We start from the raw sequence: 288358 nt of genomic DNA, 5'->3' as shown, positions 1-288358 counted from the left end.
TGAGTACTTATTTCGCTGCTTGTAGTTCATCACTTAGCAAATTCCTCAAGTAGTATTTCCTTAGTGACGAATTTGTCAAAATCGCCTATTCACCCCACCCCCTCTAGTTGATATAATGCACTTTCACTCCTCGCGACCCTTAGGCAGTGAGAGCAACACTGGCTCCACAAAGCTCGCAAGACCCGATGGTGACCTCTGCCGACCTCCAAAAAGCTCATGCTAGCCGCGGGCACCTCCTAGTATGGCAAAAGGATCACAGAGGAGGAAGGGGTTGGCGGTGCATGGTGGTTCGCTAGCTTCTTCCTCATACGTGGTGATCTGTGATGTAACAATGTCACAAACCCACAAAGAAAGGACATACACAAGTACCACACAAGACGGTGTGCCTGGATACGGGCTTCCGAGATCCAACCTTGTACCGCTGCAGAGGAATCACAGAACCAAGGGCTACAAGGGCATGTGACGTCACCACCTCCGCTCGCATCACCGACAAGTTGCCGTTGTATCCTTCCCGGCTTCCGCTGTATGCCCGTATCAACTTCGCCCCAACCTTCCGTGTGAGAGATATTTGGTGCAAGACAATTGTATTCACCTCATGGGTGCCCATATATAACACGTACAGGGTTAATTCCGTCCACGGTTAGTACTCTAATTACGAAATACAGACTTGGGAGACAAGCGGGACAACTACACCTAATACATGTGTGTGCATATACAGAACAAACACAACCATCCGTCAACACCCCCCACCACCACCACCACCGCGCGCGCAGTCATAGCGTCTTGGAATACAGATGCAGTATATAATTCCAATGAATGCGACAAGGGCGAACATTGAGGAGCAAAGATGTTGTAGCTAGGTCGTCAGGCCAAAATCAAGGAGGGATGTTGGCATGGAATAAAAGAGTGCGGGCATAGTCATTTAGGGTGCGAAGAATGAGTCAGCACGACCATTTTGCTAGGAGGTGTATGGACACATGAGGCGGAAGATGGTGCCATGGGAGCTGAGGAGGGAGTGAATGGCAAGGTTGTCGAATTCCTTTCTATTGTCAGTCTGTAGTGCATGAATGGAGTGACCAAACTGGATGGACACATAAGAGAAGAACACAACGAGAGAGTGTGTAGCAAAGGACTTATGTCGTAGGGGAAAGTCCAAAAAAGTGCAAAAAACATCTAAGATCACAATATAATATAGGTAACCAGTATTACTTGCAATAGGAGATGTCCAAACATCACTATGAATTAACTCAAAAGGAAATGGCGTATGGTGGATGACGAGCTAAATGGAAGTCGGACATGTTTACCCACATGACAAGCATGACATGTGTAAGCATCGATTTTATTATGAAAATGAATATCCCTTAAGGAGATGACTGGGAGAGGCGGAGTTGGGGTGACCAAGAAGAGTGTGCCACACGCCGGCTGATAGGGCGGCCGGCGCAGGTGCGCAAGACGACGATGATGACTTGGTAGGATAGAGATCACTTGGGTTGTCACATCGGTGTAGAACCATCCGGTTACATGCATCCTTAACAGAAAAACTGAACATGTCAAACTCAACAGTGACAGGATTATCATGAGTTAAAGTACGAACAAAATAAGGTTTTTAATGAGGTGTGGAGACACAACAATATTGTTAAGTGATAAGGATGCGAATGATGAAGGGAACCAGTATGAATGATGTGTGTAATGGGAAGAGTGGACCCATCGCCAACAATAATGTAGGTGGAAGTGATGGTGGGTCGAGAGGTGATAAGGATACTATTGGGGAACATAGTAATTTCAAAATTTTCCTACGCACACGCAAGATCATGGTGATGCATAGCAACGAGAGGGGAGAGTGTGTCCACGTACCCTCATAGACCGAAAGCGGAAGCGTTAGCACAACGCGGTTGATGTAGTCGTACGTCTTCACGATCCGACCGATCAAGTACCGAACACACGGCACCTCCGAGTTCTGCACACGTTCAACTCGATGACGTCCCTCGAACTCCGATCCAGCCAAGCTTTGAGGGAGAGTTCTGTCAGCACAACGGCGTGGTGACGATGTTGATGTTCTACTGTCGCAGGGATTCCCCTAAGCACCACTACGATATTATCGAGGTGGACTATGGTGGAGAGGGGCACCGCACACGGCTAAAAGATCCAAGAGATCAATTGTTGTGTCTGGAGGTGCCCCGTATATAAAGGAGGGAGGGAGAGGCCGGCCCTAGAGGGGCGCGCCAAGTGTGGGGAGTCCTACTAGGACTCCCAAGTCCTAGTAGGATTCCCCTTTCCTTTCCAGAGTAGGAGAGAAGGAAAGAGGGGGAGAGGGAGAAGAAAAAGGGGGCTGCACCCCTTGTCCAATTCGGACCAGAGGGGGGCGTGCGCCTCCTTCCTTTTGGCCTCTCTCCTTTATTCACCTATGGCCCAATAAGGCCCAATACTTCACCCGGTGAATTCCCGTAACTCCTCGGTGCTCCGAAAATACCCGAATCACTCGGAACATTTCCGATGTCCGAATATAGTCGTCCAATATATCGATCTTTACGTCTCGACCATTTCGAGACTCCTCATCATGTCCCCAATCTCATCCGGGGCTCCGAACTACCTTTGGTACATCAAATCACATAAACTCATAATATAACCGTCATCAAACTTTAAGCGTGCGGACCCTACGGGTTCGAGAACTATGTAGACATGACCGAGATACATCTCCGGTCAATAACCAATAGCGGAACATGGATGCTCATATTGGCTCCCACATATTCTACGAAGATCTTTATCGGTCAAACCGCATAACAACATACGTTGTTCCTTTTGTCATCGGTATGTCACTTGCCCGAGCTTAGATCGTCGGTATCTCAATACCTAGTTCAATCTCGTTACCGGCAAGTCTCTTTACTCGTTCCGTAATACATCATCCCGCAACTAACTCATTAGTTACAATGCTTGCAAGGCTTATAGTGATGTGCATTACCGAGTGGTCCCAGAGATACCTCTCCGACAATCAGAGTGACAAATCCTAATCTCGAAATATGCCAACTCAACAAGTACCTTCGGAGACACCTGCAGAGCACCTTTATAATCACCCAGTTACGTTGTGACGTTTGGTAGCATACAAAGTGTTCCTCCGGTAAACGGGAGTTGCATAATCTCATAGTCATAGGAACATGTATAAGTCATGAAGAAAGCAATAGCAACAAACTAAACGATCATTGTGCTAAGCTAACGGATGGGTCAAGTCAATCACATCATTCTCTAATGATGTGCTCCCGTTAATCATATGACAACTCATGTCTATGGTTAGGAAACATAACCATCATTGATTAAACGAGCTAGTCAAGTAGAGGCATACTAGTGACACTATGTTTGTCTATGTATTCACACATGAATTATGTTTCCGGTTAATACAATTCTAGCATGAATAATAAACATTTATCATGAAATAAGGAAATAAATAATAACTTTATTATTGCCTCTAGGGCATATTTCCTTCAGTCTCCCACTTGCACTAGAGTCAATAATCTAGTTCACATTGCCATGTGATTTAACACCAATAGTTCACATCACCATGTGATTAACACCCATAGTTCACATCGTCATGTGACCAACACCCAAAGGGTTTACTAGAGTCATAATCTAGTTCACATCGTTATGTGATTAACACCCAAAGAGTACTAAGGTGTGATCATGTTTTGCTTGTGAGAGAAGTTTAGTCTACGGGTCTGCCACATTCAGATCCGTATGTATTTTGCAAATTTCTATATCAACAATGCTCTGCACGGAGCTACTCTAGCTAATTGCTCCCACTTTCAAAATGTATCCAGATTGAGACTTAGAGTCATCTGGATCAGTGTCAAAATTTGCATCAACGTAACCCTTTACGACAAACCTTTTGTCACCTCCATAATCGATAAACATATCCTTATTCCACTAAGGATAATTTTGACCTTTGTCCAGTGATCTACTCCTAGATCACTATTGTACTCCCTTGCCAAAATCAGTGTAAGGTATACAACAGATCTGGTACACAACATGGCATACTTTATAGAACCTATGGCTAAGGCATAGGGAATGACTTTCATTCTCTTTCTATCTTCTGTTGTGGTCGGGCTTTGAGTCTTACTCAATTTCACACCTTGTAACACAGGCAAGAACTCTTTCTTTGTCTGTTCCATTTTGAACTACTTCAAAATCTTGTCAAGGTATGTATTCATTGAAAAAACTTATCAAGCGTCTTGATCTATCTCTATAGATCTTGATGCTCAATATGTAAGCAGCTTCACCGAGGTCTTTATTTGAAAAAAATCCTTTCAAACACTCCTTTATGCTTTGTAGAATAATTCTACATTATTTCTGATCAACAATATGTCATTCACATATATTTATCAGAAATGTTGTAGTGCTCCCACTCACTTTCTTGTAAATACAGGCTTCACCGCAAGTCTGTATAAAACTATATATGATTTGATCAACTTATCAAAGCGTATATTCCAACTCTGAGATGCTTGCACCAGTGCATAGATGGATCGATGGAGCTTGCACATTTTGTTAGCACCTTTAGGACTGACAAAACCTTCTGGTTGCATCATATACAACTCTTCTTTAAGAAATCCATTAAGGAATGTAGTTTTGACATCCATTTGCCAGATTTCATAAAATATGGCAATTTGCTAACATGATTCAGACAGATTTAAGCATCGCTACGAGTGAGAAAATCTCATCGTAGTCAACACCTTGAACTTTGTCAAAAAACCTTTTTCGACATGTCTAGCTTTGTAGATAGTAACACTACTATCAGCGTCCGTCTTCCTCTTGAAGATCCATTTATTTTCTATGGCTTGCTGATCATCGGGCAAGTCAACAAAAGTCCACACTTTGTTCTCATACATGGATCTCATCTCAGATTTCATGGCCTCAAGCCATTTCGCGGAATCTGGGCTCATCATCGCTTCCTCATAGTTCGTAGGTTCGTCATGGTCAAGTAACATGACCTCCAGAACATGATTACCATACCATTCTGGTGCGGATCTCACTCTGGTTTACCTACGAGGTTCGGTAGTAACTTGATCTGAAGTTACATGATCATCATCATTAGCTTCCTCACTAATTGGTGTAGTAGTCATAGGAATAGATTTCTGTGATGAACTACTTTCCAATAAGGGAGCAGGTACAGTTACCTCATCAAGTTCTACTTTCCTCCCACTCACTTATTTTGACAGAAACTCCTTCTCTAGAAAGAATCCATTCTTAGCAACAAATAGCCTTTGGATCTGTGATTAGAAGGTGTACCCAATAGTCTCCTTTGGGTATCCTATGAAGACGCATTTCTCTAATTTGGGTTCAAGCTTACCAGGTGGAAACCTTTTCACATAAGCATTGCAACTCCAAACTTTAAGAAACGACAACTTTGGTTTCTTGCCAAACCATAGTTCATATAGTGTCGTCTCAACGGATTTAGATGGTGCCCTATTTAACGTGAATGCAGCTGTCTCTAATGCATAAACCCAAAACGATAGTGGTAAATCAGTAAGAGACATCATAGATTGCACCATATCTAATAAAGTACAGTTACGATGTTCGGACACACCATTATGTTGTGATGTTCCATGTGGTGTGAGTTGCAAAACTATTCCGCATTGTTTCAAATGAAGACCAAACTCGTAACTCAAATATTCTCCTCCACGATTAGATCGTAGAAACTTTATTTTTCTTGTTACGATGATTTTCCACTTCACTCTGAAATTATATGAACTTTTGAAATGTTTCAGACTTATGTTTCATCAAGTAGATATACCCATATCTGCTCAAATCATCTGTGAAGGTCAAAAATAATGATACTCGCCGCGAGCCTCAACACTCATTGGATCGCATACAACAGTATGTATTATTTCCAAAAAGTCAGTTGCTTGCTCCATTGTTCCGGAGAACGGAGTTTTAGTCATCTTGCCCATAAGGCATGGTTCGCAAGCATCAAGTGATTCATAATCAAGTGATTCCAAAATCCCATCAGCATGGAGTTTCTTCATGCGCTTTACACCAATATGACCTAAACGGCAGTGCCACAAATAAGTTGCACTATCATTATTAACTTTGCATCTTTTGGCTTCAATATTATGAATATGTGTATTACTACGATCGAGATCCAACAATTCATTTTCGTTGGTGTGTATGACCATAGAAGGTTTTATTCATGTAAACAGAACAACAATTGTTCTCTAACTTAAATGAATAACCGTATTGCAATAAACATGATCAAATCATATTCATGCTCAACACAAACACCAAATAACATTTATTTAGGTTCAACACTAATCCCGTGTAACGCCCCGAGACCGATGCGCTAGGTGTCTTCCAGTTATTTGTTGTTGTTGCCTTGTCATTTGCTTGCGTGTTGCATCTTGCCATGTCATCATCCGCATTGCATCATCATGTTTTCAAAACTTGCTTCCGTCCGGGTTCCCCCAGTTCCGTCCGTTGTCCGTTCTGAGCCCAAACACACTTGCACACGCCCACGGCACGTCCGAAATAGTATTTTATAAGTGGCCGAAAAATGTTCTCGGAATGGGTTGAAAGTTGGCATGCGTTGTTTTTATGTTGTAGGTAGGCCGTCTGCCAAGTTTTGTCGCATTTGGAGTTCGTTTGACGCCCCAACGGATAACTATAGCGGCAGTATAGGCGGTCTAGCGTCGGACGTTTCCGGTCTCCGGAAACGGTTGCCGGGTTGCATTCCCCCTCTCTCTTCTCAATCCAACCACACACTTGACCTCGTTCGCCTAACCCCTCTTTGCACAGTGTATCAACCCCTCGCGCGTGTCCGAAACTTACCCGAACCTGACCCGGGCAGTTGTTACCGTTGGGTCCGGATCATCCCCAAACGTCTATAAAACATCATCGTTTTCTTATTTGGACTCCCTAACCTATTCATCTCCGACCGTCTAATTTTGATCGGATGATCCAAAATACTCCCTCCTGTCTACATTCTAGTATATATAGCAGTCCAACCCTAAAATCTAGCTCCATTGTCCCTCACCCGCCGCCACCTTCCAAAAATCCTCCTAGGGATCCCTCCCGATCCACCCACCTACCCCCATCGTATTCCCCAATGGCCCAACCAGCACTCGAGGCCTCCCCTCGATCCAACTCCACCTCACTCGCCGTGCCTCCTCTTCCCTCCCCTGCTCGATCCCGAGTGGATCGTGAGCACCAGCACCTCCCGAGCGGGAACGCTCGCGCCCGAGGCCCCAGCTGGCCCAAGCTCCTTCGCCTGCAGCATCGGGGCAGCAGGACCGCCCCTTCCTCACCTCGCATCGCGCCGCCGTCGGTGACCACGAGATAAGCTCCCATTCCTGGCGCCGCATCGACCACGGCCAAGGCTGTGCCCTTGCTTCTTTCTCCTTCTCTGCTATCTTCTTCTCTGAATGTCCCCTCCCTGTCTTTCTTCCACAGGGAACCGCTGCCGCCCATGGCCTCGTCTTCGGCCAGAATGAGCCGTCCCCGACCTCCCCTCGTCGCCCGTCCGCCGGTCGCAGTGCCAAGTTCCTCTTCGAACCCCTCCCCTACGGACCCCGACGCCACCTCATTCTGTCGCCGCCGGCGACCAGCATGTCGTGTCGCCGTGCCCTGCCTCCTCTTCTTCGCGTTCTGCTTCTTCTCGTTGTCTTCTCTCTGCTTCTCTCGCTCAACTCTCTCTGTTGTTTTTCTTCAGGTAGCAGCAACCTACATGGCCTCGTCGCCGGGAACCAGCGCCCCGACCCTCGTATTGCCCGAATCCGCCGCGCCCGCTGGTCCCCGCCCTTGTATCGCGCCTCTGCTTCCATCCCCATCACCGCCGGCTGCATCGAGCAGCATCAACGAGCGCGTCGCTCAACCGAGTTCTGCCCGCATTAACCGTGCCTCGGTCCGGCACTCCAACCAGCCCAGTTGCGCACCCCCCCCCACCAGGCCTCAGCCCACTAGGTGAGGCCACCTCTAGCGCCCACGCTCCTATCGGGCCAGCCAGTTTCGGCCTGCTATGGTTTTTTCATGTTCTGTGATTTTCCTAATTTCCAGGGAATTGGCAGTTTTACAGAAAACCCCTTGAGTTCATGCATATAATAACTAATTAGCCATACATCAGATTTAAACAAACTTTATATGTAAAATGCTTAGAATTTTGTGTAGATTAATAATATGCCACTTTCATCCATGTTTAAAATGTTGTTTGTGTTTATTTCGCATAATGCCATGCTAAAATGCTTTATTTCATAACTAAGTAACCGTAGCTCCAAATTTAATAAACTTTATATGTAAATGGGGTAGAAAAATGCCTAGTTTAACTTGGTGCACTTCTCTTTGCATGTTTAACAACTCTAAAATATAGTTTAGGGCAGAACAGTACCAAACCTAAAATATGCACATGAGGAGTTTCCGGACTTGTTGTTTGTTGTTCCGGCCTCATTTAAACTTGCCTAGATGGGTAGTTTTCATTTGTTTCACCTCTTGCCATGTTTAACAACATTTAATATTGTTGGGTACATAAATGAGAGAGAACTAAATAATTGATGTGGTGTTCCATCAATATGCAACTCGTTGCATATTGAGCTCCACTTGTAGTTTTGCTTGTGCCCTTTGCCATGCCATGCATATTTAAACCGGACATGCATCATACTTGGTTGTGCATCATGCCATGTTTATGTGATGGTTGTTTATTTTGTTGCTTGCTTCTTTCCGGGTTGCTTCTCTCGTTAGCTTCGGTTTCGTTCTGGAGTTGTGAGGATTCGTTCGACTACGTCCGTTTGTCTTCTTCATGGACTCGCTCTTCTTCCTTGCGGGGTCTCAGGCAAGATGACCATACCCTCGAAATCACTTCTATCTTTGCTTGCTAGTTGTTCGCTCTTTTGCTATGCCGTGATACCTACCACCTGCTATATCATGCCTCCCATAATGCCATGTCAAGCCTCTAGCCCACCTTTCCCAGCAAACCGTTGTTTGGCTATGTTACCACTTTGCTCAGCCTCTCTTATAGCGTTGTTAGTTGCAGGTGGAGATGAAGTTTGTTCCATGTTGGAACATGGATATTGTTGGGGTATCATTATTATATCTTGTTTACTTTAATGTACCTATATACTTGGTAAAGGGTGGAAGGCTCGGCCTTATGCCTAGTGTTTTGTTCCACTCTTGCCGCCCTAGTTTCCGTCATACCGGTGTTATGTTCCTTGATTTTTGCGTTCCTTATGCGGTTGGGTGTTATGGGAACCCCTTGACAGTTCGCTTTGAATAAAACTCCTCCAGCAAGGCCCAACCTTGGTTTTACCATTTGCCTACCTACCACCATATACCTTCCCTTGGGTTCTGCAGACTCAAGGGTCATCTTTATTTTAGGCCCCCCGGGCCAGTGCTCCTCCGAGTGTTGGTCCGAACTAGAGTCCTTTGCAGCGCCACCTCGGGGAAACTCGAGGTTTGGTTTTAGTTGTACAGAGCGCTCATCCGGTGTGCCCTGAGAACGAGATACGTGCGACTCCTATCGGGATTTGTCGGCACATCGGGCGGCTTTGCTGGTCTTGGTTTACCATTGTCGAAATGTCTTGTAACCGGGATTCCGAGACTGATCGGGTCTTCCCGGGAGAAGGAATATCCTTTGTTGACCATGAGATCTTGTGATGGGCTAAGTTGGGACACCCCTGCAGGGTTTTGAACTTTCAAAAGTCGTGCCCGCGGTTATGGGCAGATGGGAATTTGTTAATGTCCAGTTGTAGAGAACTTGACACTTAACTTAATTAAAATGCATCAACTGCGTGTGTAGCCGTGATGGTCTCTTTCCGGCGGAGTCCGGGAAGTGAACACGGTTTTGGAGTTATGTTTGAACGTAAGTAGTTTTAGGATCACTTCTAGTTCACTATTGTTGCTTCGCTTCTCTTCTCGCTCTTATTTGCGTATGTTAGCCACTATATATGCTAGTGTTTGCTGCAGCTCCACCTCACCACCCCTTTCCTACCCTTAAGCTTAAATAGTCTTGATCGCGAGGGTGTGAGATTGCTGAGTCCTCGTGACTCACAGGTACTTCCAAACAGTTGCAGGTGCCGATGATACCAGTGCAGGTGACGCAACCCAGCTCAAGGAGGAGCTCGATGAAGTTTGTGTTCGTTGTGTTGTTTCGTTTCTAGTTGATCAGTAGTGGAGCCCAGTCGGGACAATCGGGGATCTAGCATTTGGGGTTGTCTTTGCTTTATTTGGTTCCGTAGTCGGACCTTGATTGTATTCTGGATGATGTATGCTATATTCATGTATTGTGTGAAGTGGCGATTGTAAGCCAACTCTTTATCCCTTCCTTATTCAGTACATGGGATGTGTAAAGATTACCCCTCTTGCGACATGCCTACTATGCGGTTATGCCTCTAAGTCGTGCTCCGACACGTGGGAGATATAGCCGCATCGTGGGTTTTACATCCCGAAAGTATAGGGAGTGTGCGGTGATGATCATATCAAGCTTGGAACTGCTTCCAACACACATCGTCACTTCACCCTTAACTAGTTTCTGTTCATTCTGCAACTCCCGTTTCGAGTTACTACTCTTAGCAACTGAACTAGTATCAAATACTATGGGGTTACTATAAACACTAGTAAAGTACTCATCAATAATATGTATATCAAATATACCTTTGTTCACTTTGCCATCCTTCTTATCCGCCAAATACTTGGGGCAGTTCTGCTTCCAGTGACTAGTCCCTTTGCAGTAGAAGCACTTAGTCTCAGGCTTAGGTCCAGACTTGGGCTTCTTCACTTGAGCAGCAACTTGCCTGCCGTTCTTCTTGAAGTTCCCCTTCTTCCCTTTGCCATTTTCTTGAAACTAGTGGTCTTGTTAACCATCAACACTTGATGCTTTTCTTGATTTCTACCTTCATCGATTTCAGCATCACGAAGAGCTTGGGAATCGTTTCCGTTATCCCTTGCATATTATAGTTCATCACGAAGTTCTAGCAACTTGGTGATAGTGACTAGAGAACTCTGTCAATCACTATCTTATCTGGAAGATTAACTCCCACTTGATTCAAGTGATTGTAGTACTCAGACAATCTGAGCACATGCTTACTGGTTGAGCTATTCTCCTCCATCTTGTAGGCAAAGTAATGTCAGAGGTCTCATACCGCTCGACACGGGCATGAGTATGAAATACCAATTTCAACTCTTGGAACATCTTATATGCTCTATGGCGTTCAAAACATTTTTGAAGTCCCGGTTATAAGCCGTAAATCATGGTGCACTAAACTATCAAGTAGTTATCATACCGAGCTTTTGTCAAAACGTCCAAAATGTCTGCATCTGCTCCTGCAATAGTTCTGTCTCCTAGCGGTGCATCAAGGACATAATGCTTCTGTGCAGCAATGAGGATAATCCTCAGATCACGGAGCTAGTCCGCATCTTTGCTACTAACATCTTTTAACTTATTTTTCTCTAGGAACATATCAAAAATAAAAACAGGGGAGCTAAACGCGAGCTATTGATCTACAACATAGATATGCTAATACTATCAGGACTAAGTTCATGATAAATAAAGTTCAATTAATCATATTACTTAAGAACTCCCACTTAGATAGGCATCCCTCTGATCATCTAAGTGATCACGTGATCCAAATCAACTAAACCATGTCCGATCATCACGTGAGATGGAATAGTTTTCAATGGCGAACATCACTATATTGATCATATCTACTATACAATTCACGCTCGGCCTTTCGGTCTCAGTGTTCCGAGGCCATATCTGCATATGCTAGGCTCATCAAGTTTAACCTGAGTATTCTACGTGTGCAAAACTGGCTTGCACCCGTTGTAGATGGACGTAGAGCTTATCACACCCGATCATCACATGGTGTCTGGGCACGACGAACTTTGGCAACGGTGCATACTCAGGGAGAACACTTTTATGTTGAAATTTAGTGAGAGATCATCTTATAATGCTACCGTCAATCAAAACAAAATAAGATGCATAAAAGATAAACATCACATGCAATCAATATAAGTGATATGATATGGCCATCATCATCTTGTGCTTGTGATCTCCATCTTCGAAGCACCGTCATGATCACCATCGTCACCGGCGCGACACCTTGATCTCCATCGTAGCATCGTTGTCGTCTCGCCAACTATTGCTTCTACGGCTATCGCTACCGCATAGTGATAAAGTAAAGCAATTACAGGGCGATTGCATTGCATACAATAAAGCGACAACCATATGGCTCCTGCCAGTTGCCGATAACTCGGTTACAAAACATGATCATCTCATAGAATAAAATATAGCATCATGTCTTAACCATATCACATCACAACATGCCCTGCAAAAACAAGTTAGACGTCCTCTACTTTGTTATTGCAAGTTTTATGTGGCTGCTATGGGCTGAGCAAGAACCGTTCTTACCTACGCATCAAAACCACAACGATAGTTCGTCAAGTTAGTGCTCTTTTAACCTTCCCAAGGACCGGGCGTAGCCACACTCGGTTCAACTAAAGTTGGAGAAACTAACACCCGCCAGTCACGTGTGTGCAAAGCACGTCGATAGAACCAGTCTCGCGTAAGCGTACGTGTAATGTCGGTCCAGGCCGCTTCATCCAACAATACCGCCGAACCAAAGTATGACATGCTGGTAAGCAGTATGACTTGTATCGCCCACAACTCACTTGTGTTTTACTCATGCATATAATATCTACGCATAAAACCTGGCTCTGATACCACTGTTGGGGAACATAGTAATTTCAAAATTTTCCTACGCACATGCAAGATCATGGTGATGCATAGCAACGAAAGGGGAAAGTGTGTCCACGTACCCTCGTAGACCGAAAGCGGAAGCGTTAGAACAACACGGTTGATGTAGTTGTACGTCTTCACGATCTGACCGATCAAGTACCGAACGCACGGCACCTCCGAGTTCTGCACATGTTCAACTCGATGACGTCCCTCAAACTCTGATCCAGCCGAGCTTTGAGGGAGAGTTCTGTCAGCACGACAGCGTGGTGACGATGTTGATGTTCTACTGTCGCAGGGCTTCGCCTAAGCACCGCTACGATATTATCAAGGTGGACTATGGTGGAGAGGGGCACCGCACACGGCTAAAAGATCCAAGAGATCAATTCTTGTGTCTAGAGGTGCCCCCTTGTCCCCGTATATAAAGGAGGGAGGGAGAGTCCGGCCCTAGAGGAGGCGCGCCAAGTGTGGGGAGTCCTACTAGGACTCCCAAGTCCTAGTAGGATTCCCCTTTCCTTTCCGGAGTAGGAGAGAAGGAAAGAGGGGGAGAGGGAGAAGGAAAAGGGGATTGCACCCCTTGTCCAATTCATACCAGAGGGGGGGGGGCGCGTGCCTCCTTCCTTTTGGCCTCTCTCCTCTATTCCCGTATGGCCCAATAAAGCCCGATACTTCTCCCGGTGAATTCCCGTAACTCCCCGGTACTCCGAAAATATCCGAATCACTCGGAACCTTTCCGATATCCGAATATAGTCGTCCAATATATCGATCTTTACGTCTCGACCATTTCGAGACTCCTCGTCATGTCCCCGGTCTCATCTGGGACTCCGAACTACCTTCGGTACATCAAATCACATAAACTCATAATATAACCGTCATCAAACTTTAAGCGTGCGGACCCTACGGGTTCGAGAACTATGTAGACATGACCGACATACGTCTCCGGTCAATAACCAATAGCGGAACCTGGATGCTCATATTGGCTCCCACATATTCTACGAAGATCTTTACAAACCGCATAACAACATACGTTGTTCTCTTTGTCATCGGTATGTTACTTGCCCGAGATTCGATCGTCGGTATCTCAATACCTAGTTCAATCTCGTTACTGGCAAGTCTCTTTACTCGTTCTGTAATACATCATCCCGCAACTAACTCATTAGTTACAATGCTTGCAAGGCTTATAGTGATGTGCATTCCCGAGTGGGCCCAGAGATACCTCTCCGACAATCGGAGTGACAAATCCTAATCTCGAAATACGCCAACTCAACAAGTACCTTCGGAGACACCTGTAGAGCACCTTTATAATCACCTAGTTACGTTGTGATGTTTGGTAGCACACAAAGTGTTCCTCCAGTAAACGGGAGTTGCATAATCTCATAGTCATAGGAACATGTATAAGTCATGAAGAAAGCAATAGCAACAAACTAAACGATCATCGTGCTAAGCTAACGGATGGGTCAAGTCAATCACATCATTCTCTGATGATGTGATCCCGTTAATCAAATGACAACTCATGTCTATGGTTAGGAAACATAACCATCATTGATTCAACGAGCTAGTCAAGTAGAGGCATACTAGTGACACTATGTTTGTCTATGTATTCACACATGTATTATGTTTCCGGTTAATACAATTCTAGCATGAATAATAAACATTTATCATGAAATAAGGAAATAAATAATAACTTTATTATTGCCTTTAGGGCATATTTCCTTCAGATACCGGGGTTAGCCGCCATGTGAGCAGTGGCTCCAGTGTCCATGAACCTGTCACCACCGCCGCCATACTAAGTTGGTGTAGGGGTGATGTGGACGGCGATGAGTAGGAAGGAGGTATGCCCGATGGCGTGGGGTAGGCACCAAAACTCGGGACGGCTCCAATGTCCATGAACCTGTCACCACCGTCGCCATACTAGGTTGGTGTAGGGACGGTGTGGAGGGCGATGAGTAGGGAGGAGGCATGCCCAGTGGCGTGGGGTAGGCGCCAAAACCCGGGGCGGCGGCGACCTTCTCGAATGTCGGCACAACGAGGAGCGTGAGGCTGGAGGCGGCGTTGCCGATGTCCTCATTAAGGACGGTCATCAATGTAGAGCATGAGTTCATCGGATACCTTGAACTCGAGGTCACGCAACTGATCGAAGATCGCCTTGAGACGCATGCAGTGCTCTTCAATGGAAGAGTCGTTTTGGTGTAACCCAAAACACTCCTGCTGGAGGAAGACATTGTAGCCGGTTGTTGGTGAAGAGACCGGTGATCTTGCTCCAGACGGCGGCGGCGGAGTCACCATCATTCACGACGGTGTAGAAGATATCGTCGGAGCTGATGAGGAAGAACCATCGAATGATGGTGGCATCGATCGCTAGCCACTCGGAGTCATATTGGGCGGTGAAGAAGTTCACAGAGCCATCAACATGATCGCTAAGATCATACTCGCGAAAGAGAAGATTGAAGTAGGTCTTTCACGAGCAAAAATTGGTCGCGATGTGGGAAAGCTTGATGGGGACGTGGTTGGCGATGGGGGCGTCACGGATGGTCCCTGGATCAGGGCCGACAAAAGGGATTGGAGTGACCAGAGGAGCGGGCTGAAGACCCGAAGAAGGTCATGGCGACAGAGAGGTGCGGCTAGGGTTAGGGTTTTGGAGAAGAGGAAGAAGGCGGTGGCGGCTCGGCAGGGGATGGGCATTGGCGGTTGGGAGGAGGAGTAGGAGTAGGCAATAATGGTGGTGGGGTAGGTAGATGGAGCAACGGCGGCAGGAGGAGGCGGCGGCGGCTCGAGATAAGCAGCGGCGATGGCCAAGGAAGGTAGGAGGTGCGGCGGCGGCTCAGGAGGAGAACGGTGATGGCGGCAGTTAGCGGCGATGGCGGCAGCCAAGGGGGGCGGCGGCCGCTGAGGATGGAGGAGCGGCGCGGCAAGGATCGAAAAACGGTTAATACCGTGTGAAGAGATTATTTGGTGCAAGACAATTGTGTTCACCTTATGGGTCCCCATATATAACATGTATAGGAGTAGTTCCATCGAGAGCGAATACCCTACTTACAAAATACATACTTGGGAGACAAGCGGGGACAGCTACACCTAATAAATGTACGTGTATACACAGAACAAACACAATCATCCGCCAACATTTCGGGCCTCCATCAATTCCACTAGAGGCACCGACGGACCTACCATGGCGTCCTTCCGCGCTCCTGCCGCACCTCTTCGGGCTTCTGCCGCACCTCTTCGGGCTTCCATCGATGAGCTCGTTGTGGGCTTGTGTCGAGGCTCCAACGTCCCAACGGGTTGTGTCAGTAGTTTCCGCATAGTCGTTCTCTGGGGCTCGACCTTGTCCAAGACGCCCCTCGGGGCCTCACCTCTCTCACCGAGGGTGGCGAAGCGACTTTCTCCAACAACCTCTTTCACGGCCTCCCTGGGGTTGCGTGACCTGAACCTGTGCCTGTTTTGCGGGCTTGGAAACAAAGGCTTTAAAGGCCTGGATGCAAGACAAGGAAAACATGTCGGCAAAAATAGCCAAAGGGAAAAATACTGGCTGAGGCAAGATGGCTATGCACAAGGAGATGGTGCATTGGTCATAGGTCGCAGTTTGCTTCCTTGTCATGCCTTCGTTGTTCCAAAACCGGTCGTGGCTTTGGCAGAGTGATGAAGTACGAGGAGATGCTACACATTGGTCATAGGCAGCAGTTTGCAAATCCGCTGATTGTCAATAATGCGTGTTCACAATTCCAAATAAGTTCAAGGCAGGCTCTGAAAATGTACATCATTGATCGTTGGCCAACATGGCAAGGCAGGTTTTTTGTTTCAGAAATATTTTAGCCATTGTCGATAATCACTAAATTTCAATGAAATTCAGTGATTTCTGTTATCATTTCGACCAAAGGACCAAAATTTTCACTTGAATTTGATTGAGATCAAACCAAACATTTTAAAAATCCAAGGATAACTTTAAAAATGATTTGAAATTCTGCACACTATTGAAATTGCTGAAATATTGACCGAAAGGCAGGTATGTACCAAAATTAGTGAAATTTCACTAAAAGTGAGAACAATGGGCACGACAGCCGCCAATTTTGATTGGCTGGTGAGGTTCTTTGTCCCACGTTGCCTGCTACTTTGTGGATCAGACAAAAGTGCTCCAAGCTTCTTACAACTGTTACCCATTTTGCTACTTTGTGGATCAAAAGTGCTCGGGTGTTATTGCTTCATTTCAGAGTACAAGCGGTCTCATGATGCCACTTTGGACAAAACAAGACAAGTCATATTCTTAAAGCACCTCCTTTAGTCAGGCTAATTATTGCAACTTAGAACAAAGATCCGCTCACGGGAAAAAACGAAAGGCTGCCTCAAATTATAAGTGGACATCTGCTGAACTTTGAACAAAACGAAGCAAGGTTGATAGCGCGACAAGGCATATCCGTCCTGTATTCAGGCTAATTATTGATGCTCAGATCCACTCACAGGAGAATGCAAAAGGCTGTTTTTAGATTAGAAGTGGCCTTCATTGGAACAGAAAAATAAAAAAGATGATGGCATAAAGTTTCATCATCATCCCTCAAGAGCAGAGGCACCCGATATGATCTCAGTGAGCTCAGTAGTGATAGATGCTTGACGTGTCCTGCAGAGATAAAACAGGGTGAATCCTCGCCCACCTTTTACATATATGTTGTCTGATGCTGATGTGTCAAGTGATACTTTTACTTAGATTAATGCATTCAAAGCTACTGAAAGCTAGAAGGGTAACCTGTTGTATGTCAGTGTAAGACGGTCAAGCATTTCACCGGCATTTCTGCTGGAGCTGTCCATAGCAGACATACGGGCACCAAGCTCACTGCACGCATTCTCTAGAACAGCATTATACATAACCTGCCAAGAGTACAAATTCCAAACATCATTATCAACAATGTCGTGGCAACAAAATTTCAACAAAAATATTTTTTGTGCTATCCAAGAAATGCTTAGACTAACATGCTAATAACTTGGAACTTGATTTGGATAGAGCAATGCCACAGAAATCATCCCCAAATATTGATGAAACTACAAAAGGGTCAATCAATGACGCACGACTTACACAAGAAAACTGGAACTCGGTAAGATTCTGCAGGATTTCTGATTTTGTTTCACCTCCTTCAATTTCATACGAATCCAGCTGACCAACCTTCCCGCCAGATTCTGATTCTTTCTCCATAACCTACCAAAAAGAGGAGAATTGAAGCCAACATTACCTTAGTCGGTAACAAATTTAAGCGAGCACGAGTCATGGAAGCACAAATTCATATATGCCTCAAGAACGAGCACCCACCTCTGGGGACAGTATTGTGGCCAGTGTAGGCCTAAATGAAATGACAGACTGAAACTTGTTAAAAACAACTCTTATAGCATCATATTCAACATTTTTCAAGATATCATCTGCCAGCACAGCAACCTGGGAAAAAAATCATTTTAGAACCAGTACATTCACACAAAGAGGGAAAATATACACATAAACCTTCCATTGATCCCAGAATTAGATACTCCCTCCGTCCAATGATACAAGGCAGAGATACTTTCATCATTTTATCTTTGACTAACAGTTAGTCAAACATTATAATACACTGTAAATTATGTGATACGTAAGTGATGCTTCATTGTAAGTGAAGTTTCTAACAGTATCAAATATCTGTTGAACTACATGTTGGTCATAGATAAAACCTGGAAAACACATGTGCCTTCTATTCTAAGAATAAGAAACTGGTAAATATGAAAGAACACTTTAAACGAAAGTCAGCTAATGTAAACTACTTGAAATGCTAATGCATGCTCAGTGAACAGAAGTGGATCAAATTATGTTAAGTAGAATCAGTCAGCTGCATTGCGATTACCTAAGATTTTTTTCAAACCAAAATAGGAATGAAGAGTAACACTGCAAACAAACAATGCTTATGTGTGTGACTAAACCAACAATGCTTATGTGGGAGCTGTCCATGCAGTTAGAATCAACAATACTTGCAAAACAAATAAGCCAACTCAGAAAGCCTACATCTACATGAAACTGCAGAAAAGAAAATACTTGGATAGAGGCATGCTCTGTTGTACTAATGTTTTAGAAGGTACAAGGTCTAAAACAAATTCTCCAACTAAAATACATGTTCACATAATTAACTGCAATTAGCAAATGTATAGAAATTAAAAGCCCGGAAAACAGTTACCTGTGTGTAATTGATAGGGTTTTTCTGCAACTCAGATACTGTCATTTCAATATGCTTCCTGGAGTCACGGATGAGTTGAACTTTCCCCTTTTCTCCTAATATGACATACTTGCTTTCTTTCTCTGGACCTGATTACTAGAGTTATAAGCCATAGCCATATAATAACAAAATATAAATAACAAAATATAACCATGAACCAAATTACCAGAAGTCATTTTCTGGAGTGCTTTGCTGACTTTAACAGATGTAGAATTGATACCACCACAGAGACCCTTGTCAGATGTAATGGCTACAATAACATTCTTCTTGACATTTACACCTGATGTTTGTATCAAAGATTTTAACCACCCAAGAAAAAGAATAATATTCATGGTCTTGCAAGAAGAACAAAACATGAACTAAGAAATTGATACATTATCATCTGCAAGAATAGTATTCATGGTCTTGCAAAAAGAACAAAACAACAGCATCTGATAAGTTTGTGTTAGATCTAACTGGATCTAAGGTGTCAAAAGAGCCCATTCCATCATGAGTTACTTTATTAATTAAGAACTGTGGGTCACTGAATTACTGAATGTATTAGATGTTTATGACGAAGAAACTAAAGATATATCCCGTGTCTTTCAATCACTAATCCCTTGGTCCACATATAAAAGCCCCCCACAAAATCAGAGCTCAACTAACTAATAAAATATGAGTTATATGTCACAAAAATTTATACAATTGAAAACTCTTTTGGAGTGTGAGTACAGTGGTAGAATTTTAATGTCACATGACTTGTATTTTAATAGCTGAATTCATAGGCAAGATAGGCGCTATGCAGATGCAAAATTAGGAATTTACACCTAACATCATTTGGACCTTCTACATCTACATGCTAAAATAATTACTCAAGAGTTCAACAAGTCTCCTAACATGCAGGAACAGCCACCAGTCCATTAGCAACAATGGACAAGACTGTTGGCAATTAAACAACAGATGCTAAAATAAGCATTGCATAAGATATGACATGATGGCTTAGACATACTAGGAGCATCCCCAAGAAGAGCTGTGAATGGCTGCCATAGACCACGTGAATTCTCAGTTCTTGTTTGAACAGCACGAAGCTTTGATGCTGCAACCATCTTCATTGCTTTCGTAATCTTTTGGATGTTCTTGACACTTTTCATGCGGTTCCTCACTGAAAATCATTAATTCAGGCCAATGAATACGACACCATTCCATGTATGCAATACAGAACAGGTTGGAATGAAAATACTAACCAATTTGTGTTGAGATCGACCGTGCACCAAGCGGAGCAATCTGCCTGAAGGGTCAAAATGCAACATAGTCACATTCTCATTAACATAAATATCATGCAAACAGCTGAACGGTGCTTTGAATTTGTCAAATAAATGGTGGAATATTGAAGTAATCCAAACAAATAATTTCACAGGAAGCACGGCATTGTGTGTAGAAAGTGAAACCAAATTAACAAAGCCCTGATTACCTTCAAACCAGTAAATTTCAACGCATTATATTTTACAAAACTAGTGGGCCACAACTTAGGAGCATAATATGCAACAATTACAAATGGTAGCGTGAAAGCAAATAACAATCATAATGCCATCAGCCTTTGCATAGCACGGGAGCACTAAGCCGGCAACTTTTCAGCAGAATATGTAGAATTGGCAATTGGTAGCATGAGAGCACAAAACAAACATTATGTCATATCTTTGCATAGCAAGCGAGGATTAAACACATAAATTTTCAAGAATTAGTTAAACACAAATTATCAACATAATGCACAGTTCACAGTTGGAAGCAAGAAAGCACAATATAACATAATGCCATAATCTTTGGACAGTAACGGCATCAAATAAAATGATGGTGAATCCCAAACAATCATGACTCTTGTCTCCTCGCATCCATTACCTAAAGAAATGGTCCGAAATCTTGTATCCTTGACACAACAAAAAAAAACACCACAACACCACGAGAAGAATCATCACATTACACAATCCAACAAGAAATCGTAAGCGTTCCTCAGATAGAAATTCAGAATCCCATTTACAATATCATTTTCCCAAGATAATTCAAACCCTAACGAACCTTTCACGGATCCTTAACCCAAACTACCGTCAGCAAACAGACGCGCAAAGGCGCCATACATTCGCAGAACACAGGCCAGACGCGCCTCGCATTTCGGAGGTCAACTTTGATTTGACGAAGAACACGTGATCAGATCTATCGCCAGACCGACCGGATATTTAGAGAACCACTGATATAGGCGGAGGATAGATCGGGAAGGAGTAAATGGATGGGGATCTTACGACTGGGAGGCAGCCCGGGAGAGCGCAGCCATGGTGGCTGCCGGGGAGGGGGTGTTGAGGAGGACACGCCGCCCCTCGCGTCTTAGGGCCGCCATCGCCATCGCCATCGCCGGTGGAGTTGTTCCTCTCTGCTTTTTGCGGATCTGGAATTTCTTGCAAATGCTAGGCGAGTTCGCTTCGCCTCAACAAACTCGATGGGAAAAGGAGGGGTTGCGGCGGCGGACGAGCCCTACAGTAGCATCGAAGGGCCTCTTTAAAAGGGGCTGAGGCAGAATGTGCCTGTAATAGAATTTTAGAGCATCTACCATTCAGGGGGAAAAAATACTCCTATTAGATCGCTACTTTAGTGATCTATCTTTTTTCTGAAATATGCACGAGTGTGCATATCATCTACTTAGATCTCATTTGGTTTAGACAAATATTGTAGAAATTTTATAGGATAGGATTTTTATAGAAAAAAAAAATTTAGAGTCCTTTGGTTTATAGGAATGGAATCCTATTTCTATGAAGAAATTCTTTCTATCATTCACATTCCATAGGAAAATAAACATCAATCTAGACTCAATGAAAAAAAATCCTATGATGTGAATCAAAGGGCATCTTCTTTCCTATTCCTACTCATAGGATTTGAGATACATGTCATCTCATTTTCTATGACTTTTCTATTCCTACGATTTTCCTACCCTATGAACCAAAGGAGACCTTAAAGAAGAGAAATGGGTGAAAGAAACCCTTCACAAGTAGTGTTACAAGTAATTGCATGCAAGCACTACTCTGCCCGGTCACAACCGGCCTAGTTGGCCTACTCATCTCTCGTGCTAATCCACCTAGCTAGCTCCACTATGAAATGGTCAAGGTCGTCCTTGATTAAACCCGCTCGCTTCCAATTCCTACACTCCAAGTGTTTGGTCCCGATGACCCGATGTAAGGAGGGTGTTGCACCGTCGAACACGATTGCATTTCGATGCTTTCATAGTGTCCACATACCCAACATGGTGATCGTTCTATTGTCCTTGTCTGAATGTCGATTGCTTGTCCTGCTGGTGCACCAATCTGTCAGGACGTCCAGTTGGGTGGGCGCGTACGTGGGCGACTCCATCGTCGTGCCTATTATCGTCCACATTTATCACGAGAAGACACACTGGAGGAGTAAGTGGTTGATCGTCTCGTCGTGCTGATCACAGAACAGGCACTTGTCCTGGTGGGGTAGACCCCTTCGCGCTAGGCGATCGGACGTCCGGCATCTATTTTTGATGGCTAGCAAGGAGAAGAATTTGCATCAGAGGGGGCTCGCAATTTCCATGTGAAGTTTGCAGTTGGGATACTTCCTTTCCCCAGAACTTGGCAGCATATGTTGATCTTGTTGAGAAACATCCGTCCTTCTCCCACGCCCATGATATTGTGTCTGGGATCTCATCGTCTAGCTGAACCGTGGTTGTGCGGTCCCATATATCGAAGAACTCGAGCAGCTGCTCCTTCGTCAGCTCAAGGCCAAAGTCACACGCCCAGGAACCATGCGTTAGCGTGTCTTGTACGGTTTTCATCTTTCTGATTTTGTTCGGCACGTCCCTGTATATCCCCGGTGGTAGCTCTTGCACTCGGTATCCCTAAAGCCAACGATCCTCCCAGAACAAGACCGTGCGGCCATTACCTACAGTGGTGTTGGCAGCCGCCCTGACCAGTTCCATGGATTCCTTGGGCACCTTGATTTGGAATTCACTCCAAGGCCGCGAGGGGTCCGTATGTTGCAACCACGACCATCTTGCCTACATAGCACAGTTTAACCACCCGAGGTTTGGCAATCCTAGTCCTCCTACCCACTTTGGTGTGCATACGGTATCCCATGCCACCGCGCAATTTCCACCATTGGCCTTGTCTTTTCCACACCACGAGAATCCTTTGCATAGTTTCGTCATTGCCATAAGCGTCTTTGGCGGGATGTCTGGTACGTCCATTTTGCATCATGTTTTCTTACTATTATTTATGATGTTTTTATGCACAATAATGCTTTTTGGAGTAATTCTAATACCTTTTCTCTCATAATATGCAAGGTACACACAAAGAGGGAGAATTTCGACAGCTGGAAATCTGGATCTGGAAAAGCTACGTCAGGCCACCTATTCTGCACAACTCCAAACAAGCTGAAACTTTACAAAGATTTTTTATGAAATATATGAGGAATATTGGAGCCAATAAGTATCAGAGGGGGGCCACCAGGTGGGCACAAACCCACTTGGGCGTGCTAGGGAGCTCAGGCGCGCTCTGGTGGGTTATGCTCCCCTCGACCCACCTCTGGTGCCCATCTTCTGGTATGTAAGTCATTTTGACCTAGAAAAAATAAGGAGAGGACTTTCGAGACTGAGCGCCGCTGTCTCGAGGCGGAACTTGGGCAGGAGCACTTTTGCCCTCCGGCGGAGCGATTCTGCCGGGGGAACTTCCCTCCCGGAGGGGGAAATCATCGTCATCGCCGTCATCATCGCCAACAACTCTCCCATCTTGGGGAGGGCAATCTCCATCAACATCTTCAACAACACTATCTCCTCTCAAACCCTAGTTCATCTCTTGTGTTCAATGTTTGTGCCGGAACTATAGATTGGTGCTTGTGGGTGACTAGTAGTGTTGATTACATCTTATAGTTGATTACTATATGGTTTATTTGGTGGAAGGTTATATTCTCAGATCCATTATGCTATTTAATACCCCTCTAATATCGAGCATGTTTATCACTTGTGAGTAGTTACTTTTGTTCCTGAGGTCATGGGAGAAATCATGTTGCAAGTAATCATGTGAACTTGATATGTGTTCGATATTTTGATAGTATGTATGTTGTGATTCCCTTAGTGGTGTCATGTGAACGTCGACTACATGCCACTTCACCATATTTGGGTCTAAGGGAATGCATTGTGGACTAGTTATTAGATGATGGGTTGCGAGAGTGTCAGAAGCTTAAATCCTACTTTATGCGCTATTCCGTAAGGGACCGATTGGATCGAAAAGTTTAATACTATGGTTAGGATTTATCCTTAATACTTTTAACGTAGTTGCAGATGCTTGCAAGGGGGTTAATCATAAGTAGGAGGTCTGTTCAAGTAAGAACAACACCTAAGCACCGGTCCACCCACATATCAAATTATCAAAGTAGCAAACAAGAATCAAATCAACATGATGAAAGTGACTAGATGAAATTCCCGTGCACCCTCAAGAACGCCTTGCTTATCATAAAAGACCGTTTTGGTCTGTCCTTTGCCTCAAAAGAATTGGGCTACCTTGCTGCACTTTTGTTACTATTATCATTACTTGCTCGTTACTAAACATCTCATTATCAAACTACTCTGTTACTTACAATTTCAGCACTTGCAGACATTACCTTGCTGAAAACCATTTGTCGTTTCCTTCTTCTCCTCGTTGGGTTCGACACTCTTACTTATCAAAAAGAGCTACAATTGATACCATATACTTGTGGGTCATCAAGGCTATTTTCTAGCGCCGTTGCCCGGGAGTGAAGCGCCTTTGGTAAGTGGAAATTGGTAAGGAAACATTTTATATACTGTGCTTGATAGAGACGAAGGTGTCCTGATGTTTCGATGAGATATATATTGTTTTCTGTGGGAGTCGACTTTGACGATCCGACTACGAATGTGCGAAGACGTTGCGCCTTAGCAATCGCTAAACCAACTTCCGAGGGTTATTGACCACGCGGAGCACGATCAACCTGGCCACGAGGGTCTATTTCCTGCGAGCAAACGAAGAACAAGTAAGAAACTGAGATTGCAATCTGGATATTGCGAATAAAAGAGGAAAGATTTATTAATGAAGGTGGGGTTCTGTGACGTCTTGGTCTGGTCGTTGGACACAAACGAAGTACGCGAAGTTGCAGCTATGGCGAACTTTTAATCTAAACAAAACCCAAAGTCTAAACGACGCCCTAAGGGATGTATATATGGAGGAAGAGGAGTGAATTTCGTGTCCCTTGGAGGAGGGGTCCAAAACCTACCCTAACTCTTGTTTCCCCACACATACGGACTCTAAAAACAGCCTATACTTAAGTATTTCGAAAATACATGGGCCTGGCCCAATAATAAGGTGACGCAACACCTAGAATAGCCTCCGGACGAAATTTATAAAGTGGCATCTTTTATATTTCGTCCAAGGCTTCATGCACTCCTTATGGTGGCTTCAAAGTCCTGAAATCATCACTTGTAACTCCGTTCTTAATCCCCTTGCGCATGCCATCACCTCCATGCTTGGTCTTGCTCCAGTGTTCATCCCTCTTATCCATGCGAGGCCCTTCATTTGTAAGCAAAACAAATGTATCCAATTTAGACAACATCATATTCTCATGAACATTAGAATCATTACCAAGAAACGAAAGTACCTGATAATTTAATTGGCGTGCGCGAGCTCTAGTAATTGGTCCAGTATGTATAGCAGCAGGGGTTGTGGGTGTAACAATGGTATTGATGTCCTCATCATCCTCCCCTTCTTGAAATGAAGTCGTCCTCGATGGAAGCTCATCTTCCTCACCCAAATAAGGCTTCAAATCTGCAATGTTAAAAGTGGGACTAACCCCAAAATCTGCAGACAATTCAAGTTTATATGTATTATCATTTATTTTCTCTAACACCTTAAAAGGACCATCAACACGTGGCATTATCTTTGATTTGCGCAAATTAGGAAATCTATCCTTACGCAAATGTAACCAAACAAGATCTCCAGGTGCAAACACAACATGTTTTCTACCCTTATCTCCAGCAAGTTTATATTTAGCATTCATACGCTCAATGTTTTCCTTAGTTAACTCATGCATTTTTAAATCAATTCAACACATTCTTTAGCATCAAAATTAACCTTCTCCGAAGATGGAAGAGGCAACAAATCAATAGGTGCACGAGTTAGGAAACCATACACAATTTCAAAAGGGCACATCTTAGTAGTAGAATGCAATGAACGATTATAAGCAAATTCAATATGACGCAAGCATTCTTCCCACATTTTCTTATTATTCTTCAAAACAGCCCTAAGCATAGTAGACAATGTTCTATTGACTACTTCAGTTTGTCCATCAGTTTGGGGGTGACAAGTAGTACTAAAAAGCAGTTTAGTCCCCAACTTAGCCCATAAATATCTCCAAAAGTGGCTAAGAAATTTAGTATCACGATCTGAAACAATAGTATTTGGCACACCATGCAAGCGAATAATTTTACGAAAGAACAAATCAGCAACATTAATAGCATCATCGCTTTTATGACATGGTATAAAGTGTGCCATTTTCGAAAATCTATCTACGACAACAAATATGCTATCCCTCCCCTTCTTTGTTCGAGGTAAACCTAAAACAAAGTCCATAGATATATCCTCCCAAGGAACACTAGGTACATGCAAAGGCATATATAAACCATGAGGATTGAGTCGTGACTTAGCTTTTTGGCATGTAGTGCAGAGAGCAACAAAACGCTCAACATCCCGTCTCATCTTTGGCCAAAATAAATGTGTAGCAAGTATATCCTCTGTCTTCTTGACGCCAAAGTGTCCCATTAATCCTCCTCCATGCACCTCCCGCAACAACAAAAGACGAACGGAACTAGCTGGAATACATAGCTTGTTAGCACGAAACACAAATCCATCGTTAAGAACGAACTTGTTTCAAGTTTTCCCTTCCTTACAATTATGCAGTACATCTTTAAATTCAGCATCATGCACATATTGATCTTTGATGGTCTCCAAACCAAATATTTTAAAGTCAAGTTGTGAAAGCATAGTATAATGACGAGACAATGCATCGACAATAACATTTTCTTTACCCTTCTTGTGTTTAATGACATCAGGGAAAGTCTCAATGAATTCAACCCATTTAGCATGTCTACGATTCAGTTTTGCTTGACTTTTAATGTGTTTCAAAGATTCAGGATCAGAATGTATAACAAATTCCTTGGGCCATAAATAATGTTGCCCTGTTTCTAAGGTCCGAACAAGAGCATATAATTCTTTATCATAAGTAGAATAGTTCAGACTAGGCCCACTCAATTTTTCAGAAAAGTATGCAACAGGTTTGCCATCTTGTCATAACACACCTCCTAATCCAATTCCACTAGCATCACATTCAAGCTAAAAAGTCTTATTAAAATCAGGAAGTTAGGGTAAAGAAGCATGTGTCAACTTATCTTTCAATACCGTGAAGGCTTCTTCCTGTGAGGTACCCCAAACAAAAGGCACATCCTTCTTTGTAAGCTCGTTGAGAGGTGCAACAATGGTGCTGAAATCTCTCACAAAACGCCTATAGAAACCAGTGAGGTCAAGGAAACTCCTCACTTGTGTGACCGTTTTGGGCTGCGGCCAACTCTCAATAGCTTCAATCTTGGCTGTATCAACTTCAATTCCCTGTGGAGTAACAACATAGCCAAGAAAAGATACTCGGTTGGTGCAAAAGGTGCACTTTCCAAGGTTACCAAACAAACATGCATCACGTAGAGCAATAAAAACAGCACGTAAATGTTCCAAATGTTCCTCCAAAGATTTACTATAAATTAGTATATCATCAAAATAGGCTACCACAAATCGTCCAATGAAAGCACGTAAAACTTCGTTCATTAACCTCATGAAAGTACTAGGTGCATTTGTTAACCCAAAAGGCATGACTAACCACTCATATAATCCAAACTTAGTTTTAAATGTTGTTTTTCATTCATCTCCCAATTTCATACGAATTTGATGGTATCCACGACGCAAATCAACTTTGGAGAATATTGTAGAGCCACTCAATTCATCAAGCATGTCGTCTAACCTAGGAATAGGATGACGATAACGAATAGTAATATTATTAATGCCTCTACGATCAACACACATACGTGACGTACCATCCTTTTTCGGCACTAAAATGATAGGAACAACACAAGGACTAAGGGATTCACGTATATAACCTTTGTCGAGAAGCTCCTGTACTTGACGCATAATCTCCCTCGTCTTCTCTGGATTGGTACAGTATGGCGCACGGTTGGGTAATGATGCACTGGGAATTAAGTCAATTTAATGCTTAAACCCTCAAATAGGTGGTAATCTTGGTGGCACGTCTTGTGGAAAGACGTCAGCGAACTTATGCAAAATGTTATTGACAGCAGGAGGTAAAGAAGAAGGCATGTCCTCGAATGAAAATAATGCCTCTTTGCACACAAAAGCATAGTAAACAGATTTGCTAAAATCTAGATCATCAATATCAGATTTGGTGGCAAGTAAACATGCACTTTTCAATTTAATTTCAGAAGCAAGACTAGATGGTTTATTATCGCTTCATTTGTTGCTCAAATTCTTTTGCCACAATCTGATTTTCACTCTTATTTTGCTCCTGTTTTGCTTTATTAGCTCTATTAATATCATCTTTCAAAATGGAATCAGGAGTCATAGGAAGCAAAGTAATATTTTTATCCTTATGAACAAGAGTATACTGATTGTTTCTACCATGGTGTATAGAATTTTTATCAAATTGCCATGGTCTGCCAAGTAATAAGGAACATGCTTGCTTGGGTACCACATCACAATCAACATAATCAACATATGTAGAGACACTAAAATGCACACGAACAGTACGTGTTACCTTAACCTTGCCGCTGTTGTTGAACCATTGGATGTAGTAAGGATGTGGATGTGGTCTTGTGGTGAGAGATAGCTTCTCCACCATCTTCATGCTAGCCAAGTTGTTGCAGCTCCCTCCATCTATGATGACACAAACAGAATGTTCCTTTACAACTCCCTTTGTATGGAACAAATTATGCCTCTAATTTTGCTCAGCTTGAGTAACCTGCACACTCAAAACACGTTGAGCAACTAAACATTCATACCTGCCAGCGTCTTCAGGAGCCATGTATTGCGTCTCATGATCAAAATCATCTACACCGTGTTCGTCACGTGTAATAAGAGCCAAAGTCTCCTCATCATAGTCACTAGCGGACTCATACCCACCATTCTCAGTAGCAATCATCACACGCTGAGATTTGCATTCTCTCGCAAAATGTCATCTTCCCTTACAACGACGACAAATAATATCACTTGTGTGCCCTGTTGATGCCATGGAAGAAGAAGAGCTGTGCGCAGGCCCGACAGGTGTGCTCTTGGCAGATAGTGGTGGTTGTGCCTGCTTTCTTGTATCACGGCTAGAGGTGGCACCTGATGGAGGTGCTGGTGTAGTGGAAGTAGAGGATGCACGTGGTGTCCATGATGAAGATCGACCTGCAGAAAAGTTAGTTCCCGCCAATGCCTGTCGATCCTGCACTTCATGTTCAGCTTTACAAGCAAGATGGAATAAACGAGTGATATTATTATACTCCTTATACTCTAGAATGGTATGAATCTCTCTATTTAATCCACCCATAAAACATGCAAGCATAGCTTCATTCTCCTCAACAATATCACATCTAATCATGCCAGTTTATAATTCCTGATAATATTCTTCTACATAATTTTTTCCTTGTCTTAAACACTGCAATTTTTGAATTAATTCACATTGATAATATGATGGAACCCAACGAGTACGCATAGCAGTTTTTAAAGCAGCCCAAGTAGCTGGAATAGGATATAATCTACAATGTTCAGACCACCAAACACATGCAAAGCTAGTGAAAGCACAAACAGCAGCAGGAACACGTCTTTCTTCAGGATATTGTAAACATGTAAATCGTTGTTCAGTTTCTAACTCCCAAGTAAGATATATATCAGGAACATATCTACCCTCAAATGGTGGAATATTCAATTTCAGTTTAGGGAGATGATCATGATCTCGTACCCGAGGGGGAGCCCTACCATTGCCATTATTTGCATGTGGACGACCTGGTGGTTGTGGTGCTGGTGGTTGCACGTAGTTCTAATTTTGATCAACCTCATCCTCGTAATCTCCCGCATAATCATCCCCCTCCGCATCAGCAGCAGGAGACACAGAAGTATCAACGACAACACCAACAGTTTGGCCAGGCGCAAGAGGGACACGGCTCGCTCGGCGGAGAGCTATTTCGCGATGTGGAGGTAGTCGTCGTCGTCGTTGTTGTTGTTGTTGTTGTAGAGGTGCGTTAGTTGCAGCCGGTGGTGGTGGTGGAAGACGCGCGAGCAATTCATTAAACTTGTTATCAAGCTTTGTTTCGAACGTCTTCTTCATGCCATCTATCTTCTCCATGGCCTCTTCAAATCTGTTTAGCACATCTTGCACCTGTCCACTCATCATTTGCTGAAATTTATCATGCAACTCCTTATTTGTCATGTTCTCCCTGTCAGTCTCATCGGCTTATGATCCTGCCATGGTTAGCAGCAATAGAAACACACAAGAATATGATCCTACAGACTACTAACAAGAGGTGGTGGTGGGTACCACAAATCCGTCAAGCAAGTCTCAAATTCTTACCAGTTCTTACCCAGCAGTAGGCAGTGATCGGCAACCGTCATAGTCAAAACTCTCAAAGCTTGGATAGAGCGATTACCAGGGAGAGTCAAACGCATGACGTAGATGTATGTGGAGCTGGGAAGACTTATAATATGGTAGCAAAAAGGGTCAACAATAATCAATTCAGAGATGCAAAGGTGAATAAACGCTCAACGACAGTATTGTGCTGGTCCTAGGCTAGACCGTGCTAGAGACACGAGCCTAGAACACTAACAAAATCATGGCGCTGCACGTAAACAATGGAGGAGCACACTGTGATTTTTTTCTCTTTTTTTTCCTTTTTTTCTTCGCACTTTTTTCCTCTTTTTTTGCTCTGCAACATTTTTTTGAAAAAGTCTAAAAACGGTCTAAAAACTGCCTAGCCAGAATTTTCCAGACTTAGTTTTTTTGAAACTGGAACTATTTTTCTACTTCGGGTAGCACGACCGTTCGGGAGTCCTACTCTGTCACAACTCGGAGTATGGCGTGATCTGGAAATCCAAAACAGAGTAGCAAAATACTAGACTCGGACTAGGACTAGTGGCGGAGATGAATCTGGTGGAACTTGGACTGGTGGCGTGATACGTCTCCATCGTATCTATAATTTTTGATTGTTCCATGCCAATATTATTCAACTTTCATATACTTTTGGCAACTTTATATATTATTTTTGGGACTAACATATTGATCCAGTGCCCAGTGCCAGTTCCTGTTTGTTGCATGTTTTATGTTTCGCAGAATATCCATACCAAACGGAATCCAAACGGGATAAAAACGTACGGAGCTTATTTTTGGAATATTTGGAAAATTCCGGAAGAAAAATCCACGTGAGACGGTGCTCGAGGTGGTCACGAGGTAGGGGGCGCGCCTGACCCCCCTGGGCGCGCCCCCTACCCTCGTGAGCCACCCGTAAGGCGGTTGACGCTCTTCTTTTGCCGCAAGAAAGCTAATTTTCAGAAAAAAATCACGGCGAAGGTTTCAGGCCAATCGGAGTTACGGATCTCCATATATACATGAAACGGTGAAACAGAGCCAGAACAGAACGCAGAACCAGAGAAAAACAGAGAGATAGATCCAATCTCGGAGGGGCTCTCGCCCCTCCCATGCCATGGAGGCCAAGGACCTGAGGGGAAACCCTTCTCCCATCTAGGGAGGAGGTCAAGAAAGAAGAGGAAGAAGGGGGCCCCTGTCCCCCTCTCCTCCAGTGGTGCCGGAACACCGCCGTGGCCATCATCATCATCACCGTGATCTTCACCAACACCTCCGCCATCTTCACCAACATCTCCATCACCTTCCCCCCTCTATCTACAGCAGTCCACTCTCCCGCAACCCGCTGTACCATCTACTTGAACATGGTGCTTTATGCTTCATATTATTATCCAATGATGTGTTGCCATCCTATGATGTCTGAGTAGATTTTCGTTGTCCTTTGGTGCCCATCATATGAGCGCGCACATGGATCACACCATAGGGTTAGTTGTATGTTGATAGGACTATGTATTGGAGGGCAAGAGTGACAGAAGCTTCAACCTAGCATAGAAATTAATGCATACGGGATTGAAGGGGGACCAATATATCTTAATGCTATGGTTGGGTTTTACCTTAATGGACATTAGTAGTTGCGGATGCTTTCTAATAGTTCCAATCATAAGTGCATAGAATTCCAAGTCAGGGATGACATGCTAGCAGTGGCCTCTCCCACATAATACTTGCTATCGGTCTAGTAAAGTAGTTAATTGCTTGAGGGGCAATTTCGCCACTCCTACCACCACTTTTCCACACTCGCTATATTTACTTTATTGTTTCTTTATCTAAGCAGCCCCTACTTTTTATTTACGTACTCTTTATTATCTTGCAAACCTATCCAACAACACCTACAAAGTACTTCTATTTTCATACTTGTTCTAGGTAAAGCGAACGTCAAGCGTGCGTAGAGTTGTATCGGTGCTCGATAGAACTTGAGGGAATATTTGTTCTACCTTTAGCTCCTTGTTGGGTTCGACACTCTTACTTATCGAAAACTATTGCGATCCCCTATACTTGTGGGTTATCAAGACCTTTTTCTGGCGCCGTTGCCGGGGAGCAATAGCGTGGGGTGAATATTCTCGTGTGTGCTTGTTTGCTTTATCACTAAGTAATTCTTATTGGCTGTTCTTAGTTGTTCTTTATCTTTATTTATGGATATGGAACACGAAATACCAAAAAAATTAGGTGTACTTGCTACTCATGGAGATGGGGAACCTCCTAAAACCCTCGATGCTGGTTATGTGAAAGATATTATGTACTACTTTAATAATCCTGAGAAAACCCCATTTAATTATGTAATGGGAGTAACGTTGGATCAACGTGAATACTTTAGGGATTATCGCTTGACACAAAAAGGGAAACTATTGTGGGATCAAATTTATATATTGAAGTGGTATGCTAGACAACTATGCTCGGAATATGATTATACTTGTTGCTCTAGGATGAATTCTCCACACCTCCCCTTTTCATGCAAATTTAATGATAATGAAACCTTGGCTTCTTATGCTAGAGGTATATATGATTACTATGATGTGGAACAAATAGAAGAATTTGTTGCTTTTATGGGTGCTTATGAAATTGAATCTATGTTTAAAGAGTTTGATGATATTGATGATGCTTGTTATAGATCTGAAAATTTAGCTATCCTCAAATATTGCTATGAGAATTATGAATACAATTATGAAATTAATGCACTTATTAAGAAAGTCTCCGTTGTCCAAGAAGAGACTAATATTTTGCAGGAATCTATGGAAGAAGAAGTTGATGACACTGTGAGCTCATTGGATGAAAAAGATGAGGAGGAGAGCGAAGAACAAAATGAGGAAGAGCGGATTGATCACCCGTGCCCACCTTCTAATGAGAGTAACTCTTCAACTCATACATTGTTTAATTCCCCTTCGTGCTTATCAAAGGATGATTGCTATGATGACTGTTATGATCCCTATGATTCTTTTGAAATATCCCTTTTTGATGATGCTTGCTATGCTTGTGGCCAAGATGCCAATATGAATTATGCTTATGGAGATGAACTTGCTATAGTTCCTTATGTTAAACATGAAATTGTTTCTATTGCACCCACGCATGATAGTCCTATTATCTTTTTGAATTCTCCTGACTACACTATATCAGAGAAGTTTGCACTTATTAAGGATTATATTGATGGGTTGCCTTTTACCATTGCACATGATGATTTTGATAGATATAATATGCATGTGCTTGCTGCTCCTACTTGCAATTATTATGAGAGAGGAACTATATCTCCACCTCTCTATGTTTCCAACATGATAAAATTGCAAGAAACTGTTTATACTATGCATTGGCCTTTACTAGGTGTGCATGAGTTGTTCTTTTATGACATGCCGATGCATAGGAAGAGAGTTAGACTTCGTCATTGCTTGATATATGTTGCTCTGTGCTCACTACTAAATTACAAATCATTGTTAATTAAAATTGGCTTTGATATACCCTGGGATCCGGGTGGGTCCATTACTTGAGCACTATATGCCTAGCTTAATGGCTTTAAAAGAAAGTGCTGCCAGGGAGACAACCCGGAAGTTTTAGAGAGTCATTTATTTCTGTTGAGTGCTTTCATATAGTTTAAAAACAACAAAAATAAAGAGGGGAACCCAAAAAAATTTCAAAAAGGAAAGTGAAAGTGAGAAAGACAAGCACTGTTGAAGTGGGAGAGCTCCTTGAACTTTGTTCATGCTCACGACAACTTTGTGAATCTTGATTACAGAAACTTTTCAATAAAAATAATTATCCCCTTGTACAATTCCATTGTATTATAAAAATAATGTGCCAAGGTTCGCCTTTAGGATGTTTACATTTGCTTGATGGTTTGTACGGTGCAGGACAGAAACTTTGGCTGTAGTGCGCGATTTTACATTTTTAGCTCGAACGTCAAATGGTTCTGATTATTTTTGCACTGTCTTCCTATACAAATTTTTTATTTTTCCTAATTTTGGTAGAAGTTTTCAAGTATCAGAAGTATGGTGAATGTTCAAATTATTACAGACTGTTCTGTTTTAGACAGATTCTGTTTTTGATGCATAGTTTGCTTGTTTTGATGAAACTATCAATTTATATTAGTGGATTAAGCCATGAAAAAGTTATATTACAGTAGACACAATGCAAAAAAAATATGAATTGGTTTGCAACAGTATTTAGAGTAGTTATTTGCTTTATTATACTAACGGATCTTACCGAGTTTTCTGTTGAAGTTTTGTGTGGATGAAGTGTTCGATGATTGAGAAGGTCTCGATGTGAGAAGAAGGAAGAGAGGCAAGAGCTCAAGCTTGGGGATGCCCGAGGCACCCCAAGTAAATATTCAAGGAGACTCAAGCGTCTAAGCTTTGGGATGCTGGGGAGGCATCCCCTCTTTGTTCAACAAGTATCGGTATGTTTTCGGATTCGTTTTGTTCATGCGATATGTGCAATCTTGGAGCGTCTTTTGCATTTAGTTTTCATTTTTCCTTTATGCACCATGCTGGTATGAGATAGTCCTTGGTTGATTTATAGAATGCTCTATGCACTTCACTTATATCTTTTGTGTATGGCTTTATAGAATGCTTCATGAGCTTCACTTATATCATTTGAAGTTTGGATTGCCTATTTCTCTTCACTTAGACAACCGCCATTTGTAGAATGCTCTTTTGCTTCACTTATATTTGTTAGAGCGTGGGCATATCTTTTGTAGAAAGAATTAAACTCTCTTGCTTCACTTATATCTATTTAGAGAGATGACAGGAATTGGTCATTCACATGGTTAGTCATAAAATCCTACATAAAACTTGTAGATCACTGAATATGATATGTTTGATTCCTTGCAATAGTTTTGCGATATAAAGATGGTGATATTGGACTCATACTAGTGGGTGGTTGTGGATTGTAGAAATCCTTGTGTTGAGGTTTGTGATTCCCGTAGCATACATGTATGGTGAACCGTTATGTAACGAAGCTGGAGCATGATTTATTTATTGATTGTCTTCCTTATGAGTGGCGGTCGGGGACGAGCGATGGTCTTTTCCTACCAATCTATCCCCCTAGGAGCATGCGCGTAGTACTTTGTTTCGATGACTAATAGATTTTTGCAATAAGTATGTGAGTTCTTTATGACTAATGTTGAGTCCATGGATTATACGCACTCTCACCCTTCCATCATTGCTAGCCTCTCTAGTACCACACAACTTTCGCCGGTACCATAGACCCACCATATACCTTCCTCAAAAGAGCCACCATACTTACCTATTATGGCATTTCCATAGCCATTCCGATATATATTGCCATGCAACTTCCATAATCATCATATACATGACTTGAGCATTCATTGTCATATTGCTTTGCATGATCGTAAGATAGCTAGCATGATGTTTTCATGGCTTGTCCGTTTTTTTGATGTCATTGCTACGCTAGATCATTGCACATCCCGGTACACCGCCGGAGGCATTCATATAGAGTCATATTTTTGTTCTAGATATCGAGTTGTAATATCGAGTTGTAAGTAAATAAAAGCGTGATGATCATCATTATTAGAGCATTGCCCCAGTGAGGAAAGGATGATGGAGACTATGATTCCCCCATAAGTCGGGATGAGACTCCGGACTTTACAAAAAAATAAAAGAGGCCAAAGAAGCCCAAATAAAAAAAGAGGCCAAAGAAGCCCAAATAAAAAAAAGAGGCCAAAGAAGCCCACCAAAAAAATAAAAAAAATAAGAGAAAAAGAGAGAAGGGGCAGTGCTACTATCCTTTTACCACACTTGTGCTTCAAAGTAGCACCATGTTCTTCATATAGAGAGTCTCTTGAGTTATCACTTTCATATACTAGTGGGAATTTTCATTATAGAACTTGGCTTGTATATTCCGATGATGGGCTTCCTCAAATGCCCGAGGTCTTCATGAGCAAGCAAGTTGGATGCACACCCACTTAGTTTCAGTTGGAGCTTTCATACACTTATAGCTCTAGTGCATCTGTTGCATGGCAATCCCTACTCACTCACATTGATATCTATTGATGGGCATCTCCATAGCCCGTTGATACGCCTAGTTGATGTGAGACTATATTCTCCGTTTGTCTTCTCCACCATCATATTCTATTCCACCTATAGTGCTATGTCCATGGCTCACGCTCATGTATTGCGTGAAAGTTGAAAAGGTTTGAGAACGTCAAAAGTATGAAACAATTGCTTGGCTTGTCATCGGGGTTGTGCATGATGTGAGTATTTTGTGTGGTGAAGATGGAGCATAGCCAGACTATATGATTTTGTAGGGATAACTTTATTTGGCCATGTTATTTTGAAAAGACATGATTGCTTTATTAGTATGCTTGAAGTATTATTGTCTTAATGTCAAAGGATAGACTATTGCTTTGAATCACTCGTGTCTTAATATTAATGCCATGATTAGACATACGATCAAGATTATGCTAGGTAGCATTCCACATCAAAAATTATTATTTTTATCATTTACCTACCCGAGGACAAGCAGGAATTAAGCTTGGGGATGCTGATACGTCTCCGTCGTATCTATAATTTTTGATTGTTCCATGCCAATATTATTCAACTTTCATATACTTTTGGCAACTTTTTATATTATTTTTGGGACTAACATATTGATCCAGTGCCAGTTCCTGTTTGTTGCATGTTTTATGTTTCACAGAATATCCATACCAAATGGAATCCAAACGGGATAAAAACGGACGGAGCTTATTTTTGGAAAATTTGGAAAATTCCGGAAGAAAAATCCACGCGAGACGGTGCCCGAGGTGGTCACGAGGTAGGGGGGCGCGCCTGACCCCCCTGGGCGCGCCCCTACCCTCGTGAGCCACCCGTAAGGTGGTTGACGCTCTTCTTTTGCCGCAACAAAGCTAATTTTCGGGAAAAAAATCACGGCGAAGGTTTCAGGCCAATCGGAGCTACGGATCTCCATATATACACGAAACGGTGAAATAGAGCCAGAACAGAACGCAGAACCAGAGAGAAACAGAGAGATAGATCCAACCTCGGAGGGGCTCTCGCCCCTCCCATGCCATGGAGGCCAAGGACCTGAGGGGAAACCCTTCTCCCATCTAGGGAGGAGGTCAAGAAAGAAGAGGAAGAAGGGGCCCCCTCTCCCCCTCTCCTTCGGTGGCGCCGGAACGCCGCCGTGGCCATCATCATCATCACTGCGATCTTCACCAACACCTCCGCCATCTTCACCAACATCTCCATCACCTTCCCCCCTCTATCTACAGCGGTCCACTCTCCCGCAACCCGCTGTACCATCTACTTGAACATGGTGCTTTATGCTTCATATTATTATCCAATGATGTGTTGCCATCCTATGATGTCTGAGTACATTTTCGTTGTCCTATCGGTGGTTGATGAATTGCTATGATTGATTTAATTTGCTTGTGGTTATGTTGCTGTCCTTTGGTGCCCATCATATGAGCACGCGCGTGGATCACACCATAGGGTTAGTTGTATGTTGATAGGACTATGTATTGGAGGGCAAGAGTGACAGAAGCTTCAACCTAGCATAGAAATTGATGCATACGGGATTGAAGGGGGACCAATATATCTTAATGCTATGGTTGGGTTTTACCTTAATGAACATTAGTAGTTGCGGATGCTTGCTAATAGTTCCAATCATAAGTGCATAGAATTCTAAGTCAGGGATGACATGCTAGCAGTGGCCTCTCCCACATAATACTTGCTATCGGTCTAGTAAAGTAGTCAATTGCTTGAGGGGCAATTTCGCCACTCCTACCACCACTTTTCCACACTCGCTATATTTACTTTATTGTTTCTTTATCTAAGCAGCCCCTACTTTTTATTTACGTACTCTTTATTATCTTGCAAACCTATCCAACAACACCTACAAAGTACTTCTAGTTTCATACTTGTTCTAGGTAAAGCGAACGTCAAGCGTGCGTAGAGTTGTATTGGTGGTCGATAGAACTTGAGGGTATATTTGTTCTACCTTTAGCTCCTTGTTGGGTTCGACACTCTTACTTATCGAAAACTGTTGCGATCCCCTATACTTGTGGGTTATCATGGCGGCGATGAATCTGGTGGAACTCGGACTGGTGGCGGATATATGTTGCAGGTGGAATCGAATTGGCATGATGGCGGCGGATATGTGGTGGCGTATATGGACTCGGATTGGTGGTGAATATGTGGTGGTGGTATATGGCAGCGACGATGAATTTGGTGTGGTGGTGGTATATGGCAGCAGCGATGATGATTATGCGGTGGTGATATATTGCAGCGGTGACGTGACAACCTGTGAACAGAACTCGAAACTCTAAAGTACTAGACGCTAAGACCAACAACTTGACACGACGATGCAACCGCAAATTCAACAAAGCAAATACAAAAAAGATTATGCAAAGGCTCAGATTGGTTCAGATAGGATGAACTAGCCCTATTTTTTTGGCTTTTTCGTGGACTATAGGTAGGAAGAACAGACTCGATCTAAACTACGAAAAACTGTAAAATCTCAACGAGCAACCTGGAAATCTAATACCACTTGATAGAGGCGAAGGTGTCCCGATGTTTCGATGAGATAGATATCGTTTTCTGTGGGAGTCGACTTTGATGATCCGACTATGAACGCGCGAAGACGTCGCACCTTAGCAATCACTAAACCAACTTCCGAGGGTTATTGACCACACCGGAGCACGATCAACCTGACCACGAGGGTCTATTTCCTGCGAGCAAACGAAGAACAAGAAAGAAACTGAGATTGCAATTTGGATATTGCGAATAAAAGAGGAAAGCTTTATTAATGAAGGTGGGGTTCTGTGACGTCTTGGTCTAGTCGTTGGACACAAACGAAGTACGCGAAGTTGCAGCTATGTCGAACTTTTAATCTAAACAAAACCCAAAGTCTAAATGATGCCCTAAGGGCTGTATATGGAGGAAGAGGGCGGGGGGGGGGGGGATTTAGTGGCCCTGGGAGGAGGGGCTCGAAACCTACCCTAACTCTTTTCCCCCCACACAAACGGACTCTAAAAATAGCCTATACTTAAGTATTTTGAAAATACATGGGCCTGGCCCAATAATAAGGTGACGCAGCACCTAGAATAGCCTCTGGACGAAATTTATGAAGTGGCATCTTGTATATTTCATCCAAGGCTTCATGCACTCCTTATGGTGGCTTCAAAGTCCTGAAATCATCACTTGTAACTCCGTTCTTGATCCCCTTGCGCATGCCATCATCTCCATGCTTGGTCTTGCTACTGTGTTCATCCCTCTTATCCATGCCAGGCCCTTCATTTGTAAGCAAAACAAATGTATCCAATTTAGGCAGCATCATATTCTCATGAACATTGGAATCATTACCAAGAAATGAAAGTAGCTGATAATTTAATTGGCGTGCGCGATCTCTAGTAATTGGTCCAGTATGTATAGCAGCAGGGACTGTGGGTGTAACAATGGTATTGATGTCCTCATCAGTGCTGAAATTTATTGTCACTTGTTACTATGGAAAACAATCCTTTGAGGGGTTTGTTTGGGGTATCTTCACCTCGACTGGAACCACAATTAGCTACCCCTCAACCTAGTGTACCTACTGAAAATATTGAATTTGAAATTCCTTTGGGTATGATAGAACAACTACTAGCTAATCCTTATGCGGGAGATGGAACCGAACATCCTGATATGCACTTGATATATGTGGAACAAATTTGTGGATTGTTTAAGCTTGCAGGTTTACCCGGACATGAAGTTAAGAAGAAGGTTTTCCCTTTATCTTTGAAGGGAAAAGCATTGGCATGGTATAGGCTATGCGATGATTTTGGATTTTGGAATTGGAACCAATTGAAATTGGAATTTCACCAAAGAATTTATCCTATGCATCTAGTTCATCGTGATCACAATTACATATATAATTTTTGGCCTCGTGAAGGAGAAAGTATCGCTCTAGCTTGGGGGAGGCTTAAGTCAATGTTATATTCATGCCCCAATCATGAGCTCTCAAGAGAAATTATTATTCTGAATTTTTATGCTTGACTTTCTCGTGATGGTTAATCTATGCTCAATAATTCTTGTACTGGTTCTTTTATGAAGAAGACTATTGAATTCCGGTGGGATCTTTTGGAAAGAATTAAACGCAACTCTGAAGATTGGGAACTCGATGAAGGTAAAGAGTCGGGTATTAAGCTTAAGTATGATTGTGTTAAATCTTTTATGAATACCGATGCTTTTCAAAAGTTTAGCGCTAAATATGGACTTGACTCTAAGATAGTAGCCTCCTTTTGTGAATCATTTTCTACTCATGTTGATCTCCCTAAGGAGAAGTGGTTTAAATATCTGTTAAGGAACGTAGCATGCAATTTCAAAAAAAAATCCTACGCTCACGCAAGATTTATCTAGGAGATGCATAGCAACGAGAGGGTGAGAGTGTGTCCACGTACCCTCATAGACCGAAAGCTGAAGCGTTAAGTTACGCGGTTGATGTAGTCGAACGTCTTCGCGATCCAACCGATCAAGTACCGAATGTACGACACCTCCGAGTTCAGCACACGTTCAGCTCGATGATGTCCCTCGAACTCTTGATCCAGCATAGGATCGAGGGAGAGTTTCGTCAGCACGATGGCGTGGTGATGTGATCCGCGCAGGGCTTCGCCTAAGCACTATGTGAATATGCCCGGAGGAGTAAACCGTGGAGAGAGACGCCGCACACGGCTTGGAACAATTGGTATGTCTCCAAGGGGTGCCCTGCCCATGTATATAAAGGAGGGAGAGGAGGAGGCCGACCACCAGGGGCGCGCCAAGGGGGGAGTCCTACTAGGACTCCACTCCTAGTAGGATTCGGCCCCCTTTTTCCTTCTCGTGGAGGGGGAAAGAGGGAAGGGAGAGGGAAGAGGGGAAGGAAAGGGAGGCGCGGCCCCTCCCCTAGTCCAATTCGGACTCCTGATGACCCACAAGTATAGGGGATCAATTGTAGCTCTTTTCGATAAGTAAGAGTGTCGAACCCAACGAGGAGCAGAAGGAAATGACAAGTGGTTTTCAGCAAGGTAATGTCTGCAAATGCTAAAATTGTAAGTAGCGGAGTATTTTGATAGCGAGATAATTTGTAACAAGCAATTAACAATAATAGTAACAAAAGTGTAGCAAGGTAGCCCAATCCCTTTGAGGCAAAGGACATGCCAAAACGGTCTCTTATGATAAGGAAAGCGTTCTTGAGGGTACACGGGAATTTCATCTAGTCACTTTCATCATGTTGGCTTAATTCGTGTTCGGTACTTTGATAATTTGATATGTGGGTGAACCGGTGCTTAGGTGCTATTCTTACTTGAACAAACCTCCTACTTATGATTAACCCTCCCGCAAGCATCCACAACTATGAGAGAAGTATTAAGAATAAATTCTAACCATAAACTTTTGGATCCAATCGGTCCCTTACGGAATAGCGCATAAACTCGGGTTTAAGCTTCTGTCACTCTCGGAACCCATCATCTAATTGCTACTCCACAATGCATTCCCTTAGGCCCAAATATGGTGAAGTGTCATGTAGTCAACGTTCACAAGACATCACTAAGAGAATCACAACATACATACTATCAATATATCGAAGACATATCAAATTCACATGATTACTTGCAACATGATTTCTCCCGTGACCTCAAGAACAGAAGTAACTACTCACAAATGATAAACATGCTCATGATCAGAGGAGTGTTAAATAACATATTGGATCTGAACATATAATCTTCCACCAAATAAACCATATAGTAATCAACTATAAGATGTAATCAACACTACTAGTCACCCACAAGCACCAATCTATAATTTCGGTAACAAGATTGAACACAAAGAGATGAACTAGGGTTTGAGAGTGTAACATCCCAAATTTTCAATTTGGAATGTTATACATTAGAGCATCATGCATATCATATTTTATTTTGCATTTTGGTTGATCCTAGAAATTCTACGCAACTCAATGACCCACGGAGAGACTTGGGGATTTCGTTATTTTCATATTTGAGTTTTCTCAAATTTTGAGAATAGGATCATTTGATTTTATTTATTTTATCATCAATTATTTCTACTACAAAAATATGAGAGAGGGAATAAAATGACTTTCCCAAAATAAAGAAATATTGAGGATTTAATAATAAAATCAAATAAGCTTTTATTTCAGATTTTTTCGGTGTTTTATTTGAATTTAGGAAAAATGTGCGTTTTTCAAAATTGCATTTAGGTCCCAAATAATTGTTCACCTTATGCGGCTTGATTTTAGAAGCCCGTGAAAATTTATTTCGGAATTTTTGGAGTCCGTTTAGTATTTATTTTTATTTTTCTTCCGAGCGGAATAATTTAAAAAAATGCGAACCGACCTACGGGCCGTGTCCGACTAGGACTCCGGCCCGAGGGGGGGCTTTATAAGCCAGGGCAGCCCACCCCGAGGGAAACCCTAGCCAGCCCCCAGACCAGCCGCCGCCCCGCCCTAGCCGCCGCCGCCGTCCGCCGCCGTCGCCGGATCCCGCCGCCGAGGTTCGTCGTGCCTCGTTTTCCGTGCCGAAAAAAGAGGAAAAAAAGATCAGCGTTCGTCGTTTTTCTTTTTCTCGGATTAAATCCACGATTTTTCTGATCGCGATTCCTGATCCGATTTTCGTTTTAGTGTAACTTTTCGCTCGTTTATCGGAATCAGGCGATTCAAGCGCTTAGAGTTTCGTCTCGAAACCCTCTATCTGTTTAACCAACTTAAACAAGATTTTGCTACTATAAAATTTGCCCTAGATCCAGATTACTAGAACGAAGTTGTTTTCTTTCGCCGTTTGATTTTCGTTGCTTCGTTTGATTTGATTCTTTTTGCCAACCGGAGTTCTTAAGTTGAACCTTCTGGTTAGATCTCTTATTTGAGTTTTACCTGTGCATTAGATGAGTACTTATTGTATGCTTGTTTGTTTGTTTGCGATAGAGTACCCGGAGTACGCCGCCTGTTACTTCGAACCGCTAGGTTTCGCGGATCATCAGCAAGGCAAGTAACACTTTGATCATACCTTTTCTACTACCCAGTTTTATTGCATTAGATCAATCCTCACACATTGCATGATTAGGATCTAATTAAATTGTGGGATGGGAAGTAGATGAGGTAGTACCTATTACCTGTTATTACCAAACCTTTGGGAGTTACTTCTACGTTTGCTTATTATGCCATGCTATGCTAGTAGACGTGGATTGGGTGAGTGATATCCATGACAGCTGTGAGATTGTTAATTAATGGTTTATCTAAGGTGGCAACTTAAACACACATCTGGGTGGATTGAGGCACCTGGGTATTCCAGGACTTGCCTGTTTTCTTTTGGACCGCCACCCAGGCTCAAAGGGATCATGAGACTATTCATACTAGAAACTTCCGTGTGCAGCCACAAGCTATTATGGGCTCTAGCATAGTTGACTAAGTCGTGCAAACTCTTACAGTGGTAGACTAGCAGATGCAGGGGATATAGGTGGTACGGTCTACCCGATCGTAAGGTGCTAGCGCTTCTGAAAGACTATGTCTCGGTCATCCGTCTTCTCAAACACCATGTAGTGCGAGAAACCAAACGGAGGCGATCGAGTCTTGTGGGGGAAAAGTGCGCAAACCTCTGCAGAGTGTAATAAACTAATCATGGTTAGCCGTGTCCCCGGTTATGGACATCTTGAGTATCTAGTACCTGGATTTTCATGTGAATCTCAACATGTTACTCTAAATTAATTTTGTTGGGTGTTTTAATGATGATGCTTAATTGGGATTGAGAATGCTGTCAACCATTCTCAATGTTTAACAACCACCATGATAGTAATTAAATTTATTCCTTTGAAGTAGGGAAAAATTGGCTTTACGCAAAACTGTAACCATAGAGCTTTCCACCAGCCAAATATGCATTATAGTATAGCTGTTTCATTCCATTACTCTCTATGTGTTACTTGCCAGCATATTCCATGTGCTGACCCGTTTCGGGCTGCAACGTTAATGTTGCAGACTTTTCAGACGACGATTAAGGAGTTTTTAGGTCGTGGTTCTATACTCAGTGATGCCGTTGGAGTTGATGGACTCACTTATCTTCCAAGCCTTCCGCTGTTATCGTTATTAGATGGCCTTAAGCCATATTTATTGTAATAAGTTCTCTTATGAGACACTCGATGTAATAAGTGTGTGATTGCTACTCTGCTATAAATCCTCCGAGTACTGTGTGGTGTCAGCATTACTGATCCAGGGATGACACCGGAGCACAGAGATCAGACTTTGAGGTCTGGTCGCTAGAGATGGTATCAGAGCACACGTTGACTGTAGGACACGACCACTAAAGAGACCTAGATCACTATTCCTCTCTTCTCTTCTGACCTCTCATCTTTTCTACTCTTTAGGATGGGATGAAAGGACAAGTTCACACAACCGGATGAAGATACACCCTTTGGACGACACTTGAAGGAAGTCACTAGATACTGAACATAGGAGTACCAAGCTTCACGGGAACCTACAACGCCACTTTACCTGAAGAAGAGCGCTGGATGATTCAAGTTCAAGTTCCAGGAAGGACGTTCATGCCAGTCACTGAGCCCATAGAGTTTTCTTTTGATGCACCAACTTGGAGTCTAGGAAAGAGCATGGCAGCTCACATCGCCATGGGACGCATTGGAGAAGTCTACCGCAAGGATCTCAAGGATACTATCTACCAGATTTGTGGGCGCCGAGATGAACACTGGGAGATGATCAGCACCAGGAAGGATAGATCAATTGCAGCTTTTATCCAGGAGCTAAACCAGCACATTCGACGACAGGAGAACCAGATGTGCGCCGACATGATAGATCTGAAGAAGGCTAAGACTAGAATCAAGGAACTGGAGGAAGAACTCAAGGCTACACGTGAAGATTATGAAGAGGAAATTGAAGTATTGGTGGAGAAGAATGACGACCTGATCAAGAAGATTGGAATATTTATGGGAGCCCTACACTAGATGAAGACGAGAACCCAGGAAATTAGCCCGGAAGACTACATCATCATCGACGGCACCGACTCGGAACCAGATAGTAGCGATGATGACTATGTTGATGAAGCTGGAGCAGATATCATGGAGTCACGACCGAAGAATATTTCTAGTAGACCACCTCATCAGTAGTAGTAGTCCACCATGTAAATATAGTAGTCCGAGCACTTTTGCGATAGATAGATCGATTGTATGCCCTTGTTTGATTGATTGAAGTGAATTGTTTGTTTTTGCCTCATGTGCATATGGGTAGTGTTTTCTCTTTAGACCCCCTCTATTCTATATCTCATCTTTTCTTAAACCCTCAGATGCCTCGAGACGTGACCCCGGATTTACCTTCCCACGGAGCTCACCCAGTTGATCCAGCAGCAGAACACATTGATGCAGTTGCTAGTCCAGAATCAGAATCAAGGGAACACAACAACAACCACCAACCACTGTTGACCACTTAGCCCGTTTTCTTAGGCTGATCCGCCGGTGTTTTCCAGTAGCACGCCGCGATAGTAGCAGATGATTGGCTTCCGCAAGACAGCTAGGGAGTTGACCACAGCAGGATGCACAGATGCGGAGAAGGTGAAGTTTGCCGCACATCAGTTAGAGGGACCCCCGTAGCATCATGGTGGGAGAATTTCACAGCCACTTCCCAGTCGACACTGTCATGGGACAGTTTCAAGCAGGCTTTTCGTAACTACCCATGTTTCAACAGGAGCTATGGCCATGAAGAAGCTTGAGTTTCGCAACTTGCGCCAAGGAGGACGGACAGTTAGCCAGTATGTGGAGGAATTTAGTAAGTTAGCACGTTATGCACCAGATGACGTCGCTACGGATGCAGCGAAGCAGGAGAAGTTTTTAGAAGGACTGAATGATGAGTTGAGCATGCAGTTGATGGTAGCAACCTTCAACAACTACCAGGAGTTGGTAGATCGTGCTCTTATGATTGAAGGGAAGCAGCAACAAATTGAGAATCGCAAGAGGAAGTATGGACAAGGAAAGTACAATTCAGGAGCTCAGCAGAAGCCACGTTTTACCCCTAGACCGGGAGGACATTTTCAGCATACCCATGGAGGAGGTAGCTCGCACAATCACAATGGCACCAAGAATGGTAATGGCAATGGAGGAAGCAACGGCCAGAACCGCACCAACCCCTCAACCCCAGCCAAGAAGGACTTGAGCCAAGTCACTTGCTTTAAGTGTTCGAAGACCGGACATTATGCCAATGAATGTCCTGAATTACAAAATGGAAATAGCAATGGAAGTTCTGGGAAGAAGCCGAACCCTTTCAACAGGGGACAGGTGAACCACGTTAGCGTGGAGGAGGTTGAAGCTCAGCCTGATGCAGTAATAGGTAAGTTTTTGGTTAAGTCATTTACTGCACTCGTTCTTTTTGATACTGGTGCATCGCATTCATACATCTCAAGGGGATTTGTGGATAAGTATAACCTACCAACCCAAGCCCTTAGGTCACCCATGTTAGTAACCTCGCCTGGAGCAGAGTATGTGGCTAGTCTATGGTGTGATCGGTTACCATTAAGGATTGGTAACTATGTTTTTCCCTCAGACCTAATAGTATTGGAATCTCAAGGATTGGATGTGATATTAGGCATGGATTGGTTATCAAAGTATGAAGGGAATATTGAATGTGCTAGTAAGTCAATTTTGCTTACCCCACCAGAAGGGAGAAGGATCAAGTATGTATCCCGGCATGTGCCAAAGAGGACTCAAGTAAATTGCCTAACAGGAGTTGTGCAGGAGGAAGTACCAGTGGTAAGGGATTTCCCTGATGTATTTCCAGAGGAGTTGCCAGGCATGCCACCGGATAGAGATATTGAGTTTTTGATTGAGCTATTGCCAGGCACAGGGCCAATATCAAAGAGACCATATAGGATGCCAGCAAAGGATTTGGTGGAAATTAAGAAGCAGATTAAGGAGTTACTGGATAAAGGATATATTCGCCCAAGTTCTTCGCCTTGGGGATCACCAGTACTTCTAGTGGAGAAGAAGGATGGATCGTTAAGGATGGTTGTTGATTATCGAGGATTGAATGAAGTAACGATCAAGAACAAGTACCCACTACCAATGATCAACGATCTGTTTGATCGATTGCAAGGAGCTAAGGTATTTTCCAAGATCGATCTGCGATCAGGATACCACCAGTTGAAGATTCGAGAACAGGATATTCCGAAGACAGCTTTTACCACCAGGTATGGGCTGTACGAGTATACCGTTATGTCATTTGGTCTGACTAACGCACCTGCCTATTTTATGAACATGATGAACAAAGTGTTTATGGAGTTTTTGGATAAGTTCGTCGTAGTGTTCATTGATGATATCCTGGTTTATTCGAAGAATGAAGAGGAAGCATAAGGAGCATTTGCGTTTGGTACTTGGAAAGCTCAGAGAACATCAATTATATGCCAAGTTCAGCAAATGTGAGTTTTGGTTGAAGGAAGTAGGATTCCTCGGACATGTTATATCTGGAGAAGGTATAGCAGTAGATCCCGCTAAAGTTGAAACCGTGACCAAGTGGGAAGCCCCAACAACAGTTGGAGAGATCCGGAGTTTTCTTGGACTCGCAGGATACTACCGGAGATTTATTGAGAATTTCTCAAAGATTGCGAAGCCTATGACGGAGTTGTTGAAGAAAGATACCAAGTTCATATGGACAGAGGAATGTGAGGCTAGTTTCCAGGAGTTGAAGAAACGTTTGGTTACCTCACCAGTGTTGATTTTGCCAGACCAGACCAAGGATTATGAGGTGTATTGCGACGCTTCACGTCGAGGACTTGGAGCAGTGCTTATGCAGGAAGGGAGAGTTGTTTCATATGCCTCAAGACAACTGAAACCTCATGAGTTGAATTATGCCACGCATGATTTGGAGTTAGCAGCCGTAGTGCATGCTTTGAAAACATGGAGACATTTTCTCATTGGAAATCATTGTGAGGTGTACACGGATCATAAGAGTTTGAAGTACATTTTCACACAGAAGGAGTTGAATCTCAGACAAAGAAGATGGTTGGAGCTTATCAAGGATTATGATATGAAATTGCATTATCACCCCGGAAAGGCTAATGTAGTAGCAGACGCATTAAGCCGCAAGAGCCATGTCAATACGTTAATGACGGGAGAAATACCAAGGGAGTTAGCCGAAAATCTTCGTGGACTATGTTTGGAAATAGTTCCGAGAGGTTATGTAGCAGCATTGGAGATTCAGTTAACTTTGATGGATAAAATCAGGGAAGCTCAGAAAGCTGACAAAGAGATTGCCGCTATAAAGGAGAAGCTGAGCAAAGGAAAAGCTAAAGGATTTCGTGAGGATGAGCACGACACCATATGGTTTGAAGACCGTGTTTACGTGCCCAATGACCCAGAGATCAGGAAGTTGATACTGCAAGAGGCACACGACTCACCATATTCGATTCAGCCAGGAAACACCAAGATGTATTTGGATTTGAAGGATATTTTCTGGTGGACCGGAATGAAGAAGGTTATTGCGGAGTATGTAGCAGTTTGTGATGTATGCTAGAGAGTAAAGGCAGAGCATCAGAAGCCAACAGGATTGTTACAACCATTGCCGATACCCGAATGGAAGTGGGATAAGTTAGGCATGGATTTTATCACGGGATTGCCCAGGACTCGTTCAGGCTATGACTCGATTTGGTTTGTAGTTGATCGATTGACGAAAGTAGCTCATTTCATCCCAGTAAAGACCACTTACACCAGTGCTAAGTTGGCAAAGATATACATGACCAAAATAGTGTGTCTGCATGGAGTTCCAAGGAGTATCGTATCGGATAGAGGAACCCAGTTTACCTCAAAGTTCTGGAAGCAGTTGCACGAAACTTTGGGTACCAGGCTAGAATTCAGTACAGCTTTTCATCCACAGACAGATGGACAGACCGAGAGAGTTAATCAGATTTTGGAGGATATGCTGAGAGCTTGTGCGCTAGATTATGGATCTAGTTGGGACAATAATTTGCCATATGCAGAGTTCTCTTACAACAATAGTTACCAAACCAGTTTGAAGATGGCCCCTTTCAAAGCATTGTACGGAAGGAGGTGCAGGACACCGTTGTCATGGGACGAAGTTGGAGACCGCCAGTTGTTTGGACCTGACTTGATTAAAGAGTCTCAACAGAAGGTGAAGTTGATTCGAGATAGGCTCAAGGTAGCCCAGTCTAGACAGAAAAGTTATGCAGATTCTAAACGAAAGGAGACAGTTTACGAAGTCGGAGATAGAGCTTATCTTCGAGTATCTCCACTTCGAGGAACAAAGCGTTTTGGAGTTAAAGGGAAGTTAGCGCCACGATTTGTAGGACCATATCGAGTTTTGGAGCGTATGGGAGAAGTGGCCTACAAGTTGGAATTGCCCAAAGGATTGTCAGGAGTTCATGATGTGTTCCACGTTTCTCAGTTAAAGAAATGTCACGCGGAGATGGATGACATACCGTTGAGAGACACAGTGCCTTTGGAAACTATTCAGTTGGATAATGATTTGACCTACGAGGAGAAACCAGTCAAGATTCTCGAGTTTGCCAACCGAGTTACTCGCAGCAAGGTTATCAAGTTGTGCAAAGTTCAGTGGAGCCACCACACAGAGGATGAAGCCACCTGGGAGCGAGAGGAAGATTTGCTCAAAGACCACCCTCACCTATTTTCTAGCCAACCCGAATCTCGAGGGCGAGATTCATCTTAAGGGGGGTAGGTTTGTAACATCCCAAATTTTCAATTTGGAATGTTATACATTAGAGCATCATGCATATCATATTTTATTTTGCATTTTGGTTGATCCTAGAAATTCTACGCAACTCAATGACCCACGGAGAGAGTTGGGGATTTCGTTATTTTCATATTTGAGTTTTCTCAAATTTTGAGAATAGGATCATTTGATGTTATTTATTTTATCATCAATTATTTCTACTACAAAAATATGAGAGAGGGAATAAAATGACTTTCCCAAAATAAAGAAATATTGAGGATTTAATAATAAAATCAAATAAGCTTTTATTTCAGAGTTTTTCGGTGTTTTATTTGAATTTAGGAAAAATGTGCGTTTTTCAAAATTGCATTTAGGTCCCAAATAATTGTTCACCTTGTGCGGCTTGATTTTAGAAGCCCGTGAAAATTTATTTCGGAATTTTTGGAGTCCGTTTAGTATTTCTTTTTATTTTTCTTCCGAGCGGAATAATTTAAAAAAAATGCAAACCGACCTACGGGCCGTGTCCGACTAGGACTCCGGCCCGAGGGGGGGCTTTATAAGCCGTGGCAGCCCACCCCGAGGGAAACCCTAGCCAGCCCCCAGCCCAGCCGCCGCGCCGCCCTAGCCGCCGCCGCCGTCGTCCGCCGCCGCCGCCGGATCCCGCCACCGAGGTTCGTCGCGCCTCGTTTTCCGTGCCGAAAAAAAAGAGAAAAAAAAGATCGGCATTCGTCGTTTTTCTTTTTCTCGGATTAAATCCGCGATTTTTCTGATCGCGATTCCTGATCCGATTTTCGTTTTAGTATAACTTTTCGCTCGTTTATCGGAATCAGGCGATTCAAGTGCCTAGAGTTTCGTCTCGAAACCCTCTATAAGTTTAACCAACTTAAACAAGATTTTGCTACTGTAAAATTTGCCCTAGATCCAGATTACTAGAACAAAGTTGTTTTCTTTCGCCGTTTGATTTTCGTTGTTTGGTTTGATTTGATTCTTTTTGCCAACCGGAGTTCTTAAGTTGAACCTTCTGGTTAGATCTCTTATTTGAGTTTTACCTGTGCATTAGATAATTACTTATTGTATGCTTGTTTGTTTGTTTGCGATAGAGTACCCGGAGTGCGCCGCCTGCTACTTCGAATCGCTAGGTTTCGCGGATCATCTGCAAGGCAAGTAACACTTTGATCATACCTTTTCTACTACCCAGTTTTATTGCATTAGATCAATCCTCACACATTGCATGATTAGGATCTAATTAAATTGCGGGATGGGAAGTAGATGAGGTAGTACCTATTACCTGTTATTATCAAACATTTGGGAGTTACTTCTACGGTTGCTTATTATGCCATGCTATGCTAGTAGACGTGGATTGGGTGAGTGATATCCATGACAGATGTGAGATTGTTAATTAATGGTTTATCTAAGGTGGCAACTTAAACACACATCTGGGTGGATTGAGGCACCTGGGTATTCCAGGACTTGCCTGTTTTCTTTTGGACCGCCACCCAGGCTCAAAGGGATCATGAGACTATTCATACTAGAAACTTCCGTGTGCAGCCACAAGCTATTATGGGCTCTAGCATAGTTGACTAAGTCGTGCAAACTCTTACAGTGGTAGACTAGCAGATGCAGGGGATATAGGTGGTACGGTCTACCCGATCGTAAGGTGCTAGCGCTTCTGAAAGACTATGTCTCGGTCATCCGTCTTCTCAAACACCATGTAGTGCGAGAAACCAAACGGAGGCGATCGAGTCTTGTGGGGAAAAGTGCGCAAACCTCTGCAGAGTGTAACAAACTAATCATGGTTAGCCGTGTCCCCGGTTATGGACATCTTGAGTATCTAGTACCTGGATTTTCATGTGAATCTCAACATGTTACTCTAAATTAATTTTGTTGGGTATGTTTAATGATGATGCTTAATTGGGATTGAGAATGCTGTTAACCATTCTCAATGTTTAACAACCACCATGATAGTAATTAAATTTTATTCCTTTGAAGTAGGGAAAAATTGGCTTTACGCAAACTGTAACCATAGAGCTTTCCACCAGCCAAATATACATGTAGTATAGCTGTTTCATTCCATTACTCTCTATGTGTTACCTTGCCAGCATATTCCATGTGTTGACCCGTTTTCGGGCTGCAACGTTAATGTTGCAGACTTTTCATACGACGATTAAGGAGTTTTTAGGTCGTGGTTCTATACTCAGTGTTGCCGTTGGAGTTGATGGACTCACTTATCTTCCAAGCCTTCCGCTGTTATCGTTATTAGATGGCCTTAAGCCATATTTATTGTAATAAGTTCTCTTATGAGACACTCGATGTAATAAGTGTGTGATTGCTACTCTGCTATAAATCCTCCGAGTACTGTGTGGTGTTAGCATTACTGATCCAGGGATGACACCGGAGCACAGAGATCAGACTTTTTGAGGTCTGGTCGCTACAGAGAGAGGATGGTGCTATTGAAGATGTTGATGGAGATTACCCTCCCCAAGATGGGAGAGTTGTTGGTGATGATGATGACGATGATTTCCCCCTCTGGGAGGGAAGTTCTCCCGTGGAATCGCTCCGTTGGAGGGGAAAAATGCTCCTGCCCAAGTTCCGCCTCGAGGTGGCAGCGCTCCGCCCTGAAAGTCATCTCCTTATTTTTTTCTAGGTCAAAACGACTTATATACCAGAAATGGGCACCAGAGGTGGGTCTTGGTGAGCACAACCCACCAGGGCGCGCATGGGCTCCCTGGCACGCCCAGGTGGGTTGTGCCCACCTAGTGGGCCCCCTCTGGTAGTTATTTGCTCCAATATTCCTCAAATATTCCATCAAAATTCTCCGTGAAGTTTCAGCTTGTTTGGAGTTGTGCAGAATAGGTAGCCTGACGTAGCTTTTCCGGTCCAGATTTCCAGCTGTCGGAATTCTCCCTCTTTGTGTATACCTTGCATACTATGAGAGAAAAGGCATTAGAACTAATCCAAAAAGCATTATTATGGATAAAAACATCATAAATAATAGTAAGAAAACATGATGCAAAATGGACGTATCAACTCCCCCAAGCTTAGACCTTGCTTGTCCTCAAGCGAAAACCAAAATCGAAAAACATGTTCACATGCTTTGAGAGAGAGGTGTTGATAAAACCAAAATACGAACATAGAAGCATCATGTTGATTATTATAACAAAAACAAAACTAAACATGAGACTTTTATCATAGAACTTTTATCATATACTTCTCATGAATAAGTAACAATTCATCACACAATTGAAGTATAAAGCAAAAACTCTACTAAAAACCAACAAACTATGTTCTCAGTGAACTTTTCAACTATAATTCATCATATTTTCAGGAAGGGTGACGTATCGGAGCCTTTAGGCAAGTCTACATACTCAACCATCATATAGTCTTCTATGATTGCTAACACTCACCGCGTACACATGAGCAAAACGTTTCAACCAGATGCAAAAAAAATTAGGGGCTTATAGTTTCACCTCCCAACGTATTCACCTCAAGGGTGATGTCAACAATAATAACTCATGCTATCTATATTCAACTGGACATATGTGCCTAGATCTTTCCTCACCACATGATTCTTGCCAAAGGAGAAAAATAAAAAGGAATAGAAGGAAAACTTTGACTCTTTGCATAAAAGTAAATACATAAAAGTAAAAAATAGGCCCTTCGCAGAGGGGAGCAGAGGTTGCCATGCACTTATTTGTTTGTATGCTCAACCCCTTAGTGAAAAAGAACGTCACGTTGCATTGCCCCTTGTGATAGAGACCTTTATTATGCAATATGTCGCTTTTATTCTTCACCATCACAAGTTCTTGCGACGCTCAATTTTCTCTTACACTAAATGATCTCACATTTTTAGAAGCAATTTTTATTGCCTTTTTACACTGATGACAACTTACTTGAGGGATCTTGCTCAATCCCTAGGTAGGTATGGTGCACTCTTGAAAATAAGATTCGGGTTTAAGGGTTTTTGGATGCACAAGTAGTATCTCTACTTAGTGCAAAAATTTTGGCTAGCAAAGATAGGGGGCAAGCACCACATGTTAAAGGATCTATGACAATATGACTTCTGTGTGAATATAGACAAACATGAACCATTAGGTTGTCTTCCTTGTCCAACATCAACAATTTTGGCATATAATATTTTGATGAGGGCTCACAATCACAAAAGATTTCTAGGATAGTATATTTATATGTGAATCTTCTCTTCTATTATTAATTCTTTCATGAGTTGCATCATTGACTAATGCTATGTTTGTCAATCTCTAATAAAATTTTCTACTTATACTTTTTCTTATGTGGTGTCATCACCTACCATAGGATTGGTATATGATTCTTTTTCATTATTTATTTCCTTTCTCTTATTTTCAACATGGAAGTAAAGAAAGCAAAAACTCAAACTAAACTTTATTTTATAACTTGAACACGATTACAAGGATAGTCACTAAGCAAACTCTCAAAGAAGAAAGGATCAAACTAAACTTTTATTCTTCTAAGCAAAAGATCGAACTAAAATAAGTAAAGGTAAAAAGATAGTGGGATGATAAGATACCGGGGCACCTCCCCCAAGCTTGGCGGAAGCCAAGGGGAGTGCCCATACCTGATACTAAATTCTCCTTTGGTGGTGAAGAATTTGATGGTGGTGATGAAGCGATCCTGTCCTTCAGGATCAAGAGATTCTCCAATCGACGGATGATGCTCCGGAGATGGATGATATGCTCTTGATGCAGAATATTTTCGTGAGTGAGATACTTATTTTGTATGCGAACTATTTCAGTGACACGAAAATCTTCAATCTCAGCAGGAGTAAGGTGAGTAAGGTAGGCTTAAGGATATCTTCTTCTTCCTCCTCCTCGGCTAGCAGTGGTTGTGCTACCACTGGGGATGGATCTACGGTAGCTTCCTTGCCCTTGTCTCCCTTGACGGCGTCCGTAGGCTCCTCCCGCTTTATCTCGATCTTTATCAACCAAGCATCTTCTTCCATGTTGTTGGAGGAGCAGGAAGACATGATGCCTGGCTTGATAAATCTGACGAGAAACAGCAAGAAAAGAGAACAGAGGATTTCTCCGCGATATGGTGATCACACGTTCGGGAAATATATATAGATTTTTTATCTTGTGGGACAAGCATATGGTAGAAAAACGGAGTCCGGAAGGTGTCCCGGGTGGGCACAACCCACCTGGGCGCGCCAGGCACCTGGTGCGCCTGGTGTCTTGTGCCCACCAGGGTATGCTTCGTGGAAGTTTCTTTATTTCCTAAATTTTTAAATATTCCAAAACTGATAAAAAAATATTTTTGTGGATTTTTCGGAGTCCGTTTACTTACCATATCACATACCTCCTTATTTTCATGATTCTGGAGTGCTCCGGAAGGACTCTTTTATGTGTTCTTCCGGTGTCAAAGTTTGGATAATATTACTTTCAACATTAATGGGCGTACCTGAGATATAATGCTTTATTCGTTGTCCATTGACAACTTTCAGGTTAGTACCTTCGGAATTATTTATTTTGATGGCTCCAGACCAATAAACATCCTTGATGACATATGGGCCTTCCCATTTTGAGAGGAGTTTTCCTGCAAAAAATCTGAAACGAGAGTTGTACAAAAGAACACATTCTCTGACTTTAAACTCACGCTTTTGGATTCTTTTGTCATGCCATCTTTTAACTTTTTCTTTGAATAATTTTGCATTTTCATAAGCTTGGGTTCTCCATTCATCTAATGAGCTAATATCAAATAACCTCTTTTCACCGGCAAGTTTGAAATCATAATTGAGTTCTTTGATTACCCAATATGCTTTATGTTCTAACTCAAGAGGCAAATGCCAAGCTTTTCCATAAACCATTTTATAAGGAGACATACCCATAGGATTTTTATATGCTGTTCTATAAGCCCAAAGTGCATCATCTAATTTCTTAGACCAATTCTTCCTGGACCTATTGACAGTATTTTGCAAAATTAACTTTATTTCTCTATTGCTAAGTTCAACTTGACCACTAGACTGAGGATGATAAGGTGATGCAATTCTATGGTTGACATCATACTTGGCTAGCATTTTAAGGAAAGCACCATGAATAAAGTGTGAACCATCATTAGTCATTAAATATCTAGGGACTCCAAGCCTTGGAAAAATAACTTCCTTAAGCATTTTAATAGAGGTGTTGTGATCAGCACTACTGATTGGATTAGCTTCTACCCATTTAGTAACATAATCAACAACAACCAAAATATGTGCATACCCATTAGAGGAAGGAAAAGGTCCCATGTAATCAAATCCCCAAACATCAAATGGTTCAACAGAGAGTGAATAATTCATAGGCATTTCTTGTCGTTTACCGATATTACCTATCCTTTGACATTCATCACAAGATAAGACGAACTTACGGGCATCCTTGAAGAGAGTAGGCCAATAAAACCCAGATTGCAATACCTTGTGAGCAGTTCTATCTCCAGCATGATGCCCTCCATAAGCTTTGGAGTGACATTTACGTAGGATTTGTCCCTCTTCATGCTTAGGTACACACCATCTAATAATACCATCTACTCCTTTATAAAGATGTGGGTCATCCCAAAAGTAATGTCTTAAATCATAGAAGATTTTTTTTCTTTTGTTGGTATGTAAAGCCATGTGGTAAATATTTGGCAACAATGTAATTAGCATAATCAGCATACCAAGGAGTACTGTGAGCAACATTTATTGCAGCTAACTGCTCATTAGGAAAACTACCATCAATAGGTAGTGGGTCATCAAGCACATTTTCAAGCCCAGATAAATTATCAGCTTCTCGGCTCTCAGCTCCTTTTCTATCAACGATATGTAAATCAAATTCTTGTAATAAGAGAACCCATCGAATAAGTCTAGGTTTGGCATCTTTCTTTTCCATAAGATATTTAATAGCAGCATGGCCTGTGTGAACAGTTACTTTGGAATCAACAATATAAGGTCCAGATTTATCACAAGAAAACACAACTGCTAAGAATTCTTTTTCAGTAGTAGTATAATTTATTTGAGCATTGTCTAGAGTTTTACTAGCACAATGAATTACATTAAGTATCTTATCAATTCTTTGTCCTAGAACAACACCAACAACATAATCACTAGCATCACACATAATTTCAAAAGGCAAGTTCCAATCATGTGGTTGAACAATAGGTGCAGAAATTAAGGCTTTCTTGAGTGTTTCAAAGGCTTCTAAACAATCATCATCAAAAACAAAAGGAATATCCTTTTGCAAGAGACTAGTAAGAGGCCTAGAAATTTTTGAAAAGTCTTTGATAAATCTCCTATAGAAACCAGCATGACCTAAGAAACTACGAATACATTTTATATCTTTAGGACATGGCATTTTCTCAATTGCATCAACCTTAGCTTTGTCCACTTCAATACCTCTTTCAGAAATTTTATGACCCAAGACAATGCCTTCATTAACCATAAAGTGGCACTTCTCCCAATTCAAGACAAAATTTGTTTGTTCACATCTCTGCAAAACTCGATCAAGCTTGCTTAAACAATCACCAAAAGACTTCCCATAAACAGAAAAGTCATCCATGAAAACCTCAACAATCTTTTCACAAAAGTCAGAGAATATAGCGGTCATACATCTTTGAAAGGTAGCAGGCGCATTACATAAACCAAAAGGCATACGTCTATAAGCACAAGTAAAAGTGGCCTTTTCTTGATTAGGTTGAGAAACAGGTATTTGTGAAAAATCAGAATATCCATCAAGGAAGCAAAAATGTGTGCGCTTAGATAATCTTTCAAGCATGTGATCAATAAAAGGCAGAGGGGAATGATATTTTCTAGTTGCTTTGTTTAATTTTCTAAAATCAATTACCATTCTATAGCCTGTAACAATTCTTTGTGGAATAAGTTCATTCTTATCATTAGGAACAATAGTTATACCTCATTTCTTAGGGACACAATGAACAGGACTCGCCCATCTACTATCAGCTATAGGATAGATTATACCTGCCTCCAGAAGTTTTAATATTTCCGTTCTTACCACTTCTTTCATCTTGGATTTAACCGACGTTGGTGATCAACAATGGGTTTAGCATCAGGTTCCATATTAATTTTGTGCTGACATAGAGTGAGGCTAATGCCCTTTAAATCATAAAGAGTATATCCAATAATAGCTCAGTGCTTCCTTAGAACTATCAATAATCATTCTTCTTCATGTTTTGAAAGGTTAACACTAATAATAACTGTTGGGGAATGTAGTAATTTCAAAAAAAATTCCTACGCACACACAGGATCATGGTGATGCATAGCAACGAGAGGGGAGAGTGTGTCTATGTACCCTCGTAGACCGAATGCGGAAGCGTTAGCACAACGCGGTTGATGTAGTCGCACGTCTTCACGATCCGATCGATCCAAGTACCGAACGCACGGCACCTCCGAGTTCTGCACACATTCAACTTGATGACGTCTCGCGAGCTCCGATCCAGCAAAGCTTCACAGGAGAGTTTCGTCAGCACGACGGCGTGGTGACGGTGATGATGATTCTACCGATGCAGGGCTTCGCCTAAGCACTGCTATGATATAAATCGAGGTGGATTATGGTGGAGGGGGGCACCGCACACAGCTAAGAGATCAATGATCAATTGTGTGTCCATGGGGTGCCCCCTGTCCCCGTATATAAAGGAGCAAGGAGGAGGAGGCGGCTGGCCAGGGAGAGGCGCGCCAAGGGGGAGTCCTACTCCCACTAGGAGTAGGACTCCTCCTATTCCTAGTAGGAGTAGGAGAGGGGGAAGGAAAGGGAGAGGAGGAGAAGGAAAGAGAGGGCCAGCCCCCCTTACCCTAAACCAATTCGGTTTGGGCCTTGGGGGGGGGGTGCCCCACACTCCCCTTGCTGCCCTCTATTTCCACTAAGGCCCATGTAGGCCCATTAAGCCCCCGGGGGGTTCCGGTAACCCCCCCGGTACTCCGGTATATGTCCGAACCTTCCGGAACCTTTCCAGTGTCCGAATATAGTCGTACAATATATCGATATTTACGTCTCGACCATTTCGAGACTCCTCGTCATGTCTGTGACCATATCCGGGACCCCGAACTACCTTCGGTACATCAAAACACAAAAAATCATAATACCGATCGTCACCGAACTTTAAGCGTGCGGACCCTACGGGTTCGAGAACTATGTAGACATGACCGAGACACGTCTCTGGTCAATAACCAATAGAGGAACCTGGATGCTCATATTGGCTCCCACATATTCTACGAAGATCTTTATCGGTCAAACCGCATAACAACATACGTTGTTCCCCTTGTCATCGGTATGTTACTTGCCCGAGATTCGATCGTCGGTATCTCAATACCTAGTTCAATCTCGTTACCGGCAAGTCTCTTTACTCGTTCTGTAATACATCATCCCGCAACTAACTCATTAGTTACAATGCTTGCAAGGCTTATAGTGATGTGCATTACCGAGTGGGCCCAAAGATACCTCTCCGACAATCGGAATGACAAATCCTAATCTCGAAATACGCCAACTCGACAAGTACCTTCGGAGACACCTGTAGAGCACCTTTATAATCACCCAGTTACGTTGTGACGTTTGGTAGCACACAAAGTGTTCCTCTGGTAAACGGGAGTTGCATAATCTCATAGGCATAGGAACATGTATAAGTCATGAAGAAAGCAATAGAAACATACTAAACGATCAAGTGCTAAGCTAACGGAATGGGTCAAGTCAATCACATCATTCTCCTAATGATGTGATCATGTTAATCAAATGACAACTCATGTCTATGGCTAGGAAACATAACCATCTTTGATCAACGAGCTAGTCAAGTAGAGGCATACTGGTGACACTCTGTTTGTCTATTTATTCACACATGTATCATGTTTCCGGTTAATACAATTCTAGCATGAATAATAAGCATTTATCATGATATAAGGAAATAAAAAATAACTTTATTATTGCCTCTAGGGCATATTTCCTTCAGTCTCCCACTTGCACTAGAGTCAATAATCTAGATTACACAGTAATGATTCTAACACCCATGGAGCCTTGGCGCTGATCATGTTTTGCTCGTGGAAGAGGCTTAGTCAACGGGTCTGCAACATTCGGATCCGTATGTATCTTGCAAATCTCTATGTCTCCCACCTGGACTTGATCCCGGATGGAGTTGAAGCGTCTCTTGATGTGCTTGGTTCTCTTGTGAAATCTGGATTCCTTTGCCAAGGCAATTGCACCAGCATTGTCACAAAAGATTTGCATTGGACCCGATGCACTAGGTATGACACCTAGATCAGATATGAACTCCTTCATCCAGACTCCTTCATTTGCTGCTTCCAAAGCAGCAATGTACTCCGCTTCACATGTAGATCCCGCCATGACGCTCTGTTTAGAACTGCTCCAACTGATAGCTCCACTGTTTAATATAAACACGTATCCGATTTGCGATTTAGAATCGTCCGGACCAGTGTCAAAGCTTACATCAACGTAACCATTTACGATGAGTTCTTTGTCACCTCCATAAACGAGAAACATATCCTTAGTCCTTTTCAGGTACTTCAGGATGTTCTTGACCGCTGTCTAGTGATCCACTCCTAGATTACTTTGGTACCTCCCTGCTAAACTAATAGCAAGGCACACATCAGGTCTGGTACACAGCATTGCATACATGATAGAGCCTATGGCTGAAGCATAGGGAACATATTTCATTTTCTCTCTATCTTCTACAGTGGTCGGGCATTGAGTCTTACTCAACTTCACACCTTGTAATACAAGCAAGAACCCTTTCTTTGCCTATCCATTTTGAACTTCTTCAAAACTTTGTCAAGGTATGTGCTTTGTGAAAGTCCAATTAAGCGTCTTGATCTATCTCTATAGATCTTGATGCCCAATATGTAAGCAGCTTCACCGAGGTCCTTCATTGAAAAACTCTTATTCAAGTATCCTTTTATGCTATCTAGAAATTCTATATCATTTCCAATCAACAATATGTCATCCACATATAATATTAGAAATGCTACAGAGCTCCCACTCACTTTCTTGTAAATACAAGCTTCTCCAAAAGTCTGTATAAAACCATATGCTTTGATTACACTATCAAAGCATTTATTCCAACTCCGAGAAGCTTGCACCAGTCCATAAATGGATCACTGGAGCTTGCACACTTTGTTAGTACCTTTTGGATCGATAAAACCTTCAGGTTGCATCATATACAACTCTTCTTCCAGAAATCCATTCAGTAATGCAGTCTTTACATCCATTTGCCAAATTTCATAATCATAAAATGCGGCAATAGCTAACATGATTCGGATGGACTTAAGCATCGCTACGGGTGAGAAGGTCTCATCGTAGTCAACTCCTTGAACTTGTCAAAAACCTTTAGCAACAAGTCGAGCTTTGTAGACAGTAACATTACCATCAGCGTATGTCTTCTTCTTGAAGATCCTTTTTTCTCGATGGCTTGCCGATCATCGGGCAAGTCAACCAAAGCCCACACTTTGTTCTCATACATGGATCCCATCTCAGATTTCATGGCCTCAAGCCATTTTGCGGAATCTGGGCTCATCATCGCTTCCTCATAGTTCGTAGGTTAGTCATGGTCTAGCAACATGACCTGCAGAACAGGATTACCGTACCACTCTGGTGCGGATCTTACTCTGGTTGACCTACGAGGTTCGGTAGTAACTTGATCTAAAATTTCATGATCATCATCATTAGCTTCCTCACTAATTGGTGTAGGTGTCATAGGAACCGGTTTCTGTGATGAACTACTTTCCAATAAGGGAGCAGGTACAGCTACCTCATCTAGTTCAACTTTCCTCCCACTCACTTATTTCGAGAGAAACTCCTTCTCTAGAAAGGATCCATTCTTAGCAACGAATGTCTTGCCTTCAGATCTGTGATAGAAGGTGTACCCAACAATTTCCTTTGGGTATCCTATGAAGACACATTTCTCCGATTTGGGTTCGAGCTTATCAGGTTGAAGCTTTTTCACATAAGCATCGCAGCCCAAAACTTTAAGAAACGACAACTTTGGTTTCTTGCCAAACCATAGTTCATAAGGCGTCGTCTCGACGGAGTTTGATGGTGCCCTATTTAACGTGAATGCAGCCGTCTCTAAAGCATAACCCCAAAATGATAGCGGTAGATCAGTAAGAGACATCATAGATCATACCATATCCAGTAAAGTACGATTACGACGTTCGGACACACCATTATGCTGTGGTGTTCTGGGTGGCATGAGTTGCGAAACTATTCCGCATTGTTTCAAATGTAGACCAAACTCGTAACTCAAATATTCTCCTCCACGATCAGATCATAGAAATTTTATTTTCTTGTTACGATGATTTTCCACTTCACTCTGAAATTCTTTGAACTTTTCAAATGTTTGAGACTTATGTTTCATTAAGTAGATATACCCATATCTGCTCAAATCATCTGTGAAGGTGAGAAAATAACGATACCTGCCATGTGCCTCAGTATTCATTGGACCACATACATCGGTATGTATGATCTCCAACAAATCTGTTGCTTGCTCCATTGTTCCGGAGAACAGCGTTTTAGTCATCTTGCCCATGAGGCATGGTTCGCAAGTACCAAGTGATTCATGATCAAGTGATTCCAAAAGTCCATCAGTATGGAGTTTCTTCATGCACTTTACACCAATATGACCCAAACGGCAGTGCCACAAATAAGTTGCACTATCATTATCAACTCTGCATCTTTTGGCTTCAACATTATGAATATGTGTGTCACTACTATCGAGATTTAACACAAATAGATCACTCTTCAAGGGTGCATGACCATAAAATATATTACTCATATAAATAGAACAACCATTATTCTCAGATTTAAATGAATAACCGTCTCGCATCAAACAAGATCCAGATATAATGTTCATGCTCAACGCTGGCACCAAATAACAATTATTCAGGTCTAAAACTAATCCCGAAGGTAGATGTAGAGGTAGCGTGCCGATGGCGATCACATCGACTTTGGAACCATTTCCCACGCTCATCGTCACCTCGTCCTTAGCCAGTCTTCGCTTAATCCATAGTCCCTGTTTCGAGTTGCAAATATTAGCAACAACACCAGTATCAAATACCCAGGTGCTACTGCGAGCCCTGGTAAGGTACACATCAATAACATGTATATCACATATACCTTTGTTCACCTTGCCATCCTTCTTATCCGCCAAATACTTGGGGCAGTTCCGCTTCCAGTGACCAGTCTATTTGCAGTAGAAGCACTCAGTCTCAGGCTTAGGTCCAGACTTGGGTTTCTTCTCCTGAGCAGCAACTTGTTTGCTGTTCTTCTTGAAGTTCCTCTTTTTCTTCCCTTTACCCCTTTTCTTGAAACTGGTGGTCTTGTTGACCATCAACACTTGATGCTCCTTCTTGATTTCTACCTCTGCTGCCTTTAGCATTGCGAAGAGCTCGGGAATTGTTTTATTCATCCCTTGCATATTATAGTTCATCATGAAGTTCTTGTAGCTTGGTGGCAGTGATTGAAGAACTCTGTCAATGACACTGTCAACAGGAAGATTAACTCCCAGTTGAGTCAAGTGATTATGATACCCAGACATTCTGAGTATATGTTCACTGATAGAACTATTCTCCTCCATCTTGCAGCTATAGAACTTATTGGAGACTTCATATCTCTCAATCCAGGCATTTGCTTGAAATATTAACTTCAACTCCTGGAACATCTCATATGCTCCATGACGTTCAAAACATCGTTGAAGTCCCGGTTCTAAGCCATAAAGCATGGCACACTGAACTATCGAGTAGTCATCAGCTCTACTCTGCCAGATGTCCTTAATGTCATCAGCAGCATCTGCAGCAGGCCTGGCACCCAACGGTGCTTCCAGGTGATAACCCACAAGTATAGGTGATTGCAACAGTTTTTGAGGGTATAGTATTCAACCCAAATTTATTGATTCGACACAAGGGGAGCCAAAGAATATTCTCAAGTATTAGCAGCTGAGTTGTCAATTCAACCACACCTGGAAACTTAGTATCTGCAGCAAAGTATTTAGTAGCAAAGTAATATGATAGTAGTGGTAATGGTAGCAAAAGGTAACAGTAGTAAAAGTAATGTTTTTGGTATTTTGTAGTGATGATAGCAATAGCAACGGAAAAGTAAATAAGCGAAGAACAATATGTGGAAAGCTCGTAGGCAATGGATCAGTGATGGAGAATTATGGCGGATGCGGTTCATCATGTAACAGTCATAACCTAGGGTGACACAGAACTAGCTCCAATTCATCAATGTAATGTAGGCATGTATTCCGAATATAGTCATACGTGCTTATGGAAAAGAACTTGCATGACATCTTTTGTCCTACCCTCCCGTGGCAGCGGGGTCCTTATGGAAACTAGGGGATATTAAGGCCTCCTTTTAATAGAGAACCAGAACAAAGCATTAACACATAGTGAATACATGAACTCCTCAAACTACGGTCATCACCGATAAGTATCCCGATTATTGTCACTTCAGGGTTAACGGATCATAACACATAATAGGTGACTATAGACTTGCAAGATCAGATCAAGAACACTCATATATTGATGAAAACATAATAGGTTCAGATCTGAAATCATGGCACTCTGGCCCTAGTGACAAGCATTAAGCATAGCAAAGTCATAGCAACATCAATCTCAGAACATAGTGGACACTAGGGATCAAACCCTAACAAAACTAACTCGATTACATGATAGATCCCATCCAACCCATCACCGTCCAACAAGCCTACGATGGAATTACTCACACACGGCGGTGAGCATCATGAAATTGGTGATGGAGGATGGTTGATGATGACGATGGCGACGGATTCCCCTCTTCGAAGCCCTGAACGGACTCCAGATCAGCCCTCCCGAGAGGTTTTAGGGCTTGGCGGCGGCTCCGTATCGTAAAACGCGATGATTTCTTCTCCCTGATTTTTTTCTCCCCGAAACACAATATATGGAGTTGGAGTTGGAGTCGGAGAGGCAACAGGGGGCCCACGAGGTAGGGGCCGCGCCCTAGGGGGCAGGCACGCCCCCACCCTCGTGGAGAGGTGGTGGCCCCCCTGGCCTTCATCTTTTGCAGGTATTTTTCATATTTTTTGAAAAGTTGCTCCGTGAAGTTTCAGGTCATTCCGAGAACGTTTGTTCCTGCACATAAATAACACCATGGTAATTCTGCTGAAAACAGTGTCAGCCCGGGTTAGTTCCATTCAAATCATGCAAGTTAGAGTCCAAAACAAGGGCAAAAGTGGTTGGAAAAGTAGATACGTTGGAGACGTATCAACTCCCCCAAGCTTAAACCTTTGCTTGTCCTCAAGCAATTCAGTTGACAAACTGAAAGTGATAAAGAAAAACTTTTACAAACTCTGTTTGCTCTTGTTGTTGTAAATATGTAAAGCCAGCATTCAAGTTTTCAGCAAAGATTATAACTAACCACATTTGCAATAATGCATAGGTCTCAAGTTTACTCATATCAATAGCATAATCAACTAGCGAGCCATAATAATAAATCTCGGACGACAACACTTTCTCAAAACGATCATAATATGATATAACAAGGTGGTATCTCGCTAGCCCTTTCTGAGACCGCAAAACATAAATGCAGAGCACCTTTAAAGACCAAGGACTGACTAGACATTGTAATTCATGGTAAAAGAGATCCAGTCAAGTCATACTCAATGTAAACTAACAATAATGAATGCAAATGACAGCGGTGCTTTCCAAGTGGTGCTTTTTAATAAGAGGGTGATGACTCAACATGAAAGTAAATAGATAGGCCCTTCGCAGAGGGAAGCAGGGATTTGTAGAGGTGCGAGAGCTCGGTTTTGAAACAGAGGTGAATAATATTTTGAGTGGTATACTTTCATTGTCAACATAACAACCAAGAGATGGCGATATCTTCCATGCTACACACATTATAGGCAGTTCCCAAACAGAATGGTAAAGCTTATACTCCCCCTTCCACCAACAAGCATCAATCCATGGCTTGCTCGAAACAACAAGTGACTCCAAGTAACAAGAGTCCCATGGGGAGTTTTGTTTGCAATTATTTTGATTTAGTTTGCATAAAGCATGGGACTGGGCATCGCGGTGACCAGCCATTTATCTCATGAGTGAGGAGCGGGGTCCACTCCTCTTGAGAATAATCCGCCTAACATGGAAGATACAGACAGTCCTAGTTGATACATGAGCTATTCGAGCATACAAAATAGGATATTTATTTGAAAGCTTAGTGTTTGGCACATACAAATTTACTTGGAACGGTAGGTAGATACCGTATATAGGTAGGTATAGTGGACTCGTTTGGAATAACTTTGGGGTTTAAGGGATTGGATGCACAAGCAGTATTCCCGCTTAGTACATGTGAAGGCTAGCAAAAGACTGGGAAGCGACCAGCTAGAGAGTGACAATAGTCATGAACATGCATTAAAATTAATCAACACCGAATGCAAGCATGAGTAGGACATAATCCACCATGAACATAAATATCGTGAAGGCTATGTTGATTTTGTTTCAACTACATGCGTGAACATGTGCCAAGTCAAGTCACTTAAATCATTCAGAGGAGGATACCACCCTATCATACCACATCACAACTATCTCAATAGCATGTTGGCACGCAAGGTAAACCATTATAACTCATAGCTAATCAAGCATGGCACAAGAAACTATGATCTCTAGTTGTCATTGCAAACATGTTTATTCATAATAGGCTGAATCAGGAACGATGAACTAATCATATTTACAAAAACAAAAGAGGTCGAGTTCATACCAGCTTTTCTCATCTCAGCCAGTCCATCATATATCATCATAATTGCCTTTCACTTGCACGACCGAACGATGTGAATAATAATGATAGTGCACGTGCATTGGACTAAGCTGGAATCTGCATGCATTCAATAAATAGGAGAAGACAAGGCAATATGAGCTCTTTTGTCAGATAAACAATAATGCATATAAGAGCCACTTCAACAATTTAATTATGGTCTTCTCCTATCGACCCCCAAAGAGAAGAAAAGAAATAAAACTATTTACACGGGAAAGCTCCCAACAAGCAAAAGAAGAACAAGAAATATTTTTGGGTTTTCTTTTTAATTACTACTACAAGCATGGAAATTAAACTAACTAAAAGCTACAACTATTTTTTTGGTTTTTCTTAAGGTTTATCAAACACACAAGAAGAAAGCATAAAAAGGAAAATAAACTAGCATGGATGATACAATGAAAAAGTATGAGCACCGACATCTAGCAATGAGTGTGTGAACATAAATGTAATGTCGGTGGGAAATACGTACTCCCCCAAGCTTAGGCTTTTGGCCTAAGTTGGTCTATGGACACGGCTGGCCTAGCGGATATCCATAATAGTAGTTGGGGTCGTACTGAGAAGAAGAAGAGGAAGACTCCGCTTGCCACTGGCTGACAATCATCTCCGGATCCCACTGATAATTAGACTGTCGTGAAGGATCAACTTGTGGTTCCGGCTCTGGCTCCACGGCCGGTGAAGGGTTCCGGTAGGCATGAATAGCCTTCAATGGAACAAGGTACGTGCCTGAAGATAAATCAAACAAAGAAGGAGCAGGCAGGGTAATAGTCTCAGGATGATGTTTGTTAAAGAACAATTGATATTTAAGCTCTCCTTCCCTATTCTTAACAATAAAATCATGTGCCACCATACTTTTATAATCTAGATAAACACGAGGCAGCACTTTTTCTTCCTTCTCATAATGCCTAATAGGTATGTTAAAATGTGCAGCTAGGCGTGAAGCATAGATGCCTCCAAAGATGGGGCCCTTTGTATGGTTCATACTTAACCGTTTGGCAATAATGCCGCCCATACTAACAGAGTTATCACCATATAAACCGTGGAGCAAAATAATAATATCAGGGATACTAAGGTTTCCACAGTTTCCGCGACCAATTAAGCAACGACTAGCAAATAATGCAAAATAACGTAAAACAGGAAAATGTATGCTAGTGACTCGTGCATCGGAAACCTTCCTTGTTTCCCCTACAGTGATAGTACCAATGAACCCCTCCACATCATCGCGACGTGGTTCTTCTGTCTTGCCCTTAAAAGGGACTAAACAAACCTGAACAAAATTATAAAGTGACATCTCCTTATGCTCATCATATAAATGGAACTCTACCGTAGGTGGTGAGCTCCTAGAATGGAAATGAAAGTTTTGCACAATGGTATTTGTGAGTAAGAGATACTGATCGCATTGGTCGTGGAGGAAAGTGGTGAGGCCTGAATTTTTAGCCAATTCATGAAAATCTTCATAAATCCCGGCTACTCTCAAGAAATCATCGGAAGGCCATTCACATGCCCGAACCTCCGCGGTGCAAGGCAGATTATACTTAGGCTTTGGTGCCTTTTCCTTCGAGCTTTGGCTCGATGAGCCCCTCAAAAGTCTCCTCATCATTTTCTGAAAAATTCTGAAAATTTTAGGAACTTCAAAATAAAAGTAAACCAAACTCAACAATATTGATAGCAACTACTCCTACAAGTGCCCAGGGCCTATATCATGCATCAAAACTACTTTTGACCATATAAATTTGACATGCAAGCTCAAGAACAGGGTCACCTAAGTAGCAAAAAATTGCAATGAATAAAGCACTAGAACGAAAACTAATTGGACCAATGGAGGAGTCACATACCAAGGAACAATCTCCCCAAGCAGTTTTGTGAGAGGTGCTTTGAGCAAGGAGATCGAAAATGGTAGCAAAGTGAGCTAGAAATCGTGCTTGAGCTGGATATTCGTGTTTATGGGAGGAAGTAGAAGTGTATGGGTGAAAGGATAAGTGGAGGAGGGCCACCGTGGGCCCACGAGGCAGGGGGGTGTGCCTAGAGGGGTAGGGTGCGCCCTCCACCCTCGTGGGCAGGTGGTTGGCCCCCCTGCTGTGTTCTCAGTGCCAAATATTCTCAAATATTCTAGAAAAAATCATATTTAAATTTTAGGGCATTTGGAGAACTTTTATTTTTGAGGTATTTTTATATTGCATGGATAATCAGATAACAGACAGAAAAATATTTATTTTTATTTTATTTAATATAAATAACAAAAAGTAAAAGTGGGGTACAGAAGGTTGTGCCTTCTAGTTTCATCCATCTCATGATCATCAAAAGGAATCCACTAACAAGGTTGATCAAGTCTTGTTAACGAACTCATTCCGAATAACATGGAACCGGAGAAATTTCGAATAACACTATGTTACCTCAACGGGGATATGCACATCCCCAATAATAAGAATATCATATTTCTTATTGACAGTAGGAAGAGGAGATTCAAAACCTCCAAATATAATCGATGGAATTTTTCCAATAGAGTTGATACTATGAACTTGAGGTTGTTTCCTCGGAAAGTGTACCGTATGCTCATTACCATTAAAGTGAAAAGTGACATTGCCTTTAGTGCAATCAATAACAGCCCTGCAGTATTCAAAAAGGGTCTTCCAAGAATAATATACATACTATCGTCCTCGGGAATATCAAGAATAACAAAGTCCGTTAAAATAGTAACGTTTGCAACTATAACAGGCACATCCTCACAAATACCGACAGGTATAGCAGTTGATTTATCAGCCATTTGCAAAGATATTTCAGTAGGTGTCAACTTATTCAAATCAAGTCTACGATATAAAGAGAGAGGCATAACACTAACACCGGCTCCAAGATCACATAAAACAGTTTTAACATAGTTTCTTTTAATGGAGCATCGTATAGTTGGTACACAGGGATCTCCAAGTTTCTTTGGTATTCCACCCTTAAAAGTGTAATTAGCAAGCATGGTGGAAATTTCAGCTTTCGATATCTTTCTTTTATTTGTAATAATATGTTTCATGTACTTAGCATAAGGATTGGTTTTGAGCATATCAGTTAATCGCACACGCAAAAAGATAGGTCTAATCATTTCAGCAAAGCGCTCAAAATTCTCATCATCCTTTTTCTTGGATGGTTTGGGGGGAAAAGGCATGGGTTTCTGAACCCAAGGCTCTCTTTCTTTACCATGTTTCCTAGCAACAAAGTCTTTTTTATCATAACGTTGATTCTTTGATTGTGGGTTATCAAGATCAACAGCAAGTTCAATTTCTATGTCATTATCATTACTAGGTTGAGAATCATCATGAACATTATCATTAACATTATCACTAGTTTTCGGTTCATTACCAGATTGAGTTTCAGCATCAGAAATAGAAATATCATTTGGATTCTCAGGTGTTTCAGTAATAGGTTCACTAGAAGCATGCAAAGTCCTATCATTTTTATTTTTCTTCTTTTTAGAAGAACTAGGTACATCTATATTATTTCTCTGAGAATCTTGCTCAATTCTCTTAGGGTGGCCTTCAGGATACAAAGGTTCCTGAGTCATTCTACCAGTTCTAGTAGCCACTCTAACAACATTATCATTATTCTTACTATTCAATTCATTGAGCAAATCATTTTGAGCTTTAAGTACTTGTTCTACTTGAGTGGTAACCATAGAAGCATGTTTACTAATAAGTTTAAGTTCACCTTTAACATTAGCCATATAATCACCCAAGTGTTCAAGCATATTTGAATTGTATTTCAATTGTCTACCAAAATAAGCATTAAAGTCTTCTTGCTTAGCCATAAATTTATCAAACTCATCTAAGCATGGGCTAGCACATTTAGTAAATGGGATTTCAACTTTATCATATCTATAGAGAGAATTTACCTTTACTACCTCTGTCGGGTTATCAAGACCATGAGTTTCTTCAATAGGTAATGGATTAATATTATATGTTTATTCAACAGGCGGTAAATTAAGACCGTGTATTTCTTCAATAGGAGGCAAATTCTTAACATCTTCAGCTTTAATACCTTTTTCTTTCATAGATTTCTTTGCCTCTTGCATATCTTCAGGACTGAGAAATAGAATACCCCTCTTCTTCAGAGTTGGTTTAGGAATAGGCTCATGAATTGGCTCCGGAGGTGTCCAATTATTTTCATTTGTCAACATATTATTCAATAGAATTTCAGCTTCATCCGGTGTTCTTTCCCTGAAAACAGAACCAACACAACTATCCAGGTAATCTCTGGAGGCATCGGTTAGTCCATTATAAAAGATATCAAGTATTTCGTTTTTCTTAAGAGGATGATCAGGCAAAGCATTAAGTAATTGGAGAAGCCTCCCCCAAGCTTATGGGAGACTCTCTTCTTCAATTTGCACAAAATTATATATATCCCTTAAAGTAGCTTGTTTCTTATGAGCAGGGAAATATTTAGCAGAGAAGTAATAAATCATATCCTCGGGACTACGCACACAACCAGGATCAAGAGAATTAAACCATATCTTAGCATCACCCTTTAATGAGAACGGAAATATTTTAAGGATGTTAAAGTAACGAGTTCTCTCATCTTTAGTGAACAGGGTGGCTATATCATTCAATTTAGTAAGATGTGCTACAACAGTTCCAGATTCATAACCATGAAAAGGATCAGATTCAACCAAAGTAATTATGTCAGGATCAATAGAGAATTCATAATCTTTATCAGTAACAAAGATAGGTGAAGTAGCAAAAGCAGCGTTAGGTTTCATTCTAGCATATAGAGATTGCTTACTCCATTTAGCTAATAACCTTTTGAGTTCATTTCTATTTTTGCAAGCTAAAATAGCTAAAGAAGCTTCTTGATCAAAAACATAACCCTTAGGAATAACAAGTGATTCTTCATCATCACTTTCATCAGTATCATTAGATTCAATATTTTCAATTTCTCTAGCTCTAGCAAGTTGTTCATCAAGAAAATCACTAAGTGGCACAGTAGTATCAGGCATAGAGGTAGTTTCATCATAAGTATCATGCATAGCAGAAGTGGCATCATCAATAACATGCGACATATCAGAACGAATAACAGAAGCAGGTGTAGGTGTCGCAAACTTACTCAAAACAGAAGGTGAATCAAGTGCAGAGCTAGATGGAAGTTCCTTACCTCCCCTCGTAGTTGAGGGATAGATCTTGGTTTTTGGATCTCTTAACTTCTTCATAATGATAAGCAAATATATATCCCAAGTGACCCAAAGAATAGAGCTATGCTCCTCGGCAACGGCGCCAGAAAATAGTCTTGATAACCCACAAGTATAGGGGATCGCAACAGTTTTCGAGGGTAGAGTATTCAACCCAAATTTATTGATTCGACACAAGGGGAGCCAAAAAATATTCTCAAGTATTAGCAGCTGAGTTGTCAATTCAACCACACCTGGAAACTTAGTATCTGCAGCAAAGTATTTAGTAGCAAAGTAATATGATAGTAGTGGTAACGGTAGCAAAAGGTAATAGTAGTAAAAGTAATGTTTTTGGTATTTTGTAGTGATGATAGCAATAGCAACGGAAAAGTAAATAAGCGAAGAACAATATGTGGAAAGCTCGTAGGCAATGTATCAGTGATGGAGAATTATGCCAGATGCGGTTCATCATGTAACAGTCATAACCTAGGGTGACACAAAACTAGCTCCAGTTTGTCAATGTAATGTAGGCATGTATTCCGAATATAGTCATACGTGCTTATGGAAAAGAACTTGCATGCCATCTTTTGTCCTACCCTCCCGTGGCAGCGGGGTCCTTACAGAAACTAAGGGATATTAAGGCATCTTTTTAATAGAGAACCGGAACAAAACATTAACACATAGTGAATACATGAACTCCTCAAACTACGGTCATCGCCGGTAAGTATCCCGATTATTGTCACTTCGGGGTTAACGGATCATAACACATAATAGGTGACTATAGACTTGCAAGATAGGATCAAGAACACTCATATATTGATGAAAACATAATAGGTTCAGATCTGAAATCATGGCACTCGGGCCCTAGTGACAAGCATTAAGCATAGCAAAGTCATAGCAACATCAATCTCAGAACATAGTGGACACTAGGGATCAAACCCTAACAAAACTAACTCGATTACATGATAGATCCCATCCAACCCATCACCGTCCAGCAAGCCTACGATGGAATTACTCACGCACGGCGGTGAGCATCATGAAATTGGTGATGGAGGATGGTTGATGATGACGATGGCGACGGATTCCTCTCTTCGAAGCCCCGAACGGACTCCAGATCAGCCCTCCCGAGAGGTTTTAGGGCTTGGCGGCGGCTCTGTATCGTAAAACGCGACAATTTCTTCTCCCTGATTTTCCTCTCCCCGAAACACAATATATGGAGTTGGAGTCGGAGAGGCAACAGGGGGCCCACGAGGTAGGGGGCGCGCCCTAGGGGGGTAGGCGCGCCCCCACCCTTGTGGAGAGGTGGTGGCCCCCCTGGCCTTCATCTTTTGCAGGTATTTTTCATATTTTCTGAAAAGTTGCTCCGTGAAGTTTCAGGTCATTCCGAGAACGTTTGTTCCTGCACATAAATAACACCATGGTAATTCTGCTGAAAACAGCGTCAGTCAGGGTTAGTTCCATTCAAATCATGCAAGTTAGAGTCCAAAACAAGGGCAAAAGTGTTTGGAAAAGTAGATACGTTGGAGACGTATCACCTGGACGTAATTCTTCTGTGCAGCAATGAGGATAATCCTCATGTTACGTACCCAGTCCGTGTAATTGCTACCATCATCTTTCAACTTTGCTTTCTCAAGGAACGCATTATAATTCAACGGAACAACAACACGGGCCATCTATGTACAATAACATAGACAAGCAAAATACTATCAGGTACTAAGTTCATGATAAATTTAAGTTCAATTAATTATATTACTTAAGAACTCCCACTTAGATAGACATCCCTCTAATCATCTAAGTGATCACGTGATCCATATCAACTAAACCATAACCGATCATCACATGAAATGGAGTAGTTTTCAATGGTGAACATCACTATGTTGATCATATCTACTATATGATTCACGCTCGACCTTTTGGTCTCAGTGTTCCGAGGCCATATCTGCATATGCTAGGCTCGTCAAGTTTAACCTGAGTATTCTGCGTGTGTAAAACTGTCTTACACTTGTTGTAGATGAACGTTGAGCTTATCACACCCGATCATCACATGGTGTCTCGGCACGATGAACTTTGGCAACGGTGCATACTCAGGGAGAACACTTTTATCTTGAAATTTAGTGAGAGATCATCTTATAATGCTACCGTCAAACAAAGCAGAATAAGATGCATAAAGGATAAACATCACATGCAATCAATATAAGTGATATGATATGGCCATCATCATCTTGTGCTTTTGATCTCCATCTCCAAAGCACCGTCATGATCACCATCGTCACCGGCGCGACACCTTGATCTCCATCGTAGCATCATTGTCGTCTCGCCAACTATTGCTTCTACGACTATCGCTACCGCTTAGTGATAAAGTGAAGCAATTATAGGGTGATTGCATTGCATACAATAAAGCGACAACCATATGGCTCCTGCCAGTTGTCGATAACTCCGTTACAAAACATGATTATCTCATACAATAAATATAGCATCATGTCTTAACCATATCACATCACAACATGCCCTGCAAAAACAAGTTAGACGTCCTCTACTTTGTTTTTGCAAGTTTTACGTGGCTGCTACGGGCTGAGCAAGAATCGTTCTTACCTACGCACCAAAACCACAACGATAGTTCGTCAAGTTAGTGTTGTTTTAACCTTCCCAAGGACCGGGCGTAGCCACACTCTGTTCAGCTAAAGTTGGAGAAACTGACACCCGCCAGCCACCTATGTGCAAAGCACATCGGTAGAACCAGTCTCGCGTAAGTGTACGCGTAATGTCGGTCCGGGCCGCTTCATGCAACAATACCGCCGAACTAAAGTATGACATGCTGGTAAGCAGTATGACTTGTTGATACGTCTCCAACGTATCTATAATTTTTGATTGCTCCATGCTATATTATCTACTGTTTTGAATGTTTATGGACTTTATTATACACTTTTATATCATTTTTGGTACTAACCTATTAACCCAGAGCCCAGTGCCAGTTCTGTTTTTACCCTGTTTTAGGGTTTCGAAGAAAAGGAAAATCAAACGGAGTCCAATTGACCTGAAACCTCACGGAACTCATTTTTGGAAGGAAAGAAGCCCAGAAGACTTGGAGTGCATGTCGGGGGATCTGCGAGGAGGTCACGAGGCAGGGGGCGCGCCCCCCCCCGGGGCGCGCCCGCCACCCTCGTGAGCCCCTCGTGCCCCCCTAACGTACTTCTTCCGCCTATATATCTCCATATACCCTAAAAACATCCGTGAGCACAATAGATCGGGAGTTCCGCCGCCAGAAGCCTCCATAGCCACCGAAAACCAATCTAGACCCGTTCCGGCACCCTGCCGGAGGGGGCAATCCTTCTCCGGTGGCCATCTTCATCATCCCGGTGCTCTCCATGACGAGGAGGGAGTAGCTCTCCCTCAGGGCTGAGGGTATGTACCAGTAGCTATGTGTTTGATCTCTCTCTCTCTCGTGTTCTTGATTTGGCACGATCTTGATGTATCGCGAACTTTGCTATTATAGTTGGATCTTATGTTTCTCCTCCCCCTCTTCTCTCTTGTAATGAATGGAGTTTCCCCTTTGAAGTTATCTTATCGGATTGAGTCTTTAAAGATTTGAGAACACTTGATGTATGTCTTGCCATGCGTATCTGTGGTGACAATGGGATGCCACGTGATTCACTTGATGTATGTTTTGGTGATCAACTTGCGGGTTCCGCCCATGAACCTATGCATAGGGGTTGGCACACGTTTTCGTCGTGATTCTCCGGTAGAACTTTGGGGCACTCTTTGAGGTCCTTTGTGTTGGTTGAATAGATGAATATGAGATTGTGTGATGCATATCGTATAATCATGCCCACGGATACTTGAGGTGACATTGGAGTATCTAGGTGACATTAGGGTTTTGGTTGATTTGTGTCTTAAGGTGTTATTCTAGTATGAACTCTAGGGCTGTTTGTGACACTTATAGGAATAGCCCAACGGATTGATTGGAAAGAATAACTTTGAGGTGGTTTCGTACCCTACCATAATCTCTTCGTTCGTTCTCCGCTATTAGTGACTTTGGAGTGACTCTTTGTTGCATGTTGAGGGATAGTTATGTGATCCAATTATGTTAGTATTGTTAAGGGAACTTACACTAGCGAAAGTATGAACCCTAGGCCTTATTTCCACGCATTGCAATACTGTTTACGCTCACTTTTATCATTAGTTACCTTGCTGTTTTTATAATTTCAGATTACAAATACCTTTATCTACCATCCATATACCGCTTGTATCACCATCTCTTCGCTGAACTAGTGCACCTATACAATTTACCATTGTATTGGGTGTGTTGGGGACACAAGAGACTCTTTGTTATTTGGTTGCAGGGTTGCTTGAGAGAGACCATCTTCATCCTACGCCTCCCACGGATTGATAAACCTTAGGTCATCCACTTGAGGGAAATTTGCTACTATCCTACAAACCTCTGCACTTGGAGGCCCAACAACGTCTACAAGAAGAAGGTTGTGTAGTAGACATCAAGCTCTTTTCTGGCGCCGCTGCCGGGGAGGCTAGCGCTTGAAGGTATATCTTTAGATCTTGCAATCGAGTCTTTTAGTTTCTTGTTTTATCACTAGTTTAGTTTATAAAAGAAAATTACAAAAAAATGGAATTGAGTTTGTCTCATACGCTTCACCTTTTTAATATCTTTCGTGAGTATGATGGAAAGGATAATTGTGCTCAAGTGCTAGAAGAAGAATGCATTAGAATGTTTGGACCTAAATATTTGAATGATGAGCATGACTGCAATGTTGTTAGTACGAATTCTTTAAATATCCATGACACTAATGATGATTGCACTAGTTATGATGAAAATGTCTCCTATAAACATGTCAATTTTTGTGGAGTGAATTGGATTTGTAAGTACACACCAAATAGATAAGATAGATATTGCAAGAAGCATAAGTACTTAGAAACTAAATTGTTGCAAGAAGAGCTAGATGATTGTGCTGAAAATTTAAATTTTCTTGGTCATACTTGTGAGCTTTGTAATGAACGTGGTCATTTAATTATCCGATGCAAATTCTTTCATGATCTAATCGTGTCCAAGAATTGTGATGACTTGATTTCCCTTGCACATTATAATGAACTTAGTTTGCTTATGGGATACGAAGAAATGAAACATATAACTAAGGATATTCCAAAATTTTCCCTTGATAGAGTTCTTCATTTTGACCTAGAGGAAATTTATATGTATTGTGCGGTGAATTGCATTGAAAATCCTTATATTTCCAATTACATAAAGAAAAGAAAACAAATAGAAGATGAAGAGAATACTAATGAAAGGGAAGAGACTTCCCAATATCCTCCTATTATTTTTTATGATGAATCAGGTAACGAGGAGGAGCCTCCTATTCAACCAATCTCATTAATAAGGAGCTCCAAAAATAGGATTGAACCCACACATGATGTGGTGAAGAAGAAGAAGAAAAGAAAAAGGAAGAGAGGTAAAAAGATATCTCTCCCAAATAATGCTGCTCCTATTACTATTGTGCCTCATGAAAATATAATTGAGGAAGATAATGATACTTCCTATGATCTTGAAAATCCTTTTGGCACTTGCTTGGAAGAATATGATAATTGCTATACTATTGGTGCCATCTATACTATTAATGATGAGAGTGATTATGCTTATGATATGAAAAGGCCCAAGCTTGGGGATGCTATGTTTGATGAATATGATGTTTTTGAGAATATATTTGCTACAATTAATGTTTGTCCCAAGCTTGGGGATGCTACGCTTAATGAAGATGATATTTTTTGTCCCCCAAGTTTTGATGAGCAAATTTATTATGATGAAAGCATGCCTCCTATCTATGACGATTATTGTGATGACATGTATGCTTTAAAGAATAATAATAACAATGAAATTTGTCATCTTGATTTCAATTTTCAATCCCATGATAGTTACTATGTTGAGTTTGCTCCCACTACTATTAATGAGAAGAATTTTGCTTGTGTGGAGAGTAATAAAATTTCTATGCTTATAGATCATGAAAAGAATGCTTTAGGTGCTGGTTATATTGTTGAATTCATTCATGATGCTACTGAAAATTATTATGATGGAGTTATATATTCTTGTAGGAATTGCAATAATATCAAGTTTCCTCTCTATGTGCTTAAAGTTTTGAAGTTATGCTTACCTTCCTATGCAAGTTGATTCTTGTTCCCACAAGTTGTTTGCTCACAAAATCCCTATGCATAGGAAGTATGTTAGACTTAAATGTTCTAGTCATATTCTTCATGATGCTCTCTTTATGTTTCAATTCTTATCTTTTATGTGAGCATCATTGAAATCATCGTGCCTAGCTAGGGGCGTTAAACAATAGCGCTTGTTGGGAGGCAACCCAATTTTATTTTAGTTCCTTGCTTTTTGTTCCTGTTTAGTAATAAATAATTCATCTAGCCTATGTTTAGATGTGGTTTTATGCTTTTAATTAATGTTTGTTCCAAGTAGAACCTTTGGGAAGACTTGGGAGAAGTCTTGTTGATCATGTTGTAAAAAACAGAAACTTTAGCGCTCACGAGAATTGCTGCCATTTTTATTTGGAGAGTGATATTTAGTTAATTCTTTTTGCAGATGATTAATAGATAAATCCCTCAGGTCCATAAAGTTATTTTAGAATTTTTGGGGGTCCATAAGTATACGTTTGATCCAGATTACTACAGACTGTTCTGTTTTTGACAGATTCTGTTTTCTATGTGTTGTTTGCTTATTTTGATGAATCTATGAGTAGTATCGGAGGGTATGAACCATAGATAAGTTGGAATACAGTAGGTTTAACACCAATATAAATAAAGAATGATTTCATTACAGTACCTTGAAGTGGTGATTTATTTTCTTATACTAACGGAGCTCACGAGTTTTCTACTTTAAGTTTTGTGTTGTGAAGTTTTCAAGTTTTGGGTAAGGATTCGATGGACTATGGAATAAGGAGTGGCAAGAGCCTAAGCTTGGGGATGCCCAAGGCACCCCAAGGTAATATTCAAGGATAGCCAAGAGCCTAAGCTTGGGGATGCCCCGGAAGGCATCCCCTCTTTCGTCTTCGTTCATTGGTAACTTTTCTTGGAGCTATATTTTTATTCGCCACATGATATGTGTTTTGCTTGGAGCATCATTTTATTTTATTTAGTTTTGCTTGATGCTTGAATAAAATTTCAAGATATGAAATTCTTAAATATTAGAGAGTCTTCACATAGTTGCATAATTATTCGAATACTGATTAATCTTCACTTATATCTTTCGGAGTAGTCTGTTGTTGCTCTAGTGCTTCACTTATATCTTTTAGAGAACGATGGTGGATTTGTTTTATAGAAACTATTGATCTCTCATGATTCACTTAGATTATTTTTAGAGTCTTAAATAGCATGGTAATTTGCTTAAAATCCTAATATGCTAGGTATACAAGATTAATAAAATTCTCTTATGAGTGTGTTGAAGACTAAGAAAAGTTGGATGCTTGATAATTGTTTTGAGATATGGAGGTAGTAATATCAAAGTCATGCTAGTAGAGTAATTGTGAATTTGAGAAGTGCTTGAGTTAAAGTTTGCAAGTCCCGTAGCATGCACGTATGGTAAACGTTATGCAACAAATTTGAAACATGAGGTGTTATTTGATTGTCCTCCTTATGAGTGGCGGTCGGGGACGAGCGATGGTCTTTTCCTACCAATCTATCCCCCTAGGAGCATGCGCGTAATGCTTTGGTTTTTCATGGCTTGTAGATTTTTGCAATAAGTATATGAGTTCTTTATGACTAATGTTGAGTCCATGGATTATACGCACTCTCACCCTTCCATCATTGCTAGCCTCTACGGTACCGTGCATTTCCCTTTCTCACATCGAGAGTTGGTGCAAACTTCGTCGGTGCATCCAAACCCCGTGATATGATACGTTCTTTCACACATAAACCTCCTTATATATTCCTCAAAACAGCCACCATACCTACCTATTATGGCATTTCTGTAGCCATTCCGAGATATATTGCCATGCAACTTTCCACCATCCAGTTTATCATGACACATTCATCATTGTCATATTGCTTAGCATGATCATGTAGTTGACATAGTATTTGTGGCAAAGCCACCGTCCATAATTCTTTCATACTTGTCACTCTTGATTCATTGCATATCCCGGTACACCGCCGGAGGCATCCATATAGAGTCATACTTTGTTCTAGTATCGAGTTGTAATCATTGAGTTGTAAATAAATAGAATTGTGATGATCATCATTCAATAGAGCATTGTCCCCCCCCAAAAGAAAGGCCAAAGAAAAAAAAGAAGGCCCAAAACAAAAAGGGGGCAATGCTACTATCCTTTTTTCCACACCTGTGCTTCAAAATCTTCATGATAGAGAGTCTCGTGTGTTATCACTTTCATATACTAGTGGGAATTTTCCATTATAGAACTTGGCTTGTATATTCCAACAATGGGCCTCCTCAAGTGCCCTAGGTCTTCGTGAGCAAGCAAGTTGGATGCACACCCACTAGTTTGTTTTGTTGAGCTTTCATACATTTATAGCTCTAGTGCATCCGTTGCATGGCAATCCCTACTCCTTGCATTAACATCAATCGGTGGGCATCCCCATAGCCCATTTATTAGCCTCGTTGATGTGAGACTTTCTCATTTTTGTCTTCTCCACATAACCCCCCTCATTATATTCTATTCCACCCATAGTGCTATATCCATGGCTCGCGCTCATGTATTGCGTGAAAGTTTATAGGTTTGAGATTACTAAAGTATGAAACAATTGCTTGGCTTGTCATCGGGGTTGTGCATGGTGAGAGCATTCTTGTGTGACGAAAATGAAACATGACTAAACTATATGATTTTGTAGGGATGAACTTTCTTTTGCCATGTTATTTTGAGAATACATAATTGCTTAGTTAGTATGCTTGAAGTATTATCATTTTTATGTCAATATGAACTTTTTTCTTGAATCTTTCGGATCTGAATATTCATACCACAATTAAGAAGAATTACATTGAAATTATGCCAAGTAGCACTCCGCATCAAAAATTCCGTTTTTATCATTTACCTACTCGAGGACGAGCATGAATTAAGCTTGGGGATGCTGATACGTCTCCAACGTATCTATAATTTTTGATTGCTCCATGCTATATTATCTACTGTTTTGAATGTTTATGGGCTTTATTATACACTTTTATATCATTTTTGGGACTAACCTATTAACCCAGAGCCTAGTGCCAGTTTCTGTTTTTACCCTATTTTAGGGTTTCGAAGAAAAGGAAAATCAAACGGAGTCCAATTGACCTGAAACTTCACGGAACTCATTTTTGGAAGGAAAGAAGCCCAGAAGACTTGGAGTGCACGTCGGGGGATCTGCGAGAAGGTCACGAGGCAGGGGGGCGCCCACCCCCTGGGCGCGCCCTCCACCCTCGTGAGCCCCTCGTGGCCCCCATGACATACTTCTTCCGCCTATATATCTCCATATACCCTAAAAACATTCGTGAGCACAATAGATCAGGAGTTCCGCCGCCAGAAGCCTCCGTAGCCACCAAAACCAATCTAGACCCATTCCGGCACCCTGCCGGAGGGGGCAATCCTTCTTCGGTGGCCATCTTCATCATCCCGGTGCTCTCCATGATGAGGAGGGAGTAGTTCTCCCTCAGGGCTGAGGGTATGTACCAGTAGCTATGTGTTTGATCTCTCTCTCTCTCTCTCGTGTTCTTGATTTGGCACGATCTTGATGTATCACGAGCTTTGCTATTATAGTTGGATCTTATGTTTCTCCTCCCCCTCTTCTCTCTTGTAATGAATTGAGTTTCCCCTTTGAAGTTATCTTATCGGATTGAGTCTTTAAAGATTTGAGAACACTTGATGTATGTCTTGCCGTGCGTATCTGTGGTGACAATGGGATGCCACGTGATTCACTTGATGTATGTTTTGGTGATCAACTTGCGGGTTCCGCCCATGAACCTATGCATAGGGCTTGGCACACGTTTTCGTCGTGATTCTCCGGTAGAACTTTGGGGCACTCTTTGAGGTCCTTTGTGTTGGTTGAATAGATGAATATGAGATTGTGTGATGCATATCGTATAATCATGCCCACGGATACTTGAGGTGACATTGGAGTATCTAGGTGACATTAGGGTTTTGGTTGATTTGTGTCTTAAGGTGTTATTCTAGTATGAACTCTAGGGCTGTTTGTGACACTTATAGGAATAGCCCAACGGATTGATTGGAAAGAATAACTTTGAGGTGGTTTCGTACCCTACCATAATCTCTTTGTTCATTCTCCGCTATTGATGACTTTGGAGTGACTCTTTGTTGCATGTTGAGGGATAGTTATGTGATCCAGTTATGTTAGTATTGTTAAGGGAACTTACACTAGCGAAAGTATGAACCCTAGGCCTTATTTCCACGCATTGCAATACTATTTACGCTCACTTTTATCATTAGTTACCTTGCTGTTTTTATAATTTCAGATTACAAATACCTTTATCTACCATCCATATACCGCTTGTATCACCATCTTTTCGCCGAACTAGTGCACCTATACAATTTACCATTGTATTGGGTGTGTTGGGGACACAAGAGACTCTTTGTTATTTGGTTGCAGGGTTGCTTGAGAGAGACCATCTTCATCCTACGCCTCCCACAGATTGATAAACCTTAGGTCATCCACTTGAGGGAAATTTGCTACTGTCCTACAAACCTCTGCACTTGGAGGCCCAACAACGTCTACAAGAAGAAGGTTGTGTAGTAGACATCACTTGTATCGCCCACAACTCGTGTTCTTATCATGCATATAACATCTACGCATAAACCTGGCTCAGATGCCACTGTTGGGGAACGTAGTAATTTCAAAAAATTCCTACGCACACACAAGATCATGGTGATGCATAGCAACGAGAGGGGAGAGTGTGTCTACGTACCCTCATAGACCGAATGCGGAAGCGTTAGCACAACACGGTTGATGTAGTCATATGTCTTCACGATCCGACCGATCCAAGTACCGAACGCACGGTGTTGGGGATATTACTACTGGACATAAACCGGCCAGGAGAGGCTGGGTTATCCTCATGATTATTATCTTATTTGAAGCCAATGAATACATGAATGATGGTGCTTCATGAAGGCCCAAGGCCCAAAGGCGGGTTAAGGCTTGTAGAAATAAACCAATATTGATGTATACTTGTATGATAAGTTAGGAGTAGAGACCGAGCCAGAGACGTTTATGATCCGGCCTCGGGACTTAGTAAACTGGCGGGCGTCGACCTATGTATATAAAGGGACGACCCGGCGGTGGTTTAGGGACGACAGACAACAACTCAAGAGCCAGGCAAAGCGGATTCGCTCCCTGGTCATCGAAACCCTAGCAATACCATCACAACTGGAGTAGGCTTTTACCTTCATCGTAAGGGGCCGAACCAGTATAAACCCTTGTGTCCTTTGTCCGCTTTAAACCCCTTTAAGCTAACCCGTAGCAATGGCTCCATGACTAAGTCCTTTCACAAGGACATCTTCCATGACAATTCCACGAGAGTTGGTGCCCACCGTGGGGCTATCGCAGGATGGTTTCGAGTTCTTGAAGGGTAGCTTCGAAGGACTCAAGGGATACGCTGTGGACCGGATGACTAAAAGTTGTCACGGCAAGCTCTACATCGATGATGCAGGTTGGAGTCCCGAGGCCGGTTCAATTGAGTATGGGTACCGGGTCCCCTTTGGTGGAATTCATGTCTTCATCGGCAAGATCGGTGAACTGGGTCCTGAGCCGGACATCTGCACCGACATCATCAAGACGGCTCAGCATGCAAGCTGTGCCCATGTTCAGCCCACCGTAAAGCATGTCTTTGTAGGTGTCATCCATGGAGCGGAATATGAGGATAGATCGGCATCTGGTGGCGAAACCGTTGTCTGCTCTAATGACGAGTCTTCAACTGGAGAGACCGAGTTGCTGTACCAGTTGCAGGATGGCTGGATTAGTGGAGGTTCCGATGGCAACAGTATTCCGGACCCCCTCGATCTGCCAAGCCGGGTCGCGGTCTTCATGGCCGGTACACAATCAGCGCATCACTCTTCTACCGCCGCGGCAATGATCTTCGGTTCAGCAACAGCAACACCAACGGGAGCAGGGGGCTCTGCGCCGCCTCCGGCTCAGGTTTTGTCCGATCTGTTCGACGCTTTAGTAACGTTGCTGGCAGCAGAGGTGGACGCGGCAAACCGGGATCAGCACAATGCATAGATCGCAAATGTGAAGGATCAGATAACTCAAGCTAAAGCGGACTTGGCAGCAGAAAACACCAGGATGGCTACAGAGCGGGCCGGATTGGAGGCTCAGGCTTACCGGCTTATGCTGGATCAGAGTGCGTCAGATGATGTCATGAGGAGAAGATACCGGTCGCACCTTCCATCGGTCTTTGAGGCAAGGAATCTCTTTAACACGCCAGGAGAGGGCACCAGCAACCAGCCTGTGGTAAACCGGGCGGAGGCACCTGGGACCGGGGCACCGGTTCAACCTCGTGCGATGGATCCATCGCCTCCGCCTCGTCAGAACGATATTCCATCACGACATGTCTCAACACCTCGGGGTCATTACTCTAACCCGTTGGATAACATCGTTGCCGCCGCTTCACGATTGACAGCTCTCCCGATTGATGGCAAGTCCCTATAGCGGTTGAGACACGGCGGGCTAGGGAGCTCCTTCAGACTGCTTTGACTCAGCAGCAGGCCTATTCATATAGCCGCGAAAGGATTCATTCTACTCCCCGCCCAAGCCGGAGCTACAACAGGCATATCGATGAACCGGCCGTATCAAGCAGTGCGAGGAATCGTAATCCGCCCTATGGCAATAACCTGACGAGTGGCGGAGGCAATGCCCAGGATGTAGTGGATCGCGCTAGGGCACGTCGGGAAGCCGAGTTAGCGGCACAACACGAAGCTCCGGTTCGTCAGTTCACTCCAGTTTGTCCAACAACATCGGTGGAACCAGGGGTTACCTCCAGTTCTTTGGGAGTGCCATGTATTGTCCCAGCGCTGCGCAATGTATGGTTACCCAAGGAGTTCAAAGGCCCGCGTAAGGTGCCAAATTACACCGCTAATTTATCCCCTGAGTCATGGGTGCAGAGCTATGAGATGGCAATGGAGATGCTGGATGTGGACGAAGCAGCGTGTGCCAAATACTTTACCATGATGTTGGAGGGAACAACTTGCACATGGTTGAAAAATCTGCCAGCCAACTCTATTGGACCGTGGGCCGAGTTGAGGGCCCGGTTTATCCAAAACTTCGAAGATACGTGCAAGCAGCCCATGTCCATCGTGGATTTAGCTGCATGTGTCCAGGAGGAAGGAGAATCAACAACCCACTGGGTGCGCCGGGTTTCGGAGATTTTGCATTTATCAGACCGCATCAATGCTGACACAACCGTTTTAACATTGGAAGGCAATTGCCGGTTTGCACCTTTGAAGATGAAATTGGGACGGCTCAAACGCCATTGTAATGACATGGGAACACTTATGGCGGCTCTGGTAAAATATGCCGACTCTGATAGTACCAAGGACCCCGAGTCCGATGATGACAATACAGGGAAGGGAAAGAAGAGCGGCAACGCCAAGGGGCAGCAGCATAATCCGGCAGGTCATGGGAACAACGGTAAACGCAAGGCGGGTAATAGCTTGGAATTTGTGGCTAACACCAACACCCAGGATAACGGTCAGCGGCATAAGGGTAAACCGCCCCAGAGGAGTGGAGGGTCAGGCCCAATCTGGAGCGCCTGTTAAACCAGCCTTGCCCAAAGCACAGATCAAAGGAGAGGCCAGCTATGCATCTTTGGAAGGATTGCTTCATCATGCGCGAGTTCAAAAATTCAAATCTCTTTCAGTATGACAATGGACCACCCGGCGGGTCCGGAGGCAATTTCCATGGGCCGGGTTATGGTGGTGGCAGTTCCAGTTCAGGATTCCAAGGCAACCAAACTGGACATGGCCATCAGAGCAGCCAGGGCAACCAAGGAGGTTAAAACCACCAGGGGAATCAACAGCAGCAGCAATCGGGTTATCAGAGCAATCCAAAACAGTTGAATAGTGGGCAGTATCATGTCTTCACCACTAGCTTATGTAAGCACGGTCAGAAGCTTCATAAAAGAGCCGTGAACTCTGTTGAACCGGCGGTACCTCGTTATCTACGCGGGTCTGAACAACCCATCCTGTGGAGTCGAGAGGATCATCCACCCCGGGTTGACAATCCGGGTCATCCGGCTTTAGTGGTGGCACCTCAGGTTGGGGGGTATAAGTTTACTAAGGTGCTTATGGATGGAGGAAGCAGTATCAATATCCTTTACTATGAAACCTTTCATCGCATGGGGTTAACAGATAAGAATCTTAAACCGTCGAACACCGTGTTTCATGGGGTAGTGCCTGGTAAATCGGCATACCCATTTGGCAAGATAGCTCTGGAAGTTGCGTTTGGAGACGATCATGATTCAAGAACAGAGGTGTTGACTTTTGAAGTGGTGAAAATCAAGAGTCCATATCATGCCCTGTTTGGACGGCCAGCTTATGCTAAGTTCATGGCAAGGCCCTGCTATGTTTATCTGCAGCTTAAGATGCCGGGTCATAAGGGGACCATCACGGTGCATGGGAGCCGAAAGATTGCTTTGGAATGTGAAGAGGGTGATGCGGCTTATGCTAAGTCGGTTTGCGCCACTGAGGAGCTGAATTTTTATAAGGACAATGTTGATCCGGCAGATATGACTTCTCTAAAAAAGCCAACTACTGAGCATGATCCGGCGCTGAAATTTAAATCGGCTGAGGAGACTAAGCTGGTTGACTTTGTTCCTGGCGATTCATCCAAGCAGTACAGCATCAGCGCTAACCTGGATCCGAAATAGGAAAGCGCGCTCATCGAGTTCATCCGTGAGAACCGAGACATCTTTGCATGGAAGCCTTCTGACATGCCAAGTGTACCGAGGGAACTCGCTGAGCACACTCTTAATATAGATCCTAAGTTTAAACTGGTCAGGCAGTTTCTTCGCCGCTTCAACGAAGAAAGGCGTAAAGCTATTGGTGAGGAGGTAGCCCGACTTTTGGCAGAAGGGTTTATTGTGGAGGTCTTTCACCCTGAATGTCTAGCTAATCCGGTGCTGGTACTTAAGAAAAATGACACTTGGCATATGTGTGTGGATTACACAAACTTAAACAAAGCCTGTCCAGCTGACCCCTTTGCTCTCCCTCGTATCGATCAAATTATTGATGCTACAGCAGGTTGTGACCATTTGTGTTTTCTGGATGCTTATTCTGGTTATCATCAGATCAAAATGGCAGTTAAGGACCAGGAGAAGACAACTTTCATAACTCCCTTTGGAGCCTTCTGCTATGTATCTATTCCTTTCGGGCTCAAGAGTGCCCAAGCAACTTATCAGCGCTGTGTCCAGAATTGTCTGCATAAACAGATTGGGCGCAATGACCATGGATATGTGGATGATATTGTGGTGAAGTCCAGAAAGGAGGAGACATTGATAGGTGACTTAAAGGAAACTTTTGATAACCTCCGGGTTTATAAGATGATGCTTATGTTGGGGTTTCGTAGTAATTTCAAAAAATTTCCTACGCACACGCAAGATCATGTGATGCATAGCAACGAGGGGGAGAGTGTTGTCTACGTACCCAACGCAGACCGACTGCGGAAGCGCTAACACGACGTAGAGGAAGTAGTCATACGTCTTCACGATCCAACCGATCAAGCACCGAAACTACGGCACCTCCGAGTTCGAGCACACGTTCAGCTCGATGATGATCCCCGGACTCCGATCCAGCAAAGTGTCGGGGAAGAGTTTCGTCAGCACGACGGCGTGGTGATGATCTTGATGTACTACAGCAGCAGGGCTTCGCCTAAACTCCGCTACAGTATTATCGAGGTATATGGTGGCAGGGGGCACCGCGCACGGCTAAGGAATAGATCTCAAGGATCAACTTGTGTGTCTTTGGGGTGCCTCTACCTCAGTATATAAAGGAGCCAAGGGGGGAGGGGGCGCCGGCCAGGAGGAGAGGGCGCAGGAGGAGTCCTACTCCTTCCGGGAGTAGGACTCCCCCCCAATCCTATTCCAACTAGGATTCCCCAAAGGGGGAAAGAGGGAGAAGGGTGGCCGGCCACCTCTCCTAGTCCTAATAGGACTAGGGGAAGGGGGGAGGCGCGCAGCCCTTGTGGGCAGCCCTTTCACCTTTCCACTAAGGCCCATGAAGGCCCATATGGCTCCCGGGGGGTTCCGGTAACCTCCCGGTAACCCGGTAAAATCCCGATTTCACCCGGAACACTTCCGATATCCAAACATAGGCTTCCAATATATCAATCTTTACGTCTCGACCATTTCGAGACTCCTCGTCATGTCCGTGATCACATCCGGGACTCCGAACAACCTTCGGTACATCAAAATGCATAAACTCATAATGAAACTGTCATCGTAACCTTAAGCGTGCGGACCCTACGGGTTCGAGAACAATGTAGACATGACCGAGACACGTCTCCGGTCAATAACCAATAGCGGGACCTGGATGCCCATATTGGATCCTACATATTCTACGAAGATCTTTATTGGTCAGACCGCATAATAACATACGTTGTTCCCTTTGTCATCGGTATGTTACTTGCCCGAGATTCGATCGTCGGTATCCAATACCTAGTTCAATCTCGTTACCGGCAAGTCTCTTTACTCGTTCCGTAATACATCATCTCACAACTAACATATTAGTTGTAATGCTTGCAAGGCTTATGTGATGTGTATTACCGAGAGGGCCCAGAGATACCTCTCCGACAATCGGAGTGACAAATCCTAATCTCGAAATACGCCAACCCAACATCTACCTTTGGAGACACCTGTAATGCTCCTTTATAATCACCCAGTTACGTTGTGACGTTTGGTAGCACCCAAAGTGTTCCTCCGGCAAACGGGAGTTGCATAATCTCATAGTCATAGGAACATGTATAAGTCATGAAGAAAAGCAATAGCAACATACTAAACGATCGGGTGCTAAGCTAATGGAATGGGTCATGTCAATCAGATCATTCAACTAATGATGTGACCTCGTTAATCAAATAACAACTCATTGTTCATGGTTAGGAAACATAACCATCTTTGATTAACGAGCTAGTCAAGTAGAGGCATAATCCGGCCAAATGTGTCTTTGGTGTACCAGCAGGCAATCTTTTGGGTTTTCTGGTGTCTAACAGGGGCATGGGGTTTTTAAGCTGAGAGGAAAGAGTATCGTTCAACGGCCTGGTTTATTATATCAGCGAGGTGTTTATTGAGTCCAAACAGAGATACCCACATTGGCAGAAGCTGGTATATGGGGTTTTTATGGCAAGCCGGAAGCTCAAGCATTATTTGCAGGGTCATCCTATCATAGTGGTCAGTTCAGTCCCCTTGGGAGATATCATCCAAAACAGAGAAGCAACGGGCCGGATTGCTAAATGGGCTATTGAGCTTGGACCTCACGGGCTAAAGTATACGCCTCGCACATCAATCAAATCCCAAGCACTTGTGGGCTTCATTAATGATTGGACAAAGTCGCAAGCACCGGAGGAAAAGCCAGACAACACTTATTGGACTATTCATTTTGATGGGTCCAGGCAATTGGAGGGCTCGGGGGCTGGAGTCATATTAACTTCCCCACGAGGTGATAAGTTTTGTTATGTTCTCCGTTTAATGTTCCCTTGTACTAACAATGCAGCTGAGTATGAGGCCTTGCTCCATGGTCTTCGGATGGCTAAGGAAATGAATTTAAGCCGGGTTAAGTGCTTTGGTGACTCAGACCTGGTGGCTCAGCAGGTATCTGGCACTTGGGATTCCAAGGATCCACTCATGGCAGCATATAGACGAGAGGTGGATGCACTGGCTGGTCATTTCAAGGGTTATCAAGTTGACCATATAGACTGGCAAAAGAATGAAGTGGCTGATGCTTTAAGTCGCTTAGGCTCTCAACGTAAACCGGTGCCACCCAATACCTTTCTTGATGTGTTGCATAATCCGTCAGTCAAGATACCTACGGAGGAGGATTTGGCTATCCCTGACCCCTTGGCTCAATTGGTGGCGGCTCTTCATGTTATTCCGGATTGGACGGTCCCATACCTGGCATACATGGACCGGGGCGAGTTACCAGACGACGAAACCTTGGCCCGGTAGATAATCCAGCGATCCAAGTTAATGACCATTGTCAATGGGGAGCTACATCATTGTAGCGTCACAGGAGCATTTCAGCGTTGTGTCTCTCCTCAAGAAGGTTGTGAGATTTTGCGTGAGATCCACGAAGGAGATTGTGGTCACCATGCCGGTTCAAAATCCTTGGTGGCTAATGCCTTTCGTCACGGCTTCTATTGGTTGACGGCTCATGCTGATGTTGAGGATTTGGTAAAGAGGTGTGATGGCTGTCAAAAGTTCGCACGCCACGCTCATGTTCCGGCTCAAGAATTAAGAATGATTCCAATAACTTGGCCGTTTCCAACTTGGGGGCTCGATATGGTTGGACCTTTTAAGAGGTCCAAGGACAAGAAGACCCACCTACTGGTGGCGGTTGATAAGTTTACCAAGTGGGTCGAGGCAGAGCCAGTCAGTAAGTGTGATGCGGCCATGGCAGTTCAATTCATCAAAAGGTGATATTCTGGTTTGGTTTTCCACACAGCATTATCACTGATAATGGTACTAATCTGTCGAAGGGTGCTATGGAAGAATTTTGTCAAAGTGAGCACATCCGGCTTGACGTGTCATCAGTGGCTCACCCCAAATCTAATGGTCAAGCAGAAAGGGCCAATCAAGAAATTTTGAGAGGTATCAAACCCCGGCTTATGGTTCCTTTAAAGCGGACGCCGGGTTGTTGGGTGGATGAGTTACCTTCCGTGTTATGGAGTATCAACACCACACCAAACAGATCTACGAGTTACACGCCTTTCTTCATGGTTTATGGAGGAGAGGCAGTTCTCCCTAGTGACATACGTCATGACTCGCCCCGTGTGGCGGCTTATGTTGAAGCTGATAATGAAAAAGCACGTCAGGACTCATTGGACCTGTTAGATGAGGAGCGTGATCTTGCGGCGGCACGTTCGACGATTTATCAACAAGATCTGCGACGTTATCATAGCTGTCGGGTTAAAAAACCAGAACTTTTCAAGAAGGCGATCTGGTGCTCCGGCTCATCCAGGATCAGACTGATATGCACAAGTTATCCCCACCTTGGGAAGGGCCTTTTGTGGTCAGCAAAAATTTGCATAATGGACCATACTACCTTATCGATGTTCGAGAGCACAAGGACTCACGTAAATCGGAGGAGGAGACCCAGCAGCCATGGAATATAGCTCATCTTTGGCCTTACTATACTTGAGCCATAGGCTCTTTTTTATGTACATAATTATGACAATGTATATATTATGATCAATATAATAAACCGGAGCCTCAGCTAAAGCGGGGTCTCTGTTGTTTTACATCATATGTGTTTACATGGAGGCTTCTATTTACAAAGCAGAATTCTGTTGATCTGGCTTGTAAAGCCACACATATAAAAGGAAATCACTAGGGGGCTTGGTCATATCTGAACCTTAGCCACACCTCTTGATCGGCTTAGGGCCAAAGGGAAATCACTAGGGGGCTTGGTTGCATTCACACCATAGCCACACCTCTTGATAGGCTTAAGGCCAAAAGGAAATTATGTGGGGCCAAAGAGAGTGTTGCACCAGCACAACTCAAACATAGGCACCCACTGAGCACAACTCACATATTGCTTGGGGGCTCTCTGCTTCTCAAAAGAACAAAGAGTCTGCACCCTTGCAATAGGCTATCAAGACAGGCTTGGAAGCCAGGTGTATTCACCTAAAACCCCGGGTTATCCTGCCTCTTTAAGTAAGCCACTCTGTCCAGGTAAACCTGGTATGACCCATCGAACGTTTGACAAGTCAATATCATAGACCATGAACTTGTCAACGTTGAAACGATGATTGGTTAAAGATTGAGGTCCATCTTAAAAGGCTTTGAAAAATGGTTTAACTCAGTGGCCTGGCAGCCCATGAAAAGCCTCGATTTAGGGCCTGGCAGCCCATGAAAAGCCTCGCATATTCTTCTTGTATTTTTTGCATAGTTTTTCTTCTCTTTTGATAAAATTCCTAAGTATTTTCTGATAAACCGGTGTTTATTATAACCCAGCATGGCTTACAATGCTAAATTGTTAGTACATGATCAGCTATAATCCGGCCTTTCTTGTTCCGGTCTGGTTTTGACTACAAGTCACCAGTATTATAAAACCGGTGTTTATCATAACCCGGTATGGTTTATTGTAAGCCAGCAAACCTGGAAGGAGTCATCTATACTCCAGATTGGTGTTATCACCCTTTTTATAACAACCGTGGGTCAAACAACGAGGTAACATGTATTCTTTATTTTATATCTGGTTGTTTTTAAACAGCCTTGGCTTTAGACCTAGGCTATATATTTGGGCATCATGACCCGTCCAGCGGTAAACAACCAGGACCTTTAAATCTCTTGTATGCAGGAACAAGTTAAAATATAGCCACTGCGGATTATGCATATAATAAAGATCCTAAAAGCATGGCAAGTTATCAGTATCAAGCAAAATAAGTATGCTCGATGGCATAGCAGACATGTGTTTGAACTAGCCTATTACAAGGCGTTTTAATGCCCACACTGGATAATTGTTTCAGCAAGAATGGTAGGCTGCGACAGACTAAACCGGCCTCCGGTTCAGGATTCATCACCAAGACGACTTGAAGATTGAGGATCATCTTGAGTCGCTGCATCCTCCTCCTCTCTACCAAGTGGCTGGAAATCAATCGTTGTCCAATCGATCCCAGTTAAAGCTTGGAACACGGCTTATTCACTTATAAGGGTGGAAGGATCAATGTTAGGGGCATAAGTGTGCTTACGAATTGGCGGAATAAGATCTTCTACATCATGTGTTGGCGCAGGATATCTTTTCTGATCAGCATGATAAACCGGCTGGTAATGAGACAGATCCGTTTCATCCGCCAATTTGCTCGCTATGGGTCGCAGTTCCCTTGTCAGCCTTTGGAGATCACCATTGTTGAATTCTGAGCTGTCTTCCTTTACGCCGGGATAGCCTTGGCCAATATCTGCCGGTTCAAGATCTGGAATCCATGCCTTGGCCCGGATTAGTGCAGTCAGCGCGCCTGACCTTGCAGCTGATCTTTTAAGTTCATCCAACCAGGCAAACAACATTGACAGCTTCTCGATGGTTTCTTTTATCAGTGTTGGAGGAGGCCTGTTATAAGCAGCAGTGCAAATAGCCCGTTGGGATCCGGAATACAACTGCTCTATCAAAGTATAGGCAACCTTCAACTTCATCCGCATATCAGAGCCCAGATGAGTAATGCGGGTCCCTGTAACATCGCAAGCATCAGTAAACCGGTAATTGATATGGTAAAATGACTTAAAAACATCAGATGAGGATACTTACCAAATACAGCAGAGGTCATAGCGTTTATTTGCTGCTTTAAACCGGTCAGTTCTTCGACCACCGGTTTAAGGGCTGCCTCTGCGTCTTCGGCCTTCTTTACTAAAGCGGCCTTCTCCGTGTCCCAATCTTCACATTCCTTCTTGAAGTTTTCCTTCAGCTTCTCCATGGCTGTTAAGGCATTGGTCAGTTCCTCTTTGGCTTTAGAAGCCTCCGCTTGCTAAGATTTGATGTTCTCTTGAATATCAGCGGTTTGGGCGTCCTTTTTGCTCAGCTCAGCCTATAAAGATCAGACATGTCATCAACGGGCTGTATATATTTGAAGTACCAAGTGTAGAATAATCTATGCACTTTTCACTTGGGGGCTAATGCCTACTCACTTCATTCTAGAAAATTATTTCAAGTCCCAAGTATAATGCAAGCATTATTCTTGGTACTTGGGGGCTAATGTACATCTGCTCAAAAGTAACAGTGGTTAAAGTCTTGGTTCACCTTCGAAAGGTAAACCGGGCCTTGGGGACTACACAGGCGAAAGTTACAAGGATACAATGCCAAAGTACCGGTTCAGTTTTAAAGGATCAAACGACCCTTGGAGGATAAGTATGCAGAAGTGCGGAATTATGAAGTCCCGGTTTTTGATTACTATCATAAATCCGGAGATTGGACTTACGATTGGACTTATGAGAGAAAATGATTTGTACTTACTTCATAACGTTCCTTCATCAAATTCACTAAACCGGCTTCATAGTCACGGTTTGTGTACAGACGGTTCAGAAAACCAGAATGGAGCTCCTGGGCGTTAAGGTGGGCATAGCTTGATAAATCGGTGCTCCATTTGCCTTTCACCATGGCAGGACGTTCTTCTTTGGTGCTATGTTTTGCTAATACATCAGGATGGCCAGGGGAGGTGTAGCCAACACCAGTAATGATAACCTCATCTTCCTTGTCGCCAACAGCCTTTACTGGAGTTGGTGGAATATCACTAGCCTTAACCGGACTAGACGGTCCATCATCAGTATAGACTGGACTTGCCGGTTTATCAGCTTGCACTGCGGTATCAACTTCTACTTGTTCAGTAGAAACATGATCTAGGGGTGGCAGGTCATCAAGCATGGCATCAACTGTTGCTCTCTCCGATTCTGAAATTGTCGCCGGTTCAACTGTCACATGGTCATCAGACGGTTTATCTACACGACCCTTCTTACTGGGTCTAGCCTTGGCTCTGAAAGAGAAAGATATACACATCAGTATAGCACATAAGCATAAAGCGTCAAAAAGAGACAGCTTAAGACCCAGGGACGGTCTTAAGGGGTGGAAGCTGTGTGGCAGTTGATTCGCTGGATGATGAAGGTGGCGTTCCCTGATAATTCGAATCGGACGGATTAAGAGGCTGTCGGAAATAACCCGCCTTGGGGTAAGAAGTATTGGAAGTATTTGAAACCTCAGATTGGCGCTTCCAAACCGGAGTATTTGACAGACCGATGGAAGTGATTACTTGGTCGCTATGATGGGTTGTGCGGCGAGCTTCATGTTGCTGCTTCTTCAAAAGAAAGTTTGGGTCCAAGTAAGCTAGGGGTGAGAAAATCTTACTTTCCGGATTGCTTGACGGATTTTTTGTGTTGGTAGAGGATCTGAACCGGAGGGAAGGATAATTACCTCTGCGTCGTCAGCTTGGCTGCCCTCAGCATCATCCTGATAAATATCATTGTCAATGAGGTGTATGAAAAGTGAACCAAGAGAATCAAGTTCTACCTCTGCATCTGGTTCATCAGGGTCATCATCGAGCTCTAAACCGATTGGCTCAGTTGCCTTCCTCTTAGCAGATTTCTTGACAGCCTTCGTTTTTTGACGAGGAGCCTTAACCGTTTTCTCCTGAGGTTTCTTTTTCTAGAACGGATCATCAACCTGTTTAAAAGATGAGCAGAGGATATTAAAAGTTGCACAGTTCAAAAATATCAGGTATAAAGCGGAAGCAAAGCAACTCTTACAGCGGGCAGTTTGTTCTGTGTATAAAAGGGACTTAGCCCGGTCTTGCTATAGACAGCTTCCGGTTCATTCAGCATTTTCTTGACAGACTCAGTAACTTCATCATTTGTTAGCTGAATGTCAATATGACGTTGGGAGTCTTTTATGTCACCGGTATACTCGCACATTAAATCGGAGCGGTGACTTGATACTCTAGGATAACCAGCAACAAACAAAGTCCACGCCCGTCAAACCGTTGGCCATGAAAACTCTAAGCTTGGTGAGTTATGGTGCATATGAGGCCCATTCCTTGGTAGTTAGTCATTGCGGGAGCGGACGAGTGTTGGTAAGTCGGTGAGCACGGTAACCCGGCAGAGGATTCTCATCTTCAGGAGAAGTGTCCTTGCAATAGAACCAAGTCTGTTTCCAATCTTTTGGGTGACTATGAAGTTTGGCGTGAGGAAGCTAACATCCTTCCTTTTCTGAATGGAGACGCCACCAAGTTCAGTATTGGGCCCGTCTACGAATTCAGTGCGACGGTTTAAGTGGAAGAAATCCCGGAACAACTCGACAGTCGGTTCTTCCTGTAGGTAGGCTTCACAAAACACCTGAAAGTTGCAGATATTGGATACAGAGTTGGGTCCAATGTCTTGAGGGTGGATCTGAAAGCTGGCAAGTACATCCCGGAAAAACTTGGATCCAAGCGGTTTAAAACCACGGCCCATATGATCAGCAAACACTACTACTTCACCATCTCTGGGGGTAGGAGGATTTTCTGGACCGGGAACTCACCACCGGATTTCATTCTTCTTCGGTAAGGTGCCAATTTTGACACATCCATTCAGTTGCTCCTCAGTAACCCGGGAAGGGACCCAGTTACAGGAATAGAATTGTTTGGCCATTGCAAGTGAAGAGCTGGAAAAGATTACTGCCAGTTTATGATTCATAATGACAATGCATAAAGTACAACAGGTTGAGGAAAAAGGAATTCAAGCATGTAAAATTGATAAACCGGAGGAAGTTATAAACCGCCTACGACAAAGCGTTTATAAATGGTAAAGCGATGAGCGGTTTTCAAGGGGAATAATGGCATATCACAAATTACTTTCTACAAGGATAAACCGCCTACGCAGATAAGGAAGATACAGATCTAAGGCAGAACTGACTAAGTGAGGAAAAACAGGTTTCACAAGTTTGCATTGGAATTTTGGATCTACCATAAGTCAGGAAAAGAAAAAAAATATCTAGACCTAGAAAAGTTTGGTCCTAAAGCAGTCCACAAAAGGTCCATACCAAGTTCTTATGTGTTTAAAGTTTGGTTTGATGGCGGAGATAAGGAATATCATAGCTACTGCACGGAACGCATCAAGCCATAGGTCTGCTATCTATGGACTGACGAAGAACACGAAGAGAGCGCCATGAACCCGTATGAACCCTCAGTGGATCTATAGAGGAGAGAACGGAAAGGCTTACAACGACTGTTGAAGCAGCGGAGGTGCGCCGCGTTTCTCTGGTGCGATCAGGTCGATGCAGCGGCCAATGGTGAGGCAGAGGTGAAGTTCGACGACGGCGGCGACGCTCGGGTGCAGGGGCGTCGCAAGGAGGAAGAAGAGATGGAAAGGCAAATGAAAGAAAGGGAAAGGGGTCCTCAGCCCTATTTATAAGGGTAAAGAGATAAGCGACAGGCGCGTGAATCAAGGAGCCCAAATAATGGATGTATAACGAGGTTGTCGTTTCAATTGTTGGATGCTCATAAATGAAAGAGTATCTTCGGCTATAAATGAACAGGTAACGTCACGGTGGTTTACTACAAATCTGGAGGATGACGTCACGGCGGTTTACAAGATCTATGTGAAGGTGCAAAGGGAGGAATTCTTCTAAGTGTTGAAGATTGACATGAACAAGTTCAAATCAATCTGGGGCCTAATGTTGGGGATATTACTACTGTACATAAACCGGCCAGGAGAGGCCGGGTTATCCTCATGATGATTATCTTATTTGAAGCCCATGAAGACATGAATGTTGGCGCTTCATGAAGGCCCAAGGCCCAAAGGCGGGTTAAGGCTTGTAGACATAAACCGATATTGATGTATACTTGTATGATAAGTTAGGAGTAGAGACCGAGTCGGAGACGTTTATGATCCGGCCTCGGGACTCTGTAAACCGGCGGGCGTCGACCTATGTATATAAAGGGATGACCCGGCAGCGGTTTAGGGACGACAGACAACAACTCGAGAGCCAGGCAAAGCGGATTCGCTCCCTGGTCATCGAAACCCTAGCAATACCATCACAACTGGAGTAGGCTTTTACCTTCATCGTAAGGGGCCGAACCAGTATAAACCCTGATATCCTTTGTCCGCTTTAAACCCCTTTAAGCTAACCCATAGCGATGGCTCCACGACTAAGTCCTTTCACAAGGACATCTGTCGTGACAATTCCACGACACATGGCACCTCCGAGTTCTGCACACGTTCAACTCGATGACGTCCCGCGAGCTCCGATCCAGCAAAGCTTAACAGGAGAGTTTCGTCAGCACGACGGCGTGGTGACGGTGATGATGATGCTACCGACACAGGGCTTCACCTAAGCACCACTACGATATAATCGAGGTGGATTATGGTGGAGGGGGGCACCGCACACAGCTAAGAGATCAATGATCAATTGTCTGTCCATGGGGTGCCACCCTGTCCCCATATATAAAGGAGCAAGGGGGAGGAGGCGGACGGCCAGGGAGAGGCGCGCCAAGGGGGAGTCCTACTCCCACTAGGAGTCGGAGAGGGGGAAGGAAAGGGAGAGGAGGAGAGGGAAAGAGGGGCCGGCCCCCCTTGCCCTAAAACAATTCGGTTTGAGCCTTGGGGGGAGCACCCCACACTCCCTTGCTGCCCTCTATTTCCACTAAGGCCCATGTAGGCCCATTAAGCCCCGGGGGGGGGGGGGTTCCGGTAAACCCCCGGTACTCCGGTATATGTCCGAAACCTTCCGGAACCTTTCCGGTGTGCGAATATAGTCATCCAATATATCGATCTTTACGTCTCGACCATTTCGAGACTCCTCATCATGTCCGTGATCATATTTGGGACTCCGAACTACCTTCGGTACATCAAAACATAAAAACTCATAATACCGATTGTCACCGAACTTTAAGCGCGCGGACCCTACGGGTTCGAGAACTATGTAGACATGACCGAGACACGTCTCCGGTCAATAACCAATAGCGGAACCTGGATGCTCATATTGGCTACCACATATTCTAAGAAGATCTTTATCGGTCAAACCGCATAACAACATACGTTGTTCCCTTTGTCATTGGTATGTTACTTGCCCAAGATTCGATCGTCGGTATCTCAATACCTAGTTCAATCTCGTTATCGGCAAGTCTCTTTAATCGTTCCGTAATACATCATCCCACAACTAACTCATTAGTTACAATGCTTGCAAGGCTTATAGTGATGTGCATTACCTAGTGGGCCTAGAGATACCTCTCCGACAATCGGAGTGACAAATCCTAATCTCGAAATACGCCAACTCAACAAGTACCTTCGGAGACACCTGTAGATCACCTTTATAATCACCCAATTACGTTGTGACGTTTGGTAGCACACAAAGTGTTCCTCCGGTAAACGGGAGTTGCATAATCTCATAGTCATAGGAACATGTATAAGTCATGAAGAAAGCAATAGCAACATACTAAACGATCAAGTGTGAAGCTAAAGGAATGGGTCAAGTCAATCACATCATTCTCCTAATGATGTGATCCCGTTAATCAAATGACAAGTCATGTCTATGGCTAGGAAACATAACCATCTTTGATCAACGAGCTAGTCAAGTAGAGGCATACTAGTGAAACTCTGTTTGTCTATGTATTCACACATGTATCATGTTTCCGGTTAATATAATTCTAGCATGAATAATAAACATTTATCATGATATAAGGGGATAAATAATAACTTTATTATTGCCTCTAGGGCATATTTCCTTCAATAACAGGATATATCTTCTTGTCATCAAGATAAGCATATTTCAAAGTGTCTGGCAATTGTTTTAGTTCAAACACAGGATCACCTTTAGGTGGAGGAGGACCTCCTAGAGTTTCAATAGGCAAATTGTGTTTAAGCAGAGGGCGTTGTTCAAAGAATATTTTATCTATTTCATTTCTTTCATGCATATGTAACTCATTTTCATGGTCTAGCAAATAATGTTCTAAAGGATCAGTGGGTGGTACAACAATAGAAGCAAGACGAATTAATTCATCCTTACTAGGCAATTCTTTTTCATGAAGCTTTCTACTAAACTTGGAAAAATTAAACTCATGAGACTCATCACCAAAACTAACACCGATAGTTTGTTTCTCACAATCTATTTTAGCATTAACGGTGTTCAAGAAAGTTCTACCAAAGATAATGGGACAAAACTCATCTTGTGGGGAACCAAGAACAAGAAAATCAGTAGGGTATTTTATTTTTCCACACAAGACTTCAACATCTCTAACAATCCCAATTGGTGATATAGTGCCTCTATTAGCAAGTTTAATAGTAACATCTATGTCTTCTATCTCTGCGGGTGCTATGTCATTCATAATTTCTTGATATAAGGTGTAAGGAATAGCACTCACGCTAGCACCTATGTCACATAAACCATGATAACAGTGATCTCCTACTTTAACTGAGATGACATGCATGCCAACAACAGGTCTATGTTTATCTTTTTTATCATGTTTGGCAATTTTAGCAACTTCTTCACAGAAGTAAATAACATGCCCATCCATATCCTCTTCTAAGAGATCTTTAACCATAACAATACTAGGCTCTACTTTAATTTGTTCATCAGGTTTAGTTGTTCTAATATAACTTTTTTTAACCACGGTTGAAACTTTAGCATGTTCCTTTATTCTAACAGGGAAAGGTGGTTTCTCAATATAAGCAGAAGGAACAACTAGATCAACATTGTAAAGTATAGTTTCTTCTTTAACTGGTACCGGTTCTTTAATTTCTTCTTTTTTTGACTATGTACTATGAAGCAAAAGCTCCACAGTCTTTTATTGTAATAGAAAAGAAAAGAGGTTCACCTATTTACAAACTAAAAGAGGTGAAAATAAACTTACGTACTTACCTATGTTACAAAATACAACAAACTAAGGAAGATTATTAACCCAAGCTAAGAAAGCAGGCTTAACACTCTCCCTCACTCTATGATACAACAGGTTAATATCATGTACAAATTTTCCCCTCCACACCCCAAAAGAGGCCCTCTCGAATCTGAAGATCTTGCCATTCCTAGTAGTCCAAATGCACCAAGCCGCCGACCTCAAAGAAAAAAGGTTGGTTAAAATTCTTCTTGGCGTGCAACAAGCAGGAGGTCACATCCTGACCTCTGAACCAATCAATCTGAAGATAAGACCAGACCCGTTGACTGAAATTGCAATTGAAGAAGAGGTGGAACCTATCCTCATGGAGACTGGCAGGACAAAGTACACAATTATTATCCTCCTGGTCAGACCTCCAATGTCTCCGGAGAAGCATGTCTCAAGTGTTCAGACGATCAAAAAAGAGCAACCAGCCAAAAACCTTGATCTTCATCGTGCATGAGCTTCTCCAAAGCCAAACACAAGGTGTAACTGTTGGAAGGTGCATGTGCATTACGGTGTAGAAACTCTTAGCAGAGTAACCATTCTTTGAAGGCCAAGACCACACATCAGGGACAGTAGCATCTCTTTGCAGCGTAGTAACCCAATGAAGAAGGTGCTCAAGTTCAGAAGCTGCGTTGCTGGAGATTGGCAAATGAAACATTGTTGCCACATCCTCAGTATCCAAGAAATCCATGGCCGAGATCTTATCATACTTTACAAAGGAGAAAAGGTGGGGCAGTCGGTCCCGAAGAGGTCTGTTAGAATTGTGAACGAACCAGCTGTCAGACCAGAACAGAATTGAATCACCCTGATTCACAGTGGCCGATGAGATTGCTCTGTAAGAATCAGCCAGCTTGAAAACGTCCCTCCACCAGAAAGAGCCACACAACACCGTGGCATGAGGAACAACACCATCATAGTAAGAGTTCCAGATAAGAGAGACCCACGGGATATCTTCCTTATTGAAAAACTTATGAAGATGCTTTATGAGCAAGGCTTGGTTCTGAAGATGTAAGTTAATTATGCCAAGACCACCCTTATCCTTGGGCCTACAAACCAACTCCCATGCTACAAGAGATTGCTTGGGTGTGTCAGAGTTGCCACGCCAGAGACACTGCCGTTGAATTCGTTCCAGTTGCTTGATTATGCCCATTGGGATGTCCAAAGTGCAGAGAAAATATATAGGCATAGAGGACAGCACAGAGGTCACCAACTGAAGCCTGGAACCTTGATTCAGCATGGCAGAGCTAGCAGTAAGCCTTCTTTCCATCCTATCAACCAAAGGCATAAGATCAATAATCCTTGGCTTAGTAGTTCCCATGGGAAGACCTAAGTAAGCGAAAGGAAGCATCCCCAAAGAGCAGCCAAACACAGCCGCAAGCCTAATGGCCTCCTCATCGTCCACATTAAGGGGCACCATTGTTGATTTCTGAAAATTCACTTTGAGGCCAGTTGAAGCATAGAAAACATCCAACATTTCCTTGAGAGCAATAAGCTGGGAGTCCACTGCGGGCACAATTAAAATAGTGTCGTCAGCATATTGGATGATTGGAAAATGTGGATCATGGGTGGGGATTGGCAGGTTGAGGATGCCATCAGCCAGCATTTTGTTGACAATTGACTGCAGAAGATCGGCAGCAATTACAAAGAGCAGAGGGGATAAAGGGTCCCCTTGTCTAACACCACATTTGCACTGAAATTGCTTGCCTGGCACTCCATTTAACAGAACCGAAGAAGAGCCAGAAGATAGGATTTCCTTAACCCAAGCTAGCCATTTGACATCAAAACCCTTCTGCTGCAGGATTAACAAAATTGCTTCATGCTCGATCGTATCAAAAGCCTTAGCAAAATCCAGCTTCAAAATCAAAATAGGTCTCCTGGATTGTTTGCACTGATGGATGTACTCAAAGGCCCACGCCAGGCAGTCTTGAATGGACCTCGACTTCAGGAATCCATACTGATTTTTGTGGATGCACTTAAGGATCACCAATTGAAGCCTATTAGCAAGCAACTTAGTTAAGAACTTGAGACATGTGTTGGTCAAGGAGATAGGCCTGAAATCCCCCGGACCCTGGGGAGCAATCATTTTAGGAATAAGAGTTATCAGGGAACCATTAATGCCCTCCAAGCTCAGGGAGCTAGCAGCAAATTGTTCAGTCTATTTCAGAAAATCATTCTAAATAACAGGCCAACATTTCTTAACAAAAAGACCATTGAACCCATCAGGCCCAGGGGCTCTGTCCGTAGGCATTTCCTTCAGAACCTTATCGATTTCAGCTTGTGAAAAGGGCCTCGATAGATCATTTATGCCTTCTATGGGCTGGATTAGGTCAGCCAAACAAAAGCCCATCCGAATCCCCCTGGACTGGCCCATCCTAGATTTGAAAGAGTGCCAAAGCACTCCCGCCATTTGGTCATGATCATGAACTGTAACTCCATCATCAGATACCAGACTAGCAATGCTATTTTTTCGCATCCTCTCAGACGCCATAGCATGGAAAAATTTGGAATTTTCCTCACCAACTTTTATGTAGCGAATCGTACAGTGCTGCTTCCAGTAAATATACTGCAACCGAAGCAAATCCTCATGATGAAGCTTAATTATCTTCCTGAAATTGAACTCTGGGACTGTGAGAGGCCAGCACTCCTCCAGAGTATCCAAACAAAGAATGACTTTAGAGCAGTTAAGAATAACTTTCTTTATGGAGGAAAGATTGATGTGCCATCTCTTCAGATCACTCCTAAGACACTTGAATTTCTTAGAAATAACCGCAGCTGCCGAGCCCCTACAAGCTAAAGGAGCATTCCAAGAGGCCGTGACACAGTCCATAAATCCAGGTAGATCCACCCAGTAATTTTCAAATCGAAAAACTTTTGCTCTAGGGATGGTGGTGTCATTTGATACCAAGCACGGGATATGATCAAAACCCGTACGAGCAAGTGGGTGGACGACTGTGTTAGGGTATAAGGAGATCCAAGAACTAGATGTAAAAAACCAGTCCAACTATTCAAGGAGAGGTTGCTGCTGCATATTAGACCAGGTATAAGCCCTACCCTTCAACGACAATTCCAATAAACCAAGGTGACCAATAGTCTCATTGAACAAGAAGATATCATTTACATCACCACCAGGTAGATTTCTGTTGTCCAAAGATCTGATGAAGTTGAAATCACCCAGCAACAGCCAGTTAGCATTCATGGGTCTTTGAAGATGATATAACCACTGAACAAATTCATCACGAAGGGCCGTCACATGGGCCATACACAGAAACCAGATTCCAAACTTCAGAGTTGTGGACTGAAGTAAAGGAAACAACGACAGCAAAACGCTGGATTTCTATGAGACAACCAGTGAAAATAGCTGAATTCCAAACAACTAAAATGCCCCCAGAGGCCCCATGTGAGGGAGCGAACGCAAAGTTATCAAATCTGCGCGGGCAAAATTGGCGGATGAACTTAAGGTCAAAAGATTCACATTTTGTTTCTTGCAAACAGACAATGGAGCAGTTACTTTCCTCAATCTTAGCACGGACATCTCGCTGATGTTTCTCAGAGTTTAAACCCCGCACATTCCAGCACAGTACTTTCCAATTATGAAAACACGGATTATCCATAAAGAAACTCAAAGGGGTAATCAAACAACTCCACTGCATAACAGAGAAGATAACTGTCACCAGGTTCATACAGGAAGATAGATAATAAGTTCTCAGACACAGACCCAGTACTGACAACAAAAATAACATAAACGGTCCACCTCATAAGCTCTCAAGAAACAGAGATAAGTTCAGACTGCTGACACAAAAGTAAGGGCCGACCAACACATGAATCAAAACCAAAAAGGAATGACACCGCATTCCCGCCCAATTGACATCTGGAAGCTTCACTTATCATCATGATCGTTGTGCTGGTCCTTGGCCTCAGGACTTGCCATAAGCTTGTCCTCGGTAAGCTTCTCCGATGAGATCCCCAGAGATTCTCCAATACGCTGCATGAGACTGATAGGCGTAGGTGGTGGAACTGCCGTGCTGTGCTCCTCCGCCGCAGACGAATTCTCTTCCTGAGAGATAGAGCCATACCTAGGCTTCTTAGCACGAGGTCGCCGGAGAGGGGACGGCTTGTTGGGAAGAGCAGAGGTGGGCTTGAAACCCAATTTCTTGGCGCAGCTGCGGGTCATTCTCCTATTAGAGAAATCCTCTCGAGAGCGAACGAGCTTGGAACCCTGACGACGGCCACGTTTATGCCTGCCTAACATGGATGGGGTCTTGGACGTAAACTGAAAGTCATCAGGCTAAACTGGCACAACAGAAAAAACTTCAGATATGTCCATCAGAGTTTCAGATCCCTCAATATCATCCAAATCAACCAGCTCGGCAGAAGAAACCTGAGGTAATCCAGGAGGAGCAGCCATACCAATCAGAGACAGGAGAGAATATTCCAACTCCTGGGACCAAAACCTCATGGGTAAAACCGCAGGTGGAAGCACGGAAAGACAAACAGGCCTGTGAATGCTCTGACTCTCAAAATCCGGCAGAAGATTCCTGAAAGAGCGCTCCCACACCATGGCAGGTGGAAGAACCGGACCAAAAACAACCCTGACGAGGCCAAGTTGGATTGGATCAAGGTTGACCACAGGTGGATGAACGGCTGGAGGAACATATGGAACTATTGCACGCTCCAAATTCTCCTGAACAACAATGTGCTGAACCACTTCAACCTCTGCTGGCTGAACTTCAAAAGAACTGTTGGACCCCAAGGAAGGATTTAGCACCATGGAGTTCTGATCTTGGGCTTCTTAAACTGCAGGCTCATGAACTGGAGCGTTCTGCACAACGACAGCCTCCTCCCAAGGGCCCCATCCTTCAGCATTATGATCTGGCTGTGGCTCATGCTCAGGTTGATCAACTCCCCACCCATGAGGTGGCTCCGGATGATGCTGGCCATTCACAGGATTAGCATCCCAGCCCAAAGCAGGAAAAGGTGGCATCCCCCAGAAAGGTTGAGGAGGAACATGGCCTGGCATAGGATGAGGGTTTCCGTCCAAGGGCATGGGGTCTTCATCAGCACCCAACATAGCTTCCGCAAAATTATCAGTGAGAATATAAACCGCAGCAGTCCAAGAGACAATAGTTCCTCCCCAAGTAGCATACTCATGAAAAACCACAGATCGAGGCACCATAATGTTATCCGGAAAAGAAGCATATACCAAAGATCTCACGAATCGCCGATCTGGCTCATCCCAGTAATGAAACTGGCCAAAAGTACTGATCACATCAAACAGGTATCAGGTATTCCTCCAATCCAAAGGTACCCCAATGAACATTAACCAACCCGTTCTGTGACCATGGATAGCCCTAAAACCCTCCCCCTGATTGTGTGGTATGAAACACACAAAGAACTCATTGCCATCTTCATCAAGGCCCATGGGAAAAGGAGGATGTCGGGTAAACCAAGAACGCATCACCGGACTAGCCACTTCAAACAAACCACCCCCCTGGAACCAGGTTTGAGCAGAGCGAACAATCATCTGGAGATTCTCTTGTAAGAAGTTGAGGACTTGTTCCCGTCTAATGGCCACAAGATGAGCCGGCGGCAGCGGCTCGACAATAGCCACCATGAACTGCTCATGGGTTCTTGGGGGGGCCTGCATCGGGGTGTAGTATGTTCTTGGCAAGCGCTCTGCTCCTCCATCGATGATGTCATGGCCAGCAGGGAGAAATCGGCGAGGGTCAAGCTCGTAGACTGCCATGGGTGGAGAATCTGCTGCAGTAGGCGGTGGTGGCGGAGTCGATTAGGGTTTTTGGGCGGATTGGTTCTGTGAGGGAGAGGTGGAGGTGGACGGTGAAGGCAGCGAGCCCGAAGAGCCGGGGAGGGGTGCTGTCAAGGCTCTAGGCTCGAAACCTGGCGACGGGACTTTAGGTACCCAAACAGTGGAACCAGCATTAATACCCGGGCAGTCTTTCTTAACGTGACCGGAACGAAAACACAATCTGCAGCATATACGATTCGTACACGTATCAGACATATGGCCCATACCCAAACAGTTCTGACAATCCCAATATTTAACTGCCATATCTTCAACCATCTCATTGAAACTCTGTAAATCATCCACAATTTCCTTTGGTGACGAAAAACAGACCGGAGATGATGCATCAAGCGAATCATCATCAGATAATAAAATTGGGCTGGTCAAAGAGCATCCATGGGCCAAATCCAAACCTGGCGGCGGAGTGCGAGGGCTGCTGTCGAGAGAACCATGGGCCAAGCCCAAAACAGATGATGGGGTGCTAGGGCTGTCCTAAAGGATAACGACTGGAGGGGGTCCAGATACATTTGAAATCCCAGAAAATCCGGGGTTGCCGCTTGACGAACTAACCTTCTCCGGGGAAGGAGGAAAAGATCCAAACTGGATGGTCACCGGCGGCGACGACGGGCTCACCGGAGGCGAAAATGCAGTGTTGTCCGATGATGTGATGTTAGGAGAATGAACATCATAACCAGCCTCACGGATAGTCAAAACTTCAAGAGCATTGGGACGATATTGATAACCCTTACAAACATCATACTTCATGAAAGTAGCAAACCTCAAACTCTTAGCAGGCCCCGATCTAGGATTTGTGCGTAAGGAGGACTTGACGGGTGGATTTTTCATGGCTAATAACCCTAGCTTCGCACGGCGTTTAGATGGACTAACCATCGTCCACTCCTCGTTGCACTCAATCTGCCATAGATGAAATTCCTTCATCCAATCCGGGCCACCATGACCCCAGAGATGGAAGAAACACTTAAACTGAGGGCAAACAAAGCTACGCCGCTGGTGCAAGATGAAAAACCCAACTTCTTTGCAAGAGACATGAAAAGAGAAAACCTGATCACGTAGGCAAGAAACCTTGAGCTGAGAACAATATCCACCAATAGCAGATTCCAAGGCCAGGGCAACATTCTCCTCAGATAGTCTGAAGGAATGTCTGGCAAATGAGACAACCATGATGAAGTGGCTCGAGTCTTCAGAAGGGTGAACAGATCGGTGAAAAGAGCGCCAGATCTCCTGAGCCAGGCCCATCCCTGGGTTGAAGTCAAACCCTAGAGAGATGGACACATGAACAACCATTGAGATGACAACCAGGGGCTTCGGGAGAGGACGCCGGAGACGATGCGCGGGTCAGATGGCAAAGACCACGGCTAGGCGTGGAGATCGCCGGCGGGGTGGCGGCGGCTAGGGGTTAGGGTGGGAGGTGGGAGCCATAATAACTTTAATTTCTTCTTTAATAGGTGGGTGATATTTAAACCACTTCTCTTTAGGGAGATCAACCTGAGTAGCAAATGATTCACAAAAGGAGGCTACTATCTCAGAGTCAAGTCCATATTTAGTGCTAAACTTTTGAAAAGCATCGGTATCCATAGAAGATTTAACACAATCATACTTAAGTTTAATACCTGACTCTTTACCTTCGTCGAGTTCCCAATCTTCAGAGTTGCGTTTAATTCTTTCCAAAATATCCCACCAGAATTCAATAGTCTTCTTCATAAAAGAACCAGCACAAGAAGTATCAAGCATGGTTTGATCATTACGAGAAAGTCGAGCATAAATTTTTTGGATATAATTTATCTTGAGAGCTCATGATTGGGGCATGAATATAACATTGACTTAAGCCTTCCCCAAGCTATAGCGATACTTTCTCCTTCACGAGGCCAAAAATTATATATATAATTCCGATCACGATCAACTAGATGCATCAGATTTTTTTGGTGGAACTCCAATTTCAAACGATTCCAATTCCAAGATCCAATATCATCCCATAGCATATACCATGCCAATGCTTTTCCATTAAAATATAAAGGGAAAACCTTCTTCATAACTTCATCTCCGGGTAAACCTACAAGCTTGAACAATCCACAAATTTGTTCTACATATATCAAGTGCATATCAGGATGTTCGGTTCCATCTCCTACATAAGGATTAGCTAGCAGTTGTTCTCGAAGGAATTTCATATTCAATATTTTCAGTAGGTGCAGTAGGTTGAGGGGTAACTAATTGTGGTTCCGGACAAGGTGAAGATACCCCGAACAAACCCCTCAAAGGATTGTTTTCCATAGTAACAAGTGACAATAAATTTCAGCACATTATATAAATGTTTCCTTACCAAAGGCGCTTCACTCCTCGGCAACGGTGCTAGAAAATAGCCTTGATGATCCACGGGCATAGGGGATAAATTGTAGCTCTTTTCGATAAGTAAGAGTGTCGAACCCAACGAGGAGCAGAAGGAAATGACAAGTGGTTTTCAGCAAGGAAATGTGTGCAAGTTCTAAAATTGTAAGTAGCGGAGTATTTTGATAGCGAGATAATTTGTAACAAGCAAGTAACAATAATAGTAACAAAAGAGCAGCAAGATAGCCCAATCCTTTTGAGGCAAAGGACAGGACAAAACGGTCTCTTATGATAAGCAAAGCGTTCTTGAGGGTACACGGGAATTTCATCTAGTCACTTTCATCATGTTGGCTTAATTCGTGTTCGGTACTTTGATAATTTGATATGTGGGTGGACCGGTGCTTAGGTGCTGTTCTTACTTGAACAAACCTCCTACTTATCATTAACCCCCCCCCCCCCCTTCTTTACCCCCCCCCCCCCCCCCCCGCGCAAGCATCAGTGCTACCTCTTGAGCATGCGTTGGTTTTCCCTTGAAGAGGAAAGGGTGATGCAACAAAGTAGCGTAAGTATTTCCCTCAGTTTTTGAGAACCAAGGTATCAATCCAGTAGGAGACTACACGCAAGTCGCCTAGTACCTGCACAAACAATCAAGAACCTTGCAACCAATGCGATAAAGGGGTTGTCAATCCCTTCACGGCCACTTGCAAAAGTGAGATCTGATAAACATAATAAGATAAATATTTTTGGTATTTTTGTTGTATAGATTGAAAAGTAAAGATTGCAAATAAAATAAATAGTAAACTAGAATTGTAGATCAGAAACTTATATGGTATAAAATAGACCCGGGGGCCATAGGTTTCACTAGTGGCTTCTCTCATGATAGCATTTATTACGGTGGGTGAACAAATTACTGCCGAGCAATTGATAGAAAAGCGCATAGTTATGAGAATATCTAGGCATGATCATGAACATAGGCATCACGTCCGTTATAAGTAGACCGAAACGATTCTGCATCTACTACTATTAGTCCACACATCGACCGCTATCTAGCATGCATCTAGAGTATTAAGTGCATAAGAACAGAGTAATGCTTTAGGCAAGATGACATGATGTAGAGGGATAAACTCAAGCAATATGATATAAACCCCATCTTTTTATCCTTGATGGCAACAATACAATACGTGCCTTGCTGCCCCTACTGTCACTAGGAAAGGACACCGCAAGATTGAACCCAAAGCTAAGCACTTCTCCCATTGCAAGAAAGATCAATCTAGTAGGCCAAACTAAACCGATAATTCGAAGAGCCTTGCAAAGATATCAAATCATGCATATAAGAATTCAGAGAAGAACCAAATATTGTTCATAGATAAACTTGATCATAAATCCACAATTCATCGGATCTCGGAAAACACACCGCAAAAGAATATTACATCGAATAGATCTCCAAGAACATCGAGGAGAACTTTGTATTGAGAACCAAAGAGAGAGAAGAAGCCATCTAGCTAATAACTATGGACCCGAAGGTCTGTGGTAAACTACTCACACATCATCGGAGAGGCTATGGTGTTGATGTAGAAGCCCTCCATGATCGATTCCCACTCCGGCAGATCGCTGGAAAAGGCCCTAGATGGGATCTCACGGGTACAGAAGGTTGCGGCGGTGGAAAAGTGGTTTCGTCACTCCCCTGGATGTTTTAGGGTATAAGAGTATATATAGGTGAAATAAGTACATCGATGGAGCTCCGTGGGGCCCACGAGGGTGGGGGCACGCCCCTGCCTCGTGGAAGCTTCACGGACTTCTAGACTTGTACTCCAAGTCTCATGGGTTGTGTTTGTTCCAAGAAAGATCCTCGCGAAGGTTTCGTTCCGTTTGGATTCCGTTTGATATTCCTTTCCTGCGAAACACCGAAATAGGCAAAAAAACAGAAACTGGCACTGGGCCTCCGGTTAGTAGGTTAGTCCCAAAAATAATATAAAAGTGCATATTAAAGCCCATTAAACATCCAAAACAGATAATATAATAGCATTATAGATACGTTGGAGCCGTATCAGCATCCCCAAGCTTAATTCCTGCTTGTCCTCGAGTAGGTAAATGATAAAACCCGAATTTTTGATGTGGAATGCTTCCTAACATAATTTTCAATGTAATTTTCTTTATTGTGGCATGAATATTCAGATCTGAAAGATTCAAGAAATTTTTTTAATATTGACATAAAAATAATAATACTTCAAGCATACTAACCAAGCAATTATGTCTTCTCAAAATAACATAGCCAAAGAAAGCTCATCCCTACAAAATCATATAGTTTGGCCATGCTTCATTTTCGTCACACAAAATGCTCCCATCATGCACAACCCCGATGACAAGCCAAGCAATTGTTTCATACTTTAGTATTCTCAAACTTTTTCAATTTTCATGCAATACATGAGCACGAGCCATGGACATATCACTATAGGTGGAATAGAATATGATGATGGAGGTTGTGTGGAGAAGACAAAAAAGGAGAAAGTCTCACATCAACGCAGATAATCAACGGGCTATGGAGATGCCCATCAATTGATGTCAATGCGAGGAGTATGGATTGCCATGCAAAAGATGCACTAGAGCTATAAATGTATGAAATCTCAACAAAAGAAACTAAGTGGGTGTGCATCCAACTTGCTTGCTCACGAAGACCTAGGGCATTTTGAGGAAGCCCATTGTTGGAATATAGAAGCCAAGTTCTATAATGAAAATTCCCACTAGTATATGGAAGTGACAAAATAGGAGACTCTCTATTATGAAGATCATGGTGCTACTTTGAAGCACAAGTGTGGAAAAAGGATAGTAACATTGTCCCTCTCTCTTTTTCTCTCATTTTTTGGGCCTTTTTTTGGCCTTTCTCACCTTTTTTTAATTTCCTCACACGGGACAATGCTCTAATAATGATGATCATCACACTTCTATTTATTTACAACTCAAAAATTATAACTCGATACTAGAACAAAATATGACTCTATATGAATGCCTCTTGCGGTGTACCGGGATGTGCAATGATTCAAGAGTGACATGTATAAAAATTATGAGCGGTGGCTTTGCCACAAATACGATGTCAACTACATGATCATGCAAGGCAATATGAAAATGATGAAGCATGTCAAAATAAACGGAACGGTGGAAGTTGCATGGCAATATATCTCGGAATGGCTATGGAAATGCCATAATAGGTAGATATATATGGTGGCTTTTTTGAGGAAGATATAAGGAGGCTTATGTGTGATAGAGCGTATCATATCACGGGGTTTGGATGCACCGATGAAGTTTGCAACAACTCTCGAGGTGAGAAAGGGCAATGCACGGTACCGAAGAGGCTATCAATGATGGAAGGTGAGAGTGCGTATAATCCATGGACTCAACATTAGTCATAAAGAACTCACATACTTATTGCAAAAATCTACAAGTCATCAAAAACCAAGCACTATGCGCATGCTCCTAGGGGGATAGATTGGTAGGAAAAGACCATCGCTCGTCCCTTGTGGCGCCACTCATAAGGAGGACAATCAAAGAAACACCTCATGCTTCAAATTTGTTACACAACGGTTACCATACGTGCATGCTACGGGGCTTGCAAACCTCAATATAAGTATTTCTCAAATTCACAAATAATCAACTAGCATGACTCTAATATCACCATCTTCATATCTCAAAACAATCATCAAGTATCAAACTTCTCATAGTATTCAATGCACTCTATATGAAAGTTTTTATCATACCCATCTTGGATGCCTATCATATTAGGACTAATTTCATAACCAAAGCAGATTACCATGCTGTTCTAAAAGACTCTCAAAATAATATAAGTGATGGATGAGAGATCAATAATTTCTATAAAATAAAACCACCACTGTGCTCTAAAAAGATATTGTAACATCCCAAATTTTCAATTTGGAATGTTATACATAGGTCATTCATGCATATCATTCTTTATTGCATTTCGCTTTGTGATCCTCGAAATCCTAAGCTACTTAAGGACCCTCGAAGAGACTTGGGGATTTTCCTAGTTCTCATATTTGAACTTTTCTCAAATATCGAAACAAGGATCACTTTGGTTTAAATTATTATTTTTCTCCGAAAATATTTCATATTAAAATTATATGAGAGGAAATAATATGATTTCTCCAAAATAAATGAAATGTTGGAGGAAAAATATTAAAATCAATTTGTATATTTTTTTATTTTGGGTTTTTATCGCTATTTTATTTGAATTAGGAAAAATATGCGTTTTTCAAAATTGCATTAGAGGCCCAAATAAATGTTCACTTTGTCCGGCATATTTTTAGAGGACGGGGAAATTTATTTTAGGATTTTTGGAGTCCATTTATTATTTCTTTTCTTTGTTTTTCTGCGCGTCGGAATATTAAAAAAAAAGTGAACCGCCTTACCGGGCCGTGTCTGCCTGGGACACCGACCCGGCCGGCTTTATAAGCCGAGGCCCGAGGCCCGAGGCCCCAGCCCACCTCGCGCCGCGCCCCAAACCCTAGGCCGCCGACGCCTCGTCAGATGCCGCCGCCGCCCCGCGCCACTGCCCGCGCCGGAGCCCGCCCACGCCGGAGCCCGCCGCCCCACCTTGCCAGACCGCCTGTCGTGGATCTAAGACTGACAGTAGAATGGGGGGTAGGTATGAGGAGGCAAGATCCTAGCTATGGAGTAGTTGTACCCACGAGTTTACAAGTTCAGGCCCTTCGCAGAGGAAGTAACAACCCTACGTCTCGGTGCCCTGAGGCGGTCGACTGGATTGTATGTGTGTGAGTTTACAAAAGATGCGAACCCTTGTCCCAGAGGAGGGGGTGGCTTATATAGAGTGCGCTAGGACCCCTGCTCCCCTCCGTTACACATGGTTCAATGTACATTAAGAATGGAACGTTACTGGTAACGCTAGCAATTAAGTGATATAAATGACAATTAAGTCTATGAGTAAACGCCCGACCGTAGTTTGAGCAGAGTGGCTTTAGATCTTCTGTACGTCGAGTGGCTTCTGTGATGGTCCGAGTGTCATTGATTCTTCCGAGTGGAATGTCTTTAGTCGAGTGGATGATGATACCCTTCGAATGCTTCTGGCTTTAGGGCGATGACCTTGGGGAGGCCATTTAGGTCAGACCTGTGACCCTACCCTAGGTACATAGCCTCATCATTAGCCCCCGAATGGTTCGGGGCTTGTGTGGGAAGGAGTTGAGAACTCTTCCGATTCAATTTCCACGCTTTGGCAGCGTGTTATTTGCGATCCACCGAACAATTTTGATGATCTTAACTTCTTCTCAGTCGCCTTGATCCATTCTTGGTTTCTGTCGAGTGAACTTTTGCTGCAATGCTCTGAGTGTCGACATGGAAAAGATCCTCCGCCTGACAGGTTGCCTTGCTGTGCGCGGATATCGTGGGATTTGTATTTGGGGAAGCGCGCGAGATGGAGGAATCCGCAGTAATCGGATGGGATGAGGTGAGGCCGCCTCGATCTCCGCGCCACCTTTTTCGCCATTTACCTCGCCCGCGACTGTTACGGGATTTGATTGGATCGTCTGGCCCCACAGGTCAGCCACTCGGAAGCGGCCCCATATAAGGTGCCAGATTGGATTTCTTGCGCAGCGTTCCTCCATTTTATTCCTTTCTCTTATGCTTTCTCCGCCATCTCCACCTCCGCCCTCAGTGCCGTTGCTCCGTTCGAGCTTCGCCTGCGACCATGGGGAAGGAGAAAACGGTGGCCTTGGAGCATGCAAAGAAGGCGACGACGAAGGCGAAGGGAAAGAGGTCCAGCCGGGGCGGATCCTCGTCGAGATCCGGCCTGCCACGCGGCTGGATCTAGGGCGACTGGATCCGGTCTACGATCAGCCAAGACAACATCGACGATCTGGTCGAGGGGGGATTATTCCCCATGAATCAGCGTGGCTCTAGGAAGGAGAGACCGAACCGCATCCGCGTGATGGTAAGTGCGGTCTCCTTGCAACTCATGTTGACCGCAAATTTTCTCTGCCTCCCCATCCTTTCTTCCGGGGATTCATGAACTTCTTTGGAGCACAACTTAACCATTTCAATCCCAACTCCATCGTATATCTTGCCGCCTACGTATCCATGTGCGAGAACTTCTTAGGTTGTAGGCCACACTGGGGTCTTTTCAAGCACATTTTCACTTGCCATTCTCAGTCGGTCAAGAAGGCCAATCCGAGTGACGAGAAAATGCATGTGATTCAGATGTGCGGGGGTCTTGGGATTCAGATGAGGAACAAAAGCACTTTTCCAGCCATGATCCTTCCCGAGTCGGTCCGGGGTTGGCAGTCGACCTGGTTTTATTATAAAGACCAGCCGACTCCAAGTCAGTCGGCCGGACTGCCTACCTTTTCCATGGCTTGGGTTGAGAGGCCTTCCGCATTGAAAGTGATCCCAGAGGAGAGAGCGCAGGTGAAGGTGTTGGTCGAGCGGGTGGTCTAGCTCGTTCGGGATGGTGTGACTGGTATGGATCTGCTGGAGGTATTCCTCAAACGACGCATCCAACCGCTCCAAGCTTGCAATCATCCAATGTGGATGTACTCGGGCATTGAAGATTCCACTCGGATCCACCCAGAGGAGATTGACGAGGGCACGGTGGAGAAGTGGCTGAGAGGCATAACAGGCAACAAGGATAACCCCAGAGGGTCCAAGAGGGTCGTTCCATTCGACAATTCGCGCCAGCCAGACCAGGTCTGACTCTGGATTGCCGAGTACTTTTTGATTAATCATGTAACTGTCTGTTGACAACTGGCTGTTTTTTGCTTTTCTTGTTATCTTTCAGGCTCTTACTGAGATGTATTCAATGCCCAACGGAGAGCAGGAGCAGGACCCGGAGGAGGAGGCGAGTGGAGGCGACAGTGGTGAGTGGCACTCGGACGAGGAGGATGGTGAGGAGAGCGGCGACCCGAGTGACGAAGAAGAGGTCGATTCGCCTCCTTGCGGAGAAAAAAGGTCCAAGCACGCTCACGACCCGGAAAGCCTCCACGCCACAGTGGCCGCACCGACTGGGCAGTCTTCAAAGCGTCCTCGGACATCCTCTCCAGTGCCGACTAAGAAGACGCCGAAGCAATCTAAAGTTGCACCTCCTCCAGCTCCGAAACCACCGAAGGCTGCATCCTCCAAACCTCCGAAGGCTTTGCCCAAGATCAAAATGGTCATTCCTACTATCTCTGGGTAATAATCTGACCTGATTCTTTGGTTGACTCAGTGTAACAAACATGACCAACTGAATATTGAAATTTGCAGAGCTGCCACCTCTGGGACTTCCACCCGCCAGTATGAAGACGAGGACATGGAAGATGCAGTCACCTCCAACCCAGGTACAATTCTCGTGATCTTGTTCTCGATTGTATGGTCGATTAAATTCTGGTGACTCATCTAGGGTCGTCTGATTTCTTTGCAGCCCCCCAATGTCATTGAGCTTCCGGATGATGACGAGGATGTGCCCCTGAGGCCAGGAAGAAGAAGACAATAGCTAGCAAGACATCCCAGTCGGAGCCGGCGGCGGAGCGGGTAGTTCAACAGCTCGAAGATGCGAGTAAAGTTTCTGTAACTTTTACTGACCCAGTGTCGAGTGAGCACCCCGCATTGTCGACTGCACCAGAGCTTGTTTCAACCATTTGACTTCATGCCTCGGATCTCCAAGCCGCTGCGTCTGGACCGTCCGTCCCCTTCTTTGCCACTCATCATGTTCCAGAAAGCTAGTCGGACGCCACTGCGGAGGCCATTCATCAGGCTGGCATAATGATGGAGCGGGTGAAGGCGGTGCACGAAAGCAGTCAGGCTGCTTACGATGCTAGTGCGGCTCTTCGAGCCAATGTCCAGGTAAGTTAACTCCTGAGGGAACTTGTTCTTTTAGGATATGCTACCCGAATGTTTTCCTTCGCGCAATCTTTCATTGTCTTGCACTTCGAGATTGTACACCCACTGGGTGCTTTGTCATCTTTTTTTGTACTCGGTCTGGGCGGACCAGCCGAGTGGAATCCGAACCAGTGGGGGCACGCTAAGTGCAACCACTAGGTGTAGTCCCCGAGACTGCAGTCAACTGCTAGCAGTCGGTCGGGGTCTGAGTAGTCTTGAAGTTTTATTCACTCGGAAGTAAATAATCTTTGACCTTGTCGATTGATATGTCTTTTACTCACTGTAGAAATCTTGTACGCTTATCTCCAAGTTCGCCGAATTCGAGGAAAAGCAAAGGCAACTCAACCTTGACCCGGAGTTGGCTCAACAGAACTTAAAGAAGGCTCAAGATGAAGTCGCTGGTATGGAAGGTACGGCGTGTCGACTGCTTATCTTGACCATCCTTCAAGTTATCTCTTCGTTCTTCTGTTTGATCTAAATGTGTATTTTGCAAAGAAAATGAGGCTGGCCCTGGAGAAGAAGGACTTGGACCTTGCAGCTGCGCAGAAGGAGGCTCGGGAGAAGACTGCCCTTGCTGACCAGAAACTGGCTTCGGTAGGAGCGCTAGAGGAGGAAATCAACAAGTTGAAGTCGTCTCTCACTGAATCCAATCGAGAGGCAACTCGTCTGAAAAAAAGATAAAGTGGCTCTAAATGACCAGCTGGAAAGCATGACTCATAGGAGGAATGATTTGGAGGCTTATCTGAAAGCTCTCGCCAAGAAACTCTTTCTTATGCTCGAAGGTATCCCCTTTTTACCCGACTATTTTACCGTTTGCAAGTTAGTCCTGATCAGTCAACTCATTAACTGCTTGACTCTATAGAATTCTGCCAAAACTTTGAAGAGGAGACTGGACGGATCGAGACGGACTTGGGCCCTATCCTTTCTCCAGTCGGCGACGAGGCTGCCATGAATGTGCTTCGACTGGAATCCCGCATCGCTAGTGTTACAAGTTATCTTGATCTTCTGAAGGTGGCAGTTTCACGCATCGACTCATCGCTCTGGCCAAGGGCAACTCTTCAGAATGATCTCGAGTCTCTGATGTCTCGGCTCAATGAGGTCCCCGATCGAGTGCAGGAATGGAAGAAGTCCTCTGCCCGATGCGGTGCTGACGTGACTCTGTCACTGGTCAGGGTCCACTTCAAAGAAGCTCGAGAAGAGAAGCTAGCGGCAATCAAGGTCACCAACACAAAAAGGCATGACTTCCAGTCCTTCATGGAGACTTTCATTGCTGCTGCCACTCGGATCGCTGACGAGATTGATTTGGACGAGTTCGTCGAGCCTGCGAGTCCTCCTCCTGCCGAGTGAACAAACTTGATACTTGAACTTGCTTTAAATTTGCCTTGGAATGCCGAGTGGTTTTTGTAACCATTAAACTCCTTCGGGCCTGACGCCCGAGCACTTTTATCTTCGTCCTGAAACTTTTGAGATTTTATCTGATATTGGTTTATCTTCTGCATGTGCTTGCGTTTGCTTTCGAGCGGAACTTATTCTTCACTCGGAATATTCTTTGAGATGCAACTCTGAGGGAGATACCCCAGTCGATCTGCGCCCCATCATCCTTGCAGATAGGGATGGAGCGCTCATTGTACTTGTGATGCAACTCTGAGGAGAGGTTTGCAGTCGACGTGCACTTCGTCATCCTTGCGGATAGGGATGGAGCGCACATTGTACTTGTGGCGCAGCTCCGTGGAGAGGTTTGCAGTCGACCTACACCTCGTCATCCTTGCAGATAGGGATGGAGCGCACATTGTACTTGTGGCGCAGCTCCGTGGAGAGGATTGCAGTCGACCTGCACCTCGTCATCCCTGCGGATAGGGATGGAGCGCACATTGTACTTGTGGCCCAGCTCCGTGGAGAGGATTGCAGTCGACCTACACCTCGTCGTCCTTGCGGATAGGGACAGAGCGCACATTGTACTTGTGGCGTAGCTCCGTGGAGAGGATTGCAGTCGACCTGCACCTCGTCATCCTTGCGGATAGGGATGGTTTTTCAACTTAGGCGAGTACTAGACTACAGCTAAGCCCCTGAGTGTGAGGTTTGCTCATCACTCGGTAGGTTTTCTGAAACTTAGGCGAGTACTAGACTGCAGCTAAGCCCCCGAGTGTGAGGTTTGCTCATCACTCGGTAGGATTTTTGAAACTTAGGCGAGTACTGGACTGCAGCTAAGCCCCTGAGTGTGAGGTTTGCTCATCACTTGATAGGATTTTTGAAACTTAGGCGAGTACTGGACTGCAGCTAAGCCCCCGAGTGTGAGGTTTTCTCATCACGTGGTAGGATTTTTGAAACTTAGGCGAGCACTGGGTTGCAGCTAAGCCCCCGAGTGTGAGGTTTGCTCATCACTCGGTAGGATTCTTGAAACTTAGGCGAGTACTGGACTGCAGCTAAGCCCCCGAGTGTAAGGTTTTCTCATCACTCGGTAGGATTTTTTCAACTTAGGCGAGTATTTGACTGCAGCTAAGCCCCCGAGTGTGAGGCTTGCTCATCACTCGGTAGGATTTTTTCAACTTAAGCGAGTACTGGACTGCAGCTAAGCCCTCTGAGTGAGAAGCTTGCTCATCACTCGGTAGGGATGGTTTCAACTTAGGCGAGTACTGGACTGCAGCTAAGCCCCCGAGTGAGAGGCTTGCTCACCACTCGGTAGGATTTTTTCAACTTAGGCAAGTACCGGACTGCAGCTAAGCCCTCCGAGTGAGAAGCTTGCTCATCACTCGGTAGGGATGGTTTCAACTTAGGCGAGTACTGGACTACAGCTAAGCCCCCGAGTGAGAGGCTTGCTCACCACTCGGTAGGATTTTTTCAACTTAGGCGAGTACTGGACTGCATCTAAGCCCCCGAGTGAGAGTCTTGCTCACCATTCGATAGGATTTTTTCAACTTAGGCGAGTACTGGACTGCAGCTAAGCCCCCGAGTGAGAGGCTTGCTCATCACTCGGTATGATTTTTTCAACTTAGGCGAGTACTGGACTGCAGCTAAGCCCCCGAGTGAGAGGCTTGCTCATCACTCGGTAGGATTTTTTCAACTTAGGCGAGTACTGGACTGCAGCTAAGCCCCCAAGTGAGAGGCTTGCTCATCACTCGGTAGGATTTTTTTTTTCAACTTAGGCGGAACGGATTCGCAGCTAAGCCTCCGAGTGAGAGGCTTGCTCATCACTCGTTAGGATTTTTTCAACTTAGGCAAAACGGATTCACAGCTAAGCCACCCACTGGGGGATTTCAGAAACAAGCATAAGAAATCGACAATCATTTTAGAAGACTGTAAAAACTCTTGTCTTTGATAAACAAACTACAAAGGTGGTTTTTATTACATCCCAATAGACCGAGTGCTTAAGTATAAAAGGGGTGGAGCAGCTCCGCATCCCAAGCTCACGGCTCGTCTTTCTTGTGCTCGACGTTGTAGAGGTGGTACGCTCCATTGTGGAGCACTCTGGTGACAACGAAGGGGCCTTCCCAGGCAGGAGCAAGCTTCTGAGGTTTCTGCTGATCCACTCGGAGAACCAAGTCTCCCTCTTGAAATGCTCGACTCCTCACGTTTATGGCATGGAATCAACGCAGGTCTTGCTGATAGATGGTTGATCAGATCAAGGCCATCTCTCTTTCTTCTTCCAGGTGATCGACTGCATCTTGCCGTGCATGTTCTGCTTCTTCTTGTGAGAAAAGCTCGACTCAGGGCGCATTGGGGAGCAAGTCACTCAGAAGTACAACTTCGGCTCCATAAACCAAGAAAAAGGGGGTTCTGCCAGTCGACCGATTGGGAGTTGTCCTCAATCCCCACAATACTGATGGAAGTTCATTGACCTAGGCTCCTGCTGCGTGTTTGAGGTCATGCATCAGTCGAGGTTTCAGTCCTTTGAGAATCAATCCATTTGCTCTTTCAGCTTGCCCATTCGACTGGGGGTGGGCGACTGAGGCATAGTCGACTCGAGTACCTTGGGAAGCACAGAAAGTTCTGAACTCATCAGAATTGAAGTTTGACCCATTGTCAGTGATGATGCTGTGTGGAACACCATATCTGAATGTTAACTCTCTGATGAAGCTGACAACAGTGCTGGCTTCAAGGTTCTTGATAGGCTTGGCTTCAATCCACTTGGTGAACTTGTCGACTGCTACAAGCACATGAGTGAATCCACTCCTACCAGTCCTCAGAGGTACAACCATGTCCAATCCCCAAACAGCAAAGGGCCAGACGAGTGGAATGATCTTCAGGGCCGACGCAGGCTTGTGAGACATGTTGGAGTAAAACTGGCAACCTTCACATTTGTCGATTATTTCTTTTGCCATGTCATTTGCCCATGGCCAGTAAAATCCTGCTCAATATGCTTTGGCCACAATGGTCCGAGAGGATGTCATTGAGGATCACTCGACCTTCTTTAGGTGTTATGCATTTCTGGCAAACTCCAGTCACACTTTCTCTGAATAACTGTCCTCTTATCACAATAAAGGCTTTAGATCGACGGACGATCTGTCGAGCCTCTTCTTCATCCTCTGGGAGTTCCCTTCTAAGAATGTACGTGATATATGGTACTGTCCAATTGGGGGTGATGACCAAAACCTCCATAATCAAATCGGCCATGGCTGGAACCTCGATTTCAGTCGGATCGGTGGGACTCTTCGGCTGCGGGGGCTCTTCAGTGAAGGGATCTTATTGAACTGAAGGTGTATGGATATGCTCCAGGAACACATTGCTGGGAATGGCTTCCCTTTTGGAGCCTATCTTTGCCAGATCATCAGCTGCTTGATTTTTCAGTCGAGGGATGTGATGGAGCTCTAACCCTTCAAACCTCTTTTCTAACTTTCTCACTGCATTGCAATAACCAGTCATAGCTGGGCTTTTGACGTCCCACTCCTTCATCACCTGATTGACCACTAAATCCGAGTCACCATAGACCATGAGGCGACGGACGCCGAGTGAAATGGCCCTACGCAACCCGTACAGAAGTGCTTCATATTTAGCTTCATTGTTGGAGGAGTCAAAGTGAATCTGGAGAACATAGCTGAGTTTGTCACCACGGGGGGATACCAACACCACCCCAAAACCGGAACCATTCAGCATCTTGGACCCATCAAAGAACATGGTCCAATGCTCCGAGTGAATTTGGGCCGGAAGTTGCTGTTCGATCCACTCGGCAAGGAAATCAGCTATTGCTTGGGACTTGATAGCTTTCTTTGCCTCAAATTTGATGTCCAGGGGAAGGAGTTCAATCGCCCACTTTGCCACTCGACCAGTTGCATCTCTGTTGTTCAGAATCTCTAATAATGGAGCATCGCTGACGACTGTAATGGAATGATCAGAGAAATAGTGTGCAACCTTCTTCGTGGTCATGTAAATCCCATAAACAAGCTTCTGATAATGTGGATATCTTTGCTTTGAGGGAGTCAGAACTTCAGAAACATAATATACTGTGCGTTGAACTTTATGGGATTTTCCTTCTTCCTCCCGCTCGACCGTGAGTACTATACTGACAACTTGTCGAGTGGCTGCAATATAAAGCAGTAAAGGCTCTTTACTGATTGGTGCAGCAAGCACTGGCTGGGTGGAAAGCAGGGCTTTGAGCTCTGCAAACGCTGCGTCAGCTTTGGGAGTCCACTCGAACTTATCAGACTTCTTCATCAGTCGGTAAGGAGCCAATGCCTTTTCACTGAGGCGAGAAATGAATTGACTCAAGGTGGACAAACAACCAGTAAGCTTCTGGACATCGTGCACACGCACATGGTGTTTCATCCGAAGTATAGCACCAACTTTCTCTGGGTTGGCGTCGATCCCTCGTTCGGAAACGAGGAAACCGAGTAACTTTCTGCCAGGAACTCCGTATGTGCACTTTGATGGATTAAGCTTGATATCATATCTTCTGAGATTGGCAAAGGTTTTAGGAAGGTCAGCCAGCAAGTCAGAACCTTTACGTGACTTGACCACAATGTCATCCATGTTTGCTTCCACATTCCGACTGATTTGAGTGAGCACACACTTCTGTATCATCCTCATGAATGTGGCTCTGGCGTTCTTCAAGCCGAATGGCATGGTGACATAACAGAAGCATCCGAATGGAGTGATGAAAGCCGTTTTTATCTCATCAGGTCCATACAGTGGGATCTGATGGTACCCGGAATAGGCGTCCAAAAAAGACAAACGCTCACACCCCGCAGTTGAGCCGACGATTTGGTCGATGCGGGGGAGAGGAAAATGATCTTTCGGGCAGACCCGATTGATATGCTTGAAGTTAATGCACATGCGAAGTGAATCATCCTTCTTGGGGACCATGACAACATTGGCGAGCCACTCGGAGTGGTAGATTTCTCGGATGAACTCAGCTGCCAGGAGCCGAGCCACTTCCTCACCAATTTCTTTTCTCTTCTGGACGGCGGACCGTCGGAGATGTTCCTTGACTGGTTTTACTTTTGGGTCGACTCACAAACGATGCTCAGCCAGTCCCCTGGGTACACCTGGTGTGTCAGAAGGTTTCCATGCAAAGATGTCCCAGTTCTCATGGAGGAACTGGATGAGCGCTTCTTCCTATTTGCTATCGAGTGTTGTTGAGATATGGGTCGGAGCAGCATTGGGACCGGTCGGGTGAATATGAATCGACTTCGTTTCATCGGACGACTAAAATGCAGAATCTGTGGCAGGCTTCTTGGCTCATAGCAAATCACTCAGATCTGCATTTTTCTGATATTCTTGCAGTTCTACTACTGCCATTTGTGCATCGGCAATTTTTGAGCCCTTTTAAAAGCACTCTTCCGCCTTATTCCGATTGCCAGTGACACTGATTACTCCTCTAGGACCAGGCATCTTCAATTTGAGATACATGTAACATGGTCGAGCCATAAAACATGCATAAGCGGGCCTAGCCAGAATAGCATGGTAAGCACTCTTGAAATCCACTACCTCAAATGTCAACTTTTCCTTGCGGTAATTCTTGGAATCACCGAAAACCACATCAAGGGCGATCTGGCCGAGTGACTAAGCCTTCTTGCCAGGTATAACGTCGTGGAAACTCATGTTGCTTTCACTAAGCTTGGACATCGGAATGCCCATTCCCTTCAAAGTTTCAGCATAAAGGATATTCAGGCCACTGCCACCATCCATCAGCACTTTAGTCAGTCGAGTGCCTTCAACTACTGGGTCGACCACCAGTGCTTGCCTCCCAGGGGTGGCTATATGAGCTGGATGGTCCGACTGGTCGAATGTGATGGCAGTCTGGGACCACTTCAGATAACTGGGTGTTGCTGGAGCAACCATGTTTACTTCTCTGTTAATAACTTTCAATCGACTTTTGCTTTCAACATCAGCAAAAATCATCAGCGTGGAATTGACATTGGGAAAGCCATCATCATCTTCTTCCCTATCCTCACCTCTGTCCGACTCCTTTTCCTTCTCCTTGGGTTGTTTCTCTTGGAACTGCTGCAGGAGACGACACTGTCGAGTGGTGTGTTTAGGGTAAATGAAATTCCCCTCTTCATCTTTTTTGGTATGAATATGGCATGGTAAATCCAACACATCATTCCCATTTTGATCTTTAACTTTTTTGGGAGTCCAGGGCCCTTTGGGCTTTCCTTTGAACTTTCCTTGGGCAACAACCAAAGCTTCACCAGGAGTAGCTGGTTCGGTCTTTCGCTTCTGTTTCTGACTGGAATTCCCTCCTCCAGTTTCTTGGGCGACTGTTTTGTGCTTGCCACTCCGGAGTCGGTCTTCCTCTTCGCCGTTAGCGTATTTGGTGGCAATCTCCATCATCCAAGTCAGAGTCATATCTCCTGTCCGACCGAATTTCAGATTCAACTCCGATACTTAACGCCTTCCTTGAAGGCACAAATTGCTTGGTGATCTGACACATTCTCCACTATATGGTGTAACATGATCCATCTCTGGATATAGTCTCTCAAGGTTTCATTCGGTTTTTGAACACAACACTGCAATTCTTCAACCCTGCCGGACTTTTGCAAGTACCTTCAAAGGTTCTAACAAACACTCGAGCGAGTTCCTCCCAACTATATATGCTGCCAGGAGCCAACTGATTCAACCACGCTCTGGTTGAGTCCTCCAACATCAAGGGAAGGTGCTTCATAGACACATCATCATTGCCGCCACCAATCTGCACAGCCACTCGGTAGTCCTCAAGCCAAGTGTCTGGCTTGGACTCGCCGGTAAACTTGCTGACTCCAGTCACCAACCTGAAGTTGGGAGGAATCACTGCTGCTCTGATGGCTCTGCTGAAACACTCAGGTCCTGAAACGTGCACCCTGCTTCCAGTCGGATGATCTCTATCGTGGCCTTCTCTATGAGCCCTGTTCCTATCAACCAGACCTTGAATGAGGATAGATCTTGCATCAAAGCCTGGCTCTCTGGGGTCAACTAGAATTCTTCGTTCGTCGCTGTGGGGGCGCTTGTCATCTTGCTGCCGAGGCACGTATGACCCACTCCTCGGAGGAGGCGTGGGCACTCGACGACAGTCATCGTGGTCGAGTTGATGATCATACTGCTCACGGTTCCTGTACTGATCTTGCCGGTGCCCACGTCCCTCACGCCGCAGAGGCAATCTTGGGCTGTGAGCAGATTGGACATTATCTGCCACCACAGATCTGCTATGAATCCTATTCCGCAACTGAGATACTGCTGTATTCTACTCTCCTGCTGCCCGGAGTAAAGCCCGGATCTGCATCAAGCCTCGGCCAGCTTCTGACTGGGAAGGTTGAATTGACTCTGCTATTCGAGCTGCAGCTGTGAGATTCTGGATCGGAGTTCGGTATACGTGAGTCGGAGGCGGAAAAAGTTGTCGTCGGCTGGACTCAGGAATCCGCTGCCAAGCACGCTCGTCGAGTGCGCGCTGGAGGTTCTCCAGTTGAGTGCGCTCAGCCAAGTTGGCCAAGCGCGCCTCCTCCAAGGCCTGGGCCTCGGGGGTCTCTCCAACGATAGGAGTGTGAAGTGCATCCATATTACGGCGGCGAAGATCTTCCCTCCGCTGCGGAGAGAGGGGTTCGGGGCGGTACTCCGCATGGACATGTGATGGGTCTTCGACGCCATAGCCATCGTCTTCACGGGGGAAGCCAGGAGGACTGCGTGGTCCATTGACCATCAAGACTTCCGCCGCGGGGTCGCTGCTGTCGCACTCGGATGCAGTCTCGACGGAGCCAGTCGACAGATCGAATAGGCCTTAGAGAGTTTCATTGGGCTCGATCGCCGCGATTTGTGGGGTGGCTGATTGGCGGGCCACTGCATGTCTCACCCACCGCTGAAGCCGCGACTGACCGGATCGCTGGCGCCTGCGAACAATGGGAAGCGAGGATGCCGTAGGAGTCGACTGATACTGAGTCGACGACTGTCGAAGAAGGATGTCGCGGACGCATGCGCGAACGTGCGTCGCCCCGCGGACGAGGAGCGCCTCGACGTTGAGTGGAGCCTCATGGAGCCAAGCGGAGTCGTCGGCGATGAAGACGAGTGCGCCGAGACGGATCTCGCGGCCTTCAGCCAATCCTCCGCCGGAAACCATGATGATGGGAATCGGAAGAATCGCAACTTCTCCAACAAACTGCTAAGACACCTGTCCCCGGTGGGTGCCAACTGTCGTGGATCTAAGACTGACAGTAGAATGGGGGGTAGGTATGAGGAGGCAAGATCCTAGCTATGGAGTAGTTGTACACACGAGTTTATGAGTTCAGGCCCTTCGAGGAGGAAGTAACAGCCCTACGTTTTGGTGCCCTGAGGCGGTCGACTGGATTGTATGTGTGTGTGAGTTTACAAAAGATGTGAACCCTTGTCCCAGAGGAGGGGGGGTGGCTTATATAGAGTGCGCTAGGACCCGTGCTCCCCTCCGTTACATAGGGTTCAATGTACATTAAGAGTGGAACATTACTGGTAACGCTAGCAATTAAGTGATATAAATGACAATTAAGTCTATGAGTAAACGCTCGACCGTTGTTTGAGCAGAGTGGCTTTAGATCTTCTGTACGTCGAGTGGCTTCTGTGATGGTCGAGTGTCATTGATTCTTCTGAGTGGAATGTCTTTAGTCGAGTGGATGATGATACCCTTTGAATGCTTCTGGCTTTAGGGCGATGACCTTGGGGAGGGCGTCTAGGTCAGACCTATGACCCTACCCTAGGTACATAGCCTCATCACCGCCGCCCCACCTCGCCGGACCGCCGCCGGAGGTAGCCACCGCCGCCGCCGTTTTTTTCTTTTCCGGTTAACTGTTCGTTTTTTAGAAAACCTAGTTTTCGTTTTTTTAGATCGGTTCGTTTTTTCGCGGTTTAGCTAAATAGCGGACGTTCGTCCGTACGTTCATTTTAACGAACGTAGTTCGTTCGTTAGTCACAGACAGCGAACGTTCGTTCGTTAGCCTGTTCGTCAGTTTTTATTTTTCCAGGGTTTTTCCGTGATTATTTTCGTTCGCGATTTCTGCCCTGATCTTAGATTTAGTTTATCTTTTCGCTCGTTTATCAGAATCAGGCGATTCAAGCGCCTGGATCTTCGTCTCGAAACCCTCTTTCTGTTTAACCAACTTGAACAAGATTTTGGTACTGTAAAATTTGACTTTAGTCCAGATTACTAATCGGATCTTGTTTCTTTTGCAGTTTGAGTTTCGTTGCTCCGTTTGATTTGATTCTTTTTGCAAACCGGAGTTCTTCAGTTGAACTTTCTGGTTAGATCTTCTTATTTGAGTTTTACCCGTGCATCTTTGCTTGATTGCTTATGTATGCTATTGTTTGTTTGCGATAGAACACCCGGAGTGCGGAGCGTGCTACTACTAGTCTCAAGGTTTTGTGGATCGTCAACAAGGCAAGTAACACTTTGATCATACCCCTTTATCACCTAGTTTTTATTCATTAATTTCAACCCTCACACATTGCATGAGTAGGATCTCGTGTGGGTCTGGAAAGTAGATGATGAGGTAGAACCTATTACCTGTTTTACTATCAAACCCCTGGGAGTTACTTCTATGCTATGTTTATACTGCCATGCTATGATCGTAGACGTGGATTGGGTTTGAGTGTACCCATGACAGATGTGAGTTGTTAATTAATGGTTCAACTTAAGGTGGCAAATTTAATACACATCTAGGTGGATTGCTTGTGGGCACCTGGAGAATCCAGTTTTGTCCTAGGATATCCCGGAGTACCCGTGTGATCATCCTACGGTCCGCCACCCAGGCTCAAAGGGATCATAAGATTATTTCATGCTAGAAACTTCCGTGTGCAGCCACAAGCTACTATGGGCTCTAGCATTGTTGAGTAAGTTGTGGGAAACCTTTTCATGATGGGCTAGCAGATGTAGGGGATTGTAGGTGTACCGACCTATCTATCGGTTAAGGGGACCTCTTCGGAAAGACTGTGTCTCGGCCATCCATTTCTCAAACACCATGCAGTGTGATAAATACAACGGATGAGATCGAGTCTTATGGGGAAAAGTGCGCAAACCTCTGCAGAGTGTACAAACTAATCATGGTTAGCCGTGTCCCCGGTTATGGACATCTTGAGTATCTGGTTCTTGGATTATCATATGGATCTCATCACTCTAAATTAATTTTGTTGGGTTCATAATTACTTTTAATTGGGATTGAGTTGGGGGAACCTTCTCTATGTTGTTCAAGTACCATGATAGTTAAATAAAATATATTCCTTTGTTGTAGGGAAAAATTGGCTTTTCGCAAAACATATTAACCATACAACCTCCACCAGCCATATATGCATGTAGTGATAGCATTATCTGTTCATTACTCTACTGTGTTACATTGCCAGCATATTCCATGTGCTGACCCGTTTTCAGGCTGCAACATATCATGTTGCAGACTTTTCAGACGAGGAGTAAGGTTCGCTAGGCCGTGTCATGCACTCAGCTATGCCGTTGGAGTTGATGGACTCACTTTATCTTCCAAGCATTCCGCTGTTATCATATTAGATGGCCTTAAGCCATATTTATTGTAATAAGTTCTCTCTTGAGACGTTCGATGTAATAAGTGTGTGATTGCTACTCTGTTATAAATCCTTTGAGTACTGTGTGTGTCAGCACTACTGATCCAGGGATGACACTGAAGCACAGAGACTTGACCGTTTGAGGTCGGGTCGCTACAAGATGGTATCAGAGCACACGCTGAATGTAGGACACGACCACTAAGAAAAGCCACAGGTCACTCTTCTCTACTCATTTGTGACTCCTCTCCACTTTCTACTCTTTAGGATGGCGGACTCGAGGAACAAGTTTGCACGACCGGATGAAGACACACCTTTTGGACGACACTTGAAGGAAGTCACTAAGTACCTGAACATCAGAATACCAAGCTTCACCGGGACCTACACCGCCACTTTACCAGAAGAGGAGCGCTGGATGATTCGAGTTCAAGTTCCAGGAAGGACGTTCACACCACTCAGTAAACCCATAGAGTTTTCCTTTGATGCACCCACCTGGAGTCTAAGCAAGAGTATGGCAGCCCACATTGCTATAGGACACATCGTCGAAGTTTACCACAAGGAGCTTAAGGACACTATCTACCAGATATGTGGGCGCCGAGATGAGCAATGGGAGATGATCAGCACCAGGAAGGACATGCCCATTGCATCATTCATCCAGGAATTAAACCATCACATTCATCGCCAGGAGAACTAGATGTGCGCAAGCATGATAGATTTGAAGAAGGCGATGACCAGGATCACAGAGCTAGAAGAGGAGTTTAAGTCTACACGCGATGGATATGAGGAGGAAATGATGATACTTGTGGAGAAGAATGATGACATGACAAGGAAGCTAGGAGTTTTCACGGGAGACCCCGCGCCAAGAGGAGAAGACGACGAACCTAAGGAGATTTGTTCTGAAGACTACATCATCATCGACGACACCGACACCGACCCTAATAGTAGTGATGATGACTATGAAGACGAAGCTGGAGCGGACATCATGGAGTCTTCCACCGATCAAAATTTCTAGTAGACCACCATACTATTAGTAGCACTCCCCCATGTAAATATTAGTAGTCTGAGCACTGTAACGATATTTAGACCGATTTGTACGCCCTTGCTTGATTGATTGAGTGATATGATATGATCGTGTTGGTCTTATGTGCATATGGGTAGTGCTTTCTCACTAGACCTCATTCTATTCTAATCTCTTCCCTCTAAACCCATCAGATGCTGTAACATCCCAAATTTTCAATTTGGAATGTTATACATTAGATCATCATTGCATATCAGGTTTTATTGCTTTCCGTTCCGCAATCCCCGAAATCCTAAGCAACTCAAGGACCCTCGGAGAGAGTTGGGGATTTCCCGGTTTTCATATTTGATTCTTTTATCAAATTTTTAAACGAGGATTTTGGTTTTAATTATTTTTCTCTCTGAAAATATTTCATATTAAAATACAAGAGAGGAGATAAGATGACTTCTCCAAAATAAATGAAATGTTGGAGGAAAAATATTGAAATCAAATATTTGTTCCATTTGGATTTTATAGCAATTTTGTTGCATTAGAAAAAAATTGCACGTTTTCAAAATTGCATTTTAGGGCCAAGAATATGTTCATCTCGTTCTAAATATTTTATTTAGATGAAGAAAATTTGTTCTGGCATTTTTAGATTTTTATTTATTTTTCTAGGATTTTATTTCCGTCGGCAAAATTATTTTAAAAAAAGAGTTCCCGCGCCCGACTGGGCCTAAGGCCCAGCCGAGCCAGGCCGGCCCGCCCGCGCCACCGCCTCCCTCGCCCGCGCCGCCATGCCCGGCACAGATGCCGAGGAGAGTCCGTCTCGAATTCCTCCCGGGCGCCCCCTCGCCCAAGCAAGCCGCCGCCCCCGCCCCCTTTATAAGCCGCCACCCCGCCGCCCAAACCGCCACCCCACCGCGCCTGCCCCGCCGCCCCAAGCCGCAGCCGCCGCCGCCGCAGCCGCAGCCGAGCCCCGCCGCCGCCGCCGAGCCGCCGCTGCCCCACGAGCCGCCGCCCCGCTGGAGCCCCTCGCTGGATCCGCCGCCGGTTTTTCTTTCTAAAACCGTTCGGTTTTTTGAAAACCCTAGATTCATTTTTTTCGGATCGCCGGTTTTTCTTGGTTCTTCTAGTTAGCGGACGTTCGTCCGAACGTTCGGTTTAACGAATGGTTCTTCGCCTGTTAGATACAACTAACGAACGCTCGTTCGTTAGTCTGTTCGTCAGTTTTCTTTTATCGGATTTAATCCGCGATTTTCTCTGATCACGATTTCTGATGCGATCTTAGTTTCTGTTTATCTTTTCACTCGTTAGTCAGAATCAGGCGATTCAAGCGCCTGGAGTTCCATCTCGAAACCCTCTTTCCGTTTAACCAACTCAAACAAGTTTTCTCTACTGTAAAATTTGACCTAGTTTCAGATTAGTAAACGAAGCTTCTCTTTTTCACCGTTTGAGTTTCGTTGCTCCGTTTGATTTGATTCTTTTTGCAAACCAGAGTTCTTAACTTTAACTTTCTGGTCAACCTCTTTTATTTGAGTTTTGCTTGTGCATCTTTGCTTGCTACTTATGTATGCTATTGTTTGCTTGCGATAGAACACCCGGAGTGCGAAGCGTGCTACTACGAGTCCCTAGGTTTCGCAGTTCGTCAGCAACGCAAGTAACACGTTGATCATACCCCTTTATCACCCAGTTTTTATGCATTAGTTCCAATCCTCAAACATTGCATGATTAGGACGTCATTAACTTGTGGGTTGGGAACTACTTGATGAGGTAGAACCTATTGCCCCGTTACATTCAAACCCCTGGGAGTTACTCTACGTGTTGCTTATATTACTATGCTATGCTATGCTAGTAGACGTGGTTTGGGTTTGAGTGAAATCCATGACAGATGTGAGATTGTTAAATCAATGGTTCAACTTAAGGTGGCAACTTAATCAAACAACTAGGTGGATTGAGGCACCTGGAGTACCCAGTGTTGCCTGTATTTTTTTGGAAATCCCGGAGTACCCGTGTGATTTTCCTATGGACCGCCACCCAGCCTCAAAGGGAACTGAGATGAGTCATGCTAGAAACTTCCGTGTGCAGCCACAAGCTATTATGGGCTCTAGCATAGTTGAGTAAGTTACGTGAAGCTCTTGAAGAGGCAGATCAGCAGGTAGTGGGATGTAGGTTTGGTATGGTCTGTCCGGAGTAGAGAGTTAATGTTTCTGAAAGACTGTGTCTCGGTCATCCGTTTCTAAAACACCCTGTAGTGCGAGAAATCCAACGGAGGAGATCGAGTCTTGTGGGGAAAAGTGCGCAAACCTCTGCAGAGTGTACAATCTAATCATGGTTAGCCGTGTCCCCGGTTATGGACAATTCTTGAGTATCTAGTACTTGGGTTATCACATGTATCTCATCTTGTTTAATTAATATTGTTGGGTTGTTAATCACTTTAATTGGGATTGAGTTGGAGGAACCTTCTTAATGATGTTTCAACTACCATGATAGTAAAAGTAAAATCTATTGCTTTGTTGTAGGGAAAAATTGGCTTTTCGCAAAACTATAACCATAGAGCTTTTCACCAGCCAAATATGCATGTAGTGATAGAATTATTCGTTCTTGCTCTACTGTGTTACTTTGCCAGCATATTCCATGTGCTGGCCTGTTTCGGGCTGCAACGTATTATGTTGCAGATTTTTCAGACAAGGAGTAAGGTCATTAGGTCGTTGCCGTGCAGCTCAGTTATGCCGTTGGAGTTGATGGACTCACTTTATCTTCCAAGCCTTCCGCTGTTATCGTATTAGATGGCCTTAAGCCATATTATTGTAATAAGTTCTCTCTTGAGACATTCGATGTAATAAGTGTGTGATTGCTACTCTGTTTTAAATCCTTCGAGTACTGTGTGTGTCAGCATTACCGATCCAGGGATGACACTAAAGCACAGAGACTTGACCATCTGAGGTCGGGTCACAAGATGGTATCAGAGTACACGCTGAGTGTAGGACACGACCACTAAGATAAACCCTAGGTCACACCTCTCTTCTCATTTCTGACTCCTCTCCATTTTCTACTCTTTAGGATGACGGAGATGAAGAACAAGTTTGCACAACCGGATGAAGACACACCTTTTGGACGTCACTTGAAGGAAGTCACTAGGTACTTGAACATTGGAATACCAAGCTTCACCGGGACGTACAACGCCACTTTACCTGAAGAGGAGCGCTGGATGATTCAAGTACAAGTTCCAGGAAGGACGTTCTTGCCAACTTCTAAACCCATAGAGTTTTCTTTCGAAGCACCGACCTGGAGTCTAGGCAAGAGTATGGCAGCTCACATCACCATGGGACGCATTGGAGAAGTTTACAACAGGGAGCTTAAGGACACTATTTACCAAATATGTGGGCGCTGAGACGAGCAATGGGAAGTAATCAGCACTAAGAAGGATAGATCCATTGTAGCTTTCATTCAGGAGTTAAACCAACACATTCGACGCCAGGAGAACCAGATGAGCGCGGACATGATGGATTTGAAGAAGGCGAAGACTAGGATCATCGAATTGGAGGAAGAACTCAAGTTTACACGCGATGGATATGAGGAGGAAATCAAGACACTACTAGAGAAGAATGACGACCTAGTCAAGAAGATCGGAGTAATCATGGGAGGACCAGCACCGGGAGACGAAGACGAAGATCCCACTTGCCCGGACAACTACATCATCATCGACGACACCGATTCCGATCCTAGTGATGATGACTATGAAGACGAAGCTGGAGCAGACATCATGGAGTCTTCCACCGATCAAAATTTCTAGATGACTACCATATATCACTAGTATTCCCCCATGTATTTAGTAGTAGTTGAGCACTTGTGCGATAGTTCTAGATCGTTTGTATGCCCTTGCTTGATTGATTGAGTGAAATGATTGTTTGTCTCATGTGCATATGGGTAGTGTTTTCTCATTAGACCTTTTTTATATTCTAAATCTCTTCCATCTAAACCCCTCAGATGCCTCCGAGACGTGACGCCGGTTTTGCCTTCCCACCGGAGCTCACCCAGTTGATCCAACAGCAGAATACGTTGATGCAATTGCTAGTTCAGAACCAGGGCAACAACAACAACCCGTCGCCCGTGGGCAACCTAGCCCGTTTTCTAAGGTTACAGCCGTCGGTGTTTCCAGTAGCACCGAGCCTATAGTTGCTGATGATTGGCTACGCCGTATTGGAAGGGAGTTGACCACCGCAGGTTGCACATATGCTGAGAGGGTGCGCTTTGCCGCACATCAATTGGATGGACCAGGAGCCTCATGGTGGGAGAATTACACAACCACTTTTCCTATAGCCAATGTCACTTGGGACCAGTTTCAGCAAGCTTTCTGCACCGCCCATGTCTCAACTAGAGCTATGCAGATGAAGAAGCAGGAGTTTCGCAACCTACGCCAGGGGAACCATGCTGTGGCTCAGTACGTGGATGAGTTTAGCAAGTTATCTTGCTACGCCCCTGATGATGTGGCCACAGATGCAGCGAAACAGGAGAAGTTTATGGAAGGGCTGAATGATGAGATGAGTATGTAGTTGATGGTAGCAACCTTCAACAACTACCAGGAGTTGGTAGATAAGGCTCTTATGATTGAAGGGAAGCAACAGCAGATTGAGAGCCGCAAGAGGAAGTATGGACAAGGGAAGTATAACTCAGGAGCTCAGCAGAAACCTCGCCTAACCCCGAACTCGGGAGGACTTGTTCATAACCATGGAGGTCACAACCACACTGGAGGAGGATCGCATAACCACAATGGTTCTAAGAATGGGAATGGGAACGGAACCAACAATAATCATAACTGCCCCAACCCAGCCACACCCGCCAAAAGGGACTTAAGTCATGTTACGTGTTTCAAGTGCGGGAAGACTGGACACTACGCCACGGAGTGCGCCGAAGGAAAGAATGGAAATGGAAATGGGAGCGCTGGGAAGAAGCCAAATCCATTCAACAAAGGACAAGTGAACCACGTTAACGTGGAGGAGGTTGAAGAGCAGCCGGACGCGGTAATAGGTAAGTTTTTGGTTAAGTCATTTACCGCTCTTGTTCTTTTTGATACTGGTGCATCGCATTCATACATATCAAGGGGATTCATGGATAAGTTTAAACTACCAACCCAAACCCTTAGGACCCCTCTTTTAGTTAGTTCACCCGGAGTAGAGTATATGGCCAGCCGATGGTGTGACTAGATACCCTTAACCATTGGTACACATGTTTTTCCGTCCGACCTAATTATCTTGGAGTCACAAGGACTGGATGTGATATTGGGTATGGACTGGATGTCAAAGTTTGGAGGAAGCATTGACTGTGCTAGTAAGTCGATTTATCTCACCACCCCGGAAGGAAAAAGGATTAAGTATGTATCTAGGCATCTGCCTAGGAGGAGTCAAGTGAATGCCCTTACGGGAGTTGTTCAGGAGGAAGTACCTGTAGTGAAGGATTACCCGGATGTTTTTCAGAGGAGTTACCAGGCATGCCACCGGATAGAGACATTGAGCTTTTGATAGAGCTGTTGCCAGGTACAGGACTAATATCCAAGAGACCCTATCGGATGCCCACAAATGATCTGGAAGAAATTAAGAAACAGATCAAGGAATTATTGGAGAAAGGATACATCCGAAGAATTTCATCACCTTGGGGAGCCCCAGTACTTTTGGTTGAGAAGAAGGATAAATCCCTAAGGATGGTTGTTGATTATCGAGCATTAAATGAAGTGACGATTAAGAACAAGTACCCATTGTCGATGATCAACGATCTGTTTGATCAGTTGCAAGGAGCTAAAGTGTTTTCGAAGATTGATTTGCAATCGGGGTATCATCGGTTGAAGATACGAGAGAAGGAGATACCGAAGACAGCATTCACAACACGATACGGATTATACGAGTACACGGTCATGTCATTTGGACTGACTAACGCCCCTGCCTATTTCATGAGCATGATGAACAAGGTGTTCATGGAGTATTTGGACAAGTTTGTTGTGGTGTTTATTGACGATATTATGGTATACTCGAAGAACGAGGAGGAGCACAAGGAGCATTTGCGCTTAGTTCTCGAGAAACTCAGGGAACACCAGTTGTATGCTAAGTTTAGCAAATGCGAATTTTGGTTGAAGGAAGTCGGGTTCCTTGGACATGTTATATCAGGAGAAGGTATATCAGTAGACCCCAGCAAAATTCAGTCAGTCACTGAATGGTTGGCACCCATTTCAGTTAGCGAGATCCGCAATTTTCTTGGACTCACAGGATACTACCGGAGATTCATCGAGAATTTTTCCAAGATTGCAAATCCAATGACTGAACTGTTGAAGAAGGATACTAAGTTTAAATGGACAGAAGATTGCGAGGCAAGTTTCCAGGAATTGAAGAAACGTTTGACTACAGCGCCAGTGCTAACACTGCCAGATATACATAAGGAGTTCCAAGTGTACTGCGATGCCTCACGCTTAGGACTTGGATGTGTGCTTATGCAGGACGGGAGAGTTGTTTCGTATGCCTCACGACAACTAAAACCTCATGAGTTGAACTATGCCACGCATGATTTGGAGTTAGCAGCCATAGTGCATGCATTGAAGACCTGGAGACATTACCTTATTGGAAACCGTTGTGATGTGTACACGGACCATAAGAGTTTGAAATACATTTTCACCCAGAAGGAACTGAACCTTCGACAGAGGAGATGGTTGTAGCTTATAAAGGATTATGACATGAAACTACACTATCATCCACGAAAGGCCAATGTCGTAGCAGACGCTTTGAGCCGGAAGAGTTATGCTAATATCCTTGAAAGTAGGGGACTGCCGAAGGAATTAGCAGAGGACATCATGGAACTTCGATTGGAGATTGTTCCTAGAAGATTTATTGCAACAATGGAGGTCTAGTCGACATTGCTGGACAAGATTCGGGAAGCCCAGAAAGAGGACAAGGAGATTGCTGAGATAAAGGAGAAGATGAGCAAAGGAAAGGCCAAAGGTTTTCGTGAAGATGAGCACGATACCCTATGGTTTGAGGACCGAGTTTATGTGCCCAATAACCAGGAGATCAGGAAGTTAATACTTCAAGAGGCCCATGACTCACCATACTCGATACACCCCGGAAACACCAAGATGTATTTGGATTTGAAGGAACGTTTCTGGTGGACCGGTATGAAGAAGGATATTTTGCCGAGTATGTCGCCGTATGTGATGTATGTCAGAGAGTTAAGGCAGAACATCAGAAGCCAGCAGGACTATTACAGCCTATGCCGATACCCGAATGGAAGTGGGATAAACTGGGCATGGACTTTATCACCGGATTGCCCAGGACCAAAGCAGGATACGATTCCATATGGGTAGTAGTTGATCGCTTGACCAAAGTAGCTCACTTCATCCCAGTGAAAACCACCTATACAAGTGCAAAGTTGGCCAAGATATATGTGTCCAGGATCGTATGTCTGCATGGAGTTCCGAGGACCATTGTATCAGATAGAGGAACACAGTTTACTTCAAAGTTCTGGCATCAGTTACATCAGACTTTGGGAACAAGGTTAGAGTTCAGCACAACTTTTCACCCGCAGACAGATGGACAGACCGAGAGAGTGAACCAAATTTTGGAGGACATGTTGAGAGCCTGTGCGCTAGATTATGGATCTAGTTGGGATGACAATTTGCCATACGCAGAGTTTTCCTACAACAATAGCTATCAAGCCAGTTTGAAGATGGCACCGTTTGAAGCCCTGTATGGATGAAGATGCAGAACACCGTTAATGTGGGATGAGGTAGGAGACCGACAGTTGTATGGACCAGACTTGATCAAGGAGTCTGAGGAGAAGGTAAAATTGATCCGAGATTGACTGAAGATTGCTCAGTCCAGGCAGAAGAGTTATGCAGACCCAAAACGCAAGGAGGTAATCTACGAAATTGGAGACAGAGCATATCTGCGAGTATCGCCCTTGCGAGGAGTGAAACGTTTTGGAGTTAAAGGAAAGTCAGCCCCGAGATTTGTAGGACCGTATCGCATTTTGGAACGGATGGGAGAAGTTGCCTACAAGTTGGAGTTACCTGAGGGATTGTCAGGAGTCCACAATGTGTTCCATGTTTCACAGCTGAAGAAGTGTCATGCCGAGATGGCAGATATACCGCTAAGAGATACAGTACCCCTGGAGGCGATTCAGTTGGACAGTGATTTGACTTATGAGGAGAAACCAGTTAAGATTCTTGAGTTTGCCAGCAGAATCACCCGAAGTAAGGTTATCAAGTTGTGTAAAGTTCAGTGGAGCCACCATACCGAGGACGAAGCCACCTGGGAATGAGAGGATGATCTCTGCAAAGACCACCCGCACCTATTTTCTAGCCAGCCCGAATCTCGAGGGCGAGATTCATCTTAAGGGGGGTAGGTTTGTAACATCCCAAATTTTCAATTTGGAATGTTATACATTAGATCATCATTGCATATCAGGTTTTATTGCTTTCCGTTCCGCAATCCTGGAAATCCTAAGCAACTCAAGGACCCTCGGAGAGAGTTGGGGATTTCCCGGTTTTCATATTTGATTCTTTTATCAAATTTTGAAACGAGGATTTTGGTTTTAATTATTTTTCTCTCCGAAAATATTTTATATTAAAATACAAGAGAGGAGATAAGATGACTTCTCCAAAATAAATGAAATGTTGAAGGAAAAATATTGAAATCAAATATTTGTTCCATTTGGATTTTATAGCAATTTTGTTGCATTAGAAAAAATTGCATGTTTTCAAAATTGCATTTTAGGGCCAAGAAAATGTTCATCTCGTTCTAAATATTTTATTTAGACGGAGAAAATTTGTTTTGGCATTTTTAGATTTTTATTTATTTTTCTAGGATTTTATTTTTCCGTCGGCAAAATTATTTTAAAAAAAGAGTTCCCGCGCCCGACTGGGCCTAAGGCCCAGCCGAGCCAGGCCGGCCCGTCCGCGCCACCGCCTCCCTCGCCCGCGCCGCCGTGCCCAGCACGGACTCCTCCCCGGTCGCCCCCTCGCCCAAGCAAGCTGCCGCCCCCGCCCCCTTTATAAGCCGCCACCCCGCCACCCAAACCGCCACCCCACCGCGCCTGCCCCGCTGCCCCAAGCCGCAGCCGCCGCCGCCGCAGCCGAGCCCCGCCGCCGCTGCTTGTTGCCGCCGCCGAGCCGCCGCCGCCCCGCGAGCCGCCGCCCCGCCGCCCGCACCCCGCCCCGCCGGATCCGCCGCCGGTTTTTCTTTCTAAAACCGTTCGTTTTTTTTGAAAACCCTAGATTCGTTTTTTTGATCGCCGGTTTTTCTTGGTTCTTCTAGTTAGCGGACGTTCGCCCGAACGTTCGGTTTAACAAATGGTTCTTCGTTCGTTAGATACAACTAACGAACGCTCGTTCGTTAGTATGTTTGTCAGTTTTCTTTTATTGGATTTAATCCATGATTTTCTCTGATCGCGATTTCTGATCCGATCTTAGTTTCTGTTTATCTTTTCGCTCGTTAGTCGAAATCAGGCGATTCAAGCGCCTGGAGTTTCGTCTCGAAACCCTCTTTCCATTTAACCAATTCAAACAAGTTTTCTATACTGTAAAATTTGACCTAGTTTCAGATTAGTAAATGAAGCTTCTCTTTTTCGCCGTTTGAGTTTCGTTGCTCTGTTTGATTTGATTCTTTTTGCGAACCAGAGTTCTTAACTTGAACTTTCTGGTCAACCTCTTTTATTAGAGGTTTGGTTGTGCATCGTTGCTTGTTACTTATGTATGCTATTGTCTGCTTGCGATAGAACATCCGGAGTGCGAAGCGTGCTACTATGAGTCCCTAGGTTTCGCTGATCGTCAGCAAGGCAAGTAACACGTTGATCATACCCCTTTATCACCCAGTTTTTATGCATTAGTTCCAATCCTCAAACATTGCATGATTAGGACGTCGTTAACTTGTGGGTTGGGAAGTACTTGATGAGGTAGAACCTATTGCCCCGTTACATTCAAACCCCTGGGAGTTACTCTACGTGTTGCTTATATTACTATGCTATGCTATGCTAGTAGATGTGGTTTGGGTTTGAGTGAAATCCATGACAGATGTGAGATTGTTAAATCAATGGTTCAACTTAAGGTGGCAACTTAATCAAACAACTGGGTGGATTGAGGCACCTGGAGTACCCAGTGTTGCCTGTATTTTTTTGGAAATCCCGGAGTACCCGTGTGATTTTCCTATGGACCACCACCTAGGCTCAAAGGGAACTGAGATGATTCATGCTAGAAACTTCCATGTGCAGCCACAAGCTATTATGGGCTCTAGCATAGTTGAGTAAGTTACGTCAAGCTCTTGAAGAGGCAGATCAGCAGCTAGTGGGATGTAGGTTTGGTATGGTCTGTCCGGAGTAGAGAGTTAATGTTTCTGAAAGACTGTGTCTCGGTCATCCGTTTCTCAAACACCCTGTAGTGCGAGAAATCCAACGGAGGAGATCGAGTCTTGTGGGGAAAAGTGCGCAAACCTCTACAGAGTGTACAATCTAATTATGGTTAGCCGTGTCCCCGGTTATGGACAATTCTTGAGTATCTAGTACTTGGGTTATCACATGTATCTCATCATGTTTAATTAATATTGTTGGGTTGTTAATCACTTCAATTGGGATTGAGTTGGAGGAACCTTCTCAATGATGTTTCAACTACCATGATAGTAAAAGTAAAATCTATTCCTTTGTTGTAGGAAAAAAATGGCTTTTTGCAAAACTGTAACCATAGAGCTTTTCACCAGCCAAATATGCATGGAGTGATAGCATTATTTTGTTCTTGCTCTACTGTGTTACTTTGCCAGCATATTCCATGTGCTGACCCGTTTCGGGCTGCAACGTATTATGTTGCAGATTTTTCAGACGAGGAGTAAGGTCGTTAGGTCGTTGCCGTGCAGCTCAGTTATGCCGTTGGAGTTGATGGACTCACTTTATCTTCCAAGCCTTCCGCTGTTATCGTATTAGATGGCCTTAAGCCATATTATTGTAATAAGTTCTCTCTTGAGACATTCGATGTAATAAGTGTGTGATTGCTACTCTGTTTTAAATCCTTCGAGTACTGTGTGTGTCAGCATTACCGATCCAGGGATGACACTGAAGCACAGAGACTTGACCATCTGAGGTCGGGTCACTACAGATGCCTCCGAGACGTGACCCCGGTTTTGCTTTCCCATCGGGGCTCACTCAGTTGATCCAGCAGCAAAATGCCTTGATGCAGTTGTTAGTTCAGAACCAAGGCAACAATAACAACAACAACAACCCACCGCCGCCACCACCAGTTGACAACTTAGCCTGTTTTCCGAGGTTGCAGCCGCCGGTGTTTTCCATTAGCACCGAGCCAATAGTTTCTGATGATTGGTTGCGTAGGATTGGAAGAGAGTTGACCACCGCTATGTATCATAATTAAATTCCTTTAAATCCAAAATAGTGGGTTCATTGCTATGTAAAGTTTTGACCTCTTCAATCCCACTTTTATTAATTTTAGCATCAAGGTCTAAAAACTCCGAATCATTGGGACGCCTTTTAACTAAAGTTGACTCATCTTCAGTCCCATCTTTATCAAGATTCATATTGGAAAAAAAGATTTAATGGGAGACACATCAATCACTTTTAGATCTACATCTTTATTATCATGTATCCTCCGATTTAGCGGCCATCTTATTAACTAAGGTGGCTTGCTTATCCAAAATTTGACCCACTAAATTTTCAAGATGAACAAACTAAGATTTCAAACCATAAAATTCTTTAGACATATCATCGAGCTCTTTATTCATGTACTCCATAAAGCTTGTCTATTCTTTAAGCTCGTTGAAATTATTATGCTCAAATTGCAAAGACATAAAGCTTCTAACATTGTTCTCAATTTCTTCCAACCTTCTAACATGAGGATCAACGCTTTTAGGCAAGGCCATCAGGGAAAACAGGCACACAAGAGGCGAACGAAAGAAGGTGAATGAAAAAAGAGGGCAAATAAAATGGCAAAAGTGAAGTGGGGGAGAGGAAAATGAGAGGCAAATGGCAAATAATGTAATGCGAGGAAGAAGAGTTTGTGATGGGTACTTGGTATGTCTTGACTTGAGCGTAGATCTCCCCGGCAATTCTTGCTACCTCTTGAGCATGCGTTCGTTTTTCTCTTGAAGAGGAAAGGGTGATGCAACAAAGTAGCGTAAGTATTTCCCTCAGTTTTTGAGAACCAAGGTATCAATCCAGTAGGAGACTACATGCAAGTCGCCTAGTACCTGCACAAACAATCAAGAACCTTGCAACCAACGCGATAAAGGGGTTGTCAATCCCTTCACGGCCACTTGCAAAAGTGTGATCTGATAAAGATAATAAGATAAATATTTTTGGTATTTTTGTTGTATAGATTGAAAAGTAAAGATTGCAAAATAAAATAAATAGTAAACTAGAATTGTAGATCGGAAACTTATATGATATAAAATAGTCCCGGGGGCCATAGGTTTCACTAGTGGCTTCTCTCATGATAGCATGTATTACGGTGGGTGAACAAATTACTACCGAGCAAGTGATAGAAAAGCGCATAGTTATGAGAATATCTAGGCATGATCATGAACATAGGCATCACGTCCATGTTAAGTAGACCGAAACGATTCCGCATCTACTACTATTAGTCTACACATCGACCGCTATCTAGCATGCATCTAGAGTATTAAGTTCATAAGAACAAAGTAGTGCTTTAGGCAAGATGACAAGATGTAGAGGGATAAACTCAAGCAATATGATATAAACCCCATCTTTTTACCCTCGATGGCAACAATACAATACGTGCCTTGCTGCCCCTACTGTCACTAGGAAAGGACACTGCAAGATTGAACCCAAAGCCAAGATCTTCTCCCATTGCAAGAAAGATCAATCTAGTAGGCCAAACCAAACTGATAATTCGAAGAGACTTGCAAAGATATCAAATCATGCATATAGGAATTCAGAGAAGAACTAAATATTGTTCATAGATAAACTTGATCATAAATCCACAATTCACCAGATCTCGACAAACATACCTCAAAAGAATAGTACATCGAATAGATCTCCAAGAACATCAAGGAGAACTTTGTATTGAGAACCAAAGAGAGAAGAAGAAGCCATCTAACTAATAACTATGGACCCGAAGGTCTGTAAACTACTCACACATCATCGGAGAGGCTATAGTGTTGATGTAGAAGCCCTCCGTGATCGATTCCCCCTCCGGCAGATAGCCGGAAAAGGTCCCCAGATGGGATCTCACGGGTACAGAAGGTTGCAACGGTGGAAAAGTAGTTTCGTGGCCCCCTGGATGTTTTTAGTGTATAAGAGTATATATAGGCGAAAGAAGTACGTCGGTGGAGCTCCGTGGGGCCCACGAGGGTGGGGGTTGTGCCTACCCCCTAGGTGCGCCCCCTGCCTCATGGAAGCTTCACGGACTTCCAGACTTGTACTCCAACTCTATTAGGTTGCGTTTGTTCCAAGAAAGATCCTCGCGAAGGTTTCATTCCGTTTGATATTCCTTTTCTGCGAAACACTGAAATAGGCAAAAAACAGAAACTGGCATTGGGCCTCCGGTTAATAGATTAGTCCCAAAAATAATATAAAAGTGCATATTAAAGCCCATTAAACATCCAAAACAGATAATATAATAGCATGGAACAATAAAAAATTATAGATACGTTGGAGACGTATCAATCCGCAACTACAAGAAAAGTATTAAGAATAAATTCTAACCATAGCATTTAACTTTTGGATCCAATCGGTCTCTTACGGAATATCGCGTAAACTTGGGTTTAAGCTTCTGTCACTCTTGCAACCCATCATCTAATTGCTACTCCACAATGCATTCCCTTAGGCCCAAATATGGTGAAGTGTCATGTAGTCGACGTTCACATGGCACCACTAAGAGAATCACAACATACATACTATCAAAATATCGAACACATATCAAATTCACATGATTACTTGCAACATGATTTCTCCCGTGATCTCAAGAAGAAAAGTAACTACTCACAAATGATAAACATGCTCATGATCAGATGAGTATTAAATAGCATATTGGATCTGAACATATAATATTCCACCAAATAAACCATATAGTAATCAACTACAAGATGTAATCAACACTACTAGTCACCCACAAGCACCAATCTATAGTTTCAGTAACAAGATTGAACACAAGAGATGAACTAGGGTTTGAGAGGAGATGGTGCTCTTGAAGATGTTGATGGAGATTGCCCTCCCAAAGATGGGAGAGTTGTTGGTGATGATGATGACGATGATTTCCCCCTCCAGGAGGGAAGTTCCCCAAGCGGAATCGCTCCGCTGGAGGGCAAAAGTGCCCCGCCCAAGTTCTGCCTCGATGCAGCGACGCCCCATCCCGAAAGTCCTCTCCTTATTTTTCTAGGTCAAAATGACTTTTATACCAGAAGATGGGTACTGGAGGTGGGCCTGGGTGAGCACAACCCACCAGGGCGCACCTGGGCTCCCTGGCGTGCCTAGGTGGGTTGTGCCCACCTGGTGGGCCCCCTCTAGTAGTTATTTGCTCCAATATTCCTCAAATATTCCATAAAAAATCTCCGTGAAGTTTCAGCTTGTTTGGAGTTGTGTAGAATAGGTAGCCCGACGTAGCTTTTCCAGGTCAAGATTTCCAGCTGCCGGAATTCTCCCTCTTTGTGTATACCTTGCATATTTATGAGAGAAAATGCATTAGAATTACTCCAAAAAGCATTATTATGGATAAAAACATCATAAGTAACAGTAATAAACACATGATGCAAAATGGACGTATCAACTCCCTATGGGAGGGGGGCGCGGCCACCCCTTGTGGGTTGCCTCACCTCTCCCTTATGGCCCATGTAGGCCCAATACTTCTGCGGGGGGGGGGGGGCCCGGTAACCTCCAGGTACTCCAAAAATACCCGAACCATTTCGGTGTCCGAATACTATCATCCACTATATCAATCTTTACCTCTCGACCATTTCAAGACTCCTCGTCATGTACGTGATCTCATCCGGGACTCCGAAAAAACTTCAGTCACCAAAACACATAACTCATAATACAAATCATCATCGAACATTAAGCGTGTGAACCCTATGGGTTCGAGAACAATGTAGACATGACCGAGACACATCTCCGATCAGTAACCAACAACGGAACCTGGATGCTCATATTGGTTCCTACATATTCTACGAAGATCTTTATCAGTCAAATCGTAATAGCAACATACATTATTCCCTTTGTCATCAGTATGTTACTTGCCCGAGATTCGATCGTCGGTATCCTCATACCTAGTTCAATTTTGTTAACGGCAAGTCTCTTTACTCGTTCCATAATGCATCATCCCGTAACTAACTGATTAGTCACATTGCTTGCAAGGCTTATAGTGATGTGCATTACCGAGAGGGCCCAGAGATACCTCTCCAATACTTGGAGTGACAAATCCTAATCTCGATCTAATGGCAGCCCAACAAACACCTTCGGAGACACCTATAGAGCATCTTTATAATCACCCAGTTATGTTGTGACGTTTCATAGCACACAAAGTGTTCCTCCGGTATTCGGGAGTTGCATAATCTCATAGTTAGAGGAATACGTATAAGTCATGAAGAAAGCAATATCAATAAAACTTAACGATCATTATGCTAAGCTAATGGATGGGTCTTGTCCATCACATCATTCTCTAATGATGTGATCCCATTCATCAAATGACAACACATGTCTATGGTTAGGAAAGTTAACCATCTTTGATTAACGAGCTAGTCAAGTAGAGGCATACTAGGGACACTTTGTTTTGTCTATGTATCCACACATGTATCAAGTTTCCAGTTAATACAATTCTAGCATGAATAATAATCATTTATCATGATATAAGGAAATATAAATAACAACTTTATTATTGCCTCTAGGGCATATTTCCTCTAGTCTCCCACTTGCACTAGAGTCAATAATCTAGATTACATCGTAATGATTCTAACACCCATGGAGTCTTGGTGCTGATCATGTTTTACTCGTGGAAGAGGCTTAGTCAACGGGTCTGCAACATTCAGATCCTTATGTATTTTGCAAATCTCTATGTCTCCCTCCTTGACTTGATCACGGATGGAATTGAAGCGTCTCTTGATATGTTTGGTTCCCTTGTGAACTCTGGATTCCTTCGCTAAGGCAATTGCTCCAGTATTGTCACAAAAGATTTTCATTGGACCCGATGCACTAGGTATTACACCTAGATTAGATATGAACTCCTTCATCTAGACTCCTTCATTTGCTGCTTCTGAAGCAGCTATGTACTCCGCTTCACACGTAGATTCCGCCACGACGCTCTGCTTGGAACTACACCAACTGACAGCTCCACCATTCAATATAAATACGTATCTGGTTTGTGACTTAGAGTCATCCAGATCAGGGTCAAAGCTAGCATCGACGTAACCATTGACGACAAGCTCTTTGTCACCTCCATAAACGAGAAACATATCCTTAGTCCTTGATATGGCTTGAAGCTATGTTAGTATTTCCCCAAAGAGGAAGGGATGATGCAACACAATGATGGTAGGTATTTCCCTCAGTGATGAAACCAAGGTTATTGAACCAGTAGGAGAACCAAGCAACAGCACGTAAACGACACCTGCACACAAATAACAACTACTCGCAACCCGATGTATTACAAGGGTTGTCAATCCCTTTCGGGTAACGGTGCTAGAAATTGGCAAAACGGACGTGAATAAATTGTAGTAGATTGATAGATCTAATGCCAAATAAAATAAATAAGAATAAATTGCACCAAGGTATTTTTGTATTTTTGGTTTAATAGATCTGAAAATAAAATAGATCGCCCCAGTAAAAATAAAATAAAATAGATCATGAAGGCAAATATATTAAAGAAGAGACACGGGGGCCGTAGGTTTCACTAGTGGCTTCTCTCGAGAAAAATAGCAAATGGTGGGTAAACAAATTACTGTTGGGCAATTGATAGAACTTCAAATAATCATGATGATATCTAGGCAATGATCATTATATAGGCATCACGTCCAAGATTAGTAGACCGACTCCTGCCTGCATCTACTACTATTACTCAACACATCGACCGCTATCCAGCATGCATCTAGTGTATTAAGTTCATGGGGAAACAGAGTAATGCAATAAGAACGATGACATGATGTAGACAAGATCTATCTATGTAGAGATAGACCCCATCTTTTTATCCTTAGTAGCAACGATACATACGTGTCGGTTCCCCTTCTGTCACTGGGACCAAGCACCGTAAGACCGAACCCACTACAAAGAACCTCTTCCCATGCAAGATAAATAGATAAAGTTGGCCAAACAAAACCCAAATATCGGAGAAGAAATACGAGGCTATAAGAAATCATGCACATAGGAGATCAAAGAAGATTCAAATAACTTTCATGGGTAAAAAGATAGATCTGATCATAAACTCAAAGTTCATCCGATCCCAACAAACACATCGCAAAAAGAGTTACATCATATGGATATCCAAGAGACCATTGTATTGAGAATCAAACGAGAGAGAGGAAGCCATCTAGATACTAACTACGGACCCGAAGGTCTACAAAGAACTACTTACGCATCATCGGAGAGGCACCAATGGAAGTGGTGAACCCCTCCGTGATGGTGTCAAGATTGGATCTGGTGGTTCTAGACTGCGGCGGCTGGAATTGATTTTTGTCAACTCCCCTAGGGTTTCTGGAATATTAGGGTATTTATAGAGCAAAGAGGCGGTTCAGGGGGCACCCGAGGTGGGCACAACCCACCAGGGCTCGCCTGGGCCTCCTGGCGCGCCCTGGTGGGTTGTGCTCCCCTCGGAGAACCCCCCAGGTGCTTCTTCGGCCCATTGGTTGTCTTCTAGTCCAAAAAAGTCTCCAAAAAGTTCCACTGTGTTTGGACTTCATTTGGTATTGATTTCCTGCGATGTAAAAAACATGCAGAAAACAACAACTGGCACTTGGCAGTATGTCAATAGGTTAGTACCAAAAAATGATATAAAATGACTATAAAGTGATGATAAAACATACAAGATTGATAATATAACAACATGGAACAATAAAAAATTATAGATACATTGGAGAAATATCAGCATCCCCAAGCTTAATTCCTGCTCATCCTCGAGTAGGTAAATGATAAAAACAAAAAAAATTGATGTGGAATGCTGCCTAGCATGTCATATCATATTCTTTTCTTGGACATTTGGACTTTTATATTGTTTAAAGCAATAGTCTAGTTTTGACATGATAATTTAAATACTCAAGCATGCCAACAAGCAACCATGTCTTTCAAAATATCAACGCTAAAATAAGCTATCCCTAGCCCATTATGCTCAATCATTGATCCATTCATGAAACACACTCGCATATTAATTACACCCAATGCTCAAGTACGATCATAGTGCCGCCTAGTTGGTGCTTTATAAGAGAAGATGGAGACTCAAATTGAAAATGAAAATTGCATAAAGTAAAAGAAAGGCCCTTCGCGGAGGGAAGTAGGGATTTGTAGAGGTGACAAAGTTCAAAGCGATAATTGAGAGATAAAAACATTTTGAGAGGCATACTTTTCCCACCAACGAAAACGACTTAGAGTTTCCAACACTTTCCATGCTAGATATATCATAGGCGGTTCCCAAACAGAAATTAAAGTTTATTCCTTTTTCCACCATACTTTCACTTTGCATGGCTAACCGTATCCACGGGTGCCTTCCATACCAACACTTTCCAAGGAATTTATTATTTGATAACATAAAGTAAATTCATTTTTCATTTTGGGACTGGGGATCCCTAATACACTTGCCTTACTCTCGTGTAATGACAAGTGAATAAACACTCGTCGTGAGAATAACACATCTAGCATGGAAAATATTAGCCACCCCTCACCGCCTTGTTAGTGGTACGAGCACACAAAAGAGAAATTTATTTTGAATATTAGAGATGGCACATACAAATTTGCTTAGAGCGGCAAAAGAATACCACATATAGGTAGGTATAGTGGACTCATATGGCAAAACTGGTTTAAAGGTTTTTGGATGCACAAGTAGTGATCATACTTAGTCCAAAATGAGGGCTAGTAAAAGATTGAGAAGCGACCAACCAAGAAACGAATAATCTCATAAGTGAGCATTAAGCATAATTAACACCGAATAATGCACCACAAGTAGGATATAATTTCATTGCATAACTATTGACTTTCGTGCTTGCATAGGGAATCACAAACCTTAACACCAATATTCTTACTAAAGCATAATTACTCATCAAGATGACTCACATATCACATCATCATATCTCAAAACTATTACTAAGAATGAAGTTTATTTTGTCCAACGATCTTCATGAAAGTTTTTATTATATCCTTCATGGATATCTATCACTTTGGAACTAATTTTCATATGTTGCTTTGTAACGACCAGACCTCAAATGGTCCAATCTCTCTGCTCAGGTGTCATCCCTGGATCAGTAATGCTGACACCACACAGTACTTGAAGGATTTATAACAGAGTAGCAATCACACACTTATTACATCGAGTGTCTCAAAAGAGAACTTATTACAATAAATATGGCTTAAGGCCATCTAATAACGATAACAGCGGAAGGCTTGGAAGATAAGTGAGTCCATCAACTCCAACGGCATCACTGAGTATAGAACCATGACCTAAAAACACCTTAATCGTCGTCTGAAAAGTCTGCAACATTAACATTGCAGCCCGAAATGGGTCAGCACATGGAATATGCTGGCAAAATAACACATAGAGAGTAATGGAATGAAATAGGCTATTCTATATGCATATTTGGCTGGTGGAAAGCTCTATGGTCACAGTTTTGCGTAAAGCCAATTTTTCCCTACTGCAAAGGAATAAATTTTATTTAACTATCATCGTAGTTGTTAAACATTGAGAATGGTTGACAGCATTCTCAATCCTAATTAAGCATCATCATTAAACAAAACCCAACAAAATTAATTTTAGAGTAACATGTTGAGATTCACATGATAATCCAGGTACTAGATACTCAAGATGTCCATAACCGGGGACACGGTTAATCATGATTAGTTTATACACTCTGCAGAGGTTTGCGCACTTTTCCCCACAAGACTCGATTGCCTCCGTTTGGTTTCTCACACTACATGGTGTTTGAGAAGACGGATGACCGAGACATAGTCTTTTAGAAGCGCTAGCACCTTACGATCGGGTAGACCATTACACGTACTTTTCCCTACATCTGCTAGTCTACCACTGTAAGAGTTCGCACAACTTAATCAACTATGCTAGAGCCCATAATAGCTTGTGGCTGCACACGGAAGTTTCTAGCATGAATAATCTCATGATCCCTTTGAGCCTGGGTGGCGGTCCATAAAGAAAAACAGGCAATCGCTGGAATACCCAGGTGCCTCAATCCACCCAGATGTGTGTTTAAATTGCCACCTTAAATAAACCATTAATTAACAATCTCACATCTATCATGGATACACTCACCCAATCCACGTCTACTAGCATAGCATTGCATAATAAGCAAACATAGAAGTAACTCCCAAAGGTTTGATAATAACAGGTAATAGGTACTACCTCAACTACTTCCCAAACCCACAATTTAATTAGATCCTAATCATGCAATGTGTGAGGATTGATCTAATGCAATAAAACTGGGTAGAGGGAAAGCATGATCAAAGTGTTACTTGCCTTGCTGATGTTCCGGGAAACCTAGCGATTTGAAGTAGCAAGCGGCACACTCCGGGTACTCTATCACAAACAAACAAGCATACAATAATTACTCAACTAATGCACAGGCAAAACTCAAATGAGAGATCTAACCAGAAAGTTCAACTTAAGAACTCCGGTTGGCAAAAAGAATCAAATCGAACGAAGCAACGAAAGACAAACGGCAAAAGAAACAGGCTTCATTTACTATTCTGGATCTAAGGCAATTTTTACAGTGGCAAAAACTTGTTTGAGTTGGTTAAACGGAAAGAGGGTTTCGAGACTAAACTCCAGGCGCTTGAATCACCTGATTCCGATAAACAAGCGAAAAGTTAGACTAAAACGAAAATCGGATCAGAAATCGCGATCTGAAAAACCGCGGATTTAATCCGAGAAAAAGAAAAACGACGAACATTCATTAAAACGAACGAATGGACGAACGCTCGCTAATTAAATAAACCGGAAAAACCGATCTATTTAAAAAAACCGAAACTAAAAAAACCGACGGAAAACCGATTGGTTTTCTAAAAAAACGGCGGCGCGAGGTCTACCTCCGGCGACTCCGGCGAACGGCGGCGGCGGTCCGGCGGCGGCGGCGCGAGCGGGCGGCGGCGAGGGCGGCGGCGGCGCGGGCGGCAGCGGCGCGGGCGGGCGGCGGTGCGGCGCAGCGGCGCCCTAGGGTTAGGGTTTCGGGGCGGAGCACGGCTTGGGCTTGGCCTGGGGCCTCGAGGCGCTATAAGAAGGCCCGGCCAGGCGGAGTCCTGGCCGGTTACGGCCCAAGGTCGGTTCAGACTCTTTTTTTTTAAATAATTACGCTCGAAAAAAAACAAAAGGAATACTAAATGGACTCCAAAAATCCCGAAATAAATTTTCCCCGGCTTCTAAAATCAAGCCGCACAGGATGAACATTTATTTGGGGCCTAAATGCAATTTTGAAAAACGCGCATTTTTCCTAAATTCAAATAAAATAGCAAATAAAACCAAATAAAATCTTATTTGATTTTTTATTAAATCCCCAATATTTCTTTATTTTGGGAAAGTCATTTTATTCCCTCTCTCATAATTTTTATAATAGAAATAATTGAAGATAAAATAAGTCAAATCGAATGATCATATTTTCAAAATTTGAGACAACTCAAATATGAAAATAACGAAATCCCCAACTCTCTCCGAGGGTCCTTGAGTTGCGTGAAATTTCTAGGATCAACCAAAATGCAATAAATATGATATGCAATGATGATCTAGTGTATAACATTCCAAATTGAAAATTTGGGATGTTACAAACCTACCCCCGTTAAGATGAATCTCTCCCTCGAGATTCGGGTTGGCTAGAAATTAGGTGAGGGTGGTCCTTCAGCAAATCTTCCTCTCGTTCCCAGGTGGCTTCATCCTCCGTGTGGTGGCTCCACTGAACCTTGCAAAACTTGATAACCTTACTGCGGGTGACTCGACTGGCATACTCTAGAATCTTAACTGGTTTCTCCTCATAGGTCAAATCATTGTCCAACTGAATTGCTTCCAGTGGTACCATATCTCTCAACGGTATGTCAGCCATATCTGCGTGGCACTTCTTCAACTGGGATACATGAAACACGTCGTGAACTCCTGACAATCCTTCGGGCAATTCCAATATAACACCCTTAATGCGACTATATCTATAACACCCTTAAGCGACTATATCTCCCACGTGTCGAGGCACGACTTAGAGGCATAATCGCATTGAAGGCATATGTCACAAGTTAGGCAATCTTCACAACATCCCATGTAATATAGATAATAAAAGGGGAGATAACATAGTTGGCTTACACTCGCCACGTCAATCAAGTACATAAATAACATTACATCATCCAAACACTCATGGCCCGACTACGGCGCCAAAATAAAAGATAACCCAACAAGTGACATGGTCCCGATCACCCCAACTGGGCACCACTACTGATCATCAGGGAAAGGAAACATAGTAACGTCGAGAGTCCTCTGCTCGAACTCCCACTTGAGCTAAAACGCGTCTCCTGGAGCAGAATCATCGGGCCCTGCATCTGGTGTAATAGTAATCTGTGAGCCACAGGGACTCAGCAATCTCACACCCTCGCGATCAAGACTATTTAAGCTTATAGGTAAGGCAAGGTAAATATGTGGAGCTGCAACAAGCGACTAGCACAATATGGTGGCTAACTTATTCGCAAAAGAGAGCGAGAAGTGGAGGCAAAGCGCAGAGCGAGAAACTAGAGAGCAAACCTGCGCAAACATTACTCCAACACCGTGTCCACTTCCTGGACTCCGCCGAGAAGAGGCCATCACGGTAACACACTCAGTTGATTCATTTTAATTAAGTTAAGGTTCAAGTTATCTATAACCGGACATTAACAAATTCCCATCTGCCCATAACCGCGGGCACGACTTTCGAAAGTTCAAATCCCTGCAGGGGAGTCCCAACTTGGCCCATCGACAAGCTCTCACGGTAAAAGAAGGAATAGACCTCCTCCCAAGACGTTCCGATCAGACTCGGTATCTCGGTTCTTCAAGACACTTCGACAGGTTAAAACAAGACCAGCAACACCGCCCGAATGTGCCGACAAATCCCGATAGGAGCTGCACATATCTCGTTTCTTAGGGCACACCTCAGATTGTCTTAGGTACGGGTAAGGCCAGCCCAGAGTTGCCCTGGTGGCCACCGGCAGCTGACAGGTGGACCAACACTCAGAGGAGCACTGGCCCGGGGGGTTAAAAATAAGATGACCCTCGGGCTCCGGAACCCAAGGGAAAAAAGGCTAGGTGGGAAAATGGTAAAACCAAGGTTGCATTGCTGGAAAAGCTTTAATCAAGGCAAACTATCAAGGGGTTCCCATTATAACCCAACCGCGTAAGGAACGCAAAATCCGGGAACATAACACCGATATGACGGAAACTAAGCGGCAAGAGTGGAACAAAACACTAGGCGAGAGGCTGAGCCTTCCACCCTTTACCAATATATAGATGCATTAAGATAACATGGAATATAATGTATCCCAACAAGTAAATAGATGTTCCAACAAGGAACGGCCTCCAATCTTCACCTGCAACTAGCAACGCTATAAGAGGGGCTGAGCAAAGCGGTAACATAGCCAATCAACGGTTTGCTAGGACATGGTGGGTTAGAGGTTTGACATGGCATATGAGGCTTGAAAGCAGGTGGTAGGCATCGTAGCATTGGCATAGCAAAAGAGCGAGCAATCTAGCATAGCAAAGATAGTAGTGATTTCGAGGATATGATCATCTTGCCTGCACAGTTGTCAGAGTTGACTGGATCCTCGAAAGCAAACTCAACGGCTCCTCGTTAGCGAACTCGTCTCCCCGGCTCTACCAAACAAGGACAAACAAGCAACAAGGACATAATCAACCGTGGCAAACTCAAACAACACATGCAAGATGATATGCTATGCGGGATGCGATGCGGGATGCATGCAAAATGACAGAAAATGCAAGAACCTGGACCTCAACTTGGAAAATCCAAGTGTGCCACTGGAAATGTGAGATGAAATTGCTTGAAAAGATATAAGAACGCCGGAATCGGAGTTACGGTTGGAAATGGCAAGCGACAAATATGACACCGGTCTGCCATTTTAGCAAGTAGCCATCTAAATGCAATGAGATGAACATGCTACAGCACCCAAACATGACAACAAAAATACATGGCAGGATGCATTTCATTGCTAACAAAGTCTAGCACTGAGCTACGGCCATTCATCCATTAACAGGTTCAAACAAGGCATGGCAAAAATGCATATGGCAAACAGATTTCAGACTTAGTGAAATTAACACTTGTCTGGAATTTCAGATCAGGGTAGCCCTCTTTGGAGCAACAAAAACTACATGCTACAGGACCTGAACATGGCAAAGTAAAGCATGGCATGGAGCTACCTCAAAGAGCTTAACAAAAGTCCCTTAGTGACCTTGAGCCAAAAGGGATCAAAAAACAATTGCAAGCATTGTGAACATAGCAAAACATAATCAGTTTTCAGACTTAGTGAAAACGAACATGCTGAAAACATCAAGTAGGCATGTTTACGAGCTCGATGCACTCACTACGGTGCAATCATGGCAAGTAAGCATACACCCATTCAAAATACACAAAATGCAAGCTAGACATGGCAAGAACAATAGCATAGCATGCACGGATCAACTACAACATCATCGGCAAAATTGCAAACAAGTTGACAATCTGCCCAGATTCACAAAGTAGCAAAAGTAGAGCTCGATTGACTCAAGCTAGGGTGCTCCATAATTGAACAAAGACATGGATGGATAGAGCACTACAAGATTAACAAAACATCCTTACTGATCATCCTCAAAAGAGGCACGGATCACTAGGAAACAACAATGAACATATGCAATCATGAGATAAAACAGATCCAAGGACTTAGTGGAAACTAAAAGTCCCTGAAAACAGCATTACCAAGTGCCTCACTTTTTCAAGCTTGTGCTAGTCACCACACACATCACAAAATACATGGGTTGCACCTCTAGAAGATGGCAAAAACCCTTAACAAAACACATGTAGAGCTCATGGCATATCATGCACACAATAATCATGGCAAAAATGACAAAAAGCTAAATGGAGCAGCAGATCTGACAATTATCCCAAGTAGCCCTCTTCTAACAGCATTTCGGGCATCAAGATGAACTCAAATGAAAATGATGCAATGAATGAAATGATGTACTCTCCGAGACGAACATTTTGATATGCTATATGTATGAATCGGAGCTATGCATTAAGTTACGAGCATGAACATGTGCATATGGATCAGGAATTTCGGGACTTAGTGAAATATATACCTCCGGAAAAGTCAACGGCGGACGGGGATATCCAGGACGGAGCTGGATCGGGACGAGGGGAGGCGTTTGGTTCGTGAACCGGTGGATCTGGTCCACCTCTCCCATATCCGGCGAACGTGGAGCTCCGACGAGGTGTGAGAAGTCCGGCGAGTAAACTTTGGCGACGCGGGACGAGGCGACGGGGCCGGAGGGAGACGATGCGATGGCCGGAGTGGCGCTGCGGTGAGGGTCGGCGCCGGCGCGCGAGGAGAAGGGCGGCGACTGAGCGCGGATGGCGGCGGAGAAATGCGAGGCGGCGCGACGACTAGTGGAGCTCACCGGGAAGCTTGGAGGCGGCGACGGGCGCTGCCGCGGCGTGGCGCGTACTCCCGAGGCGGCTGGGCGGCCATGAAGCGGAGGCGGCGTCGAGCGGCGATGGGCGGCGCCGGCGACGAACGCTGCCGCGGTGGGGGAAGCGGTGCGGCTCGGCGCGGTCGTGGCGGGGCTCGCCGGCGACAGGCGGCGGGCGGAGGTGCGGGGGCGCGCGGTCGGGCGGTGGCGACCGGATCCGGGCCCGGGCGGGCCTGCCGTGGGCCCCGCGGGCCGGCGCTGTGGGGAGGAGAGAGAGGAGGCGGCTGGGATGAGGTGGCGCGCGCTGAGTGGCTGAAGGGGCGGCGGTGGTGGACGTGGGCGTGCTATTGGCCGGAGTGAGGTGGCCGGTGACGCGTCCGGCGCGGACGGACATGTCCGGCGGCGCGGAGGGAAGTTAGGGTAGGGTTTGATCTGCGCGATTTTCGGGGGAGACCACATATATATAGGTAGAGGGAGCTAGGAGAGTCCAAATGAGGTGCGGTTTTCGGCCACGCGATCGTGATCGAACGCTCTAGATGATGGAGGTTTGGTGGGTTTTGGGCCAAAATTGGAGGGGTGTTGGGCTGCAACACACACGAGGCCTTTTCGGTCCCTCGGTTAACCGTTGGAGTATCAAACGAAGTCCAAATGGTACGAAACTTGACAGGCGGTCTACCGGTAGTAAACCAAGGCCGCTTGGCAAGTCTCGGTCCAATCCGGAAATGTTTAATCCCCACACACGAAAGAAAAGAAATGACCACCGGAGGAGAACGAAGCGCCGGAATGCAAAACGGACAACGGGGAAAATGCTCGGATGCATGAGACGAACACGTATGCAAATGAAATGCACATGATGACATGATATGCAATGCATGACACGCAAGCAATGACAGGCAAACAACAGCGAATAACTGTGACGACACCTGGCACATCGGTCTCGGGGCGTTACAACACTCCACCACTACGAGAGGATCTCATCCCGAGATCTAGAATGGCACCGGGGAAAAAACGGAAGAGAAGAGAGGAGAGGTAAAACTAAGTTGCTCCTTTGACCAATGAATGAAACCAAGGAACCTTGCAAAAGTTAAACGAATTGAAAGAAAGAACACAACAGAGACGAACGAAGTTGAAAACACTCCGCAAAGAAAGAGGGATAAGAAAGAACCGATACGGGTAACACTTCGGTTGAAAAGGGATGAAGCCTTGACAAAATGAAAGGGCTTGAGCAAAAAGGAAACAACGCTCCAGATAAATTGGATAAGCGAGGAGAAGAATATGAATTTTGACAACGGAATGATGGTTGAAGAAATCAATAACACAATGCCTCCGGAGCAGATATGAGAATGGAATGGAATGAACGACAAGAAACAAGATCTTGAGTGGGCACGTTTACACAAATGGTAGAATGGAGTTGTTGAAAACCAACAACGAAAATAATAAGCTTGATATGGTCTTATGGAGTACATCTCAAATTATGAGGTGACAATCTGCCACTCACGGGAAAGAATTGTATTTATTTGAACAAGGAGACGAGAAAGTTATATCACCGGGAGGATAATGAAAAACTTGGGTCAAATATGAGCACCATAGATAGCAAGAATCCTTAGGGAAAGCTTTAGGTGAAATATAACCCAAGATACTCCAATGACGAGATTGATGGATTTGAAATATCTCATTCATGACAACATGTGAATCAAGAAACATGAATTCAAATTATCAAGAATGACATAATACCATCTCCATTGATACGGAAGAAAGAATTGCACTCCGGATTACAAGATGAAGAATGCTTGAGCTTCTGTGAAAAGAATCTTGATGAACACTTCGCGAAGGGGAAAAAATCCTTGATGAACCATCATGTAGAGTCTCCATGAAGAACTCCGGTAAACAAAAGGATAAAAAGAAAGAGAAATTGAAAACACAAGGTGAATCCTTGCAATGATTTAGATAGATATCCTTGATAATTAGAGCTTGGAACTCTGGGAAAGAAAGATGAGCACTTGAAACCAAGAATATGTATGATGAACCATTCCGGAATAAGGAATTAATCACTTGGATGAACAAGAATAAGAATTATGTTATGCTTATCCTTCACCAATTAAATTGATGACCATCAATGGATTTGGCACATTACTTATTCACGTAGAAAGGATTAAGAGAGATATAGCACAAACTTGAGAAGGTCTTCAACAATCCACTGGTAGAATTAAAATAAACAAAGAAAAGATAAAGAATCACCGGAAAGAATTTGAGAACGAGTGAAGATACTTGAGGGGATTTAGATACCACTGAAACGAAGAGATCACAAGCTAAATAGAGAATATTGAATGATGCACCAGTAAGATTTGGAGGACGATAACTGAAAGCTGGGAATGAATAAATCTGAATTGATGGACTTCGGGTAACAAACTGAGAAGACTCTTGAATTGCTCCGGATAGGTGAAAAGAATTCTCACAATCGAAAGTAATTATGAGAGGATGACAATAAGCTAGAACCATGAATCTCTGAGAGAGCGGATAAGATATGGAGGAAAAACTCTTCTTCGGTCTTTAAAAGTTGAGAATGACGACGAGAAACACCACCATGAATTATTGAGATGCTCTGGAATGAAGAAGAATGGAAAAGTTGAAACAACGATGAAAAGAATTTGGAAGATCTTGGAGAGAGGCATTTGACTGATGATAATTCATTCTTACGTCAAACTTCGAAATGAATTTGAAAAGCTCCGGGAAAAATAAGAAGAGTCAGGTAAGATCCTGGGAAAAGACCTGTGGGTTAGGGCCCACTCAAAAGATACACCGTAGAACGATTTGAAGGAGAGATTGCACCGGTTGAATAAAAAGTCTAGAATGAGAGAACGTCCTCGAAGATATGTTTGAATGGATCTTGAATGAAAAGACGAGCCTTCAGAGATATCTTCAGCACTCCGAAACAAATGAATAACGAAAAGTTAATGATTGAGAGGTGCACCGGCAAGAGAAGACATTTGAAATACGGAAAAGAATATGATCAACACCGAAAGCTTGAATTAACTCCACCATAGAAGAAAAAGAATGAAGAATGATGAACTTGAATCTCCATTAGCATCTTCCTGAGAATCACCGGATAAGAACATGAAGGAAATAGAACGGAGGGACTTTCATCAATAAAATGGATAGTGATTAAGGAATCTAAATCCTTGAAGAAAAAGGGGTCGGTGGGTGGGAAAACAAAGACAACTTGAAGACGGATGAAGCAAACAACGTTGATGAAAACTGAGATTGGATCTTGCGGATGTTGAAATGATCGGATCCACTTGAAGAGAAAACACGCCGGTGAAAAGGATTGACTAGACAATCTTGATGATCAAGAAGGATTGGTATCCACATTGGAGTATGAGAACACCATTTTGGAAAGGTATGGAATCAACACTTGACATTGAAGCAACTCGAATACCACAACTCAAAACAAAAAACAAAGGATTGGCTTGCGGAATAAGCTGGAACAAACATATGATAGAGATTTCATCCGCAGTTTTCGTGGTGGGGCCTACACGAGCTCGATCGTACAGCACCATCATGTACAAGGCAGTGCACATGACATACGAAGCGTCCCGAGTCGGCATAGCCAAGGACTCTTTAAGACACAACGAGACCACTGTAAAAACCGACCGTGAATAGGCGGACCACTAGACGTCGAACCCCAATTTCATATCATCACATCTGTGGAAAGATATCCTACGAGCTACTTGAATTCCCACTTATAAACTCCCAAAATTTCCGGTTATGCAATCAGGTGTTGGGGATACAGGGGAAGCATAATATCTCACCCAAAACTAGCAAATCCTACATCCAGCTGTATCCATCCTTCAACACATAACCAAGAAACCTTCGGAAATCATCTACCTCAACCTTCGAAAAGCATCCGTTATACAAGTTATGGCGATACTCCCGAACTCCCGCCCCAGTACTGGGTGGCATCGAGGTTATCTCACCAACGAACTGCATAAAAGAGATTTTTGATGTCGGCGTACTAAACTCAGGTATTCCAGAACTGCAACGATAAAATTATGATGACAACACCTCAGTCTTCCCAGAGCTTCCATTGCCATTACCATTCTGTGATTCAGGACATTCATTGCCATAATGTCCGGTCTTCTGGCACTTAAAACAAGTGACTTGGCTCAGGTCTCTCTTGGCTGGGGTCGATGGGTTGGTGCGGTTTTGGTCGTTGCTTCCTCCATTCCCATTACCATTATTGGTGCCATTGTGATTGTGCGAGCTACCTCCTCCATGGGTATGCTAAAAATGTCCTCCCGGTCTAGGGGTAAAACGTGGCTTCTGCTGAGCTCCTGAAGTGTGCTTCCCTTGTCCATACTTCCTCTTGCGATTCTCAATTTGCTGCTGCTTCCCTTCAATCATGAGAGCACGATCTACCAACTCCTGGTAATTGTTGAAGGTTTCTACCATCAACTGCATGCTCAACTCATCATTCAGTCCTTCCAGAAACTTCTCCTGCTTATCTGCATCCGTAGCAACGTCTTTTGGGGCATAACATGCTAATTTACTAGAGTCCTCCACATACTGGCCAATTGTCCGTCCTCCTTGGCGCAAGTTGCGAAACTCGCTTCTTCATGGCCATAGCTCCTGCTGAAACATGGGCAGTTCGAAAAGCCTGCTGAAACTGGTCCCATGTGACAGTGTTGACAGGGAAAGTGGCTGTGAAATTCTCCCACCATGATGCTGCGGGTCCTTCAAGCTGATGTGCGGCAAACTTCACCTTTTCCGCATCCGTGCATCCTGCCGTGGTCAACTCTCTAGCTGTCTTGCGGAGCCCATCATCTGCTACTATCGGCTCGGTGCTACTGGAAAACACCTGCGGGTTCAGCCTATGAAAACGGGCTAAGTGATCAACAGGTGGTGGTGGTGGTGGGTTGTTGTTGTTGTTCCCCTGATTCTGATTCTGGACTAGCAACTGCATCAATGTGTTCTGCTATTGGATAACTGGGTGCGCTCCGGTGGAAAGGTAAATCCGGGGTCATGTCTCGGAGGCATCTGAGGGTTTAGAAAAGATGAGATTTAAGAATAGAGGGGGTCTAAAGGGAAAACACTACCCATATGCACATGAGGCAAAAGCAAACAATTCACTTCATTCAATCAATCAAACAAGGGCATACAATCGATCTAATTATCGCAAAAGTGATCAGACTACTATATTTACATGGTGGACTACTACTACTGATGAGGTGGTCTACTAAAAATATTCTTCGGTTGCAGACTCCATTATATCTGCTCCAGCTTCATCAACATAGTCATCATCGCTATCGTCTGGATCCGAGTCGGTGTCGTCGATGATGATGTAGTCTTCCGGGTGAATCTCCTCTAGTTCTTTGTCTTCTTCTACTGGTGTAGGGCCTCCCATAAATATTCCGATCTTCTTGATCAGATCGCCATTCTTCTCCACTAATACTTCTATTTCCTCTTCATAATCTTCACGTGTAGCCTTGAGTTCTTCCTCCAGTTCCTTGATTCTTGTCCTCGCTTTCTTCAGATCTATCATGTTGGCGCACATCTGGTTCTCCTGACGTCGAATGTGCTGGTTTAACTCCTGGATAAAAGCTGCAACTGATCTATCCTTTCTGGTGCTGATCATCTCCCAGTGTTCATCTCGGCGCCCACAAATCTGGTAGATAGTATCCTTGAGATCATTGCGGTAGACTTCTCCAATGCGTCCCATGACGATGTGAGCTGCCATGCTCTTTCCTAGACTCCAAGTTGGTGCATCAAAACAAAACTCTATGGGCTCAGTGACTGGCATGAACGTCCTTCCTGGAACTTGAACTTGAATCATCCAGCGCTCTTCTTCAGGTAAAGTGGCGTTGTAGATTCCGGTGAAGCTTGGTACTCCTATGTTCAGGTATCTAGTGACTTCCTTCAAGTGACATCCAAAGGGTGTATCTTCATCCGGTTGCATGAACTTGTTCCTTGCATCCGCCATCCTAAAAGAGTAGAAAAGATGAGAAGTCAGAACAAGAAGAGAGTGAGTAGTGATCTAGGTCTTTAGCTTAGTGGTCGTGTCCTACAGTCAGCGTGTGCTCTGATACCATCTTGTAGCGACCAGACCTCAAACGGTCCAATCTTTGGGCTCAGGTGTCATCCCTGGATCAGTAATGCTGACACCACACAGTACTTGAAGGATTTATAAAAAAGTAGCAATCACACACTTATTACATCGAGTGTCTCAAAAGAGAACTTATTACAATAAATATGGCTTAAGGCCATCTAATAACGATAACAGCGGAAGGCTTGGAAGATAAGTGAGTCCATCAACTCCAACAGCATCACTGAGTATAGAACCACGACCTAAAAACACCTTAATCGTCATCTGAAAAGTCTGCAACATTAATGTTGCAGCCCAAAATGGGTCAGCACATGGAATATGCTGGCAAAATAACACATAGAGAGTAATGGAATGAAATAGGCTATTCTATATGCATATTTGGCTGGTGGAAAGCTCTATGGTTACAGTTTTGCGTAAAGCCAATTTTTCCCTACTACAAAGGAATAAATTTTATTTAACTATCATGGTAGTTGTTAAACATTGAGAATGGTTGACAGCATTCTCAATCCCAATTAAGCATCATCATTAAACAAAACCCAACAAAATTAATTTTAGAGTAACATGTTGAGATTCACATGAAAATCCAGGTACTAGATACTCAAGATGTCCAATAACCGGGGACACGGCTAATCATGATTAGTTTATACACCGTGTAGAGGTTTGCGCACTTTTCCCCACAAGACTCGATTGCCTCCGTTTGGTTTCTCGCACTACATGGTGTTTGAGAAGACGGATGACCGAGACATAGTCTTTCAGAAGCGCTAGCACCTTACGATCGGGTAGACCGTTACACCTACTTTCCCCTACATATGCTAGTCTACCACTGTAAGAGTTCGCACAACTTAATCAACTATGCTAGAGCCCATAATAGCTTGTGGCTGCACACGGAAGTTTCTAGCATGAATAATCTCATGATCCCTTTGAGCCTGGGTGGCGGTCCATAAAGCAAAACAGGCAATCGCTGGAATACCCAGGTGCCTCAATCCACCCAGATGTGTGTTTAAGTAGCCACCTTAAATAAACCATTAATTAACAATCTCACATCTGTCATGGATACACTCACCCAATCCACGTCTACTAGCATAGCATGGCATAATAAGCAAACGTAGAAGTAACTCCCAAAGGTTTGATAATAATAGGTAATAGGTACTACCTCAACTACTTCCCAAACCCACAATTTAATTAGATCCTAATCATGCAATGTGTGAGGATTGATCTAATGCAATAAAACTGGGTAGAGGGAAAGCATGATCAAAGTGTTACTTGCCTTGCTGATGATCCGGGAAACCTAGCGATTCGAAGTAGCAAGCGGCGCACTCCGGGTACTCTATCGCAAACAAACAAGCATAAAATAAGTACTCAACTAATGCACAGGTAAAACTCAAATGAGAGATCTAACCAGAAAGTTTAACTTAAGAACTCCGGTTGGCAAAAAGAATCAAATCGAACGAAGCAACAAAAGACAAACGGTAAAAGAAACAAGCTTCATTTACTATTATGGATCTAAGGCAATTTTTACAGTGGCAAAAACTTGTTTCAGTTGGTTAAACGGAAAGAGGGTTTCGAGACGAAACTCCAGGCGCTTGAATCGCCTGATTCCGATAGACGAGCGAAAAGTTAGACTAAAACGAAAATCGGATCAGAAATCGTGATATGAAAAACCGCGGATTTAATTCGAGAAAAAGAAAAACGACGAACGTTCGTTAAAACAAACGATCGGACGAACGCTCGCTAATTAAATAAACCGGAAAAACCGATCTATTAAAAACCGAAACTTAAAAAAACGACGGAAAACCGATCGTTTTTCTAAAAAAACCAGCGGCGCGAGGTCTACCTCCGGCGACTCTGGCGAACGGCGGCGGCGGTCCGGCGGCGGCGGCAGGGCGGGCGGGCGGACGGCAGCGGCGGCGGGGGGGCGGGCGGGCGGACGGCGGCGGCCTAGGGTTAGGGTTTCGGGGCGCGGCATGGCTTGGGCTTGGCCTGGGGCCTCGGGGCGCTATAAGGAGGCCCGGCCAGGTGGAGTCCTGGCCGGTTACGGCCCAAGGTCGGTTCGGACTCTTTTTTTTAATAATTACGCTCGAAAAAACAAAAGGATTACTAAACGGACTCCAAAAATCCCGAAATAAATTTTCCCCGGCTTCTAAAATCAAGCCGCACAGGATGAACATTTATTTGGGGCCTAAATGCAATTTTGAAAAACGTGCATTTTTCCTAAATTCAAATAAAATAGCAAATAAAACCAAATAAAATCTTATTTGATTTTTTATTAAATCCCCAATATTTCTTTATTTTGGGAGAGTCATTTTATTCCATCTCTCATATTTTTTATAATAGAAATAATTGAAGATAAAATAAATAAAATCAAATGATCCTATTTTCAAAATTTGAGACAACTCAAATATGAAAGTAACGAAATCCCCAACTCTCTCCGAGGGTCCTTGAGGTACGTGAAGTTTCTAGGATCAACCAAAATGCAATAAATATGATATGCAATGATGATCTAGTGTATAACATTCCAAATTGAAAATTTGGGATGTTACATTGATAAGCTTAAACAAATATAAGTGAATATCATGAGCATAAAATTTCTTTCTCTCAAATTAATTTAAGTGAAGCAAGAGATAATTTCTTGAAAATTTTACTAACTCTCAAATAAATCTAAGTGAAGCAAGAGAGCATTTCTTCAAAAATACTAAAGCACACCGTGCTCAAAAATATATTGGTGAAGCACTAGAGCAAATCCATAGCTCATAAAAATTTAAGTGAAGCATAGAGAGCAATTCTAACAAGTCCTGGCATAATTTTGGCTCTCTCAAATAGGTGTGTACAACAAGGAATCAAGACTTAAAACACAAAATAAAACAAGCAAAGACTCATATCATACAAGACGCTCCAAGCAAAACACATAGTATGTGACGAATAAAAATATAGCTTCGAGTAAAATACCGATGGTCGTTAGAAGAAAGAGGGGATGCCACTCGGGGCATCCCCAAGCTTAGTTGCTTGCTCACTTTTGGATAATAGCTCGGGATGCCGGGGCATCCCCAAGCTTAGGCTCTTCTTACTCCTTATTCCTTCATCCATTGTAAGATAACCCAAAACTTGAAAACTTCAATCACACAAAACTCCAACAAAACCTTCCTGAGACCCGTTAGTATAAGAAAGCAAATCATTACTATAAATATTGTAGCAAACCAATTCATATTTTGTTCTTGCATTATATCTACTATATTCCAAATTTTCTATGGCAAAAACTCATCAAAGAAAACCATTGAATCATCAAAAAAGCACACAACACAAAGAAAACAGAATCTGTCAAAAACAGAACAGTCTGTAGAAATATGATAATTTCGAATACTCGTGAAACTCCAAAAATCTTGATAAATTAGGACGTCCTGGGAAATTTTTATATTAATCTACTTCAATAGGAATTGGTATTTTATCGCTCTCTGGTTAAAAATGGAAATTATTTTTGCGAGCGCAAAAGTTTCAGTTTTTTCAGCAAGATCAAACAACTATCACCCAAGAAGATCCTAAAGGATTTACTTGGCACAAACACTAATTAAAACATAAAAAACACAATAATAACAGTAGCATAATTTTGCAAACACTTAAGAACAAAAAACATAAAGCAAAAATAAATTTTATTCATTGGGTTGCCTCCCAACAAGCGCTATAGTTTTACGCCCTTAGCTAGGCATAAATCAAGGATCTAAGTTTTGTCATCTTTGTTTCGAGATCCATAAGATGCACTCATGATTGATTCATATGGTGGCCTAATTCTTGTTCTAGGTAAGTGTTCCATACCCTTCCTCAAAGAAAATTGGAACTTAATATTGTCTTCTTTCATATCAATCATGGCACCGATAGTGTGTAAAAATGGTCTACCAAGAATAATTGGACAAGATAGATTGCAATCAATATCAAGAACAATAAAATCTATGGGAACATAATTCCTATTTGCAAGAATAAGAACATCATTAATTCTTCCCATAGGTTTTTTAATAGTAGAATCCGCCAAGTGCAAATTCAAAGAGCATGATTCAATATCGGTAAGACCAAGCACATCACATAAATATTTCAGAATTGTAGAAACACTAGCACCCAAGTTACATAAAGCAAAGCACTCATAATTTTTAATCTTGACTTTGATAGTAGGTTCCCATTCATCATGCAATTTTCTAGGAATTGAAACTTCTAATTCCAACTTTTCTTCTAAAGCTTTCATCATAGCATCAACAATATGTTTAGTAAAAGCTTTATTTTGTTCATAAGCATGGGGTGAATTTATCATGGATTGCAACAAAGAAATACAATCAATCAAAGAGCAACTATCATAATTAAAGTCTTTGTACTCCAAAAGAGTGGGTACATCACTACTTAAAGTTTTGACCTCTGCAAACCCACTTTTATCAATTTACTCAACAAGATTTTCACTCTCCGAATTATCGGGACGCCTTCTAGCTAAAGTTGAATCTTCTCCAGTCCCTTTATCATCAGTTAATTTTACTAAACAAGGAATCAATAGAAGAAACACCAATCATTTTAAGATTTTCATCACTTTTATGAAAGCAATTACTAGAAAATGCTTTCTCTAAAAATTCTCTTTTAGCTCTAAGCATAGCGGTTCTTTTCTTACTTTCATCCATAGAAACATAAAGATCTTTAATTGATTCCTCAACCTTAGGCACAAAAATTTTCATCTTGAGATTTTCTACATCAGGAGAAATTCTATCAACACTTCTAGACAAATCATCAATCTTATTCAACTTTTCTTCTATTGTAGTATTGAATTTTTTGAGTGTTGATAAATTCTTTAGTATTATTCTCAAGACTAGAGGTGTTCCTATTATTATCGTAAGAAGGATTTCCATAGGAACTACCATAATTATTAGAGGAATTACTAGGAAAAGGCCTAGGATTAAAATTACCTCTATAAGCATTGTTATTGAAATTGTTTCACGAGATAAAATTCACATCTACGGCATCACTATTTTGCTCAATCAAAGTAGACAAAGGCATATCATTGAAATCAATAGGAGTACTTTTACTAGCAACCAATTTCATAAGAGCATCAAGTTTTTCACTCAAAGAAGAAATTTCTTCAACCGAATTAACTTTTTTACTAGTAGGAGCTCTTTCGGTATGCCATTGTGAATAATTTGCCATAATATTATCAAGCAATTTGGTAGCTTCACCCAAAGTAATTACCATAGAAGTACCACCCACGGCGGAATCTGAAAGATTACGAGAAACAAAATTCAACCCCGCATAAATTTTTTGTATGATCATCCAAAGATTTAACCCATGAGTTGGGCAATTCCTTAGCATCATTTTCATCCTTTCCCAAGATTGTGCAACATGCTCATGTTCAAGTTGCTTGAAATTCATGATCTGGGTTTTAAGGGAAATGATTTTTGTGGGAGGAAAGTACTTAGTGATAAAGGCATCTTTGCACTTATTCCAAAAATCGATACTATTGTGAGGCAAAGAAGAAAACCAATTTTTTGCAGAATCACACAAAGAAAATGGAAATAATTTGATCTTCACAACATCACTGTCCACATCTTTTTTCTTTTGCATATCACATAAATCCACGAATGTGTTAAGATGGGACATGACATCCTCATTAGGAGTACCGGAAAATTGATCTTACATAACAAGATTCAGCAAAGCAGTAATAGCACAAGATTCTGCACTAGTGGCGGGAGTAATCGGAGTGCCAATAAAATCATTGTTGTTTGTATTTGAGAAATCACACAACTTGGTGTCCTCTTGAGTCATGATGACTACGCAACAAGATTGCACTAAAAACAGATCCGACAAAAAACGGCAAACAAAAAAGAGGGGTGAATAAAACGGCAAATTTTTGTGAAGTGGGGGAGAGGAAAACGAGAGGCAAATGGCAAATAATGTAAATTGCGAGGATATGAGATTTGTGATTAGGAACCTGCTATATGTTGAAGATCCTCCCCAGCAACGGCGCCAGAAATTTCTTTTGATGCGGCTTGAAGCGACGTCGGTATTTCCCCAAAGAGGAAGGGATGATGCAGCACAACGAAGATAGATATTTCCCTCAGTGATGAAACCAAGGTTATCGAACTAGTAGGAGAACCAAGCAAAAACACGTAAACGGCACCTGCACACAAATAACAACTACTCGCAACCCGACGTATTAAAGGGGTTGTCAATCCATTTCGGGTAATGGTGCCAGAAATTGGCAAAACATACGTGAATAAATTGTAGTAGATTGATAGATCGAACGCCAAATAAAATAAATAAGAATAAATTGCAGGAAGGTATTTTTGTATTTTTGGTTTAATAGACCTGAAAATAAAATAGATCGCGAAGGCAAATATATTAAAGAAGAGACCCGGGGCCCTAGGTTTCACTAGTGGCTTCTCTCGAGAAAAATACTGATGTCTACTACACAACCTTCTTCTTGTAGACATTGTTGGGCCTCCAAGTGCAGAGGTTTGTAGGACAGTAGAAAATTTCCCTCAAGTGGATGACCTAAGGTTTATCACTCTGTGGGAGGCATAGGATGAAGATGGTCTCTCTCAAGCAACCCTGCAACCAAATAACAAAGAGTCTCTTGTGTCCCCAACACACCCAATACAATGGTAAATTGTATAGGTGCACTAGTTCGGCGAAGAGATGGTGATACAAGTGCAATATGGAAGGTAGATATATGTTTTTGTAATATGAAATTATAAAAACAGCAAGGTAACTAATGATAAAAGTGAGCACAAACGGTATTGCAATGCGTTGAAGCAAGGACTAGGGTTCATACTTTCACTAGTGCAAGTTCTCTCAACAATAATAACATAATTGGATCATATAACTATCCCTCAACATGCAACAAAGAGTCACTCCAAAGTCACTAATAGCGGAGAACAAACGAAGAGATTATGGTAGGGTACGAAACCACCTCAAAGTTATCCTTTCTGATCGATCTATTCAAGAGTCCGTAGTAAAATAACATGAAGCAATTCTTTCCATTCGATCTATCATAGAGTTCGTACTAGAATAACACCTTAAGATACAAATCAACCAAAACCCTAATGTCACCTAGATACTCTAATGTCACCTCAAGTATCTGTGGGTATGATTATACGATATGCATCACACAATCTCAGATTCATCTATTCAACCAACACAAAGAACTTCAAAGAGTGCCCCAAAGTTTCTACCGGAGATTCAAGACAAAAACGTGTGCCAACCCCTATGCATAAGTTCACGAGGTCACGGAACTCGCAAGTTGATCACCAAAACATACATCAAGTGGATCACATGATATCCCATTGTCACCACAGATAAGCACGTGCAAGACATACATCAAGTGTTCTCAAATCCTTAAAGACTCAATCCGATAAGATAACTTCAAAGGGAAAACTCAATCCATCACAAGAGAGTAGAGGGGGAGAAACATCATAAGATCCAACTATAATAGCAAAGCTCGCGATACATCAAGATCGTACCACTCCAAGAACACGAGAGAGAGAGAGAGAGAGAGAGAGATCAAACACATAGCTACTGGTACACACCCTCAGCCCCGAGGGTTAACTACTCCCTCCTCATCATGGAGAGCACCAGGATGATGAAGATGGCCATCGGAGAGGGATTCCCTCCTCCGGCTGGGTGTCGGAACGGGTCTAGATTGGTTTTCAGTGGCTGCGGAGGCTTCTGGCGGCGGAACTCCCGATCTATTCTGCTCCCCGAGGGTATATGGGTATATATATAGGAGGAAGAAGTACGTCGCTGGATCTCCGGGCTGTCCACGAGGCAGGGGGGCGCGCCCCCACCCTCGTGGGCAGCCCGGGACTCTTCTGGTCCATCTCCGATACTCCATGGGCTTCTTCTGGTGTAACATCCCAAATTTTCAATTTGCAATGTTATACATTAGATCATCATTGCATATCATATTTTATTTTGCTATTGGTTTGATCCTAGAAATTTCTACGCAACTCAAGGACCCACGGAGAGAGTTGGGAAATTCTTTATTTTCATATTTGAGTTTTCTCAAATTTTGAGAATAGGATCATTTGATTTAAGTTATTTTATCATCATTTTTTTCTATTACAAAAATATGAGAGAGGGAATAAAATGACTTTCCCAAAATAAAGAAATATTGAGGATTTAATAATAAAATCAAATAAGATTTTATTTCGGAGTTTTTCGTTATTTTATTTGAATTTAGGAAAAATTTGTGTTTTTCAAAATTGCATTTAGGCCCCAAATAAATGTTCACCTTGTGCGCCTTGATTTTAGAAGCCCTTGAAAATTTATTTCGGGATTTTTGGAGTCCATTTAGTATTTCTCTTTATTTTTCTTCTGCACGTAATTATTTAAAAAAACGAACCGACCTACGGGCCGTGTCCGACTAGGACTCCGGCCCGATTAGCCTTTATAAGCCGGCCCACCCCGGGCCGAACCCTAGCCCCAGCCCCAGCCCCGCCCGAGCCGCGCCACCGCCGCCGCACGCCGCCGCCGCCGCCCGCCGCTCCGTCGCCGGAGCCGGACGCCGCCCGAGGTTCGCCTCGCCTCGAAATCCGTGCCGTCGTTTTTGTTCGAAAAACCGTTCGGTTTTTCCGTTGGTTTTTTTGTCGGTTTTTTTAGTTTCGGTTTTTTAATAGATCGGTTTTTCCGATTTATTTATTTAGCGAGCGTTTGTCCATTCGTTCGTTCTATCGAACGTTCGTCGTTTTTCTTTTTCTCGGATTAAATCCGCGATTTTTCTGATCGCGATTTCTGATCCGATTTTCGTTTTAGTATAACTTTTCGCTCGTTTATCGAAACCAGGCAATTCAAGCGCCTAGAGTTTTGTCTCGAAACCCTCTATCCGTTTAACCAACTTAAACAAGTTTTTGCTACTGTAAAAATTTCCTTAGATCCAGATTAGTAGAACGAAGTTGTTTTCTTTTGCCGTTTGACTTTCGTTGTTTCGTTTGATGTGATTCTTTTTGCAAACTGGAGTTCTTAAGTTGAACTTTCTGGTTAGATCTCTTATTTGACTTTTACCTGTGCATTAGATGAGTACTTATTGTATGCTTGTTTGTTTGTCTGCGATAGAATACCCGGAGTGCGCCGCCTGTTACTTTGAATCTCTAGGTTTCGCGGATCATCAGCAAGGCAAGTAAACTTTGATCATACCTTTTCTACTACCCAGTTTTATTGCATTAGATCAATCCTCACACATTGCATGATTAGGATCTAATTAAATTGTGGGATGGGAAGTAGTTGAGGTAGTACCTATTACCTGTTTTATTATCAAACCTTTGGGAGTTACTTCTACGTTTGCCATTATGCTATGCTATGCTAGTAGACGTGGATTGGGTGAGTGATATCATGACAGATGTGAGTTTGTTAATTAATGGTTTATCTAAGGTGGCAACTTAAACACACATCTGGGTGGATTGAGGTACCTGGGTATTCCAGGATTGCCTGTTTCTTTTGGACCGCCACCCAGGCTCAAAGGGATCATGAGATTATTCATACTAGAAACTTCCGTGTGCAGCCACAAGCCATTATGGGCTCTGGCATAGTTGATTAAGTCGTGCGAACTCTTACAGGGTAGACTAGCAGATGTAGGGGAAAGTAGGTGTAACGGTCTATTCCATCGTAAGGTGCTAGCGCTTCTGAAAGACCGTGTCTCAGTCATCCGTCTTCTCAAACATGATGTAGTGCGAGAAACCAAACGGAGGCGATCAAGTATTGTGGGGAAAAGTGCGCAAACCTCTGCAGAGTGTAATAAACTAATCATGGTTAGCCGTGTCCCCGGTTATGGACATCTTGAGTATCTAGTACCTGGATTATCATGTGAATCTCAACATGTTACTCTAAATTAATTTTGTTGGGTTTTGTTTAATGATGATGCTTAATTGGGATTGAGAATGCTGTCAACCATTCTCAATGTTTAACAACTACCATGATAGTTAAATAAATTTATTCCTTTGTAGTAGGGAAAAATTGGCTTTACGCAAAACTGTAACCATTATGGTAGTTATGGTTACAGTTTTGCGTAAAGCCAATTTTTCCCTACTACAAAGGAATAAATTTATTTAATGTTGCAGACTTTTCAGACGATGATTAAGGAGTTTTTAGGTCGTGGTTCTATACTCAGTGATGCCGTTGGAGTTGATGGACTCACTTATCTTCCAAGCCTTCCGCTGTTATCGTTATTAGATGGCCTTAAGCCATATTTATTGTAATAAGTTCTCTTTTGAGACACTCGATGTAATAAGTCTGTGATTGCAACTTTGTTATAAATCCTCTGAGTACTGTGTGGTGTCAGCATTACTGATCCAGGGATGACACCGGAGCACAGAGATCAGACTGTTTGAGGTCTGGTCGCTACAGAGATGGTATCAGAGCACACGCTGACTGTAGGACACGACCACTAAGCTAAAGACCTAGATCACTATTCATTCTCTTCTTTTCTGACCTCTCATATTTTCTACTCTTTAGGATGGCGGATGCAAAGAACAAGTTCACGCAACCGGATGACGATACACCTTTTGGACGTCACTTGAAGGAAGTCACTAGATACCTGAACATAGGAGTACCAAGCTTCACCGGAACCTACAACGCCACTTCACCTGAAGAAGAGCGCTGGATGATTCAAGTTCAAGTTCCAGGAAGGACGTTCATGCCAGTCACTGAGCCCATAGAGTTTTCTTTCGATGCACCAACTTGGAGTCTAGGAAAGAGCATGGCAGCTTACACCGCCATGGGACGCATTGGAGAAGTCTACCGCAATGATCTCAAGGATACTATCTACCAGATTTGTGGGCGCCGAGATGAGCACTGGGAGATGATTAGCACCAGAAGGGATAGATCCATTGCAGCTTTTATCCAGGAATGAAACCAGCACATTCGACGATAGGAGAATCAGATGTGCGCCGACATGATAGACCTGAAGAAGGCAAGGACAAGAATCAAGGAACTGGAGGAAGAACTCAAGGCTACACATGAAGATTATGAAGAAGAAATTGAAGTATTAGTGGAGAAGAATGACGATCTGATCAAGAAGATCGGGATATTTATGGGAGGCCCTACACCAGTAGATGAAGACGAAGAACCCAAGGAGATTCGCCTGGAAGACTACATCATCATCGACGACACCGACTCGGACACAGATGATAGCAATGATGACTATGTTGATGAAGCCGGAGCAGATATCATGGAGTCTGCAACCGAAGAATATTTCTAGTAGACCACCTCATAATTAGTAGTAGTCCACCATGTAAATATAGTAGTCCGAATACTTTTGCGATAGTTAGACCGATTGTATGCCCTTGTTTGATTGAATGAAGTGAATTGTTTGCTTTTGCCTCATGTGCATATGGGTAGTGTTTTCTCTTTAGACCCCCTCTATTCTTACATCTCATCTTTTCTAAACCCTCAGATGCCTCCGAGACGTGACCCCAGATTTACCTTTCCACCGGAGCTCACCCAGTTGATCCAGCAGAAGAACACATTGATGCAGTTGCTAGTACAGAATCAGAATCAGGGGAACAACAACAACCCACCACCACCACCACCTGTTGATCACTTAGCCCGTTTTCTTAGGCTGAATCTGCCGGTGTTTTCCAGTAGCACCGAGCCGATTGTAGCAGATGATTGGCTCCGCAAGACAGCTAGAGAGTTGACCACAGCAGGATGCACAGATGCGGAGAAGGTGAAGTTTGCCGCACATCAGCTTGATGGACCCGCATCATCATGGTGGGAGAATTTCACAGCCACTTTCCCTGTCGACACTGTCACATGGGACCAGTTTCAGCAGGCCTTTCGTACTGCCCATGTTTCAGCAGGAGCTATGGCCATAAAGAAGCGTGAGTTTCGCAACTTGCGCCAAGGAGGACAGACAATTGGCCAGTATGTGGAGGACTTTAGTAAGTTAGCACGTTATGCCCCAGATGACGTTGCTACGGATGCAGCTAAGCAGGAGAAGTTTCTGGAAGGACTGAATGATGAGTTGAGCATGCAGTTGATGGTAGCAACCTTCAACAACTACCAGGAGTTGGTAGACCGTGCTCTTATGATTGAAGGCAAGCAGCAGCGAATTGAGAATCGCAAGAGGAAGTATGGACAAGGGAAGTACAATTCAGGAGCTCAGCAGAAGCCACGTTTTACCCCTTGATCGGGAGGACATTTTCAGCGCTCGCACAATCACAATGGCACCAGGAATGGTAATGGGAATGGAGGAAGCAACGGCCAGAACCGTACCAACCCATCAACCCCAGCCAAGAAGGACCTGAGGCAAGTCACTTGCTTTAAGTGTCAGAAGACCGGACATTATGCCAATGAATGTCCTGAAGGCCAAAATGGCAATGGAAGTTCTGGGAAGAAGCCGAACCCTTTCAACAGGGGACAGGTGAACCACGTTAACGTGGAGGAGGTTGAAGAGCAGCCGGATGCCGTAATCGGTAAGTTTTTGGTTAAGTCATTTACTGCACTCGTTCTTTTGATACTGGTGCATCGCATTCATACATATCAAGTGGATTTGTGGATAAGTATAACTTGCCCACTAAGGTTCTTAGAACACCTATGCTAGGTAGTATATGGCCAGTCAAGGATGTTTTCAAGTGCCATTGAGTATAGGTAGGCATGTGTTTCCCTCGGATTTGATCATTTTTGAATCACAAGGATTGGATGTAATTCTGGGTGTGGATTGGTTGTCAATGTATGGAGGAAACATCGATTGCGCCAGTAAGTCAATCTTGCTTACCACCCCAGAAGGGAGAAGGATCAAGTATGTATCCCGGCATGTGCCAAAAGGGACTCAAGTAAATTGCTTAACAGGAGTTGTGCAGGAGCAAGTACGAGTAGTGAAGGATTTCCCTGAAGTATTTCCAGAAGAGTTGCCAGGCATGCCACCGGATAGAGATATTGAGTTTTTGATTGAGCTATTGCCAGGCACAGGGCCAATATCAAAGAGACCATACAGGATGCCTGCAAAGGATTTGGTGGAAATTAAGAAGCAGATTAAGGAGTTACTGGATAAAGGATATATTCGCCCAAGTTCTTCGCCTTGGGGATCGCCAGTACTTCTAGTGGAGAAGAAGGATGGATTGTTAAGGATGGTTGTTGATTATCGAGGATTGAATGCAGTAACGATTAAGAACAAGTACCCACTACCAATGATCAATGATCTGTTTGATCAATTGCAAGGAGCTAAGGTATTTTCCAAGATTGATCTGCGATCAGGATACCACCAGTTGAAGATTCGAGAACAGGATATTCCTAAGACAACTTTTACCAACAGGTATGGGCTGTACGAGTATACCGTTATGTCATTTGGTCTAACTAATGCACCAGCATATTTTATGAACATGATGAACAAAGTGTTTATGGAGTTCTTGGATAAGTTCGTCGTGGTGTTCATTGATGATATCCTGGTTTACTCGAAGAATGAAGAGGAGCATAAGGAACATTTGCGATTGGTACTTGAGAAGCTCAGAGAACATCAGTTGTATGCCAAGTTCAGCAAATGTGAGTTTTGGTTGAAGGAAGTAGGATTCCTCGGGCACGTTATATACGGGGAAGGTATAGCAGTAGATCCCACTAAAGTTGATACGTGACCAAGTGGGAAGCACCAACCACAGTTGGAGAGATACGAAGTTTTCTTGGACTCGCAGGATACTACCGGAGATTTATTGAGAATTTCTCAAAGATTCTGAAGCCTATGACGGAGTTATTAAAGAAGGATACCAAGTTCAAATGGACCGAGGAATGTGAGACTAGTTTCCAGGAGTTGAAGAAACGTTTGGTTACCTCACCAGTGTTGATTTTGCTAGATCAGACCAAGGACTATGAGGTGTATTGCGACGCTTCACGTCGAGGACTTGGAGCAGTGCTTATGCAGGAAGGGAGAGTTGTTTCATATGCCTCAAGACAACTAAAACCTCATGAGTTGAATTATGCTACGCATGATTTGGAATTAGCAGCCGTAGTGCATGCATTGAAAACATGGAGACATTTCCTCATTGGAAACCATTGTGAGGTGTACACGGATCATAAGAGTTTGAAATACATCTTCACACAGAAGGAGTTAAACCTCAGACAAAGGAGATGGTTGGAGCTCATCAAGGATTATGATATGAGATTGCATTACCATCCCGGAAAGGCTAATGTAGTAGCTGACGCATTGAGCCGTAAGAGCCATGTCAATACACTAATGACGGGAGAAATACCAATGGAGTTAGTAGAAAATCTTCGTGATCTATGATTGAAAATAGTTCCGAGAGGCTATGTAGCAGCATTGGAGATTCACTCAACTTTGATGGATAGAATCAGAGAAGCTCAGAAGACTGACAAGGAGATTGCCTCTATAAAGGAGAAAATAAGCGAAGGAAAGGCTAAAGGATTTCGTGAGGATGAGCACGACACCCTATGGTTTGAAGACCGTGTTTATGTGCCCAATGACCCGGGGATCAGGAAGTTGATTCTGCAAGAGGCACATGATTCACCATATTCGATTCACCCAGGAAATACCAAGATGTATTTGGATTTGAAGGATGTTTTCTGGTGGACCGGAATGAAGAAAGATATTGCGGAGTATGTAGCAGTTTGTGATGTGTGTTAGAGAGTAAAGGCAGAGCATCAGAAGCCAGCAGGATTGCTACAGCCATTGCCGATACCCGAATGGAAGTGGGATAAGTTAGGCATGGACTTTATCATGGGATTACCCAGGACACATTCAGGCTATGACTCGATTTGGGTTATAGTGGATCGGTTGACGAAAGTAGCTCATTTCATCCCAGTAAAGACCACTTACACCAGTGCTAAGTTGGCAAAGATATACATGACCATGATCATATGTATGCATGGAGTTCCGAGGAGTATCGTATCAGATAGAGGAACCCAGTTTACCTCAAAGTTCTGGAAACAGTTGCATGAAACCTTGGGTACCAGGCTAGAATTCAGTATAGCTTTTCATCCGCAGACAGATGGACAGACTGAGAGAGTCAATCGGATTTTGGAGGATATGCTGAGAGCTTGTGCGCTAGATTACGGATCTAGTTGGGACGACAATTTGCCATATGCGGAATTCTCTTACAACAACAGTTACCAAACCAGTTTAAAGATGGCCCCTTTCGAAGCCTTGTACGGAAGGAGGTGCAGGACACCGTTGTCATGGGATGAAGTTGGAGACCGCCAGTTGTTTGGACCTGACTTGATAAAGGAGTCTGAACAGAAGGTGAAATTGATTCGCGATAGGCTCAAGATAGCCTAGTCCAGGCAGAAGAGTTATGCAGATTCTAAACGCAAGGAGACAGTTTATGAAGTCGGAGATAGAGCTTATCTTCGAGTATCACCACTTTGGGGAACAAAGCGTTTTGGAGTTAAAGGAAAGTTAGCGCCATGATTTGTAGGACCATATCGAGTTTTGGAGCGTATGGGAGAAGTGGCCTACAAGTTGGAATTGCCCGAAGGATTGTCAGGAGTTCATGATGTGTTCCACGTTTCTCAGTTGAAGAAGTGCCACGCGGAGACGGCTGACATACCCTTGAGAGACACAGTGCCATTGGAAGCAATTCAGTTGGATAACGATTTGACCTATGAGGAGAAACCAATTAAGATTCTCGAGTTTGCCAGCCGAGTCACTCGCAGCAAGGTTATCAAGTTTTGCAAAGTTCAGTGGAGCAACCACACGGAGGACGAAGCCACCTAGGAACGAGAGGAAGATTTGCTCAATGACCACCCTCACCTATTTTCTAGCCAACCCGAATCTCGAGGGCGAGATTCATCTTAAGGGGGGTGGGTTTGTAACATCCCAAATTTTCAATTTGGAATGTTATACATTAGATCATCATTGCATATCATATTTTATTTTGCTATTGGTTTGATCCTAGAAATTTCTACGCAACTCAAGGACCCAGGGAGAGAGTTGGGAAATTCTTTATTTTCATATTTGAGTTTTCTCAAATTTTGAGAATAGGATCATTTGATTTAAGTTATTTTATCATCAATTATTTCTATTACAAAAATATGAGAGAGGGAATAAAATGACTTTCCCAAAATAAAGAAATACTGAGGATTTAATAATAAAATCAAATAAGATTTTATTTCAGAGTTTTTCGTTATTTTATTTGAATTTAGGAAAAATGTGCGTTTTTGACAATTGCATTTAGGCCCCAAATAACTGTTCACCTTGTGCGGCTTGATTTTAGAAGCCCGGGAAAATTTATTTCGGGATTTTTGGAGTCTGTTTAGTATTTATTTTTATTTTTCTTCTGCGCGTAATTATTTAAAAAAACGAACCGACCTACGGGCCGTGTCCGACTAGGACTCCGGCCCGACTAGCCTTTATAAGCCGGCCCACCCCGGGCCGAACCCTAGCCCCAGCCCCGCCCGAGCCGCGCCGCCACCGCCCGCCGCGCCGTTGCCGGACGTCGCCGCCGCCGACCCGCCGCCCGAGGTTTGCCTCGCCTCGAAATCGGTGCCGCCATTTTTTTGAAAAACCGTTCGGTTTTTCCGTCGGTTTTTTGTCGGTTTTTTTAGTTTCGATTTTTTAATAGATTGGTTTTTCTGATTTATTTATTTAGCGAGCGTTCGCCCGTTCGTTCGTTCTAGCGAACGTTCGTCGTTTTTCTTTTTCTTGGATTAAATCCGTGATTTTTCTGATCGCGATTTCTGATCCGATTTTCGTTTTAGTAACTTTTCGCTCGTTTATCGAAATCAGGCGATTCAAGCGCCTGGAGTTTCGTCTCGAAACCCTCTATCCGTTTAACCAACTTAAACAAGTTTTTGCTACTGTAAAAATTGCCTTAGATCAAGATTAGTAGAATGAAATTGTTTTCTTTTGCCGTTTGACTTTCGTTGTTTCGTTTGATGTGATTCTTTTTGCAAACCAGAGTTTTAAGTTGAACTTTCTGGTTAGATCTCTTATTTGACTTTTACCTGTGCATTAGATGAGTACTTATTGTATGCTTGTTTGTTTGTCTGCGATAGAATACCCAGAGTGCGCCGCCTGTTACTTTGAATCTCTAGGTTTCGCGGATCATCAGCAAGGCAAGTAACACTTTGATCATACCTTTTCTACTACCCAGTTTTATTGCATTAGATCAATCCTCACACATTGCATGATTAGGATATAATTAAATTATGGGATGGGAAGTAGTTGAGGTAGTACCTATTACCTGTTTTATTATCAAACCTTTGGGAGTTACTTCTACGTTTGCCATTATGCTTTGCTATGCTAGTAGACGTGGATTGGGTGAGTGATATTCATGACAGATGTGAGTTTGTTTATTAATGGTTTATCTAAGGTGGCAACTTAAACACACATCTGGGTGGATTGAGGTACCTGGGTATTCCAGGATTGCCTGTTTCTTTTGGACCACCGCCCAGGCTCAAAGGGATCATGAGATTATTCATACTAGAAACTTCCGTGTGTAGCCACAAGCCATTATGGGCTCTGGCATAGTTGAATAAGTCGTGCGAACTCTTACAGGGTAGACTAGCAGATGTAGGGGAAAGTAGGTGTAACGGTCTATCCATCGTAAGGTGCTAGCGCTTCTGAAAGACTTTGTCTCAGTCATCCGTCTTCTCAAACGCCATGTAGTGCAAGAAACCAAACGGAGGCGATCGAGTCTTGTGGGGAAAAGTGCGCAAACCTCTGCAGAGTGTAATAAACTAATCATGGTTAGCCGTGTCCCCGGTTACGGACATCTTGAGTATCTAGTACCTGGATTATCATGTGAATCTCAACATGTTACTCTAAATTAATTTTGTTGGGTTTTGTTTAATGATGATGCTTAATTGGGATTGAGAATGCTGTCAACCATTCTCAATGTTTAACAACTACCATGATAGTTAAATAAATTTATTCTTTGTAGTAGGGAAAAATTGGCTTTATGAAAAACTGTAACCATAGAGCTTTCCACCAGCCAAATATGCATATAGTATAGTTGTTTCATTCCATTACACTCTATGTGTTACCTTGCTAGCATATTCCATGTGCTGACCCATTTCGGGCTGCAACGTTAATGTTGCAGACTTTTCAGACGACGATTAAGGAGTTTTTAGGTCATGGTTCTATACTCAGTGATGCCGTTGGAGTTGATGGACTCACTTATCTTCCAAGTCTTCCGCTGTTATCGTTATTAGATGGCCTTAAGCCATATTTATTGTAATAAGTTCTCTTTTGAGACACTCAATGTAATAAGTGTGTGATTGCAACTCTGTTATAAATCCTCCGAGTACTGTGTGGTGTCAGCATTACTGATCCAGGGATGACACTGGAGCACAGAGATTAGACTATTTGAGGTCTGCTCGCTACATCTGGTCCAAAAATAAGTTTCGCAAAGTTTCAGGTCAATTGGACTCCGTTTGATTTTTGTTTTTTGCGATACTCTAAAACAAGGAAAAAAACAGAAACTGGCACTGGGCTCTAGGTTAATAGGTCAGTCCCAAAAATCATATAAAATGGCATATAAATGCATATAAAACATCCAATGTTGATAATATAATAGCGTGGAACAATCAAAAATTATAGATACGTTGGAGACGTATCAGCATCCCCAAGCTTAATTCCTGCTCGTCCTCGAGTAGGTAAATGGTAAAAACAGATTTTTTGATGTGGAATGCTACCTAACATATTTATCCATGTAGTTCTCTTTATTGTGGCAAGAATATTCAGATCCATAAGATTCAAGACAAAAGTTTAATATTGACATAAAAATAATAATACTTCAATCATACTAACCAAGCAATTATGTCTTCTCAAAATAACATGGCCAAAGAAAGCTATCCCTACAAAATCATATAGTCTGGCTATGCTCTATCTTCACCACACAAAATATTTAAATCATGCACAACCCCGATGACAAGCCAAGAAATTGTTTCATACTTTTGATGTTCTCAAACTTTTTCAATCTTCACGCAATACATGAGCGTGAGCCTTGGACATAGCACTATAGGTGGAATAGAATGGTGGTTGTGGAGAAGACAAAAAGGTGAAGATAGTCTCACATCAACTAGGCGTATCAACGGGCTATGGAGATGCCCATCAATAGATATCAATGTGAGTGAGTAGGGATTGCCATGCAACGGATGCACTAGAGCTATAAGTGTATGAAAGCTCAAAAGGAAACTAAGTGGGTGTGCATCCAACTCGCTTGCTCACGAAGACCTAGGGCATTTTGAGGAAGCCCATCATTGGAATATACAAGCCAAGTTCTATAATGAAAAATTCCCACTAGTGTATGAAAGTGACAACATAGGAGACTCTCTATCATGAAGATCATGGTGCTACTTTGAAGCAAAAGTGTGGTAAAAGGATAGTAGCATTGCCCCTTCTCTCTTTTTCTCTCATTTCATTTTTTCTCCTTTTTTGGGCCTTTTCTCTCTCTTTTTTATGGCCTCTTTTATTTTATTTTATTTTATTTTTTGCCCAGAGTGGGGGAATCATAGTCTCCATCATCCTTTCCTCACTAGGACAATGCTCTAATAATGATGATCATCACACTTTTATTTACTTACAACTCAAGAATTACAACTTGATACTTAGAACAAAATATGAATCTATATGAATGCCTCCGGCGGTGTACCGGGATGTGCAATGAATCAAGAGTGACATGTATGGAAGAATTATGAACAGTGGCTTTGCCACAAATACGATGTCAACTACATGATCATGCAAAGCAATATGACAATGATGGAGCGTGTCATAATAAATGGAACAGTGGTAAGTTGCATGGCAATATATCTCGGAATGGCTATGAAAGTGCCATGATAGGTAGGTATGGTGGCTGTTTTGAGGAAGGTATATTGTGGGTGTATGATACCGACGAAAGGTGCGCAGTATTAGAGAGGCTAGCAATGGTGGAAGGGTGAGAGTGCGTATAATCCATGGACTCAACATTAGTCATAAAGAACTCACATACTTATTGCAAAAATCTATTAGTTATCGAAACAAAGTACTATGCGCATGCTCCTAGGGGGATAGATTGGTAGGAAAAGACCATCGCTCGTCCCCGACCGCCACTCATAAGGAAGACAATCAATAAATAAATCATGCTCCGACTTCATCACATAACGGTTCACCATACATGCATGCTACGGGAATCACAAACTTTAACACAAGTATCTCTCAAATTCACAACTACTCAACTAGCATGACTCTAATATCACCATCTTCATATCTCAAAACAATCATAAGGAATCAAACTTCTCATAATATTCAATGCACTTTATATGAAAGTTTTTATTATATCCTTCTTGGATGCCCATCATATTAGGACTAAATTCATAACCAAAGAAAATTACCATGCTGTTCTAAAGACTCTCAAAATAATATAAGTGAAGCACAAGAGTTCATGTATTTCTTCAAAATAAAACCACCATCGTGCTCTGAAAGGATATAAGTGAAGCACTAGAGCAAATGGCAAACTACTCTGAAAGATATAAGTGAAGATCAATGAGTAGTCGAATAATCATGCAACTATGTGAAGACTCTCTAACATTTAAGAATTTCAGATCTTGGTATTTTATTCAAACAGCAAGCAAAACAAAAGAAAATAAAATGACGCTCCAAGAAAAACACATATCATGTGGTGAATAAAAATATAACTCCAAGTAAAATTACCGATGGATGAGGACGAAAGAGGGGATGCCTTCCGGAGCATCCCCAAGCTTTGGATTTTTGGTGTCCTCAGATTATCTTGGGGTGCCATGGGCATCCCCAAGCTTAGGCTCTTGCCACTCCTTGTTCCACACTCCATCAAATCTTTACCCAAAACTTGAAAACTTCACAACACAAAACTTAAACATAAAATCTCGTGAGCTCCGTTAGTATAAGAAAATAAATCACCACTTAGGTACTGTTGCGAACTCATTATAAATTCATATTGGTGTAATATCTATTGTATTAAAACTTCTCTATGGTTCATACCCTCCGATACTACTCATAGATTCATCAAAATAAGCAAACAACACATAGAAAACAGAATCTATCAAAAACAGAATAGTCTGTAGTAATATGTAGGATTCAAATACTTTTGTAACTCAAAAAATCCTGAGAAATTAGGAAGTCCTAGGCAATTTGTTTATTAATCTAATACAAGTGGAATTGGATTTTATCGCTCTCTGCTAAAAAAATAAAATTATTCTCGTGAGCGCATACTTTCTGTTTTTTATAGCAAAATCAAATAACAATCACCCAAGAAGATCCTAAAGGCTTTACTTGGCACAAACACTAATTAGAACATAAAAACACAATCATAAAAGAGGATAGATGATTAATTTATTACTAAACAGGAACAAAAAGCAAGGAGCAAAAATAAAATTGGGTTGCCTCCCAACAAGCGCTATCGTTTAATGCCCCTAGCTAGGCATGATGATTTCAATGATGCTTACATAAAAGATAAGAATTGAAACATAAAGAGAGCATCATGAAGAATATTACTAGAACATTTAAGTCTAACCCACTTCCTATGCATAGGGATTTTGTGAGTGAACAACTTATAGGAACAATAATCAACTAGCATAGGAAGGCAAAACAAGCATAACTTCAAAACTTTAAGCACATAGAGAGGAAACTTGATATTATTGCAATTCCTACATGCATATGTTCCTCCCTCATAATAATTTTCAGTAGCATCATGAATGAATTCAACAATATAACCAGCACCTAAAGCATTCTTTTCATGATCTACCAACATAGAAATTTTACTACTCTGCATATAAGCAAAATTCTTCTCATTCGGAATAGTGGGAGTATCATAAAAAACTCAAATACTATAAATTGTTTCCACATTAAAAGTGAAATGTCCAAAAAAGGGTAATCATAATCATGAAAAGTTTTATAAATATAATCATCTCTACTCTTTATAGCATAAGTGTCATCGCAATAGTCATATAAATAGGAGGCATGCTATCATCATAATAAATTTTCTCATCAAAACCTGTGGGACTAAAAATATCATCTCCATTAAACGTAGCATCCCCAAGATTGGGACAAACATTAATTGCAGCAAATATATTCTCAAACATGTCATTCTCATCAAGCATAGCATCCCCAAGCTTGGGCCTTTTCATATCATAAGCATAATCACTCTCATCATTAATAGTATGGATAGCACCAATAGTATAGAAATTATCATCATCACAATGAGTAATAGGAGCAACATTATTTGGGAGAGATACCTTTCTACCTTTGCTTCTCTGTCTTTTCTTTTTCTTCTTCACATCATGTGTGGGTTCAACCCTCTTTTTGGAGCTCCTTATTAATGAGATTGGTTGAATAGAAGGCTCCTCCTCATTACCCGATTCATCATAAGAAATAATAGGAGGATATTGGGAAGTCTCTTCCCTTTCATTAGTATTCTATTCATCTTCTATTTGTTTTCTTTTCTTTATGTAATTGTCAATATAAGGATTTTCAATACAATTCACCGCACAATACATATAAATTTCCTCTAGATCAAAATCAAGAAGTTTATCACGGGCAAATACTGGAAGATAGTTAGTTATACGTTTCATTTCTTCATAACTCATAAGCAAGCTAAGTTCATTATGATGTGCAAGGAAAATCAAGTCATCACAATTTTTGGAAATGATTAGATCATGAAACAATTTGCATCGGATGGTTAAATGACCACGTTCATTGCAAAGTTCACAAGTACGGCCTTTCTTGCAACCATTTAGTTTCTAAGTACTTATGCCTCTTGCAAAATCTATCTTCCCTAATTGGTGTGTACTTGCAAACTCTATGCACTCCACAAAAAATGACATGCTTATAAGAGACATTCTCATCATGACTAGTGCAATCATCATTAGTACTATGGATATTCAAAGAGTTCATACTATTAACATTGCAATAATGCTCATCATTCAAAGATTTAGTGCCAAACATTTCAATGCATTCTTATTCTAACACTTTGGCACAATTTTCCTTTCCATCATACTCACGAAAGATATTAAAAACATGAAGCGTATGAGGCAAACTCAATTCCATATTTTTTTGTAGTTTTCTTTTATAAACTAAACTAGTGCTAAAACAAGAAACAAAAAGATTCTATTGCAAGATCTAAAGATATACCCTCAAGCTCTAACCCCCGGCAACGGCGCCAGAAAAGAGCTTGATGTCTACTACACAACCTTCTTCTTGTAGATGTTTTTGGGCCTCCAACTGCAGAGGTTTGTAGGGCATTAGCAAATTTCCCTCAAGTGGATGACCTAAGGTTTATCAATCCGTGGGAGGCGTAGGATGAAGATGGTCTCTCTCAAGCAACCCTGCAACCAAATAACAAAGAGTCTCTTGTGTCCCCAACACACCCAATACAATGGTAAATTGTATAGGTGCACTAGTTCGGCAAAGACATGGTGATAAAAGTGCAATATGGAAGGTAGATATAGGTTTTTGTAATCTGAAATTATAAAAACAGCAAGGTAACTAATGATAAAAGTGAGCACAAACGGTATTGCAATGCGTTGAAACAAGGCCTAGGGTTCATACTTTCACTAGTGCAAGTTATCTCAACAATAATAACATAATTGGATCATATAACTATCCCTCAACATGCAACAAAGAGTCACTCCAAAGTCACTAATAGCGGAGAACAAACGAAGAGATTATGGTATGGTACGAAACCACCTCAAAGTTATCCTTTCTGATCGATCTATTCAAGAGTCCGTAGTAAAATAACCTGAAGCTATTCTTTCCGTTCAATCTATCATAGAGTTTGTACTAGAATAACACCATAAGATACAAATCAACCAAAACCCTAATGTCACCTAGATACTCCAATGTCACCTCAAGTATCCGTGGGTATGATTATACGATATGCATCACACAATCTCAGATTCATCTATTCAACCAACACAAAGAACTTCAAAGAGTGCCCCAAAGTTTCTACCGGAGATTCCAAAAACGTGTGCCAATCCCTATGCATAAGTTCACGAGGTCACGGAACTCGCAAGTTGATCACCAAAACATACATCAAGTGGATCACATGATATCCCATTGTCACCATAGATAAGCACGTGCAAGACATACATCAAGTGTTCTCAAATCCTTAAAGACTCAATCCGATAAGATAACTTCAAAGGGAAAACTCAATCCATCACAAGAGATTAGAGGGGGAGAAACATCATAAGATCCAACTATAATAGCAAAGCTCGTGATACATCAAGATTGTACCACTTCAAGAACACGAGAGAGAGAGAGAGAGAGATCAAACACATAGCTACTGGTACATACCCTCAGCCCCGAGGGTGAACTACTCCCTCCTCATCATGGAGAGCACCGGGATGATGAAGATGGCCACCGGAGAGGGATTCCCCCGGCAGGGTGCCGGAACAGGTCTAGATTGGTTTTCGATGGCTACGGAGGCATCTGGAGGCGGAACTCCCGATCTATTCTGCTCCCCGAAGTTTTTAGGGTATAAGGGTATATATAGGAGGAAGAAGTACGTCGGTGGATCTCCGGGCTGTCCATGTGGCAGGGGGGCGCGCCCAGGGGGGTGGGCGCGCCCCCACCCTCGTGGGCAGTCCGGGACTGTCTTGGTCCATCTCCGATACTCCATGGGCTTCTTCTGGTCCAAAAATAAGTTCCGTGAAGTTTCAGGTCAATTGGACTCTGTTTGATTTTCCTTTTCTGCGATACTCTAAAACAAGGAAAAACAGAAACTGGCACTGGGCTCTAGGTTAATAGGTTAGTCCCAAAAATCATATAAAATAGCATATAAATGCATATAAAACATCCAAGGTTGATAATATAATAGCGTGGAACAATCAAAAATTATAGATACGTTGAAGACGTATCAAATAGAAAATGGTGGGTAAACAAATTACTATTGGGCAATTGATAGAACTTCAAATAATCATGACGATATCTAGGCAATGATCATTATATAGGCATCACGCCCAAGATTAGTAGACTGACTCCTGTCTGCATATACTACTATTACTCCACACATCAACCGCTATCCAGCATGCATCTAGTGTATTAAGTTCATGGGGAAACGGAGTAATGCAATAAGAACGATGACATGATGTAGACAAGATCTATCTATGTAGAGATAGACCCCATCGTTTTGTCCTTAGTACCAACGATACATACGTGTTTGTTCCGTTTTTTCACTGGGATCAAGCACCGTAAGATCGAACCCACTACAAAGCACCTCTTCCCATTGCAAGATAAATAGATCAAGTTGGCCAAACAAAACCCAAATATGTGAGAAGAAATATGAGGCTATAAGCAATCATGCTTATAAGAGATCAAAGAAGATTCAAATAACTTTCATGGAGAAAAATATAGATCTGATCATAAGCTCAAAGTTCATCCGATCCCAACAAACACACCGCAAAAAGAGTTACATAATATGGATCTCCAAGAGACCATTGTATTGAGAATCAAATGAGAGAGAGGAAGCCATCTAGTACTAACTACGAACCCGAAGGTCTACAAAGAACTACTCATGCATCATCGGAGAGGCACCAATGGAAGTGGTGAACCCCTCCGTGATGGTGTCTAGATTGGATCTGGTGGTTCTAGACTCTGCGGTGGCTGGAATTGATTTTTGTTGACTCCCCAGGGTCTCTGGAATATTGGGGTATTTATAGAGCAAAAGGCGGTTTAGGGGGCACCTGAGGTGGGTACAACCCATCAGGGCGTGCCCGGGCCTCCTAGCGCGCCCTGGTGGGTTGTGCTCCCCTCGGAGCACCCCTCAGGTGCTTCTTCGGCCCATTGGTTGTCTTCTGGTCCAAAAAACTCCAAAAAGTTTTGTTGTGTTTGGACTCCGTTTGGTATTGATTTCCTGCGATGTAAAAAACTTGCAGACAACAACAACTAGCACTTGGCACTATGTCAATAGGTTAGTACCAAATATGATATAAAATGACTATAAAACATCCAAGATTGATAATATAACAGCATGGAACAATAAAAAATTATAGATACGTTGGAGACGTATCAGTCCTTGTCAGGTATTTCAGGATGTTCTTGACCGATGTCCAGTGATCCACTCCTAGATTACTTTGCTACCTCCCTGCTAAACTTATAGCAAGGCACACATCAGGTCTGATATAGAGCATTGCATACATGATAGAACCTATGGTCGAGGCCAAGGGAATGATTTCCATTTCTCTCCATCTTCTGCAGTGGTCGGGCATTGAGTCTGACACAACTTCACACCTTGTAACATAGGCAAGAACCCTTTCCTTGACTGATCCATTTTGAACTTCTTCAAAACTTTATCAAGGTATGTGCTTTGTGAAAGTCCAATTAAGCGTCTTAATCTATCACCATAGATCTTGATGCCCAATATGTAAGCAGCTTCACCGAGGTCTTTCATTGAAAAATTCTTATTCAAGTATCCTTTTATGCTATCCAGAAATTTTGTATTATTTCCAATCAACAATATGTCATCCACATATAATATAAAAAAATGCTACATAGCTCCCACTCACTTTCTTGTAAATACAGGCTTTCTCCAAAAGTCTGTATAAAACCATATGCTTTGATCACACTATCAAAGTGTATATTCCAACTCTGAGAGGCTTGCACCAGTCCATAAATGGATAGCTGGAGCTTGCACACTTTGTTAGCACCTTTAGGATCGACAAAACCTTCTGGTTGCATCATATACAATTCTTCTTTAAGAAATCCATTAAGGAATGCAGTTTTGACATCCATTTGCCAAATTTCATAATCATAAAATGCGGTAATTGCCAACGTGATTCCGACAGACTTAAGCATCACTATGGGTGAGAAGGTCTCATCGTAGTCAACTCCTTGAACTTGTAGAAAACCTTTCGCAACAAGTCGATCTTTGTAGACAGTAATATTACCATCAACGTCAGTCTTCTTCTCAAAGATCCATTTATTCTCTATGGCTTGCCAATCATCGGGCAAGTCAACCAAAGTCCACACTTTGTTCTCATACATGGATCCCATCTCAGATTTCATGGCCTCAAGCCATTTCGCGGAATCTGGGCTCATCATCGCTTCCTCATAGTTCATAGGTTTGTCATGGTCTAGTAACATGACTTCCAGAACAAGATTACTGTACCACTCTGGTGCGGAATGTACTCTGGTTGGCCTACAAGGTTCGGTAGTAACTTGGTCTAAAGTTTCATGATCATCATCAATAACTTCCTCACTAATTGGTGTAGACATCACTGGAACTTATTTCTATGATGAACTACTTTCCAATTCGAGAGAAGGTACACCTACCTCATCAAGTTTTACTTTCCTCCCACTCACTTCTTTCAAGAGAAACTCCTTCTCTAGAAAGGATCAATTCTTAGCAATGAATATCTTGCCTTCGGATCTGTGATAGAAGGTGTACCCAAAAGTTTTCTTTGGGTATCCTATGAAAACGCAATTCTCCGATTTTGGTTCGAGCTTATCAGGTAGAAGCTTTTTCACATAAGCATCACAACCCCAAACTTTAAGAAACGACATCTTAGGTTTCTTGCCAAACCACAATTCTTATGGTGTCATCTCAATGGATTTAGATCGTGCTCTATTTAATGTGAATGCAGCCGTCTGTAAAGCATAACCCCAAAATGATAGTGGTAAATCGGTAAGAGACATCATAGATCGCACCATATCTAATAAAGTACGGTTATGGTGTTCGGACACACCATTACGATGTGGTGTTCCATGTGGCGTGAGTTGTGAAACTATTCTACATTGTTTCTAATGAAGACCAAACTCGCAACTCAAATATTCGCCTCCACGATCAGATCATAGATACTTTATTTTCTTATTACGATAATTTTCCACTTCACTCTGAAGTTCTTTGAACTTTTCAAATGTTCCAGACTTATGTTTCATGAAGTAGATATACCCATATCTGCTCAAATAACCTGTGAAGGTCAGAAAATAACGATACCCGCCGCGAGCCTCAACACTCATCGGACCGCATACATCAGTATGTATTATTTCCAATAAGTCAGTGGCTCGCTCCATTGTTCCGAAGAACGGAGTTTTAGTCATGTTGCCCATGAGGCATGGTTAGTAAGCATCAAGTGATTCATAATCAAGTGATTCCAAAAGCCCATCTGCATGGAGTTTCTTCATGCGCTTTACACCAATATGACCTAAATGGCAGTGCCACAAATAAGTTGCACTAACATTATTAACTTTGCATCTTTTGGCTTCAATATTATGAATATGTGTATCACTACGGCCGAGATTCAATAAAAATAGACCACTCATAAAGGGTGCATGACCATAAAAGATATTACTCATATAAATAGAACATCCATTATTCTCTGTTTTAAATGAATAACCGTCTCGCATCAAACAAGATCCAGATATAATGTTCATGCTCAACGCTGACACCAAATAACAATTATTCAGGTCTAAAACTAACCCCGAAGGTAGATGTAGAGGTAGCGTGGCGACGACGATCACATTGACCTTGGAACCATTTCCGACGTGCATCGTGACCTCATCCTTAGCCAATCTTCGTTTAATCCGTAGCCCCTGTTTCAAGTTGCAAATATGAGCAACAGAACCAATACCAAATACCTAGGCGCTACTACGAGCATTAGTAAGGTACACATCAATAACATGTATATCAAATATACCTTTCACTTTGCCATCCTTCTTATCCGCCAAATACTTGGGGCAGTTCCGCTTCGAGTGACCAGTCCCTTTGCAGTACAAGCACTCAATTTCAGGCTTAGGTCCAGACTTGGGCTTCTTCCCGGGAGCAGCAACTTGCTTGGTGTTCTTCTTGAAGTTCCCCTTCTTCCCTTTGCCCTTTTTCCTGAAACTAGTGGTATTTTTAACCATCAACACTTGATGCTCCTTCTTGATTTCTACCTCCGTAGCTTTAAGCATTGCGAAAAGCTCGGGTATCGTCTTGTTCATCCCTTGCATATTATAGTTCATCATGAAGCCTTTATAGCTTGGTGGAAGTGATTGAAGAACTTTGTCAATAACACTATCATTCGGAAGATTAACTCCCAGCTGAGTCAAGTGGTTATGGTACCAATACATTCTGAGTATGTGTTCACTGACAAAACTATTCTCCTCCATCTTGCAGCTATAGAACTTGTTGGAGACTTCATATCTCTCAACTCGGTCATTTGCTTGAAATATTAACTTCAATTCTTGGAACATCTCATATGCCCCATGACGTTTCAAAACGTCTCTGAAGTCCCGATTCTAAGCCGTAAAGCATGGCACACTGAACTATCAAGTAGTCATCAGCTTAAGCTTGCTAGACATTCATAACATCCGGAGTTGCTCCCGCAGCAAGCCTTGCACTTAGTGGTGCTTCCAGGACGTAATTCATCTATGCAGCAATGAGGATAATCCTCAAGTTATGGACCCAGTCCGTGTAGTTGATTCCATCATCTCTCTACTTAGCTTTCTCTAGGAACGCATTAAAATTCAAGGGAACGGTAGCACGGGCCATTGATCTACAACAACATAGATATGCAAAAACTATCAGGACTAAGTTCAGGATAAATTTAAGTTCAGTTAATCATATTACTAAAGAACTCCCACTTAGATAGACATCCCTCTAGTCATCTAAATGATCACGCGATCCATATCAACTAAACCATGTCCGATCATCACATGAGATGGAGTAGTTTTCAATGGTGAACATCTCTATGTTGATCATATCTACTATATGATTCACGTTCGACCTTTCAGTCTCAGTGTTCCGAGGCCATATCTGTATATGCTAGGCTCGTCAAGTTTAACCTGAGTATTCTACACATGCAAAACTGTCTTACACCCATTGTATGTGAACATAGAGCTTATCACACCCGATCATCACGTGGTGTCTCGGCATGACGAACTGTAGCAACGGTGCATACTCAGGGAGAACACTTATACCATGAAATTTAGTGAGGGATCATCTTATAATGCTACCGCCGTACTAAGCAAAAGAATATGCATAAAAGATAAACATCACATGCAATCAAAATATGTGACATGATATGGCCATCATCGTCTTGTGCCTTTGGTCTCCATCTTCAAAGAACCGTCATGATCTCCATTGTCACCGGCTTGACACCTTGATCTCCATCATAGCGTCATTGTCGGCTCGCCAACTATTGCTTCTACAACTACCGCTACCGCATAGTGATAAAGTAAAGCAATTACATGGCAATTGCATTTCATACAATAAAGCAACAACAATAAGGCTCCTGCCAGTTGCTGATAACTTTTACAAAACATGATCATCTCATACAATAACTTATATCACATCATGTTTTGAGCATATCACATCACAACATGCCCTGCAAAAACAAGTTAGATGTCCTCTACTTTGTTGTTGCAAGTTTTATATGGCTTCTACGGGCTTCTAGCAAGAACTGTTCTTACCTACGCATCAAAACCACAATGATTTTTCGTGAAGTGTGTTGTTTTAACCTTCAACAAGGACCGACCGTAGTCAAATTCAATTCAACTAAAGTTGGAGAAACAGACACCCGCTAGCCACCTTTATGCAAAACAAGTTGCATGTCTGTCGGTGGAACCGGTATCATGAACATGGTAATGTAAGGTTAGTCCGGGCCGCTTCATCCATCAACACCGCCGAATCAAAGTAAGACGTCGGTGGTAAGAAGTATGACTATTATCGCCCACAACTCTTTGTGTTCTACTCATGCATATCATCTATGCATAGACCTGGCTCGGATGCCACTGTTAGGGAACGTAGCATGCAATTTAAAAAAAATCCTACGCTCAAGCAAGATCTATCTAGGAGATGCATAGCAACGAGAGGGGGAGAGTGTGTCCATGAACCCTCATAGACCGAAAGCGGAAGCGTTAGGTTAACGCACTATGTGTAGTCGAACGTCCTCGTGATCCAACCGATCAAGTACCGAACGTATGGCACCTCCGTGTTCAGCACACGTTCAGCTCGACGACGTCCCTCGAACTATTGATCCAGCAGAGGGTCGACGGAGAGTTTCGTCAGCACGACGGCATGGTGACGGTGATGGTGATGTGATTTGCGCACGGCTTCGCCTAAGCACTATGTGAATATGACCCGAGGAGTAAACCGTGGAGAGAGACGCCGCACACGGATTGAACAATTGGTCTGTCTCCAAGATGTGCCCTGCCCATGTATATAAAGGAGGGAGAGGAGGAGGCCTGCCAGCAGGGGCGCGCCAAGGGGGGGGGGGTCCTACTAGGACTCTACTCCTAATAGGATTCGGCCCCCCATTTTTTTCCTTCTCATGGAGGGGGAAAGAGGGAAGGGAGAGGGAAGAGGAGAAGGAAAGGGGGGCATGCCCCCTCCCCTAGTCCAATTTGGACTCCCTATGGGAGGGGGGCGCGGCCACCCCTTGTGGGCTGCCTCCCCTCTCCCCTATGGCCCATGTAGGCCCAATACTTCCCAGGGGGGGGTCCGGTAACCTCCCGATACTCCGAAAATATCCGAACCATTCTGAAACCATTCCGGTGTCTGAATACTATCGTCCAATATATCAATCTTTACATCTCGACCATTTCGAGACTTCTCGTCATGTCCGTGATATCATCCGGGGCTCCGGAAAAACTTCGGTCACCAAAACACATAACTCATAATACAAATCGTCATCGAACATTAAGCGTGCGAACCCTACGGGTTTGAGAACTATGTAGACATGACCGAGACACATCTTTGATCAATAACAACAACGGAACCTGGATGGTCATATTGGTTCCTACATATTCTACGAAGATCTTTATCAGTCAAACCATAATAACAACATACATTATTCCCTTTGTCATCGGTATGTTACTTGCCCGAGATTCGATCGTCGGTATCCTCATACCTAGTTTAATCTCGTTACCGACAAGTCTCTTTACTCGTTCCGTAATGCATCATCTCATAAATAACTCATTAGTCACATTGCTTGCAAGGCTTATAGTGATGTGCATTACCGAGAGGGACTAGAGATACCTCTCCGATACTCGGAGTGACAAATCCTAATCTTGATCTAATGTCAACCCAACAAACACCTTCGGAGACACCTGTAGAGCATCTTCATAATCACCCAGTTATGTTGTGACGTTTGATAGCACACAAAGTGTTCCTCCGGTATTCGGGAGTTGCATAATCTCATAGTTAGAGGAATATGTATAAGTCATGAAGAAAGTAATAGCAATAAAACTTAACGATCATTATGCTAAGCTAATGGATGGGTCTTGTCCATCACATCATTCTCTAATGATGTGATCCCGTTCATCAAATGACAACACATGTCTATGGTTAGGAAACTTAACCATCTTTGATTAACGAGCTAGTCAAGTAGAGGCATACTTGGGACACTTTGTTTTGTCTATGTATCCACACATGTATCAAGTTTCCGATTAATACAATTCTAGCATGAATGATAAACATTTATCATGATATAAGGAAATATAAATAAAAACTTTATTATTGCCTCTAGGGCATATTTGCTTCAATATCACCCACCTATTAAAGAAGAAATTAAAGAATCGAAACTAGCTAAAGAGGAAACTATACTTTATAATGTTGATCCTGTTGTTCCTATTGCTTATATTGAGAAACCACCTTTCCCTGTTAGGATAAAGGAACATGCTAAAGTTTCAACCATGGTTAACAAAAGTTATATTAGAACATCTAAACCTGATGAACAAATCAAAGTAGAACCTAGTGTTGCTATGGTTAAGGATCTCCTGGAAGAAAATGTAGATGGGCATGTTATTTACTTCTGTAATGGAGCTACTAGAATTGCCAAAACTAATAAAGAGGAAAAACATAGACCCGTTGTTGGCATGCCTGTTGTCTTAGTTAAAATAGGAGATCACTTTTATCACGGTTTATGTGACATAGGTGCTAGTGTGAGTGCTATTCCCTTTACCTTATATCAAGAAATTATGAATGACATAGCCCCCGCTGAAATAGAAGAAATAGATGCCATAGAGACACCATCACACCACTTGGGATTGTTAGAGATGTTGAAGTCTTGTGTGGGAAAATAAAATACCCTATTGATTTTCTTATTCTTGGTTCCCCACAAGATGATTTTTGTCCCATTATCTTTGGTAGACCCTTCTTGAACACCGTTAATGCTAAAATAGATTGTGAAAAACAAACTGTCGATGTTAGCTTTGGTGATGAGTCTCGTGAGTTTAATTTTTCCAAGTTTAGTAGAAAACTTCACGAAAAAGAATTGCCTAGTAAGGATGAAATAATTGGTCTTGCTTCTATTGCTATGCCTCTTACTGATCCTCTAGAACAATATCTGCTAGACCATGAAAATGATTTACATATGCATGAAAGAAATGAAATAGATAAAATATTCTTTGAACAACACCCTCTGCTTAAACACAATTTGCCTATTGAAACTCTAGGAGGTCCTCCTCCACCTAAAGGTGATCGTGTGTTTGAATTAAAACAATTGCCGGATACTTTGAAATATGCTTATCTTGATGAGAAGAAGATATATCATGTTCTTATTAGTGCTAACCTTTCAGAACATGAAGAAGAAAGATTACTGAAAGTTCTAAGGAAGCACCGAGCTGCTATTGGATATACTCTTGATGATTTAAAGGGCATTAGTTCCACTCTATGTCAGCACAAGATTAATTGGAACCTGATGCTAAACCCGTTGTTGATCACCAACGTCAGTTAAATCCGAAAATGAAGGAAGTGGTAAGAATGGAAATATTAAAACTTCTAGAAGTAGGTATAATCTATCCTATAGCTGATAGTAGATGGGTAAGTCCTATTCATTGTGTCCCTAAGAAAGGAGGTATCACTGTTGTTCCTAATGATAAAAAAAGAACTTATTCCACAAATAATTGTTACAGGCTATAGAATGGTAATTGATTTTAGAAAATTAAACAAAGCAACTAGAAAAGATCATTACCCTCTGCCTTTTATTGATCAAATGCTAGAAAAATTATCTAAGCACACACATTTTTTGCTTCCTTGATGGATACTCTGTTTTTTCACAAATACCTGTTTCTCAACCTGATCAAGAAAAGACCTCTTTTACTTGTCCCTTTGGAACTTATGCTTATAGACGTATGCCTTTTGGTTTATGCAATGCACCCGCTACCTTTCAAAGATGTATGATTGCTATATTCTTTGACTTTTGTGAAAAGATTGTTGAGGTTTTCATGGATGACTTCTTTGTTTATGGGAAGTCTTTTGATGATTGTTTTAGCAATCTTGATCGAGTTTTACAGAGATGTGAACAAACAAATCTTGTCTTGAATTGGGAGAAGTGCCACTTTATGGTTAATGAAGGTATTGTCTTGGGTCATAAAATTTCTGAAAGAGGTATTGAAGTGGACAAAGCTGAGGTTGACGCTATTGAGAAAATGCCATGTCCTAAAGATATCAAAGGTATTCGTAGTTTCGTAGGTCATGTTGGTTTCTGTAGGAGATTTATCAAAGACTTTTCTAAAATTTCTAGGCCGCTCACAAATCTTTTGCAAAAGGATGTTCCTTTTGTTTTTGATGATGATTGTTTGGAAGCCTTCGAAACACTCAAGAAAGCCTTAATTTCTGCACCTACTGTTCAACCACCTGATTGGAACTTGCCTTTTGAAATTATGTGTGATGCTAGTGATTATGTTGTTGGTGTTGTTCTAGGACAAAAAGTTGATAAGAAACTAAATGTTATTCATTATGCTAGTAAAACTCTAGACAGTGCTCAAAGAAATTATGCTACTACTGAAAAAGAATTTCTAGCATTGGTGTTTGCTTGTGATCTTACATTGTTGATTCAAAAGTAATTGTTCACACTGATCATGCTGCTATTAAATATCTTACGGAAAAGAAAGATGCTAAACCTAGACTTATTCGATGGGTTCTCTTGCTACAAGAATTTGATTTACATATCACTGATAGAAAAGGAGCAGAGAACCCCGTAGTTGATAACTTGTCTAGGCTTGAAAATGTGCTTGATGACCCACTACCTGTTGATGATAGTTTTCCTGATGAGTAGTTAGCTGCAATAAATGTTTCTCATAACACTGCTTTGTATGCTGACTATGCTAATTACATTGTTGCTAAATACTTACCACCTAGCTTTACATACCAACAAAAGAAAAAAATTCTTCTATGATTTAAGACACTACTTTTGGGATGACCCACATCTTTATAAAGAAGGAGTAGATGGTATTATTAGACGTTGTGTACCTGAGCATGAACAGGGACAAATCCTACGTAAATGTCACTCTGAAGCTTATGGAGGACGTCATGCAGGAGACAGAACTTCTCACAAGGTATTGCAGTCTGGATTTTATTGGCCTACTCTTTTCAAGGATGCTCGTAAGTTCGTCTTGTCTTGTGATGAATGTCAAAGAATAGGTAATATTGGTAAGCGTCAAGAAATGCCTATGAATTATTCACTTGCCGTCGAACCATTTGATGTTTGGGGTTTTGATTACATGGGACCTTTTCCTTCCTCTAATGGGTATACACATATTTTGGTTGCTTTTGATTATGTTACTAAGTGGGTAGAAGCTATTCCAACTAGTAACGCTGATCACAACACCTCTCTTAAAATGCTTAAGGAAGTTATTTTTCCAAGGTTTGGAGTCCCCAGATATTTAATGACTGATGGTGGTTCACACTTTATTCATGGTGCTTTCTGTAAAATGCTTGCTAAGTATGATGTTAACCATAGAATTGCATCACCTTATCATCCTCAGTCTAGTGGTCAAGTTGAACTTAGCACTAGAGAAATAAAATTAATTTTGCAAAAGACTGTCAATAGGTCTCGGAGAATTGGTCTAAGAAATTAGATGGTGCACTTTGGGCTTATAGAACAGCATACAAAAATCCTATGGGTATATATCCATATAAAATGGTTTATGGAAAAGCTTGTCATTTGCCTCTTGAGTTACAACATAAAGCATATTGGGCAATTAATGATGAGTACATGACTACCTTGGATACGACCAAAAATATTGCATACATGTATATTTGTGAGGTGATTTCTAATGCAAACTATGCAATAATTTATTTATGTCATCCAGGACAAAAATACTTCAGAGACTTTTGTGCCATGTCTAATTGCAGGTGTATGGGACATTTGTACAATCCAAACATGAAGATAAGAGAAAAAGATAAGTTTAGGTGTTGTTCAAAAAAAATCCTCTCACGTTTCTTTTGGGCCAAGAGAAGATAGAGTCCAAGTCTCTCACGTTCTGGATTCAGATTCAGACTGCACAGACATACCTGACTCAAAACGCCAACAACTTTTTCATATGGACTCTGAACTAGGTGATTCTTTTTTTGTTTGAAATTAGATTTCGTGCTCTTTCTAACACAATTGGATTCACCTTCAAATTCGTCTGGATCGTTGAGTTATGGACGAAACAATCTGACGTTGCAGCAGAATCCGAGTCAAACTACAAGCCCAAAGGTGTTGCATCACCTCCACTTGGGCCCATGAGCCTTGTACGACCTAGGGTTAGTTTTAGGCTGCCTTGGGACGTCCTTCCACCTTCGTGTACTTCGTTTGTGTCCAACGACCAGACCAAGACCGCTTCAGGATCCCCACCATTATCAATACTTCATCTATATTCGCAATATTTAGATTGCTTCATCATATTCTTGCTTGTTCTTCGATGACTTACAGGAATAAACCTTCATGGTCAGGTTGATCGTGCTCCGATGTGGTCAATAACCTCTCGGAGTTGGTTGAGCGATTGCTAAGGCGCAATGTGTTGCACGTTTGTAGTTGGATCGTCAAAGTCGACTCCACCAAATCGATAGTTATCATCTCATCGAAAGATCGGGACCCTCGCCTCTATCAAGTGGTACCGTGCTCCGGCGTGGTCAATAACCTCTCGGAGTTGGTTTAGCGATTGCTAAGGAGCAACGTCTTGCACGTTTGTAGTTGGATCGTCAAAGTCGACTCCACCAAATCAATAGTTATCATCTCATCGAAATATCGGGACACCCTTTACCTCTATCAAGTGGTATCAGTTTTCAGGTTGCTCGGTGAGAATTTCCAGTTTTCCTATATTAGATTTATTTTCTTACCTATTGTCCAAGAAAAAGCCACAAAAAAAAAGTTAGATCTGTTCATCCTTTGTCCAAGCCAGTCTAAGCCTTTGCAATTTTCTTTTCATTGCTTGCATAGTTGAATTATCGATTGCATCATCGTGTCGAGTTGCTGGTCTTAGTGTCTAGTTCATTTAGAGTTTCAAGTTCTGTTCACATTAGTCACGCCGCCGCTGCATCGTTATCCCTTCCGCTGTCCACCACCCATCCATCAATTTCCACCACGTGCTACCCATCGTTCATTGTCACAATCATAGTTGAAGTCATTCACATCTTCGCTAGATCCAATCTGCATCTTATCTAGTTTGTTTTGGAAAGAGGGAGAGAGAAAAAAAACAGAGGAAAAAAGAAAAAAAGAGAGAGAAAAGTAAAAAAAGTCATAGAAAAAAATAAAAAAGAAAAAATTGTGAGGAAAAAAGAGAGAGAAAAAACAAAATTCGTATCTATCTAGACTCAATCTCGTAGTTGAATTTGGATTGGAATCTGTTTTGTGCACTGTTCAGTAAAAGAGGCATAACTTCCTCATACGAAGTCAGTTTTGGCTCCGCGAGTACTCAAATGAAAGTTAGAGACGAGCCGCATCTAAATAGTTATAGATACTTGTGCAATATTTGGCACCTAAAATCGGCTTCTAAATAGGTATTTTTGCCCTCTGAAGTTCACGAACATAGCTTATTCCAGTTTTTCAGGCCAGTTTTAGAATTTTTTGACTCCTCATATCAACTCAGAATTGAGTGATTCCTTTTGCGTTTGAAAGCTTGAGTCAATACCATTCTTGAAAAAAATTATCAAAAAATTGGCACAAACTTTTCCAGAGGAAAATTGGAGAGAAAGTTGTTGATATATCCTGCTTGGCTGTTGTTTCACATCATTATCTTTACGACTATTGTGATATTCACTTATATTTTGCTGTCCAGAGCTACTTCATATCCTTTATTCATGCTAGTTGTGCTACGGCGTGATCTCATTAGTGTTCTAGGCTCGCGTCTCTAGTCCGGTCTAGCCTAGGACCAGCACAGTAACGTCATTGAGCGTTTATTCAACATTGCATCTCTGAATTGATTATTGCTAATTTTTTGCTACCATATATTTAAGCCTTCAAAGATGCACATATTTCTACGCCGTGTATACATACGTTTCCCTGGCAATCACTTTACTCAATCTTCAGAGTTATTTGACACCGTTGGTTGCCTGTCACCACCTGCTACTTGGTTAGAACTTGTAAGATATTGATATTTGCTTTACTGTGAGCGCTTTACCACCACACTCTAGTAGTTCATAGGAACATTATTCTTGAATTTTGTTTCTTGTTTCTACAAATCATGACAGGGTCTGAAGATAGAAGTTCTTGGACGATGGATACATCTTCACCATCATGAGACGTGGGACAACACACACAAGCATATGGTCAGGTTATCTCTTTACCATCATTTGGGGGTAGATTTAATCTTGCTATTTATCTAGCTTGGGGGCTTGAAGTAGAACAAGTTTTTACTCACCATGATTTTTCTGAACTTGAGAGAGTACGAGCTACCACTAGAGCATTTACTGGTTTTGCTTCTATTTGGTGGAGTGTACATTGTAAGAAAAACATTGATAACCAACCCACAACCTGGGAAGTTTTGAAAGCTATGATGAGACAACAATTTTTTCCTCCTTACTATCGTCGTGAATTGCTTTGCAAATTGGAGAAATTAAAACAAGGCAGTAACACTATTCATGCTTACTACGAAGAGTTCAAATCTTATATGCATCATTGTGACATAGAATAATCTGAGGATGATACAAGAATAGATTTTTTGGTGGTTTGAACAATGATATCCGTGCAAGATTTCAGTATATTCCTCGTTGCATTACTGGTATGTATGTTTGCACTTGTACCTTTGAGAGACAGATACAGGAGGATGCATTGCGTGACTACAACAACACTATTCCAGTTCATGCTCACCACCGCCGATTGGTTCCTCCACCGTACCTACATCAGCTACGTCTTTGCGACAAGGTAACAGTAAAGGTATTGATGATATAACTTCACATGAGAATGATGCATGCCTAGTTAACTTGAATGCATCATGTGTTGAGTTACCTGTTGATTTGAGCACACCACCTAATTTAGGGAATCTTGTTACTGTCATGAATGCGTCATGTGATCGAACAACTGAAATACCAACAATTTTGAGTGCACCCATTGAATTAACTGTTGATGCAAAAGAACCAATGTATCATTTTGATATGACCTCTAATCTTGGTGATGATTCTATGTCCTATGACTTATTGCACGTTTGCTTATTTAAGCATGTTGTAGCATGTAAATTTGATGCAAGTAAGGTTTATTCACCAATGTTGGGATGGTTTAATGATGAACATTGTCAATCTTTTGAAATGAATAAGAGCTTCACTTATATGTGCAAACTAAGTTGCAATATTTTCATACCTTCTACTTCTTGTGATAATTTTTTGGCCTTAGATTTTATGAACTATGAAAGTTACTCATGTATACATGTGGCATATGTGCAAAAATCAAGGGAAGTAAAAATGGATGACATATACATATAGAACACGTACATCTTGTCTCTTTTGTTAGCCACATTTCAGATTAAGCAACGCTGAGGACGGCTTTGTTTTCAAGAAGGGGAGGATGATGAGGACATGAATACCTTGGATACAACCAAAAATATTGCATACATGTTTATTTGTGAGGTGATTTCCAATGCAAACTATGCATTAATTTATTTATGTCATCCAAGACAAAAATACTTCACAGACTTTTGTGCCATGTCTAATTGCAGGTGTATGGGACATTTGTACAATCCACATACGAAGATAAGGTAAACGAGAAGTTTAGGTGCTGTTCAAAAAGTCCTCTCACGTCACTTTTGGGCCAAGAGAAGATAGAGCTCAAGTCTCTCACGTTCTGGATTCATATTCGGACTACACAGACATACCTGACTCAAAACGCCAACAACTTTTTCATATAGACTCTGAATTGGGTGATTCTTTTTTTGTTTGAAAGTAGATTTTGTGCAATTTCTAACACAGTTGGAGTCACCTTCAAATTCGTCCGGAGCATTGAGTTATGGATGAAACAATCTGATGTTGCAGCAAAATCCGAGTCAAACTACAAGCCCAAAGGTGTTGCATCACCTCCACTTGGGCCCATGAGCCTTGTACGACCTAGGGTTAGTCTTAGGCTGCCTTGGGACGTCCTCCCACCTCCTTGGCCACCACCCCTTGCTCCTATATAAGTAGATCATCATTGCATATCATATTTTATTGCTTTTGGGCTGATCCAGAAATTCTACACAACTCAAGGACCCACGGAGAGAGTTGGGGATTTCGTTATTTTCATATTTGAGTTTTCTCAAATTTTGAAAATAGGATCATTTGATTTTATTTATTTTATCTTCATTTATTTCAATTATAAAAATAAGTGAGAGGGAATAAAATGACTTTCCCAAAATAAATAAATATTGAGGATTTAATAAAAAAATCAAATAAGATTTTATTTTGGAGTTTTTCCCTGTTTTATTTGAATTTAGGAAAAATGCGCGTTTTTAAAAATTGCATTTAGAGCCCAAATAAATGTTCACTTTGTCCGGCTTGATTTTAGAAGTCGGGGAAAATTTATTTCGGGATTTTTGGAGTCCATTTAGTATTTCTTTTCTTTCTTTTTCTGCACGTCATTTTTTTTAAAAAGCGGACCGACCTAACCGGGCCATGTCCGACTAGGACACTTGGCCCGGCCGGCCTTTAAAGCCACGAGGGCCCAAGCTAGCCGCAGCCGCCCCAGCCCCCGAAACCCTAGTTGCTGCCGCCTCGATCCACGCGTCGCGCCGCCGCCGCCGCCGCGCAAGTCCGCCGCCGCCGCCCCTCGCCTCGCCGCCCGCCGCCCCTCGCCTCGCCACCCGCCGCCTTGCGCCGCCGCATCGGAGCCGCCCGCCACCACCGTCATCTCACCGGAGCCGCCCGAGGTAGCAGCCCGAGGTAACCAAGATCCGTTTTTTAGATCCGATTCGGTTTATTTTCGTCGGTTTAGTTATTTAGCGAACAGCCATTTTTTCATTTGTTTTTACGAATGGTATTCGTCGTTTAGCCGCAGACAGCGAACGTTCATTCGTTAGCCTGTTCTTCGTTTTTCTTTTTCTCGGATTTTCCCGCGATTATTTCTCATCGTGATTTCTGATCCGATTTTCGTTTTAATTTAACTTTTCGCTCGTTTATCGGAATCAGGCGATTCAAGCGCCTGTAGTTTCGTCTCGAAACCCTATTTACGTTTAACCAACTCAAACAAGTTTTTGCTTCTGTAAAATTTGACTTAGATCCAGATTAGTAAACAAAGCTTGTTTCTTTCGCCGTTTGACTTTCGTTGCTTCGTTTGATTTGATTCTTTTTGCAAACTGGAGTTCTTAAGTTGAACTTTCTGGTTAGATTTCTTATTTGAGTTTTACCCATGCATTAGATGAGTACTTATTGTGTGCTTGTTTGTTTGCGATAGAGTACCCGGAGTGCGCCGCTTGCTACTTTGAATCTCTAGGTTTCACGGATCATCAGCAAGGCAAGTAACACTTTGATCATACCCCTTTATCAGCCAGTTTTTATGCATTAGTTCCAATCCTCAAACATTTGCATGAATAGGATCTGATTAATATGTGGGTTTTGGGAAGTAGATGAGGTAGTACCTATTACCTGTTTTATTATCAAACCTTGGGAGTTACTTCTACGTTTGCTTATGCCGTGCTACGCTTGTAGACGTGGATTGGGTTTGAGTGTATCCATGATAGATGTGAGATTGTTAATTAATGGTTCAACTTAAGGTGGCAACTTAAATACACATCTGGGTGGATTGAGGCACCTGGGTATTCCAGCGATTGCTTGTTTTTCTTTATGGACTGCCACCCAGGCTCAAAGGGATCATGAGATTATTCATGCTAGAAACTTCCGTGTGCAGCCACAAGCTACTATGGGCTCTAGCATAGTTGATTAAGTCAAGCGAACTCTTATAGTGGTAGACTAGCAGATGTAGGGGAAAGTAGGTGTAACGGTCTACCCGATCATAAGGTGCTAGCGCTTCTGAAAGACTATGTCTCGGTCATCCGTTTCTCAAACACCATGTAGTGCGAGAATCTCAATGGAGGAGATCGATTCTTGTGGGGAAAAGTGCGCAAACCTCTGCAGAGTGTATAAACTAATCATGGTTAGCCGTGTCCCAGGTTATGGACATCTAGAGTATCTAGTACTTGGATTATCATGTGAATCTCATCATGTGACTTTAATTAATTTCGTTGGGTTTTAATGATGATGTTTAAATGGGATTGAGAGGGTGTCTACACTCTCAATGTTTAACAACCACCATGATAGTTAAATAAAATTTATTCCTTTGCAGTAGGGAAAAATTGGCTTTACGCAAAACTGTAAGCATAGAGCTTTCCACCAGCCATATATGCATGTAGTATAGCCTATTCTGTTCACTATTCTCTATGTGTTACATTGCCAGCATATTCCATGTGCTGACCCGTTTTCGGGCTGCAATGTTCATGTTGCAGACTTTTCAGACGACAAGGTGCCTTTAGGTCATGGTTCTATACTCAGTGATGCCGTTGGAGTTGATGGACTCACTTATCTTCCAAGCCTTCCGCTGTTATCGTTATTAGATGGCCTTAAGCCATATTTATTGTAATAAGTTCTCTGTTGAGACATTTGATGTAATAAGTGTGTGATTGCTACTCTGTTGTAAATCATTCAAGTACTGTACGTGTCAGCATTACTGATCCAGGGATGACACTAAAGCACAGAGATCGGACTGTTTGAAGGTCTGGTTGCTACAAGATGGTATCAGAGCACACGCTGACTGTAGGACACGACCACTAAGCTAAAAGCCCTTGATCACTACTCACTCTTCTCATTCCTGACTCGTCATCTTTTTTACTCTTTTAGGATGGCGAAAGCAAGGAACAAGTTCACGCAATCGGATGAAGATACACCCTTTGGACGTCACTTGAAGGAAGTCACTAGATACCTGAACATCGGAGTACCAAGCTTCACCGAGACCTACAACGCCACTTTACCTGAAGAGGAACGCTGGATGATTCAAGTTCAAGTTCCAGGAAGGACGTTCATGCCGGTCACTGAGCCCATAGAGTTTTCCTTTGATGCACCAACCTGGAGTCTAGGAAAGAGCATGGCAGCCCACATCACTATGGGGCGCATTGGAGAAGTTTACCACAAGGATCTCAAGGATACTATTTACCAGATTTGTGGGCGCCGAGATGAGCAATGGGAGATTACCAGCACCAGGAAGGATAGATCAATTGCAGCTTTCATCCAGGAGTTAAACCAGCACATTCGACGCCAAGAGAACCAGATGTGCGCAGGCATGATAGACCTGAAAAAGGCCATGACCAAGATCACGGAGCTGGAGGAAGAACTCAAATCTACACGCGATGGATATGAGGAGGAAATAGAAACACTAGTGGAGAAGAATGATGATCTGAAGAAGAAGCTAAAAGTGTTCATGGGATTTCCCGCAACTGGAGGAGAAGATGATTGCACTTGTCCAGAGAACTACATCATCATCGACGACACCAACTCGGACCCAGACGATAGCGATGATGACTATGTTGATGAAGCTGGAGCAGATATCATGGAGTCTTCATCGGAGCAGTTTTTCAAGTCGACCACCATATCAGTAGTAGTATTCTCCCATGTATCTAGTATAGCCGATCACTTTTGTAACGATAGATAGACCATTGTATGCCCTTGTTTGATTGAATGAAGTGATTTGGTTTGCATTTGCCTCATGTGCATATGGGTAGTGTTTTCTCTATAGACCTCATTCTATCTTATATTCTCATCTTTTCTAAACCCATCAGATGCCTCCGAGATGTGACAATGGATTTGCATTTCCACCGGAGCTCACTCAGTTGATCCAGTAGCAGAATACGTTGATGCAGTTGCTAGTCCAGAATCAGAATCAGGGGAACAACAACAACAACAACAACCCACCACCGCCACCACCTGTTGATCACTTAACCCGTTTTCTTAGGCTGAATCCGCCGGTGTTCTCTAGTAGCACCGAGCCTATAGTAGCAGACGATTGGCTCCGCAAGATTGGAAGGGAGTTAACCACTATAGGATGTACTGATGCTGAGAAGGTGCGCTTTACCGCACATTAGTTGGATGGACCAGCAGCATCATGGTGGGAGAATTACACTATCACCTACCCTATAGCCACGGTGACATGGGACCAATTTCAGTAGGCTTTCCGTACTGCCCATGTTTCAGCAGGAGCTATGGCCATGAAGAAGCGTGAGTTTCACAACTTGCGCCAAGGAGGACGGACCGTTGGCCAGTATGTGGATGACTTTAGTGAACTAGCACGTTATGCCCCAGATGACGTTGCTACAGATGCAACTAAGCAGGAGAAGTTTCTGGAAGGACTGAATGATGAGCTGAGCATGCAGTTGATGGTAGCAACTTTCAACAACTACCAGGAGTTGGTAGATAGAGCTCTCATGATTGAAGGGAAGTAGCAGCAGATTGGGAACCGCAAGAGGAAGTATGGACAAGGGAAGTACAACTCTAGGAGCTTAGCAGAAGCCACGTTTTACCCCGAAATTGGGAGGACATTTCTAGCATACCCATGGAGGAGGTAGCTCGCACAATCATAATGGCCCCAAGAATGGTAATGGGAGTGGAGGAAGCAACGTCCAGAACCGTATCAACCCATCAACACCAGCCAAGAGAGACCTGAGCCAAGTCACTTGTTATAATTGCCAGAAGACAGGACATTATGCCAATGAATGTCCTGAAGCCCAGAATGGAAATGGCAATGGAAGCTCAGGGAAGAAGCCGAACCCTTTCAACAGGGGACATGTGAATCACGTTAAAGTGGAGGAGGTTGAAGCCCAGCCAGATGCAGTAATAGGTAAGTTTTTGGTTAAGTCATTTACTGCAGTCGTTCTTTTCGATACTGGTGCATCGCATTCGTACATATCACGGGGAATTGTGGATACGTATAAATTGCCCACCAAAGTTCTTAGAACACCTATGTTAGTAAGCTCACCAGGAGCGGAGTATATGGACAGTCGATGATGTTTTCAAGTGCCATTGAGTATAGGTAGGCATGTTTTTCCCTTGGATTTAATCATTTTGGAATCACAAGGTTTGGATGTAATTCTGGGTATGGATTGGCTATCGATGTATGGAGGAAACATCAATTGCGGAAGTAAGTCAATTTTGCTTACCACCCCAGAAGGAAGAAGGATCAAGTATGTATCGCGACATGTGCCGAATAGGACTCAAGTAAATTCCCTAACAGGAGTTGTACAGGAGGAAGTACCGGTGGTAAAGGATTTTTCGGATGTATTTCCAAAAGAGTTGCCAGGCATGCCACCGGATAGGGACATTGAGTTTTTGATTGAGCTTTTACCAGGCACAGGACCAATATCTAAGAGACCACATAGAATGCATGTAAAGGATTTGGAGGAGATTAAGAAGCAGATTAAGGAGTTACTGGATAAGGGATATATTCTCCCAAGTTCGTCACCTTGGGGATCGCCAGTACTTCTAGTGGAAAAGAAGGATGGTTGTTGATTATCGAGGATTGAATGAAGTGACGATCAAGAATAAGTACCCACTGCCCATGATCAATGACCTGTTTGACCAATTGCAAGGAGCAAAACGGTATTTTCCAAGATCCGATTTGCGATCAGGATACCACCAGTTGAAGATTCGAGAGCAGGATATACCTAAGACAGCTTTTACCACCAGGTACGGGTGTATGAGTATACCGTTATGTCCTTTGGTCTGACTAACGCACCTGCATATTTCATGAACATGATGAACAAAGTGTTTATGGAGTTTTTGCATGTTCGTCATAGTGTTCATTGATGATATACTAGTTTACTCGAAGAATGAAGAAGAACATAAAGAACATTGTGTTTGTACTTGGTAAGCTCAGAGAACATCAGTTGTACGCCAAGTTCAGCAAATGTGAGTTTTGATTGAAGGAAGTTGGATTCCTCGGACATGTTATATCCGGAGAAGGAATAGCAGTAGATCCCACCAAGGTTGTCACTCTCACAAATTGGAAGCCCCAACAACAGTTGGAGAGATCCGGAGTTTTCTTGGACTTGCCGGATACTACCGGAGATTCATAGAGAATTTCTCAAAAATTGCAAAATCTATGACGGAGTTGTTGAAGAAGGATACCAAGTTCATATGGACTGAGGAATGTGAGGCTAGTTTCCAGGAGTTGAAGAAACGTTTGGTTACCTCGCTAGTGTTGATTCTGCCAGACCAACGCAAGGATTACGAGGTGTATTGTGACGCTTCACGTCGAGGACTTGGAGCGTGCTTATGCAGGAGGGAAGAGTTATTTCGTATGCGTCACGATAGCTTAAGCCCCATGAGTTGAATTATGCTACACATGATTTGGAGTTAGCAGCCGTAGTGCATGCATTGAAGACTTGGAGACATTTTCTCATTGGAAACCATTGTGAGGTGTACACGGATCAAAAGAGTTTGAAGTACATTTTCACGAAGAAGGAGCTGAATCTTAGGCAAAGGAGATGGTTGGAGCTCATCAAGGATTATGATATGAGATTGCATTATCACCCCGGAAAGGCTAACGTAGTAGCCGATGCGTTGAGCCGTAAGAGCCATGTCAACACACTAATGGCGGGAAATTTACTGAGGAGTTAGTCAAGGATCTTCGTGAGCTATGTTTGGAGATAGTTCCGAGAGGCTACGTTGTAGCATTGGAGATTCAGTCTACTTTGATGGATAAGATCAGAGAAGCTCAGAAGACCGACAAGGAGATTGCCTCTATAAAGGAGAAGTTGAGCAAAGGAACAGCTAAAGGATTTCGTGAGGATGAGCACGATACCTTATGGTTTGAGGACCGCGTTTATGTGCCTAATGATCCGGAGATCAGGAAGTTGATTCTGCAAGAAGCCCATGATTCACCATACTCATGTCACATCCCTACTTTTAGTCATGCATTAGGATTGGATGAACCATGTGCATCATGTTTAAATTTCTTTTAAACTTGAAATGGGGCCTAATCAACCCCAACACCCCCCCTGAAATGCTAATTTCCAACAATTGGAATTTCAATGAACCCAAAATGCCCTTCATAAAAGCCCACCATTTTTGGTCTTGACTAAAACCTCTGCCAAAAATGGTCTTGCAATTTATGGAGCCATTCTGGATTTTTGAACAAGCCATAAGTATTTGAATTTGGGCATTTTAAATGCGATAAATATTTTAAAGTGCTCAAATAATCTTGGAAGCATTTTAGGCAGTTGAGAATATTCCCAAATGTGCCTCTAAATATTTCCAGAGTTTTTGGAAATGAAATAGTATTTATTCTATTTCAATACACATAGCAGGAAATAAATAAAAGCAAAACAGAAAAGAGAGAGAGAGAGTTAGAGCTTACCTGTCGCCCTGGCCTGGCCCAGCTCGGCCCAGCCCACTGGCTACCGCCAGTCATCCCCCTCCTCTCGCCAGGAGGACGAGAGGCGCGTGGCCGGCGCCCGCAGCCACACGCCGGCCACCTCCTGCTTATGCCGACACCCAGGACGCCGTCTACGAGTGCCACGCACTCTCCCTCGTCCCCCTCTCACTTTCCCCACTCTTCCCATGACCCTCTCCCTCCTCTGGCTCTCTCCCCATCCCCTCCCGAGAGGAGCTCGTCGCCACCGTCGCCGTCCACCGCGGCCATCGACCCTCTCTCGTCTCTTCGACGTGTTCCCGAGCACCGCCGACGTCTTCCTCTTCCTCACGGGCGAGCCACGACGCCTCGGACGCACTGCAATGCCACTAGCACCATCTTCATCCACCTCGGTCCGCCGAGATCGCCGGCGACCGTACGCCGCCCCTGATGCCTCCTCGAGCTCGTTGAGGTGTAGCGACCAGACCTCAAACAGTCTGATTTTTGTGCTCCGGTGTCATCCCTGGATCAGTAATGCTGACACCACACAGTACTCAGAAGATTTATAGCAGAGTAGAAATCACACACTTATTACATCGAGTGTCTCAAAAGAGAGCTTATTACAATAAATATGGCTTAAGGCCATCTAATAACGATAACATCGGAAGGCTTGGAAGGTAAGTGAGTCCATCAACTCCAACGGCATCACTGAGTATAGAACCATGACCTAAAACTCCTTAATCGTCGTCTGAAAAGTCTGCAACATTAACGTTGCAGCCCGAAAACGGGTCAGCACATGGAATATGCTGGCAAGGTAACACATAAAGAGTAATGGAATGAAACAGCTATACTATATGCATATTTGGCTGGTGGAAAGCTCTATGGTTACAGTTTTTGCGTAAAGCCAATTTTTCCCTACTTCAAAGGAATAAAATTAATTACTATCATGGTGGTTGTTAAACATTGAGAATGGTTGACAGCATTCTCAATCCCAATTAAGTAACATCATTAAAACCCAACAAAATTAACTTTAGAGTAACATGTTGAGATTCACTTGATAATCCAGGTACTAGATACTCAAGATGTCCATAACCGGGGACACGGCTAATCATGATTAGTTTATACACTTTGCAGAGGTTTGCGCACTTTTCCCCACAAGACTCGATCGCCTCCGTTGGATTTCTCGCACTACATGGTGTTTGAGAAACGGATGACCGAGACACAGTCTTTCAGAAGCGCTAGCACCTTACGATGGATAGACCGGTACACCTACTTTCCCCTACATCCGCTAGTCTACCCTATAAGAGTTCGCACGACTTACTCAACTATGCTAGAGCCCATAATGGCTTGTGGCTACACACGGAAGTTTCTAGTATGAATAATCTCATGTTCCCTTTGTGCCTGGGTGGCGGTCCAAAATAAAAACAGGCAAGTCCTGGAATACCCAGGTGCCTCAATCCACCCAGATGTGTGTTAGGTTGCCACCTTAGATAAACCATTAATTAACAATCTCACATCTGTCATGGATATCACTCACCCAATCCACGTCTACTAGCATAGCATGGCATAAAGCAAACGCAGAAGTAACTCCCAAAGGTTTGATAATAAACAGGTAATAGGTACTACCTCATCTACTTCCCATCCCACAATTTAATTAGATCCTAATCATGCAATGTGTGAGGATGGATCTAATGCAATAAAACTGGATTGTAGAAAAGGTATGATCAAAGTGTTACTTGCCTTGCTGATGATCCGCGAAACCTAGAGATTCGAAGTAACAGGCGGCGCACTCCGGGTATTCTATCGCAGACAAACAACAAGCATACAATAAGTACTCATCTAATGCACAGGTAAAACTCAAATAGAAGATCTAACCAGAAAGTTCAACTTAAGAACCCTGGTTTGCAAAAAGGATCAAATCGAACGAAGCAAAAGAAGTCAAACGGCGAAAGAAAACAACTTCATTCTAGAAATCTGGATCTAGGGCAAATTTTACAGTAGCAAAAACATGTTTAAGTTGATTATTCAGAAAGAGGGTTTCGAGACGAAACTCCAGGCGCTTGAATCGCCTGATTCCGATAAACGAGCGAAAAGTTATACTAAAACGAAAATCGGATCAGAGATCGCGATCAGAAAATAACCACGGAAAATCTGACGAAAAAGAAAAAAAGATGAACAGAATTTTTTTTAAATGGCGCGGAAGACGAGGCGGCGGCGAACCTCGGGCGGCGTGCAACTCCGGCGAGTCGGCGGCGGGTCCGACGACGGCGGCGGCGGCGGCTATGGGCTAGGGTTTCGGCGCAGGCGCGGCTATGGGCCTGGGACTCGGGCGCTTCGCTATATAAAGGCGCCCCCGGGCGGAGTCCCGCTCGGGTACGGCCTATAGTCGGTTTCGTTTTTTTAAATAATTACGCTCGGAAGAAAAATAAAAAGAAATACTAAACGGACTCCAAAAATCACGAAATAAATTTTCGCGGGTTTTAAAATCAAGCCCTATAAAGTGAACATTTATCTGGGCCCAAACTACAACTTTGAAAAACGCGCATTTTTTCCTAAATTCAATTAAAAATACCGAAAAACTCCGAAATAAATCTTATTTGATTTTTTTATTAAATCCTCAATATTTCTATATTTTGGGAAAGTCATTTTATTCCCTCTCTCATATTTTTGTAATAGAAATAATTGATGATAAAATAAATAAAATCAAATGATCCTGTTTACATAATTTGAGAAAACTCAAATATGTAAATAACGAAATCCCCAACTCTCTCCGTGGGTCCTTGAGTTGCTTATGATTTTCTAGGATCAAAACCAAAAGCAAAATAAAATATGATATGCATGATGATCTAATGTATAACATTCCAAATTGAAAATTTGGGATGTTACAAACCTACCCCGCTTAAGATGAATCTCGCCCTCGAGATTCGGGTTGGCTAGAAAATAGGTGAGGGTGGTCTTTGAGCAAACCTTCCTCTCGCTCCCAGGTGGCTTCATCCTCCGTGTGGTGGCTCCACTGAACTTTGCAAAACTTGATAACCTTGCTGCGAGTAACTCAGCTGGCAAACTCAAGAATCTTGACTGGTTTCTCCTCATAGGTCCAATTGTTATCCAACTGAATTGCTTCCAATGGCACTGTGTCTCTCAAAGGTATGTCAGCCATCTCCATGTGACACTTTTTCAACTGAGAAACATGGAACACATCATGAACTCCTGTCAATCCTTCTGGCAATTCCAACTTGTAGGCCACTTCTCCCATACGCTCCAAAACTCGATATGGCCCTACAAATCATGGCGCTAACTTCCTCTTAACTCCAAAGCGCTTAATCCCTCGAAGTGGGGATACTCGAAGATAAACTATGTCTCCAACTTCGTAAACTGTCTCCTTGCGTTTAGAATCTGCGTAGCTCTTTTGCCTGGACTGGGCTACCTTGAGCCTATCGCGAATCAACTTCACCTTCTGTTCAGACTCCTTAATCAGATCTGGTCCAAACAACTGACGGTCTCCAACTTCGTCCCATGACAACGGTGTCCTGCACCTCCTTCCGTACAGAGCTTCGAAAGGGGCCATCTTCAAACTAGTCTGATAGCTATTATTGTAAGAGAACTCTGCATATGGCAAATTATTGTCCCAACTAGATCCATAATCTAGCGCACAAGCTCTCAGCATATCCTCCAAAATCTGATTGACTCTCTCGGTCTGTCCATCTGTTTGCGGATGAAAAGCTGTACTAAATTCTAGCCTAGTACCCAAAGTCTCATACAACTGCTTCCAGAACTTCGAGGTAAACTGGGTTCCTCTATCTGATACGATGCTCCTCGGAACTCCATGCAAACATACGATCCTGGTCATGTATATCTTTGCCAACTTAGCACTGGTGTAAGTGGTCCTTACTGGGATGAAATGAGCTACCTTCGTCAATCGATCAACTACAACCCAAATCGAGTCATAGCCTGAACGAGTCCTTGGTAATCCCGTGATAAAATCCATGCCTAGCTTATCCCACTTCCATTCGGGTATCGGCAATGGTTGCAACAATCCTGCTGGCTTCTGATGCTCTGCCTTTACTCTCTGACATACGTCACAAACTACTACATACTCCGCAATATCCTTCTTCATTCCGGTCCACCAGAAAATATTCTTCAAATCCAAATACATCTTGGTATTTCCTGGGTGAATCGAATACGGTGAATCATGTGCCTCTTGCAGAATCAACTTCCTGATCTCCGGGTCATTGGGTACATAAACACGGTATTCAAACCATAGGGTGTCGTGCTCATCCTCACGAAATCCTTTAGCTTTTCCTTGGCTCATTTTCTCTTTTATAGAAGCAATCTCCTTGTCAGATTTTTGAGCCTTTCTAATTTTTTCCATCAAAGTTGACTGAATTTCCAACGCTGCTACATAGCCTCTCGGAACTATTCCCAAACATAGTTCACGAAAATTTTCTGCTAACTCCTTGGGTATTTCTCCCGTCATTAACGTATTGACATGGCTCTTGCGGCTTAATGCATCAGCTACTACATTCGCTTTTCCGGGATGGTAATGCAATCTCATATCATAATCCTTGATGAGCTCCAACCATCTCCTTTGTCTGAGGTTCAACTCCTTCTGTGTGAAAATGTACTTCAAACTCTTATGATCCGTGTACACCTCACAATGATTTCCGATGAGGAAATGTCTCCATGTCTTCAATGCATGCACTATGGCTGCTAACTCCAAATCATGCGTAGCATAATTCAATTCGTGAGGCTTCAGTTGTCTTGAAGCATATGAAACAACTCTCCCTTCCTGCATAAGCACTACTCCAAGTCCTCGACGTGAAGCATCGCAATACACCTCATAATCCTTGGTTTGATCTGGCAAAATCAACACTGGTGAGGTAACCAGGTGTTTCTTCAACTCCTGGAAACTAGCCTCACACTCCTCAGTCCATTTGAACTTGGTATCCTTCTTCAGCAACTCCGTCATAGGCTTCGCAATCTTTGTAAAGTTCTCAATAAACCTCCGGTAGTATCCTGCGAGTCCAAGAAAACTCCGGATCTCTCCAACTGTTGTTGGTGCTTCCCACTTGGTCACGGTTTCAACTTTAGCGGGATCAACAGCTATACCTTCTCCAGATATAACGTGTCCGAGGAATCCTACTTCCTTCAACCAAAACTCACATTTGCTGAACTTGGCATATAATTGATGTTCTCTGAGCTTTCCAAGTGCCAAACGCAAATGCTCCTTATGTTCCTCTTCATTCTTTGAATAAACCAGGATATCATCAATGAACACTACGACGAACTTATCCAAAAACTCCATAAAAACTTTGTTCATCATGTTCATAAAATAGGCAGGCGCATTAGTCAGTCCAAATGACATAACGGTATACTCATATAGTCCATATCTTGTGGTGAATGCTGTCTTAGGTATGTCCTGCTCTCGAATCTTCAACTGATGGTACCCTGATCGCAAATCGATCTTGGAAAACACTTTAGCTCCTTGCAATCGATCAAACAGATCATTGATCATTGGTAGCGGGTACTTGTTCTTGATTGTTACTTCATTCAATCCTCGATAGTCAACAACCATCCTTAACGATCCATCCTTCTTCTCTACTAGAAGTACTGGTGATCCCCAAGGCGAAGAACTTGGGCGAATGTAACCTTTATCCAGTAACTCCTTAATCTGCTTCTTAATTTCCACCAAATCTTTTGCGGGCATCCTATATGGTCGCTTCGATATTGGCCCAGTGCCTGGCAAAAGTTTAATCAAAAACTCAATATCTCTATCCGGTGGCATGCCTGGCAACTCTTCGGGAAATACATCAGGAAAATCCTTTACCACTGGTACTTCCTCCTGCACAACTCCTGATAAGGAATTTACTTGTTTCCTGTTTGGCGCATGTCGGGATACATACTTGATCCTTCTTCCTTCTGGCGTTGTGAGCAAAATTGTCTTACTGGCGCAATCGATGTTTCCTCCATACATCGACAGCCAATCCATACCAAGAATCACATCCAGACCTTGGGATTCCAAAATAATTAAATCCGTTGGGAAAACATGCCTTCCTATACCTAATGGCACTTGAAAACATCCTTGACTGGCCATGTACTCTGCTCCTGGTGAGCTTACTAGCATAGGTGTTTTGAGAACCCTAGTGGGCAGGCTATACTTTTCCACAAATCCCCTTGATATGTATGAATGCGATGCACCAGTATCAAAAGAACGAGTGCAGTAAATGTCTTAACCAAAAACTAACCTATTACTGCATCGGGCTGAGCTTCAACCTCCTCCACATTAACGTGGTTCACCTGTCCCCTGTTGAAAGGGTTCGGCTTCTTTCTAGAGCTTCCATTGCCGTTTTGGCCTTCAGGGCATTCATTGGCATAATGTCCGGTCTTGCAACACTTGAAACAGGTGACTTGACTCAGATCTCTCTTGGCTGGGGTTGATGGGGTGTTGCGGTTCTGTCCATTGCTTCCTCCATTCCCATTACCATTCTTGGTGCCATTGTGATTATGCGAGCTACCTACTCCATGGGTGTGCTGAAAATGTCCTCCCGGTCTAGGGGTAAAACGTGGCTTCTGCTGAGCTCTTGAATTATACTTTCCTTGTCCATACTTCCTCTTACGGTTCTCAATTTGCTGCTGCTTCCCTTCAATCATAAGAGCACGATCTACCAACTCCTGGTAGTTGTTGAAGGTGGCTACCATCAACTGCATACTCAACTCATCATTCAGTCCTTCCAGGAACTTCTCCTGCTTAGCTGCATCCGTAGCAACGTCGTCTGGGGCATAACGTGCTAGCTTACTAAACTCCTCCACATACTGGCCAACTGTCCGTCCTCCTTGGCGCAAGTTACGAAACTCACGCTTCTTCATGGCCATCGCTCCTGCTGAAACATGGGCAGTATGAAAAGCCTGCTGAAACTGGTCCCATGTGACAGTGTCGACTGGGAAGGTGGCTGTGAAATTCTCCCACCAGGATGTTGCGGGTCCTTCTAACTGATGTGCGGCAAACTTCACCTTCTCCGCATCTGTGCATCCTGCTGTGGTCAACTCCCTAGCTATCTTGCGGAGCCAATCATCTGCTACTATCGGCTCGGTGCTACTGGAAAACACCGGCGGATTCAGCCTAAGAAAACGGGCTAAGTGGTCAACAGGTGGTGGTGGTGGTGGGTTGTTGTTGTTGTTCCCCTGATTCTGATTCTGAACTAACAACTGCATCAGGGTGTTCTACTGCTGGATCAACTGGGTGAGCTCCGGCGAAAAGGCAAATCCGGGGTCACGTCTCGGAGGCATCTGAGGGTTTAGAAAAGATGAGATATAAGAATAGAGGGGGTCTAAAGAGAAAACACTACCCATATGCACATGAGGCAAAAGCAAACAATTCACTTCATTCAATCAAACAAAGGCATACAATCGGTCTAGCTATCGCAAGAGTGCTCGGACTACTATATTTACATGGTGGACTACTACTACTGATGAGGTGGTCTACTAGAAATATTCTACGGTTGTAGATTCCATGGTATCTGCTCCTGCTTCATCAACATAGTCATCGTTGCTACTATCTTGTTCCGAGTCGGTGCCGTCGATGATGATGTAGTCTTCCGGGCTAATCTCCTTGGGTTCTTCGTCTTCATCTACTCGTGTCGGGCCTCCCATAAATATTCCAATCTTCTTGATCAGGTCGTCATTCTTCTCCACCAATACTTCAATTTCTTCTTCATAATCCTCATGTGTAGCCTTGAGTTCTTCCTCCAGTTCCTTGATTCTAGTCTTAGCCTTCTTCAGATCTATCTTGTCGGCGCACATCTGATTCTCCTGTCGTCGAATGTGCTGATTTAACTCCTGAATAAAAGCTGCAATTGATCTATCTTTCCTGGTGCTGATTATCTCCCAGTGTTCATCTCGGCGCCCACAAATCTGGTAGATAGTATCCTTGAGATCCTTGCGGTAGACTACTGCAATGCGTCCCATGGCGATGTGAGCTGCCATACTCTTTCCTAGACTCCAAGTTGGTGCATCAAAAGAAAACTCTATGGGCTCAGTGACTGGCATGAACGTCCTTCCTGGAACTTGAACTTGAATCATCCAGCGCTCTTCTTTAGGTAAAGTGGCGTTGTAGGTTCTCGTGAAGCTTGGTACTCCTATGTTCAGGTATCTAATGACTTCCTTCAAGTGGCGTCCAAAGGGTGTATCTTCATCTGGTTGTGTGAACTTGTTCCTTGCATCCGCCATCCTAAAGACTAGAAAGATGAGAAGTCAGAAGAGAAGAGAGTGGGTAGTGATCTAGGTCTCTTAGCTTAGTGGTCGTGTCCTACAGTCAGCGTGTGCTCTGATACCATCTCTGTAGCGACCAGACCTCAAACAGTCTGATCTCTGTGCTCCGGTGTCATCCCTGGATCAGTAATGCTGACACCACACAGTACTCGGAAGAATTATAGCAGAGTAGCAATCACACACTTATTACATCGAGTGTCTCAAAAGAGAGCTTATTACAATAAATATGGCTTAAGGCCATCTAATAACGATAACAGCGGAAGGCTTGGAAGGTAAGTGAGTCCATCAACTCCAACGGCATCACTGAGTATAGAACCACGACCTAAAACTCCTTAATCGTCGTCTGAAAAGTTTGCAACATTAACGTTGCAGCCCGAAAACGGGTCAGCACATGGAATATGCTGGCAAGGTAACACATAGAGAGTAATGGAATGAAACAACTATACTATATGCATATTTGGCTAGTGGAAAGCTCTATGGTTACAGTTTTTGCGTAAAGCCAATTTTTCCCTACTTCAAAGGAATAAAATTAATTACTATCATGGTGGTTGTTAAACATTGAGAATGGTTGACAGCATTCTCAATCCCAATTAAGTAACATCATTAAAACCCAAAAAAATTAACTTTAGAGTAACATGTTGAGATTCACTTGATAATCCAGGTACTAGATACTCAAGATGTCCATAACCGGGGACACGGCTAATCATGATTAGTTTATACACTCTGCAGAGGTTTGCGCACTTTTCCCCACAAGACTCGATCGCCTCCGTTGGATTTCTCGCACTACATGGTGTTTGAGAAACGGATGACCGAGACACAGTCTTTCAGAAGCGCTAGCACCTTAGGATGGATAGACAGGTACACCTACTTTCCCCTACATCTGCTAGTCTACCCTGTAAGAGTTCGCATGACTTACTCAACTATGCTAGAGCCCATAATGGCTTGTGGCTGCACACGGAAGTTTCTAGTATGAATAATCTCATGATCCCTTTGAGCCTGGGTGGCGGTCCAAAATAAAAACAGGCAAGTCCTGGAATACCCAGGTGCCTCAATCCACCCAGATGTGTGTTAGGTTGCCACCTTAGATAAACCATTAATTAACAATCTCACATCTGTCATGGATATCACTCACCCAATCCACGTCTACTAGCATAGCATGGCATAAAGCAAACGCAGAAGTAACTCCCAAAGGTTTGATAATAAACAGGTAATAGGTACTACCTCATCTACTTCCCATCCCACAATTTAATTAGATCCTAATCATGCAATGTGTGAGGATGGATCTAATGCAATAAAACTGGATTGTAGAAAAGGTATGATCAAAGTGTTACTTGCCTTGCTGATGATCCGCGAAACCTAGAGATTCGAAGTAACAGGCGGCGCACTCCGGGTATTCTATCGCAGACAAACAACAAGCATACAATAAGTACTCATCTAATGCACAGGTAAAACTCAAATAGAAGATCTAACCAGAAAGTTCAACTTAAGAACCCTGGTTTGCAAAAAGGATCAAATCGAACGAAGCAAAAGAAGTCAAACGGCGAAAGAAAACAACTTCATTCTAGAAATCTGGATCTAGGGCAAATTTTACAGTAGCAAAAACATGTTTAAGTTGATTATTCAGAAAGAGGGTTTCGAGACGAAACTCCAGGCGCTTGAATCGCCTGATTCCGATAAACGAGCGAAAAGTTATACTAAAACGAAAATCGGATCAGAGATCGCGATCAGAAAATAACCACGGAAAATCTGACGAAAAAGAAAAAAAAGATGAACAGAATTTTTTTTAAATGGCGCGGAAGACGAGGCGGCGGCGAACCTCGGGCGGCGTGCAACTCCGGCGGGTCCGGCGACGGCGGCGGTGGCTATGGGCTAGGGTTTCGGCGCAGGCGCGGCTATGGGCCTGGGGCTCGGGCGCTTCGCTATATAAAGGCGCCCCCGGGCAGAGTCCCGCTCGGGTACGGCCCATAGTCGGTTTCGTTTTTTTTAAATAATTACGCTCGGAAGAAAAATAAAAAGAAATACTAAACGGACTCCAAAAATCACGAAATAAATTTTCCCGGGTTTCTAAAATCAAGCCCGATAAAGTGAACATTTATCTGGGCCCAAACTACAACTTTGAAAAACGTGCATTTTTCCTAAATTCAATTAAAAATACCGAAAAACTCCAAAATAAATCTTATTTGATTTTTTTATTAAATCCTCAATATTTCTATATTTTGGGAAAGTCATTTTATTCCCTATCTCATATTTTTGTAATCGAAATAATTGATGATAAAATAAATAAAATCAAATGATCCTGTTTACATAATTTGAGAAAACTCAAATATGTAAATAACGAAATCCCCAACTCTCTCCGTGGGTCCTTGAGTTGCTTAGGATTTTCTAGGATCAAAACCAAAAGCAAAATAAAATATGATGTGCATGATGATCTAATGTATAACATTCCAAATTGAAAATTTGGGATGTTACATGAGGCCACCGCTACACTCCCCGTGAGCTCCTTCTCCGTTCCCCTCTCTTTCCTTGCCGTTTTCTCCCTCTAACCGCGGGCTCCGTTGTGCCCGAGAGCTCAGCTCCGTCGGCCATGTTGCCGCCGTGGCCACAGGCGCGTAAGCTCGATTCCGAGCGCATCACCACACTAACCACATTTCCAGGAGCCTAACACACCACTCCCCGCGCCTCGTCGTGCCCCGTAGCTTCGGGTTTATCCTCGCCCAAACTCCGGCGACCGCCAAGGTCGTCGCCGGCGTCGTTTTCGGCCTCCCAGAGCTCCACTTCCACCACCAAACGCCGCGGCTTGCCCCCAGCTACGTGTAGGACCAAACCGCAGTCGATTTGGTCGACTGTGGGCAAAACCCGAGCCCCTCCGCCGCGTCTGTCGTCACCGGCGTCAAGCCGCCGGCGAGTTGACCACGTTTTGACCCATGGACTAACGTGTGGGCCCAAGTTGACTTCCTCCCTGAGCCTATGACAGGTGGGGCCGATCGGTTATTTAGTTTAGGATTGGTGCTAACTAATTTTAGTTAGATTAGGTCACTGACATGTGGGCTCAGGCCCCACTGACAGTTAGTTAGTGTTAACTTAATCCCGTTAGTTAGTTGAGTCACTGACAGACAGGGCCCACCAGTCAGGTTTGACTGGCCCTGGCGCCTTTGACTCGCTGACGTCACAGTGATGCAGTGCTGACGCAATTATTCTTTTTCTGGTTTTATTTTTATATAGGAAATTCCAGAAAATAGCCAAAACCTCTAAAAATCATAGAAAATCAACCATAGCTCCAAATCAAACAAATTATATATGAAAAATGATCAGAAAAATTCAATCTATCCATGTGTAATGGTTTCATGCATGACAAACCACTTTAACCTTGCTGTTTAGGTGAAACAAGCTAATACACTTTTTATGCATAAGAACTTTAACTTTCATTTGAATCTTTGATTCAAATGGACCCATTTCAACTTGTTTCACATTGCATTAGGCAGGACACATCATTTTTCCATGTCATAGCATGCATCATATTGTTGCATATTGCCAAGTGTTGATTATGTGCTGTGTGTCCTTCGTGGTAGGTTCTGCCTCCAAGGATATCTCCGAGTATCCAACTGAAGGGCAGTACCCTACTACCACTCCATCAGGCAAGCAGCCCCATTGATCATACCAATACAATCCCATGTTCTCGCCTCTGCTCTCATTTACTACATTAAGACAACAACGTTTCAAACTGATGTGTGCTACGGTAGTTGAACCCTTATCCTCTGCATGACCTGTCATTGCCACAGTAATTAGATGAAACCCACTAGCATGTGTAGGAGTTGATTGAGCCATGTATGTGTTTCCTACCTTGCTATGCCTGCTATGCTTAGAGTGGTGTCAGGTCTGGTTCATCTGGGTGATGGGCTAGAGTGAAATGATTATGTCGATAATGTGAGGGATGTGTTGAACATGTTTTGGTAAAGGTATCGATGAGAGGCCATGTAGGAGTACATGGTGGGTTGTTTCATTGAGGATGTCCATAAGAACTGAGATCTGTATGCGTGATTTAAGATTCAGCTACTACCACACTTTGGGCCCTGAAATATGACCCCGCTCGACTTACTGACCCCTCTCGCCCTCTGTCCAGGAGTTGCAACTAGTTTCTTGTGTTTGTAGGTTATGTGTTGGCGGCCGTGCGTAGCGCTGACCCTAGGAGTGGGCTATGATGCGGTAGATACACTATGGCCGGGTATGCCGGGCGCCCGTCTGGCGTCTTGGGACCCTGTACACATCGTTTGGGGCCGTTGAGGACACCCCGGCCGGATTTCCTTGCGAATGGAACCTGAATAGGCGATAAACCTGGACTAGAGACTTGTGCGGTTAGTCAGGTCGTGGTCTACACCCACGTCGGCTTTCGCTTGAAGTCTGCCGAGCACATGTCGTGTGCAGATGCTAAGTGGTGGAAACATGTGTGATGAAGTACACCCCTGTAGGGTATAAAACTATTCGAATAGCCGCGTTCGCGGTAAAGGACTACTTGGTTGCCTATACAGTTCATAGACAAGTGAATGGATACTACTAAAAGACTCAAGATAAGTGTGAGTACCGAGGATGGCCCTCTTGTAGGATGACGAGGGAGGATCCCCGGTGGATTATTGTGTTGGTGATTAGTGGACTCGTGTGCAAAAACTATTTTACTAGTGGTGTCCCGTAGGATAGCTTAGCCAAGAGTCAAAGCTGGCTTGCTGCGATAACTCCACCACCTTCTTGAGAATGAGCATGTATAGTAGGTTCTGATGTAATACTTGCTGAGTACCTTTGTACTCATGTTTGCTTAATTACTGTTTTCAGACGACAACACCGCCCCCTCCGATGGGTTTTATGTAGATCTCGATGTCGATGAGTGACTTGCCACCCAGGTGGTGATCCTGGCCATGGAGGGCCCTATGTAGATAGACAGGCTTCGAGAGGCCTTCTTTATTTCTAGTGTCTGTACTCAGACTATTTGCTTCCGCATGTGCTTGTATGTTTGTATGACTTGAGTGTCGGGTCATGTGACCCCTACCTGTATGAATATGTTATGTATGGCTCTTTGGAGCCTTTAAATAAAGTACTTGAGTTGTAGAGTTTTGTTGTGATGCCATGTTGTATTTGCACATATCGAGCATATTGTGTGTATGATTGAAATGCTTGGTATGTGTGGGATCCGACAATCTAGTTGTTTATCCTTGGCAGCCTTTCTTATGGGGAAATGTAGTCTAGTGCTCCTCGAGCCATAGTAGTCCGCTACAGCCCGGTTCACCGGAGTCCTGCTAGCCCATCACTATTGCTCAGGACACTTGACTGGCCGGCATGTGTTTCACTTCGTTCCTATGTCTGTCCCTTCGGGGAAATGTCACGCGGTGACTTCCGGAGTCCTGCCTAGCCTGCTATAGCCTGGGTTCCCCGGAGTCCTGTTAGCCTAGTGCTACACCCCGGATTCACACGCTGATGACTGACATGCTCGATGTGATTCATATATGCCTGTCTCCATAGGTCTGTGCTGCTTTGGGTTCACGACTAGCCATGTCGGCCCGGGTTCTCTGTCATATGGATGCTAGCGACACTATCATATACGTGAGCCAAAAGGCGCAAACGGTCCCGGGCCATGGTAAGGCGACACCCGTGGGGATACCATGCGTGAGGCCACAATGTGATATGAGGTGTTACCGGCTAGATCGATGTGACTTGGAATTGGGGTCCTGACAGCGTTGGCATCAGAGCCGAACTGCCTGTAGGTTCGTTGAGCCAATTTGGTCGATGTCGAGTCTAGAAATGCTTTAGTTATATGCAGGGGAATTGATTGTGGGAGGGAACGTAAGGCTCTTTTACTCCTTTACCTTATGCCCTCTGATCTGAGTCATTCTCTTCTCATTCAACGTGGGTTAAGGACTAGGCTCTCTTCTTCTATCAGGTTCACGTGTTACTAATCCGTAGTAGCTTATAGGATTGTTGTTACAAGCCTCAATACAGTTTCTACTACTTTTATTATGTTGCCAGTTGAATAAGAACCTTGATATGATGTTGTTGAGTGGTATTGCAAACTGTTGTGGATGTCTCAAATCTTTTTCTGAGCATTTACAGCTGTTATGCTGTCCAATTTTCCCTAGAAATTCTAATGTCTTTGCATTGTGGTTATGCTTTCAGATGGCCACTCGTGCTCAAAACCAAGTGGTTCGCCTAACCCGGTGCCTCGATGTGCCCGGTCATACTGCTATGTTAGTCCGGGTAATGATCGAGATGGGTTACCGTTGGTATCCCGAATACACTGTCGAAGAGCAATTCCGAGACTTCAACCAGAGCCAGTACCTCTGTACCGTCAGGATATTTCCTTCTTATCCTGGATCTACCGAGCCCCTCCACTGTTCCTATGGACTCGGGGTTATTGTTGAGATGGCTGTGCAGGATGCTGCCTATTCCATGATGACCATCATGCGAGTCTGGACTGGCCTGCTTCGGAACACCGACTTCCGTTATATGCCAGCTTCACTCCCGGGAGCGCAAGGGTATCTCCAGGGTATCTATGCTCACTCTACCCATGAGGAGTCACTACTTCGCACCACTGCTGAGATGATAAGGACCGCGAAAATTGGGCCTTGCGTATGGAGATTTTCAACTCTCGTGCTGATCATTGGGCCACTTTGACTCGGTTTGCACCTGGTTTGCAAGCTGGATGTATGGATACGAGGGATCTGCATCCTGTGAGATCTGCTCTGCCAGACATGGTGGATTGGCGTGATGTGGGAGGCATCACCCCACCCCGCGGTCCTCGCAGGCCACCGTTTGTTGGTCCAAGACCTCATCCTAGCCCCTTTGGTCCACAAGCTCCTCAGGACCGTCTATTCCTGGATGATCACGTTGAACTTCCAGGCTATGGAGGTGACTTCTATGAGGACTACTACGGAGCCGTCTGAGCTAGTAGTAGTTTCACTAGTATTGTAGTAGTTGTATTCTCCACAGTCCTGCGTGACCATGGGATACAACTTGGTGTGTATCACGTTCCGGAGGTGTAGAAAAATAATGTATAGGAGCTTGGAATGCCTCCGATGAGATGTAATGTCTTTCACCGTAGTTGTACTCTAGCCTGGGCTTGTACTAAACTATGTACGGTGTGTATGACCAATGGTATATATATATATGGCAATTTCTATATTACCATGTCGTGCAATGAACGTCTTAGCATTCCATGTTATCCATTACATTCTGCACTTCCTTGCTAAGTTGTGCCATCCTTATCTAAACCGTTGTCTTGTTTTCTCCTAGGATGGTCAACACCCGTAGCAACCCTGCTGCCCCGGAGCAGGGGGAAGCCAGTGCAGCTAGGGGTGGAAATCTGCCTCACCCGCCTTCTCTAGCCGAAGTGATGCTGGAGGCAGAAAGAAACAAGCGTGAGACTAACTGCTTGCTGGAGCGGATTGAGCAGAACACTGCACGCCATCAGCGAAATGACTTGGTGTCAATCAATGACTTTATCAAGCTGTACCCACCAAAGTTTAACCATTTCGTCGAGCCCCTCGACGCGGATGAATGGCTTCGTAGCATCACCCACAAGCTACGTTCTGCCAACGTAGCCGAAGCTGATAAGGTTACTTATGCTGCCTATCACCTCGAAGGCCCTGCTAGCCTTTGGTGGGAAAACTTTGAAGCTATGCGCCCGGTCGGCCAAATCACTACTTGGGCTGAATTCAGTGAGGCTTTCCGTGAGCATCACATTCCGGAAGGTCTCATAGATCGCAAGAGGGAAGAGTTCTGCAATTTCACCCAAGGAAGACTGACTGTGGATGCATATAGTCGTGAATTTGGGAATCTGGCACGATATGCTCCTGAAGAGGTATCCACCAACGCTAAGAAGCAGGCAAGGTTCTGCAAGGGACTTATCCCTGAGCTTCGCCGCGATCTTCGTCTGCATGAGTGCACCTCCTTTCAGAAGTTGATCAATAAAGCCATCAGTGCTAAGACAGGCCAGTCTGACTATGACGCTTCACGCAAGCACTCTCGTGATTTTGGCTCTTCATCCGGCTCTGGATCTCAGAAGCGTCGGGTGTGGATTCCAAGCACGACACTGCCACCCAGGTTCATTCCGAGGCCATCCTTTGAGGCGCCTCATCCAAACCAGTAGTTTGCACCGCCCAAGCCCTATGGTGGCCCCACTGCTAATGCTGCTCCACGCCCCAATGTTGTGACATGTTTCAAGTGTGGAGAGCCGGGTCACTATAGTCGAGAGTGTCCCCAGAACAACAACCCCAATCAGTTTGGAAAGTCCGTTGGCCGTGGTAAGCCAGCGGGAAAGACATTCTACGCCAAGCCGGTCACCACTGCACGTGGCCATGTTAACTATGTCTCAGCCGAGGAGTCTCATGAGTATCCTAACGTCGTCCTTGGTACACTCCTTGTTAATTGCCATTTGGCATCTGTTCTTTTCGATACTAGAGCATCTCATTCATTCATATCTGAGAGCTATGCTCGATTGCATAACACAACATTCTGTGACATGCCCACTACCATGGAAATTCAAACCCCTGGCTCTAGATGGCAAACTTCTAGAGTAAGCCACGGGAACGAAATTCTTGTCGATAGACTTGTCTTCCTTGCATCCCTAATATCTCTCAAGTCCTCGGACATAAACATCATCTTGGGTATGGACTGGATGTCATCTTATTATGCTAAGATTGATTGTGCCACTAGAACCGTTCACCTTACTCACCCATCGGGCAAGACAGTCAATGTTTTAACTCAAATGGCCAAGCGCCAGCTTTACTCCCTAAATGCCAACCCCCTTCCAGACCTTGAGGATATTCCGGTAGTCCGAGACTTTCCGGATGTCTTTCCAGAAGAACTGCCAGGTGTTCCACCTGACAGGGATGTCGAGTTCGTGATAGACCTTGTTCCAGGAACCGTTCCAATTTCTGGAAGACCCTATAAGATGGCACCCTTATAACTAGCCGAGCTTAAGAACCAACTCGACGAGTCCATGAAAAAGGGTTTCATCCGTCCTAGTTCCTCTCCTTGGGCTTGACCCGTCCTCTTCGTCAAGAAGAAGGATGGAACGGATCGGATGGTTGTAGATTACCGACCTGTCAACTTGGTCACTATCAAGAACAAGTATCCGCTTCCCAGGATCAACGATCTGTATGACCAGCTCACTGGATCCTCAGTCTTTTCCAAGATGGATTTGAGGTTAGGCTACCATCAAATCAAAATCATAAACGGGGACATTCCCAAAACGACCTTTGTTACTCGTTATGGCCAATACGAGTACACCGTTATGTCCTTCGGTTTAACCAATGCCCCAGCCACCTTCTCTCAGTTAATGAACTCGGTCTTCATGGAGTATTTGGATAAATTCGTCGTAGTATACCTCGATGACATACTCATTTACTCCAAGAATGAAGAGGAACATGCCACACATCTAAGGCTGGTATTGACGAAACTTCGAGAGCATCGCATTTATGCCAAATTCTCCAGGTGTGAATTTTGGTTGCCAGAAGTGACCTATCTAGGCCATGTAATCTCTGGTAAGGGTATTGCTGTCAATCCCGAGCGAGTTCAAGCCGTCCTTGATTGGACTCCACCTGAGACGGTCAAGCAAGTTCGGAGCTTCCTTGGCTTAGTGAGTTACTGCCGCCGCTTCGTCGAGAATTTCTCCAAGGTTGCTAAACCTCTAACTGAACTCCTCAAGAAAGATAAAAAGTTCGAGTGGACCCCATAGTGCGAGTTCAGCTTTCAGGAACTGAAAAGACGCCTGACATCTGCTCCCGTATCGGTACCACCAGATTTCTCCAAGGACTTTATTATCTATTGCGACGCCTCGCGACAAGGACTAGGTTGCATACTCATGCAAGATCGTTAGGTAATTGCCTATGCCTCACGGCAATTACACCCACATGAGGAAAACTATCCCACACATGATCTAGAGCTTGCAGCTGTAGTCCATGCACTCAAAACTTGGCGACATTACCTCCTCGGTAATCATTGCAAGATCTTCACCGATCACCAAAGTTTGAAATATATCTTCACCCAACCGGATTTGAATCTCAGGCAAAGATGTTGGGTCGAGTTGATCTCGGATTATGACTTAGGAATAACTTACACCCCGGGCAAAGCCAATGTCATGGCTGATGCACTAAGTCGTATGTCCTATTGTAACAACCTGATGTTACAACAAAGTCAACCACTTCTCCATGAGGAATTTCGTAAGCTTAATCTTCACATTGTTCCTCGAGGATTTCTATCCACCCTGGTGGCGAAGGCTAATCTTACGATCAAATCAAAGCTTCCCAGAAGCGTGATAAGGGCATATTCCGGATTAAGGAAAACATTGCTAGCGGAGTTGCTAAATGTTTTTCCATGGATGAGCGAGGTGTTGTCTTCTTCGAGAACCGCTTGGTGGTTCCCAAGAAACAACATCTACGCCAGTTGATTCTTAAGGAAGCTCATGAATCCCCTCTCACCATTCATCCCAATAGTACTAAAATGTATCAAGACCTACGCCAGAGGTTTTGGTGGACTAGGAAGAAGAGAGAAATTGCTCAATACATTGCTAGTTGCGACGTCTGTCGTCGTGTTAAAGCAGAGCACCAACGGCCTACCGGCACCCTTCAACCTTTGGCTATTCCTGAGTGGAAATGGGATAAAACCAGTATGAATTTCATCACTGGGTTTCCCAGGACCAAGAGAGGGAATAATGCCATCTTCGTCGTGATCGACCGTCTTTCCAAAGTAGCCCATTTCCTACCTGTTCGTGAGAGTATCACCGCTAGCCAGCTAGCTGACTTATACATCTCCCGAATAGTGTCTCTTCATGGTGTCCCATTGGAAATTAACTCAGACCATGGGAGTCTCTTCACCTCTCGATTTTGGGAAAGTTTCCAAAATGCTATGGGAACTCGTCTCTCTTTTAGCACCGCCTTCCATCCTCAATCAAGTGGTCAAGTAGAGCGAGTCAATCAAATTCTGGAAGATATGCTCCGAGCTTCTTTCATCTCATTCGGAATGGGTTGGGAGAAATGCCTTCCATTCGCGGAGTTTGCCTATAACAATAGTTATCAAGCTAGCTTGGGCAAAGCTCCTTTCGAAGTTCTCTATGGACGAAAATGTCGAACGCCTCTTAACCGGTCAGAAACCGGGGAAAGACAACTCTTTGGCCCGGATATGATTCAGGAAGCAGAAGAGCAGGTTCGCGTTATTCATGAGAAATTGAAAACAGCCCAATCTCGTCAAAAGAGCCAATATGATCGTAAACATAAGCTCATGACTTATGAAGTCGGCGAGAAGGCTTACCTTCGGGTTACTCCGTTAAAGGGAACCCATCATTTTGGTATCAAAGGCAAATTGGCTCCTCGTTACATTGGACCTTTCGCATTCTTGCCAAACAAGGAGAAGTTGCCTACAAATTGGAACTACCTTCGCATCTTTCCAGAGTTCACGATGTCTTCCACGTTCCTCAACTCAGGCGTTGCTTCGCGGATCCTATCCGTGGAGTATACCACGAAACGCTTGATCTATAGGATAACCTCTCATACCGGGAATATCCCGTTCGTATCCTTGATCAAGCCGAGCGTACCACTCGACGCCATAATATCCAGTTTCTCAAGGTTCAATGGTCACACCATTCCGAGAAAGAAGCCACTTGGGAAAGGGAGGATCGTCTTCGACTCGAGTACCCCACCTTCTTCCCGGAGGATCCTAAATCTTGGGACGAGATTCTTTTGAGTGGGGGTGAGTTGTCACATCCCTGCTTTTAGTCATGCATTAGGATTCATGTGCATCATGTTTAAATTTCTCTTAAACTTGAAATGGGGCCTAATCAACCCCAACACCCCGCCCCCCTGAAAATGCTAATTTCCAACAATTGGAATTTCAATGAACCCAAAATGCCCTTCATAAAAGCCCACCATTTTTGGTCTTGACTAAAACCTCTGCCAAAAATGGTCTTGCAATTTATGGAGCCATTCTGGATTTTTGAACAAGCCATAAGTATTTGAATTTGGGCATTTTAAATGCTATAAATATTTTAAAGTGCTCAAATAATCTTGGAAGCATTTTTAGGCAGTTGAGAATATTCCCAAATGTGCCTCTGAATATTTCAGAGTTTTTGGAAATGAAATAGTATTTATTCTATTTCAATACACATAGCAGGAAATAAATAAAAGCAAAACAGAAAGAGAGAGAGAGAGAGTTAGAGCTTACCTGTCGCCCTGGCCTGGCCCAGCTCGGCCACTGGCTACCGCCAGTCATCCCCCTCCTCTCGCCAGGAGGACGAGAGGCGCGTGGCCGGCGCCCGCAGCCACACCCCGGCCACCTCCTGCTTCTGCCGACACCCAGGACGCCGTCTATGAGTGCCACGCACTCTCCCTCATCCCCCTCTCACTTTCCCCACTCTTCCCGTGCCCCTCTCCCTCCTCTGGCTCTCTCCCAATCCCCTCCCGAGAGGAGCTCGTCGCCACCGTCACCGTCCACCGCGGCCATCGACCCTCTCTCGTCTCTTCGACGTGTCCCCGAGCACCGCCGACGTCTTCCTCTTCCTCACGGGAGAGCCATGACGCCTCGGACGCACTGCAACGCCACTAGCGCCGTCTTCTTACATCTCGGTCCACCGAGATCGCCGGCGACCGTACGCCGCCCCTGATGCCTCCCCGAGCTCGCTGAGGCCACTGCTACACTCCCCGTGAGCTCCTTCTCCGTTGCCCTCTCTTTCCTTGCCGTTTTCTCCCTCTAACCGCGGGCTCCGTTGAGCCCGAGAGCTCGGCTCCGTCGACCATGTCGCCGCTGTGGCCACAAGCGCGTAAGCTCGATTCCGAGCGCGTCACCACACTCACCATGTTTCCAGGAGCCTAACGCACCACTCCCCGTGCCTCGCCGTGCCCCGTAGCTTCGGGTTTATCCTCGCCCAAACTCCGGCGACTGCCAAGGTCGTCGCCGGCGTCGTTTCCGGCCTCCCCGAGCTCCACTTCCACCACCAAATGCCGCGGCTTGCCCCCAGCTACGCATAGGACCAAACCGCAGTCGATTTGGTCGACTGTGGGCAAAACCCGAGCCCCTCCGCCGCGTCTGTCGTCGCCGGCGTCAAGCCGCCGGCGAGTTGACCACGTTTTGACCCGTGGACTGACGTGTGGGCCCAAGTTGACTTCCCCCCTGAGCCTATGATAGGTGGGGCTGACCTGTTAATTAGTTTAGGATTAGTGCTAACTAATTTTAGTTAGATTAGGTCATTGACATGTGGGCCCAGGCCCCACTGACAGTTAGTTAGTGTTAACTTAATCCTGTTAGTTACCTGAGTCATTGACAGACAGGGCCCACCAGTCAGGTTTGACTGGCCCTGGGGCCTTTGACTCGCTGACGTCACAGTGACGCAGTGCTGACGCAATTATTCTTTTTCTAGATTTATTTTTATATAGGAAATTCTAGAAAATAGCCAAAACTTCTAAAAATCATAGAAAATCAACCATAGCTCCAAATCAAACAAATTATATATGAAAAATGATCAGAAAAATTCAATCTATCCATCTGTAATGGTTTCATGCATGAAAAACCGCTTTAACCTTGCTGTTTAGGTGAAACAAGCTAATACACTTTTTATGCATAAGAACTTTAACCTTCATTTGAATCTTTGATTCAAATGGACCCATTTCAACTTGTTTCACATTGCATTAGGCAGGACACATCATTTTGCCATGTCATAGCATGCATCATATTGTTGCATATTGTCATGTGTTGATTATGTGCTGTGTGTCCTTTGTGGTAGGTTCTGCCTCCGAGGATATCTCCGAGTATCCAACTGAAGGGCAGTACCCTACTACCACTCCATCAGGCAAGAAGCCCCATTGATCATACTGATACAATCCCATGTTCTCACCTCTTCTCTCATTTACTGCAATAAGACAACAACATTTCAAACTGCTGTGTGCTACGGTAGTTGAACCCTTATCCTCTGCATGACCTGTCATTGCCACAGTAATTAGATGAAACCCACTAGCATGTGTAGGAGTTGATTGAGCCATGTATGTGTTTCCTACCTTGCTATGCCTGCTATGCTTAGAGTTGTGTTAGGTCTGGTTCATCTGGGTGATGGGCTAGAGTGAAATGATTATGTCGGTAATGTGAGGGATGTGTTGAACATGTTTTGGTAAAGGTATCAATGAGAGGCCATGTAGGAGTACATGGTGGGTTGTTTCATTGAGGCTGTCCATAAGAACTGAGATCTGTATGCGTGATTTAAGATTCAGCTACTACCACACTTTGGGCCCTGAAATATTACCCCGCTCGACTTACTGACCCCTCTCGCCCTCTTTCCAGGAGTTGCAACTAGTTTTTGGTGTTTGTAGGTTATGTGTTGGCGGCCGTGTGTAGCGCTGACCCTAGGGGTGGGCTATGATGCGGTAGATGCACTGTGGCCGGGTATGCCGGGCGCCCGTCTGGCGTCTCGGGACCCTGTACACATCGTTTGGGGCCGTTGAGGACACCCCGGCCGGATGTCCTTGCGGATGGAACCTGAATAGGCGATAAACCTGGACTAGAGACTTGTGCGGTAAGTCAGGTCGTGGTCTACACCCACGTCGGCTTTCGCTTGAAGTCTGCCGAGCACATGTCGTGTGCAGACGCTAAGTGGTGGAAACATGTGTGAAGAAGTACACCCCTGCAGGGTATAAAACTATTCGAATAGCCGCGTCCGTGGTAAAGGACTACTTGGTTGCCTATAAAGTTCATAGACAAGTTAATTGATACTACTAAAAGACTCAAGATAAGTGTGAGTACCGAGGATGGCCCTCTCGTAGGATGACGAGGGAGGATCCCCAGTGGAGTATTGTGTTGGTGATTAGTGGACTCGTGTGCGAAAACTATTTTACTAGTGGTGTCCCGTAGGATAGCTTAGCCAAGAGTCAAAGCTGGCTTGCTGCGATAACTCCACCACCTTCTTGAGAATGACCATGTATAGTAGGTTCTGATGTAAGACTTGCTGAGTACCTTTGTACTCATGTTTGCTTAATTACTGTTTTTAGACGACAACACCGCCCCCTCCGATGGGTTTTATGTAGATCTCGACGTCGATGAGTGACTTGCCACCCAGGTGGTGATCCTGGCCATGGAGGGCCCTATGTAGATAGACAGGCTTCGAGAGGCCTTCTTTCTTTCTAGTGTCTGTACTCAGACTATTTGCTTCCGCATGTGCTTGTATGTTTGTATGACTTGAGTGTCGGGTCATGTGACCCCTACCTGTATGAACATGTTATGTATGGCTCTTTGGAGCCTTTAAATAAAATACTTGAGTTGTAGAGTTTTGTTGTGATGCCATGTTGTATTTGCACATATCGAGCATATTGTGTGTATGATTGAAATGCTTGGTATGTGTGGGATCCAACAATCTAGTTGTTTATCCTTGGCAGCCTTTCTTATGGGGAAATGTAGTCTAGTGCTCCTCGAGCCATAGTAGTCCGCTACAGTCAGGTTCACTGGAGTCCTGCTAGCCCAGCACTACTGCTCAGGACACTTGACTGGCCGGCATGTGTTTCACTTCGTTCCTATGTCTGTCCCTTCGGGGAAATGTCACGCGGTGACTTTCAGAGTCCTGCCTAGCCTGCTACGGCCCGGGTTCCCCGGAGTCCTGTTAGCCCAGTGCTACAGCCCGGATTCACACGCTGATGACCGACATGCTCGATGTGATTCATGTATGCCTGTCTCCATAGGTCTGTGCCGCTTTGGGTTCACGACTAGACATGTCGGCCCGGGTTCTCTGTCATATGGATGCTAGCGACACTATCATATACGTGAGCCAAAAGGCGCAAATGGTCCCGGGCCATGGTAAGGGGACACCCGTGGGGATACCGTGCGTGAGGCCGCAATGTGATATGAGGTGTTACCGGCTAGATCGATGTGACTTGGAATCGGGGTCCTGACAACTCGATTCACCCAGGAAATACCAAGATGTATTTGGATTTGAAGGATACTTTCTGGTGGACAGGAATGAAGAAGGATATTGCAGAGTATGTAGCAGTTTGTGATGTATGTCAGAGAGAAAAGGCGGAGCATCAGAAGCCAGCAGGATTGCTACAACTATTGCCGATACCCGAATGGAAGTGGGATAAGCTAGGCATGGATTTTATCACGGGATTACCCAGGACCCGTTCAGGCTATGACTCGATATGGGTTGTAGTCGATCGCTTGACGAAGGTAGCTCATTTCATCCCAGTAAAAACCACTTACACCAGTGCTAAGTTGGCAAAGATATACATAACCAGGATCGTATGTCTGCATGGAGTTCCGAGGAGCATTGTATCTGATAAAGGAACCCAGTTTACCTCAAAGTTCTGGAATTAGTTGCACGAGACTTTGGGTACCAGGCTAGAGTTCAGTACAGCTTTTCACCCATAGACAGATGGATAGACCGAGAGAGTCAATCAGATTTTGGAGGATATGCTGAGAGCTTGTGCACTAGATTATGGATCTAGTTGGGACGACAATTTGCCATATGCAGAGTTCTCTTACGACAACAATTATCAATCAAGTTTGAAGATGGCCCCTTTCGAAGCCTTGTACAGAAGGAGGTGCAGGACCCCATTGTCGTGGGATGAAGTTGGAGACCGCCAGTTGTTTGGACCGGATTTGATTAAGGAGTCTGAACAAAAAGTGAAATTGATTCGCGATAGGCTCAAGGTAGCCCAATCCAGGCAGAAGAGTTACACAGATTCTAAACGCAAGGAGACAGTTTACGAAGTCAGAGAGCGAGTGTATCTTCGAGTATCTCCACTTCGGGGAGTTAAGCGCTTTGGAGTGAAGGGAAAGTTAGCGCCACGTTTTGTGGGACCATACAAAGTTTTGGAACGTATGGGAGAAGTTTCTTATAAGTTGGAATTGCCCGAAGGATTGTCAGGAGTTCACGATGTGTTCCACGTTTCCCAGTTGAAGAAGTGCCACGCAGAGATGGCTGATATACCGCCGAGAGATACAGTGCCGCTGGAAGCCATTCAGTTGGATAGTGATTTGACCTATGAGGAGAAACTAGTCAAGATTCTCGAGTATGCCAGCCGAGTCAGCCGCAGCAAGGTTATCAAGTTTTGCAAAGTTCAGTGGAGCCACCACACCGAGGATGAAGCCACCTGGGAGCGAGAGGAAGATTTGCTGAAGGACCACCCTCACCTATTTTCTAGCCAACCCGAATCTCGAGGGCGAGATTCATCTTAAGGGGGTAGGTTTGTAACATCCCAAGTTTTCAATTTGGAATGTTAAACATTAGATCATCATTGCATATCATATTTTATTGCTTTTGGGCCTGATCCAGAAATTCTACGCAACTCAAGGACCCACGGAGAGAGTTGGGGATTTCGTTATTTTCATATTTGAGTTTTCTCAAATTTTGAAAATAGGATCATTTGATTTTATTTATTTTATCTTCAATTATTTAAATTATATAAATAAGTGAGAGGGAATAAAATGACTTTCCCAAAATAAAGAAATATTGAGGATTTACTAAAAAAATCAAATAAGATTTTATTTTGGAGTTTTTCGCTGTTTTATTTGAATTTAGGAAAAATGTGCGTTTTTCAAAATTGCATTTAGGCCCCAAATAAATGTTCACTTTGTCCACCTTGATTTTAGAAGTCAGGGAAAATTTGTTTCGGGATTTTTGGAGTCTATTTAGTATTTCTTTCCTTTCTTTTTCTGCACGTCAAATTATTTAAAAAAAAGTGGACCGACCTAACCGGGCCGTGTCCGACTAGGACACTTGGCCCGGCCGGCCTTTAAAGCCGCGACGGCCCGAGCCAGCCGCAGCCGCCCTAGCCCCCGAAACCCTAGCTACCGCCTCGATCCACACGCTACGATGCCGCCACCGCCGTGCGAGTCCGCCGTCGCCGCCCCTCGCCTCGCCGCCCGCCGCCGCCGCCGTGTTGCCCGCCGCCGCCGTCTCGCTGGAGCCGCCCGAGGTAGCCGCCGTTGCCTCGGTTTTCGCAAAGAAAACCGATCGTTTTTTTTGAAAACCTAGATCAATTTTTTTAGATCCAGTTCGGTTTATTTTCGTCGGTTTAGTTATTTAGCGAATGGCTGTTTTTTCGTTCGTTTTTACGAACGGTATTCGTCGTTTAGCCGCAGACAGTGAACGTTCGTTAGCCTATTCGTCGTTTTTCTTTTTCTCGGATTTTCCCGTGATTATTTCTGATCGCGATTTTTGATCCGATTTTCGTTTTAGTTTAACTTTTCGCGCGTTTATCGGAATCAGGCAATTCAAGCGCATGTAGTTTCGTCTCGAAACCCTCTTTCCGTTTAACCAACTCAAAAAAGTTTTTGCTTCTGTAAAATTTGACTTAGATCCAAATTAGTAAACGAAGCTTGTTTCTTTCGCCGTTTGACTTTCGTTGCTTCGTTTGATTTGATTCTTTTTGGAAACTGGAGTTCTTAAGTTGAACTTTCTGGTTAGATTTCTTATTTGAGTTTTACCCATGCATTAGATGAGTACTTATTGTGTGCTTGTTTGTTTGCGATAGAGTACCCGGAGTGCGCCGCTTGCTACTTTGAATCTCTAGGTTTCACGGATCATCAGCAAGGCAAGTAACACTTTGATCATACCCCTTTATCAGCCAGTTTTTATGCATTAGTTCCAATCCTCAAACATTTGCATGAATAGGATCTGATTAATATGTGGGTTTTGGGAAGTAGATGAGGTAGTACCTATTACCTGTTTTATTATCAAACCTTGGGAGTTACTTCTACGTTTGCTTATGCCGTGCTACGCTTGTAGACGTGGATTGGGTTTGAGTGTATCCATGATAGATGTGAGATTGTTAATTAATGGTTCAACTTAAGGTGGCAACTTAAATACACATCTGGGTGGATTGAGGCACCTAGGTATTCCAGCGATTGCTTGTTTTTCTTTATGGACTGCCACCCAGGCTCAAAGGGATCATGAGATTATTCATGCTAGAAACTTCCGTGTGCAGCCACAAGCTACTATGGGCTCTAGCATAGTTGATTAAGTCAAGCGAACTCTTATAGTGGTAGACTAGCAGATGTAGGGGAAAGTAGGTGTAACGGTCTACCCGATCATAAGGTGCTAGCGCTTCTGAAAGACTATGTCTCGGTCATCCGTTTCTCAAACACCATGTAGTGCGAGAATCTCAATGGAGGAGATCGATTCTTGTGGGGAAAAGTGCGCAAACCTCTGCAGAGTGTATAAACTAATCATGGTTAGCCGTGTCCCAGGTTATGGACATCTAGAGTATCTAGTACTTGGATTATCATGTGAATCTCATCATGTGACTTTAATTAATTTCGTTGGGTTTTAATGATGATGTTTAAATGGGATTGAGAGGGTGTCTACACTCTCAATGTTTAACAACCACCATGATAGTTAAAATAAAATTTATTCCTTTGCAGTAGGGAAAAATTGGCTTTACGCAAAACTGTAAGCATAGAGCTTTCCACCAGCCATATATGCATGTAGTATAGCCTATTCTGTTCACTATTCTCTATGTGTTACATTGCTAGCATATTCCATGTGCTGACCCGTTTTCAGGCTGCAATGTTCATGCTGCAGACTTTTCAGATGATGAGTAAGGTGCCTTTAGGTCGTGGTTCTATACTCAGTGATGCCGTTGGAGTTGATGGACTCACTTATCTTCCAAGCCTTCCGCTGTTATCGTTATTAGATGGCCTTAAGACATATTTATTGTAATAAGTTCTCTATTGAGACATTTGATGTAATAAGTGTGTGATTGCTACTCTATTATAAATCATTCAAGTACTGTACGTGTCAGCATTACTGATCCGGGGATGACACTAAAGCACAGAGATCGGACTGTTTGAGGTCTGGTTGCTACAAGATGGTATCAGAGCACACGCTGACTGTAGGACACGACCACTAAGCTAAAAGCCCTTGATCACTACTCACTCTTCTCATTCCTGACTCGTCATCTTTTTTACTCTTTTAGGATGGCGAAAGCAAGGAACAAGTTCACGCAATCGGATGAAGATACACCCTTTGGACGTCACTTGAAGGAAGTCACTAGATACCTGAACATCGGAGTACCAAGCTTCACCGAGACCTACAACGCCACTTTACCTGAAGAGGAACGCTGGATGATTCAGGTTCAAGTTCCAGGAAGGACGTTCATGCCGGTCACTGAGCCCATAGAGTTTTCCTTTGATGCACCAACCTGGAGTCTAGGAAAGAGCATGGCAGCCCACATCACTATGGGGCGCATTGGAGAAGTTTACCACAAGGATCTCAAGGATACTATTTACCCGATTTGTGGGCGCCGCCATGAGCAATTGGAGATGACCAGCACCAGGAAGGATAGATCAATTGCAGCTTTCATCCAGGAGTTAAACCAGCACATTCGACGCCAGGAGAACCAGATGTGCGCAGGCATGATAGACCTAAAAAAGGCCATGACCAAGATCACGGAGCTGGAGGAAGAACTCAAATCTACACGCGATGGATATGAGGAGGAAATAGCAACACTAGTGGAGAAGAATGATGATCTGAAGAAGAAGCTAAAAGTGTTCATGGGATTTCCCACAACTGGAGGAGAAGATGATTGCACTTGTCCAGAGAACTACATCATCATCGACGACACCGACTCGGACCTAGACGATAGCGATGATGACTATGTTGATGAAGCTGGAGCAGATATCATGGAGTCTTCATCAGAGCAGTTTTTCTAGTCGACCACCATATCAGTAGTAGTATTCTCCCATGTATCTAGTATAGCCGAGCACTTTTGTAACGATAGATAGACCATTGTATGCCCTTGTTTGATTGAATGAAGTGATTTGGTTTGCATTTGCCTCATGTGCATATGGGTAGTGTTTTCTCTATAGACCTCATTCTATCTTATATTCTCATCTTTTCTAAACCCATCAGATGCCTCCGAGATGTGACAATGGATTTGCATTTCCACCGGAGCTCACTCAGTTGATCCAGTAGCAGAATAAGTTGATGCAGTTGCTAGTCCAGAATCAGAATCAGGGGAACAACAACAACAACAACAACCCACCACCGTCACCACCTGTTGATCACTTAACCCGTTTTCTTAGGCTGAATCCGCCGGTGTTCTCTAGTAGCACCGAGCCTATAGTAGCAGACGATTGGCTCCGCAAGATTGGAAGGGAGTTAACCACTACAGGATGTACTGATGCTGAGAAGGTGCGCTTTGCCGCACATCAGTTGGATGGACCAGCAGCATCATGGTGGGAGAATTACACTGTCACCTACCCTATAGCCACGGTGACATGGGACCAATTTCAGCAGGCTTTCCGTACTGCCCATGTTTCAGCAGGAGCTATGGCCATGAAGAAGCGTGAGTTTCGCAACTTGCGCCAAGGAGGACGGACCGTTGGCCAGTATGTGGATGACTTTAGTAAACTAGCACGTTATGCCCCAGATGACGTTGCTACAGATGCAACTAAGCAGGAGAAGTTTCTGGAAGGACTGAATGATGAGCTGAGCATGCAGTTGATGGTAGCAACTTTCAACAACTACCAGGAGTTGGTAGATAGAGCTCTCATGATTGAAGGGAATTAGCAGCAGATTGGGAACCGCAAGAGGAAGTATGGACAAGGGAAGTACAACTCTGGAGCTTAGCAGAAGCCACGTTTTACCCCGAAATTGGGAGGACATTTCTAGCATACCCATGGAGGAGGTAGCTCGCACAATCATAATGGCCCCAAGAATGGTAATGGGAGTGGAGGAAGCAACGTCCAGAACCGTATCAACCCATCAACACCAGCCAAGAGAGACCTGAGCCAAGTCACTTGTTATAATTGCCAGAAGACAGGACATTATGCCAATGAATGTCCTGAAGCCCAGAATGGAAATGGCAATGGAAGCTCAGGGAAGAAGCCGAACCCTTTCAACAGGGGACATGTGAATCATGTTAAAGTGGAGGAGGTTGAAGCCCAGCCAGATGCAGTAATAGGTAAGTTTTTGGTTAAGTCATTTACTGCAGTCGTTCTTTTCGATACTGGTGCATCGCATTCGTACATATCACGGGGAATTGTGGATACGTATAAACTGCCCACCAAAGTTCTTAGAACACCTATGTTAGTAAGCTCACCAGGAGCGGAGTATATGGACAGTCGATGATGTTTTCAAGTGCCATTGAGTATAGGTAGGCATGTTTTTCCCTTGGATTTAATCATTTTGGAATCACAAGGTTTGGATGTAATTCTGGGTATGGATTGGCTATTGATGTATGGAGGAAACATCAATTGCGGAAGTAAGTCAATTTTGCTTACCACCCCAGAAGGAAGAAGGATCAAGTATGTATCGCGACATGTGCCGAATAGGACTCAAGTAAATTCCCTAACAGGAGTTGTACAGGAGGAAGTACCGGTGGTAAAGGATTTTTCGGATGTATTTCCAAAAGAGTTGCCAGGCATGCCACCGGATAGGGACATTGAGTTTTTGATTGAGCTTTTACCAGGCACAGGACCAATATCTAAGAGACCACATAGAATGCATGTAAAGGATTTGGAGGAGATTAAGAAGCAGATTAAGGAGTTACTGGATAAGGGATATATTCGCCCAAGTTCGTCACCTTGGGGATTGCCAGTACTTCTAGTGGAAAAGAAGGATGGATCGTTAAGGATGGTTGTTGACTATCGAGGATTGAATGAAGTGACGATCAAGAATAAGTACCCACTGCCCATGATCAATGACCTGTTTGACCAATTGCAAGGAGCAAAGGTATTTTCCAAGATCGATTTGCAATCAGGATACCACCAGTTGAAGATTCGAGAGCAGGATATACCTAAGACAGCTTTTACCACCAGGTACGGGCTGTATGAGTATACCATTATGTCCTTTGGTTTGACTAACGCACCTGCATATTTCATGAACATGATGAACAGAGTGTTTATGGAGTTTTTGGATAAGTTCGTCATAGTGTTCATTGATGATATACTAGTTTACTCGAAGAATGAAGAAGAACATAAAGAACATTTGCGTTTGGTACTTGGTAAGCTCAGAGAACATCAGTTGTACGCCAAGTTCAGCAAATGTGAGTTTTGATTGAAGGAAGTTGGATTCCTCGGACATGTTATATCCGGAGAAGGAATAGCAGTAGATCCCACCAAGGTTGGCACTCTGATAAATTGGGAAGCCCCAACAACAGTTGGAGAGATCCGGAGTTTTCTTGGACTTGCAGGATACTACCAGAGATTCATAGAGAATTTCTCAAAAGTTGCAAAATCTATGACGGAGTTGTTGAACAAGGATACCAAGTTCATATGGACTGAGGAATGTGAGGCTAGTTTCCAGGAGTTGAAGAAACGTTTGGTTACCTCGCTAGTGTTGATTCTGCCAGACCAACGCAAGGATTACGAGGTGTATTGTGACGCTTCACGTCGAGGACTTGGAGCCGTGCTTATGCAGGAGGGAAGAGTTATTTCGTATGCTTCACGACAGCTTAAGCCCCATGAGTTGAATTATGCTACACATGATTTGGAGTTAGCAGCCGTAGTGCATGCATTGAAGACTTGGAGACATTTTCTCATTGGAAACCATTGTGAGGTGTACACGGATCAAAAGAGTTTGAAGTACATTTTCACGAAGAAGGAGCTGAATCTTAGGCAAAGGAGATGGTTGGAGCTCATCAAGGATTATGATATGAGATTGCATTATCACCCCGGAAAGGCTAACGTAGTAGCCGATGCGTTGAGCCGTAAGAGCCATGTCAACACACTAATGGCGGGAAATTTACTGAAGGAGTTAGTCAAGGATCTTCGTGAGCTATGTTTGGAGATAGTTCCGAGAGGCTACGTTGTAGCATTGGAGATTCAGTCTACTTTGATGGATAAGATCAGAGAAGCTCAGAAGACCGACAAGGAGATTGCCTCTATAAAGGAGAAGTTGAGCAAAGGAACAGCTAAAGGATTTCGTGAGGATGAGCACGATACCTTATGGTTTGAGGACCGCGTTTATGTGCCTAATGATCCGGAGGTCAGGAAGTTGATTCTACAAGAAGCCCATGATTCACCATACTCATTCACCTCGGTACTTTTAGATGTATTAGGATTGGATGAACATGTGCATCATGTTTAAATTTCTTTTAAACTTGAAATGGGGCCTAATCAACCCCAAGGCAGAGCATCAGAAGCCAGCAGGATTGCTACAACCATTGCCGATACCTGAATGGAAGTGGGATAAGCTAGGCATGGATTTTATCACGGGATTACCCAGGACCCGTTCAGGCTATGACTCGATATGGGTTGTAGTCGATCACTTGACGAAGGCAGCTCATTTCATCCCAGTAAAGACCATTTACACCAGTGCTAAGTTGGCAAAGATATACATGACCAGGATCGTATGTTTGCATGGAGTTCCGAGGAGCATTGTATCTGATAGAGGAACCCAGTTTACCTCAAAGTTCTGGAATCAGTTGCACGAGACTTTGGGTACCAGGTTAGAGTTCAGTACAGCTTTTCACCCGCAGACAGATGGATAGACTGAGAGAGTCAATCAGATTTTGGAGGATATGCTGAGAGCTTGTGCGCTAGATTATGGATCTAGTTGGGACGAAAATTTGCCATATGAAGAGTTCTATTACAACAACAGTTATCAATCTAGTTTGAAGATGGCCCCTTTCGAAGCCTTGTACGGAAGGAGGTGCAGGACCCCATTGTCGTGGGATGAAGTTGGAGACCGCCAGTTGTTTGGACCGGATTTGATTAAGGAGTCTGAACAAAAAGTGAAATTGATTCGCGATAGGCTCAAGGTAGCCCAGTCCAGGCAGAAGAGTAATACAGATTCTAAACGCAAGGAGACAGTTTACGAAGTCGAAGAGCGAGTGTATCTTCGAGTATCTCCACTTCGGGGAGTTAAGCGCTTTGGAGTGAAGGGAAAGTTAGCGCCACGTTTTGTGGGACCATACAAAGTTTTGGAACGTATGGGAGAAGTTTCTTATAAGTTGGAATTGCCCGAAGGATTGTCAGGAGTTCACGATGTGTTCCACGTTTCCCAGTTGAAGAAGTGCCACGCAGAGATGGCTGATATACCGCTGAGAGATACAGTGCCGCTGGAAGCCATTCAGTTGGATAGTGATTTGGCCTATGAGGAGAAACCAGTCAAGATTCTCGAGTATGCCAGCCGAGTCACCCATAGCAAGGTTATCAAGTTTTGCAAAGTTCAGCGGAGCCACCACACCGAGGATGAAGCCACCTGGGAGCAAAAGGAAGATTTGCTGAAGGACCACCCTCACCAATTTTCTAGCCAACCCGAATCTCGAGGGCGAGATTCATCTTAAGGGGGGTAGGTTTGTAACATCCCAAATTTTCAATTTGGAATGTTAAACATTAGATCATCATTGCATATCATCTTTTATTGCTTTTGGGCCTGATCCAGAAATTCTACGCAACTCAAGGACCCATGGAGAGAGTTGGGGATTTCGTTAGTTTCATATTTGAGTTTTCTCAAATTTTGAAAATAGGATCATTTGATTTTATTTATTTTATCTTCAATTATTTCAATTATAAAAATAAGTGAGAGGGAATGAAATGACTTTCCCAAATAAAGAAATATTGAGGATTTACTAAAAAATAAAATAAGATTTTATTTTGGAGTTTTTCGCTGTTTTATTTGAATTTAGAAAAAATGTGCGTTTTTCAAAATTGCATTAGGCCCCAAATAAATGTTCACTTTGTCCGTCTTGATTTTAGAAGTCATGGAAAATTTATTTTGGGATTTTTGGAGTCCATTTAGTATTTCTTTTCTTTCTTTTTCTGCACGTCAAATTATTTAAAAAAAGCGGGACCTAACCGGGCCGTGTCCGACTAGGACACTTGGCCCGGCCGGCCTTTATAGCCGCGACGGCCCGAGCCAGCCGCAGCCGTCCCAGCCCCCGAAACACTAGCCATCGCCTCGATCCGCGCGCCGCGACGCCGCCGCCGCCGCGCGAGTCTGCTGTTGCCGCCCCTCACCTCGCCGCCCGCCGCGGCCGCCGTGCCGCCGGAGCCGCCGCCGCCACCCGCCGCCCTGCGCCGCCGCACCGGAGCTGCGCCACCGCCGTAGTCGTCTCGTTGGAGCCGCCCAAGGTAGCTGCCGTTGCCTCGGTTTTCGCAAAGAAAACCGATCGCTTTTTTGAAAACCTAGATCCTTTTTTTAGATCTGGTTCGGTTTATTTTTGTCGGTTTAGTTATTTAGCGAATGGCCGTTTTTTCGTTCGTTTTTGTGAACGGTATTCGTCGTTTAGCCGCAGACAGCGAACGTTCGTTCGTTAGCCTGTTCGTCGTTTTTCTTTTTCTTGGATTTTCCCGCAATTATTTCTGATCGCGATTTCTGATACAATTTTCATTTTGGTTTAACTTTTCGCTCGTTTATCGGAATCAGGCGATTCAAGCGCCTGGAGTTTTGTCTCGAAACCCTCTGTTCGTTAAACCAACTCAAACAAGTTTTTTCTTCTGTTAAATTTGACTTAGATCCAGATTAGTAAACGAAGCTTGTTTCTTTCGCCGTTTGACTTTCGTTGCTTCATTTGATTTGATTCTTTTTGCAAATCGGAGTTCTTAAGTTAAACTTTCTGGTTAGATTTTTTATTTGAGTTTTGCCCGTGCATTAGATCAATACTTATTGTGTGCTTGTTTGTTTGCGATAGAGTACCCGGAGTGCGCTGCTTGCTACTTTGAATCTCCAGGTCTCACGGATCATCAGCAAGGCAAGTAACACTTTGGTCATACCCCTTTATCACCCAGTTTTTATGCATTAGTTCCAATCCTCAAACATTTGCATGAATAGGATCTGATTTATATGTGGGTTTTGGGAAGTAGATGAGGTAGTACCTATTACCTGTTTTATTATCAAACCTTGGGAGTTACTTCTACGTTTGCTTATGCCGTGCTACGCTTGTAGACGTGGATTGGGTTTGAGTGTATCCATGATAGATGTGAGATTGTTAATTAATGGTTCAACTTAAGGTGGCAACTTAAATACACATCTGGGTGGATTGAGGCACCTGGGTATTCCAGCGATTGCTTGTTTTTCTTTATGGACCGCCACCCAGGCTCAAAGGGATCATGAGATTATTCATGCTAGAAACTTCCGTGTGCAGCCACAAGCTACTATGGGCTCTAGCATAGTTGATTAAGTCAAGCGAACTCTTATAGTGGTAGACTAGCAGATGTAGGGGAAAGTAGGTGTAACGGTCTACCCGATCATAAGGTGCTAGCGCTTCTGAAAGACTATGTCTCGGTCATCCGTTTCTCAAACACCATGTAGTGCGAGAATCTCAATGGAGGAGATCGATTCTTGTGGGGAAAAGTGGGCAAACCTCTGCAGAGTGTATAAACTAATCATGGTTAGCCGTGTCCCCGGTTATGGACATCTTGAGTATCTAGTACTTGGATTATCATGTGAATCTCATCATGTGACTTTAATTAATTTTGTTGGGTTTTAATGATGATGTTTAAATGGGATTGAGAGGGTGTCTACACTCTCAATGTTTAACGACCACCATGATAGTTAAATAAAATTTATTCCTTTGTAGTAGGAAAAAATTGGCTTTACGCAAAACTGTAACCATAGAGCTTTCCACCAGCCATATATGCATGTAGTATAGCCTATTCTGTTCACTATTCTCTATGTGTTACATTGCCAGCATATTCCATGTGCTGACCCGTTTTCGGCTGCAACGTTCATGTTGCAGAGTTTTCAGACGACGAGTAAGGTGCCTTTAGGTCGTGGTTCTATACTCAGTGATGCCGTTGGAGTTGATGGACTCACTTATCTTCCAAGCCTTCCGCTGTTATCGTTATTAGATGGCCTTAAGCCATATTTATTGTAATAAGTTCTCTGTTGAGACATTCGATGTAATAAGTGTGTGATTGCTACTCTGTTATAAATCCTTCAAGTACTGTGCATGTTAGCATTACTGATCCAGGGATGACACTAAAGCCCAGAGATCGGACTGTTTGAGGTTTGGTCGCTACAATCTAGTAGCTTTTTCCTTGGGATTTGTTTAGTTAAAAGTTAGCCAACGCAACCTCATGTACTTCATTTGTGTCCAACGACCAGACCAAGACCGCTTCCGGATCCCCACCATTATTAATACTTCATCTATATTCGCAATATTCAGATTGTTTTATCATATTCTTGCTTGTTCTTCGATTGCTTGCAGGAATAGACCTTCATGGTTAGGTTGATCATGCTCCGGCGTGATCAATAACCACTCGGAGTTGGTTTAGCGATTGCTAAAGCGCAACGTCTTGCACATTTGTAGTCGGATCGTCAAAGTCGACTCCACCAAATCGATAGTTATCATCTCATCGAAAGATCGGGACCCTCGCCTCTATCAATTAAAGAACTCATCTATGATTTGAAACTTGCCGATGAAAAGAGGTTATTTGATATTAGCTCACTAGATGAATGGAGAACCCAAGCTTATGAAAATGCCAAGTTATTTAAGGAAAACATTAAAAGATGGCATGATAAAAGAATCCAAAAGCGTGAGTTCAAAGTTGGAGAATAAGTTCTTTTGTACAACTCTTGTTTCAGATTCTTTGCAGGAAAACTCCTGTCCTAATGGGAAGGACCCTATGTTATCGAGGAGGTTTATCGGTCTGGAGCTATCAAAACAAATATGCCGAAGGTACTAACCCGAAGGTTGTTAATGGGAAATGAATAAAACATTATATCTCAGGTACGCCCATTAATGCTGAAAGTAATATTATCCAAACTATGACACCGGAAGAACACATAAAAGAGACCTTCTGGGACACTCCAGAATCGTTAAAAAGAGGAGGTACATGATACGGTAAGTAAACGGACTCCAAAAGTTCCGCAAAAATATTTTCTGTCAGTTTTGGAAAAATAACAAAAATTAGGAAAATAAGAAACTACAGAGAAGCGCACCCTGGTGGGCACAAGACACCAGGGTGCGCCTGACTTGCCAGGCGTGCCCAGGTAGGTTGTGCCCACCTCGGGTACCTTCTGCACTCTGTTTTCTATAGCTTGCTTGTTTCCCAAGATAAAAAATGTTTATATACCCCCCAAACTCTTGACCACTGTATCACGGAGAAATCTTCTATTTTCTTTTCCTTGTTGTTTTCTGTGAGATCCCATCTACCATGGCCACTTCAAGCTCCTCCAAGGACAAGTTCTTCAAGGACGTCATCAACCTATATTTGCAGGAGGTGGTGCAGCACCCTCAGGTCATCCAGATGCATGAGTGGGTGCTTCACATCCATGATGTGCAAGGTCCCAAGGGGACGGGAACCGTGGAGGCTAGGCTTGAAGCTATGGAACATGAGGTCTTCCGGTGCAAGGGGATGGTGGAGCATGGACTCAATGCCAATCACCTCATGATCATGGACTTTACCCGTGATCTCAAGGTGGATGGCAAGTCCGTGAAGGACATCGTCTTCACCCTCAACGAGCAAATCAACTTCCTCCGAAGCCAGATCTAAGATCTCCAAAACCAAGTCTTTGAATATGAGGCGAGGTTTAAAGGTATGAGTTTGGTTGCCGATTGCAGGACCCATGAGAGTCACTCCTCCTCTTATGATGGTGGACCTCTGCCATGGAAACCCGAGGACAAGACCTCTACTTCATCACCACCACCTTCTTCATCACCAAAAGAAAATTGAGTATCGGGTATGGGCACTCCCCTTGGCTTCCGCCAAGCTCGGGGGAGGTGCCCCGGTGTCGTATCACCCCACTATATTTTGCCTTTACTTATTTTAGTTCAACCCATAGTTATCTTTTGCTTTAGATGAATAAAAGTTTAGTTAGATCCTTTCTTTTCGAGAGTTTGCTTAGTGATCTATCCTTGTAATCATGTGCGAGATATATAATAAAGTTATTTTGAGTTTTTGCATTCTTTACTTTCATGTTCCAATAAAAAGAAAGGAAATAAATGAAAAAGATCATATGCTAATCTTATGGTAGGTGATGACACCACGTAAGGAAAAGTATAAGTAGAAAATTTTGTTAGAGATTGACAAACATAGCATTGGTCAATGATGCAACTCATGAAAGAATTAATAAGGGAAGAGAAGGTTCACATATAAATATACTATCCTGGAAATCTTTTGTGATTGTGAGCCCCCATCAAAATATTATATGCCAAAATTGTTGACATTGGACAAGGAAGACAACTTAATGATTTATGTTTGTTCATATTCACATAGAAGTTATATTGGCATAGATCCTTCAACATGTAGTGCTTTCCCCCTATCTTTGCTAGCCAAAAAATCCGCACTAAGTAGAGATACTACTTGTGCAACCAAAACCCCATAAACCTAAATCTTACTTTCAAGAGTCCACCATACCTACCTAGGGATTGAGTAAGATCCCTCAAGTAAGTTGTGATCAGTGCAATAAGGCAATAAAAATTGCTTTTTAAAAGTGTCAGATGATTTAGTGTAAGAGAAAATTGAGCGTTGTACGAACTTGTGATGGTGAAGAATAAAAGCGACAGACTGCATAATAAAGGTTGCCATCACAAGGGGCAATACAACGTGACGTTCTTTTGCACTAAGGGGTTAAGCATACAAACAAATAAGCGCATGGAAACCTCTGCTTCCCTCTGTGAAGGGCATATCTTTTACTTTTATGTATTTACTATTATGCAAGAGTCAAAGTTTTTCTCTCTATTCCTTTTTATTTCTCTCCTTTGGCAAGTATCATGTGGTGAGGAAAGATCTAGGCACATATGTCTAGTTGAATATGGGTAGCATGAGTTATTATTGTTGACATCACCCTTGAGGTGAATGCGTTGGGAGGCGAAACTATAAGCCCATGTCTTTCTATGTGTCCGGTTGAAACATTTTGCTCATGTGTATGCGGTGAGTGTTAGCAATCATAGAAGACTATATGATGGTTGAGTATGTGGACTTGCCTCAAGGATCCGATATGTGACCCTTCCTAAAAAGATGATGAATTGTAGTTGCAAAGTTGACTGAGAACATAATTTGTTGGTCTCTAATAGAGTTTATGCTTTATACTTCATTAGTGTGATGAATTGTTACTTATTTAGGAGCAGTCTATGATAAAAGTTCTATGATAAAAGTTTATGTTAGAGTTTGTTGCTATTATAATAATTCGCATGATGCTTCTATGTCTGTATTTTGCTTTTATTGACACCTCTCTCTATAAGCATGTGGACATGTTTTTCGATTTTGGTTTTCGCTTGAGGAGAAGCGAGGTCTAAGCTTGGGGGGGTTGATACGTCCATTTTGCATCATTTTTTCCTACTGTTATTTATGATGTTTTTATGCATAATAATGCTTTTTGGAGTAATTCTAATGCCTTTTCTCTCATAAGATGCAAGGTACACACAAAGAGGGAGAATTCCGGCAGTTGGAAATCTGGACCTGGAAAAGCTACGTCAGGCCACCTATTCTGCACAAATCAAAACAAGCTGAAACTTTATTGAGATTTTTTACGGAATATATGAGGAATATTGGAGCCCATAAGTACCACAGGGGGGCCACCAGGTGGGCACAACCCACCTAGGCGCGCCAGGGAGCCCAGGCGCGCCCTGGTGGGTTGTGCTCCCCTCGGCCCACCTCCGGTGCCCATCTTCTGGTATATAAGTCATTTTGACCTAGAAAAATATAAGGAGAGGACTTTCGGGACGGAACACCGCCGTCTCGAGGCGGAACTTGGGCAGGAGCACTTTTGCCCTCCGGCGGAGCGATTCCACCGAGGGAACTTCTCTCCCGGATGGGGAAATCATCATCATCATCATCACCAACAACTCTCCCATATTGGGGTGCGCAATCTCCATCAACATCTTCAACAACACCATCTCCTTTCAGACCCTAGTTCATCTCTTGTGTTCAATATTTGTGCTGGAACTATAGATTGGTGCTTGTGGGTGACTAGTAGTGTTGATTACATCTTGTAGTTGATTACTATATGGTTTATTTGGTGGAAGATTATATGTTCAGATCCACTATGCTATTTAATACCCCTCTGATCTTGCGCATGTTTATCACTTGTGAGTAGTTACTTTTATTCTTGAGGTCACGGGAGAAATCATGTTGCAAGTAATCATGTGAACTTGATATGTTTGTTCGATATTTTGATAGTATGTATATTGTGATTCCCTTAGTGGTGTCATGTGAACATCAACTACATGCCACTTCACCATATTTGGTCCTAAGGGAATGCATTATGGAGTAGTTATTAGATGATGGGTTGCGAGAGTGATAGAAGCTTAAACCCTAGTTTATGCGCTATTCCATAAGGGACCGATTGGATCCAAAAGTTTAATGCTATGGTTAGATTTATCCTTAATACTTTTCTCGTAGTCGTGGATGCTTGCGAGGGGGTTAATCATAAGTAGGAGGTTTGTTCAAGTAAGAACAACACCTAAGCACCGGTCCACCCACATATCAAATTAGCAAAGTAGCGAACACGAATCGAATCAACATGATGAAAGTGACTAGATGAAATTCCCGTGCATCCTCAAGAACGCTTTGCTTATTATAAGAGACCATTTTGGCCTATCCTTTGCCTCAAAAGGATCGGGATACCTTGCTGCACTTTTGTTACTATTATCATTACTTGCTCGTTACAAAACATCTTATTACTAAACTACTCTATTACTTACAATTTCAGCACTTGCAGACTTACCTTGTTGAAAACCACTTGTCATTTCCTTCTGCTCCTCATTGGGTTCGACACTCTTACTTATCGAAAAGAGCTACAATTGATCCCATATACTTGTGGGTCATCAATGTCCAGTGCCATCATTGCGTGGATCGGGATCATGCACAAGACCGACTGCACCAACAATAGACACCCACTTTTGGGTAGGGATGATGCACGCCAAGTGGGCAAGCGCGCGACCAGTTGGTCCAGTAGATCATTGAGCTGTGATGTCGTTTGCTTCCTGAGGGTTATTGGTAAGCTCAGGTACTTGCATGGGAAGGATCCAATCTGACATCTCATGGTAGATTGGACTGCCGCTACGTCATCACTTGAGCAGTGTACGGGGATTACCGCACTCTTCAGGAGATTGACGTTGAGACACGATGCTTCACCAAACATCTCTAATATTATCGAGTAGGTACTTAATTCCACGTCATACAGCTTGATGAAGATCATCACATCATCTGCAAACATAGACATCCTTTGCCTTACTCATGTTCTTGCTAGAGGAAAATGTAGGCCTCGGGTCGTGGCAAGGTCGAACATTTTCTTGAGGGGCTCCATGATCATGATGAAAAGCATTGGAGATACCAGATCTCCCTAGCGTAGCCCTGGACAATTGTAAATACTCCTCCCCGGTATACAACTGACTGTGATCTTAGTGGTTGTGGTCCCTAGCAGTCCACAGATCCAAGACGCCCATTTTCCACCGAAGCCAAGATGTGTCATCGTCTCAATGAGGAATGGCCATTGGACCGAGTCGAATGCTTTGGTGATGTCCAACTTTAGCATGATTAAAGATTCTCTCATAGCATGTAGCCTACGTGCCATGCTTTGGACCAACATAAATTTGTCATGCAGTAGTCTTCCTTCAACAAAAGCACTCTGATGAGTTCCCATAATGGTTGGCATCTCCTCCGCAAGTACCTTGTCGAAGATTTTGATGGCCCCGTGGACTAGTGATGTGGAGCATCCCAAGATCATCCCCATGGACCTACCTACGTCTCCGACGACACCACTTGGACCAATGACAAGGGCACGAGCAAAGGCTATCGAAGATAAGGTGAACTCGCTCCTCTCTGAACTACCACTTTCTATACATGAGACATGGCTACTACCTCAAGCGGAAACACTATGTGTGACCAGGTGCTTGGAGGAGAGCCACGGAGCAGCTACACCCATCGAACAAGGCAACGAGGACACCAAGCGCCAAGGTCTTGAAGAAGGAATGCCAACAAAGCTACAGCCACCGGACGACCAGTCGGGACCGGACGTCCGGAGCCTGAAGCCCCAGCCGAAAGCTACAGCGAGCGGACGACAGGCCACACCTCCCAGCAAGCGAACGACCGGGCAGGACCGAACATCCGGCACAACCGCAACCGAGCCAAAATTAGTGGAAGTCCGAAGTGACTGCATGTCGGGCACCTCCTTCACAAAACAGAAATAGCGGAAGTCCGGCGACCACCGGACGTCCGGACGCCCACAAGCCACCGGACGACCGGTCCCCAGCGGACGTCCAGTACCTGTCTGCGCACAGGATTCGGGTTCGAGGCCCATGTATCCCCTCACTTCATCTCCATTTGCACTAAGACTATAAATATACCTCTTCCTCCTCCTAGTTAGGGTTAGAAAAGTAGTTGCTCATTAGAGATAGAGCTTTGCTCATCCATTACGGATCTACTCCACGAGAGAGACCGTGGCCCCTCTTCGGAGAAGATCCCTTGGATTCAAGACCCCTTTTGGGTGACCCCCATCAAGACCTCCTTTGTAGATGAACCGGTTACCGTGTATCATCCCTTGTTGATCGCGGATCTTGTATCTCCTGTTGTGTTCATGGATCTAGGACATGTGTGATCATACTTGTTGGTTTGAGTGTTCTCTTGCGTCCCCCTTGTGATTTCCCCCCGTGTTTCCCCTCGTGTTCTTCGCGGGATCCTCTCCTTTCGTGAAAGATCGGCCATCTAGGGTTCCACCCTACATCATCTTGGTATCAAAGCCAAGTTGATCACGATTTCGGAGCCTCCCGGTTGTGTTTCTAGCCTTGTTTTTGTTGATTTTGTCCCTAGTTCGAAAATTCCCCACAAAAATAGCCCCAATTTTTTTTTGTGATTTGTTGGCGTGATGAAATTTTGTTGGATTTGATCCATGGATTTGCTTTGCCTTGAGTGGATCTAGCGTTTCCCCTTCGTCGCTACCCTTTCCATCCACGAAATCGGCCGGATTCAATGAATTTCGACCTCTCCATCATGAACCCTTGCTGTTCTTCCCATGCCCAAAGTTGCCCAGGCACCGGACATCCGCTAGCCACCAGACGTCCGACGACCGGACGACCGCTCCTCCACCGGACGTCCGGCGTTCCCTGACGAAACTGAAAAATTTCAGTTCGGTCACCACCACCGCTCCACCTCCAGCTCCGCTTACACACCCCCATACCTCTACACCATCACCACTTCCGCATACCACCACCATTGCTTACTCGTTTCGCACTCAGACTCGTTTTGCCACTTTGTGCTTTGAGAATTTGTGTTGCGGTTCCGTGTCCTATTGTGTTTCGGCTATTTAGGTACGGTTCGACATCAACATCACCGCCGCTCATCTTCACCATGGACGCGTCATCAACAACGACCTTCTTGGTAACCTCATCTTGGTTTCATGACACCCTCAACCGTAAGCAAGGACGGTAAATTCGACGACATCTTTGTTCACTCCTTGCCATTACATTGACAGCCTTCATAGCCTTACTCTTTTGCGTCACTTACCCATCGAGACTAGCCTTTGAGTATTGCCGGCAACGTGACTTGTGCACATTAGTGATCATACTTCCCATAGCATACATACATAGCATTGGTGCATATCATTTCTTGTGTCACAAAGTGTCATCGCATACTCAATTGCTATCTTGGTTCGTGAAGCATTGCATGAGAAAAGAGCTCAAACAAAAAGAGCCAAACAAGCTTTTAAGCAAAAAGGAAAGATAAGAAAAGAGCTTTTAAGCAAGAACCATAGCATCATATAACATTAAGATTATCATACTAGATCATCTTGGATCATATCATCGGAATACCATACATAGAGCAAACTTGGGATAGAAGTCGTTGCATTTTTGCTTAGTAGGTTGTGCACAAGTCTTCGTATCTGCCTATTGTGCAATCGTGCTAGTGTCTCTCTAGTGTTGTGCAACAAGAGCATTTTCGTGGATTCCACATTTTGGCTCATCCTTGGTTGCACAACCCCATTTCATCTCTTTGCGTGTGTGTTTCCGTGTACCTTATTTTGCTTGGTCTACTTGTTGCACTGCAAATTTGCGAATCTTTTCCAACATTGTTAAATCTCACTAACAATTGCATCAAATTTTGTGCCACCATCCTAACCAAGCTCCACCATAAGCTTTTACTTGTGTAGGTGTGAGAAACCGATAAGAATTGGTACCAATTGTGCTATTTCCTTGTTCCACATTGGAGTGATCTTTGATCCACCTTCAACATCGGTCAAGGTACATTTGGTATACGTTCTTCTCTTTATCCCACTCACATATTTGTTTGGAATGATGGATAGGCCAAGTACTTCTACCAACCCACTCTTCATCGGGCAAGACGACGACATGAACTCCTACGTCACAAAGATCCACCTCTTTGGTGCACAATGTGCTTTGCATCAAGAGCAACAAGGAATGAGCGAACGCATCGACAACCTTGCCACTGACTTGTGACTCTCCGAGCAACGTACAAGAGATTACTTTGACAACAAGCTCGACGACCACAAGCAAGAGAATGACGCAAGAATGGACGAGATTCGTTCTTTGTTTCTTAACCGCTCTTCTTCCACTTCGTCCTCATCAAGACGGGGCCGCTCAAGTCGACACTCTGACTACACTATCTCCGGCTCAAGTACACCGACATCGAATACTGTTCGTCATGCCGCGCGCCAAGATCATCTAGCCAACCACAACCCTCTACACGACAACAACTCTCAAGAACAACGACATCGTTAAAACCAAGCTACCTTTGTGCAAGCACGAGAATGGCAACGACAACACCAACACGAAGAGGAAGAGCGAGCGTGTCTACACCAAGAAGCACAAGATGCCGAGGCACAACGTCAAGAGCAAAAACTGCGAGAAGCTCAAGCACTTGGGGCGCAACAAGCCCTCCGAGAATCAAGTCGAGCCGTAGCCAACCGAGGCCGACAAGCCCGTGAACATCAAGAAGCACTTCACGAAGAAGTTCAAGAACAAATATATCAAGCTCGCGTGCATCATCAAGCTCGACAAGTTCCTCCACAAGCTCGTCAAGAACATCAAGTTTAAAAAGAGCAAGAAGACAATGGAAATCCTCCACAGCAAGAGGAAGTTGTGCGAGACGACCCTCCTCGTCAAGGACGTCATCATCCCCGACCCAAACACAATGAAGAGCAACGCTACGGCAAGCTAAAGTTCACCATTCCCAAGTTCAATGGAAGCAATGATCCCGAAGAGAACCTTTCTTGGGCATTGAAGGTCGACAAAATCTTCCGCTTGCACAACTATGAAGAAGAGAAGAAGATCGCGATGGCATCCCTTGAGTTCCAAGACTATGTCCTCATTTGGTGGGAACAAGTCATTGAGCGCCGAGAGGCAAAAGGTGAACCACTCATCACTACTTGGGCCCAAATAAAGTCTGTCATGAGAGCACGCTTCATGCCAACCTACTACAACCACGACCTCTTCAAGAAACTCCAACTACTCAAGCAAGGAACCAAGAGCGTTGAAGAGTACTACAAGGAAATGGAGATTGCAATGATACGAGCCAATGTCACGGAAGATGATGAGCAAACTATGGCACGTTTCTTGAATGGACTCAATCACCCTATCAAGAAGATCACGGACTTCCAACCATACTCGAACCTCATCGAGCTAGTGCATCAAGCTAACAAAGCGGAACGTCAAGTGCAAGATGACTTCAAGCATGCCAACTTCTCATCCAAGTGATATGGTTTCTCCAACACCCAAGCTTCAACGACTCCAACACCGCCTTCATCAACAAAGCCTTCTACAAGAAACGTCGACAAGTCGAGTTACAAGAAAGGTTCGACAACCCCAAGTCATCCTCCTACAACGAGCAACTTCAAGCCGAGAGCTAAATCATCATCTACCCCAACCGATGAGACCATCAAGACAAGTTCCTTCAAATGCTTCACATGCGGAGGCTGAGGCCACAAGTCCTTTGAGTGTACCAACAAGCGGACATGATCCTCAACGACGATGGTACATACGACTCCATGAGCGACGGAGAAACGGAAGCACTTGAGCAAGTCGCCATGCACTGGCAAGTGAACGATGAAGAGGAACAAGTCTTTTGTGATTAAGATTCAAGTCCTGCTCTCGTTGTCTCCAAGGTCTTGACCCTTCAACATCAGCAAGAAGAAGACCAAAGATGCCACATATTCCATACCAAGGCCGTCATCAATGGAAGGTCCGTCAAGGTCATCATCGATGGAGGGAGTTGTCATAACTTAGCAAGTGAAGAACTTTGCTCCAAGATCCAATTGCCCAAGACGAAGCACCCACATCCCTAAAAAGTTCAATGGCTAAGCGACTCCAACACTATTCAAGTTGAGCATAGAGTGCAAGTCTCCTTCAAAATCGGAACTTACGAAGACACTTTGGAGTGTGATGTCGTTCCAATGACCGTTTGCCACTTTCTTCTTGGTCGACCATGGCAATTTGATAGAGGTGTCATCCACAACGGCCGAATGAACCACTACATCTTCAAGATGAAAGGAAAGGAGTACGTACTTCGCCCTATGTCTCCAAGCCAAGTGATCGCCGACAAGCAAGCCCCCCATCGTGGAGAGAATGGTGAGAGAGCGAACCACCAAAAAGAGAGTGAGCGCCACAAGCCCAAATTGAGTGCCTCCACGATGAGCGAAAAGAAGAACTTAGTTCTATTTCCCACCAAAAGTGAGATAAGAGAAGTGTGTGAGAACCTATCTAGTGTCATGCACTATGTCCTTTTGTGCAAGCACAACACACCACAAGCTAAGACCTCTCACACTCTACATTTAGTGTTGTCTTCTCTTTTGCAGGAATTCCAAGATGTTTTCCCCGACAAGCTACCTCCGGGACTACCTCTACTACGAGGCATCGAGCACCGCATCAACCTCATCCCCGGAGCACCACTTCCGAACAAAGCTCCCTACCGTGTCCACCCCAAAGAAACCAAAGAAATACAAAGGCAAGTAAAACATCTCATAAACCATGGACATGTGCATGAAAGTTTGAGTCCTTGTGTCGTTCCGGTCATTCTTGTGCCAAAACAAGACGGTAGCTTTCGCATGTGTTCCGATTGTAGACCTATCAATGCTATAACCGTTCGCTATAAGTATCCCATTCCACGCCTTGATGATATGCTTGATGAACTTAGTGGTGTCACTATCTTTTCCAAAATTGATCTTAAAAGTGGTTACTATCAAATCCGCATACAAGAGGGTGTTGAATGGAAAGCCTCTTTCAAAACAAAGTTTGGCTTGTATGAGTGGTTAGTCATGCCTGTGGGTTTATCGGAAGCACCAGGTACTTTCATGCGTCTTATGAATTATGTGTTTCACCCTTACATTGGTGAGTTTGTTGTGGTCTACATCGACGATATCCTTGTTTATAGAAAATCTCTCAAAGATCGCGTCACCCATGTTCGAACCATTTTGCAAACTCTCCAAAAGAGCGTCTCTATGCTAACATTGAAAAGTGCCTTTTTGGCATTGATAATCTCGTTTTCTTGGGTTTTGTTGTTTCCTCTAAGGGTGTTCATGTTGATGACTCTAAGATTAATGTTATTAAAACCTGTCCACAACCAACCAACTTGCATCAAGTGCGTAGCTTCCTTGGTTTAGCCGGTTTCTACCGTAGATTTGTGATGGACTTTAGCACCATTGCTTCACCTTTGCATGCTTTGAGCAAGAAAAATGCGCCTTTTGTTTGGGGACCATCCCAAGGTACCGCTTTCAATGAGGTCAAGAATTTGCTTACTCATGCTCCCGTGCTTGCATTACCCAAGTTTGACAAACCCTTTGAGATTCATTGTGATGCTAGTGGTAATGGCATAGCAGGTGTGTTAACGCAAGAGAAGTGCCCCATTTCTTACTTTAGTGAGAAACTTTCCGGAGCGTGACTCAATTACCCCATCTATGACAAAGAGTTATATGCTTTAGTGCGAGTTTTGCATGAATGGGAACATTATCTTCGCCCTCATGAATTTATCATTCATACCGATCATGAAACGCTTAAATACCTTAAGGGTCAAACTAAGTTGAACACGCGTCATGCTAAATGGAGTGAATTCATTAAGTCATTTCCTTATATCATCAAGTACATCAAAGGTAAGGAAAATGTTGTGGCAGATGCTCTTTCCCGCATATGCATGCTTGTTACTCAACTTGAATTGGATGTCATTGGCTTTGAGCACATAAAATACTTGTATGAGCATGATCCTAATTTTTCTATTCCTTATGCCAAATGTTTGATGCATACCTCTTGGGAATGCTATTACATCAAAGATGGATATCTTATGAGAGCTAACAAGCTTTGCATCCCCGAGTCTTCTCTTCGTTTGTTGCTTTTGCAGGAATCTCATGGAGGAGGACTAATGGGACATTTTGGAAGCGACAAGACATTTGCTACGCTCTCCAAGAACTACTATTGGCACAAAATGTTCCGCGACGTCAACCGCTTCACCAACCGATGCTCCACATGTCGCAAAGCTAAGTCTAAAGCTCAATCCCACGGACTTTATATGCCTCTCCCAATTCCATATCAACCATGGGAAGATATTAGCATGAATTTTGTACTTGGATTGCCTAGAACTAGAAATGGAAAGGATTCGGTATTTGTTGTTGTGGACCGATTCTCTAAGATGGCACATTTCGTATCATGCAACAAGATAAATGATGCTTCACATGTTGCCACTCTCTTTCGTAGGGAAATATTGCGTCTAGGTGGAGTGCCAAAGACGATTGTCTCGGACTGTGGCGTCAAGTTCCTAAGCTACTTTTGGAAGACCCTATGCGCCAAGCTCGGAATCAAGCTACTCTTCTCCACGGCGTACCATCCACAAACCGACAACCAAACGGAGGTGACCAATAGCACACTCTCCGCTCTACTTCGCGTGCTCATCAACAAGAACATCAAGGAGTGGGAGGAGTGTCTACGTATCACCGAGTTCGCCTACAACCGCGCAAGACACTCAACTACCGGCAAGTCCCCCATCGAGGTCGTCTATGGATTCAACCCATTGTCACCATTGGACATTCTTCCTCTACCACTCCAAGACTGCCTCAATATGGACGCAAGTGCATGTGTGAACCATCTCAAGAAGGTGCATGAAGATACAAGGCACACCATCGAGCGCCAAGTACAACGCCTTGCGACCAAGCTCAACATCAACAAGCACCCCATGGTATTCAACATTGGAGATCTTGTGTGGCTACACCTTCGCAAGGACCGCTTCCCTACCAAACGCAAGTCCAAACTCCTACCATGAGCGGATCGACCCTTCAAGGTGCTTGCACGCTACAACAACAATGCTTACAAGATCGACCTCCTGCGCGACAAGTACAACGTGAGCGACCTCTTCAATGTAAAGGATCTCTCCCCTACCATGGTGATGAAGAATTCGATCCGAGGTCGGATCTTTCCCAAGGGAGGAGAGATGATGCGGAGCATCCCAAGATCATCTCCATGGACCTACCTACGTCTCCGATGACACCACTTGGACCAATGACAAGGGCACGAGCAAAGGCTATCGAAGATAATGTGAACTCGCTCGTCTCCGAACTACCACTTTCTATACATGAGACATGACTACTACCTCAAGCGAAAACACTATGAGTTATCAGGTGCTTGGAGGAGAGCCACGGAGCAGCTACACCCATCAGACAAGGCGACGAGGACACCAAGCACCAAGGTCTTGAAGAAGGAAGGCCAACAAAGCTACATTCACCGGACGACCGGTCGGGACCGAACGTCCGGAGCCTGAAGCCCCAGCCGAAAGCTACAGCGAGCGGATGTCCGGCCAGGACCGGACGACCGACCACACCTCCCAGCAAGCGGACGACCGGGCAGGACCGGACATCCGGCACAACCGCACCGAAGCCAAAATTAGCGGAAGTCCGAAGTGACCGGACGTCTGACACCTCCTTCACAGAACGAAAATAGTGGAAGTCCGGCGACCACCGGACGTCCGGCCGCCCACGAGCCACCGGACGTCCGAACGCCCACGAGCCACCGGACGTCCGGTACCTGTCTGCGCACAGGATTCGGGCCCGAGGCCCATGTATCCCCTCACTTCGTCTCCATTTGCACTAAGACTATAAATAGATCTCTTCCTCCTCCTAGTTAGGGTTAGCAAAGTAGTAGCTCATTAGAGATAGAGCTTTGCTCATCCATTACGGATCTACTCCACGAGAGAGACCGCGACCCCTCTTCGGAGAAGATCCCTTGGATTCAAGACCCCCTTTCGGGTGGCCCCCCATCAAGACCTCCTTTGGAGAAGAGCCAGTTACCGTGTATCGTCCCTTGTTGATCATGGATCTTGTATCTCCTTTTGTGTTAATGGATCTAGCACATGTGTGATCATACTTGTTGGTTTGAGTGTTCTCTTGTGTTCCCCTTGTGATTTCCCCTCGTGTTTCCCCTCGTGTTCTTCGTGTAATTCGCGGATCTGTCGGATTTCGGGTTCCGGCAGACCCTTGAGGTTCGAACACTGGGGTGCGCGCGGAGATTTCGCCCCCTACCTACCTGCACCCCTCCGCCATACTAGGATCTAAACTAAGGAAAGAACAACACAAGAGACACAGGGTTTATACTGGTTCGGGCCACCGTTGTGGTGTAATACCCTACTCCAGTGTGTGGTGTGGTGGATTGCCTCTTGGGCTGATGATGATGAACAATACAAGGAAGAACAGCCTCGCGAGGGTCTGTTCTTGGCTGGGGCGATGAACTGCTCGGAGGAGTTCAGTCACCTTTCTCTCTCTCTCTGCTTTCCTCCAACTGACCGACCCTGATTTCGACCCCAGCTTGTTTCTGGGTTGGCTGATTCTCGATCCTTGATCCTCAATCCTCCCTACACTGGGGGTGGCTAGTCCTATTTATAGAGGCCCTGGTCCTCTCCCCAAATATTGAGCGGGAAGGGAGCCAACAATGGCGGGCTAATTTGAAGGGGGACAACAAGTATCAACTATCCTGACAAAAGCAGTCTTCGCCTGTGCAAAGCTCTGGTGATGACGCCGTCTTGGGCTCCACGGCGACCTCCGTCTCGTAGTCCTCCTGGTCTTGGTCTCGTTGCACCGAAATGGCAACCTTTGCCTGATGCCTCGGTACTCCGCGGCTGCGCTTGCCCCCTTTGCACCAAAGAGGGAAGGAGGACGCTGCGCGGGCTGGCACCCGCCTAGCGCCCTGAGTCGTCATGGCTTGCGTCACGGGCACCTCGTGAGGTACCCCGCCTTGATCTCTCCGCCCCCTCGTGAGCCAGCCTGATGAGGCCGTGCCTGAGGAAGCTTTGCATCGTCCGCCCCGCGAGGCTTGGCCCCTTGCGAGGGTCTTGGGTTTGTGTTGGTGAAGACGGGCCGTGCTGGGCCCCCCTTTGAGCCACGCCGCAGGCCGCAGGCAGGCAAGTCTGGGGACCCCCGTTCCCAGAACGCCGACAGGATCCGCTCCTTTCATGAAAGATTGGCCATCTAGGGTTCCACCCTACATCAACTAGGCTCACTAGTCAGAAGTCTTGCAGTTCTATGGCGTTGGCTCTCACTACAAAAAAAGACACATCCATGACATTTTAGGCCGAACGATTTTTTCCCCTGTCATGCTTATGACACTTCTATGCCGATAACTGTGAAAAAACCAGGTATCATCGTAGATGTGGTGGGCTCCTACTTCTATGACAAAAAATCATGACAGAAAATGGGCTTTTCGTCCTGGGCGGGCCGGAGATGCAGCTGCATGACATTCTTTGGGCCATCCATGACGGATAAAACCATGGTAGAAGCGAAGGCGAGGAAAATATCGGGGGAGTTCCCGGTTACAGTAGGTGGTCGGGGGCTGAGCGATGCGCGTTTCTCTCGTACGTACGCGTGTGTGTGTGAGGCGTTGCGCTCTAACTGAACCCGAGCGAGGCGTTGGGCTCTAACTGAACCCGAGCGATTGCACATCAGGCTACAAGTTACTAAACCCGAGCGATTGATCAATCCCTTGCTGTTAACTGAACTCGAGTGATTCCTTCGCTACTGCTACTAACTGAAGCCAATCGATGCTGCCTCTGGATGAACAATGAGCGTTTTTGGGGGGTTTGGATGAACAGTTCCCAGTGGGGGTTGGATGAACAGGAACTCGTGGTAGTAGAGGTCGTTACTGCTGGATGAACAGTACCCCGATCGATCGAGCCAGTGGATGAACAGGACCCTGTGGAGGGCTGGATGAACAGTAGCCGGTGGAGGGCTGGTTGAACAGTAGCCGGTGGAGATGTAACACCCCGGATGTAACTTTCCCAATTTGTACTCCAACTCTTGCCGTTTCCGGCGTTAAGTTATTTTATTTTCTCGGGTTCGGTTTTTTTGTCTCCGTGTGTTGTTGTCGTTGTCATGCATCTCATATCATACCATCATGTGCATTGCATTTGCATACGTGTTTCATCTCATGCATTCGAGCATTTTCCCCGTTGTCCGTTTTGCATTCCGGCGCTTCGTTCTCCTCCGGTGGCCATTTCTAGCTTTCTTTCGTGTGTGGGGATTAAACATTTCCGGATTGGACCGAGACTTGCCAAGCGGCCTTGGTTTACTACCGGTAGACCGCCTGTCAAGTTTCGTATCATTTGGACTTCGTTTGATACTCCAACGGTTAACCGAGGGACCGAAAAGGCCTCGTGTGTGTTGCAGCCCAACACCCCTCCAATTTGGCCCAAAACCCACCTAAGCCTTCTCCATCATCTAGATCGTTCGATCACGATCGCATGGCCGAAAACCGCACCTTATTTGGACTCTCCTAGCTCCCTCTATGCCTATATATATCTCCCCCCATTCGAATCACGGACGAAACCCTAGTCCCCCTCCTCCTCCAGCCGCCGGACAAAATCCGGACGGCCGGACGTGCCCGGATCCGCCGCCGCCGCCACGTGTCACGCCTCCATTGGATCCGCACCGCCGCCCCACTTCGTCGCGCGCCGCCGGCCCGGGAGGCCCAGGTCGGGCCCCCGAGGCCCACGACCTCCCCGCCTCCATCGGCTCGCCGCGCCGCCCCACGCGTCGCCCCGCCGCCATCTTCTCCGAGCCCGGCCGCGTCGCCACCCGCCACCGCCCGACGCACCATCGCCGTCCGCCGCCGTCCGATGCGCCATCGCCGCCTCCGCCGCCCGGCCGCGCCCCCGCACCGCCTCGGCCTCGCCTCCCCTCGCCAGAGCCGAGCTCCACCGCGGCCACCTCGCCGTCCGGCGAGCTCCGGCTTCCCCATCTCCGGCCGGCGCCCTTCGATGAACAGTGCCCCGGTCAACCTCGTTTTGCATGCCCGAGTCAAACCCTAGATCCGGAGGTCGAAATTCTACCAAGTCCCCGATTTTTCTAGTTTCAAGTGCCTATGTTCATCTTGCCGTAACTTTGCATCCGTAGCTCCGATGCATGCATATAGCATATCAAAATGTTCATCTCAGAGAGTACACCATTTCATTCCATTGCATCATTTTCATTTGAGTTCATCTTGATGCTCGAAATTCTGTTAGAAGAGGGCTACTTGAGACTATTGTCAGATCTGCTACTCCATTTAGCTTTTTGTCATTTTTGCCATGATTAATGTGTGCATGATATGCCCTGATGCTCTACATATGTTTTGTTAAGGGTTTTGTCATCTTTCCAGAGGTGCAACCCTTGTATTTTTGTGATGTGTGTGGTGACTAGCACAAGCTTGCAAAGTGGTGCACTTGGTAATTCTGTTTTCAGGGACTTAGCAATTCTACCAAGTCCTTGAGCTGTTTGTCTCATATGGCCATATGTTCATGTTGTTTCCTAGTGATCCGTGCCTCTTTTGAGGATGATCAGTAAGGATGTTTTGTTAATCATGTAGTGCTATATCCATCCATGTCTTTCTTTGCAATTATGGAGCAACTAGCTTGAGTCAATCGAGCTCTACTTTTGCTACTTCGTGAATCTGGGCAGATTGTCAACTTTTTTGCAATTTTGCCGATGATGTTGTAGTTGATCCGTGCATGATAAGCTATTGTTCTTGCCATGTCTAGCTTGCATTTTGTGTATTCTTGATGGGTGTATGCTCAGCTTATCATGACTTGCTCCGTATTGAGTGCATCGAGCTCGTAAACATGCCTACTTGAGTTATCTTTCAGCATGTTCCAGTTTTCACTAAATCTGTGACCTGATTATGTTTTTTTGCCATGTTCACATGCTTGCAATTGCATTTTCTGATCCCTTTTGGCTCAAGGTCACTAAGGGACTGTTGTTAAGCTCTTTGAGTAGTTCCATGCCATGCTTTACTTTGCCATGTTCAGGTCCTGTAGCATGTAGTATTGATGCTCCGAAGTGTGCTACCTGATCTGAAATTCCAGACAAGTGTTAATTTCACTAAGTCTGAGATCTGTTTGCCATATGCATTTTTGCCATGCTTGTTTGAACCTGTTAATGGATGAATTGGCCGTAGCTCAGTGCTAGACTTTTGTTAAGCATCATGAATGCATCCCTGCCATGTATCTTGTTGTCATGTTTGGGTGCAGTAGCATGTATATCTCGTTGCATTTAGATGGCTACTTGCTGTAAATCGCAGACCGGTGCCATATTTGAATCGCTTGCCATTTCCAAACCGTAACTCCGATTCCGGCGTTCTTTATATCATTTTCAAGCGATTTCATCTCATATTTCCAGTGGCTCACTTGGATTCCCAAGTTGAGGCCAGGTTCATGCATTCCTTGTCACATCTTGCATGTGCATCCCGCATCGCATCCCGCATAGCATACCATCTTGGCATCATCTTGTTTGATCGTTGCACGTGGTTGATTGTGTCCTTGTTGCTTGTTTGTCTTGTTTGGGTAGAGCCGGGAGACGAGTTCGCTAACGAGGAGCCCGTTGAGTTTGCTTTCGAGGATCCAGTCAACTCTGACAACTGTGCAGGCAAGATGATCATACCCTCGAAATCACTACTATCTTTGCTATGCTAGTTTGCTCGCTCTTTTGCTATGCCAATGCTACGATGCCTACCACTTTCTTTCAAGCCTCCCAAATTGTCATGTCAAACCTCTAACCCACCTTGTCCTAGCAAACCGTTGATTGGCTATGTTACCGCTTTGCTCAGCCCCTCTTATAGCGTTGCTAGTTGCAGGTAAAGATCGGAGGTCGTTCCTTGTTGGAACATTTATTTACTTGTTAGAATATCATTATATTGCTATGTTTTCTTAATGCATCTATATACCTGGTAAAGGGTGGAAGGCTCGGCCTCTCGCCTAGTGTTTTGTTCCACTCTTTCCGCCCTAGTTTCCGTCATATCGGTGTTATGTTCCCGGATTTTGCGTTCCTTACGCGGTTGGGTTATAATGGGAACCCCTTGACAGTCCGCCTTGAATAAAACTCCTCCAGCAATGCCCAACCTTGGTTTTACCATTTGCCACTTGGCCTTTTCCCTTGGGTTTCGCGGACTCAAGGGTCATCTTATTTTAAACCCCCTGGGCCAGTGCTCCTCCGAGTGTTGGTCCAAGCTAGAGCACCGTGCGGGGCCGTCCCTTGGCAACTTGGGTTACGTTGGCTCCCGTACGCTTAGCTTATCCGGTGTGCCCTGAGAACGAGATATGTGCAGCTCCTATCGGGATTTGTCAGCACAGCGGGTGGTGTTTCTGGACTTGTTTTACCATTGTCGGAGTTGTCTTGAAGAACCGAGATACCGAGTCTGATCGGAACGTCTTGGGAGGAGGTCTATTCCTTCGTTGACCATGAGAGCTTGTCATGGGCTAAGTTGGGACTCCCCTGCAGGGATTTGAACTTTCGAAAGCCGTGCCCGTGGTTATGGGCAGATGGGAATTTGTTAACGTTCGGTTGTAGATAACTTGAACCTTAACTTAATTAAAATGAATCAACTGAGTGTGTTACCGTGATGGCCTCTTCTCGGCGGAGTCCGGGAAGTGGACACGGTGTTGGAGTAATTCTTGCGCAGGTTCTTCTCTAGTTTCTCGCTCGCGCTTTGCCTCCTCTTCTCACTCTCTTTTATGAACAGGATAGCCACCATACTTGCTAGTCGCTTGCTGCAGCTCCACATATTTACCTTGCCTTACCTATAAGCTTAAATAGTCTTGATCGCGAGGGTGCGAGATTGCTGAGTCCCTGTGGCTCACAGATTACTATTACACCAGATGCAGGGCCTGATGATTCCGCTCCAGGAGACGCGTTTGAGCTCAAGTAGGAGTTCGATGAAGACTCTCAACGTTACTATGTTTCCTTTCCTGATGATCAGTAGTGGTGCCCAGTTGGGGGTGATCCGGACCGTGTCGCATGTTGGGTTATCTTTTATTTTGGCGCCGTAGTCGGGCCATGAGTGTTTTGGATGATGTAATGTTATTTATGTACTTGGTTGACGTGGCGAGTGTAAGCCAACTATGTTATCTCCCCTTTTATTATCATATTACATGGGATGTTGTGAAGATTGCCTAACTTGCGACATATGCCTTCAATGCGATTATGCCTCTAAGTCGTGCCTCGACACGTGGGAGATATAGTCGCATCGAGGGTGTTACAGGAGGGCTGGTTGAACAGTAGCCGGTGGAGGGCTGGATGAATAGTAGCCCGTGGAGGGATGGTTGAACAGGACCCCGTGGAGAGGGCTGGTTGAACTGTAGCCGGTGGAGGAGCGCGCGTTGGAGGCTGGATGAACAGGAGCCCGTGGATGAACAGTCGCACGTGGAGGCTGGAGGAGGTCGACGGTGGATGAACAGTAGCCCGTGAAGGCTGGAGAGGTCGATGGTGGAGATGAACAATATCCCGTGGAGTCTCGTTTTTCGGTACACCACACCCCTCCCGATCAACAGGACCCCCGTTTCGACCGTAGCACTCCAACACAAGTCCGTTTCCTCTGCTTTGTGGTACGCCACACCCCTCCCGATCAACAGGACCCCGTTTTGACCATAGGAGGTTTGTTTCCTCTGTTTTGCGGTATGCCAGACCCCTCCCGATGAACAGGATCCCGTTTTGACCGTGTCCGGTCGAACACAAGGCCGTTTCCTCCGTTCTGCGGTACGCCAAGCCTCATTTCCATCGGTTGTTCCATCCAAGCCGGTTGGCTCCCGATGAACAACACGTGTTCCGTTGCCTCCCGATGAACACGACGCATTCCGTTGCCTCCCCATGAAAATGACGACAACGCAATTTCTCAGTTCCGACCCAACCATGTACACGAGCCCTGGCTGTACGTATGCGCGAGTAGGCGTTCGAGACCCAGCCCGTATGTACGTATGTGGCCGTATTTACTTTATTGCACCCTGGGCGCTGTACGTACGTGTGCATTCTATGTGCGCGTCTCTACTACGACACGTGCCCTTCCTTACACGGCCACGGTTCATCGCTGCAGCCTGTAGACAGACCGGTCGTCTGTACGTACACGTTCGTGACCAGAATGACAACGCTGCATACGCTTCGAGCGGGTGGGTCCTGTCACACCCTGCATTTTGTAACATGTCATTTGCCTTAATAAAGCATGAAAATTTGGACCAACAAAAACTTTTGCATTATTTGGCTTTTTATTTGGAGTTGGTTTTCTCTCTGTGATTTCCATGTGCTCTTTAAAGTCAACTACTCCACTTTATATACTTCATCTCCCCGCCCCAAACTTCTGCCCAATGATCATGCCATGTGTATAGTGCAATATAGTATTTTCTTAAAAAAATAAATTGGCCAAAAAGTATTTTCAAAATTTAGTTTTCCAAAACCCCCTGAATTGAAGCTTGCACTACAAGTACTTGATTTAGGGTATGAAAAATATTTCAAAGAGTATATTTGAAACCTAATAGATATAGGATTCCCATAAACCACAAAAATATAATTGTAAAAGCTATTTTCCTGTTTTATTTAAAAGCTTTTTCTTAAGGCCAGAAATGGTCTTTAATAGGGAAAAATTATTTTATTGTTTCAAAAATATTTGACAAAAAATTAGGGAAACTCTGTGGACATATATTTTCCATATATAAGAGTTTCAACACATGGTCATGTTCAAAATATTGGACAAAACCTCCGAAAACCATTTCTGCCCATTTTAAGGATTTGAAATATTTCTACAGGAAATATTTTCATAAAAATCCAAGAAAATTCTAGCAAGTCACATATACATAATATGATGACATTTCAGAGTTTCAGCTCAATCCAAACTGTTTTGGTTCACAAAAGTGCCCCCAAAACCATCTTTGTCCAGATTCAAATTTGAACAACTTTGTACTACCAACTTTCTCTCCTTGACCCCAACTTTTGTGAGCATGTTCACATGACCAAATGAAGCCACTACACTAAGTGGTGAATCAAGGGGAAGTGATTTGCTCAAGTAGATCTGCAGAAGTTCATTTCTGCTAATTTCTAGGGTTTACAAAAGTTGCATTGGCAACTTTGCCCAAATGAGCTCAAAATTGGTGGAAGGCCCTAATTATATGTGACATTTCACCCTGTGGAGTCTCATGGCAAATGGAAATCATCTACTTGCCCAAACCAGCATCAAACACCTTCTGCCACTTTATCAAAATCCCATTTTTGGCCTCTTCCACTAATCTCTGTAGGCTCAACTTTCTACCATGACCCCTCCTAGTCCCCCTCTAGCACCTGTGTGCTTTGCTTCCCGAGGAAGCAATGATGAAGGGGGGAGAGCCCCATTTTTCTTCTCTGGACAGTGGATTCCTCCCTCTCTCTCAGCCTCCTTCTCTCCCCTCAGCTTTCCAGAGCATCCAAGGCTCTCCCCAGCTTTTGCCCACGCCCCCTTCAGCTGCCAGACGCAAGTGGATGCGCGCGGATGTGGGAAAGCCGCGAATGCCGGCCAAAGTCATGCTCTGGAGCGCCTGGCAGGGCACCCGACCATTGATGCCGCGTCTCCTGGCCACCTAGAGCCTCCCCCACGCGCCAGTCGATGCCCCTCGACGTCCGCTCCACGCCAGTAGGCCGCCCACTTACTCCCGCGCCCTCCTCTCTCTCCTGCAGCTCGCGCCAGAACGCCGCCCCGCTCGGCCAATGCTCGCACCGCCCCTGTGGCCCGCCTGCAGCTCGTCCCGCTCCTCCTCTCTCTTCTTGGCACCCTAGACCACTCCCATGAACACCCCCGAGCCCTCCATTCCCTCTCTAACGGCCACCCGAGCCGATCCCGCAGGCACCCGTAGGCCGCGCCTACGGTGGACCTCGGCCAACCTATATAAGGCGACCCCGAGCCTCTCTCTCACTCCCTTTCGCTCCCCCACACTCCTAGTCAACCTCCCACACCACCCATTTGTCTCCAGAGCTGCTCGAGCTCGAGATCAAGCTCGAGCTCCGCCGCCTCGAGTCGCTGTCGATCTCAGGGTACATGCCCTCTTCGCCGCTCCTCTTCCTCGATCTGGAACCGCCGTGGCTCACTGATCATTTCCCCTTTCCTCCCCGCTTATTTTGCAGCCGGAAACGGCCGGAACCGCCGCCTCCCGAAGCTCTTCCGCCGGTCTCCTCATCGCCGGCGAACCCCTACACTCCGGCAACCACCTCCACCTCCACCCGAACGGCGACTCCGCCCTGAGCACGCCGGTGCCCTCGGATCGCCTCACCGTCGACCGCAACGACGCCGGTGAGCTGGCCTCCCTCTCTGGCCCGAGGTTGAAGACGACGGCCGTGGGGCCCGTCGGCCAGCCTCACATTCTGACGGGTGGGCCCCACCCGTCAGGTTTAAAACGCACGCGCGCGCGTACTGGTTCGCCGTCGGTTGAAGGCGTATTTTGCATTTACGCGTTCAGTGTGGCAGCCTCGCGTGGGCTGGATCCTCTCTGGGCCTGCTGCGCTGTGGCCTTTCTGGCCCAGTGGCATAGTGCCCTCTTGCTTTTCTTTTCTGTGTAAACTTGCAAAAATTCCACAGAATTAAATAAATATCCAAATGCAATAATTCTAGCTCCTAAATTCTTGTAAAAATCTCACCTATTTAATGGTGTAACTTTCATACATGCCCAACCAACTTTTCTGTGCTGTTCAAATTAAATTCAAATTTAAGCAATTAAATCCTTGTTTGAAAAGCCATTGCTCTGTCTCTGTAGCTCCAAATCCAGAAATAATAATTTTCCCCTTCTTAGTTTTAACCCTAGTATTTAACAAAAATGAGTTGACATTTTTCTGAGCACTTTGGTTTTTTATTTTATTATTGCCTTATTTTGTCGTTATTATTTTGCGACAATAGATGGTGTTGCTGACGAAGGAGTTGGACCAGAAGACTTTGAAGACCTAGAAGACTTTGCTGAGCCAGGCAAGCAGCCCTTTGACCATGTCTATGAAACCTTTTTATGCATGTCATATAGCACTTTTAATGCTTGCATCGGAGACTTGATGACGAGGCAAGTGTGTGTGTTGTTTTCGAAAACGGATTAGATTTAAGATTTGTCGACTGTCCCAACCTCACATGTGCAACCACTCTATCCTTATATGGGAAAGGGCATTATTGATTACCTAGGCCGATACTAGCTTGGAGCCCGCATTACTAGTGATGGGAGAGTTGTTGTTGCGCTCTCTTGGGACGAGGTCGTGCCAGGTAGGGCGGCCATGACTGTTTTCACAGGGCACCGGACACACCGTTGGTACCCCGTGCTTGTGGTATGTGATGAATATGGGAGCGAGGCTCCACAATTTTAAGATGTGAAATGTTGGGCACGGGGGTTACTACCAATCGAGTGGACTCTATGTTAGTGTCGTCTAGGGAAAGATAGTGATCGGGTGCTTACCCCGGGTACTTGAGGTACCACGGGTCGTGGTTGACACGGAAGTTCCCCAGATCTTGTGGGTAAAGTGTGCAACCTCTGCAGAGTGTAAAACTATTCGAATAGACGTGTCCACGGTCAAGGACAGTTGGGCGGTGCTGCTTAAACTACGTCCAGAGTTTTACAAACCGTGTGTGGGTGTGTTGATAAAACTATTTGGGTTAAGTCAGATGGCTTGACATGATGATCAAGTTCGATTGGTGTCCAACTCCGCTTATGTTGATATCTGTAACTTGTTCATACGGATATCCGTACTCTCGTGATGCATACTTTACATGTTGATAGATCATGTCTTTGCACTCAAAACTAGCTTTCTGCAAACTACCTACTTAGTGCTATATCATTGCATTATTGTGCCCTGTTCCAATCATGGGTTGCTTGCGAGTACATTCAAAGTACTCATTGGCTTGCCACTGGTTATTTAATTGGCCAGGCATGGAAGAACAGGAGTTCGAAGAATAGTTCTTTGGAGACGAACATGCGAACTAGGATGTTTCCCAGCCAGAATGCCTGTAGGGTTAAGGCAGATGGCATGGGTTCTACTTATCGACGAAGATTCCGCTGCTTAAGTTTATTTGGTACTCCGCCCTTATGGCTTTATCCATGTAAGACTTGACCATAATGGTCATAATCTGTGTAAGACGGTATGTATGGATGTAAGACTCTTGTTATCCAGCTTATGTGTGTTCAGTGAGGATTGATCTCTGGGATCACTATACACGTGCATTCGGTGATCACGACTTACGAGTCGGGGTCCCCACAGGTCCCGACTGTCAGGCACTTCCTTGCGTGCAAAGATGTAGCTGGTGGGTCCTAGCAGCCAGGGGGAAACGTTTTTTTCGTGAAATACGGTGGCTCGTCCGGTGGGTCCCTGCTGTCAGGTGGAGGAATCATTATTTTCCGCATAATAAGGAGGCACTTCCTTGCTGCGGCCATGGACCCAGCTGTCAGCCTCTCAACGTATAGTACTCTTCCGATGGAATTCGTTCGTTGACCACATTGACCACGCCGTGCCGAGAGCACCAGGGCGGTGGACGACAGCGAGGCCTAGGAAGGGGACAACGCGGAGACGGGGAACGTGCGCTAGTGGATGCCCACGCGGAGGGGAGTACGTGGGTTGACTACTTCGGCTGTGGTGTGAGGCTGCCGTCACCGGAGAATAATAGGAGGTGTGGGTGAGTATAGAGGGATGGCATGGCCAGCGGTGGCAGCACGGCCGGACACGGGAGGTAGGAGCCGGCGGCATAGCCGACGCTTGTTTGGGCGGCTAGAGCAAGAAGATCAGAGGTTGAAGAAGCACTATGGCCGTTGGATGGACATCGTACGGTCACTGGAGCTAGAATCATTCATATTGACTAAGTTGACAAAGCCCTCTGCCCCCGTCATCGTAGTAGGCCCATAAGTTAGCCTCCCACTATGGTGGGTCCTAGCTAGCAGGGGGACTATCCATTTTTGTGCGTAATAAGGAGGCACTTCCTTGCGTGCGAAGATATAGCTGATGGGTCTGACCTGTCAGCGGGGGGAACGTTTTTTCACAAAATACAAAGGACCTTCCGGTGGGTCCCAGATGCCAGGTGGAGGAATCACTATTTTGCGCGTAATAAGGAGGCATTTCCTTATGTGCGGCCATGGACCCAGCTGTCAGCCTCTCCACGTACAGTCCACGTCCGATGGATGTCGTTCGTTGACCACGTTGACCACGCCGCGCCGAGAGCACCAGGGCGGTGGACGACGGCGAGGCTTAGGAAGGGAATGACACGGAGCCGGGGAAGACTCGGCAGTGGTTGCCCACGCGATGGGGAGTATGAGGGTTTACTGGTCCGGCTACCGTCGCCGGAAAATAACAGGAGGTGTGGGTGAGTAGAGGAATGGCCTAGCCAGCAATGGAGTAGGGTGGGGCGGTGCGGCCTGTGTGGCAGCACGGCCGGCCACGGGAGGCGGGAGCAGGCAGTACCACTGGCTCTGGTTTGGGCGGCTAGAGCAAGAAGATCAGATATTGAAGAAGCAGCACGGCCGTTGGATTAACATCCAACGGTCAGTGCCACTAGAATCGTTCGTGGACTAAGTTGACAAAGCCTTTCGTACACATCTACCTAGTAGACCCACAAGTCAGCCTCCAAATCTGTCCCAAACAGCATACAACCCGAAATTTCTAGCCAAATTCAAATTAATTTAAAAATTAAACATACCTTAATTTAAATCCAATGAAATTTTACCCGCACAAAAACAATGAAATTTAAAATATCAAAATTTGAAAGAAAAAAGTATTTTGGAACCAATTGCTTGTTTGCTGTATTTTTTCATTTTACAGCCCATTTCTTATTACTTATAGCACAATTTCTGGGCAAAATGCATCCCTCCTCATCTTGAAAGATTTCCGGCCTAGCAGGGCGTAGAAAAGCAAGTAGGCCTACGTTGGTTATTCTACAAAAATAAAATAGCTGGGCTAACCATTTTCAGAAAGGAAAAAAAGAAACTGGGCTGGTCATGTGCTAAACATATGAAATAAAATCCTGGGCTAAACGGGCCACAGCTCCCGCATAACCCAGTTGATACCCTTCTCTTATTCTCCATCCCGAAAAAACAAAATTACTGCGCGCGCTGCTGGGTCCCTACTATCATCCTCACCATGCACATTCATCTCCTTATTCCTCTCGGTTGTTGACCATGTTGACAACATCGGAGGGTGGCGCCGCGGCGAGCGAACCAAGACGGAGGACGATGGTGAAGCCCCGGACGGGAACGAACAGGAGCCGTGGAAGAAGCGCAGAGTTTTAGGGTGCGATGTGTCCAGGATGCGTGCACGGCAGCACAGCCAGCCGTGGGAGGCGGGAGCAGGCGGTCCCGCCGGCGCTGGTTTGGCCTTGGCAGCTGGAGGAAGAAGAGACTGAAGAAACACGACAAACATTGAATGTCAATCCAACGGTCCAGGTTGGCACAATCGTTTGTTGACTAAGCCGACACCAAGTAGCATACTTTTTATATATAGGAAGAAAAGAAAAACTGGGCTCGTTCACCTAGTAACATTCCCGAAACCGCGACCGTTTGATCTTGCGTCGCAACTAAAACTACGAGGAAAATCCGTTTGTCTGCCGTCCTCCTCCCAGGGAATGCTCGCCACATAAGTGACTAGCACCCTTGGTTTTCAACTGAGAGGCCTTGGTTTCGAGTCCCAGGAACTCTCAGTTTTGTCCTCCTTCCTTCTTCGCAAAAAAGAAGAAGAAAGAAAATCAAAGACTTGAGAAGGTGTAGAGAACAAGCCAGTGTACCAGTAAAGAGACGTTGCTGAGTTTTAGAAAGAAGAGAGACGTGCTCCTGTAGCTGGTTCGAATCCAAACCTAGACTATGACAATATATGGTGCTATGCTACTCTGCAAGTAATGAAACTGACATATCCAACGTTCGCTTCTCCTCTTCTCTACTTACTCTGCCTAGCATCAGAAGCTCTGGCTGCAGCAACCATGTCCGCTGGCTGCTTGTCCACCTGCTCTTCAGCAGGCAATAACCTGATATGCGCCAAGTCACCACCCGTACCATCACCTATGGGTCTCATCACACCCCCGCCGGCACACGCACCGAAGCCGGTTGCTCATCGCAACCCGCTGCCATTGGTGTGGTGCCACTGCTGCAAATCACGCATAGTCATCCATCGCGTCTCAACTACAATCCTCAACCCTGTCCAAGTATTCTACAAATGCCCGAATCATGGGGTAATAATATGTTTAAGTGTTGTTCTGCTACTTTTAGTTGCTATTTTTTTAATAATTTGGTTGATGATCTTCCAATTTGATTCATGCAGAAAAGGGAAGATTCGTGTGATTTCTATTTCTGGGAAGTTGCTGATGTGGGGGAATGCAACTACGCTGATTATTTGGTTAGCCGAGGAATCCCAATACCAGCAGGTTGGGGTGTTGGACAAGTAACTGAAGGAACGATAGAAGAGGAAGATGCAGAGCGGAAGGTTAAAGATGCAGTTCCTCTGATCATGGCCAAGCAACAGCTGCTGAACGGCCTTGACAGCAATGAGGAGATGAAAGAGCTTGTGAAGATAATGGGCAAAATTGATGTGCTCTATAGGATGATTATCTCCTTATTTATAGTGTATGTAGCACTCATGATGTATTCAGTGGCTATCTCATGAGCACTTTGCTGAAACTAGTAAGGAATGAACAGGCCGGGCGTAGTGTTTTGAACATCTAATGATTTCTATTAACGGAAATCAGGGGGTATCCCCTTCTGCTCATAAATAAATAGAAGAGGCCCTTTTGGTAATAAATAAATAAATTAGCAGAGGCCCTGTCAGGTCAGCTTTGTTCCCATTCGAAGACGTCGAGAAAATTGCAGTCCAACAACAAAATATGTCATCAAATTCAAGTTTCACTGCCAAATATGAGTAAAACTAAACAACAATGTCATCATGTTTTACTCGTCATACAATCACCAAACACAAATCAACATACATAACAAGTGATGTTCTCACAGCAAAATACTAAACAACACGTTCATCAGGTTTTAGTTGTCATAGCAAACACAATTTCACATAGTAGATAACAAAATGTCTTCTGACAGGGAAATACGACAAAAGCAATCTAATCATCATCCGCAGTAGCAGCGTCAACATCTTTGCTATGTGTATCAGTCTAAATCGTAATTCCCCAGAGTGTCATCTTCTTCTTCATCCTCAATGTCCTTGAACGTTGGCTTCTTCTTGATCAACTCTTGTATGTCCACAACACGACAGACAATTTTTTCGCCAGCGTCATTGACGTGATGGTTTTCAAAGATATTAGGAACATCTATGGAATCTTGTACATCAGGAGCGGTGTAAGCATCATCTTGTTGTGCAACTTGATTAAACGAATTCCTCTGCTCAAACCTTTGCAATACTCTCCAGTCATCGCTACGTGAAAATGTGACTTCCAAGAAAAATATTTGTGTTGCTTGATTTGCCAAAATAAACGGCTCGTTGGTCTGGTACGCCGCCTTGACATTGATGGATTCGAAATAATCATCAGCTCTGGGTTTTTGCGATCCTGGAAAACAGGCTATACCAACAACAACACAACAGAACCACACACTGATGATCCTCAAAACTGGAGATATACTGCAACTGAACAATGTCTGTTATATTAGCATACATTTCAGTTGTCACTCTGTCGTACGTGTCCGTGCTCATGATGGCACTGTTTTATGTCTTCCTGCCTTCATCGCGTGCAAGGCTGTTGTAGCGCACATCTCCAACAACACAAGATTCATAATGTCTTACCCGAGTATCAGGACCGATTGCTAGTGCGTAAAGGGCATCATCAACTGCCTGCCCATACTCCCGCATCTTCTTAACCTATGTTTAGAAAATAGACAAGTTGATCATCTTTTGTACTCAGTATATTAAAAAAACTGACAGTGCAATTCAAAGGCTAACATGGCTCTTGAACCATTTCGCAAATCCTGCCATAACCAGTTTGTCAATGTTTCTTGGATTTTGCGGTAGTAACTCCTTTTTGTAGATGCTGCACAACATAGTGATTGCGTCAAACATCTAAATATATAGGAGTGTGCTGCAAGTTTAGTAGATTATGATGTATAAGCTGCAGTACTTAGCACTTACTTGATATAAGGTAGTATCTCAGGACAGTTATTCAACACGTACCAAACCATTTTGTCCAAATCTTTAGGTTTGTCCTCTTGTCGACTCTTCCCTGTAACTCGAACAGAATAATCAAAAACATTGAGCCTGGGATTGTCTTCACCCACCTCTTTGCTAAACTGACCAGTTGTTTCAATGTATTTTAAGCAGAATGTCAACGCTTCTGTAGCAATGTAGGCCTCTGCAATGGAACCCTCAGGTCTAGCTCTGTTCCTAACATAGCCCTTGAAAGTGCCTAGCCGCCTTTCAATAGGGTACATCCAGCCATACTGTATTGGACCTCTAAGTAGTGCCTCATCAGGTAGATGAACAGTCAAATGCACCATCACATAAAGAAGGCTGGAGGATATATATTCTCAAGGTCGCATAGGATAGTTGGTATCTTGTCTCTAAGACGCTCCAAAGTATCTATCCTGATATTTCTACTGCAGAGTTCCCTGAAGAATTGTCCCAACTCTGCAACTGCTCTGTATAAGTCAGGGCGGCCCAAATGATAACAGGTAAAACCCTTTGAAGTAGGATGTGGCAGTCATGAGTTTTCAACCCTTGTACCTTGTTTCCATCTACACTGACTCTCCTTTGAGGGTTGGAAGCAAATCCATGTGGGAATCTCACATGTGACAGGACCTCGCAGAATTATTTTCTTTTTACCTTGTCCAAGACATACACATGTGGTGCCATATCCCGTGGTTTACCTTCATTTTGCACCTGCAAATCCCTTCTGATACCAGGTGTGTCAAATCAATCCTAGATTTTAAGGTATCTTTCATCTTGCCTTCAATATTAAGAAGTGTACCGATAATACTGTCACATATATTTTTCTCAATGTGCATCACATCAAGATTATGCCGCAGATCCAAATCTTTCCAATACTCCAAGTCCCACAAAGTGGACCTGCGGGTAAACAATAATCCCTCTTCTGCGCTGACACGCTTCCTTTTCCCGCTACCATTACCAGGATGGTTTCCTGGTGTAATATGCCTGACCTTCTCTAATTCCACTTGCAACTCATCGGCGGTGAGCCTGTTTGGTGCATCACGGTTTTCATGCTTTGCATTGAACACATGTCTTCGGTATTTTGTAGGACGCAGCTTGTCCTTGGCAAGGAAACGACGATGTCCAATGTAACAGATCTTGCTAAGTATTGCATATGACAGCGGATTCCTGTCATAGTGAACACATGCATTGTAACCATGTGTCGTTCGCCCTGGCATAGTGCCCAAAGCCGGATAATCATGGATGCACCAAATTATAACAACACGTAGAAAGAAATCAGCTGGTGGGCTGCTATATAGGTCTCGATTGAGAACACCCCTCCATAGTTGTTGAAGTTCCTCCACAAGAGGCTCCATGAATAAATAGAAATCCTTTCTAGGACTTTTTGGACCTGGGATGAGCAAGGTCATCATGTAGTTTGATTCTTTGGTGCAGACATTTGGAGGCATGTTGTAAGGGATAACAAGCACTGGCCAGATGCTATATGTGGCGCTTCGGTGTCCAAATGGGTTAAATCCATCTGAAGCTAAGCCAAGTCTAATGTTTCTCGGTTCAGCAACAAACTTTTTGTGTTTCTGATTGAAGCTTTGCCACTCACTACCATGAGATGGATGGCTCATTACATTCTGATCTCTGTACTCCTGGTTCCTAGAATGCCACAATACATCCTCTCTTGTTTCAGCATCATGAAACAACCTCTGCAATCTTGGTGCAATTGGAAAATGTCTCAGAACATTATGAGGAATCCTCTTCACAGCATCACCATCTTTCCATCTTGATGATTTGCATTTTGGGCATTCACTTAAGTTGGCATAATCCTTCTGGAACAGAACACAATTATTCTTACAAACATGGATCATATCATATCCAATTCCAACTGCACGAAGGAAATTCTTCATTTTACTGTAGGTGTGTGGAAGCTCAGACGCATCTGGGAAATATTTGTGCAAAGCAACCAACATTGCATCGAATGATTTGTTGGTCATCCACTCAGATGTCTTCACCTGAAGAAAAGTGACCATAGATGAGAATACTGATAGCTTATTTCCTAGGGTGACATCCACGTTGCATTGTTCCAACATGCGGGCCCACTGTTTTCTTGTGCAGGTGAAAGTTCACGAAATGCACAAGCATTTCGTAGCATTGTTTCAATGTTTGTCAAACTCACTGGCTCCGCCACCACCACCTCCTCCTCCTATTCCACCTGAGCATCAGGCAGATCAAGATGGTGATCTGCTGCTTCCACATAGTCAGTAACATTGACGTTCACAGCTTCACCATGATGAACCCACCTAGTATATGTGACCGACATCCCATAGAAGTGTGGATGATTTTGCACAGTTGACTGGGGTCTTGTAACTGAATTCATACAAGTGCTACACGGGCAGAGCACATCTGATTTCGGACCACCGCACTCAACTCTGATAAAGTTCATGAAGTTTTCAACCCCCTCGACATATGCAACAAAGAATCTTTGAGCAAAAGTTATGCAAGTCCTGTCCATCTATTAGACATACAAATTAGTTCTTCTACTAGATATTACAGGAAAAACATATATGCTTTTTTATGAAGTCCAGAAAAAAATACCTAGGTCGATGTCTAAAGCTATGGCAAGATATTTGGACGAGCAGATCTAAGTAACGAGATATATGTAAAGCTAATTCAGCAAACAGATTTGAGTGCTAAATTATGGCAGGCTGTTTCAGCAGTCAATGAGGCCGAGCACACAGCAATCAAACTATCGAAGGCCATCACAGCAACAAAGATCGACTATAAAACGGTGTACAGCTATTTCACCTAACAGATTGGCTACTAGACCATGGCAATCTACGTCACAATAATATATGGCAAGGTATTTTAGCAACTAATCGGGCTTGGCATGCCATCTCAGCTAAGCAGATTTAGTGCAGAATAGGGCAAGGAAGATTCTTAAGCAGAGCATATTGACTGTAAACTACTTCGGCAAACAGTGAGATTAATAGCGTCTATCAGCTAACATTCAATGCTACATCGACATGCACGGGGCCTCACTCTAGAATGCGCATACCGTGGGAGAAGCTGACCGTTGTGCGTCTCAACACGAACATCGCCAGCGGTGGCGGCGCTGACCGCCGTGCACCTCCACAAGAACGTCGCCAGCGGTGGCGGCACGGCTAGAGGACGGCACTCTACAAGAGCGTACTATGGGAGCGAGAGGATCTTCGTGCGTCCCCTCGACGAACCGCGACACCGACGTATCGGAGTGGCGGGGAGGGCGGCTTTGGCGGAGAGAATGGAGTGGAGGGGGATGGGGGGAATATTATTGGCTAGTTGGCCGAAGGGCAGTGTAATTTGGGATTTGGGGGGAATTTTTTTTGGGGGGGGGATTTTCGCGCGCTGGGCGGCGGAAGTTTGGCGCATGGTCGGTTTCTCTAAGTGCAGTCCCACGTGTTAGTGAAGAGGCAAGCCGAAGCGCGTTCCATTTGCATGAGCCGTGTGCAGGACCGAACTTGTGTGGGGTGCAATGCGACCGCGACAGGGGTGCTGTGAGTGTACCGCCTTTTTTCTTTTTAAACTAGGTGCTTCGCCCACTAAAGAAAAAAACTTGGTGCTTCATGCGATCCATTGATACTACTACTAGTAATCCGGTAATCCCGACTAAAACGGCGCGGCCGGGTCTTTTCCCGCGCGATATGCTGGGAGGTTGGCTTAGTTGGGTTTTTTTAGGACGAGTAATGCTACACCTACGTAATCCTAGTTACGTAATTAACGTAATGTGAAACGTGTGAGCTGTTGATTGTAGATTGGGGGGAGGGAGGGGCCCACCACCATGAAAATCAGGGAGGAGAGAGAGAGAGGCAATTTAGGTTAACCCTTTTGTAGGTTCCCGTAGATGTAGAAAGATGTGAAATGCGTGAATGTGTAGTGGACGTACTATTGGAGTGCCTAAGATAAGTTGTGTATGTAGACTATGTTTTTATTTACTTTGCATGTTAGCTTTGTCTCGGTTCAATAAAAAGCAGAGTTGGTGATGATGGTGTGCCTGCCATCCTACAACATAGGTCGTCCGATCTATATCTATTGGATAGGAAGGAAACTATGACAATTTACCCGCACTCCTCTCCACATTTGCAGATAAGGCCTTCCCTCGTTGATCCTTTTCTCCCACAAGATCTTGATGTTCCGTGCAATGCACGGGCATCTTGCTAGTACTCCTACAATATACTATATTATTGTGCAAGTTCATATACATCGGCGAGATTAATGGAAACACGGCAGATTTTTATTACATTTCGAACTTTTATAGGACAGAAAAATAAAAGAAACCCGACCCTATACCTATTCTACGGCGGCGACCGACGTCCTCCATCTGCGATCTCCATGTACGGGGGCGGGGTTCAAGACTTGTGAAGTGAAGGTGCGGTCTCCGGTGAGGAAGAATAGAACACGGGAAACGGACCGGCCAGTTGGCACACCATGCCCTGCCGCTTCCCATGCCCTACTCATCCTCGGAGGAGTCCCCGACCTCGGCGGTGTCGGACGTTGGACGGCGGCAAGTAGGACGCGTGGCTGACGGTGCTCCCATCGTCGGCCGCCAGCATGGCCACCGCTTGTGCGGCCGCGTCCGCGTCCGGCTACACCGCTATTGCATCACGAGCATAGACTTGAGCGAGGGCGACGACCTCGAGCTTCATCCCCGAAGACAAGCTCTCCCGCAGAGTGTTGTAGGGTGCAACCCTAAGTGGAGATCTTCCACGAATTGGAGGGGGAATCCCCAAGAACAAGATGAACACAAGAGAGAAAACAAGAGGAAACACTCAAGAACAAGTCCAATCACACATCCACTAGACCAACAAACACACAATATCCACAAGGTATATGAAAAATCAAAGGGAAAAAAGGTACATGGTAGAGTTCAGCCCAAATCCTATGAAGGAGATGAGGGCTTGATGATCTAGATAGATCCTTCCCACAAAGGGGTCTTTATCCGCTAGGGATCTTCTCCAATGGAGGTCTTGAACTCCAATGGAGTCTTCTCTCTCTCAAGAGGAATCCCACAAGGGGAGGTACATGAGCTAAGCTCTAATACTAGATATATCCTTAGCTTAGTCTAAATGGAGGAGGAAGAGGAGTATATATAGGTCCAAGGGATGAAGGGGTAAGCAGGGGCGAAATGGGGATTACATGGGCAAAGCCCACAACAACACTTAGGGGGCCCCGTGTGCACGGGGTAAGTGGAGCCAGTGCGCACGGGGTATCCAGAGACGTGACGCATGAGCCCGTGCGCACGGGGGCTTCAGGACCGCCGGCCTGGGAGGCCCGTGGGCACGGGGTCGGAGGGGCCCGTGCGCACGGGGTTGCTTGGGAGCTGCTGCCTTCTTCTTGGAGCTTCCTTCTCCGCTTCCAGGCTTCCCACTTGGATGGTACAGATGTTCTCTTCTTCTTGGACTCCTCCTCGATAAATGTGTAGCTCCGCTCACACCTATGTATGCACACGAGAGAGGGGTCAAGTAGTATACCATCCACGAAAGGTACAAGTGGACACGTGTAAAGGAGATGATTCACCTTTGTATGTATGAAGTAGATGTGGCACGTGTCACTTTCCAAATGGACTCTTCACATGGTGATGTCCATAGGATGCTGCGCATCATAGAGCTTCATGCTCGCGGTCATGGCGGATGTGGTGCCAGGTACCAGGATGATGCACTATGGTGTGGAGGTTAGCTGGGCGTTGCCGCTTTAAGTAGCGCATTCCGGTGAGGCCAAGCATCCGAGTGCGTCATTAGAGTCGCCGGAGTTGGTTCCATGGGCACAGAGCCTGTTAACGATGACATACGGACGACCGACATGAATGCGGGCAGCTGGCGCCGGCTGGGAACACACCGCATGACGGCATGAGGGACGAGGGTTTTTGGTGTGCCAGGGTAGTCAGCTACGGTCGTGACAACGTTGGAGATGCCCTTTGCTCACATGCGACCCACATGTCATTGAAAAAGTAAGACGACCTGGCATGGTCTCAGGTCCTGGGATGCAGTTGGCCGCGCTACACCACTCTGCAGATACGTCGCAGTGTGCGCGCACTTCGGCACCCCGTGCATCCTTGACGATCCGAGTGTTGATCTGCTGGTCGTGCCACAGCGCTGACGCCACCCTCGGCATACTGAACCCGACCGTGTAAAGCGACGATGAGCGTGTCGCTCCCACATGCCTCATTTGAACATTCCACCGAGTATCATTCGCAAGTCGGCCTAGACCATGCTTGTATTTCCAATGTTGTAATTTGTCCGACATTTATACAAACAAACGATTCGTTTAAAGTTTCACATTGCCTCCACTATGTGTCGCTTCCCGTCTTAGTTTTGACATCCCATTCGGTTCATGGCCCGACACATCTTGACGAGATCGATTGATGTTGAGAGATCGATTGCGTGTCATGCAAGGAGATAAAGGTTTGCTCTGTTTCTATGATAGAAATGACCGGCGGGGGGGGGGGGGGGGGTCTGTGGGGATCAGAGGGAGTATATTGTACGTTCATAAGCGAAACGAACGTATTATACCCACCCTAGTTGATGCGGAGCATCCTACGATCATCCCCATGGACCTACCATCGTCTCATCAAGTGCCAAGAGGACCCATGAGACGAGCCCGAGCTAGAGCTCTCGAGAACAAGGTGACTTCTTTCCTTAGTGATATCCCATTTGATCCTCTCGAGACATGGCTACTACCTAAGTCCGGAATGTTATGCATGATTAGGTATCAAGAGGACCCTCCCGAAGATGCACATGAAGTCGGACAAACCGTCAAGTCCATGGATGAAGTGAAACGCCGAAAGGACAAGAAGGCAGCTCGAGGACCCGGACATCCATCCCCAGCCCGGTCATCCGGCCGCTGGAGACGACCACTACAGCAACAGCCGCCCAGCCGCCAAGTTCTATAGGCCCCAGACATCCGACGTCAACACCGGACATCTGGCAGCTCGCCAAGTCCTGGACATCCGGCCTCGCCCCCGGAAATCCGGAAACCACCAAACAGAGAGCAACAAAGTCAGCTCCTCCAGCCCGGACATCCGGCCCACCAACCCGGACATCCGGCTCTCCCTGAAGCCCCGGACATCCGGCCCGTCGCCCGGACGTCCGTCCTCCCCTACCTACGTGCAGTGCTTCTGGGCTGAGGCCCATGTACCCCTTCGCCCCTTAGACTATATATACTTCCCCTCCACCTACGTTTTAGTGTTAGCAAAGGATTAGCTCATATTTTCGTGTGAGAGCTTTGCTCATCCACTTGGTTACCTTCTCCTCGGAGATTCGAGCCTCCACCGGAGAAGATCCCCCAAGAGGATTCTAGACCCCTCTTTAGGGAAGAACTCAAGACCTCCTTTGGAGAAGAACCGGCTACCATGTACCATCCGTTGTTGACTTTGGATCTTGTATCTCCTATCGTGTTTCGAGGATCTAGTGCATGTGTGATCATTCTTGTTGGTTTGAGTGTTCTCTTGTGTTCCCCTTGTGATTTTCCCCTCGCTTCCCTCCTCGCGTTCTTCATGTTCATCGCGGGATCCGCTCCTTTTGTGAAAGATCGGCCGATTAGGGTTCTACCCTACATCATCTTGGTAGCAAAGCCAGGTTGATAACGATTTCGAAGCCTCCCCATTGTGATGCTAGCCTAATTTTGTTGATTTTGTCCCTAATTTTGAAAATCCCCACCAAAATAGCCCCGGTTTTTTTTGTGATTTGTTGGTGAGATGGAGTTTTGTTGGATTTGATCCACGGATTTCGTGTGTTGTAGGTAGATCTAGCTTTCCATCCACTTTTCCCCAATTCACATCCAAAAATTTCTCTGAATTTTGCCCGGATTTGACCTCTCCTGGCGAAGATCTTCGAATCCATCCATGGATCCAGAGCCCAGACATCTGGCCCGACAAGCCAGGACATCTGGCGCCCCAGACATTCCGCCATCAGGCCCAGACATCGGGCCCCTGGCAGCACCACTTCCTCTCCACCGCCCTTTTTCCGCCCATTTTTCACCAAATTTTGTTCCGGTGCCCACATATACTTCTGCATACCTCCACCACTTCTGCATAGCACCACCATATACCACATACACCACCACCTCTTACCAACACCAACTCCAACAATTTTGGTCCAATTTTGCTTTGAGAATTTGAGTTGCGGTACCATGTCCTACTTGTGTTTTGGCTATTTAGGTACGGTTCGACATCAACATCACCGCCGCTCATCTTCGCCACGGACGCGTCATCACCAACGACCACCTCGACTACATCTTGATATTCATGATTGGATCACCATCATTCGTTCTTGCTTATGGACGTGGAAACAAAGAAAGGTAACCTCGTCTTGGTATCGTGATATATCATTCTTGCCAATTACGTTGATAGCCATCATAGCCTTACTCCTTTGCGTTGCTTACCCATCGAGACTAGCCATTGAGTATTGCCGGCAACGAGACTTGTGCACATTAGTGATCATACTTCCCATAGCATACATACATCATTGTTGCATATCTTGGTATCATCTCTTGTGTCACAAGGTTGTCATCGCATACATAATTGATATCTTGGTTCGTGAAGCATTGCATGAGAAAAGAGCTCAAACATCAAAGAGACAAACAAGCTTTTAAGCAAAAGGAAAAGATAAGCAAAGAGCTTTTAAGCAAGAACCATAGCATCTTACAACATTAAGATTGTCATACTTGATTATCTTGGATCATCGCATAGAAACACCTTGCATAGAGCATACTTGGGATAGAAGTCGTTGCAGTTTTGCTTAGTAGGTTGTGCACAAGTCTTTGTATCCGCCTATTGTGCAATCGTGCTAGCGTCTCTCTAGTGCTTGTGCAACAAGAGCATTTTTGTGGATTCCACATTTTGGCTCATCCTTGGTTGCCCAAACCCCACTTATCTCTTTGCGTGTGTGTTTCCGTTTACACTACATTGCTTGGTCTACTTGTTACATTGCAATCTTGCGAATATTTTCCAACATTATAAAAGCTCACTTACAATTGCATTAAATTTTGTGCCACCATCCTAACCATGCTCCACCATAAGCTTTTACTTGTGTAGCTGTGAGAAACCGATAAGAATTGGTACTAATTGTGCTATTTCCTTGTCCACATTGGAGTGATCATTGATCCACTTTCAACTTTGGTCAAGGTACATTTGGTATTCGTTCTTCTCTTTCTACCACTCACAATTTTTATCTTGGAATGATGGATAGGCCAAGGAGTTCTACCAACCCACTCTTCATTGAGCACGACGACGACATGAACTCCTACGTCACCAAGAGCCACCTCTTTGCTGCACAACGTGCTTTGCATCAAGAGCAACAAGCAATGAGTGAACGCATCGACAACCTCGCCGCCAACTTGCGACTCTCCGAGCAACGTACAAGAGACTACTTCGACCACAAGCTCGATGATCACAAGCAAGGGAATGACGCAAGGATGGTGTCCACATCCCTAGTTCTTGTATGACCTAGACCAGCTAGCCATTTGTGCATCATGTTTAAATTCCATTTAAATTTGAAATGGGGATTTGTGAAACCCTCAGAATCATCTCTGGAAATAATCCAGATAAAAATTTCTCCAAAAAGGTCCAAGAAAATGTTCATGTTACTCTCTGAAAATATTGGCCAGAGGTTAAAAATCAAACCAATATTTTAAGGAACTCATAAATATTTATTTTGGACTTTTGGAGTTAATCCAGTAATTATTTGCGTTAGATAAATATTTTTATATATATGAAATATTGTCCAATAATTCTGAATTTTGGTGAGGGGCTTTGGAATAATCCCTTAGGCCCCTGCAAAAATTGTCAGAATTAAATAAAATGATTTGGTATTTTTATTAAATCAAAACAAATGTCAGAAAAATAGAAAAGAAAACAAATGGTAAAAACCCACCTGTGCTTACCTGCGGCCTCCTACCTGGCAGCCCAGCGGCCCAGCTGGCCGACGCTAGTCGTCGCCTACCTCCTGCCAGGAGGACGGCACGCGTGTGCCCGACGCGCGCGAGCACACGCCGGCCACCTCCTGCTTCCCCGCTCGCCGCTGGAGGCACCCAACGACGCCACGCACTTCCCCGAACCTCTCTCCCTCTCTCCAGTGGCCTCCCCTCCTCTCTCTCGCCCTTCACCATGAACGCCCGAGCACTGCCGTCGCCGCCGCTGGCCATAGCCGTGCCCATTGTGCTTCCCTCGCATCGCTGCTGTGTCCTAGAGCTCTGCCCTGTCGCGTTCTTCGTCTTCGTCAAGCCACGCAGCTGGGGACGCCCTACCTCGACCTCGTTGCCGCCGTTTTTTTTTTTTTTTTTTTTTTTTTTTTTTTTTTTTTTTTTTTTTTTTTTTTTTTTTTGGTTTTTTTTTTTTTTTTTTTTTTTTTTTTTTTTTTTTTTTTTTTTTTTTTTTTTTTTTTTTTGTTTTCCACCGCGAGCGCCCGAGATCGCCGGCACCCGTACGTCGCCGTCTGGCCTTCCCCGAGCCCGCTTCGATGCCCTCTGCGACCGCTGTGAGCTCCATCACCGTTTCCCCTCTTCCCCTTGCCTCTCGATCACCGCAACCGCCGTTTCGACCGAAGCCGTAGCACCTCGCCGTCGGCCATGGCGCCACCGTGTCCAGGGGCCGAGCCAGCGCACCCGCGCGCGTCACCGTGCTCCTGGTGACGCTAGGAGGTCGTAGAGCCTCTCCGCTCGCCTCCCCATGCACCGCAGCCCTCGCCCGCACTTGGCCGTGCTCCGGCCGCCGCCGCGAGCCTCGCTCCGGCGAGCTCCGGCCACCTCTCCTCCTCCTATCTACCCCACTAGATGCGGGAGAGCACGGGCTATGCCCCGGTGCTCTCCGCCGTCCTTTTGGTCACCGGAACGGTGATCCCGAGCCCCTCCGCCACGTTCGGCCTCGCCGGCAGCTAAACACCGGTGGGGTTGACCGGTCCAACCCCCCTAGTTAACCTGGGGTTTGACTACCCTAGGTCAATGACAGGTGGGGCCCGGCCCTGCTAATGTTTCTGTTAGGAATAGTTTAATATCTAATTAACACTGTTAACTAACTATGGCACTGACGTGTGGACCCCACACGTCAGGTTTGACTGGTCAGCCACGGTTGACTTGCTGACGTCATGCCACTGTCATGCTGACGCACTTATTCATTTTCTGGTATTAAAATAAATCAGGAAATTCCAGAAAATATTCAAAACTTCAAAAATTCATAGAAATTCAACCGTAGCTCAGATTGAAATAATTTTTATATGAAAAATGATCAGAAAAATTCAATCTATCCATCTGTACCATTTTCATGCATGACAAACCAACCTATACATGCTGTATATATGAAAACACACTTGTGGGATATTTAAGGGCTTATTTTGGAGTTGCATTTGAACCCTTGGTTCAAATGGACCTCAACTAAATAAATGCTAGATGCATTAACTCAAACAACATCACATATTCATGCCATGATCATGCATCATATTGTTGCATATACTTGTGTTTGATTTTCGACACCGTTCCTTCTCGATAGGTCCTACTCCGGAAAGTGTTCGGGAGCACCTATCAGTGGAGCAGTGCCCCCTATTGATCTACCAGGCAAGCAACCCCCCTTGTTCATTCCGATATAATCCTACTCTCTCGCTCCTGCTCTCATTTATTGCATTAGGGAAACAACGATTCAACTGCTACTTTATGCTACGGTAGTTGAACCCATTCCTCTGCATGACCTGTCATTGCCACAGTAAATAGTTAAAACCCACTAGCATGTGTAGGAGTTGATTGAGCCATGTTTTGTTCCTACCATGCTTTGCCTGCTATTGCTTAGAGTATGTCAGGTCTGATTCATCGGGAATGAATTGGAGTGTTATGATATGTTCTGGTGCTGAGAGTTAAGCGTGTGAACACGAATTTGGTAAAGGTAGCGGTGAGAGGCCATGTAGGAGTACATGGTGGGTTGTCTCATTGGGACCGTCCTTAAGAACTGAGTTCTGTGCAAGTTGTCCAATGACTAGCTACTACCACACATTGGGCTCCGGGCGCTCCAAGCTCTCTCGGCTTATTAACCGCCTTGATCTCTGTCCAGGAGTTGCAAATAGTTTCTGGTGTTTGTAGGTAGTGCTATTTTTCTACCGAGTGGCACCCGGCAGGGTGGGCTCGGGACAGACTAGGCACAGGTGGCACGGTGTACCAAGTGGCACCCGGATAGTGGGCTTGGGAACCCTGCTCGCATCGTTTGGGGCCGTGAGCGACACCCCGGCCGGATCTCCTTGCGGATGGAACCCAAATAGGTGATAAACCTGGACTAGAGTCTTGCGTGGTTAGTCAGGTCGTGGCCGACACCCTCGCCAGGCTTCCGCTTGAAGGTTGCCGAGATACATGACGTGTATATGGTGATAAGTGGTGAGAGCGTGTGTGAAGAAGTACACCCCTGCAGGGTTATCATGATCTATTCGAATAGTCGTGTCCTCGGTTATGGACTTCTTGGATGCTTACGTGGTACATAGACAACTTAAAGTGGATACTCTAAAATGCTCAAGACAAGTGTGAGTGCTATGGATGGCCTTCTTGTAGGAGAGACGGGGATGAATCCATAGTAGTGTATTGATGTGGTGATTAGTGTACTCGTGTGCGCTGCCTCACCTCAAAGAAGTTTCTCATTGTCGTAGAACAGGATAGCCACTGAGTCAAAGCTGGCTTGCTGCAACTAAACCCCACATTACCTTCTTGATACAAATGCATGTATGATAGGATCTGACGTAAGTCTTGCTGAGTACCTTTGTACTCATGTTTGCTTTATTTATGTTTTGGAGATGAGACATCTTTCTCACTAGTAGTACCGCTTGGACTTCGATGAATAGCTTGTTACCTCAGCTACGATCTTGTACCTTGGAGGGACTTGTAGATAGTCAGGC

At 43.9% G+C, this 288358-nt stretch overlaps 1 protein-coding gene across 1 annotated transcript; it reads right to left on the bottom strand.

The window, feature by feature from the left end:
- Window positions 1–17020: 17020 nt before the first annotated feature.
- On the bottom strand, window positions 17021–21485 carry LOC125555439 (ATP synthase subunit gamma, mitochondrial). The gene is made up of 9 exons (XM_048718402.1): window positions 21195–21485; window positions 20145–20188; window positions 19910–20062; window positions 19088–19201; window positions 18883–19010; window positions 17997–18119; window positions 17766–17885; window positions 17439–17560; window positions 17021–17312 (listed from the first exon to the last, which is right to left on the bottom strand). Exons 1-9 carry the CDS (start codon window positions 21299–21301, stop codon window positions 17243–17245), a joined length of 981 nt encoding a protein of 326 aa, XP_048574359.1. The 5' UTR covers window positions 21302–21485; the 3' UTR covers window positions 17021–17242.
- Between the last annotated feature and the right edge of the window lie 266873 nt (window positions 21486–288358).

Source organism: Triticum urartu, chromosome 1 (assembly GCF_003073215.2).
Source record: "Triticum urartu cultivar G1812 chromosome 1, Tu2.1, whole genome shotgun sequence".
Lineage (NCBI taxonomy): Eukaryota > Viridiplantae > Streptophyta > Magnoliopsida > Poales > Poaceae > Triticum > Triticum urartu.
The sequence above is the reverse complement of the archived record's forward strand: the minus strand, read 5'-3'. Positions and strand labels throughout refer to the sequence as shown.

What these genes read in the sequence shown, in the direction of transcription:
- LOC125555439 (XM_048718402.1), bottom strand. Translation starts at nt 21,301, where the DNA reads ATGGCGATGGCGATGGCGGCCCTAAGACGCGAGGGGCGGCGTGTCCTC. An exon ending in TCTTCTTGGGGATGCTCCTA is followed by an intron (nt 19,202 to 19,909) that starts GTATGTCTAAGC and finishes TACAAACATCAG; the next exon opens with GTGTAAATGTCAAGAAGAAT. An exon ending in ACCCTATCAATTACACACAG is followed by an intron (nt 18,120 to 18,882) that starts GTAACTGTTTTC and finishes TTTTTTTCCCAG; the next exon opens with GTTGCTGTGCTGGCAGATGA.